This window comes from Nyctereutes procyonoides, unplaced genomic scaffold (genome assembly GCF_905146905.1).
Source record: "Nyctereutes procyonoides isolate TBG_1078 unplaced genomic scaffold, NYPRO_anot_genome, whole genome shotgun sequence".
NCBI classification, from domain to species: Eukaryota; Metazoa; Chordata; class Mammalia; order Carnivora; family Canidae; genus Nyctereutes; species Nyctereutes procyonoides.
This window is the reverse complement of record NW_026575021.1, coordinates 12,229,412-12,517,769: the sequence shown is the minus strand read 5'-3', so window position 1 is coordinate 12,517,769 and position 288,358 is coordinate 12,229,412. Positions and strand designations below refer to the sequence as shown.

The window sequence follows — 288,358 nt, the reverse complement described above, 5'->3', positions numbered from 1 at the left end:
ATTATTAGGTTTTAATATATTTTATTGAAGATGAGCCATGCTGATAGGAAAGGTGGGGATCCTTCAGAGTAGCACACCCTTCTTTCCATCTAAAAGAAAGCAAAAAAAAAAAAATCGTGTTGTTCTGAAGCTCAGCGAGCAGTATTATTTGAGTGATCACCATCAATCCTCCATTCCAAGACTTGGCACTTGAGTAGAGACCTCTGTTGCTTGACACAAAGCCGTCATCTCTAGATTGGGTGCAGGCATGAAAGAGTCTTTATGGTTGAACGATGAGACTAGCGATCCAAAATTTAGGAGCCATGTGGACTGGATGGATTGGGGGCAGGGGGGCACTGCTGCTTGGTATAGAAATGTAATCAGGCATGATGAGGTGACACAGAGGCAAAAGTTAGACCTCCACATGCTCAGAAGGGCCAGATCTCAAGAAACTCAAGGCTCAGAACTCCAAGTCTTCCACCTTCATGACCAAGCACCATCTCTAACACGGAGCACATTTGTTTTCCCTGAATCTGGATCTTTAGCTGACAAACCCAAAGATTCGCCAGAGTCGAATCCTGTCCTTGTCCTTGGTTAATGCCAGGAGAAGGAAAATGATAGAATTCCTTTATAATTCCTTTCTGGAAGCGTTTACTATTTGGTTACATTTAGTTAGCCTTTTTTTAAAAAATTATTATTTTTTAGTCATCTCTATAAAAGCCTCAAAACTAGCTCTACCTTTCTGCTATCAAATATTTTATAAGAAATTGCCCTGAAAGTATTATTTCTTAAGGTGATCTGGAAACAGAAAGGGCGTATGTGATCATTTGTAGGACTTACTTTTTAACATCTAGGAGTTAAGCAATGGGTAGTTAGTCTTTGTAAACTGAGAATTTTCTCTCTTCTTTCTACTGACCTCCCAGATTCCCAGAGAAGAGAATAGACTGTCTTTCTGCTCCTAAGATATCTGGGACTTTATAATAGTTAACCCTGCTGTTCCCTGCCTCCAGCTTTGTGCAAGAGAGTGGGAAAGGCATCGTCCTCCCCAATGTGAATTTTGGCTCCCCACGCACTGGCAAAAATTTGACTTGAAATTCTGTTTACGTTTCTTACATTTTATGAATTCTCCTCATCTTTTTCAATCTTTATTTTTGTACCTAAGGTTTCAACCACATCACCCATTGTTTCGTTAACACAGAGGCTCCATTTGCTCACTAACAAATGCAGTCTTACCACTTCATCTTTGTTGTTTACTCTGACAAAAAGCAAACATTCTCCTTTCTCTCTCTCTCTCCCTCTTTTCCTTCCTTCCTTTCTTTCTCTCATTCTTTTCCTTTTTCCCTTTTTCTTAAGATTTTATTTATTTATTCATGAGAGAGAGAGAGAGAGAGAGAGAGAGAGGCAGAGACCCAGGCAGAGGGAGAAGCAGGCTCCCTGCAGGGAGCCCGATGTGGGACTCGATCCTAGGACCCTGGGGTCACCACCTGAGCAGAAGGTAGATGCTCAACCACTGAGCCACCCAGGCGTCCCATCCTTTTTTTCTTTCATTCCTTCATTCTTTCTCCTTTTTAAAAAATATAATCATATTTCTCTTCTAAAAGATATTTTGGGGATCTTTTTTATTCTTCTCCATCTTGAGATAGTATCACTAAAATGGAAGTCACCTTGCTTGGATAGTTATTTATAGATACCAAAAGGTGAAGGCTGGGTATTGGAGAGGAGGCCATTGGAGAGGGGAGATCAATTCTTTTATTCAATGGATTTTCCCAAAAAGAGATCTTGAAACTACTAACATTTTCTGAGTATTAGGGAATATAAAAATCATTGTTTTTTGAAGTCTCAGAATGTATGTATTTATGTTTATCATTTTTGAGAATAATGCTCGTATAAACTCTTGCTTATGTGAAAATTTTCAATGTTCTTTTTTCAAAAATTAAAGAGTATCAATTTTTAGAATTAAATTGATAAAATATCCATGAAGTGTCAGAGTTATTTTGAGGGGATACAAAACATTCTCTCTATGAGTTTAAAATTTAGTTACAGAAAAAACGTGTGGATACAACACAAAGGAATTCATAATACCATGCCATAAATAATAAATGCCAAATGACGTTTATGGGATAAAGTCATGTAAGGGTTTAGTGAGGGAAGAAATTGCTTAATGTGGAACTTAACCTGCGTATGGAAGGACAAACCCTTGTCAGGACACAGGGTCAGCAACTGACCACTCCGGTGTCCCATATTCCTATATCTGGTTTGTACCACTTGGATATAGAAATATGGGACAGATTTGAAGGTAGACCTAGGAGTGTTGCCTCCTGGTGTTGCTGTGCTTGTTTTATTTGTACAGAGTACAGACAGGAGACTTTGGTGATTTGATGCAGAATTAATAAGAAGAGGGGGACAGACTTCAATAAATCAGTTGAAAGTTATTGCAGTAATTTCTGTGAATTGATAGAGGACAAAATTAAAGTGGTGGCAGGAGGAAATGTGGGAGAAATTTGTCAGACTTTGGGTATTTTGTTGATATAAATGGCCACTTTCATCACAGGAAAATTAAAATACAGAAATAACTTAAATCCCAATCAGGTTTAGGTGCTTCTTTCTGTCATTTTTATGTATTAGACACTATTTCGAATATTAAAATGTATAGAATATGGGCAGCCCAGGTGGCTCAGCGGTTTAGTGCTGCCTTCAGCCCAGGTCGTGATCCTGGAGACCCGGGATCAAGTCCCACGTCGGGCTCCCTGCATGGAGCCTGCTTCTCCCTCTGCCTGTGTCTCTGCCTCTCTCTCTCTCTCATTCTCTCTCTCTCATGAATAAATAAATAAAACCTTTAAAAAAATAAAATGTATAAAATCATTAATGACACCTCTTTTATAAATCAAAAAATCAGAATATTGTGGAAAAAATGGATACTTCTGGAAGAGCAACAAGTATATCTGATCGTACTATGTGGCACTTTATTGGGCACTTGGTGAATATGTATTAAACATCATATGTGCAAGCATATAGCAATGAGGAAACATGGTGTATATCATGTATCAGCACTGGTATACCAACTATTTTATGGCACACACACATATAATTTAGTATTTATATTAATTTGTGAGTGATCAATACACACAAACCCACCTAGTATGACTATTTTATCCTAGAGATCACTGATAACTTAGGACTTTATGCATTAATTAAAAACTGTAACCCTTTGATATTTGGAATTGTTGAATCACTATACCATACACCTGAGAATACTATAACACTGTATGGTAACTATATGGAAATTAAATTAAAATGAAATAAAAAAAACAAAGAGAAAACAAGTTAGACTATAATCCTTTTGTGAGCGAAGGCGTTTTATTAATGCAGTTATCTGAAAATTCAATAATCAAGCTTTTTACGGTTAATACTGATTTTAGTCACATTCTAAATTATTGCTTAAAATGAACTGGTTAGGGTGCCTGGGTGGCTCAGATGGTTGGGCATCTGCCTTCAGCTCAGGGCATGACCTCAGGGTTTTAGGATCGAGCCTCACATCTGGCTCCTTGCTCAGCAAGGAGTCTGCTTCTCCCTCTCCCTCTGCCAGCTGCTCTACCTACTTGTGCTCGCATGTGCCCTCTCTCTCTCTCTCTCTCCCTATCAGATAAATAAATAAAATCTTTAAAAATAAATAAAAAATAAACTGGTTAGAGCTTTCCCAGTTAAAAGCTAAAGAAAGAAGTGTGCCTCCTGTAAGAGTGCCCACCGTACCCTATGCTGTACTAGCCATACAATTATTGTCAGCTTTAATTCTCTCAACAACCTTGAAGACTAGATTTTAATTAACATAGTCATAATTCACAATGATTAATTACATATTCCTAGGTACTACAGCACAGTGCACCATATGTGTCCAGTTGGGGTTTTTTTAGATAAAGCTACTGACAATAATTTTCATGTATAACTTTCTCTATGCTTTTAAATACATGTAATATAATTGAAATTTTTTTCCCAAATAGTGTATCAGTTGTAAGATGCTAAATTATAATGCAGAAACAAAGCAGAACAGAATTGGGCAATAGGTACATTTCCTATGCAGGTTCCATATGCAACACAGGTCAGCAAAGGAGCCACTCAAAGACCTGGGCTGGCAAGAGCCCCCACCTTGACATGTTCTCAAGTATATGGTAGCAGAAGGCATAAAATACAATTAACCATGCACTGGATTTTAAGGCTTTCATTTAGGAAAAAACATATTATTTTAGCCAAAGCAAGTCACGTAGCCACATGAAACTTGGAAGGAAAACTAAATATATACCACAAGGATATGTGAGATAATTTTTCAACTTGATCTAAAAATGTTTGTGGATGGGAGTGGCTCAAAAAAATTCACTATGGCTTAAATGAATACTATCAAAATATCTCAAAGCATTATATTACATAAAAAAGCTAAAATTTCTATATTTTCTGGCTAGGGATGCAATAGTAAACAGTGTATGATAAGTCTGAGCAGTACACTTTACCTAATGGATTTGTTTCTCTTCTAAAAAATCTGTAATATTTTTACTATTGGAAAAATAAAGATGAATTCGTATCTTTGGCCCACTATTTGGCAGAAAGACCTAAAAATCTCTTCCAAAGGACCACAAATCACAGTGAAGTAGTTGAATTATTTATAAAGAATAAGTTCTGAAAATGATATATTGAGATATTTAAATATGTCTTGCTAAATAATCCCTAAATGGACAATGTTCAGATACTGAAATTTTGTAAGAAAATCTTCTATATGACTTGATAAATACTTCCTTCAAGGATACCAGAATTTTAAGTCATCATTTTTATGGATGCATTTAACCACTCTTTATGTACTGACCTCATTTTCTCAACAACCTAAAGCCTCCGAGCACTCGTTCTTTTCCAGAAGTAATTTTATTCAAAGTCTGTGGGGAAAGGTTAGCACAATCAAAACGAATATATTACTTTAAATTTTATGTCTCCTTAGCTCTCTGATTCACTGTATCTACCTTTTAAGCTCTTGGCCTTTCGACATCCCTAGACACAAATTCAAATAATGTATAAAGTATATTACATTGTAATTTGTGTGAAATATAGAGAAACGTCAGTTTTTCATGGAAATGAATAAAAAGTTCTGAATAAGTAAGGTGGCTATAATTTTTGAGACACAAAAATCTTTTCCTAAGTCGTTGGGAAAGAAAGCTAGACAGACCAATTATTATTATATACGTGAAAGGAGGAGGAGGAGAGAGAGAAAGAAAGTCTTGCTGTTCAAATCACCTGATGAACTTCGAGTATTATACTAGGCTAACTATTAATTCATTGTGAGATTTTATTTAATCTGCATGTTAAATATAGGACCTTTAATAAGAGGAATAGAGAAGTAGAGTTACATCTGTTGAGCACCTGCTATCCTGTAGACATGATGGGAGGCGTGTGGACAGGTAGGTAAGAGGTAAGATGTGCATGCCTATGTACAAGCACATGTATGTAATACACATAATACAACATATAATATGTACATAAATATTATATGTACACAGATACATATCTACAAACTTGGCTGATGTACTTTCTGCCTCTGCTTTAATTTCCTCATTTATAAAATGAGTATACTAACATCTACCTCGCTGACTTACTGTGAGGATTAAGGCGATTAATCAAAAACATGCAAGTAGTCTCCTCCTGCTTCTAATAAACGTCATATTTTATGGTCATCACTCTATTCATTCACTCAACATTTTATTTATTTATTTATTTATTTATTTATTTATTTATTTATTTATTTATGACATGTCAGTTTCCAAGTAGCATGCAGGCACTGGGGATTCCTTGTGTAGTGAAACACATGCAAAGTAATCGCCCTTGTGGAACTTATGTGTTATTGACTCTACACCTAAAAAGAAAAAAAGATCATTTGTGAAACTTTGGATTTCATGATTTCTACCCTACACTTTTGGTAATTAATTCTTTGAAGGTAATCTCCAAATAAATTACCCTTCCTCTGTTGTTTCAGTGAAATAATAGGTACCCTATTTGCCTTCTGCCTTTCATAATTTTATAGATACAACCTCATTTTAATATTGAGTACTGCCAAAGCATTAAATGAAAATATTGTAAAAAAATATAGAAAAGGGAAGTTTCTATACTTATCCACAAATTTGTTCTCTTATTGCTCAATACAACCAGTCTTCCATTGGTTATGATTGGTACCACCTGGACATAGCCTCTGATTTACTGTGGTTCTTTTTAAATCCTAAAAGCTAACATTATGCCTAGGAACCAAATAGTAAAACACAATTCTTTTTTTTTTAAACACAATTCAATGTTGTCTTTACAAAAAAAAAAAAAAGAAATTAAGTTTCCAAATATTCTAGAAAAAAATATCCGTTTTTCAATACCCAATTTTGAATGAATGAACCAGAAGCCTACAATTCTAGAACAGAAGTCTGAGGCCAGAGGTTACAAAGGGGTCTAATGTCCAGCCCTTGTTTTTGTCGTCCCTTTTTTCTAATTTAACTCAGATGCCTCATGTTTCTAATATTGTTAAAATAACTGTATTTTGGGTGGGTTAAGTTTGAACACTATATACAGGAGTTATAAAAGCCAACCACATAGAGGATATCTCCAGAGATCTAAATCAGATCATATTTTTCTTTCTAAAATTTACTAGTTCATCCATTCTTATTAAAGTTTGTCTAGTAAGTCCTAATCTTCATCTTCCTCAGAACAGTAATTTGAACTTTTAAAATATTATCTCAGAATATTGCTAACAAAATTATTGCAATGGATGATGCTCTAATCTTCAGTAGTATTGATAATGACTTGGAATTTATCATACCCTGGATTTTTTATAGTCACCTCTTTAGACAAAAATCATTTTGCACTTCCTGTTTTGTCATCCTCGTCAGAGGCAGAAATTCAACAGCAAAATTTTCAGATAAGGAAACCAAAGTTTATAGAACCTTATTATCAAATAAGCATGGTTAGTTAAAAGTTAAATTTGAAGAGAATCTCAGGTTATGGGACCCTCCCTAGAAAAGTCAGTCGATTAATATAAATTTACAGTTTGTTATTCTCAACCAAGCACAGTTTCACTTGCTCTTTGACTCTCCCATTGATAAATACAAAAAAATTATTAATAATTAGTCTCCAGGAGATATATCAATTGACTTTGACTCTTCTCAATCTCCTCTCCTACCCTTCCTTGTCTCCAGGAAATAACCTTGCTTCCAATTCCTCAAACTCACTTAGCAGTAGCATGCTTTTGAATTTTGCTCATTAGCTCTAACTGCTCAGAGAGTTTTTCCTTTGTAGAGCTCACAACTTTTCCCCCTTTACCCTCAGCTCAAATGTGCTTTTTTCCTAGGAAATATTGCCTTGATCCCAAAGATGCTTTCTCAAAGCTCCCAAAGCACCTGTTGAATTTGTTATCAAAGCATAAATGTCTTTAGAGTGACTCACATGCCAATGTTCTTGTTTCAACCACTGTATTACAACTGACTGTGTCATTTGCTGCTACAATCCTAGTATCAATTTAATCCCCAACAGGCACTAAATGAATGTTAACATGAATGTTTTGGTGTAGGGATGTTCTATCCAATACATTTAATCTGCAATAAATAATTACTTAATACCTACCAGTTGCCAGGTAATACGTTGGATAAAGGACCACACACTGTACAAGCAAATAAAATAGTCCAAAAGTGCTATGTTGGGGCTAACTTAAGTCACAATTACCAGCATATGAGAGATATTTCTAAATCAGTTCTGGAATTCAGGGAAGGCTTTGACAAGAAGGTGATACTGAATCTAAGGTCCAAAATGTAATATAGTTCATAATCCCTTTTCTGAAATCCTGGAACCAGATGTGTTTCCGACTTCAGAATTTCTCACATTTTAGAAAGGTGATATGGTGATTATATAGTATATTATGTAACATCCCTAATGGGATTTGGATAGCACTCCAGTATTTAAAATATCTATATTTCAGCAGAGAAATGTTAATGTTCACTTTATTTATTTTTTTAAATGTTCACTTTAATTAGTAAATAATAGTATCATGTTAGTTCAAGACACCTCTTGCTTCCAAATATGCATAGATCAGATTGGGTCCAATTTCCTTGCCAAATAAATTCCAAATTTTTTTGTTTCCAGAGCGTTTTGGATTTTGTAATAGGAAATAGATGACTTTGGACCTAACATAAAAGCAAATACTTACTGGGTTCTTATTTTTTTTGGCAGGCACTGTTATTTATGTTTATGGTTAAATCATTATTACAACCCTGTAATGGATGTACTATTTCATGAGACAGAGAGAGATTAAGTTCACAGAGAGACTCAAAATCACACAGCTGAGTGACTAGATCAGATTTGAAAGAAGGCAATTGTGTGCCGGAGGCCATGCCTTTAACCACGCTGAAAAGTCTTTTTTTTTTTTTAAGATTTTTATTTATTTATTTATGAGAGACACATATCGAGAGGCAGAGACATAGGCAGAGGGAGTCCGATCAGGGACTCATCCTGGAACCCTGGGATCACACCCTGAGCCATCCAGGTGTCCCTGAAATGTCTTTCTGTAGGTCTTGCAAACAAAGGGAGTTAACAATAGGGTAGCCAAAAAAGGGTAATGAATGGAGAGGGAAGCAGGGCAGAGCACATTCTAAAGAGGTATTTCCATAGTACAGAACAAAGAGCCTTATAAAGCAGGTAACAGAGTTAGTATCTTGTGATTTATTTGGCATCAAATAGGCAAAAAGGGAAAAGGGGTGTTAGGAAATAAGATGCACAAGAACTCAATGAACTTTATTCCAAACATTGTAAGCGTAGGTGTCTATGCATTAGTCCAATGGAGAGGTTCCTACATAGCTGCACAAGTGTGCAAGGCTTGGCAAAAGGTGTAAGGTGACTATGTTGACATGAGATTATCAGCAAAGGAATAGTAATTAAGCCATGTAGATGAGTGATACCCAGACAAGATATGTTTTAGAAGAAAGAAATAGAATAAAGAAAAGAATAAATTCCTTAAGAAACAAATTACATAAAAGAGTAGAGGAAGGAGAATACTAGAGGAGTCCAGAAATAGCACAAAGAGAAATAGATGATACTAGAAGATTATGATGTTCTAGATTCTAGATTTTCTAGGAAATATAAGACAGTACAAAGAAAATGAGTAAATTTAATAATTTTTAAAAGATTTTATTTATTTATTCATGAGAGACACAGAAAGGCAGAGACATGGGCAGAGGGAGAAGCAGGCTCCATGCAGGGAACCTGATGTGGGACTCAATCCCAGGACTCCAGGATCACGTCCTGAGCTAAATAAAGGCAGACACTCAACCACTGAGCCACCCAGGCATCCCAAGTTCATTTAATAAATACTAAATAATACCCCAAGTATTATGAAGGTCTTAAATATATCTTCTTAATAAAAAATTAGTTAGTAAAAATAAATATTAAAATTATGAAATAGCTAGAAAATACTAACAAAACATTAAGAAAAAATTATGTGATAAGGCTAAAGAAAACAGTGGAAAATTGGTAGTCAAACACTCCTATTTTTTTAAATCAAAAAGTAGTCTTAAATTGGGATTGTGAAATATTCTAAAGCTGATCTATGGTAATGGATGCCCAGTGTAGTAAAATCACTAACTGTTGAAATTTTTACACTTGAATTTTATACATAAAATTTAAATTTTACATTGAAGACACCACAAACAAATAGAAAGATATACCATGATGAAATAATATTATTAAAATATCCATTCTACTCAAGCTACCTACAGATTCAATAGAATTTTTTACAGAACTACAACAAAGAGTCCTAAAATTTGTTTGAGGCTACAAGATGCCTCAAATAGGCAAAGCAAACTTGAGAAAGAAGAACAAAACTGGAGATATCAATATCCTAGATTTCAAGATATACTACAAAGCTATAGTAATAAAAAAATGTAGTGTACTGGCACAGAAATAGACACATAGGACAATGGAATAGGATAGAAAGTTGAAATAAGCCCATACTTATACAATCAGTTGATCTATGACAAAGAAGGCAAGAATATATATATAGGGAAAAAGGTAGTATCAGTGAATGGTATTGGAAAACTGGGCGGCTGCATGCAAAAGAATAAAACTGGGCCACTTTCTTATACTTTACACAAAAATAACTTCAAAATGCATTAAAGACCTAAATGTGAGTCCTGAAGCCATCAAACTCCTAGAAGAAGACATAGGTACTAATCTCTTGGATATCAGCCTTAGCAACAGGTTTATATAAGAATGTAGTTCTTCAAGAAAGGGAAACAAAACAAAAATAAACTATTGGGACTACACCAAAGTAAAAAGATTTTGTGCAGCAAAAGAACCCATTTTATATAAAATCAAGGTTACTCATCTATAACAAAAAAAAAGGCATATAATCTTGCCACTTGTGACAAATGGATAGACCTAGAGGATATTATGGTAAGTGATATTAGCCAAACAGAGAAGGAAAGATACCATATGATTCTATGTTATATGTGGAATGTTAAAAACAAAACTAAATAAAAACAATCAATTCACAAATACAGAGAACAAGCTGGTGGTTGCCAGAGGGGAGGGTAGTGGAGAAGTGGGTGAAATAGGTGAAAGGAATTAAGAGGTACAAACTTCCCGTTATAAAATAGAGAAGTCAAAAAAATTAAAAAATAAAAAATAAATAAATAAAATAGATAAGTTATGAAGATGAAAAGTACAGCGTAGGGAACATACTTAATAATACTGTAATGACATTGTATCATTTCAGATATTAACTACATTTACCTGGGGAGCATTGTATAATCTATAGAACTATGCTTCAATAATAAACATTAAAAAATAAAATCAAATAATGATTTAAAAAGTTAAAAAAAATTAAAATGCTTATTTAAAAAGTCAGATGGTTATTTATTTGGTTTCATAATATATTTTGGTCACATTCTAGCATAATGATTAATTTCTGACAAAGAACACTCATGGTAAAAAAAAAAATCAAGAAAACTCACTATAATTATCCTTATTTAATATTTTGGGATCTGCACTTTCCAATGTCTTTTGTCAAGAGGGGGAAAGGGGAGGAATATGATTGAAAGAGACAAAATATCAACACTTCTAGTTTATTTGGTTATATGATTGGAGAATTCAAGATGTTTAATAAAAATATTAAAAATAAAATAAGATTTTTAAAAAGTGATTCTTAACACAATGTGATTTTACAAAAATCTGTTCAAAAAGACAACTTTTTAAAAAGTATAAGAAAAAAATATTCCACTTATACAATCAAACATGAAAGTAAAGTCCAGGATATCTGCTGAACCAAATGCATCAAGATCTCTGAAAGTAAAATTATTAAAGAACAAAAGAATTAACTAAACCAAATCCATTATTCATCAATATACCATGCAATATTGTTATAGTGTAAATTATTCCTAAATTAATATGGCATATTATAACCCTATTAAAATTACCAATATTTTTACTTAGGGAGACTGGTTCTGAAATATACTTGGAAGATAAACATTTAGAAATATGCAAGGAAATTCTGAGTACAAGAAAAGAAAATAGTGGCTAATATTCCTCCAAAAGAGTAGATACTCGTATAAGGCCACAGAAATTTAAAAAAAAAATCATTTTGTTTTGATGCAGAAAAAAATAGATTTATGAAATAGAATTGAGATTTTAGCAAGAGAATGAACTGCTCACAACATTTTTTATGATAAAGGTGACATTTAAACCCAGCAGGTAAAAAATGCATTAATCCATAAATAGCACTGGGGCAACTGGGAAGGTCTTTAAGTAACAGTATTTTTTTAAAAGCAGAGGAAAGAATCAAAGAAAGGGAAAGAGGGAGAAAAAGAATAATCTAGATGCATCAAAGAATTAATACAAAAAGTGTAATAAGAAAAAATAAAGAAGGAAATAAAGCTGTAAAAACAGTTGAAAAAAAAAGCCCACCATATATGTGCTCTCATATATTAGAATGGAAAAAGATTAATTAACAAGGCATAAACCCAAAAATTAGAAAGAAGAGACTGATAAAATTGAGTCTACATAAAATTTTGATGTATTTATAGTAAAACCATCATAAACAGTTTCAAATGCAAACATTACCCTGAGGAATATACAGATAGATTCTAGAATTCTAATATGACTCCCAAGATTCCTAGCTTCTGAAAACCACAGGATTGTACAATTCCTTTCTCTTTAAATGTATGTAGAATTAATAGAATATGGCTAAGGTGAATGGATTTTACAAATTTAATTAGGGTCCAGATGGTCGACTTTGAATTAACCAATAGGGGGAGGAGTCCATCCTGGTCTAAAAGGTGAGCCATTAAAAAAAAAATGCAAAAAAAAAAAAAAAAAACAGATATTCTCTGTAAGAAGAGACATGAAGCAACAGAGCTTGTCTCCCCCACCTAGAAGAATTCAGCTCTTGGGTATAAGAGGATCTGAAAGAGGGCCACGTGACGAGAGACAATGGGTGGACTTCAGGACCCAAGACTGATTTTGAAAATAATACTTTGGGAAGTGAGACTGAGATTCTGGATTATAATTCTGAATTAAAATTCTTTAACTGGAAATGTCTATTACTGTGTCTATTACCTTCATGACTGCTTTTAAGAAAATAAACCTGAGGAAGGAAAGAAGTAGAATCAGTGCATATGGACAACAGTGTGACGGGACTATTCATAAAAGCAAGATATTAGAGAAGACAATAATGAGGTAGAAAGGAGATAAAGATTGGTAGAAAAGAGACAGGCATAAAAAAAGGGTTTGAAAATAAAACGAAATGGGAAATGATAGAATAAGAGCCTCAAGGATGAAGAAAGCAAGCTGAGGATACGAAAATAATTCAGTGCTTCCTCATTTGGCAGCCAGCCTTCTCATTCGGGGGAGATTCTCAGAGCTGCAAAGATTGGCCCTATGGCACATCTTAAAACTATTTTCCAACATTTCTCTACATGCCTTCTTTTTCCTTAGCAGTTTTGTCACTTATGTCTTCCCAGAAACCATAGCACTGAACGAGAAATTAGCCTAGAGAGTATGTAGTCCAACGACTTTCCATGCTGGGTTGAAGGAGGCAAAGAGAGCCCCAATGTAGACACAGTGATTCTCAAGTGAGGATAAAGGTCAGAGGGCAGAGTGAGAGAATGAAGTTGTGGGCAAGTGCTCAGCAAGGGAAGGTATTTCAAAGAGCTGCCACATTTATAATCTAATTTTATCCTTAAAGCATCCACAAAACAGATAAGCCAGGGCTTGCTATTTTTGTATTTCAAAGGCGTACCTGAGGGCCAAAAGGATGAGTGACCGCGGTATATGACAATTTGTGTGCACATTTTGGTGGCTTCTTTCTATGACACCATGTGAAAACTGAGAGTTTTAAATGGTTTTTCTGATGATCAGAACGCTTTCTGATTGTTTTGAGAGTTTGAAGGTTTTGGTATTCTCTAAAATTTCATCTCTCTTACTACCAAGTGCAATTTTGTGTTCCAATCCAAAAATTTCTTGACAGTGGTTATTTCTGTAAGGAGGGGATCGTGGATGCCTTTTCCTCTTTTCTCTTTTCATTTTTCTAAAATAAGCATGCATGAGATTTATCATCTCCAATCTATAATTGTTACAAATTTTCAAAAAAAAATATTTTAGCACCTATTAAGAGACTTCCTGACAAGAGGACCCTTAAAAAAATATGCCATGTACCACGAAATAACGTTTTAAAAGAACAATATGTCTCTGCAGAAGTCCAGAGTAAACATTTAAAACAAGATAGGAATAGCTTAGCGTCCTGATTACAAATATAGGTTCTGAAATCAAACGATTTGGGTTCATAGCCAAGCTCTGTGTGACATAATGAGACTCAGGAAACGTTTTCTGCTGATGACAATTAAGAAAGTGGTTAAGATGCACAAACTCTAGGGTACGCACAAGTTGAGTTGGAAAACTGGCCTCAGTATTATTGCAGCAGTGATGGTCTACAGACAACTGAACCTGTCTAACCCCAGGATTTCATGTGTAAAAGAAATATAGCACTTTGTTTGCAAAGTCTGTCAAACCAATAATGATTGCTATTTATTATTAATTAGATTATTGATAACTATGAATTATTATTACTGCTATCTTTGATAATTACAAAGCCTCATTATCCTTTGTGACATAATGATGCTCCTAAAGAATTATTTTGTACCTTACCCTGACTCGGTAATTCTCTGACCCAGCATTAACAAAATAATTCAGATGTCTGAGAGATAAACATAATTCTGCCAAGATCAAGGAAGAGGGCAGTTTTCTTGTGAAGGAACCACAAAAATATGGCAAATGCCTCACCTATTCACTCAGCTTTGATGAAAAGCTCCACAATCGTTTGACCAAATGATATTTCGGGGGGAAATGTGCGATTCATTGGTCAAACTCAGAACCCCCTATATGCTAAAAATAACAGATAGCAGCTGCGCTAGCTCACTTATCAACACCCAATGTTTTTTTCATTCAACATCTATCGACTGTATCCTTACCTAGGCCAGTCATTGTTCTTGGGTCTGGAAACATATCAGTAATGACGAAGACAGACGAATGTACTTTTCTTGTCAAGTTTGGGATACAAGGAGAAAAATAAAATATAAATATACAAATAAGGTCATTTGGGGGTAGTTTTAAGTACCACAAAAATAAAAAAATAAAAAAATAAAAATAAGTACCACGAAGAAAACAAAACAGTGATTTGAGGGAGTGAGTCAGGGGTAGGGATGAAAGACAACCCATGACAGCCGGTATTCAAGGAAGACCTCTCGAATGTGATCACATGGGAGAGGAAATCTGTGTGACAAAAAGGAAAGATTCTGGAAAAGACCAGGGGGACAAATACTGCAAGCAGAGAGGGACGAGGAGCAGTGTAGTAAATGACCTTGAGAATGGTGTGAGAGGACACTGAAGCCGTCAACAACGTCCAGGATCTGATGGCCTAGTGTGATGGGTCAAACCTGAATTTTAACTCTCCTTAAATTTCGGAGCAGCTATGTGAACAGTTTGCCTGTTAATGGGGGTAACTACCGTCGGGGGACCTCCCCCGAGGCTGTGATCCAGCAGAGCTGCAGGGATGGGACCCCCTCAAATCAAGTGCAACCAACGCATTCACTTGGATCTCAGACTTGGTTTCTTTACTGTTACTACAACTGGTTTAAAGATGCCAGGTATTTCGCTTTGCTTATACTTTGTTCCGAGCACAGTACATTATTTGAAAACCCATTAACTAAGTAAGGTAATGATCTTAAACTAACATTGTGGGCTAATAGTTTAAGAGGATAAAAGAAAGTTCATTTTGCTCCCTTTAAGTATCCCATGACTCTACAATAACTATGACATTAAATATAAGGTATGATACTGTTGTCTCCCATATTCGGGACTAAACATGTTTCTTTAATGAGTTCTGAATCTTAAATTTAACTCTATGAGAAACAATGATTTATCTGGAATGCCCTAGGAATAACTAGACGAAGACAGAGACAGGATGGCATTCCTTCATTCTCTTTTCTGATTCACTCACGTGTGGTTCAGAATAAGCCCTCAGTATCACAGCACTAAGGTAAGGGACTCTTCACTGAAATGCTGATGAAACAGAAGGAAATAGCAGACTGACTTTTTCCTCCCTACAATTTTCCCAATCTCCCAAGGCAAGAGCCTCTCAAGAAAAGAGCATTTTTCCCCATAATGGCTTTTATTGGCAATAGATGCCCTGGATGTGACTCATCTGGGCCATGTTTTGTTGGCTGCTCATCTCCCATTTCATTGGCTTGCCACACATGGATAAGTTTTCTTTCTCTGGTTATAGTAGGAGAGCACGAGTTAATCCTCTTCTAATTCTTTGCCCTTGATCATTTACACTATGATCCGGGTTCAAGAGTGTGAAAGTGACTGCCAAATCCATTAAGCAAACTTTTACTCCTCTTCTCATACATACCACGAGGATACCTGTCCTACCTAATATTGTAGACAGGTTTGGGGACTTGTCTACCGCTAGTCAATGTAACCAAAATGTAAGCAAAAGAAGTATCTTTCCATTTTCTGAACTACAAGTATTCCTAGATGTCAATGACCACAGTGTTGCCTCGACTGTCAGATTGATGAAGACAAGCACTGCACATCTAAATGCCATGTACTGAAGACAGTGGAGCCACAGATGAAGAAGCCTGGATCCCAGATTATCTTGTGGAGAGCCATAATTGATCAGAAATACGTGTACTGGAACTTTATGTGAACAAGAAATACATTTTTCCTGTTTGAAAACCATTTTTGATACATTTATTTTAGCAGTTATTGTTGTCTTAAGGAGACAACAAGTGTTGCATTTTAATTCAGAAAAAGATTTGGAAAAGTTGGTTCTTTCCTGTAATATGAAGTAAAGTGACATAAACAAAATCAGCAAGTAGTTGTAAGATAATCTGAAACATCTAAGTGTTCAGACATGTAACCCTGATTCAATGAAAGTCTTCCTTTAGGAAAAAAATAAATCTTTCCCACTAGCTACAAAGCCCTCTTATAATTACCAGACCATTGATTTCCAGGAAGATGTAACAAGAATAGGTAAAATCGAATTTTCAGAAGAGAAAAAGTAGAACAAACTATTAAATGTTTGATTAAATGAGAAACATGTTCACATAAACTAAAACATTATTTTACTTTAAACTGAATTCTAAACTCTGGAGATCCTAATTTTACATATTGGCATAATAAGAGGAGATTGTCCTATTCATCTCTGACAACATTCAAGAAAAGTACCACATACGATATCACAGTTAGACTTTGCAAGGGGTGTTTATGATTTTTGGTTGGGGGCATTATATACTCCTCTTCTTGGTCTTTAAGTTTTTTTTTTAATTTTTATTTATTTATTATAGTCACACAGGTAGAGAGAGAGAGGTAGAGACATAGGCAGAGGGAGAAGCAGGCTCTATGCACCGGGAGCCCGACGTGGGATTCGATCCCACTCTTCTTGGTCTTTAAATTGAAACTTAGTCCCAGTTTATAGCCCATACACAGTCCCGTCTAAAAAGTAGTATCTTGCAAAAAGGCACTGAACATGGTACAAGAAGTCAATAAAAAGAATGAGAGTTTCAGGCAAAACCATAGGCTCTAAATTGGTGTTGGGATTGGTCATTGAGGGGATGAGACTACTGGTTGACCAGTGAGCTGGACCTAGGGCATGAGAGGCTCCTTAACCCCTCCCCTGTCCTTGGACTATACCCCCCACCTACTAGTCACACCCTCGCAGCTGTTATAAAGATGTAGTTTTGAAAAAGTAAGGTGCTGCTGAGACCATCTGGACGGAATATGTGACTGAAGCCAGGTGAGACCTCTGCACAAACTTCCAGGACTCTAGCAGACGGTAGGGGCAGAGATCTGCTGCACCTGTGGCTGCCCAAGCAAACCTCCCAGGTAAGTTCTCGTGCTTTAATTAAATCTGCCAATATCTACCTGCAATGTCTGGCCTCCTGTGGTCTCTCCTTGCCCTACGTGTACAGGGGCCAGTTTCAGATTTCACCCAGAAAACTCCTGAGGTTGTAATTCAACAATTGGGCTTTCTGGTGATACATAGAAGTGATATGATTATTCTCCTCAAACTTGCATGTCACGATGTAAAAGAACAAAGAAGTAAATCGAAAAGTAACTTCACTGCATCAATATTATTTACACCCCATGGAGCATAATCAGTTCACACATTTGGTGGTGGGGAGAGATTCTCAGGGGCCCCAGAAAAGTAATAAAGCATAGTAGCTAACCAAGTTTTGAAGTTTGAATGGTCTAGATTTATGCTGTCCTATACCAGTTGTGCGTCCTTGGCCATTTTATTTCACATCTTTGAACTCCGCTAGTCTTATATGTAATAAGTGACTAAAAACAACTCATCCCATACATGTGAGATATAAATGATATAATGTGTTCATGATATTTAACACAGTGTTTGACACATGGCCAGCTCCCAATAAACGTTAAATGTCTTTTCTGAATAATCTTTATTATTCTTTTCCTCCTCAGTTACAAAGCAATACGCAAAACTTCATACAATATAAGGAATACATAGAGACACAGTGAAATGATAGTAAGGAATCCTGTTGAGCAGTTTCAGTCTTCTTTTAAAGAATTTTCCACATTCAACTCATTTAATTTTTAATAGCAATCCAGGTTTTTTATTAATGAGAAAACCGAGGCTCAAAAAAAAAAAAAAAAAAAAAAAAGAAAGGTGAAGTGAATTGACCGAAATCACATGACCATAGTTAAAATAACTTCCCTCTGGGCCTGCTTCTTCAAGTGGTTTCCTCCTTCGGCCATTTCTCCTTTTCTTATAAAGATAATAGGCCTTTGGACTGAGGGCCCATCCTGGTCCAGTATAACCTTATCTTAACAAACTACATCTGCAAGGACTCTTTTTCCAAATAAGGTCACTTGCTGAGGGATCAAGGATCAGGACTTCAGCATATCCTTTTGAGAGACACAATTCAACTCTTATCACTCTTATAATAATATACGAGTACATTACTTTCTTAATTTACATATTTTAAAGTTCCTTAAGACCAGTACCTATTTAGGATAGTGAATGCAAGGATTGTAATGCTTCTGTGATTTTTTTTTTAGGCTAAAAATATACTGGAAAGCTATAAACTGTATTCATGTATGGATGTGTTTATTTCATATTTTCCTGGAATATTTGGATATATAGTTTTTTTTTTCCCTGCCCCAGATTCTCCAGTCTACAGATTTTGGATGATAGAATTGACTAGAAACAAAACCAAAATTGAGCTCATTTCTATCACTGATGATGTAAAATTGGATATCAGTCAGGTTAGAAATAAAAATCCTTGACACCTTTCTTCAGTTCAACTCGAGGATGTTGAGAAATGTGAAAATAACTTGAAAGTCTTTTTGTATCTGCAGAAGTAGGAGAAATACACATTCAGGTAATAGTGTTGTTCGTTCAGCGCCAAAGAGCGAGTCAGCCTCTCCCGATCAGACACTTTCCGCTCTGTATTTCCTTTGTATCTTCTCTCAGTTCCTTCTACCCAAGCTCTGTACACCAGGACTATCACAGTAAGTACACAATCTGGGTTCATATCCGGATTCACATCTACAGACAAATTGAAGGATCAAGGGTGTTCACTCACTGTCAATTATTTATTGAAACTTATCAAGACAAATCTGATGCACGGAGAGGATTCCAAAATGAAGAAACTTTCCAAACCTTAAGGACCTTGGAAACAAATTGATGAAAATTTCAGACCTGTAACTTTGTAATTTTAGAACTCTATATTAATTTATTTTTACCAAAAATAATTTACCCCATTTTATGCCAAAATTAATTTATGTAACCCTTAAAATACAGATTGTGTAATAACATTGCATTTTTTTATTTGAGTATAGTTGACACACAATGTTGCATTAGTTTCAGGTGTGCACCTTAGTGATTTGGCAAGTTTATACAGTGTGCTGTATTTGCCACAAGGGTAGTTCCCATCTATCCCATTATGTTGCTGTTACGGTATTATCGACGGTATTCCTTATGCTCTGCCTTTTATTCCTACAACTTATTTATTCCGTACCTGATTTGTAATGACATTTTAAAAAAAATAGTCTTTGGAAAAATAATCTAAAGTGATAGACTTTGACTACATCTTAAAATATCATTAATAATCACATATGAAACAGAAATACCTATTGTTACAAAGTCTAAATGTTTCTTCAACTAAAAGTATAGCCAGGCACGATTTTTCATTTCAAGAACAAGGAAAATACCTGGAAATGATCATGTTTATAAAATGACCTAGTGCTTAGTGTTAGAATATTTATAAAAATAAAATGGCCTAATGGTGATTTTAGTTTTGATGAGCAGCCATTAATGACTTATTGGCAAGCATGTTTCTCAAGACACATCATAGTAATCACTTTTACCCATTTTTCAAATAAGATCAATACTGAGGATGTTGAATATATCATGAATACACATGTATATATATTTCTTTAATGTAAACTTTCCATGGAATACACATATGGAAAAGCACCAATCACAAGAGTGCAAATCAATGAATTGTCACAAATTAAACACATGTATAACCAGTAGCCACCTCAACCAGAACGTTATGAGAATCCAAGAAGACTCCCTTACACCCCCTTTCAATTTATAACCTCACAAGTATAAATAGTTTTAACATAATGGATTAGTTTAATCGATCTTTTTAACTAATGAAGTCACACACATTCAGCCATGATATTGGATGTAATTTTTAAAGTTTGCAGTCCATCCACTACTATACATTATTCCCAATCTGTACCTGGCTAAATGTGTATGTCTATATATGTGCTATATATACAAAAATATATGTTTTAATACTATAAAATTATATATCCAACCTATTCTTGATACATATTTGAGTATTACATATGTTAGATGTTAGGCCACTAGCTAATTATTCCATGGTAGCTCTGACTTTTAAAACATTTTTTAAAAATCCAAAACACATTTTTGAGTACTTTAAAAAACTATGAAAAACCTCACGTACAGTTTAAAATATATACAGGGCAAACAAATCTTTTGCAAATAGTGGAATGAATCTTGTCATATCAATATTTTGATAGGTCGAAATCAACAGTTTTATTGTACAGTCTCCTATTTCAAACTTTCAACAAATAATTGTCAGACTTCAGGATATTCAACTTAGAAATCGCTTGACTGTTAAAGGGTTTATTCTGACATCTTATTCAGAGATGCCATATTATTCATGATATGTGTAGAATTAGTTTCCTTTGCCCTTAGGGATTGTAAAGGATCCAAGATCATGCATCATGATTAAAGAGAAATTGAATAGTTAAATCCTTAAGTACATGTGACAAGAAATAAGGCAACCCCTCTGTTATCCAGGCTATTCTTTGGCCGGCTGCCAATGATATTCAATCAGACGGGGACTTCCGACAAGATGCGCTGCCTCTGAATCAGAAGGTCCATATTATCGTTCTCAATAAAAACACAAATGTCAGCTGAGATGGCCCAAGAGTGCAAGCCTGCTGAGATTCCTTTTCCTTTATAATTCAAATAAAATTAGTATCTCTTCATCTACTCACTGGGACACTTAAGACCCTTCTTTTATCTTCAGATGCCTGAGTGCCTGGTGCAGGCTGAGTTAGAGAAACTATCTTTCTTCTCATCACCTCTGGCCCCACTTGTCTCTTATTTTAGGTCAAATCGGGCCCATCAGAGTATTTTGCTTAAACAAAAGAACATTTAATTTAAAAGGAAATAACACAGTCCATTAGTGCCACAGGTTGACTACATCAGTGGTAGCTTTAAATTGCCTTTTTTATTTTTTGCTTCCTTTCTCTCTTGCATGGCTCCTTTACAATCCTTTAAGTAAAAAAAAAAAAATCCATAGCATAGTTTAATTCTGCCATAAATATATGCATGGCTTTCTTTAAAGTTAATTTAAGACCAACTGCTAATATCAGGTTGGATAGAGTCCTGTGGGTGTTTAGTTCTTGGTAGACTCTAAAAATCCAGAAACATCTGGGATGATTTTCAAAATATTATAGTAAATGTATTACTAAAGAGACCTATGATCCCGAAATAACCTACTGGGATGGCATCATAATTTTTATTATTTATTATCTATTAGCTGGGTGATGTTTGGTGATTAAACTATCTTCCTTATCTCTGAAATGAAAAGAAAATAATGGGATCACAGAGTTGTGAGATAAGTTATGTAAGATAGTGTCTGGTACATAATAAGAACCGTGTATGCACTCATTATTAATATTACAATTATTATCAAATGCTTCTAAAATGCAATATATAATTATTATCTGTGAAATTCCAAACTAAAAGAAAACCAGAGTGATGCGGTCCAGGAACCAGAAAGGTTTTTGACTTTTACCTCCATTCTTCAACAGCTATGAAACTTCAAGCTATTAAATAAGCCTTCTGGGCTTCAATTTCCTAATCTGTAAAATGGGCACAGTTATTCATACCTTGAAGTATTGTCCCAGGGATTCAGTGATACAATTAGTGGCATGTTCCAGCAAGTATATACAAAACCTCCAATAAATATGAATTTCCTTTACTTACTCAGTTTGTTTGATGCCTGAGTGAGTGGAACTTTTTTTATAACCTATAGGCACTTGACAAGGGTAAAATAACCGGTGTTCAAGGTGTTAGTAGATTAGAGGTAGAGAGACGAAATGAATCATCACACCTAAACATGTCACATTCTATTCTATACTCTCACCCAAAAAAACAACAGAAAAGCAGACAGTCTGGGATCTTAAGAAGAATGAAATCTACTGCACAAATAAAACATGACACATTTTGTTCCTGACAGTTTTCCTACCACAGCAAGAATTATCTTTACACTCAACCAAAAAAGATGTATGTAACTCAGGTGGGTAAGATTTATAAACATTATGAGGTTGGATTAAAATGAAATTCAAACAAACACTTGTAATCTCAAGGATTAAACCTCTTTCATTTCAGAAAAATGAAATTGAAAATGTCATTTAACCTTCCAATTATTTTCTTTGATGATGGTTGCAATCATTATAAAATATATGATTTGGACAAATGAATGATCAAATGAAATTTGATCATTTTTGATCAGTGAAATGATCAAAATTCCAAGAAGCGTATTTATTTGTTCTACAATAAGGCTGTATTGACTTCTAAAAATACATTCCTGGAAATTTCATGAAATTTCATATATATATCTATATATCTATATATATATAGATATATATATATATAATCTTGTTGATTACTTAATGCTAAGGGGAAAGAAAGCTAATGATATTAAATTGTATCTAAAAGCCTCTTCTAAGTATTCACTTTTTTCAGCCAGACCTAGAACACTATTTTTCTTTTATTTTCTTTTTATTTTCTAAAACTATAACTAGTGTCATTTCCCAATGACAAAAATAAAGCAGGAATAGGTTTTGAGGGTGTCAGGTTTCTAAAGTTTTTGACTAATGAGGAATCTTTATGTCTATACAATATATCATTTCCTTCATGTATTTAATACCAAATATAATTGTTTAGATATCTTGAGATTGAAACACAGCTGATACCAAAATACAGGAATGTGGGTATCTAATGTAAGTGGGATCCAAGTCAATCTGTGATTTCAGACTAATGGGACTCTTGTTCCTAAAATTGTTTTTTTTTTAAGATTTTATTTATTTATTCATGAGAGAGAGACAGAGAGACAGAGACAGAGAGACAGAGAGAGATAGGCAGACGGAGAAGCAGGCTCCATGCAGGGAGCCTGACGTGAGACTCAATCCCGGGTCTCCAGGATCAGGCCTTGGGCTGAAGGCGGCACTAAACCGCTGCGCCACCCAGGCTGCCCTTGTTCCTAAAATCGTTCTAGATCTGAGTTATTCAGGATTGAACCCAACATGTAAATTCCATTTCCATGTCTTTTTGAGATTACCAAATTAGCATGCTTGTACAGTATAACTCTAGAGCTAGTTCATCTAGCTAGGAGAAAAGGTCAATTCAAGAATGTTAATGAAGTGCAATAATTTTAAGATGTTAAGATTTTCCTATTGAAAGTACATTTGTAAAAGTCATAGTAATCTTCTCAGTCTTTTTTTAAATATTATTTGGAGGCATTCATACATATACTTCTTTTGCAAATGACAATGTACCTCCATGCTAGTGTTTAAGAATTCAATTCTGTGTCTCAGACACATTTTCTCCTGATGTCATCCACACCCGTTGCTTCAGGGAATACTAATATTCTGAATGTTCCTAAATCTCTAGCTCTGGCTCAGATTACAGCAAGTTCCTTCAAGTCCTCAAGGACTTCAAACTCGTAAAACCAAACTCATTATCTTTCCCTTCAACTTAACTCCCTACTCTTACTACATTTGTGTCCACCCATGTTCTCCCTTTGTAGTTAGTGGTGCCCTTTTTATTATTCATCCACTTTTGAAAGTCAGAATCAGGGAATCAATCTTAGATATTTTTCTCCCTTTAAAACCTATATCTACCCACTCATTTGGGTAGTTATTATTGCCAAATAGCTTAGGTTTCCAACTTCAATACATACTGACTCTATGAATATGAGAAGCAACTTAATTTGTTTGAATTTTAGTGTCCTTGCTTGAAAAAAAATGATAAAAATAGTATCTCACACAGTTGTTATGATAATTAATTTAAATAAATTAATATATGCAAAAAAATCCTATATACCAGTGTCTGGTATATAGTAATCATCCAATAAATGTTAGTAGTAGCAACAGTATTGGTAGTATTTTTAAGGTGAGTAAATTCTTGTAAATAAGAGCAATTAGAACATTCAATATCTTCTATAAATGAAGAAAATTCGTGATCCCTGGACAAATTTTTTCTTGAGCTGCAAATGAATGGTTATATAAGTGATCCCTTTCCCAAGAGTTCTTCAATATTACAAATGAGGCTAACTCTCATTGTTAAGTAGTTTTTGTTTCTAGAAATAGTCTGCTGCTACAGAAAAGTATTTGAAAATTTCATCAAATTTATATTTTGATTAGGATGATTCTGTCTCCAAAATCTTTTTTTCATTGTATAAAATTATGGTACAAAACTAAGGTATTAAATTTGAGATACACTTTCTATCATCATAACAATAGTAGCAATACATCAGAGAAACATTAGCTTCAAGTGGAATGGTTATAAAATCAAAAGACCATTCTTACTTAATAAAAGATTTTCAACAGGCCAGCTACAGCTTCAATAACAATTCATAAAACCTATTCATTATGAGATACAAATCCCAAGAGCTTAATTCTACATTCTAACTGTCCATCTGTTTAGTATTTATTATGAGTTATAATTATGACCATTTCTTACCATGCTGTGAAAGGATCTGGCTCCTTGATTATGACTTCTTCTCCCATCTTACTTTGTTCTAACCATTGTGTCTTCCTTCTTTTCCCTGAATAACCTCAACCCCTCCTTTACTTTGCACCTGGCAACAATTCTATGAGCAGTGTTCTTATCACCACAAAATTTCATTTGGGGGCACTTAGGTAGTCCAGTTGGTTGAGTGTCTGATTCTTGGTTTTAGCGCAGGTCATGATCTCAGGGTCATGAGATCAAACTCTACATTAAGCTCTATGCTTAGCACAGAGTCTGTTGGAGATTCTCTTTTCCTCTCCCTCTCCCTCTGCCCTTCCCCTTGCTCATGCACACACTCTCTATAAAATAAATAAATAAATAAATAATAAATAAATCTTTAAAAAATAAATCTTTCATTGAGATACACTGTCAGTTGCTACAATTCATAGTATGTTTCAGCTAATCTTATATATTATCAATTTAAGTATGAAATATTTAATAATGCAGAATGATTATATCATAAGCATGCCTGAATAAATCTCTGCAAAATGTATTATGTCCTTTAATTTTCATAGCAAATTTGTAGATAGAATTAATATTGTGATTTTGTAGATGAGGATACTTCTGGTCAGAAAATTTAATTAACTTGCCAAGCTCAAACACATGCTTAATCCAAACTGACTTATTTTTTGTTCCAAGTTGAGTGTATTAATCACTGAATCCTCAGAAAGCACTATTTTTTTTTGTTCCTAAAACATTAACTTGTCTCAACACCAATCAAAGTAGAACACTAACCCTCATTTTCCTGTATTATCTCTGTTGCATATATTGTTTGGTTCTTTTCTGATTTTTCAGACAGGCTTACATAAAAAGAATTGTATGAAGTCACTTTAAATTTTTTCTGAGTCAGTAATCTGTCAAATGAAGTAAGACTTGGGAGTACTGTTGCTGATTGAAAATTAATCATCCTTTATCATATTTGTCCATATATTTGTCAACTGGGATTTTATGAAATAATTTAAATTGATCATGATTTTGATAAATTCCCCAAGTGCATTCAATATTAGATATCAAGTTTAGGTGACAAGAATCATTTCTTGATGAAAGTTAATTTTAATTATCTAGAAAACTATTTCCATATGTTAGATTGTGGGTGACAATATATTTTCTTTCTATCTCTAAAGAGTAATTCTAATTGATCTATTAAAGTTATGAAAATGTAAGAGTTTTTATTTCCCATTTATTATAACTTATTCAAATGAATATAAACATTGTAAGAGTAACTAGGAAAATGAAGTTATATGGAATAATTTAGAGAAGAAAAGATGCACAAGTAGTTAATTGTATTAATAAATATGTTTATGTGTAGCTATGTGTAGCTACATATGTGTAGCTATGTTTGAAAATATATCTCTTTTTTTCTTTTCCTCTTTAAAAAAAATCCACAGGACAACTTTTGCAGCTGTTTCAATTGGAGTAACGGAGAAATGATTTTTTTTCTCACATCTGAGGGGCTCCAAAAAATCAGACAAAATAGATAAAGCAATATTTTTAAAACATTAGATATCAGGCAATGGAGGACAGGGATACCTGAAAGATAGAAAACAAACGAGCTGAGGCTTATAGCTTTGAGAGAGTTTAGAAGCCATAGCATGGGTGTAATAACTAAAGCAGAGCCTGGAGGATTTCATAAGTTAAGGAGATGAATACAGAGAAACCAACCCAGCTAGTTCATATGACATACTACCAGAAATAAGAGAGCTACACAGAGGAAGAGAACTCTGGAGATCTGCAGAGGGCACCCTGAGTATTTTGAAAAATTACCCATTAGAGCAGATGTATAAGGAATCAAATTTTAGGGAAGAACCAACCATCCAAAGAGACAGAGGGAACAACAAGTTCCTTCACACAAGCTGATTTCAATGCCTAGTTTCATGAGCTGGATTAGAGAAGCTCACAATTCATAAGGCATTGAATAAAGAACTTACAGAGATCTTGCCTCACTACTAGGAGATAATAAATCATAGACAGGTCTGCTCAGGACCTACCCAGCAAATCATAGAAGCAATACCTTAACGGATCAAACCATTCCCAAGTAAACTCACTACATCCCAGAATGAAGTTTAAGGAGATGTATAAGAATGCAAAAATATCCAACACTCAACAAGGCAAAACTCATAATGTCTGGCATTTAATCAAATATTACTCAAGGCAGTAAAACACAGCTCACAACAGAGAGAATAATCAATCAATGAAAATAATATGCATTTTAAAATCAGCGGAAAGAGACATGATAACTGTACTACCTTTGGTCAAACAGTCAAGTAGAGACACAGAGAATACAAATAAGACACAAATCAAACTTCCAGCAATAAAAACTACAATGGCTGAGATGAAAAATACACTAGATAGGATTAATAATATGGTCAAATAAAATTTTGAAGATAGAATGGCTAAAAACTTTCCAAGTTTGATGAAAATTGTAAATTCACAGGTCTGAAATTTCAGGATATATTTCAAAGGTGCAGCCAAGTGGATTTCCTGATAAGCTGGATGTGGAGTTCGAGAGAAATAGAGTTAATAGAGTTAAGCTAAATTCTGTATATTTACCCAAAGGAATTGAAATCAAGATCTTGAGGGGACATGAACATCCTCATGGTCACTGCAGCACTATTCATAATAGCCAAGATGTGGAAACAACCTAAATATTCATTGACAAATGAATGGGAAAAAAAGTGGTAGGTAAATACATATCTGGTCTTTAAAAGGAAGGAAATTCTGCAATATGTGACAACAGGAGTGAACCTTGAGGATATTATGCTAAATGAAATAAGCTAGTCAGAGAAAGCTAAATACAGCATGATCCAGTTAGCTGAGGTATCAAGAATAGTTAAATTCACAGAATCAAAGAGTGGAATGATGGTTTCCAGGGACTGAGAGAAGGAAATAGGGAATTACTAATCAATAGGTGGAAAGTTGGGATGTGTGGGTGGCTCAGTGGCTGAGCATCTGCGTTCAGCTCAGGTGGTGATCCCAGGGTCCTGGGATCAAGTTCTGCATCAGGCTCCTTGTGGGGAGCCTGCTTCTCCCTCTGCCTCTCTCTTTGTGTCTTTCATGAATAAATCAATAAAATCTTTTTAAAAATAGGTATAAAGTTGATGAATAAACCTTATACATCTGCTGCACAACATTGTACCTATAGTCAACAATAATATATACACTGAAAAAACTTGAAACTAGATTTCATCATAAGTGTTCATACTATGATAAAACAAATAAAATAAAAAATTTAAAAAGAATGATTTAAGTATGATTTTGTATATGAGCAAATGAAAGTTGGATTTCCTCTCGTTTGATATAGGAATTAAGGATAGGATAGGTGGTTGTGCGTGTGTGCCTGTGTGTGTGTGTGTGTGTGTGTGTGTGTGTGTTATAGATACTGAGTTTGAAAACACATCAGATACCTAGGTAGAGATATCAAGCATGAAGTTATGAAGTTATATATGGTCTAATGTCCAAGGCAGCGGTCTAGAACGGAAATTAAGTTGAGTATTTTCAGCATATAGATGATGAGACTGAGTGGACCCCCAAGGACAGAATCTAGATAGAACAGATAAAAGTTCCAAACCGAACCCTGGGGCATTCACCCTTTAAATGACTGATGAGAAGGAGAATATACAACAAAAAATGAATTAAAAGAAATAACATTGGGGCAGCCCCAGTGGTGCAGCTGTTTGACGCCGCCTGCAGCCCGGGGTGTGATCCTGGAGACCCGGGATCGAGTCCCACATCGGGCTCCCTGCACGGAGCCTGCTTCTCCCTCTGCCTGTGTCTCTGCCTCTCTGTGTGTGTGTGTCTATGAATAAATAAACTCTTAAAAATTAAAAAAAAAGAAATAACATTGGGGGGCAGTAGAATAATCAAGAGCATGGTGTATACTGAAAACCAATGCAGAGATTTATTCATGCACACTTATGATATAATCATTCTGCATTATTAAATATTTCAATACTTAAATTGGTAATATATAAGATTAACTGAAACATACTATGAATTGCAGCAACCTGACAGTGTATCTCAATAAGACTTATTTTTTAAAGATTTCATTTATTTATTTATTTATTTATTTATTTATTTATTTATTTATATTTATTTATTTAATGGAGAGAGAGTGTGTGCATGAGCAAGGGGAAGAGCAGAGGGGGAGGGAGAGGAAAAGAGAATCTCCAACAGACTCTGCACTAAGCATAGAGCCTAATGTAGGGTTTGATCTCATAACCCTGAGATCATGACTTGCACTAAAACCAAGAATCACACACTTAAGCAACTGAACCACCTAAGTGCCCCAAATGAAAGTTTTAAATTTAATTTCCTCAATTATGAAAGAAATTCTTTCTGATATGAAAATTCAAATGTCACTCTCCCTGTCAATGAACACTTAAGAACACATGTTGTTTTAGTTTGAAACTACCATTCACAATTTAATAAATAAGCAACCAGTAGTCAGTATTCTGCACAATGGAGGTTCTTTAGGTTTTATATACTACATATACTGCAGACTATGCTAAAAACTATAATATATTTTAGGTTATTTAAGTTGAATAAACTTCGTTCAAGTAGAAATAAGGAACTTGAAAAAAAGAAATCATTCACAAACAAAAGACAACTACAAAACTATAGGACAGGGACACCTGGGTGGCTCAGCTGTTGAGTGTCTGCCTCTAGCTCAGGTCATGATCCCGGGGTCCTGGGATCGAATCCTGCATCAAGCTCACCACAGGGAGTCTGGTTCTCCCTTCACCTATGTTCTCCCTTCACCTATGTCTCTGCCTTTCTCTGTGTGTCTCTCATGAATAAATAAATAAAATCTTAAAAAAAAAACAAAAATTGTGGGACAAAGTTAACACTCTAGCTATTCTGAAGAGAATATTAATGTAGCTAGATCTTACATAAAACATTTTTACAAATGTCTGGGAATTCAAGAAGGAAGAAAAATCTCTACGGAATATTTCCTTCACCCAAAAACCAAACACAAACAAACAAATACCAGTAAGTTAAAAGGTGTGGAAGTCTGAAGGAAATATCAATGCTAGCTCAGAGACTCAAAGTGATAACACAAAACCTGTGTATCTTGTTTTTACAAGAGACAAGGTCAGCTCAGAAAAGTAGAACCCTTGGAGCCCTGTGAGAACAAATGCAAATTTTCTCTCAAATAAAAGACACCCAACTGGGTCCTCTAGATTCCCACATAGTAAAATGAAAAATGTTGAACCCTTAAGCAAAGATCAAACGTATAAGAGAACATGGAATTACTAGAGTCAGAGAAACAAACATATTGACAAAACATTCCTAATGAAGTTAAATCCCCCACAACACTTTAGATAATAGAAAAGAAAATAGAAAATAACAGTGATTATTTTACTAGAAAACATTTTTGAAATGAAAGATAAAATCACCAAAAAATGAGTAAGAAATCAGTGAATATCAAAAATTCCCAGAGATATAAAAATGATGCAAAAGAATTTTAGAAGCATAATATATAATATTAATATAAAACATCAATAGATGAGTTAAACAACAGATTAGATAAACAACAGATTAGTTGATGAAAGTTGTAGTGAACTGAAAGATCAGGAAATTACCTAGAAATGCAATGCAGAGAGGAAGAGAGAAAATTATGAAGGAAAAAAAGTGAATCAATATAAAGGACAGAGCGTGATCTATTCTAACATTTAATCAGACTATTAAAAGGAGATTACAGAAAATGGAAGAAATCTGATACTCAAAAAAAAAATGAGTAAACTCTACTAAAATGGTGAAAGACATGAACCCACAAGCAAAGAAACCATAAGATATTCTAAGCAGGAGGCTAAACCACTGAGCCACCCAGGCTGCCCTAAAAGCAATTCATTTAAAGCATAAGGATAGTTAAAGGTATAAAGCCAAAAGATAAGAAAATGTTAAATCAGGAAAAATGTTCAAACAAATGAAAATTAAATCCAGATAACATATTTTAAGATAAAAATCCTTATTAAGGATAAATAAGATCACCACAAAATTATTATAAGATATTTATTTCACCAAGGAGATACAATAATTCTAAATCCATTTGCCCTTAAAATTGTCTCAGCTACAGAAAGTGAAAACTGATAAAACCTACAGGGAAAAATGACAAGTGCACACTCATAATTTTCTCAGGTATTGATAGATGAGGCAAAGGAAAATTTTATAAATATTTCTAAATTTTGAACAATAAATAAAATAATAAAAAAGCTTATGCTTTTTTATTAAGTGAAGGAAACTATCAAGAAAATGAAAAGGCAACCTACTGAATGGGAGAAGATATTTGAAAGTAATATATCCAATAAGCAGTTAATATCCAGAGTGTAGGGCAACCCGGGTGGCTCAGTGGTTTGCACCGCCTTCAGCCCAGGGTGTGATCCTGGAGACCTGGGATTGAGTCCCACATGGGGCTTCCTGCATGGAGCCTGCTTCTCCCTCTGCCTGTATCTCTGCCTCTCTCTCTCCTCTCTGTTTCTCTCATGAATAAATAAATAAAATCTTTTAAAAAATCCAGAATATATAAAGAAGTTACACAACTAAAGACCAATAATAATAATAATAATAAATAATTTGATTTACAAAGACAGAGGATCTGAAGAGACATTTTTCCAAAGAAAATATACAGATGGCAAACAGACACATGAAAAGATGTTCGACATCACTAATCATCAGAGGAATGCAGATCAAAACCACAATGAGATATCACCTCACATCTGTCAAACTGGCTCGAATCAAAAAGATAAGAAATAACGAATAGTGTGAGGCTGTGGGGAAAAGAGAACCCTCCTGCATCATTGGTAGGATTGTAAATTGGTGCAACCAGGGTGGAAAACAATATGGAGATTGCCCCAAAAATTAAAAATAGAAATGCCATATAGTCCGGTAATTCCATGACTGGGTATTTAACCAAAGAAAATGAAAACACTCTTTTAAAAAGATATATGCACCCCTATGTTTATTGTAGCATTATTTATAAGCCAAGATATGGAAACAACTCAAGTGTTCATCACTAGGTGAGTGGATAAAGAAGATGTTTTAATGTTTTATGTATATACACAATGAAATATCAGCCATAAAATTGCAATCTGCCATTTGTGACATCATGGATGCACCTCAAGGATATAACGCTAAGTGAAATAAGTCAGAGAACGACAAATACCTTACGGTTTCACTCATGTATGGAATTTAAAAAACAAAACCAACAAGCCAAGAAAAAAGAAAAGACAAACCAACAGACAAAAAAACCCAGAGAGCAAACTGGTGGTTGCCAGAGAGGAGGTGCATGGGGATGGTGGGTGAAATAAATAAAGGTGATTAGGAGGTACAAACTTCCAGGGACGAAATAAAGAAGTCACAGAGATTGAAAAGTGCACCTATGGAGATTATATAGTCAATAAGATTGTAATAACATTGTTTGGTGGCGGAAGGCCATTACACTTATTACTGAGAATGTATAGAATTGTTGAATCATTATGTTATACACTCGAAACTAATATGACACTGCATGTTAATTATATTTGAATAAAAAGTAAAATAATAGGGATCCCTGGGTGGCTCAGCAGTTTGGCACCTGCCTTTGGCCCAGGGCACGATCTTGGAGTCCCGGGATCGAGTCCCACATCAGGCTCCTGACATGGAGCCTGCTTCTCCCTCTGCCTGTATCTCTGCCTCTCTCTCTCTCTATGTCTATCATGAATAAATAAATAAAATGTTTTTTAAATAAATAAATAAATAAATAAATAAATAAATGTAAAATAAGATAAAATAAGAAAGAAGACATGGAAAAAATTTTAAGTAATACAAGTAACAATTTTGTTTCAAAAGTTATTATATGGAGAACTCTCTACCCAGCATTTAAAGAATAAACATTGTTCTCATATACTAAGCTACAAAGCTAGTGTCAAGAAATTAGAAATAAAAATCTTCATCAAAGAGAACATCTTTCCTCAACTTAAGTTGGAAATCAACAACAGAAAATAAATAAAAATTCCTCATTACTTTGGAAATGTTTAAAAAGTGTATTTCTTAGTAACTATGACTAAAGAAAGGCATTTTAAAGGAAATTTAAATTTAAATATAATTAAATAATAAAAATTATTTCGTGGGAAATTTGTGAAATTCAGTCAACACAATATTTTGAAGGTACTATGTAGCCGACAGGGTTTATACCAGAAGAGTAGGAAACCTGACAATTGAAGATTCCAATGTTTAAATGGAAAAGGTAGCAAAAGCACGAGAGAATAAAACCTGACAATCTGTGGAAAAATATAATGAAGAAAACAGAAATTAACAAAAAAAAGAAATATGTACTTACAAGAGAGATCATCACCCAAGCCAAAAGGCATGTATTCTTGTAAGATATTAATAAAATTACCCCTAATTTTATTATTACTCCTAATCCCTAGGTGGCTCAGCAGTTTAGCGCCTGCCTTAGGCCCAGGGCCTCATCCTGGAGTCCCGGGATCAAGTCCCACATCGGGCTCCCGCATGGAGCCTGCTTCTCCCTCTGCCTGTGTCTCTACCTCTCTCTCTCTCTCTCTCTCTCTCTCTATCATAAATAAATAAATAAATAAATAAATAAATAATAATAAATAAATAAATCTTTAGAAAAAAGATATTAATAAAATTAGCAAACTTCCAGATAGATTTCGATAGTAATAGAATAGCTATTATTGGCTGAGCACTTGGTTGCCTGGAATAACTGCTACATTTTTCAGCCTCTCGAGCTGCAGTTTTGCTCATGTGATTAAGTTCTGAACAGTGAGACCAAAGAAGAATCTTTCTTATAATCTGGCACGGGTCACATATCCCTTCTGCTTAGTCCTTCTGGCCTTCCTTCTGGCTAGATGCAAATATGAAGGGTGGGCATGAAGGAGCCTTGCTCAGGCAGGAACCGATTTGGGGAGTAGAGGCCAAGACAGAATGAATAGGCTAGAAGGAGATGAAGCTCTATGAATCCGTAAAATAAAGCCCTGTGTCAGCCCTGGCCCACCTGCCTTCAGACTAAACAAAAGCAATGTGTTTCTATCTTACGTAAGCCACTGTTATTCGTAGTCACTATTAACTTGCATCCAAACCTACTTCTAATTGACAGAGATCAAATGTACGAGGAAAACCCGACACAAGAGATACCTTCTACTTTTTTCAATTAAAAAAAAAGTGACTCATAAATTGAGAATTAATTGGTGAGGAAGAGATGAAGCTTTGAGCTGAGAGGAGAAGTAAAATAATTATCATTTCAGAAAGTCAGCATAGTAGGGAAGAAGCTAGTATGGACAGAGGGTTCTCAGTGGCCTCCAGGGATGGTGACAGTGATTTAATGTGGTACCAATTTACCCTTTTCTCCAGGGTGGTTTGGATGTTTGGTGAAGTAGAGAGAAGGCAGGTAGTTGGAAACAATCTCATCCAGGTTTTACGAGGGAAGTATTAAGGATGGAAATTATGGCACAAAGTTGGGGTGCTTGCCTAGTACTATTATCATAAGTGGAGCACAGGACCCAGATGAGTGCAAAGAAAACTTAAGAAGTGAAGAAATGGAGGAGGTCGGTGGGCTGTAAGTCCTAATGAAGTTCAAGAACTTTGTAGATACTTGCGAAGAAATGTGGAGAACTTGAAGGTTGTTGTCTGAGAGTAAAATGATCGAAATTGAACTCAAGATTTTCTAACTTCCCTTTCTAATACTGTTTCCCCCTATCCTGGGAAAAACAGGACTGGACAAAAAGTTGGGACAAATTGTCTTCTGTAGTTGCAAATAAAATGAAAATTGTTTAATGAGTTTCAAAAAAAAAAAAAAAAGAAATAAAATTGTGGAGGCCGAGAAAATTAAGGCCATTCCACCTTAAGTTCAGCGTTAGCATACATACAGCCATCCCAGGCCCCTGGGAATAAGAGCTGAACTCTACCTTACTGCAGTTACAGGAGAAAACAAAAACAAAAACAAAAACAAAAAACAGCTTAACACCTTTGAAAGCCCCTCATATCAGAATGAGAACAGAACTTGAGAAATTCCTCCCCCCCTCCTGGAGGTCCCCTAGACCAACCCATAAAACCCAGCTGGAAGCCACCTCAGGGTCCAAGTCCCTGGCTGTGTTGGGCACACTTGGACCCCAGCTCAAGCTTGCTAATAAACCCTTGTGGGTTTGCATGGGGTTCGGCTCCGTGGTGGGTTTGCAATCTTGTGCACAACATTTGGGGGCTCGTCCGGGATCTGAGAGACCTCCAAGACCCCATCCGGAGGGTTTCACACATGGTGAGTGCACTCAACTTTTTCCACCTTTTGCACGCATATTCTCTGAGAGCTCAAAACTGTACTTTTACCTGTAGGAATTCCAACCTGTATGGGGTCGACATTGGCTTAGGCAGACACGCTGGCAGGCCCTCGCCTGGGGGTCTTGAGGAGACGTCCCTTGCCCCACCTGGAGGATGGGGGTCCTCATGTGTAAGGAGGACAGGAGTCCTCATCTGTAAGGAGGATGGGGTCTTCATCCGGGGGGTCTTGGGAGATGTCCCTTGCCCCTGCCTGGAGGACGGTATCCCCATCTGTAAGGAGGACAGGGTCCCCATCTGTAAGGAGGATGGGGTCCTCATCTGTAAGGAGGGCTGGCTGCCAGCCCTTCGGGTTACTCTCTGTTTTGTCTCTGCAGCCGCATTGGAATGTTTGTCTGTGTTGTTGGGTCCTTGTTAATTGTCATTACTGCCTGTGCCTGGATGTGGACGGGGATATAATGGGGGAACACAAACCACTCCCTGTCTGTTATGCTCTCCCACTTCTCGGACGTTAGGGAAAGACTCATAACCTGAGCACAGACATACAGAGAGAGATTTCAAATTCACTGCATGTCAGAATGTCCAACCTCTGACGTGGGATGGCCTCGAGAAGGAAATTTCCACCTACCTACCATCTTACAGGTTAAGGCTGTGATCTTCAGGGACAAACCCAATGGCCACCCTGACCAGGTGCCCTACATCTGGCCTGGCAGGACATGATCGAGAATCCCCCTCCTTGGCTAAAACCATTTGTACCCCCCAAAGCAGGACCTACCAAGATTCTAGCCCTGCAGAAAGCCCAGAAGGAGATTGACTCTATGCTCCAAGTGCCCCTTTATCTGGTCTTGCAGGATTCCTCCCCGGGGACCTGATCCTCCCACCACCCTACCAGGCACCCCACCTTCTAATGCTGGGCTGCCGACTCCCCCGCCCTTCCCCTCCCTCCATGGGGCCCCCAACGAGACTGTTAGACAGCTAATGTTATACTGGCCCTTCTCCACCAGTAATTTATATAATTGGAGAACCCAAAATGCAAATTCTTTGATACCTGAGAGATCTAATCGGGCTTTTAGATCCTGTTCTCTTTACCCACCAGCCTACTTGGGATGACTGCCAACAGCCCAGACCATGACCAAGAAACTGCTGGAAGACATCTTACTGAGGTATGATTTTCCTGTAAGATTGGATCAGAAAATGGCCCAGGATTCATCTCTAAGGTAACACAGAGAGTGGCGCTAGAACTTGGGTCAGATTGGAAATGACATTGTGCATATAGGCCCCAGAGCTCAGGACAGGTAGAGAGGAGGAACAGAACATTAAAGGAGACCTTAACTAAATTAGCCCTGAAGACTGGCAGGGACTGGGGTGACTCTCCTCCCTTTCACCCTATACAGGGTGAGGAACTCCCCATATAAGATGGGACTGACCCCCTATGAGATCATGTTCGGTCTTCCTCCACCTATTATCCCCAATTTAAAACCTGAGGTGCTTGCTGAGTTTGATGATCACCAACTCCTTTTCTACCTCCAAATGTTACAATGAACCCATGAGCAGGTGTGGCCTAAGCTGCAGGCTCTCTACAAGACTGGACCACCCCAGGGCCCCCATCGATACTGGCCAAGTGACTGGCTGTACATGTGGAGATACCAACACCAGACACTTCAACCTCGCTGGAAGGGACCCTATATTGTGATCTCGACCACTCCCACTGCTCTCAAGGTCGATGGGATTGCTCCCTGGGTCCACTACACCCATGTCCAGCCAGCTGACCCACACGCTGTTCTCAAGGACTTTGTTCCAGAATGGAAAGGCCAACTGGACAAGGACAATCCCCTAAAGCTAAGACTGCGCTGTTCTCACTTATTTCCCACCTCCAAGACTCCCTAGTCTGAGGTTGTCCTTCAAAATAGAAGGGGATTAGACTTAGTCTTCTTACAACAAAGGCGGGGTGCAGTGGTTATGTGCTGCCTTAAATGTGGGATATTGCTTCTCCCCTGGGACGTTAACAGGAGCGAGAACAGCAACAAGGTTGGTTCGAATCCTGGTTTAATCATTCCCCCTGGCTCACTCTGAGAGGGACCTGGACCCATGATTGGGTCCTTCCTTAGGTTCCTCTGAGAGGGGGAAATGTGGAGGCCGAGAAAATTAAGGCCATTCCACCTTAAGTTCAGCGTTAGCACAAGTACAGCCATCCCAGGACCCTGGGCATAAGAGCTAAACTTTACCTTACTGCAGTTAAGCCCCATATTAGAATGAGAACAGAGCTCAAGCCCTGGCAGAAAGTCCCATATCAGAATGAGAACAGGGCTCAATGCCCTTGAAAGCCCCATATCAGAATGTAAACAGAACTTGAGAAATTCCTCCCCCCCCTCCTGGAGGTCCCCTAGACCAGCCCATAAAACCCAGCTGGAACCCCCCTCAGGGTCCACATCCCTGCTCCACTGTGTGGGGTATACTTGGACCCTAGCTTGAGCTTGTTAATAAACCCTCGTGTACTTGCATCGGTGTCAGATCCTCGGTGGTTTCTTGAATACGTAATCTTGGGGACAACAAAATGATCTTTGGAGAGACACGTTCCCAATAGCTACACAGAAGGTCTTCTTGAAGAATAGAACCGCTATTGCACAAAGAATTATTTTAGAAATTAGCATAAACATATGATGCTAATAAACATATAGGCAGCCCTCACATCAACTCATGTGAAATGACAAACCTAATGGAGTTATATATATATTTTTTGTAGATTCTTGGAGAGGAAACTGTATCCTTTCCGATTGAAATCCTTACTACCTAAACTCTCCTTGATATTTGACATAGGGAATCAAATATATTTTTTGTAGTAAGAGAAGTATCTAGGCACATATGTTAACAATTTGATTCATATCTTCAAACTAAGTGGATTTTTATTTCAAATTTTGTACTATATTATTAATCAATCTTAGTAAAATATTTTAACATTGCTCTTCACATTCATTCTTCACATCTCCATTTAATATATCTGACTTATGCAGTGATATCCTGCTGGCTTCAGTCTTGAAAGTTTTCTGCTTCCTCAAACGTTTTTAAACCATTTTTCTTTGATTTTTCATTTGGCTATGTTTTAAAAGACAATCTTAACAAAAAACATTAAAAATACATTAAAAAAATCTATGTTTCTGAAATTTTTTCATGCTAAATGGCCTATAAGATTTCAAACAGCCACATATGTCAGAAGTTATTTTCAAAGAGCTGTGTTCAATGTGCAGAGGTGGTCAGGCTTGGCCGAGATTGCTGCTGTTAATGGGCATCTGCATCTCTTTTGTGTTTCCCAGGTGGGAGAAATAGCATAATAGCATAGTTCATTAGCATCGCCAAGTGATTTAAATTGGATAGGCTATGAGCATAATTTCAGACCCTTGAAAATGTGCAAAGAAAGATCATAAATTGTAATATATGATTGTGGGAGTTTAATTTCATTCTGAGTAGAATTAGGATTTTTGAAACAGATGTAAGCTTTAACCTCCTTGTTATTTTCATCAGAGAGAAATCAAAAAAAAACGTATTAGTATAATGTATAGATCATGAAGAATTACCGACTTTGAGAATTTATTAAAGGCACAATTTAAAATAAGCTGCGGAACTCACAGGCATCCATAGGCTATTAATCTCAGACACATTGAACAGAGCCTAAGAGATAGACTGTCAGACCCAAAATGAATATACTTTATTCAATACACATCATTCTCTACTCTTTAAATATAATAATTTCTTCCATTTAAAGGTCTAATGAGGCTTAAATACAAAAACTAACGGTGGGAAATATAAAAATGATTCATGGGATGAGAAGAATAAGAATAATTCACAGGTAAAACGGTGCCTCGGAGGGTTTTCAACAGGCAGGGATGAAAAGGAAGATGAAGTGCATACCAGGGAAAAGGGAAATACATACAAAATCACAAAAAAGGAATACATACAACCCACTGGGAGGTCAGGAAATTCCCCACTGCAGGTAGAAGATAAAGTGCTTGAAGGAAAGGACAAAGAAAAATATGGTCTGTAATTTAGGAGACGGTCCTATCATGAAGGACTCTGTTTAGTTTGAATTTTATCCTTGTGTATTGGTTAGCTATGAAATGGTATCCCGCCATGACCAGATCTGGATTTGGGAAGCAACTCTACTGGGGAGATGGAAGATGAACAGGAATGGAGAGAGGCAAGGTAAGGAAGTCATTCAAGAGGACAAGGGAAGGAGACAGAGGCTAAGGGAAGGCAGTAGCATTGAGATAAAGAGGAAAGATCCAAGGGACACTTCAGAGAAGAAGCAACCAATGTATTTTTTTTTCAACTGGACACAATAACTGATGAGGAACCGAGAATGAAAGTAGAAACAAACACAAAAACAGAGCCCACAGTGACTATAAGAGTTCTCTTTTGGCCCCGATGGTCACTGAGACGGTCAATACCTAAGATCACTTTCTGAGTGGATGGTTGGTTCTACCTCTCAGACACTCACATGGTGATAGTTGTGAGAATTCACACATGAAAGTGTTAATACGTTTCTACAGAAGTTTTCAGATACCACTCTCTTTAAAATTCCTTCCTCAGAGAAAACAAAATGAAAAACAAACAAATAAAAACCAATAAAACTCGTTGGGCAAATAAGGTGAATACAAAAATCACTTCGTGTTCGCGAGAAAACCCTGGCAGTCGATTGTATGTTGCTCAGGCAAATCTATTTTGGTCAGTTGAGATGCTTACTATAAATATATAGCTATATATTTGTGAAAAATGATTTGTGCAGCACCTACCAAAGGAAACCTAGTTCAATAACATTAGTTACTATTGATAGGAACTGAATTTTGCAGAAAGGAAGAGAAAATAAGAAAATTTGAAAATCAAAGAAATGGTTAAATCTGGATTCTGGTAGGCTGTATGGGGAGGCTGATAAGAATGAAGCCCTCTTGAGGTGTCTAGGTGGCTCAATCAGTTAAGCATCTCTTTTTTTTTTTTTAAAGAAAAGATTTTATTTATTTATTTATATTTGTATTAGTTATTTATTTGAGAGAGACAGAGAGAGAGAGAGCAGGAGCAGAGAGAGGGAGGAGCCAACTCCCTGCTGGGCAGAGAGCCTGACACAAGGCCGGATCCCAGGACTCTGAGATCAACAACCTGAGACAAAGGCAGATGCTTAACCAACACCCCAAGCATTTGACTCAGGTCATGATCTCAGGGTCATGGGATCGAGCTCCATGCTGGGCTCTACTCTCAGCACAGAATCTGCTTGTCCCTCTTCCTCTGTGTGCTCCTCTCCCTGCTCATGCTCTCTCTATATATAAAGTTAAAAAAAAAATGAATGAATGAATGAAGACCTCTCCATCTCTCCACCAAGGGGTCCTGAGAGCAGAATCAGAAGCTGACCCAAGGCCAAGTTGCCTAAGGAATTCATTCCCAAGCCGGAGCCTGGAAATCAGAATCTGTTGACAGCCACCCACCTGATGATGGAAGATAATTCCGAATACCTCTGAATGTGTAGATATGGTCACTTCGACCAGGGTCATGGCACACTGGGCCAACTTTAGCCCATGATCAAGGAGCACTGGAGATGAACAGATGGAGATTTTCCTGTGAGTAAGGTCGGTATAGGTCGCATTACCTCTGTTCCACATGGTTCTGATTTGTGGAATCCAACACACTTCTCTACTTTTTTTAAATTAAAGATTAACACACTGATACACAGTTAAAATTTAAAAATTCAAACTATCACAACGAGAAGGTCTAACAGTAACCTGTTGCGATCCTCCATTAGGCATTTTTGCTAACTACAAAGATAATGGAAACTTTATTTAACAACAAAACATGGATCGTTTATGCAAGTCTGTCCCCTAAAAGTAGACACACGATGATTCTGTCTTCTACCATTGGTAGATCCCCTAAAATAGAAAGTCCACTACCATACACACTAATTAATACTAATGCTATATATTAATACTATTTGTTCTTTTTTTTAGATGTTTTATTTATTTTATTCATGAGAGACACAGAGAGGCAGAGGGATTCGATCCCAGGACCCCAGGATCACTACCTGAGCCAAAGGCAGATACACAACCACTGATCTACCCAGGTGCCCCTGCTATTTATTCTTTATAACAAATTTTCCTATAGTTCATTGGGAATTGGGCAACAGAAATGGCACTTGTACACTGCACCATGGAAGACTTAATTCCCAAAACTTAGTGTTTGGATGAAGAGAGGAAGATCTGTGGTGACAGTGCCTTTGGGTGACTGGATTTAGAATAATAGTAATAACCACAAGAATGCAGATGATTTCTAACATTGATGGAACAATCTGTATGTACTGGGCACTGTATATTATCTCATTCAGAGACTCTATGATAATAAATACAAACAGCATTAAATATATGGAGGAAATATAACGAGGAAGTAACTGTGTTATGGTTGAACTAGAGCAGCAAGTTATGACCTGAAGAAAAATAAATGTGTGACTTTGTTCTTCCAAATAGTGTGATAGAGAGGTGCGGGATACAGGCTTTCTTCCAAAAAGACTCTCAGGAGTCCACCTGTGACCTGAGTGATTTTACCTCTACCTAATATCTAATTCAGAAATAAGACATTGTCAACAGATCGCTGGCAACTCTTCTCTTGGTGACAGACTCACAAGCAATAAAAATGTGGAGGGGATGTATAGAATCCGAATCATCACGATGCTCATCTGTAACAAGAACAACAAAAGCTATTATGAAAGCAAGAACGTTCCTCCTCCATGTGTCTCAACACATCATCACACTACAGACCGACCTAAACGAGAAGCCAGATGCCGACGAAAAATGAGCTCGGTGCATAAGTAAGCAGAACAAAGGAATGTGAAAGATTGAATATTAGTTTAAATCAAGTTTACGGTGCCTGATACAACCATCTGCCAATAGGGATGATTTTTCAAGGACCAGGATATTCCGATGTGTTTGCCAAGTCTCCTTGTCCTCTGGTAGAGCTCAGCTGGGCACTGCAGACATTTGCTTCTGAGGGTCTTTGTCCGTCGGGCTTCTGTGGCTGCTCAGAATGCTTACATTTCAGATTTTCTGTTTTGAAATGTTGAAACTGGTAATGAAGTTAGGGACTGGCCCATAAGACCCGGAAGATAGTTTGTCACCTACACGTGAATGTGAAACTTCTTTTTTTGACTTTTGTCTTCACCCCTCCAAGGCTGATTAAATCCTTTGATTTTCTGTACTTTGAGATGTTAGGGAGCCTCCTTAATCGAGTCCCTAAATTCTTGAGTTGTGGACAAGATTCTGATTCTAAAATATGCCATTAAGTCAATTTTCTGATGAGCAAAAGGTCTTCCCATGGAAATGTTCAGGGTGCCATATGCGAGTTCGTTAGGCAATCCCTAGAGTAGCCCAAGAATAATCATCGGAACCACCTCAGAAGTGAGGACGCACGCAGCCGTGGTCTGCTTGCTCAGAAGCTCAGCAAGACAAATCCCATTTTTCTTGACTTTCAGTCTGCAATTGTTATCCCATAAATAACTTCTCTTCCTTCGTACATTAGCTTTAAATATGCATACCCACTCATCCCATTATTTGTAACCTGCGTGAACAGCTGGATTCATTACAGAAACAGAACTTCCTCTTTCTTCTACAGAGAAGGAGATGAGGGAATAATTTAAAACGTTTACAACCACGAGGAGGCAAATAGGCAGGATGTGGATGCCTTTCCTGGCGTTCTGCTCTACGAGCTACTTGTTTCCCAGGGGCCAGAGTGCCCTGCGCTTCTTAATGAAGCCCAAGTGTTCTCTGTTGCTTGCCCTATAATTTTCTGGACAGAGTGAGCTGTTGTGCGTGCCAAGAGAGAACTACACACTTCATTATCTTTTCAATTGGCCTGAAAATTATTTGTTTAAAAATCTTTCCCACTGCCTCTTTCAGAAATGTTTGCAAAAGTGATTGTTATAGATTTGCCTCTAATCACAATTTCAGAGTTGCCTCACATTCATCCTCTCCTATAATTCAGTAGGCAACTGAACTTGAAGTCTAAAATCCACCTGTCTTCCATGGCTTTGTATCTTTCCCAAGAGTTGCCCCATCGTTATTCATCGGTATTTTGGTTCACAAACTGCTCTCTTTTCATGCATTCAATCATTCACTTTTCATTCCCATGAGAGCGCTGCACAGCGCATCTTCCGAAGGACAGATTGTACCATGCTCTTAATTTCTCCCTTCACTACCCACAAAATTATCACATAACAGCCCCGGAAATTTATCCAGTGCAGCACTTCATTGCTGATGTCATTTTAGCTTGAGGAATGCTATAATTTTAGGGTATTTTTCCGCCACATTTGCCTAGTGTACATTTCTAAAGCATTTCATCATTTAGTTCTCTAAACGTTTCTACAATTTCAAGAGCCTTATAGAGAGAGATTCAATTATGCTCTGTACATAGACAATAACATTAAAAAAATATTCTGACTTAGACCCCTCAATCCCTTTATTCTAGATCTATATAACTAACTGCTAATGAACAGGGGTGCCTGGGTGGCTCTGATGGTTAAGCATCTGTCTTTGGCTCAGGCCATGACCTCAGGGTCCCGAATTGAGCCCTGGGTCTGGCTCCCTGCTCAGTGGGGAATCTGTTTCTCCCCCCTTCCCTGTGCTCCTTGCCCCTGCTTTATGCTCTCTCTCTTTCTCTCTCTCTCTCAAATACATAAAATCTTTAAAAATAAAAAAATAACTGCTGGGGCAGCCGGGGTGGCTCAGTGGTTTAGCGCTGCCTTTGGCCCAGGGTGTGATCCTGGGGTCTCAGGATCGAGTCCCACATCGGGCTTCCTGCTTCTCTCTCCGCCTGTGTCTCTCATGAATAAATAAATAAAATTTAAAAAAATAACTGCTAGTGAACAAGCCAATTTGAAATACTGTTGATTTCTGACATTATCATATTTTAATGTCTGATACATAATTTTTTTCTTACCAAATAGATTCTACTTCCCACAAGCATCCTTTTCCTAGTCTTCCTGTAACATAGCAGATAAAAGTTCTCCCTTCCTTAAAGAAATGGCCCCCATCATCTCAAATCATTTTCTTTTTCATACTGGTTTGTAGTCATGAGCTCAAAAGGTAGTTCCCAACCCATCTCTACCTACATTAGAATTAGCAGGAAGGCATCAGAAAATGAGATCTATGTGAAGTCCTTTTTCTGCTGTTGACTACCTTTCAATTAAAAAAAAACAACAACAAAGGGATCCCTGGGTGGCGCAGCGGTTTGGCGCCTGCCTTTGGCCCAGGGCCCGATCCTGGAGACCCGGGATCAAATCCCACGTCGGGCTCCCGGTGCATGGAGCCTGCTTCTCCCTCTGCCTGTGTCTCTCTGCCTCTCTCTCTCTCTGTGTGTGTGACTATCATAAATAAAGAAAAAAAATTAAAAAATTGTAAAAATAATAGAGTTTCCTGGAGTGCCTGGGTAGGTCAGTGTTTAAGCATCCCACTCATGATTTCAGCTCAGGTCTTGATCTCAGGGTGGTGAGGTTGGAGCTCGGCGTCGGCTTGAGATGCTTTCTCCCTTCCCTTTGCCCCTCTCCCCCTGTCCCACGTGTGCAAGCCCTCTCTCTCAAATAAAGGAATAAAATCTTAAAAAAAAAAAAAGAATGTTTTCCTATAATGTAGTGATCAAATGCGTTACTTCATGTCAAGCAGTGTCTTCATTATAAAAAAGATAGCTCAGGGCACGTGCAAAAAATATATTACCCTGAAAGCAAAATCAAAACAGATTTAAATCAGAGAAATGAAATGAAATAATAAAATAAAATAAAATAAATAAAAATAAAATAAAATAAAATAAATAAAATAAAATAAAATAAAGTAAAATAAAATCCTCCTTTAGACCTTTACTCCCATCAAATGCTAGTGTGTAGGTGTTTGTGGTTGGGTGTGGGATGGAAGTTAGGAAGTAGGCTCAAAAACCAAACAGGCACAAAAACCTGCAACAGAAAACAAGTATAAAATTGTTTATATACTAACAGTGCGATATTTGCCCAGTTATTTATCTGCTAAATAAAATAATATTTTTAAAGTACATGGAAAGATGCCTGGCAGGAGGGTTTTTCTTTTTGTTGCTTCAAGTATCATCATTGTTATTGTTACTATTACTGTCGTGGTGGTTGTATTTTGTCAAGAACCGTGAAGTCTTGTTCACAAGTTAACTAGGCATGATTTCTGAATTTTCTGGTGGAAGACATGAGACTCCTGGCTCAGAGACAAAAGGCAGTTTTCTACTCAAAGCAGTAACAATAGCCAGTATATCATCACGTAAGCATCCATTTCCTGAGTCCATTTCCTACAGAGCAATAAAAAGAGATTCAGGAGACACGTGTACACACAATGGGTTTTATCACAAGAGAGGAATTTCCAGTTCAGGGAATCTAATTTGGGGGGAGGATGAGGAATAAGCTTGACTTTCGCCCTAGAGAGAGACATTACCTTGATCATACTGGCTGTAAACAACTTGACTGTGACTGTCTCTATCTTCCAAGGCTGTTTACTATACAAACATGTCTGAAAAGATAATTTGAAACAAAGGCAGCCAGTGCCCTTGCGGATGTGCAGAAATGTGAAAGGCCTGTGGAGAATTGGTTCAAAATGATCTTCCCCTTGCTTCTAATACTGTCTTGGCTTCTGGTGAATCTTTCCACAAGTCTGTACCGCTTCATTGAGTCCTCTGATAAATCTGATAGAAGCTTAGATTATATCTGTTCACTTTATCTCATATAGCATTTCACTAAGCCTATTAGCAATGCTACTTTGAGAAACAGGATGAAGGACACGTGTAGTATTGACCTATAGTCTTCCAGGTTCTCAAACCCAACCAGTTGAATAAATCTTATAAAATTATCAGGGCCCATCTTAGGAAGACAGGAAATTTCCTAAGTTTTTGTATTAACCTTTACTCTTGTCCTTTGGTATTAATCTGTGTAGAACAGGCTGTATTAACAATTGCCTACTCTGCCCTGACCCTCAAGGAGGAAGTCTGAGGACTAGTCTCATATCCCTACCTACCCCAGCCAGTGAGTGGAGGGTGACCTGAATGTTTTTATGGGTCAAGGTGGTGTCATTGATCACTTCAGATAAAGTGAGGAAACAAATGTCCCACTACCTTTTCTAGTTGAGTGACTCTCATTATAGGGATAAACTGCCCTCAGGATGCATATAAATAATGAGTCAGTTATCTCTCCAGGAAACCCCCTTGAATAATGAAGGATAACCTCATTTTGGAAAGAGTTCTCTAGTCTGAAGGCTAAATGATCTACTGGCAACGTTTCCTTAAACACCTGAAGGTCTCTAAAGTGCAATTTGCCATGTTTTAAAGAGAAAGCAAGTTCGTGCCTAGTTTCCATGCAAGAATTGTAGTCGTGGAGCACACAGGATTCCCTGGGGTAAAAGTATTATCTGCAATTGTCAGATATCTCCAGCTGGGACCTATATTAGTCGAGAGGGGCACAAGATGCCAGTGCCTCTAATATGGTTGAAAACAAAGTAAACATGAAATGACCAGGAGAAAAGTTATAATTATGAAGCATAGCTTCATCATCATTTGGAAAACAATGAACAGAAGTACTTATTCATAATTTCTCTTGCCCTATTATATATATTTGTTTCTTTCCTTTCTGTTTCTCTCCTCCTTTTCTTCATATTTCACATGGCCTATAGTTGTGGAGATAGGCTTTATACAGTTATGAATGTCAACGTAGAATTATGACTGTACTAATGAAAGACTGAGACTGAGCACCTCCCAAAGAAAAAATTCAAAGTCTACTATTTTTTTTTCCTTTTGGAGAGTTCTTGAAGGCACTTTTTGCTGTTCAGTATTGGCCTCATTGTGTTTTGTATGAGTTTATTGTTATTTGTAGGTTTTTTAAAAATTCTGTAAATTTAAATATGAGAAGGGTACTTGTGGAAATAGAATAGCCAAAGCAAGCTAGTAGTAGAGTGATTTCCTATATTTTGGAAGTTTTGTTTTCTTTTTTTAAGATTTTATTTATTTATTCATGAGAGACGAGAGAGAGAGAGAGAGAGAGAGAGAGAGAGAGAGAGAGAGGCAGAGACACAGGCAGAAGGAGATGCAAGCTCCATGCAGGGAGCCTGATGTGGGACTCGATCCTGGGTCTCCAGGATCACGCCCTGGACCAAAGGCAGGCGCTAAACCACTGAGCCACCCAGGGATCCCTATTTTGGAAGTTTGAAAGCTAAATATTACATAACACAAGTTCTGGATGATTTATGTATGACCAATCAGATGCAATGCTGTGAGATTTGGCCAATTGATGCAAGATGAAGACTGTGCTTCTCTCTCAGCTGTTTCTGTGGGCAAGCAGAATCAATCACGGTGGTTGATTTTATTATGGTGGCAGCAATATCACACATCCCAGTCACTAACATGATAGATGTTAAGAGACAGGACACGGAATAAGAATTTAGCTGGTAAAACTTGTATGTAGTGCAAGGTGGTCCTGGACCAAACAATATCATCCTAGCTTCCTGATTAGTGATCTTCTTGATTGTGGCAGTGGTGGTTTGGATCTTGAATTAGTAATTTCTTACTCATAGAAGAGATAACAGCCTTGTTGCCCTGGTCCTCCAGTGTAGATATTGACTGTTTTTTTTTCTGAAAATTCATCCCCTATATTATTAGCCTTCCTAACAATTCCATAGGCAATTTGAAAACTTTGTAGTAAGTCAGTTCCTGCTTAAAATACCTAGGTAGACTGTTTTCTGCAACTGAGGTAGGATTAATATAGTGCCACAGGTTTACTTCGAGAAATACTTTATATTTTTATTTATGAAGTATGCCCCTTTAATGCCCTATAAATTGTGACCAGAGCTCACATGAGCATACTCTTCATGTTCTTAGAGTTTTTTTTCCTAAAATTATATTCAATAGTTCTGATTCCTTCAAACCTAAAATCAAAATCAGTTCCTTTAGACTTTATGTCTTTGAGTACTTGCCTCCTTCCGGCACTGAATTTTTAGTTTCATATTTCAGTGTTTATGGTGATACTTGCAGTTTTTCCATGAGCAGCTAATTACAAATGAAGTGTTTTGTTTGTTTTTTTTTTTTAATAGCAAATACTAACACGATGGCCCCAGCTGCATCCTGACGGACGTAATCTGAAGATGTCTTCTAGGCGCTTATCTCTTTAATAAGATGAGTCCGCTTTGTTATTCAATTGAATAATAGAAGGCACAACTCTCACAGACAATGAATGATTCAAGATTGAATGTTTCGGCATCATGAAGATGAAGTCACTTCCCTTTGAGCCTTTTTTTTTAATATTTTATTTATTTATTCATGAAAGACACAGAGAGAGGCAGAGACACAGGCAGAGGGAGGAGCAGGCTCCATGCTGGGAGCCCAGTGCGGGACTCGATCCCAGGACCCTGGGGTCATGACCTGAGCCAAAGGCGGGTGCTTTAACTGCTGAGCCACCCAGGTGTCCCCCTTTGAGTTTTCATGTAAAACCTGGCTGAAGTCAATTGCCAGAGTTTCTTTTAAGGGACTTATTTGGTCCAGAAATCTGTTCACATTTATTGAACATTTAATATCTACAAAGAACTGAAGTCTGCAATAGAGCATTGGAAAAACAATGTAAGCAGAAAGTCATCTTAAAACGGTGACATTCACCTACCCATGCTGTTTCATAGGACTGAGACCACATGCAGAAAATGAAGCAAACGACACTCTTAAGGGCAAGGATCTGAGGGCAACCCATTGAGCTAGCTTCCTTGAGAACCTTCTAGTCCTCTGCCACAGATCACAGAGTTTCAGCCTGGAGGTTCCCCATGGGCTAACACGATTTTTGTGAAATATTATTAAATAAGTAAATTATCTATATTTACATTAACTCCCCTTGAAAATTTTAGAATGACTGTGTAAGTTAATGCAAAGACCAGGGAATTTTAAATTCAAAATATTAAAAATGTGTTTTTTCTTTTTTAATGCAAGTCATGAAGCCTTAGCTCAAAAGAAACTATCCAGAATGTAGCACAGGGAGTTAAAGACATGGAAAACCAAAAAGAGAGGCTAAGGAACGTGACACATACAATGACAAGACTTAACATATATCTAAGGAACATTCCAGAAAGGGTTGGGGGAGAGAACAGAAGAGAAAGAAGGCTTTTGAAAGATACAGTGACTGAAAATTTTCCAGCCCTGATCAAAGAAACAACCCACAGATTCAAAGAATCTCACTGAATTTCAATCACTTTTGGCAGAAAATGGCCATGATCCTTGCCATTAAGGTTACTACAGATTAATGGGGAAAACAAATATTAAGTGTGGGCAACACAGCAGCCCACTGATATGAATGGGGCCATGCAAACAAGCACAGGTTTTCCACAAAGGTGACTTGTGTTTCATGCACAGTCCAGGTCAGTGGAGGGCCGTGGAAACAGCAAGAGCTTCATGCAAAAACGGGACCCCTCCCCTCCAATGCAGCATCTATTTGTGAAATAGCTGAGAAGTGCAAACACTAAATGACTCAAAGCCTCTTTGCCCAATTATGTTTAAGAAGTGTTAAGTTTAAGAAGTGTTATAGAAGTGTGTCTCTGCCTTGCTCAAATCAAATAATAAATTATAAGTTATGATCTAGTATTTCAGTCCAGTATTTAAAATACTGACTGGGACTCAGCTCAGTATCATAGAAACCATAATGACGTGCGCTTACTAATGACGTATGCTTACCAAGTCATTAATAATGATACCCTGGAGAAACCAAACTCCATTCTTCTGAGCGGAAAGTGAAATGATAAAATCATTCCTTCAGAAATTAGCACTGTACTGCTGTGAAATTTGCTAATCAAATAGCTCACATATATATTAAATGTGAGGTGTGACCACTAGTCCTGCATCAAAATTTCCCCAATGATAGAAAAGCACCCCAACTAATGATGTTTGAATAAAGCAGCAGCAGAATACCACATGCACAATTAACTGTAGAATTCAATATCAGAAAAATGGCCAATTCTAGTGTTTGAATAAAGGGAAGACCAGGTCTTCAATTCTTGATTGCCACTGCCCAAATACCAAGAGTAATTATTTTGTCGCTGTCTTCTGCTACTGTCTAAAATAGAATTGTATTCTCAAAATCTGATTTCATCTTAGCTATTTTATGTAATGTTAGTGTTCCCCAGCTTGCATTATGAGCATGAGGGGTAATGAAGACAACGAAGGTTTTCTAGTTCCTTCTGGGTCATCAATAGGGACTGTATTTCCTTCACTTACAACAGGTGTTCCAATTCCACTCCACTCATCTCGTCCCCTCATTTGGGCTCTGTTCCTGCAGCTGGGACGTGTTGTTTGTGGTTGCTCTATACTATTCCTTGCCTGAATAATTTGTTTGATATTAAGCTCTAGTCTCTATCTAGTCCTGGAAACAGGGAAGGCAAAAATCCTAATTCCATGGAGAGTGCTTTGATATCTCAGTCTCTTTCTTTCTGAATCCTCTAGAGCAAAGATGACATAAAAGTTTTGTCTTCTTATATATGGAATAAAAAATAATTTAATTAAAAAACTGAATTCATAATAGCAGAGCAGAATGGGGGTTAATTAGAGGCTGGGATGTGGTGGGAAAATGGGGATTAAAACACAGAGCAGTGGTTGCCAGGGGCTAATGGAAGGGGGCTTGTGGGGAATAATGGTTTAATGGGTACAGAGTTTCAATTCTGCAAGATGAAAGGAGTTCTGGAGATGGATGGTGGCGATGTTTGCACAACAGTACGAATATACTTAATACCACTAAATTGCACACTTAAGATGGTTAAGGTAGTACATATAATGTTATATATATTTACCACAATAAAAAAATTGTAAAAAAAAAAGAGAACACCTATGGAACCTCTCCTACGTGTGTGATGAAAACATCATTCTTTTTCACTTTTTTTTTCCAACAAAAAGAATTTTTTTCTATCAGACTGTATTTCCTAATAAATTTCTTTGGTGATGAAAAACATTTGTCCTCTGGGAGGACCCCACTTCTACATCATGACCCACTTACCTGAGTCACCAGTCACCTCCATTCGTCTTGAGGGGCAATGCTGATAAGGGCAGTGGTCATAAAGAAGATGACTTCTCACCCCAGTGTAAACTAAGCACACGTTAACTTTGACAGTGGAGATGTCTACGGCAAAATAGATGAAAGTCCTGTGTTCTCTGCTCTCCGTCATGCTCATTAGTTATATTTTTATGTTACATAGATGATGCAGACATATGCACCTTAACATCTCAGTTACAAATTTTAGCATCCGTAAGTAGTTGATTTGTATCGAATGGAAAATATAATGGGATATATAAGCACTGGGAACACTAGTCTTTTAATGGTCCTGTTTTTTTAAATGTATTTTTAAATGTTTTCATTAATGGAGTCTTCCATTAATGAAAGTATAAAAGTCTTCCAAAGTATAAAAAAGTATATTATTTGAGTGTAATAGCCAGTACTTGAGGTGTATGCTCAACCTTTGCTCCTCTTCAACACTGCCTTCTCCCCGCAGAGAGGGTTGGGCTCAGCAGCTGTGTTTATCTTTTTTACTTTATTTTTTTTAAAGATCTTATTTATTTATTTGGCAGAAAAAGAGAAAGAGAGAGCAAGCGCACAAGCAGGGGAAGCTGCAGAGGGAGAGGGAGAAGCAGACCCCTTGCTGAGCAAGGACTCTGGGATCATGACCTGAGCCAAAGATAGATGCCCAACCCACTGAGCCACCCACGTGCCCCTCTTTTTTACTTTAGATGATAGAGCTGATTGAACCAAAATGCTCTGATCAGACTAGTTATTGTACTAAAAAATTTGAATGGAGCTCCACAGGCACTGAGTAGTTACTCTAACACATCTGTAAAGCCCATAACCCAGTCCTACCTTCCCTGACTTCGGAGGCTTCAGTGGTCACTCTGAGCCGCCATCCATCCTTCTGCTGTGTTCCTTCTGTGTTCAGGGTAGCTGGAGGCTGCTTTTGCTCTTGGGCAAAGGAGTCATGGCAAAGATGCTGACTCTCAAGAAGCAGCCCTAACTTTCTGTAAAGTACTGGAATTTCAACACAACCTAGAGCTACCTGGAGGAGCTAAAATGTTCATTATCATTCCCGGCTAGGATACTGGAACATCCAAAGAGGAATGTAATGATCAATAGGAGGTAAAGTTTAAAACAAGAGAAAGAATTAGAGAATGATGAACACTTCCTCCCCAGGTACAGACCCTGTTGTCTGGCACGAAGTGGAGTTTGACATAAGCCTTCGGGTGACCCCTACGCACACCCATCATGAAGTCTTCCTGTAAGGCCCAGGGGGCAGGCGTGATGACTTTCAAAGACTGAGCAGTTCTTTCATTTTTACATTTATCTGAGATTTCATGAGCATTTTAATTTGGAAGGAGAGCTAGCTTTTAAACAGTTAAGTGTACAAGCAATTCAAAACGGGTATTTTTCAGTTATTAGTTTAGATGTTTTTATGTTTCCAGAGGTGAAGACAGAATTTAGAAATTCTTTGAAAGACTATTTTTATTGATTCATGGAGGAAATGTATAAGATTTTAAACCATTAAAATGGAATAAACTGTTCCACAGGAGTGAATTTTCCAGGTAAATGGACACCAATTAATCAAAGCTTCCAAATGTGCACTAGAGAAAGGTTAACATTTTTAAAAATATTCATTTTTTTCATTTCTTAAACCAAGAACCCGGGATAAAATCAACATTTTCTCAAGGGGCAATCAAGGGATGTAATGCTATTTTTACCACTTGCTTCTAGTGGTTCCACTTTTCTAGTCTTCTGTCTGTATCGGAAAACCTTCAAGAGTTAGTATTGACCCCAGACCTGAGAATATAAGCCTTTTTCCATGTGACAGTGTTACAATCTTCAGGGACTACTATTATTTGAGTCTTATGGCTTTCTCAGCAGTTTTCTGGGTTTTACATTTTAAAGATGGGACAAAACTCCTAACTCCAGAGAAAGCCCTTTGAAACCTCACTTGCTTCTTTCCTGAATTCTTGAGAGCAAAGGTGACATAAATGCTTCCATTGATGGCATGCTTTCATCTACATGAATTTGACAGAGCCTGGACTCTAAATTGGTGCTGGGGAAACTGGCTGAATACTGTTGAAGAACGTAGCATTTTGCTGGCTATAATTTTACTGAGATGTGATCGTGGGGGCATCTCAGGGTAAATACCCTCGATATTTAAATTGAGTGTACTTTCCCTCAATTTAAGTAAATTAAATAGCAGCAAAAACATGTTCGTCTAAATAATTTTTTAAAGACTTAATTCAAAACCATAGGCTGAAAATGACATTTGTCATGTACACACATTCCTATCGTTCATAACTAACCACAGAGTACAAATTATAGGGTATAAATTAAAAGTAAGAATAATTCTAATCAATTGATTATTATATTTCAAGAATGAATACTGTTATGTAAAGTTTGATATTGTCACTTAAATTCACTAGATTATATGAAAAATTAACCTGTAACATTCATTTCACTTTATGGTCGTTTCTTTTTTCTTTACTAATATAGATAAATTAAAAGCTTTTGGACAAGCAGTGTAGGACCAATGTTTTTTGTTTATTTGTTTTTTGAAAACTCAGGTGAGAGGTGCTTGGGTGGCTTGGTTGGTTAAGCTACTGACTCTTGATTTCAGCTCAGGTTATGAGGTCAGGGTTGTAAGATCTAGCCCTGGGTCTGGCTCCATGCTGGGTAGGGAACCTGCTTCAGATTCTCTCTCTCTCTCTCTCTCTCTCTCTCTCTCTCTCTCCCTCCCTCTCCCTTTGCCCTTCCATCTCCCCATTCTAAAAGGAAAACAAAAAACAAAAACAAGTCCTCAGGTGATTTTAAAATGTGGGTAGACGAGAAATATTGCATGAAAACTTACCATGTTGATAAAAATTGCTTTGCTATCATATCCTTTTTACTTTTAAAAGTATTGCATTTCAGTGATACTTGCAATAATAATTGAATAGGTCATTTAAATAATATTGCATTAAATTAAGAGAATAAGAAAGCTGCAAGATTCCCCATTTTACAAACAGAATGATGAACTTGAGTCTATCTAACAAAAAAAGTTATTTATTTTATTGAATGCTGTCATGTAAATGTGAACTTTTATGATAGAAGGTAGTCAATTTTCTGGGTGAACTTATGTTTTCCACAGCACCACTTTCTTGACGTGTTAAAGGAATCCACATTAGCAATTCATGAACCCCCCCCCTAAAATTTCAGGGTAGGTTTATACTTTCCTTGTCACCCTATAACTTTTTATTTTAAAAAGAAATATGGAAATTAACAACATTTAAAATTGCTATTACAAAATACCACTGTTATATCCCAATATAAAAAAATCACATTTACAATAAATTTAATTCTTGTAAGCAAACATGTATGAATGACCAGAGTACAAAGAACACAATTTTCAGATCAAATATATTTAATTTTAATAAGTACAAAAAGATAATGTTTAGCATTAATTTGCATGTGATTGCTTAGGTTTTTGTTTTGTTTTGTTTTGTTTTTAGACAGCAAGCATAATGGCACATTCAATAACGGTCAAATTATCTTACATATGTGAAAAATAGTGACTTTTCCCAATTACAACAAGGTCACAAATTACAAATATTATTGGCTCTCGAATGATTTTCTCAAACAAGAAAACCTACCATACAAGTATACTGTCACCCAGAAAATTTCAAATTTCACCTAATGTGAATATTTAAAGTTTAGAGTTGGAGCTGTATCATGCATTCTCTATGCATGTAATTTTGTTATTTATGTGTAGCAAGGGGAAAACACTTCCTTTCTGAGTTTTTTTTTTCTTCTCCAAATTTACCAACAAATACAAAGCTTTTGTAAGTTTTCACGCACGTCAACTCTAAAGGGAATATTTCATGAAAGGTCACATTTCTCATTTTACAGCACATCAAAACCTGAATTTGTATCTGTTCAGAAGAAGATGGAGAAAAACAGGATATCAACAAACTTGAAATCAATTATGGAGCAGGCACCTAAGATCAATAAGTAATCAAGGACTTATCCTGGATGTTAAAGTTTAATTCATAAAAATTGTGGCTCAAGGTTCAGTTTCATTTAGGCCATTCTAATCATACATTAGACGTCTTCACATATTATGCAGAGTCTAGAACACAACCAAGTGCTTCAACTACTATGTTAGTGTTTTTAAAATAAATAAATGAGAACGAATCTACCAGCCATTATTTCTAAAGTACTTCTGTATCTAAATCCTTTGGTTTGCTTTCCTAAATCATTTGTTCTCAAAAATGAACTTTGTTGGAAAGACTCATATTTATACACTGATATTAAGGCTGGAATTAGCAATGTGATGGTGAAGTAAGTCTTTTAAAACGAAGCATGACAAACTGAAATTTTCCCATCAACTGAGCTATTTCAACACTAACAGTCCCAACTCTGACATGAATTTGGGGTCAGTTTAGATTTCTTTCCATTAATAGTAGCTTGCAATAAATGGATGAAATCAATACATAATCCTTTAAATCCAATGAGTTTAAATGTCATGAAACCAACCATCTAGCAAATAAAACAAAACCTCTCTGACCCCCTAACAAGACTAGAAAAAAATGGGGGTGGGGGAGAAGAACACAAAATGAAGAATGTGTTTAATCAATTTTAAGAATTTTATACACTATAATTGCCCATGGTTCAAAAAAGAAAAATGTAACATACTCCTAGAAACTAAGTTGTAACCAATGTTTGTGAATAACTAGTTTCACAAAAATGGTTTCTTGGTTGCTGTATGGTTCAGTGTTTGCTTGGTTTGGCATATAGAAAAGCAGATAGTGGACTTTTCAATGGATCGATGATCCCCAAATGGCATGAATATAAATTTGAATTAAAGCAAAGAAAAATACAGCTTTAAAAAAATTTTTGTCTAAAATATGTGTTAGACTAGCATGTTGGTGTGCTATATAGAAATTCTAAACTTCCAGAATTTTAAGAATCACACAGTGATTTCCGGTTGTTGTGAGGACTGAATGAGGTACTCTATGTGAAGGGCTTGGAATTTCGACTAGCATGTGATGAGCTCTTGTAAGAAGAAACTCAGAACCATTTCAATTCAAAAAGGTATGAGACTAACCAGTAATGAATATAGATGACTAGGCATTTGCACATGATCAACCAGATATTTAACTTAATGAAACCTTTCACAAACCTCCATTTACAAACTTGGAATTCAAAGATTTTCCTATCCTGCCTTACAAACAGAATTGTGAAGTCATTTGAGCCAACCAGAAATACATCAGAAAGATGTTCACAACTTTATAGGAACACTATTTCTAACCATACATGTGGCTCAAGACTAAATTCCAATAAGTTTGTTATGGATCTATTGAAAAAAAAAACTATGGAGTACGTCAATTGGTAGTTAATAAGAGCTACACTTGAGATTGGATCCAATTAATAAAATAAATTGTTTAGATTTCGTAAAATTATCCGAATTTCTCAAAATGTTCTTTCACACCTGAAAATACATACACACACACACACACACACTCACATACACACACACACTTCTAATCAAATCTAAGAACTTACTGAGTGTTCTTTGGGACATTACTATAAACTGAAACATCTATGGGTTATCCTTCCCTACTGGCAATAATATTAACTGATGGTATGTATCAGCTACAACATAAAGTGATTTAACGTGGGGTATATAATTATGTATATGAGAAAATGTTCTTTATATATATACAGACAAATATAGAATATTTCAACTAAATAAAGGTGAAAACAGTGGTATAAATATGTTGGATGATTAAGAATTTTTAAGAAAAACATGACACAAAATTGTTAGAAGAAATAGATTTTGAGTAATATTTTGATTACCTTTCCTTGTATGCCTTCACATGAACTTCATTTCTCTTAGTTATTTTAATCATGATGCTTACCATGATGGAATCGTAACTGTTAAACATTTCTGCGTACACTTCTGCATGTTTAATTTCTCCCTTTTCTTGGGAGTTAAAAAGGGAAACTGCTTCACTAAGTTTAATTAGCAACAGCCTCATTTTTTTTCTAGTGGGCTTTTCTCTTTGATATTTATTTCCCTGTTTTTGAGGTCTTGAATTTGTTTTTGAATGATGAAAATAGGAGTGATTACACTAATGGAAAACAGTAGCATCTTTTATACAAATGTTGGTTATAAAATATTATAGATATTAAAAATTTCATTTTGTACTGGATTTCATCTTTTAAAGTATGATTTCAAAAAAGAAAAAAGATCATACTTGTGCACACTGTTATGAGTGATTCTGATACAGTGTCTCTGGTTTCCAACCACGGATATTAAAAATAACCACAGCCCTCCCCAGTTTAAATGGTACACTTCGATATACTCTGGATTAGTAAGAGGAAAACCCATGGTGCCCATGAGACCTCAATTAAAAGGAATATAAATGCACTACAGAATAGCAATGGGTCAGCTTGATTCCCTCGAAATTCTGTACCTTTTTATATAAATCTTGCCATTTGCAACAACTGGATGGAACTAGAAGGTATTATGCTAATAAGCAAATTAACTCAATCAGAGAAAGACAATTATCACATGATTTCATTGATATGTGGGATTTAAGAAACAAAACAGAGGAGCATAGGGGAAGGGAGGGAAAACTAAAGATGAAATCAGAGAGGGAGACAAACCATTAGAGACTCTTAATCATAGGAAACAAACTGAGGGTTGCTGTAGGGGAGGGGAGTGGGGGGATGGGGCAACTGCGTGGTGGGGATGAAGGAGGCCATGTGATGTAATGAGCCCTGGGTGTTCTACGCAATTGATGAGTCACTGACCTCTACCTCTGAAACTAATCATACACTATATGTTAATTGAATTTAAATTTTTAAAAAATGAAAATAAATGTACTACAGGGTAGCAATGGGTCATCTTGATTCCCTTGAAATTCTGAATCTTTTATATGAAAAAAAAATCTTCAAACTGCTTCAAAAATACGCAAATGCATGTAGGAATGCCAGAAGACTAACAACAGGGACAACCTATACAGTTTGGTAAACCTATTCATATTAATAGGTTTGGTAAACCTATTCATATTAATAAGCCTATTGACATGGTCTCGGATTTCAAGTTAAATAATAAACATTTCAGTGTTTCACTGGCATTGTCTGAGACATCAGGAATGGAGCATTTGAAAAAAGTCCTAATCGATGCTGAAGAACCATGACTTTGCAAAAGGTGACTTGACTTACTTCCCTTGTCCTCCCATTGAAATGATACCAGGCCACGCCAAAGTACAGTATTCACAGAGCGTTGGCGCCCCTCTAGAATCTATGATACCATAGCAGACAGAGTTCAGTTCCCTAGCCAGGAATATAAAAAGAATCGCATCATAAACACACAAGGGAGATATAACAAAAATATGAGTGAGATAATAGCGTCTGTGTTCTTTTTAAATAAACCGTGAAACATTTAAGAAAAAAAAAAAAAAGGAAATATCACTGAAGGGATCACTTATCCACACCTGAGATAAATTCGAGAGAGATCCCTGAAGATACCTAAATAGTAACACTGGCATTTTAAAAATCACTGACGTTTAAAATCACTACTAAATGGTTATATTTGTTCCATTTTTGTATTAAAAAATAGGAACACAAATAGGAGGAAAAAACAAAGCAGCCACTATCGTAACACACTCATGATCTTATAGCTTATTTGAACAACTCTCAGTGCTAAATTAATACATGTGTTCCATTTAGCCTTTGATCTTAAGTCTTTAGAAGAAGATGGACTTTAATTTTCAACTAAATTCTGTGGGTGTGATATGAGTGTTAGTAACATCATCCCCATGGCATGGCACATAGTAGGAGGTAAAAAAATATTTGTTGAATAAATATTAGCTGAATCAGAGCAGCAGCTATACAATAAGGAGACTTTATCTCTGTATATGCACATGTATTTATCTACATTTTGTACATACCATAACTCTTTATGTCAAGGTACAACTGCATAAAATAGGCATCATATTATGATATTATGGGCCAAGGAGACCTCTGTTGGTTTATTAAAAATATATTTCCTGAAAAGTTGGTCTTATTTTAATAAATTCATGTCACTTTTATTTTGCATCTTCAGACAGGTTTATGGAAGGGAGAATAATTGTAAACACGATGGTTCTTTCTAGAATTTAAAATCATTTTCCATGGAGCATCCTCCCTCTCTCCAGTAAGACCAAAAGCTCCCTTTGATTTATCTAAACTTTAAAAGATTAAGAAGTGCATAAAAAAATACAGCAAAGTGGCAAAATAAGAGAAAATTCTGATCTACATTACCTGAAGATCTGAACTTTAAGGATATTTTTAAGCTCGAATGGGATTTTGGCAATTGAAACTAAAAATAAGAATGACAATAACTTTTCTGGCCAATCTACCATAAATGTTAATAAAACTGGTGCCATCAATGTAGGTGCAGCCCTTTGTCAAAGGTAAAGATGAATCTTTTCTGTTGTCACACAGAAACTGCTATTTACAACTATTTTTTACATATGTACACACTTATAAATTTGTAATTTATAGTCCGACATTAAGGGGGAAATGCGTAAAAAAATAAAAAATAAAAAAGGGGGAAATGCGTAACTTATAAGAACAATATTTTTAAAGTGTCTAATAGTGCATACCATACACAGCATTTTTATTGCTTGCCCTCAAAAGCATGGTGCACTTTCTTAGACTCTTGCACACTTTCCTAAACTCTACAGAGGGTCTAGGCTACACTTAAATGTGTAGGAAAATAGGATATGTTCCATTTCAATGTATAAATAAAGTGCACATGTTAAAACTATTTAGATGAGAAAGAAGCTGTAACTGGAAGGGAATTAAAGAAATACATTTATTAGCTCATGTAACAATTTTATTAAGGATTATGGATTACCTTTGGTGAGGGAATTTTTAATGTCGAGGCTGTCTTCACGGCAAATTCTGTTAATAAGATGCATTTTGTGACCTTGGTATTAATACAGTCATGCAAAGCACATAATAGAATCACACTAAAACAAAGAAAATGAAAAAAAAAAAAAAGAAATTTAAACGAGGCAAATGAACAGCAATTTTTGTTGTGATTTTTCTTATTTCCGTAAGATACTCCTTTTATTTGATTTTATGAACATACTTATTTATGCACTATACTGAAATACTGTACAAAACTGCAAGAAATGCCACTATTGGACTACTTATGTTTCTACAAAAACACCATCATAAAGGTGTATCTATTAGTAAAAGTCAACTAATAACTGCTAATGTAGATGTGAGTTAAAAGGATTTTGGATTTGCCAAAAATGTTAAATCTAGGCATGAGACACAATTGTTAACCTCTATTAATGCATTTCAGGGGGTATAGAGAGTATATTTTAAATATTAAAAGAAAATGAATTTTACTCATTAATAATTAGTAATTATATAAAATTGCAAACTGGTTTCCGATTTAGCTATTTGTGTGTGTGTGTTCTAATTTAGTTAGTGTGTGCACATGCGCACACTCGTTTATATGTGTGCGTGTGAATTAATCCACAATCTGTTGGTGAGGCTTTAAAGTTTCTGTTTAAAAATGTTCAACTCTTACCAAAACCTCTTCTGGTATACAAAGCTGTTGTAAATTTGAGTCAGTTTAATTTAAAGTTGCGATTTACAAAAGCAGATTTACATTAATTCTTATCTGAAAGCACTGCTTCAAGACAGAAAAATGTGCCAACTAACTGCCCTTTCCTTTGTAATTAGTGGCTTCTGAGTCCTGATGACGAGAAGCCTTAAGGCAAAATTTGCAGTAAACAGGAAAGAGGAGAATCGTGTAAGTGCTCATCGATACGCTGGGACACCTAGGAATTCTCACCGGTGGGAGTTTTTGGCACACTTTTCTAATCCAGTATGAACGTTGCTCCACAGCAGCCAAGCTGGATGCTTTGTCCAGTCTCCAGCACCAAGAAAATTTAGCTGATCAATTTCGATACAACACATACCTGGAAAGGGTAAGACACGTTTGTCTTTTGTTTTTATTATTATTTTTTTAGTTTAAGGTAGTTTCCAATGATTAAAATAACCTGTAGGATTTCAATTATCACTCTCAAATAAACTCTGATGCTAAAATGTAATGACCATGACATTCTGATGGTTACTAAATTCTAGGCATAATTAACATCCTGTCAGGAGTGACTCGTAATTATTTGAGCTTGTCATGCGGTAACATGTGCTATAGATGCTACGCGGAGTAATTAAAAGCTGATTTCAGGTCTCTAGTTTTTCTTCTGATGTGTGCTAAGCTTCCAATTACACTAGCAGGGATTCTGAGCACTTAATGAAGGGAACTGATGTCGCAGATACGAGGTTCTGGGACTTGGAAGGATTCGCCTCGGAAGGACAGTGTTACGTCACGTAAAGGGCAACAGTGGAAAATAATCCTATTTAAGACCTAAGTCAAAAGGGTTCACAAAGTGTGGTATAGGATCCCCATCTTCATCACTGTTGGAACAGTAGGAATCAAGTCAGGTCATGTGAAATCCACTTTAAACGAGTTCCCGGGATCAATCTTTCAAAAAGGCAATGGCTCTTTGGGTATGGGGTGCTCTCTGCCTGCGGTGCCACAAGGTAGCAGGTGCGTGTCTCCGTTAGAGGTCTACTGGTGAGCTCGGTGGCTATATACACACTGTACATGTTGGCTCACAAATTAGCAGTTATTAGTCAGACTGTACAGCAAAACAAACAAGGTTTTATGTCGCTATACATCCCAAAGATAACCTGCGTCTAGATTCAAGGGCTGACCCCTAATACAGGTTCTCTGTTTAAATACGTAGCCCAGTAAACTAGATTAAAGGTACCAAACAAAACTGGGAAAACTATCCTAGACATTCTATCGATTTTGCTAACACTGTTGAAGGTTTTCTTGGCTTCCGCTGGCTTGTTTTCCGGCTTCTTATTGGGTTCTGGCGTGGTTGCGCTCTTGGAGATGGTGGACAGAACTGGGTCTTTTGAAAGATTCGGGGCATAATTGGCAACAGCCACCGCGTAAGCATTGTTCTGTATCATGACAGAGGCTTTTTCTTTTTTCTATTGGAAAATAGAAGAATTAACAGAAAGTGGGTTGAGCCTGATACTTAACGTTTTCCAAACTCCAGTTCAAATTCTGAAGAAAAGTTATCTTGATTAAACATCATTATCCACCAGAAAGACGAAATTTAGGGAAATAAAGGAGTCCTAAAACCGTAAGGAAAAGTCCCAGAGTAAAATCAACGATTATCATTTTCCTGGAGAACCATTTTTTGTTGTCGTTTACATGAAAAACAAACAATCAAAGCCACGCATTTAATAAAGGATGCAACATTTGGACTCTTACAAGTTATTCAAATATTGGTTGAATGGATGAGGGAATGAATAAAAGAAATGTAGACAAATTTTAACAAGAGGAATGACAATCTACCTCTTGCATGACCTCAATTTGCAAATAAAGAAATTTAACTTCTTTAACTAGGTAACAGGATTTCTCTCTTTCATGTCGAATGCTTTACTCATATGGTGGGACAATGACAATGAACAGTTGGCGATGAAATAAGTATTAAAAATACGGGAGAAAGATAAAATACAAACTTTGCTTTTTTGCCTAGCTCATCCATAACCTGTTTCTCCTCATAATCCCCACCCAGTCTAATCTAACTCACAATTATCTCCTGCCTGGACCAAATAACATGTTTTGTGCTATCCCAGCTTCATTTGACCTCATCCAATCATTAGACATGCTCCAGCCACAGGGATTTTTTTTTTATTTTTTAAAGACAGAAATGGGATCATGTCATCCCTTAGCTTAAATCTCTTAAATACTATCTCATAGAACTGAGAATAAAATCAATAGTTCTTATCATGGCTTCTTTTCTTTGTGAATTATATACCAGTCCCATGAAATAATTTCTTTTCTTTTCTTTTTCTTTTTCTTCTTCTTCTTCTTTTTTTTTTTTTTTTTTTTTTTTTTTGATGCCTTTGGTCATGCTACTTCCTAGCCTGGAGTGCTCTCCCTCCATCCTCTTTTCATGTCATCAATCCACCTTCATTCTTCGGTCTTGGCTTAGTCTTGGTCCTCAAAAAGGCCTCCCTAACCACTCTATCTAGTACAGCTTTTTTGGCCATCTGCACTCTTCACAGTACTCAGTTTACTTCCATCATGGCATTTTTCAAACTGTGTAAATTCTTTCTTTAGTTGTGGGATTGACATCTTCCTTTCTCCTTAGAATCTAAAGTCAATAAAGGCTGGTGCTACTTGTTTACCATTACAAACTTCCACTTAGCATGATGCCTTCCACCAGGTAGGCACATAATCTGCAGCTGAATTAATGAACCTGAAAATATAAATAGCATTTACCTGCAATGTCTATACTATTATAAAATGTCTTCTTAGGGATCCCTGGGCAGTGCAGTGGTTTGTCGCCTGCCTTTAGCCCAGGGCGCGATCCTGGAGACCCGGGATCGAATCCCACATCGGGCTCCCGGTGCATGGAGCCTGTTTCTCCCTCTGCCTATGTCTCTGCCTCTCTCTCTGTGTGTGTGTGACTATCAAAAAAAAAAATAATAATAAAAAAATAAAACAAATAAATAAATAAAATAAATAAATAAAATGTCTTCTTAGTTATCTAAATGCAAACAAAATTGAGCCAGCTATGAATCATCCAAAATAGTGAAGAGTGTAAGTCAACGGATTTAGAGGACCAATTGCCCTAGAACACAATTTTGAATACCAGTTATTTTCAATTAAGAATTCTCAAAATGTTCAGGTAAAATGAGATGATAAAAGGAGCTCTGAAAGTCCCAAGAGGACCTGAACACAAGCCTGGTTTTCCTGTCCTTCACTGTCATCGGGTTTCTCCTCCTCCTCCTCCTTCCCTTGCAGATGAGGCCTTCTTCCTCACCCAGCTGGAGTACAGAAGGAGAGGGGTTGAGGATCTACCATCATGAACGCTATGCAACAGCTTTTCTTCTGTAAGGACACGTGTAGTTCCCATGTTGATCCCCAAGTGCATGACCGATAGCCAGATGACAGCTAACACATTTGAGCACTAGATGTGTCAGGCTGAGTGTTTGGCCTGAGAGTGTCACTTGTAAAAACTTCACTATGGGAGAGGAGGTAAGTTCTACTATTAACCCCATGTTACAAATTCCAAAATGGAGGCTAAAGAAGTTTCTTGACATAACCCAGTCACTTGCCTATAAAGTGCCTGAAAAAGCACGCAAACTCAGATGTGTGTGACCATCTAAACCTCTGCTCCAAACACCATACTACATGACTTTCTCTTTGAGGAAGGTATCTGAAACCTGGGAGTACACTTCGTCTTAAATTTTTCCAGTTGAAGTCTGTATGGCTAGGCCAATCTTCTAAAAAGACTCTTTAAACCATTAAGTATGTAACATACAGTGTTAAGATTATTATTTCAATTCTACCTAAACATCATTGAAAACATTATCAAATTGCATTTAAAATTTGGACCTTGGAAATGTTCCTGAACCTGTCCCTGCTTCAGCTTCTAGTTTAAAAAAAAAAAAAAAAAAGGAGGTAATTAGACCAAAGCCATAATGAACTGTTGTAAGAATTAAATGAACAAATGAGTATTCAAACCACAATGAAAAACAGGCTCTTAGTGGAGAGTATTAATGGCTATAAGTCTATCACAAGCTAAACAATGATTACTGGCTTATCAGATATATAGACAATATACTTTATATATTTGGAAGAAGACATAAACATTGCATAGAGGAGCTCAAAAAAGGTATCTTGGAAGAGGGATATTTTAGTTAGGTCAGGATTTATGGTGCATGGTTTAGACGTCTTGACAAAGAAACACAAATGTGAATGTCCTTTCTTACAAGAGGGGTATACAGATGGATAGAACTCTGACTGACTCTTACCTACACCCTTCCTGCCCGACTTGAATATCCTTCAGTTGTATATAAACCCACAGATGATGCTAAAATTATTTAACAAATTCTGAAACAGAGACATTAACAAATGAGAACAGATACTCTGACCAAACTGAATGAATATCAGCTGTAAACACCCAGAGGGCTGTACCGGTATATAACCAGCCAAATATCACCCCTGCATGTTTGTATGTTGGTTGGTTGGCTTGTTTTTTCATCCCAACACTCTGGATACTATAAAAAGCAGTATTAAAAATAATTTTAATATATGTTTGTAACTTTTATTGACTTAAAAAAATTTCATATTTTTCTTCATTGTTCAAAGGATGGCTTCAATTTCTGAATGTAACTATAAACTTCAGAGGCAGGTTCAAGTACCTGCCAAGATGATGGCTTGGTTTCACAATGCTCTCTCTTGGAACTTGGCAACTTGGTTATTTTCAGAATCAATAGTGCAACAGTCACGAGCACTATCTTTAGTCAAACCCAGTGGTTGGCACCTGTAATTTCCTACCAATTCATTAAATGAAGCACAGGGCACCCTCAGGGTGCTAAACCTTCTCAATTCCCAGCCACAGTCCAGGAAAGCCTTTCTGGCTCAGCTCTTACAAGTCTTGTTTTAAAGAATAAAATAACTCTCCTCAGTCCATTTAAAAGTAATTGTCACAAATCTACAGTAAAGCAAATTGCTCCTATTTAAAATTATTAATAACATGCATATAGAGGAAAAATTACTATTGAATTCATAGCTGACTTAGAGTTCTCGGGTCTGCTAAAGCAGAGCACATAGATTAAGTCCACATAATATATCCTACTACTGTTCTTTGTAAGAAACAGATCTGCTAGTGATAGTACTAAAAAATATTCCAACTCTAGGCCATCACTAGAGATATTACCTTGCCCTATTCATTACTAACTTCTATTAAAAAGAACCAAATTGATATATTATATTATAAATCTTCTTTGAATATCACGCAAGCCTCTGGTCAAGGCAGACCATCAGCAGGCTAGTAGTTGGGCCAATGATTTTTGCCTAATTCTACTTTATTCAGTGCAACCCTTGGCTTAAACACAGGCCCTTGGAGCCTTGAAGACAAATCATCCAATAAAGTCTGCTGTTGCATTAACTGTTCAAACCAGTAGTACTTGCCAGAAGATAATTTTTTTAAATGTTCATGTCCCTCTATAAAATTTTTATTTATTTTGAGTATTAGGCAAGCTCTGACGGTTCACACTACCTAATTTCTCATAGTCTAATTTTATCATTCTGCATTTCTGCAGTAAGTCTCTTAGGCAGGCCTCCTCATATAAGAATAAGGCCAGGTATAGCTGAAAATATAAGTAAAGAAAACAATGGTAAACATGAAGAATAAAACCAAACAGGGGATCCCTGTGTGGCTCAGCTGTTTAGCGCCTGCCTTTGGCCCAGGGCGCGATCCTGGAGTCCCGGGATCGAGTCCCGCGTCGGGCTCCCGGCATGGAGCCTGCTTCTCCCTCCTCCTGTGTCTCTGCCTCTTTCTCTCTATGTCTATCATAAATAAATAAATAAATCTTAAAAAAAAAAAACAGGAGGAGAATGGGGGAAAAGAAGGCAAATGGCTACTGCTATTTTCTATTAATTTTAAGTGACTCAGCTTTTGTCACCAATACAAAGATGACTGACATAATATCTCTCACCAGAATTCTTACCCACTTATGTTTCACTAGGCTTCTCTACCTACATATTCCATAGGTAATTAAAACAGAAAATATCCAGAAATGAAGTCCAGTTACTTGTACTTCCAACCTAATTCTGCACACCCTCTTATATTCCCTGACCTGTGAATGATACCACAATGGAGCCAGGAACTGATCACCAATCTACACTGACCCCCTAGTCAGATCCATTTTGCATCAGCTCTGCTTAGAATCACTTCTAACTGCAATAACTAGTCCTTCCAGGTGCTGCCATAGCACCCAAGTGTTTGTCTCAATAATGCCACATATACTTTTTTCACTTATTTTTTTTTCTTCCACTCAATGGTAAGCACCTTGAAAGCATAGACTGTGCAATGCAGAGCTCCTAGCATAGTTTCTGGCACAGAAAAGGCTCAAAAAAATCTTTGTTTTATAATGAATGACATGTACAAGAATGATTCCTGTGACAAAAATGTATTTAGATAATATATAATATATATAAGCATAAAGCATTCTATAGAGTAGGTCTTTATTAGATTGATAAAAACTAGATTCCCATAGTGTGTCCTACAATTCTGGTATGCAAATATCTTGAAAGTCCTCAATTTTGAACTTGTTGAACTTGTTTTGAACTTGTAATTGAGACTAATACAGATGGGAAGAGGAAAAATATGACTAACCGCAAAATCAGTAAATTGTTTTTTACACATTATTTGGGAAAAAGAGTAAAATATGTTGCTATGGAATTTGTTGGTGCTGTTACTGAAGTGGAATGAAAAGGAAATCTAGTCCATGCTAATCACATTTTCTATTTTTTAAACAATGTTTTATAAGAGAATATTCTGAGTTTATTACTTCATTAGAATGTCTGAATATATATTTAAGATTTCAAAACTTAAAATCGGAAAAACCTAAGATTGGAAAACTCCTGATTATAGAAATCAAAATGTCTTAAAACATGGGGCAAAACACTCTCAGCTTCCTTAGAGTATTAGATAAAATTATATTAATAACTTGAGCAAACGCTCTGTCTAAAATATAGCCAACTATTAGCAAAGTGATCTGGGATATGAATAAAAATAATAATCACATGGTTTCAGAGTTGAAAGAATCGCAGAGATTGTCCTTAAAATAAGGAAATGGAGCTCTCATAAATGTAACACTAAATAAGACAGACTTTGGGAAAAAACCCAAGGTAGACATAGTGGCAAATTTCTGCTCTTGCTATATACATACCATGTTGCTTTTTAAATCTATTGTGGCCACTAGCAAGCCCATTACTGGTAAAGCAACAACATGCTCCTTGGTCAGAAGACACTATTGTTAACTGTCTGCTAACCGTCCTGAGAAAAGTGATACTTACAGAAGATTGTTTGAAGGTTATACAGTCCATCCACTTCTCTAAGTACTCTAAAGTCTTTCCTTGGATTAAATTGGGCCATGAGAAAGCTATATACTTGGACCATATTAGCTTAGCTCCTTGAAGAATTGCCTTCATGGAGTTGTATGTTAATGTAATGCCTTCAGCTTTTATTGAAGGGGACTACAAGAGACATCAATATGAAATTCATTACTGTGTTTATTGGGAAAATGTTGACATTACTTTCAACAGTACCCAGCGTTCTCTAGTATAAAACCTATATGATATTGTTTTATATAATTCAGTGTAGGAAGATATTTTCCCTAAGAAAATTTATGCTTCCATTCTTTGATTAAAAAAAAAACAACAACAAAGTATTAACTCCCCACCACCCACCCTCCAATGGTTTACTGTGATAGCCCAGAAGCTCAGGTTTTAAAGCTCAACTCCTCTAGCCCTGGACTATAGTTAATGTTCTGGCCCAAATGGTGGACATGTCTGCATTCTATTTTCCTTCATCCTGATATCCTACTTCTACTTATGTTTTAGTTTATAATACTTTAAGTATATACAGTCTTTTGGTAAACTGCCTGAAATGCTTTTGGGACAAGGCAAAATATTAAAAAAAATGCAAATAAATGAAAAAAAACCACTTGAAATGTGATTTTTCTATGGATTGCATGGCGTGAATCACAAAACAATGGCACATTTCATGTTAGTCTAGATATCATGTTGCTAAGTCTGTGTTTTAAATAATTTAATATCTAGTGTGTTTCCAGAGGATATGCTTTTTTGGGCTAGTGTAGAACCACCAACAAGATTTAGAAACAGAAACAACCTGGAGTCACTGAAGCCATTTATTTTTAATTTAATTCAAAGAAACTATGTGCTGTTATGCCAGGTAATAGCAGAGAACATGATGAGTAGGACAAAACTATTATCCTCCTAGATCATGTAGCCTACTGTTAGAAATATTTATACTTAAAGTATAATTTACTAAGGTTACACAAAAGGAATTTGTGCCAAGTACTGTAGAAACACGATGTAGGGGTGGCAGTTACATTCATTTAGAAGTCTCAATATTAAGTAGAAATAGATGGATATTAAGAAATTAGTAGGAGTTCATCAGTTGGGGAAGGAAAGAAGGAGCATTTTAGCAAGAGGGACCAGCACAACTAATGTCACAGAGATGTGTAGCAGCAGCATGGATATCTGGGGACGTTTGTAATGGCTATAGGAGGAATATGAGCACGGACTTTAGATCTGTATTCAATCTTGGATGCACCACCTATTAGATGTGATCCTGAGCAAGTAACTTTATATGACCAATCCCATAGTCTCATTTCTAACACAGAGATATTCCCAGGCATAGAGTAGTAAGTGCACAGTAAATAGCAATAATGTTTTTCTTATTATTCAACATATAAACGAACTTATGAGAAAGCTATATACTTGGACTACATTAGCTGAGCAGCTTGAATGATTCATTGAAAAGTTCAACAGCTAACATTAAGAATTCAACAATTCCTTAAAGAGCTGAAAAATGAAATGATTAGATTCCAATTTTAGAAAGATGACCCTAGCACTAATGTAGAGGATGGACTGGAGGGAAACATGGTAAGAGACAGTGAGAAATATAGCAAGGGCATAGTCCATGACAGAGAGAGGGGAAAATAGGCTCCATCTGTTGACAGGTTAGATGTCAAAACTCCCAAGTTGTTGGTATGGGAGATTAGGTTTTGCTGTAGATATGAATGAATGAATGAATGAATGAATAAATGGAAAAGACAGAAAACCAATATAGAAGGTTTTATTTTTGGTTCGTTCTTTCTTTTAAGAAAAAAACTCATGTAAAGATTGAGATGTTATATTCATGTAGAAATGCCTAGGGAACAGTGTGGATATATGATCCTAGAACTTAAAAGGAAGGTATGGGGTGCAGTGGTGGATAATAACTTGTGGAAGTTAAGACAAAGGCCTGAGCTGTAGATGTGATCTGGTTCTATCTCATTCATTCATCCCACATTTACTGAGCAACTAATATATACAAGACCCTGTGAAAGGGCCAAGGGTAAATGATTTATTGCAATAAACATGATAATTATTATAAAGATCAATGGAGAGGAGACATAAAAATGCACTTAGAAACTGTGATAAAGGATTCAATGCAAAAGGGCAGGCAGTTACATAGACTTACAATGGGATCAAATCATTAGGGGGACGCAGGGCTCAGAGGCTTCCGGAAGCTTGACATTTGTGCTGCGGATGGGTAGAGATTATCTATTTCGGGACAATAATGGGTGGACAGTATGCTTAGTGTTGCAGACGTTCCCACAAATATCACAGTAAAACCCTTAAAGACGAATCACATATCGTGACTAGTAAAGATAAAAACAACCATAAAATAAAGCCAAAGGACTGTCTTTAGGTATAAACAAGAGCAGTTGCTAGGGAGATTGGATCTACTCTGAACTCGGGCAGACTCTCAGGATAGAAGGAATAGAGGCAGCTGCCAGGATCTGAGGGCAAGAGGTTGATATCCTAAGGCCTGTTGTTAAGAGGGAACGAAGAGAAAACACTGCTGACTTGGGCCTGAAATGGAGCTCTGAAACACAGCAGTATTCACAGGGCTCAATGGAGATCCCTTGAGAAAAATGAAAGATTATCATCTGATCTGAATATGCGGAGGTTACTGGCGTTCTTCAGTTAACAGAAAAATAAATGGAAAAGAAATCAGATTACAGTGAGCTGAGAGCTAAATTGAAAGTGAGAACACAGACTTTGTAAGCAACGCTCTCAAGAAGCTTGAATGGAGAAAAGGAGGATAAAAATCTGTCGATGGGGAATGGGTGACATAGGATCTGGAGACAGTTTTGGTTTTTGCCTCCACGGTAAAGTAAACATATTAAACATACTCCTTAACTGAAAGGAAGGAGGCAGTCAAAAAGAAGAAGATGGCTTAGAAGAAAGAAGAAGAAAATACTAACTGATGGTTCGAGGTTGAGTAAAGAACAAGGAAGAAAGGGATCAAGAGCTGAGTTGGAAGAATGAATTAGTCCTGGGCAGGTGGAAGGATGTTGGGTATCAGGGAAGGTCCAGAACTTGGGGCATTTTGCAAGATGGGATACTTTTGTATATGGAAGGACATAAAAACTGATCAAACTGGATCGTCTGATTCAGCACTACATTTTAAGGATGATATGGTTTTGTTCTCTCGTTTCACACATGAGGCTGAAAGTGGTGTAACATCTTGTCCAAGATCACAGAGCAGGACAGGCTGTGTCTTCGAACACAGGGCTCAATGCAGCTTGAATACAAATCGTGATTCCTGGGTTTATGTATTGGCAAAAACTAACTTTAAGGATTATCAGAGCACAATCTACATAAAAATTGTCTGTTAAATACTTATCTTTTTTTTCAAACATATACCGCTGAAACGCATCTTTGAGTCATTCTTCTATGAGGCAACGTAATACTTGGCCAGTTTTTACAAGTGTTTAAGAACTTATCATATGCTCTTTGGATCGACAGATCATTTAACTGTGTTTACTGGTGATATCAACTTTAAAAGCAGATTTCTGCCAGTCTGATAAACTTGGAAATATGCCAATATGGACGGTGGATTAAAAACTCTGTGATTCAAGAAAATCATCATCTTTTCCACTTAAAAATTAAATCTAAGGAAAACTAAAGCAAAGGTAGCTGAAAGTAGACTGTACTGAAATATTATTTTAGGCAGATATGCTAGTTTGGGGCACTCGACTTGATTTCCTTTCACTTCTAAGAACCTGATTATTTCCCAGCTAGGTTTAGGAAGCACTTCCCAGAATTCATTTGAATCAAGAAATTGGGTTGAGTACCCACTGAAAAATTCACCACTGTCAAGTCCTAAAATCCCTTCCATGAAGGCAAAGAAGTCTTGTCATTGGTGTTGCACTTACCAGACTTAACAAGAGAAACTCATTTATTCTTTTATTCCATAAATAATCCTGAAGTGCCTAGTAAGCGTCTGCCACTGTGCCTGGCACCTCTAGCTCTGGAAAAGTGAGTAAGAACAAGCAACATGCTGGATGTAATGTTCCCTTTAACTTAACCATGAACTTGAGCCACTCAGAACTATTATAGAATTTGTTCGTTTTTTCTGCAGATTAGGTTGGAATATAAATGATTTTACCCTAGATTTGTCTTTGTGTGATTTGATATGTGGTTTGACTTAAATCCAATATTCATTAGTACTAGGTCATTGCTTTTAGAATGCATTGAGAATGTGGGTTTTGCATTGAAAGGTACCTCTATTTTCCAAGGTCAGGGAGAAAGTATTTTATTTGATACGCCAAATCACAACATCCATTTGATTGGCACCCTCACAGCATTAACGAGTGATATCAGTTAAATATCTATACAGAGCATTTATACCACAAACCACTATCTTTTGTGACATATTTATAAATATGTCTGGCATTTATAAATATAACTAGCATTTCATCTCCAAAAAAAGTATGAAAGCGCATGTGTAATTAATATAAGTAAAAAGAAGTAACTGCATAGATAGCAATGAAAAAGCAGTACATTATATGGAAAATGAAAACATAAATCAACAACAAAATGTAATGGAAATGCTGAAATAATCTAGAAGTTAAGCATAGGAAATTAATCAGATTCCCTTTAATATTTACTCAGTGGCTGTTAGTATGCAAAACATTGCTTATAAAATGAAATAAACCAGCACTTATTAAAACTTACATGGTTTACAAAATTTAGCAAAAAAGAGCAAGACTTTTAAACTAAAACATTCAACCATTTATATGCTTAAGCGGCAAGATGGTCCTAGAAATGAGAAAAAAATTATATTTAAATAACTGATAAAGGAGTAAAATCAAGTATGTTATTCCAAATTTAATGGAAGAAGTGCTTTAATAGATATGTTGTTAAAAGAAGCCCTCCAAGTGGAACTGAACTATTAAAAAAATGTTATATTTCATTGTAATATATCCAAAGCCTCCTTTTAATGCAGGTGAATAATAATCTATAAAGAAGAAATGGAACAGCTGTTATATTAATGATCAAAACTCCCACTAGCTTCAGTACTTGCAACCTAAAAACAGACACCAATAATTCCCAAAGAAATTACTCTTAAAAACAATAACTCCTATAGCCTACATGAGCAACTTAAAATTTCTAGACATTCTAGTACCTACTTACTTATTTATTTCATACACCATGGGAGAGCAAACAATATTGCCTGAACTTTTATATCTAAGCAATGGAGATGGGAGTAGGTGAAGAGTATTTCAACCCATTGAGAGGGCCTGAAATCCCACAAAGGTAAAGTTAATGCCCACTTTCTTTTCCAAATCTCTCCATTATAAAGCAGTGTGGTATTGAAGAGCATGAGTTTAATGGTCAGGTGTGCCTTCAAGTATGCTTAATTAACTAGTTGTGTGAGCTTGGGTAGTAAACCACTTCACTAAGTCTTAGCTTCTTCCTCAGAAAAATGAAAATTAAAAAGAGACCCTACTTGTAAAGTTTAAAGATTACGTGATAGGACATATGTAAAAAACTCAGCACAATGCCTGACACACAGTCAGAGCTCAACAGATGCTAGGGGGTGGTTTTAACAGGAGTCATACTGTAACAAGCACTCCTAAGGGATTTCAGGCAAGAGCATACTTTAAAAGAAATCTGAATGATTCATATATATCTAAATCTGTGCCATATATATATATATATATATATATATATATATATATATAATTTACATTTGAATGTTCTTAATGTCAATTTTTAGAAACAGATCTGTTATAAGCTAAATCTGTTAGGGGGATTCTCTTAATCATTGTAAGAAGGAAATTCTCACTTACCTTGTCATTTACTACACTCTTCCCATCCCAAGCCCATCCTCTTTTGGTGAAGTAGTTAACAGTTGCAAATTCAATTAGGGCAGAGAACACAAATGCATAACAAACAGCAATAAACCAGTCCATGGCAGTTGCATATGCCACTTTGGGGAGGGAATTCCGAGCACTGATGCTTAGAGTTGTCATTGTTAGAACAGTTGTTACTCCTGCAGGAAGACAGGTACCAAAACATCAACCGATATTAGCAAAACGGAACTGGAAATATTCCTTTGTTCAATGCTACTTTCACTGCCACTTCTATCCACTTCAAAAAATAATAATAATAACTGGAAGAACAGGGCAAAGCTGATAATCACAAATGGCTATTATAATTCTTAAAGTAATAACTGAAGTGCTTTCAGTTTTCATTTTGTTTCATTTTGTTTGTACGAATCTCCTTTTCTCTTTTTAGTATTCTTAAGGTTAAAAAGACTGGTGATACTGAAAGTAGAATTTCCTATGAAGAAAGCAGTTACTTTAAATTGATCCATTGCGCCTTAACATTCATTTTTTAAAAATCCTACACAAAGCCTCACATGAATTTGTTCATCATTTATTTAAATCATGCTCAGCAATGGACCAATCATCCACACCAGCGATCACAATGGAACTATGATTAAAGTTCTTTATTCTTAGGATAGCTACCTAAATGTGAAATTAATTCTGGATCACTTAGCATTGTGAGAACGTAATTTCTTTCACAATGTGAAGCCTAGAATCTATAGAAAATAAAACAAGCAACTAAACCTCAAACTTTATAAAAATGCAAATCACTACTTTTAAGGAATATTTTATGCCTCTGTTGGTTTAAAAAGTAATTTAGTCCCTTTCACTGTAAGGCTTTTCTGCCAGTAGTCAGGGAAGTCACAATAATTAAGTGAAAAGGAAGCAATAACTCAGGAGGTAAGTTGCAATATCAACTGTCAAAATGTCTGCAATTACCTGTTTTATCAGCGATCCAAAGGAAGTTTAATTACATACATATGAGACACTTTAAATTAAAAGAGAGTTAAAATGTTAAAGAAATGTTCATCCATATATTAAAGTTTTATTGTATTGTAGTATTTGCTTTCCCTTAGGATACATAAAGCAGCTTTCTCTTCTCATCTACAATAGAGTCAGTAATTCAAAACAGCAAAATAATTCTATTTAATCATGAGTGAGTACATCTAAGAATATGATGGTAGTAGCAGGAATAAAAAGCAGAAAAATAAATTTAGTTCACCTGCTGCTAAGTCAACATTAAAAAAAGCACATTTACAGAAATACATTGTCCTTTCATGCACCAAACTGAGAGGTTTGAGATGGTGAGGATGTTTTCTTTTGGTTCGGGGGAGTAATTAAATGGAAGACATGACAGGTACAACCACACATACCCCCAACCAAAACCATGTCCTCCCCCCAACTCCTAAATGCATGTCCACGTGCACGCACGCACACACACATACACACACACGATACAGCAATGCAAATGACAAATCAATACATGAAATTATACTTAACTTCCCTAGCAGATAAGGAAATACAAAGTGATAATGATACCTTTTTAAAACCATATAGTCAGCAAAATGTTAGCAAACATTAAAAGGTTTATACTATGGTAGTGTTGAGGAGAATGTGGGGCAATGGACAACCTCTCTCAATAGGAATTACAAATTGGCATCATATCCAAGAAAGGTTACCTAATCCAAAGTCATAAAGATTTAGACCTATGTTCCCTTCTATGAGTTCTAGACTTTCATTATTTTTTTTAAGATTTTATTTATTTATTTGAGAGAGAGAGAGAGAACAAGAGGTGGGAGAGGGAGAAGGAGAGAAAGAGAGAGAGAAGAAGACTCCTGCTGAGAAGGAAGCCTGATGCTGGGCTTGATCCCAGGACCCTGAGATCATGACCCGAACCGAAGGCAGAGGCTTAACCCACTGAGCCACCCCAGGCGCTCCCTAAAAGTTCTATACTTTTAGTTCTGACATGTAGGTCTTGCTCCATTTGGGAGTAATTTTTATGTATGTTGTGAGGTACATGTCCAAAATCATTTTTTGGCATATGGATAGCCAGTTGTACCAGTACCGTTTGCTGAAAGACTTTTCTTTCCTTATTTTGAATGGTCTTAGGATTGTTGTTGAAATTAACTGACCATACGACAGCAACTTCATATTACATGTGTCTCTTGAGGCAAGGGAAATAAAACCAAAAATAAACTACTGGGATTTCATCAAAATAGAAAATGTCTGCACAGCAAAGGAAGCAATCAACAAAACTAAAGACAACCTATGATGTGGGAGATATTTGCAAATGAGTATCTGATAAAGGGTCAGTATCCAAAACATATAAAGAACTTATCAGCTCAAAAAATGAGCCCCCAAAATGAATAATCCAATTAAAAAATGGGCAGAAGACACAGACATTTTTCCAAAGAAGACATACAAATGGTCAACACACACATGAGAAGATGCTCAACATCACTGATCATCAAAGAAATACAAATCGAAACTACAATGAGATGCCACCTCACACCGGTGAGAATGGCTAAAATCAACAACACAGGAAACAAGTGTTGACGAGGATGTGGACAAAGAGCAACCCTCTTGCACTGTTGCAAACTGGTGCAGCCACTGTGGAAAACAGTAGGGAGGTTCCTCAAAAAGTTAAAAATGGAATTACCATATGATCCAGCAATTGAACCTAGTGGCATTGACCCAAATAATATAAAAACAGTAATTCAAAGGGATATATGCACACCAACGTTTATAGCAGCATTATCTATAATAGCCAAATTATGGAAACAGCCCAAGTATCCATCAGGTAATGAATGGATAGAGAAGACGTGGTGTGTGTGTGTGTGTGTGTGTGTAATGGAATATTATTCAGTCACAAAAAAAAGAATGAAATCTTGCCACTTGCAACAAAGTGGATGGAGCTATAGAGCATTATGTTAAGCAAAATAAGTCAGTGGGAGAAAGAGAAATATCATTTCACTCAAGTCTGGACTGTAAGAAACAAAATAAATGAGCTTAGGGAAAAAAGAGAGAGAGAGAGAAACCAAGAAACAGACTCTTAACTCTAGAGAACAAACCGAGGGGAGGTGGGTGGGGAGATGGGGCAAATAGGTGATGGGGATTAAGGGGCGCACTTGTGAAGAGCACTGGGTGTTGTGTGGAACTGCTGTATGTATACCCGAAACTAACATCAGACTGCATGTTAACTGGAATTTAAACATTTGGAAAAAAAAAAAAAGAAAAAGAAATCAATTGACCACAGATATATGGGTTTGTTTCTGCACTTTTGATTCCACTAATCTGCACGTTGATTCTTAAGCAAGTTTCAAACTGGTCTGGTGACTGTAGCTTTAGAGTCAGTGTTGACATTGGGAAGCTTGAGGCCTCCAACTTTCTTACTCTTTTCCAAGATTGTTTTGGCCCCTTGCATTTCCATGTGGTTTTATGATAAATTGGCTCATTGCTGCAAAAAAGATTGTTGGAATTTTGATAGGTGTTGCATCTAAGCTACTGTTTGGGGCAGTATTGTCATCTCAATCCCTGAACGCAGGATACCTAGTTAGCCTTTATAATTTTTCATAGACATATGTAATATATATCATATATATATCATACATATATGTAATCTGTTTATTTAGAGCTTCTTAAATTTCCTTTAGTAATGTTTTGTAGTTTTCGGTGTACAAGTCTTTCGCCTTTAAGTTTAAATCTATTTATAGGTATTTTATGTATTTGGATGCTAATGTAAGTGGAGATATATTCTCTTTTTTTTTTTTTGGAAATATATTCTTAATTTCCTCTTCAGATTGTTCACTGCTAGTGTAGAGAAACACAACTGATTTTTTGTGTTGACGCTGTACCCTGCAACTTTGCTGAATGTAATTAGCTCTAATAGTTTTTATGTGGTTTACTAAGGGTTTTTCTATACATAAAATCATGTCATCTGTAAATAGAGTTTTAATTCTTCCTTTCCAAATTGGATGCCTTTTATTTGTTGTTCCCACCTGACTGCACTGGCTAGAACCTGCAGTATAATGCTGAGCAGCACTGATGAAGGCAGACATCCCTATCTTGCTCCTGATGTTAGCACAGAAGCTTTTAATCTTCACCTCTAAGTACGATGTCAGGTTGAGAAAGTCCTTTTCTCCTGCCAGTTTGTTGAGTGTTTTTATTACGAAAGGATGTTGTGGTGTTTTTTTTTAATTTTTTGAGATGATTTCGTGTTTTTCCTATACTCCATAAAAATGTTGTTTATATTGATTTTTTGTACGTTGAACCAAAGTTTCATTCCTGGGATAAATGTCATTGGGTCATCACATCTAATCCTCTTTATATGTGGCTGACTTCAGCTCGCTAATATTTTGTTGAAGACATCTATATTTCTAAGGGATATTGATCTGCAGAGGCTTTTTTTTTTACTTGTTATTTCTTTGTTTTTGGTTTTCTTGGTAAAAATGGCCCAACTGTATGAGTCAAGAATATCTCTCATTTATTTTCTCAAAGTTTGAGAAGGAATGGTGTTAATTCTTTTCTCAATGTTTGGTAAAATTCACCAGCAAGGTTATCTGACCTTGGATTTTTATTGATTTTTTTGTTATTACTTACTTCATACCTTTACTTGTTATAGACTTGTACAGACTCTTCCGTCATTTTTTTTGTAATTTGTTGTTTCCAGTCATTGGTCCATTTATTCTAGTTATCTAATTTGGAGGGCTACAATTGTTAACAGAGTCCCTTAAATCTTTTTTTATTTTCATAAGATCAGTAGTAATGTCCCCTCTTACTTCCTAAATTTATTAATTTGAGTCTTCTCTCTTTTTTTCTTGGTCAGTCTCGCTAAAGTCTTGTTAATTTCATTGATCTTAATAGCTGTGTGTTGATTTTCTACATTGTTATTTCTATTCTCTATTCCACTAATCTCTGTTCAAATTTGTATTAATTTTCTTCTTCTTGCTTTGGGTTGTGTTTGCTTTTACGGAAGCAAAGGCAAAAACAACAACTAAAACATCTGCCTATAAATGCTGTCAGTGACATCTTCCGAGCTGCAACTTTTGCACCAGGGAATTCTGAGTCTGGCAATGTACAAAGGGAAGCCTTTTGCAAATGTCTTCCAAGAAGACACCATAAAGTGATGACAGTACTTTCTGAAGGAGCTCCACTTTCCTCTCCCCAGTACCAGGAGGCCTTTATTTGGAATTTCTTACTCCACCATTTTTGCTGGTATCTACCCTAAGCTCCAGCAATTCTTCTAGATGGGGCAGGGTAGTATAAAATAGCGAGCATTGCTATGTCCTCAGATGGCCTCACGGTCAGACGGCTTGGGTTTGAATCCTGCTCCCCAACTGTTTATGTGACTTAGAGCGAGTTCCTCAACTATTCTCATTACTTTCCCCAACTATAAAATTGAATTGTAAACTATACCTCGGTGTCCATCGAAAGATGGATGGAGCCTCGGTGTCCATCGAAAGGTGGATGGATAAAGAAGATGTGGTCTATGTATACAGTGGAATATTCCTCAGCCATTAGAAACGACAAATGCCCACCATTTGCTTCGACGGGGATAGAACTGGAGGGTATTATGCTTAGTGAAGTAAGTCAATCAGAGAAGGACAAACATTATATGGTTTCACTCATACAGGGAATATAAAAATTAGTGAAAGGGAAAAAAGGGGAAAGGAGAGAAAATGAGTGAAAATATCAGTGAGGAAGACAGAACATGAGAGACACCTAACTCTGGGAAACGAACAAGGGGTGGTGGAAAGGGAGGTGGGCGGGAGGTTGGGGTGACTGGGTCATGGGCACTGAGGGGGGCACTTGGCGGGATGAGCACTGGGTGTTATGCTATATGTTGGCAAATTGAATGAACTCCAATAAAAAAAAAATTAAAAAAAAGAGTATGTTGTTCAGGTTAAGTATGCATTTGGCACAAAGTTTGGCACATTGCAAGTATTCAGTAAATGTTAGATATTTTAATTGTTTTTGTTATCACTACTTCTATTATTAAAAATCTATCTTCCTGAAATGACAGCAGGAAAATATATAGTGATAGTGATACACAATGTTCTTTACATGAACATGTCTTATAAAAGTAAAAAAAGTGGCTAACACTAGCATTTTCATTGATTGGGGAAAAGCTTTTTAAATTGTTGATTACCTACGTTAGTAATACGACAATATTACAAAGAGTAAGGTAGGGTTATTTATTGACTGCAGATATATCCACAACACATTTTGTTTAAAAATACCTCATGATTCAATTTTCATGAAAATATATGTACTTGGATTAGTGTCTCAAAGTAGGTATACCTGCATGAGCTTAGTAAACAATAAAATTAAAAAGGACACTTCAAAAAATAAATTAAAAATAAAATTCAAAAGGTTCAAAAATAAAATTAAAAAGGTTACCACTTTGGGGGAGAAGGAATTTTGGGAGTTTGGATGGATGAAATAGAAAATGGGCTTATGACTGATTTTTAGTTTTATTTCTTTGGTATTTTGCCAGAAAAATGCGAAAAGATAAAATCTGTAAGGATACAATCTAAGATTGTATTAGTTACTTTGGGGAATTAACATTGAAGGGAATACATTTTTCCTTTTCTCCTGCAGTGAACTTGCTTTGCTTTAGTGATAAGAAAAAAAATACAAAAATTTTAATTTAAACAAGAGATACTTGATGACATTTATCATTTGCAATTCTATGTGAATTTCTGGGAATGACTGATGGCTATGTTAATGTTAATTTAAAGAAAATCTATCAAAAAATGCAAGTTCAAATTATGGCACACCATAAATTTAATTACGATTCTAATTCTACACTGCTAGTTTAAAATTAGATCTGGGCCTAGGCATTCAAACCAATAAAGTACTGTAGCAATTTCAATATGAATCTACTATGAGGCTATTTTTCCCCATATTCATATCTTCCCCATATCCAAATTTTATTTTTTTATATGATTTTGTACACTCGATAATAAAATTGTTAACACTAAGTTTTTTTCTCCTTCCCTTTTTTCTTTCCACTAGAAGGATATGATTCTTATATGCCAGCTTTCTGTCTGCTAGTTCCAACTATGCTTGTTCCCATCACGTTACAAATAGAAAGCTGGGCATTAAATAAAGAGGTGCACGTACCTGGAAAGTTCACAGACCTTCTACGTGCCCGCCCCTCAAACAATGGGCATTTTTGTCTACTTCCTAGGGCCTCCAAAAATAAATATTCCCACATTTCTTTAACAGACTATCTCTGTCCTTAACTCCTCTGTGTGACTGCCCTACCTCAATGCTTCCCTGGGAAGCTTACGTTTCTTTTTCAGTAAAATAAAAGGCAAGTATCTTAAAGTGCTTTTAGCACTAAAATCTGTGCATAATGTGTGAAATATGTGACCATTTCCCATACTCAGACCGTATCTAACATGCAGCTCTTTGAAATTCTAGTTTTATTCTATGTTAGTATTTCCTTTTTCAAGGTATAGGTGCCAAAACCTCCACTCATAGTAGCTGAGCAGATCGTGTAAAGGAATGCTAAGTGTTGGATGCAAATATGCCCTAAGAGAATAAAATCAAAGCAGGGGGAGCGATTTCAGCACAGAGACTGGGAGCACCATGGCCTGATGCCTAAATCTGAATCTTGTGATCTTGGGGAAATTCCCTAGCCCCTTTGTTCCACAGTATGCTCATCTGTGAAGTGAGGATTAATAATAGAGTTTCCTGGATCCCTGGGTGGCGCAGCGGTTTGGCGCCTGCCTTTGGCCCAGGGCGCGATCCTGGAGACCCGGGATCGAATCCCACGTCGGGCTCCCGGTGCATGGAGCCTGCTTCTCCCTCTGCCTCTCTCTCTCTCTCTCTGTGACTATCATAAATAAAGAAAAAAAATTAAAAAAAATTGTAAAAATAATAGAGTTTCCTGGAGTGCCTGGGTAGGTCAGTGTTTAAGCATCCCACTCATGATTTCAGCTCAGGTCTTGATCTCAGGGTGGTGAGGTTGGAGCTCGGCGTCGGGCTTGAGATGCTCTCTCCCTTCCCTTTGCCCCTCTCCCCCTGTCCCACGTGTGCAAGCCCTCTCTCTCAAATAAAGGAATAAAATCTTAAAAAAAAAAAAAAGAATGTTTTCCTATAATGTAGTGATCAAATGCGTTACTTCATGTCAAGCAGTGTCTTCATTATAAAAAGATAGCTCAGGGCACGTGCAAAAAAATATATTACCCTGAAAGCAAAATCAAAACAGATTTAAATCAGAGAAATGAAATGAATAATAAATAAAATAAAATAAAATAAAATAAATAAAATAAAATAAAATAAAATAAATAAAATAAATAAATAAAGTAAAATAAAATCCTCCTTTAGACCTTTACTCCCATCAAATGCTAGTGTGTAGGTGTTTGTGGTTGGGTGTGGGATGGAAGTTAGGAAGTAGGCTCAAAAACCAAACAGGCACAAAAACCTGCAACAGAAAACAAGTATAAAATTGTTTGATACCACCTGCTGGTTACTGCTAGAAATGGCAGAAAAAAAAAACATTCTGATAATACAAGTGCTAGATTATTTTTTTTTTCTTGACACAGATAGAGTATGAATGCACTATGAAAGGTTACAATTTTAAAGCTGCAATTTTAACTTATAACTGCACTGCAACTAAATACTAAGGATGTTGAAGCTTCATGTTATAGACAGAAATGAGAACTCGGATGATGTATCTTATCATAAAACCTAATTAATTCAAACTCCACTAATTTAAAATTTGTGAGAATTTGGAAACTATCAATTATAATCTGGAAGAAAGTGTCTGAAAAGGTACTTTTAGTGTGCACAACAGTGTGAAGGATTATGATGTTTTTTTACTTACCTGAATGCATCCTGGATTTATAACTTTACAACTCATATCCCTCCACTCAATCCCTTTCTTCCTGATGCCTATTCTCAGCAAAAGGCCTGGATGATCTAAAGGAAGCCATTTTCATATTAGAGGTTGAAGTTGCAAGGTCATGAGTATTTTCTCTGTTTGGGTAATTTGCCATTCTAGGAAATATACATACTGTTTACTTAGGATCTTTTCCTTCTTACTCATCCCTCTTTTTTAACTCAGCTAATTCCTATTTCTTCCCCTAAATAAATTATTGAGTGCCTACTAAATGTCAAGTATTTTCACGGCCCCTGGGAAGACACTAATGAACAAAGTGGCAAAGATCCCTGCACATGGGAGCTCACATCCTGCTAATGCCTTAGTACACAGGCAGTTTGCTCATTCTGCAGGATTTCACCTTGACAGGCACCAGTGACCTCATTTTACGCACACCCCCAGCAGATTGCGTCTTTCTTGGATTTTTCTGTTGGTTTACATGAAGGTATCCTCCCCCCAACCCTGTAAATATATGGAGGAGAGCCTTGTTGGTCTTCTCTCCCACAGGTAAAAGGATGCTCAGCAGAGAGTAGGTGGTCATTAATTCGTTTTTAAATGAATTAATAAATATCTACCAAACTACTCGAATGATTGGCAATCGATAAGCATTAATTTGTTAGGAAATCCATAAGAAACATATTCCCTCTTTTCTAACTCCAAGTATGCTTTTCATCCTCCTTTTGCGCTGCACATGGTAGAGCTGTGAATGGCATGTGAGCAAAACCATATGCATGTTTTGAAAGAGCACAAAGTAACCTGCCATCACAACTGGACAAGGTTTCTGATGAACTGTTGACTGGGGGGATCTACCCAGACTGGGAATTTGAGTTAGACTTCTCTAAGGAAATAAGTGGAAAAGTTAGAGTTGAACCTTCTCCCAAGGCTGGGAAGACCATGCTAGACTGGGGAAAGAACAGGCCCAGGAAACCGGCGAAATGAGGAAACATGGCATTTGAGAGGAAAGGAAAGAAGCCTGGAAGGTGGGAAAACAGCAGATTGGAGTTTCGGAGAAGATGAGGCCGAGGGAAAGGCAGGAGCCAGATAATCCAAAACCTGCTGAATCAGCTCAGGTAACAGGACTTCATGAGCAATAGGAAACCATGATTGAGCTCATGTTAAGCAGGGTGGAGACACGATCACTCCCTGCCTAACGATATTACTTTGGCTGTGGCTCCTCTACAGTTTTTTTTTTTTTTTAACTTTAGGTTTTCCACATTTCTCTTTACCTTTGTTTTGCTGCGGCTTGCCTGTGGTATGAATGAGGTGTTCTGTTCAGTTGTTTTGTTTTGCTTCTGTATTTATCCTTCTTGATGTTCTCTGAGCTTTCTGGATCTATAGTTTGCTCATTAACATTTGGAAAGTTCTTGGTCATTATCACCTTCAAAATGTCTTCTGCTCTCTTCTCCCGTTCTTCACCTTCTCATATTCCAGTTGGCATCATTCCTGGATGTTCTCTTCTCTTCTGCTGTTGTGCATTCAACTATTTTATTCTTACTGCTTGAGTTTCAGTTTGGGAAGTTTCTACTGCTCCGTATATGAGATCACTGATCCATTCTTCAACCATATTGAGTTTACTGATAAAAGGCATTCTTCATTTCTGTTACTGTGTTTTCTAGTTCTCTCTTTTGTTAAGATTCTATTTATTTATTCATGAGAAACACAGAGAGAGGCAGAAACACAGGCAGAGGGAGAAGCAGGCTCCCTGCAGGGAGCCTGATGCAGGACTCGAGTCTGGGACCCTGGCGTCATGCCCTGATCCAAAGGCAAAAGGCAGACGCTCAACTGCTGAGCCACCCAGAGGGTTCCTGTGTTTTCTATTTCTATCACCCTTTTTGATTCTTAGAGTTTCCAGTTCTTTACTTACATTACTGATTTTGTCTTGCATGTCGTTTACTTTTTCCATTAGGGATAGTAACAGATTAACCATAGTTATTTTTAACTGTTTGTCTCATAATCCTAACACCTATGTCATATCGAAGTCTGATTCTGTTGTCTGCTTTTCCTCTCAACCGTGTCTTGTTTTTTATTTCTCCTTCTGGCATGTCTTCTAGTTCTTTTCACCTCCCCCATCAGTTTTACTGAGATACAATTGATCCGCATCACTGGTAATTCCTTGTTGAAAGTTGACCGTGTTGAGTCGGGTCACAGGAACTGAGATAAACAGACCCTGGTGAAGGATTTCTGTTAATGTGGCTGCTGGGGTGCTGTATTTCATGCTCCCTCCATCCTCCCCGGGATCCAGGTTGCTTTCGTGTTCTTGCTGTGGGTGCCCCTCTTGACTTTGGACTTCCCAAAGTACTCTTCCTCCCAGGGAGTCTGTGTCTTCAGCTCCTTCTGCTGAAAGCTACTGCTATCCTACTCCTGGAGCTTCGCTGGTGTGGTGGGAAGGTTCTATAATCTCCCTATTAAATCTCAGGCTTCCGGTGGGCCTGTGCCTCAGGCTGTAATCCTCGCAGGTGTCTCTCCTCTGACACAGTTCTGTTCCCCACTCTTCTCATTCCCTTGCTGGTTGTGGCATGCCCCATTGATTTCCTTGAAGCTCTGATCTCTGTTGACAATGTTTTATTAGTTCGTGCTCCTCAGGTGAGGCAGTAAGGCCAGAGGCACTGAAGTGGGAGGAATGGCCTCTAAGCATTGGGGATGAGGCTCTCACCAGTCCCTTCCTCTGGGCATGGCTTTGCTGTGGATAAGGACTGAGTGTACTTCAAAATGATTTTTTTGCTTGCTGCTTCTTCTCTCACTGTAGTAGACAGGAACGCATATTGCTCAGCTCTTTACCTTTAGAACCTGGTGGGATTCCTGAAGGCAATGCCCATGAACATGCAAGGCTCCATCATAAGATTCTGGCCTTAGGAGCTTCTCATTGTCACACTCGTCCAGACACTGTCTCCAGACATTCATCAGAATGAGCATTTAAGTGACTCTACCAGTGCAGGATGCTTTAAACAGCATCTCTCGCAGGTAAAAAAAAAAAAAAAAAAAAAAAAATCTTAGTTGCATCTCTCTGAATGTGTCTGTCTGCCTCTTCACAATTTGGGATGGCAGTTTGCCTGTCACCTTGATTCTCTTAAAAATGCAATGAAAGTCTTTAATTTTCAGTTTGTTCAGCTTTTTCTTGTTGCAAGGATGAGAGTGACAACTTGCAAGCTCTTCATGTGTCAGTGCTGAAACCTGAAGCCCAGTGCCTTAATTTAATACAAGATTTTTTTATAACAAGATTTTTTATTAGTCAAATGTCTATTTTTTTTCTACTTCTGAATTTCTGGTTGTGTTCTGGGTGGTTGAGCTTGACAGACAATCAGAAAAACTGGAGAATATTTCAAAATCAATATAATATAGGCAACCTCCTGGGGCTGATGTCAGCAGATGACTGATGGTCTACAAGGCAAATTCACAATCTCTGAATTTGGCCAGCATAATTAAATTTGAAACATAGGTGCTCTGATAGTCCACCGCGTTCCTGCTAGCTGACTTTTAGAAGAGGAACTTAGGAAGCATATACAAACAAACCAAAATGAATTATAATTTGAGCATATTGCTATAATACTGTGGTGGTATCTGCATCATTTTAAAATAACTCATGAAAAATAGAAAAATTCAAGAAATCAACCCAAAGTTTTTAATCCCAAGTACCTGATTTATTTAACCAAGTTACTTAGTATTCTTCACCCTCATCCCACACACACCAATTGGCTTGACAGTATCTTTGGCAAAACTACTACTTAACAAAGTTTGGCCAAATTAGTTAGTACTTTCACCATAAGCATACTCAAAATTATATTTTAAGATTGAAAGGAAGAAGAAAGTTCATATGGTAATAGTACTGACCCTAGTGTAACATGTATATACACTGTTAAATTAGTAATAGGTTAAAGATCTTCATGAATATAGACTAACATTTATTTACTATCATTATGAACATGAAGTACATACGTGAGAAAATGTATATACATTAGGGACTCTGGAGAATCAGTACTGAAGCCTCAAGCTATAAGGATCAGTTAAGATTCCAAATCTAAGTTGAGGACCCTTTCCATGTTATCAGAGAGCACCCTGAAGATATAATATCTTCACTTGTCCGCCTTCCCATCTCCTCCAACAGACTGTAGCCTCTGTGAGAATTGGGATCGTATCTTTCTTACTCACTTTGTATCTGAAAGGTCTAGCACAGCGTCTGGCACATAATTTTGAAATGAATGAATGAATACAACTTATGAAGCAAATATACCTAGTTGTGTGGATATAGACACGGAAATGAATGTGTATATTTGTGTGTATGTGGAGCTAAATACACAAGTACATGGTAATAGTCAGATACCAGTGATTTTTTCCAGAATTCAGTAACTAGGGAGATGGATGCCTTGCACTATTTAATATTGGAGCAATGGGGGGGATCCCTGGGTGGCTCAGTGGTTTGGCGCCTGCCTTTGGCCCAGGGCACGATCCTGGAGTCCCATGTCGGGCTCCCTGCATGGAGCCTGCTTCTCCCTCTGCCTGTGTCTCTGCCTCTCTCTCTATGTCTATCATAAATAAATAAATAAATCTTTAAAAAATAATAATAATATTGGAGCAATGTATGATCATTGCAACACAGTTTGTATGTAGACATTTATGTGCTCAATAACTCTGTTCGAAATACTATATATATATGCATATATACATAATAGTGTGCATACAGTATGTAGAATATATGTAGGGTGGCTACATAAATATATATATATATGCATCACATGACATATATATGTAATATGTATATCAATATATATGTAACATTACAGTTAAGTCTTGGAAAAGGTATTAAGCTAAACACCAGCTAAAGACTACTCTCTGGAGTGAGCAAGCAGGAAAGCAGACAAAATGCAACGAAAGCCCTCACCTCCCGACTTTCATTTAACAATTTTCATATAAGACATCCAAGGGCATCGATGGCCTTGGCACCAAAGGTCTAGGTTTCCTCTTTCTTACATCTCTGCCGTTTTTAAGGTGCTGCTCATATTCTGAAGGTTCGGGAGAGCTTGCCAACACTTGACCCGCAGTCCAGCAAGCAGAAGGGGAAAGGAGGAGAGCCGTACCCTTTCACTGAGCTGAAGGCCACAAACGGAAAATTAGACATCTGACTTTTACTCCTATGTCTTTGAGGATGAGTCATACGACTCCACGGAGCAGTAAGAGAGGCAGAGAACGGTAGTCTTGATTTTGTGTACACCACTAGAATACAAATTTCTAGTATGCTGTAGCTAATTAAAAGACGATCATGTCTGACAGACGTAGGCATGTGGGTCTTCAGAAATTTTCCTATGAAAATTTTAAGAAAGGGATGTTTTGTATGGACCCTCTAACATGCCAAGCTCCATAATAAAACTAACCCAAACATGCCGACGTTGGCCTCCTGCTAGCCAGGTCAGCGTGCTTGCCCCCAGTGCAGCTTCCAGGGGGTCCCCAAGCCCCACTTGCAGACAGCCTGGTTCCATCTACGTAGAGATTCCACAGCTGCAAGTATCCCACGCACACGGCATCTTTTAACTACTCTTCCTGCATTCTTTTTGTAGGCTGTCCCTTCAGCACTGGTCACTGAATTGTTGATATTCCACAAAGCAATATACTGCTCTTCCACTCTTCTTATGTTACTGCTCTCTCTTGACAGCGTCATTTATTCTCATTTCCTAATCCTCTCCCAACTCATGAGCTCTAGACCCAAATATCTGACCATCTCCTGAATATCTCCACGTGGAGTCAGTAAAAATTTATTGAACCTTCCATACGACATTTGTTTCATTAAAAATGTAGAACCAGTCTACTTGGTTAGGCATGTTACATAAAAAAATAAAAATAAAAAAATTAAAAAAAAACATGTTAGGCTTGTCACTTTGTTAGACATGAGTATATTAAAAAAACATAGATTAAATGCTCAAGGAGAATATAGCCTACTAGACGATGCCGATGATCGGTAGGCATGTTATACAGACAGTATAACAAGTGATGGAGAAGGGATGGGGGTGCTCTAAGACAACCTAAGGATACTTATCGAGATATTGGAGTAAGAGAGGGCTTCCTGGAAGAAGTGATACATAAAAGTAGATGGGAAGATATATTTAATGACGAAAAAAACATGCTCCTAAGTCTGATGTAGGTCAACATAGGAAGAGGTGGGCTCACGGTGGCTGGGGAGGCCTCATGAAGACCTTGTAATCATGGTAAAAAGTTCAGACCGTGGCTACAAAATAGAGCCACAGGAAGGTTTCATGTTACGTAAGGAAATCGAGTTTTAGGAAGGTCACTTTTGCTGCACTGTGTAGAATGGAATGGAGGAAGGTAAGACTAGGGAAACTGGCACCAGCGAAAACTTCTTCACTAATCTGACAGAGATAGTCCCACAGATGCCTCAAATTTTTAAACATTCACAAGTGAACCAAAACCTATTATGTCTTCCATAACTCTCTACTGCAGGGAACAACATGACATTTATCTAGTCACTCAGTTAGGAATCTAGGCATGTTCTGCAATGACTATATTTCTCACCCCTTCAGATGCACTGTGTCCTGCATGCTCGCCCTCCCTTGGATTGCTCAAATCTGTAACTCCCTCTCCACCAATACTCTTGTCCTATTTTATGCTTTTGTTATTTCTCACCCAGACAAGGCCAATCACCTCTTAACAATCGCTCTGTATCCCTCAGACCATTTCAATGCATTTATCCAATAGTCCCCATAGTCCTCTACCCCAAGCCCAGGTATGTCAAATTCAACCCCTTGCTCAAACACCTTTCAAGCAGTTTCCATGGCTTTAGCAGGAGAGGTAGGGCTAGGGCTGTACATGAACTGGCCTCTCTATCTATCTAATCATCCTTACAAAGAAATGAATCCCATGCTTACGATATACTGGTCAATAATTGGTTGTTCTCCATATGCTTCATGTTGCTTTTGATAATTATGTCCCTCTGCTTAGAATATGCCCTTCCCACGATGCTAATTTGCAAGGCTTGACTTGATTCTCCTTCCCTTTGGGCTTCTCTGAAGGGTTCCTCCTCAAATATAGTTGTTTCTTCTTTTTGCTCTTACCTTATTTTAATAGATTTCTCTCTTGGCACCCATAATCCTTCACTTCGCTTACTTATTTACACGTCTGTCTCACTCCTCCACACTCTGAGTGGCTTGTGGGCATGTGGCTCATTGTGTCTTTTTAAAATTGCTGCCGCCGAACTCAAGACTCTGGCAACAGTGAATTCTCATTATCTGTGGGTTCGCTGATTGAAAAAACTAATTTTAAAGACTGAACAGTAACAGCGGTGAACCTTATACATAGTTCTACAGGAAGGAATATACAAGTTAAGAGTCTAGTCAGCTTTAAAATAAAACAGAGTTTTAATCAGAACATTGTGATATAAATGTGATGTAAAGACAGTGCAAGTCTTTGGCACATAAGCCTTATATTCTTCTATTACTCCAGATTGGGTAATAAAATGTGCCACTGGGAAGCGCCTACGAGACGTATTACTGTCATCCTCATCTGCAGTTGAGGAGACAGGCCGCATGAGTTGAGCACCTTGCTGAAGATCATGCTGCTATCAAGTAGGACGTGGGATGCCAACCCAGCAGTCTGTCTTAAAAGTCCACACTACTAAGTCACACGCCTAATCTATAAATAGTCCGTTGTATGTCCATAGCGTGTATTTTTCAATATCATGAATCTAATCCTTCCATCCCTGAAGCCCTTAAGCTCTTAATAATTGTTATTTATTTATTTATTTATTTATTTATTTATTTATTTATAAGATTTCACCTACCTACTCATGAGACACACAGAGAGAACAGAGACACAGGCAGAGGGAGAAGCAGGCCCGATGTGGGACTTGATCCCAGGACCCTGGGGTCACGACCTGAGCCAAAGGCAGACGCTCAACCACTGAGCCACCTAGGCATTCCCAGATCTTAATAAATTTTAAGTTTATATCATGCGTTAAAGTATTTAGGTTACTTGAGATGAGGCTCTACCCAGACAAATGTGCACTGAAATCAGGCGAGGGTTTGGATTCCACTCCTGCCACAGCAGCTAGGTGACTCTGCTCAGCTTCAGCAACCCCCCCATCTGCAAAATGGAAATGATATATTTTTTTTACAGATGTTGGGAGGATGGTCCAAACATATATGCCCAGCACACAGAATTGCTCAACAAATATTAAATTCTTCCTTTCCCCTCTCTATCTCTCAGCGTCAGTGACTTTATCTCTAAAATGGGAATTATAATATAAATTTTATATGCTGGAACATTAAATGATATAAACAAATGTCCCATTTAGAACCTGTCAAACAAAGAGCGCTACAGCTTCCCTGTTACTGCTGAGTTCAACAGGCCCCAGAGTGTGGAGCAAGAGGCTAAGATCCAAACCAAGGATGCAAGAGTCCCATCTAGTGGTGGTTTACGTAAAATCAAAAGACACTGGGATTATGCTACTTAAAGGGATGCCTAGAAAGCCTTGGGCTATTTTACTTCAGTTCATTCATTTCCTACCTTGAGAAATAGCTTGACACGGTTTACAAAAGAAGAGAAAGGAAAGCTTTGAACTGGATTCCCCTCCATCCTTCTATTGTTCCAAGAAAGCCCTAAGTGTTTTCTGGGTGGGTTCACATCTATTTCTGGTCTTGTTAAACCCATCATCTTCATGACTGAACTACCCAGTTCCTAGATTTCTAAAATAGGACAGGACTGATGTCCTTGATTAGGCACAATTTGATCGCCTTTTGCTATCAAATGGATTCAGGGGCATCATTATGGCTTAAGACCAGTCTCTTACAAGAACTACCCATCAGTCATCATCTATTACATTTGAGAGGTGATTTCTAAGAAGCCTAGTATGGTTCACATCTAAGCTCAAATAGTGTCAGGAATGAGATGGAAGTTCTGGATTAAAGTAAGGCTGGATCTAAAAATTGTTGAATGCAGCCTGCCAGGAATATCATTCTGGGATCCCTGTAACTCTACTCCATTACCCATGAAACTCCAGTCTGGTGTCACTGCTACATATCACAGTAAGGATTATGGACCGTGTGTCTGTATTCTCCTCAAATTCTATGTTGAAATCTGATCTCCAGTGTGACAGAGGTAGAGCCTTTAGGAAGCGATTTGGTCATAAAGGTGGAGCCCTCATGAATGGGATTAGTGCCCTTTTAAGAAGAGGCCAGAGACCTAGCTCTCTTTCAGCCATGGGAGGACACAATGAGAGGCTGACAGCCCACAAGTGAGAACCCCTCCATGTTGGCATCCTGGTCTCAGACTTCCAGCCTCCAAAACTGTGTGAAATAAATTCCTATTGTCTACAGGCCACCCGGTCTATGTACTTCGTCGAAGCAGCTTGAACTAAGACAGTAATATTCCGATTTTATGAATTTAAAAGAAAATAATATATGCAGTAGGATGACAATAAGACAAGAAAAGAACGGGAGACTACATAAAACACTAGCCTGTGTAAACCCTCCATTGTTATCAAGCCATTTTACTATTTTAGTCTTGTAATTGCATTGCCATAAAAATGCAGGGTGACTGTTCAAATGTTAATAGTTTTGGTGATTTCTTATAGCTTCCTGAGGTGATTTAACTGGGGATATATTACATTATTTTTGATGAATAATGCAGTATTAAAATTTTTTATCACAAAAAAAGTCATCCAAATGGAAATCATTTCCTTCAAAGCCTAGGATACATGAAAATAGATAATAACTTGAATTTTCTTGAGAGTTTAAAAACTAAGGATAAATATGCACTCAAAATTTTGCTATAGTGAAACTAAATATTTAATGACCTCAACCTGTATGAACAGTAAAATGATCAGAGTAGAAAAGCCATTGTTTTTCCATTCTGTTATTTCAAAGCTTAAGGAAAGAAAAATATAGTCATAAAAAATTAAAACAACAAAAAAACAAAACCCACTTTTGAAACACCTGGATTCTCCCTCATATACACTCTAAGGTTATCAAACTCTCACAGATGAGTTCCAAGACAATGTAAATTATAGAGAAATGCTTTTTTAAAGACGCAGTCGAAAGCAATAATCAAATTTCTTCACCTAAGATTAAACAGGAGTTTCTAATGACTAAGGTGATGCTATTTTGAGAAGCTATACTTTTAAAGACCTGGATTCACCACGTTAATTTTGCTTAAAAATGCAGAATATGGGGCAGCCCCGGTGGCTCAGCGTTTTAGCGCCACCTTCAGCCCAGGGCGTGATCCTGGAGACCTGGGATCGAATCCCACGGAGGGCTCCCTGCATGGAGTCTGCTTCTCCCTCTGCCTATGCCTGTGCCTCTCTGTGTGTGTGTGTGTGTGTGTCTCTCATGAATAAATAAATAAAATCTTTAAAAAAATACAGAATATGTCACCTGGAAGAAAAGAACTTGGAAAGTCATTCGGTGTATTAACTGCTGTACCATATCGGATGGGATCAACTTCAGGGCAAGTAATAGGGCCAGGGACTCAGAACACCTCAATAAGCAGCTGCTGATCCTAATAGTTAAGTAGCAAATTCACATGTGAAGACTCACCTCAAATTCTGACCTATGTTTTTAGTAAGCCTGACTCTCAAACAGAAATTACCTATGTGAGAAGCAATCGCCCAGCATTATTTCTGATTTCAGGCTCTAAAAGAAAAAGGGAAAAGAAGGAAAAAGTGGTTTGACAACCTAACAAGGCAGTAGAAAATGGGAAAGCATTGAAATCAGAGAGCTGGAAGGTCAAACTCTTTCTTTGTTTCTGACCTGCTGTCTGATAACGAAAGGGTTGCTTATATACCTCCAGGTTCATACCTTCAATGTTCTTGTCTGGAAAAGGGGGACAATTAATTTTCTTAACTGGAGTTTTGTTGCGTTTTGTTTTCAAAATTAAATAATGAGTCAATGTGAAGTGTCTATGAGAGTATACGACCAACAGACGGGGCTCAATAATGTGATTATATAGAACTTTTTTTTCCTCATTATTACGAGATTTCAGGGTAGAAAATAGGATTTGATAGGCTGCTCTAGTGACTTGAAGAGTTATAACTGCATTGAAGTGATATCTGCACATCCTGGACCAAGTCTAAAAATTAAAAAAAAAAAAAAACAGACAAAACACTAGCACACACTTTCAGTTCTTTCCCGTTCAGTTCTTTCCCGGTGCCCTTGCTCATAGCTCATTCTCCTCAATCCTCATCAATCAAGCTTAACCGGGCCACCTCTATTCCAAAAACAACTTCTAAATCTGCCTCTAGAGCAGAACTAGCAAGGCTCTCTAATTTTCCTGGCCATGGTCTCTTAGTGTATTTTGACTCATCACTGGCCTAATCGGCAGTGGCCAACGGAGGGCGGCCCCCGGGTCAGCAGGTGCTGCGCACACACACACACACACACACACACACACACACACACGCCCCCTTGGATTCAGAGAACAACCTACAATATTCCAGGTTCTCAGGAAATACTCAGACTTGCTGTTTGTTGAGTATATGAAGCATACAGGAAAGGTATGTTTTCTATGTTTCTATGTTTTCTTTAAGACTTGAGAACCCCTGGGCACGTGCTGTTTCATGGATCCTCTGTGCCCCTTGATGAGGTAGCCAGCACATGTTCAGAAAGGCTACACACTCCCTCAGTCTAGAAGTGCAGACAGGGCCTGAGAGACACTCTCTTTGTTCCTGGTGCCATATAAATATTTATTTTTTTTCAAACATGCAATAAGCACTCAATAGTGTTAGCTGCTTTATTACTGAAGAAAAATAGTCTGTGTTCAGATCTAATCTACTTCAGGTCACGATTCTCTTTATTAAATGACAACCATCTCATTATCAGGGAATTTTCTGCCTGACGGATGACTGTTCCCTCAACATTTCAGTGGAATGTCCTTCTTATGTACCAATTTTACAACCACCTTCAGTATGTGTCTGTGTGTCACATGCCAGGTACACAGAGCCCATTCTGGGCAGGGCTTTCTGGAACCACAAAAAGAAGCATGTCTTCCACTCACCAATTCCACTGCCAACAAGATGTTTCTGATACTAAAGGACTTGCTGGACATGCTGGTGAAAGGAAAGGAATGCTGAATGTTGAGAGAATCGGACAGTGATGAAGGACACAGGATAAAAGGGAAGGTCAGAATGCGAGAAGGGAGGAAGAAAACGAGAGACCGTATTGATAAGGGCGTGACGTAAGCAGATATAGTGATGACTCGAAATGACAATCTTAATAATTAGATATTTAACATCCGGTTTCATAATGTGTACTGTATGTTTAATAAAGAATTTCAACCTTGCCCCTGAGAGAGGTCTGGACTTGGCCCCCAGCTTCTGGGAGGGAATCTCTAGGCTTGATAGACCTGAGAGGGGGGACTTAGTGGGCCTGGGGCTTTGGGCCAGCCAACCAGTAACAACTGGCTCTAGGTGCTTCTGTGTGTTTGTTTCCACCAGGCCGCACAAGCTTATCCTCCTAGGCAGCTGGAACTGTACTTCAGCCACAGGACTAGTCAATCATGCCCATGTGACAAAGCCCCAGCAAGGACTCCAGACACCATGGTGCAAGTGAGCCTTGCTGGTGAAACACGCTCTGTACCCACTGTCCCACATCAATGCCAGGAAAGCGACGCTGTCCACGGCTCTGTGTGAAAAGGATGACAGGACAGCTGCATCTGGACACCGCCCAGGCCCCATGCTTCTTCCCCTGGCTGACTTGAGTCTGGATCTTTTCCATGTAATAAGCCACAACTGTGAGAGTAACAGCTTTCAGTACGTTCTGTACGTTCTAGTGAATTCTCAAAACCAAGGGTAGTTTGGGGAACCCGATCATCTTGCAATTAGTATCAGAATGGCTGCAGCCCCCTGCACTGAGCTCCTTCTAAACACAGTTGGCTAGCCAACTGCAATGGGTAATTTCCATTTACTTTTTCTTTCCACGGGTCATTCAGACTTCTTTGGGAAATCCTCCTCTGACTTCCAAATTTAAAGATTCGGGGAACCATCTTTTAGTTCGTTTGGTTGTGCTTTTGCCAATCTACCTCTGTCGAACTCAGAAATGTATGTGCTCATCTGCCCACCTATTTATCGATCATCTACCTAAAATCATTTTGCACTTGCTTTTTGTTTCAACTTATTTTCTATCGCTTTAAAAAGAGGCAAAAATAACAGCACTCCTGAAATTTAAATTCTAGAGGGGGAGACAAATTCTGTAAAAAATATATATATTTTTTCTATAACATATTAAAAGATGATACGTGTGATGGAGAAAAAAATAGAGTAGGCTGGGGCAACAGAAACAGCATTGGGAAGCAGTTGGTAATTTTAAGTTAGACCGTTAGGTAGTCTTCTCTGAGAAAATGAGAGTTTAGAAAAGCCCTAAGGAAATGGAAGGAATGAGCCACACAGGTATCTGGGGTGGGGGTTGGGGGGTGGGGGTAGGGGGATGAGGGGGGAAGAGGTCCAAGCAGAGAGAAGAGATAAAACCCCTAAGTGAATGATTGTCCTGCTCATAAGGGAGAGGCCAGTGCGCATATTAGGGGAAGGGGAAGAGACGGGAAGGTAGCAGAAGTAGAGCTTGGAGGTGGAGGGAGTTCATGCTGCATTAGGACTTCCTGACCTCATTTTCACTCTGAGTACACTGGGGAGCCAGTGGGTTCAGAGAACAGGGTTGACATGATCTGACTTACATTTTGAAGAATATCCCTCTGGCCACCATGTTGGGAACCAAGTCCCACAAGGGTGGAAGCAAGAAACAGTAAAAAGCCTACTGCAGTGTTACAGACTGAATGTTTACAACCCTCCCAAATTCATGTTGAAGCCTTAATGCTTAGTGTGGCTGTATTTGGAGATGGAGTCTCTAAGGGAAGTAATTAAAATTAATTGAGGTTGTAAGGATGGGGTCCTGATTCAACAGGGCCGAATAGGGTCAGTGTCCTTATAATAAGACACACCAGAGAGCTCTCTCCCTCCCTTCTCTCCCTTCCCTCAACCCCATGTACACACACCAGAGAAGTCCAAGGGAGGACATGAGAAGGTAGCCAAAATACAAAATAACACAAAAATACTAGTACACTTTTCTTATAGGAAAGCTTATTCATATATTCATACATAAACATAGTCCTTTATTCATAACTTCTCCGTAAATTCGAAAAATGGTCTGGATTCAAATGTGGACATAGTAATTGGCAAATTCGTTACAATTATCTCTCATTTATATAAAGTGCCAATGGACATTAATCAACTGAAAGGACCAGGGCCGCAATTTCACAAAATAGGGGAATGTATCTGTTTACAGAAAGACAAAACGAGGCTGGGATACTGGAAATGAAGAGTCTACTCACAGGGGCCTGGACAGCACAAAACCCAGATGTAAGGGTAAAAGTCTCCCAGGTGCTTCCTTACACTATCGACAACAGAGGTTCAGTTACCTCATCACGAAGGGGGTTTTGTTCCGTTTTCATTCAGGGACTTACCCCAAACATCTAGAACAGTGCTCATAAATGGATGCTCGACAAGTATTTTATTGATGTGCAAAGAATGCACTGGGCATGAACACTCAGAGGAAGTCGAAGGAGGCTTTTATCATTGCAAGATACACAGGCAGTCCCTTCGAAAAAAATCAAGCTGGCTTCTACAGCCACAAAAACTGAACAGATAAAACCCAATATAATGGAACCAAGTCTCTAATACCAAGGGATGTGCATTGTGATTTCATCTCCTCTGCCTACTGTCTTGTTGTCTCTGCTTTCTTATTCTGTTCACAGCATGAAGCCAGATCTCAAAGGTTGAACAATTTGACATCTTTCTCTTAACTGTAGTAGTTTTTCACGTGGGTGGGTTATCCGTCAAAGAAAGCAGTACAGGCCTGCGGAGGGCAGATGATTGAACGATCTCTCCCTAGCTTGTAAACCACGAATTCAGAGAGAGAAATTTAAAGACGGTAGAGACCTGGCCTCGGTAACTGTTATGTATCAATCAGATGATGGTTCAAAGATGGGGAGATCCTCTGGAGTAGGACGGCTGGGCAGCTTTCAAGCCCCATTCCAGGCAAGACGTAAGATTTTCGTTTATCTTTAATTTTTGACATTCACATGGAATTGCATTTATTACAAACTTTACAGAGAATAACTTGTGGAGATAATACTCAAAATGCTCTTATCACCTACCAGTTTCAAGTGATGTGAAAATCTGACTTTTGGGTCCTCACCCCTGTAAATTCATATAAAATTTATGCCTTCAAATAGAGCCCGGAATTTTAACTTTACACGTTACTTTTATAACCAATCTTTAAAAACTCGTGTACATTTGTTATAGTCCAACGTAGCAGCCCTGACACTAACACGTTCTATTCATTCAAAGTCAAATATTGATTCACCTCTTCATCTCTGTTTAAGTAGACTGCTATTGGCCTCTTTAAACATATGCATCTATGTGATTTATGCTATGAAATCTCAGTCTTTATTTGCCTCGGTATTTTCTTCACAACCTTTATCAAACAAATACTTCATTATTTTATCGTATCTGACTTGTTACATATTTAAATAAAAATTTAGATCTTTCTGGAAGATCCATTCAACATCAAATATGTAATTTTTTCCTAAAATTTCTTTTCTGTATTATTTGTGCTCTGAAAATCATGCAACCTTCTCGTTTAAACCATCTGAATGGAAATTTTCTCTTATTTTTGGCCTCATCGTTTTTTGCTGCTGCTGTTGTTTTTGGTTCAAAAATTTGCAATTTTGGAAATAGGTACCTGAAAAGATACCTATGAGTCTAATCTTGGGAAGTCCAAATGCTCATTCCTTGCCTTTTTTTTTTTTTTCAACTTGTGAGTTTTTGAAATTATTTTATTGAGTTGAAATACATAAGTACACAATTAACCATTTTAAAGTGCACAATTCAGTGGCATTCATGCATCCACGAGGCTCTGCCAACGCCACCTCTCTCTAGTTTCAAAGTTTCATCACCCTAGAAGAATATCCTGTTATTAAGTAGTAACTCCCCATTTTTCCTGCCTCCATCTACTGGCAACCACGGCACTGTTGTCCATCTCTATGGATTTGCCTGTACTGGATAATTCTTATGAAAGGAATCATACACTGTGACCTTTTGTGTCCACTTCTTTTCACTCAATATCATGTTTTTGAAGTTCACCCACATTGTAGCATCCTAATAGTACTTAATCACTTTTATGGGTGAATAATATCCTATTGTGAGTATAAAGCACATTTTGATTATTTTGATTATCCATTCATCCACGAGAGGAAATCTGGGTTGTTTCTACTTTTTGCTATTAGAAATAATGCTGATATAAATATCTTTGTACAAGTTTCCATGTGAACATATGTTTTCACTAATCTTGAGTATATACCTCAAGGTGGAATTGGTGGGTCATATGGGAATTCTATGTTTAACTTTTCAAGGAAGTGCCAAAGAGTTGTCCACAGAGGCTGCATCATTTTACATTCCCTGCCAGCAATATAAAAGCATTTCTATTTCTTCACATCCTCACCAACGCTTATTTCTTGTCTTTTGTTTTGTTTTATTATTACCGTGGCCATCCCGGTGTATGTGGAATGTATTTTATTGTTCTTTTAAAAATCCAAGAATGTTTCATATCACATTACATGCTTGTTTGCCAGCTGTATACTATCTTTGGGGGAAAAATGTCTATTAAAGTTCTTTCCCATTTTTTAAATCTAGCTTTTGGTTTTTTTATCTTTGAAGTTTAAGAATTCTTTATTCAGTCAGGATATTAAATCCTTATCAGAGATACGGATACGATTTGCAAATATTTTCTCCCATATGTAAGTTGTCTTTTCACAGTTTTGATAATGTTCCTTGAGGCATAAAAGTTTTGAATTTTAATGAAATCCAATTTATTTATTTTTTTCTTTGTTACTCATGCAAATCTAAGACTCCATTGGTGTCAAATCTAAGACTCCATTGTTAGATCTAAGATAGTAAAGATTTGCCATATGTTTTCTTCTAATAGCTTTACAGTTTCAGATTTTATATTATTAAAGTTTTGTATCCATTTGCTTTCACTGCTGTATCTGGAGTGAGGTAGAAGTCCAACTTCATTCCTTTGCATATGGTGGTCATCTAGCTGCTGGTAAGGGCTGAAAATCCCATAGAATGGTCTTAACAATCACCATTGTTGAAAATCAATTCACCATGAACATCTGAGTTTGTTTCTACCTTGCTTTTATTCTACTGACCTATACATCTACCCTTATGACACTACCACACTGTTTTGATTCATGCAGCTTTGTGCTGAGTTTTGAAACTGGGAAGTCTGAAGTCACCAGCTTTGTTTTTCTTTATCAATATTCTTTTGGCTATTTGAAGCCTCTTGCAATTCCCAATGAATCTGAGGACTGGATTTTTCTATTTCTGCAAAAAAAGGCCACTGGACTTTCGATAGGTATTGAACTGAATCTACAGATCGCTTCAGGGATTATTCCCATTTTAACAGTATTGTTTTCTAATCCATGAACATGGGATATCTTTCCCATTTAATTTGTTTTTTAATTAGGTATTTAATCAGGTATTCTTTAATATCTCTCAGCAAAGTTTGACAGTTTTCCATGGATGGACAAGTCTTTTACCTACTTGGTTAGATTTATTCCTAGGCATTTTATTCTTTTGGATGCCACTGTAAATAGAATTATTTTCTTAATTTCCTTTTGAATTATTCATTGCTAGTGTTGAAAATCAAACTGATCTTTGTGCAATGATAAAAAGAGTAGCTAATGTTATGTAGCACATATTAAATGTCAGGCATTGTTCTAAAAGTTTTACATATTTATACCTTCAGAATACCAAAATGGGTTGCTATAGCCTATAAGATAAAGGTACACTGCATTAGCATGGCTTACAAGGCTCTTCTCATCTAGGCTTCAGACTATAATTCTGTCTAATGTATCTGCAATGACAGTGAAACAGCTCACTGTCACTGAGCACACTATGTGCTTTCATCCCTTGATGTTACTGCACAATCGGAACCTTTTAAGCTAGGATTTTTGCTTCGTCTCATCTGTCTGAGAAACTCCCACTCATCCTTCAAGCCTCAGCCCAATAACTAGAACTGAGGGCACTCATTTAAAATAAAGCATATCAGGGGGGAGTTAGATAGGGGGTTGGGTGAAATACGTGAAGGGAATTAAGAGTACACTTATCATGACCATGACGAACACTGAGTAATGATGTATACAGAATTGTTAAATCACTATATTATACACCTGAAATTAATATAATGCTGTTATGTTAATCATACTGGAATTAAGGTAAAAAACTTAACTAAAAAGAAAGAGACTGGGCACCTGGGGGGCTCAGTGGTTGAGCATCTGCCTTTGGCTCAGGGTGTGACCTTGGGGTCCTGGGATTGAGTCCTGCATCAGGCTCCCTGCATGGAGCCTGCTTCTCCCTCTGCCTGTGTCCCTGGCGTCTCTGTGTGTCTCTGATGAATAAATAAATAAAATCTTTAAAAAAAATAAAAAGAGATTTAGCTCAAACATTAAAGATTTAAGCTACTTAAAAAGTTCTCGATACCTTGTAACAGCTTGTATGTACCTCTTTTACAATGCACTAATCTGTGTTGCTATTATCTTTCTGCCTTTTCTGTTGCCCTCCACTATACTGAATTGCTTGAAAGTAAGGACTGTATTTTATATGTATCTGAGCCCTAGAGCCTGGTGCAATATCCAACTGAGTGGATTCTCAATAAAACTTTCCTAAATGAATGAGGTGGCCACATACAAAAAGGCAGTCAACTTTGCACAAAATGTTTCAGCCTAGTTCATTCATCCAAAAAGCAGTCATTCTCCTGCATGGTTTATTTTTTTTTTGAATATTTTATTTATCTATTCGAGAGAGAGAGAGAGAAATTGAGAGAGTGAGTGAGAGAGAGCATGAATGAGGGAAGGTGCAGAGGGAGAAGCAGACCCCTGCCCCCTGCATGGTTTAAATCAAGAGAATTAGCTTTTTTATCAAACACACTAGTGGTGGTCAGTGAGGGATCTTTTCCCCCTCTTCCCGTTCTCCCTCTAACCGGAAATACAAAGATCATCTTTGTCCCTCTAAAAGCAAAACAAAGCAAAAATAAACATAGAAGGCCTAGAAATATAGCACTGTTATGCTCCAAATCAAAGCCTCTAAGAATATTCTTCTTATCCTGACATGAAGGCAAGTAACGAAAAGCAAAATGAAAAGAAGAGTGAAACAGAAAGAAGACCAAATGTATTTTGAGAAAATCTGAGTGGTGTCTACATGTCTTATTAACAGTGTGACCCTGACTCCATATTTTGCCTCCCTGAAGCTCAGCTTCCTCATGTACAAGGTGGAGACAGTCTGCCCTGCTCCACACACCACACATCATTGGTGTGAGTTATCAAGAGAGAGAATGCTTGAAAGTATGCTACAAAACATAATGCGCTGCACAAGGACGTGTGTAGCTATTCACTCACCGAACACAGTTCTTGCAGGCACAGATTCTCTGTTAAGCCAGAATGACACTTGGGAGAGAATGACAGTCATGATGCAAGGCAGATATGTCTGAATCACAAAATACCCAATTTTTCTTTTCAAGTGGAAATGAGCTGTCATTACGGTATATTCACCTAGAAGAAAAAATTTAAGAAGCTTAAGGAACTGTAATACTCAATAGTTTGAACATTTTGGAAATAGAACAGAGTTGAGAAAGAACAGTCCCTGATTAAAAAAAAAAGAATTTATCACATATACGACATGAAAAATATAAACCTTTAAGTGCCTCTTTAACACAGCAAGACTATTTAAAAGAGACTTTTAATATTACCGAGAAACTTGCACTACATGTCCAAGGTACGACATCTGTTTTTCTCTCCAGGTCATGCTCCCTGACCGAGGAGATACAGGATTCACAAAGGCTCTCTGGCCATAAATTATCTTACTTGCTCAGGTCTCACATCCCCACTGGAACCAACTTTAAGCCTCTGCTTTGATTGTTCTAACTCTCTGGCTTTTTAAAGCGTCAGTGTCTGGCTGCATCTCTAAGACGGATCCAGTCTTTGGGGCGAAATTTTCCACTGTTGACCCTGTCACCAATTCTGAATCTCTCAGTGTTGTATGTCTACTCTCATCCGCTGCTGTCATTTCCATCTAATCCTGAGAACTACCCTCCTTTCTGCTCTCTGGGGTTATATCTGCTGGAGGTAAAGTCATCAGTTCAACACGGCTGCTTTTTCTTAGATGAGTGTGGCCCTTAGAAAGGGCATCAGCTTTCCCACACAGGCCAGTAGTAATGATCCATAAATCAAGAATTGAATAGTCACAAGTTATCCAGAATAGAAGGAAAAGATTTCAAAAACTAGGAAAATTGTGATATTGGTTGAAGGTAAAATTGGCTTGTCTAAAAAGACATGCACTTTTTGAATTTTTATTTTAGACCAGCATTTCTCAAACTTTATGCACATCTCCTTGGAATCTTGTTAAAATGCAGATCTGGATTTCATAAAGGGTCAGGTCTGAGATTGTAAATATCTAAAAAGCTCCTACAATCAATGCTACTAGTTCTTGGGCTCCAAGGCCAAAACTTTTTAAGTAAACTAATATATTTCAGTGACTCTGACCCATCAATTTTCTTAGAAACTATTTTTTTTAGAGTCATTTTACTAACCTGTACTGGATTTAATTGTTTCCTTCCCAATTGATTGGCCCAGCAGATCATACTGATTTAACCTAGAGCCATCAGGAGCAACTTGTACTGAATCAGATGCATTGTAAGTCCAAATATAAGTGACCTCTGAGGTTGTATATGCATCTGTAGGAAATTAGAAAAAAAAATTAAGCACTTAGTAAGAACTACCAATAAAGTGCAACATCAAAGGTTATATATTACATAGAATCACTATTATAAAAATTGATATATACAGATCATATTTTGTAAAGTAAAAAAAAAATCTTTGAAATTTACAATTTTCAATATTTACAGTGTGAAGCAGACCAAGAGAGAAAATCATGATCATAGAGTATTTTCATTGTAACCACTTTGAGAAATGAACAGCAAATTCCTCTTCAGAGTCTGCAAAAACCACTGCACCCTGCGATGGTTAAAATATCCTCCATAGTCCCAAAGTCATAGATGAAGACATTGGAGTAACCTTACCTTGGATCCAGGTTATAAATGGCTAAAGCCCATTTAAATGGTTTACTTGGGAATAGCAATCACTCATGAAGTATTTATAATTCAAAATGATACCACTCTCTGGACATAAAAGTAACATTATCATATGAGAATACTGACAAAATGCATTGTATTTATTTTAAGTACCATCTTTGTATTTAGTTCTGTAGGTTTTTCTTCAAAGCCTTCACCTAGTAACATGTAAAAATAGTGCTATAGTTTCATCAAGATATAAATAGTCCTTAAAACATGTTCATTTTAAAATTAATGCACACAGGCCTCGCTGGACTATACTTTCACAGCACCCCAGCTATGGATTGGCAGGAGACAACACTCAAACAGATATAATCTTCTGATTTGTTTGGTCAAAGATGAACAACTTAGCAGAATTTAGATGATTCTAGCACTGGAGGGCAGGAAGCATATCTTGTCTTAGCCATTCTCTGGCCCTGGCACCTCCTTCATGCCCGTGTGTCCCGGTGGGAGACAGCTGACCTCTCCATGCAGAAGTCTCTCCACAGTTGAATTAACAGAAAATTCTTGCTATACTACTGACTTTTTGAAGAACTTCTATGAACTTTTGCTCATGGGAACGTTTGTAAGTACTAGGTACTCTTGGTTCTTGAGCAAATTCACCATCACAGCTACGTTCTCAATTGAAAGAGAGAAAGGACTAGCTGTTTCCAGCAAGATCTCTGTCCTTAGATCTCTGGGACTCTGGAAAAGTTCATTTACCTGCCATCTACAAGTTTTCCAGGTTGATAACATTGTTCTGGGATGGCCCTGCTCTTTACCTTGAGCCAAGGCCTACGATCCCAGACCAATTCACATTTAAGCATCAGTTACAATAAAGTGAATGTTTATGAGTTTGTGTCTTACTTGTTGCGTGGTCTTTTAATGACCTACTGCAATGTTGTCAGGGTTCTGCATGTTGCTATTCAATGTTGTAACAGTGAAATACTGTTTTCATCATACACATATTCACCTATATCCATAATTGAATTATATTCTGTAGAACAATTTTTGAAATAGGACTCTAAAAACAAAATTATGAGTATGTGCATATCCTTATATGTGTGTACATACATTTTTTAATAGCAGATATATTCCTATATTTGCATATGGATGAATTCTAGTTACTCCAAGGTCTAAATCTGTATTAATTCCAATTAGTTGATCATTGATGATTCTGCTGCTAGGATTAAATAAGCAACATTAGTAATGTGGATAACTAGCAATCCATCTGCAGATCATTAAGTGGCTTGTTTTTTTCTCCCTATAAATGCACATCAGTAGTTGTGAATATTAATAAATTATGAACCTTTTAAGTATAATGATTCCACTTCTGAATTTTGATGTTTATTTTTAAACATAAATAAGAGAAAATGGAATCCCACAAATGCAGTGACATTTCCAAGAAACTAGTGAGATACTGAGGAGCAGGGATTTGTTCATGTCTACACTCCTTGCACCTAGTACAGAGCCTGTCACCCAGAAAAAGTTCTCAGTTCATTCCTGCTAGATTAATCAATAAATCCATACTATTTTAATTATGTTATTTACTTTTAATTGTTATTTACTTTCATGGAAATCTGCATAATAGCCCAAGAATATCTTAAAGAAGATGACTGATACTCCCAGTGTCTCCTATGAAAAAGCAATTATAGCATTTCATTAGTTAGACAGGAATATGTTTTTTAGATTTTGAGTCTGGTGAGAGAAGACAGAGCAGAAAGTCATGTAATGCAGCTTAGAGGCACTCCCAGTCCACCAACACACATATAAGCCAGGAGACCACTGCAGTATTTTTCAGTAAAGTATAAAAGCAGAGAAAGATAGTTTGTTGTACAAATCTCACTATAAATTCCATCCCTAAGTTAGATTTTCATTAAATAATTCCATTTAATTCTGTTACATAATCCATTTTCAAATCCTAATCTGCACTGAAGATCAAATGCATACTGACTGATTCTTAATATTTGCCAACCAGAAAAAAAAATCCCCAAATCATTTCTAATTATTAATTTTATCCCCAAAGATGATTTATAATTTTTTTTGACTAATGCACAGAATACAGCCAGACTCCCATTTAGGAACTTTTAAGTCATGTTAAACAGCAAGAGGCTATATAAAGATGTGAGGCAACAGAAATAAAGCAAAATAAACATGAATTCAAAATTATAAACATACAAAAAGATGCTCCTTTAAGAACAAAGATAAATTTCCAGAAATTCTATCATTATAGGGAGCGTTTAAGCAAGAGAGAAATAAATGACTAGAAGAAAAAGCCATGGCTGCTTCTGTCAAAATTTGTTGTGCTAACATTATAAGGTTTGGATTAGCTTGTTAATTAATCTATTACACCATGCTTAATGCACACCCCTCCTTTTTTTTTTTTTTTTTTTTTGAAAGAGAAAGAGAAAGAATGGGTGTGAACGGGGAGGTGGGGCAGAGGGGGAGAGAGGGATTCTCAGGCGGGCTCCATGCTCTGAGTGCAGAGCCTGAGGCAGGGCTCAATCTCAGGACCCTGAGAACATGACCTGAGCCAAATCAAGAATCAGGTATTTAACCTTCTGTGCCACTCAGGTGCCCCCTAAAGTCCATTTTTTTAAACACTTAGGTATCAACCACCTACTCTTGGCAAGGATAAGTAAAAGAATATACAAATCAAATTGTCAATGTGTCAGAAAATAAACATGAAGAAAATGAAACAAAAAGCAATTACTAAGAGAATTCCTAACAATAAACTCTGTGTGTTGTCTATATTGCTTCTAGATACAGAAAGTCATGCATGGGGATCCCTGGGTGGTGCAGCGGTTTGGCGTCTGCCTTTGGCCCAGGGCGCGATCCTGGAGACCCGGGATCGAATCCCACATCGGGCTCCCGGTGCGTGGAGCCTGCTTCTCCCTCTGCCTATGTCTCTGCCTCTCTCTCTCTCTCTCTCTGTGTGTGACTATCATAAATAAATAAAATAAAAAAAGAAAGTCATGCATGCATTTCACTACTTTGTGGCTACATGACAAGGGATTTTAAAATTTTATTTAAACTATTTTCAGGCATATTTATTTAATATTCAGAATTGAGACATCACATCATTTATATTTGGTGCCTTAATGGCAATAACTTGTCCACTGAAAAATTCCTTTCCTTCTTATACCAATACTGCATTTCGAATAAATCCTTTCTTTTGGTTAGCAAGGCTTTTCAATTTTCTCTTTAATGCCATTTATGTAATGCAAATGAGTTTTTCTCTGCTGCATCTGCTGTAGTTTTTTTCCGCATCATGTTTACGTTGTATAACATGATTGACTATCTTAAATAATTTTGGAAAAAATGCCAGTATTGAAGTGATGGTTTCCATGACAATAAAAGAAGGCTTTGTAGTTAAACAAAGAAGAGATTCGCAAAGAAAATTGAGAGCTGACACCTTTTGTAAGAATGAACAGAACAAACAAGACTGAACTTCTCATTCCATGAAACTATGGTCATCAAAATAATTAGAGGAGTTTGCATTCATCTTAGCCATCATTCTCTCCTCTTTTCTTTCACTTGATAGTCTGTGGGGTGAAGGCATCTATTCAATCATACATATTTTTAACCAGGTAAGGGAACTGCATTTTTGTTCAAGCGAACGAAAAGTCAAAAGGTGCCCTGCATGGATAAAGATGGGGATACCAGAAAGAGCAAGGTTTCTGAAAAGGTCAGGTGATGGGACATGCTAACACAAGAGAGAAGCTGCTTTAGAGCTGTGTCTGTGGATTTATCGTGAACTTGCCCTAAATGTGGGCCTAGGGAGATGATTTGACCTTCCCTCTTTTCAATTATTCCAGGAGAATGAATGTTTCTGCTTGACATACAAGATATAACCTCAGTGACCTAGAGAATGGCCAAATGCACAGAGCCTTTTCTAAAATATTTTATGTAAGCACAAGGTGCCTAAACATAGCAATCCAGTTACATCATCTCCTTCAAGTTTATTTTAGGAAATTTTTAAAAATCCTTTCCATTAGTTGGAAAATAGGAAGATAATAATAGCACAGATCCGGCTTCTGTGCCTGCCACTTGCAACAGGCTGATTACTATTTTAATAAACAATAGAATCTATCCTTTACAGTTCATTCTTAGTTACAAAAAAAAAATGTATTTTGCATTTTTAAGGGGCTAGTGCTTGGAAAAGAAGGTAAATGACATGGTCTTGACCTTCATTAGGAGCTCTTGGACTACCTTTATCCATGTGTAGAAACACACGATGTTCTTTACTAGCAGTAAAGCAAGCAAGATTTTAAACTCTGTGATTAAAATACAATGATATTTGAGAGTACAACTGGGCTAGCCAATTAGTTCCTTGAGTAAAACCAGCAAGTCTTTTACTTCTATGCCTTTTGGGGCAAATATTAAGCATTCCACAGTATGAGAAGCAACTGTACAGGGAAGCAATGCTGCTGCCTGCCCTTGATTTGACAGACCCAAAATATGTATCTTCATCCCCATACTTACAGCTGCCAAATTTCAGAGGACATGAATGAGCATCCATAGGAAAATCCTCCAAATGCATTGGACATTCAGCTTGAACCGTAAGCCTAAAAGCAAAAATTTCACTCTTTGTTTAAGTAAATTGACAAGTCAAGACTCCTTGCTGTTCTCAACAGCATTCAGGATTAGGTACGATCTTCATTATAGCATTGTATTAGGCTAATGCACATTTAAATGTTCTCTTTCAGGTTTAGGTGATCCTTCGGAAGACATTAGCATATGCAAAATACGAACTCAAGTAGCAATATTTATTTACACATATACTTAACCATTTGGAACTCTGTGGTTTGTTAAGTAGTAAAGAAGTTATATACGCATTTTTGAAGGGCTATTTCACATTTACATTCACTATTAACATTTGAAATCCTAGAGAAAGAAAAGAAAAAATCTCTATTACGAAAAGAATGTTACTTTCCTCCCTCATGTCATCAGCAATCATACAGCAAAACTGATATAAGAATTCAATACTAGCTCACAGGACTCCCTCCAAAAATATGTAAACTATGAATGAGTATCACATGCTATATACAGGTACATGGATTTAAATATACAAGTAGATATAGATAATATATAGATGTGGCTCTTAGAGATATCTTGTTCAAACTAGACTATTGCCTAAAATATGGGCAATATTGTCCAATAATTTTTTTCTGTATCTACATGATCACATTAAAGAGTAATCACAGCAAACTTGTTATAAAGACAGTCATCAATTACTCCATTTCACACACAAGTAAAATGGATGGAAAAGGTATTAAACTGAACTTCTAGAAGACTCTTATGATGAGCAAAACAAATGTGGCCAACAATTTAATTATAACTTATGTACTTCTAAAAGAGTTATTTAGGTAGAACTCCATGCAATATTTTCCAAAACTCTGTGAGTTCTCTGCCAAGATTTTGTTAAAAGCCAAAATTTCCAATCATTGTCATAACCCACAGGAATGTTCAGAGTATAAAACCAACAGAGACACTGCATCTGTATTTTAAGATTCAGAGAGAGAGCTAGCACTTCCATTTTAGGCAATGGTTATTTAGTAATGAGTCCTTAAGAGTTTTTTCTTTAAAGATCAGGATTGTATTTTTGCCCCTTGTTAAATAATTTACACAACTGAAACCCACCACCTAACATTTCATATGAAATAATAACACGCCACATGTCCAGAATACATGTCTAATCTATATTGAATGCTGATAAAGTTACTCATGCTTTAAAGCCTTTATTGAACATTTAAATTTTAGATTACACATCACTCCATTAGATTTGTGATTGTTTTCTTTCTTATATAAGTAACTTATTTTAAAAGATTAATTCATGAGAAGAGTTAAAAATGGAATAGTTGCTATACTACATAAATATATATAAACATACAGTCACCAATTGTATATTTCTTTAATTTTTTAAAGATTCTGTTTATTTATTTATTTGAGAGAGAGACAGAGCATGAGCAGAGGGAGGGACAGATGGAGAGGGAGACAAGCAGACTCACTGCCGAGCTGGGAGCCTGATGTGGGGCTTGATCCCAGGACCCTGATATCATGACCTGGCCCAAAGTCAGACCCATAACCAACTGAACTACCTAGTTACCCCTCTTTAGATAAATTTTTAACGGTTGAATCAAATGAAATTTATGCTACATGATACTATTTCACTTACAAAATGGCAATTTGTATTGTTCAATCTAATATATATGCTTATAGTACATAAGCCTTATTAAATAAAAACTACCTTTTAAAATAAAGTGACTTTTTTTTGCTTTAGATTGACTTTATTAGAAGGATCAAATATTAAGTAATAGCTTGCTTAAAAATCACTTGGAATTTTGATGGCATATCTGATTAAATATTAAAATAAAAGTATATGATGGTATAAAGGACATTTTAAATCATGATGTTCAAGCTGTACTTAATTAAAATGTAACGTAAAAAAGAAAATAGGCAATAATCATCAGTTCTTAATAGTTAAGGCAATACTTAGTTTTTAACACTTAAGATGAGAATCAATCTCATAAACACTAACTTACTTAGTTTTTTTAGAGAGAAAATGCATGTGAATGTGTGCGAGGTGGGGAGTGTGGAGGGGGCTAGAGAGAGAATCTTAGGCAGGCTCAATACCCAGCACAAAGCCCAACATGGGGCTGGATGTCACAGCCCTAAGATCATGACCTGAGCAGAAATCAAGAGTCAGATGCCTGACCGACTGAGTCACTCTCACACTCCTATTTTATCTTATTTTAATACCCAGGGATTTACAAAGCACACCGTGGTTACCTCAATGATCTGCTATAAAAATGTTCGTTTTGTTCTAATACTTGACAACTAGTTGGCTGGTTGTTTAATACATGGGTTTCTCAATATTTAAATGCAACATCTCAAGCCTAAAAACATACCTCATTGTGTACAGCAGAGTCCCATCATCCTGGATTCGAAGAAGCTTGTTTGGCATTGTCATATTATGAGCTACTGATTTTTTCCCATTGTGAAAGAAGGTATCAGGGGTCCAGATTTTGCTAGCCATTAAATTGTTAAGTCGAAGAATGTTCATAGGACCTTTAAATTTTAACCGTTCATCTTTCCATTTTTGCCGGAAAAAAACATCAATTGTATATTCCTGAAATATAAAATAGAATTCTTTGGAAAATAATAAATGTTTGTAGATACAAGGTCACTATAGAATTCCAACAAAAATAATAATATAGTTTAACAAAAGAGACTACTATGCTGAGAAAAGCAAATTCTGAAAGATGATTTCTTTACCAATAAACGTTGCCACTTACAATGAGATAAGCACGTGCGTTTACACAATTGGCTACATATTAAGAAAAGAAATAATAAATATATTTTATTCTGGCCTCTTTTAATTAAACAAGGTCTTAAGCTGCTTTACTGCATCCTATGACTTACAAGTGTGGGAGAGGAGCATACTTGGAGCAGGGTCTCGGATGGTGTTCTAAGTAGTTTATCTCAAAAAAGCGTAAGCAGGCAGCCTTCTCAGTAACCCATTCCCCCACCCCCCAGCAATAAAAAAGAAGGAAAAAAAGAAACAACTGTCAAATCTGTATGAGTCATCATCTGCTGATGCCAAAGGAACTATAAAATATCATATTTCTTTTTTCTAAAAAAATGGTGAGATACCATGTTGCTAGCAAGAACAGGGGATGACAATTTCAATAAAGTTTATTTTATAAAATTAGTTGTAATAAAAATACTTTGACAAGTTACTGTAATACTTAAAATACAAATATTTTGCAAATGAACACACTCAGGTTAAAATGTACTTTTGAATATTCATACAGATGAGCTAGCAATCGATTCCTATTTTACTACTGTCCAACACTTTAAGGTAGCTTCACTTTCTCACCCTCTCTTTCTCATTTCCCTGCTCCCTGCCTTCCTCCTCTCGCTCTGTCTTCCTCAGAAGAGAATGCATGCAATTCAGACTAGAGGAACAATTAATTGTGATTAATACTGACAACATATTAGATATTAAAATTTTTGTCAATGTGTGTTTGTGCAAACACACAATAGATAACCAAAATATTCAATTACACACCTGAGGATCGTTAATTCAGCAACTGTCCTTCGGGCCTAAAGCCACAGTCATCACATTTGAAATAAACACCTTAGCAACTGGGAATTTCATTCAACTACAATTATGCATATAAAAAAGGACACATTAAAAAGGCCTTATGCTTATGAAAATACAAAATTATTTGTACACATTTCAATCAAGTAAATGATTCCCAGTGATTTCTAGAAAATTGAATGGATGAAAAGAAAAAGTATCAGTGATAGGTTGTGACATATCAACCAGAAATAAGCAAGGGCTTTGGGCTGCGTCTCTCTGATCTTTAGGAGAAAATTTCATGATTGAATTGAAACCCATTCTCAGTGGTTTAGTCCTTTTTAAAAATGTTTAATTCCATATATAGGTTTTTTTTTTAAAAAAAAATCTAGATTAAGAGATGAGTCTTCACTATTTAAGTTTTTATCCAAGTGTTTCTTTCCAGCTATGGCTTCCTCAAATCTAAGCCTGATGTGAATACATAGGACATTTATTTGTCCAAGAAAATTGAATGCATTTTACAACTTCTTATAAAACCTAAATTCAAATTTTCCATTTCTGTAAAATTATGATAGGTTTTATCTGTTTCAGAAGCTGTCGCTAGGGCAATCATTTCCTGCAGATTACACAGGAGATATGCAAGGTTTATAAACAGCAGGTTTCAGATGAATTCTTCTTTAAGAAGTGGTTTCAGCAACACTGTGTGTTTCTGAGCCTTCATGGTGTCCCAAGTGTCAACCTATCCAGAGTGATCTGTCCCTTTTTCTCCCCCATCCCACTCCAATCAGGCACTCGTATTATGTTGTAGGCAATTTTAACAATCCCCGCTTCTTACCATTTCTCACCTAAAGCAAGTTTCCTACCTGCCTGAATCAGAAATTGCTCACAATCATACTCCCAGTCCCTGGAACACCCAGAAAAAACAGTCAGCTGTTTATGTATCTTCATTACTCACAGAGCTTCCTATTCCTACAAGATCCCATGCTGCAATTTATGGTCGTTCCTCTCTCTCCTGACAAGCTTGCAAATCTTCACAAAAGGCACCATAGCTTTCATTTGTGTATTATCTTAGTTTGTCTTCACATGTATATAAGAGTATAAAGAATATCATTACATCTCGAAGCCATTACCAGCAGAAATGCCAACACAAATATCACTGAAGTCTTCTCTCACACTGATTCCTCCTCAATCATATTCCCCTACTCTCTGAGAAAATATTTATCTCGGATTTGGTGTTTATCATTCCCAAACATGTGCTTAAATATTCACTACATAAATATGTGTGTTTCTATATCACATTGTCAACATTCATGTAAATGGCATCAGAGAGCATGTATACTTTCCTGACATTGATTCTTTAAGTTACATGATTGAAATTCATTAATGGCAATATATCTAGTACTTTGATTCATTTCCGTTGCTACATAGCAGTAACATTTAAGAGTATTTCACAATATTCCTCCTTTTTCTATGTTCTTAATTTTTTTCCTATTTCCAATCTGTCACTATTGCAATAAATACTGCTGAGAACATTATTATATTATGCTTTTAGGACAAAGGCCCAAGAATTACTCTAAACCAGAAGTCGGTAAACTTTCTTCATAAAGGGCCAATCAGTAAACACTGTAGGCTTTACATGCACATGATATCACAACCACCCAACTTTGATGTTATAACTTTGTTGTTGTTGTTATTATTATGATTATTTGTCAAATATCAATACATAAATGAGTCACTGTGGCTATATTCCATTAAGTCTTTATTTATAAAAATAGATAACTGATAGAATTTGGCCCATGGACCACGGTAGGCCCACCACTTCTCCAGAGTAAATCTACAAGTGGTATTACCAGAACGTACTGTATGTGCATGCTCAACATATTTTCAAATTGAAATCCAAGAGGTCTGTACACATAAAGTCTCTTGTTTCTCTACAACTCGATATAAATACAATATTTCATTTTAGCCATTATGATCAATGATTACTGATACTGCTACCATCTGAATCTCCCTATTGAGTAGTGAAATTTAACAGTTTCATGTATTTATTAAGACCTCTAGTTTTCTCTTTTATGAAGCGTCTATTCATTTCATGTACTCAGTTTCCTTTTAGGTTGTCTTTTCTTATTGAGTCATAGCAATTACTCACATTTTCTACATATAAATATTTTATTAAATATGCTACCCAGTAAGAATTATAATAAAGATTATAAAGCTATGCAAATATCATAAACATATCCCTGTACATTTCATCTAAGATGTAAAAGTTCTGTCTTTGACATTTAGGTCCTGGAATTATTATTTATCACATGAGATAAAGATTCAACATTGTGTTTTTGTTTGTTTCTAAATGGAAACACAACTTTCTAGTACCATTTTATCAACTGGTCCATCTTTCTCCACAGATCTATAATGGCATTATTTTTCTTATGTATATAGTGTCCACATAGGTACGGACAGGTTTATGAGATTGCTCTTCTTTTCTATTGTTTATCTATCCCTGCATTAATTCCAAAGTCTTGATTACAGCGCCTATATAATAAGTATAATTAATAGTATTTTCATTATTATCCATTCAAAGACAATTTTTAATTCCCATTATGACTTTTCTTTTTCTTTATGTAGGAGATACATGTGAAGTGAGACACTGTGAGACACTGTGAAGCGTTTTTGTATTTCCAGATGTGTTGGTTTATTTTTGTCACTGATGTTTAATTTTGCTGCATTTTAATAAGAGACCATGTTCCGGGATGCCTGGGTGGCTCAGCAGTTGAGCATCTGCCTTCAGCTCAGGGTGTGATCCTGGAGACCCAGGATCAAGTCCCACATCAGGCTCCCTGCATGGAGCCTGCTTCTCCCTCTGTCTGTGTCTCTGTCTGTCTGTCTCTCTCTCTGTATCTCTCATGAGACTATGTTCTGAGGATACAATTTCCAATTTATTAAAAACATCCTAGGAGATAATGGTAACTTGGTCCATTTACATTTAATATGATTGTTAATATATCGGACATGTCCCCAGGCTATATTATTTTTATCAATGACAGTTAAAATTGTGAGGATAGAAGGGATCACTTACATACGTGTTTCATGACTGATAAAAATAAAGAAAAAACTCTAGAAAATTACAGCGTATGAACCACAAACACACACACACATACACACACACAGTAGCAGGAAAGAAAAATGCCAAACTAAGAAAAAGGAAAATTTAAGAAGCATTTATAGATAAACAGTGTCAAATAGTGCTGAAAGATCTTGAGCATAGTTTAGAAAAGAGTTCAGAAGGCAGAGTGCAAAGAGCTGAGAAGTGAACGGAGGATACAAATGGAGGAAGTTAGAGTACTCTCTCTCCCTACTCTGGAGTTTGTAAATGCCATTAAGGGACATCAGAGTTTAACCAGTAAAACCTGGAGACTAATTAATAACATTTAGCAAATGCCGTGTAAAAAAAACACCTAAAATGAAATAGCTTCTAATAGCAACAATTTATTATTCCCTTAGAAGACCCGAGACTGGGGTCAGCTGATCACATCGGGGCTCTGTTGACCTCAACTGTTCTTGCTCATGCACCTGTGGGTTAGCTGGCCATGGGCTGATCGAGGCTGCCATTATCTAGGACCACCTGGATGACTCAGCTCTGCTCCATGTGCCTCTTATTTTCCTCCAGGAACCACAAGGCTATCTTGGGCTTATCTTGGGCTTATCTTTCCCATGACAATGGTAGAAGTACAAAAGAACAAACCCTAATGTCATTTCAAGACATCACTTGTGTGATGTCTGTTAACGTCCCATGGGGCAAAGCAAGTCATGTGGTTGAATTTAGCGACAAGTGTCACAGCCAGTCATCCAACTCTCAGTTGAAGGGCATTATAAAGTCAAGTAAAAAAAGATGTGGATATAAAAAGGGGTAATGAATGGGGGCCATGACTGTAACCTATCATACTAGCCCATCCCTTGTGAGAGAAAATTTAAGATTTTTGTGAATGAATAGTTTGGGAACATCTGAAACTTCATCATGTGATTCTAATGAAAGTTACATGAGTCTAGTATCAGGGAGGCAGGTTGGCTTTAAGTCAGTAATTGTAACTGTAATCAACTGCATTGTACCTTAATGAAGAGACAGACTGAGCACAAACAGGATATTCCACTTAGAGCAGTGGTTCACAAAATGGGGTATGTACATCCTTTTAGATGTAAGAAGAAAATATAGAATCTTTAAGTAAAATTCTTATCTAAATATAAGAAGTAAGTGAAGCTTTGCTAATATAAATAATGATATTGGCACTCTCACTGTGCCCATAAGTTGATGCTGGTCATACATGGAACCCATTCTATGGGAAGAGAAGGCAGAACAGGAATGGTCATGTGATGTCTCATTCATTTGCTTTCAGGTATTGTGATTTGGATCAGGGGAATGTACAAGTATCCAGTTTTGATTAAACTAACTCTAATAAAAATAGGCAAATAGTTTCAATAGATCATTGCTAAATGACACCACAGATTGAAGAAAACATTAATAATTACACACGCACAAGTGAATAAGAGCAACAAAGAATATCAGTTCTATGCCTAACAGGAGCTCTTCATTAGCCACATGAAGAATGATGAACTAATCAATTCTAAAAAGAAATCTGAAAGCAAATTTATAATTATCAATGAAACTATTTAAAATATGGGTTTCCAACCACTGTTTCTTAAGGATGACATTCATCCTCAGCACCTATTGTATCTTGAAATACTGGTTCCTGTGGCATAAAGCCATTGCAAAGAGCAAGCTGTTTTAAAAACTAAACATTTAGGAGGAGAAGCATCTAGAATTGGTGGATGCATTTTTAAAAATTAGTACGATGGTTCAGTAACAAATGGCCAATGATTCAGTTCTTAAATTTGAATTTATATATCTTTTTCATTTATGTTATCAAAAGAAGTATTAAACTATAAATTTAGAATCATCTTTTATTGCTATTAAAGTACTTAAGAAAAATATTGAAAAAGAATAAAGTACATTTTAAACAGCTTAATTGCTAAAAATTATGAATAACAGCAATCTTAAGTGAGAGCAAAAATATCTATTTAATTAATAAATAATTATTTCTGAAATAATATGCATTTTAACATTATATCTTTCCAATTTCAGCATTAGTGCTTATCTTATATGTAAACATATTAATAAAAAGTATACAGGTATATAAATACACAAGTAAATACAGTTGATTCACTAGTTTTTGTGATTTTGTTTTCTAGATTAAAATGTTAGGGTAAGGAGACTTTTCAATCAAATAATATTTGTTGCATACCCACTAAGAATAACAGGATTTCCAAATTATTTGCATTTGATCTCCTTAAATGTATATACAATGCGCATTCTCAGTATTTGAAAAGAATTTTCTTGAAAGATTTCTTGAAATAAGCCTCAGGCTTGCCATGAGTGTGTACTAACAGAGTAAGTGCCTGATGTGTGCATTCCAAGAAATTTCCAGAAATAACAAAACAGTGCAACTGCTTTATACAAACTTATATGGGTTTGACCCATGAATTGAGATTCTAAAAGAAATAAATAACAAGAGATCAGCTACAAAAATCCCTCGGGAAATATACAAACAACAAAGAAGCCAATTTAGAAAGAAACCAAGAAATTCACGAAGCCGGATCCGCATGCAGCTATCCCATGGTCTATGCTCAAGAGCCGTGAATCTGACTGCCGGGTGAGACTGAAAAGTTGAAGAATCCACACACTTCAAGATCTGAAAAATTCTTTACAGGAAATTTCATCCAAGTTCTCTTTTTTATAGATGGAGTTATAGATAAATGGAGTCAGTTTCCTGTTTCCAAGCTTTTGGGGGCAGAACCCAAGGCAAGGATATGATTTCCAGGCCAGTGTTTTAACTGCCAATAAATAGTCTTCCCAGGATTTGTAATGCAAACAAGGAAATCACTCTTTATCGCACAGTTCATTGTGTAAAGAGGACTTCAGGAACATGTGAACTTAGTGAAGGCAAAGTATTTTGGGGGGCCTGACTACATTAATTATAAGTCAATGCATGTAGCCAATTTCGGAAACATTCTATGTACTCACTGAAACACTACCAAATGGCAGGACTGCTCTTGGGGTGATTTCTCATTCACTCTGATTTACTGAGCATATTTTAAAGTACCAAAACATGTTTCACTTCACCCTTTTTTGTTAATCAAGGCTAGCGTCCTCAGAGTACATTTCAAGGAGTGTATTTCTTCTTTAACAAAGAAAAATGTTATTTATGAAGCAGGTATGTAGCTATTAAGGAAACACCACCCTTGGAATATGCAAGAATAGTTAAGCTCACACACTTCCAGCTGGTACTCAAAGGGGTGTGAACAACACACGTAGCCCAATATTAGCATTGCAAAACTGGCGAAAGAATGGAGAAGCTTAAGAACAGAGCAGCCCAGTGACAATCAACCCAATTAATACAAGATCATAAAACCCTGTTATGCCAAGAAGCTCACGCAGAGTCTCAGAATACCACAGCTACTGCACGCTCTGCTCTGACCATTGCGTGGGAAGATGTCTGGGCTTCCTCTTTGCAACTAGGGGCCGGGCAAGTTCCAGGAACAAATTAGATACTGATACTACAGATTTAGAACCTGATGGCAGATTATTAAAATATATCTAATCAAAATATCCAAAATGATGAATAGTCACACCAGTTCATTGCAATTCACTTTAATAAAATTTTTATTTCAACTTCATAATAACCTTATTAAATATGCAAAATATCCTCATTTCAAGGTGGAAGATACTTCAGAAACCACATCCATTTAAAAAGAGAGAGAGAATTCAATTGTGCTTCCTAACACAGTGCCCTTTTTGTTACATTATACTTAAACACATTAAAAATAATCTTTGGAGGCAGGATGTCAGAGTGAAATCTCCATCTTTTATGGACCAATAAATAGATGTTAGTCATGGATTATGGAAGGTTACAGGAAAGACTTTAGTTGCAGAGCTGAGAATGGAGTTTTAGAATCTCTGTCAAAGCCTACTTTCCCCATTGAAAACTGACTTAAACGTAAGATCAAAAGAGAACAAAAATAATAAGCAATATAAAATTGGGCTCTGAGGTCAGGTTGATTAGGGTGCTTGACCTTGAGCAGGTTATTTAATCTCACTACTTCAATTGACCGATCTAGAAAATAGTAATAAAACCTACTTCTTCTTATAAGGATGAAGTGAGGCGATATGTGTAAAGTTCTTAGAAACAGTTCGGACGTCAAGGAAGGTATCCTGATACAAATCGCCTTCAAAATATATTTCTCCCCCCATCCCCCATACTCAACAAAAGGGCAGCCTGACAAGTGAGGGACACCCAGCAGCAAAAGGGCACCAAGTAAAGTGCCAGGGGCATGGGCTGAGCCACAGAACGTCCATTAAAGAGGAAGCCACTTGGGTTGCTGGTGTTTGGGGCAACAAAGAGGTCACTGAGACAGTGACCAGTGAAGGCACCAACCCACCCCATGAGACAGCCTGCATTTGCCAGCTCTACAAATGGCATTAATTGCCAAGAGAGAACCAACAGAACAAGCTAAGTAAAAAGAGATGTTCCTCCATTTTTGTCATCTCCTTCCCCTTGCCTCCACTCCGGCAGACCCAGAAAGGGGAGAGGAAGAGCGGACCATAGCCTTGTGCCCACTGCACATCCCATAGCTGTGAACATCGGTGAGAAGAGAATTCCTAACCAGCCTAGAAGGCTGATGTTGAAATTGGCCACCACCAGACTCCTTGATATTTGGAAGTGAACAGAAAGCGACAGGATCCACTCAGGATGCTTGTCACAACGTGGGGAAAGGAGCTCCAAAAATGAAGTGTCGGTGAACTGGGTCTGTTGAATTTCTGAAGCCACTGGGGTGGAGTCCAGACACTTTCTTAGAGTCCAAGCGCCAGCATGAGCTCTCCGTCCCCTTCCTCCTCCAGCCTGGTGTCTGGCAGTCCCCACCCTCGCCCTCCACTCTGCCTGGAGCAATACTGACACTGCAGGGCCTCTGACCTGTCATGTCCCAACTAACTACCCAAACTCCCTGCTCTCTGCTACAATGGCTCTTCCCTACCAGTCCCTACGTTGGCCAACCTTTACTCCATGCTAACAAGGACTACGGTAACCTTCTTCGATGCTGTAAAACACCAGCATCTAACAAACTATGGCCAGAACAGGGGAAACAAACAATAATTAGCCCAGGAACGAATGAATGAGAGGCATCATCAGAAATTAAATGTAGCTGTGAACATGGGTGAGAAAAGGAGAGAATTTCTAACCAGCCCAGAAGACTGATGTTGAAGTTGGCCTGCACCAGACTCCTTGATATTTGGAAGTGAACAGAAAGCGACAGGATCCACTCAGGATGCTTGTCATGACGTGGGGAACACGTAACAAGGATTCTGGGCAACAGCTCTAATTCCATAAGGAGAAAGGCATCAGCAGAGGCAGATGCTAGAAAAGTCCTCAGGTGTCTTATACAGCGAAAAGTCACCTGCATGCAATGCCCTAACCCTTAGGTCTAACAGGTTTGTCAAGTGTGTATGTTTGCATGTGTGTGTCCCTGTAACTGTATTAAACGAACCCCCCGGTAGTCTTTTATTTTGTACAGTAGTTACGTTCGAAAGAATGTTGACACAGATCAAAAAAGCCATGCATGCCAGCACCAATCCTCCGGGAAAAGAGATCCGCTGTGTTTTAAAGTGTCACTTGGGGGTGGTTTGGGGGCTTTCCTTTTTGGGCAATGGGCTATCATGCCTTCGTGATCTGGCTGTGAGTTCTCCTCTAGCCTCATCTTCCCCCTCGCCCCCAGATCCCAGAAAGCCTTCTAGGCTCGAGTCACACTATATTTTTGCATTTTACTAAATTCAACTAGGCCTTCCAATTTGTGCTAAAGCACTCCCCTCGTCTGTCCTCTCCAGTTTATCTTCTTTTCCTAGAAACCCTGTCAGATATAGATATCCTATACCCACATACCCTCTGCTACACAGTCGCCCAGAAATACCTCAATAACAGCATGATCCCACTGTTCCAAAGTTGATAACTCTTCTCCGCTGTTTCCCCACATCACTGTGAACAACTTGAGGACAAGCGCTGGTTATACTTAGGGATTTCGGCTCCCACACTGTGACAGACACAGAGCACGTTCTTAGTAAATCTTGCTGAAATGAACAAACACAACTCACGCCTTGTAGTAGCTCAGATGGCAGTGAAGACCACGGACATGGAAAGGTGTCCATCAGCCACTAGGTAAAGGCCTAAGAGCGTGAGGACGCCACGTGGAAGAGCACAGGGACAAGAAGGACCGACCCTACTTGGAGCGGCCTACAAAGACTCCAGACAAGATGAAATTCGAGCCTGGCCTCGCATAAATGAAAGATCTCCAGTTGGCAGAGGAGGAGCAGAGCAGAACGAGGAAAGGGAGAGACATCTCCGCAGAGTTGTTGAAGATAATGGCATGTTCGAGAAACAGTGAGATGTTCAATGCAATCTTTTTTTTTTCAATGCAATCTTTAAAAAATAAAAGCCTCGCTGATAGTTTCAATGCCTTACAGCGACTGCCCTCTGTCTCGCCCCCTCTCCTCAACCATGCTGCTTAAAAAATGTTGCCTCTGCGATTTCTCCATTTCCTCACCTCCCACATGCTCAACCCACTGCAATCTGGTTGCTTTCACCACGATCAGCAAATACCTCTGTGTTCTTAATCTAATGACACATTTGCATCCTCTTCTCGGCTCTTCCATAACATAGGACACCGCTGTTCTCTCCCTACCTTTGCGGTGCTCTCTTGCATTGGATTTCAACCTTACTCTCTCGGTGTTGTAGGAAACCGCTGGGAAAATCCTCACCGTGGGATCTGAGACCTTCTGTGTCTGCCAGCAATCTACATGTAATGGCAACCCCTGGAAAATGCACGGGAGTAGCACCAGGAGATGACAACTATTATTCTGGTCTAAGGCAAACAAATTCTGTGTGACTCCCCAGAAGACAGATTCCACCCTGGAAACCTCTGCAACCTCTGCAATTTTAATTTAATTGAATGTTTGTTTAAGATTTTATTTATTTATTCATGAGAGACACAGACAGAGGCAGAGACACAGGCAGAGGGAGAAGCAGGCTCCATGCAGGGAGCCTGACGCGGGACTTGATCCCAGGACCCCTGAGCTGAAGGCAGATACTCAAGGACTGAGCCACTCAGGTGTCCTGCAATTTTAATTAAAAAAAAAAATCACTTCATGTTCAGAAATCATAGCTGTTTATTATTTAGTTTATTTTTTATTTTTTTAAAGATTTTACGTATCCATTCATGAGACACACGGGGGGGGGGGGGCAGAGACACAGGCAGAGGAAGAAACAGGCTCCACGCAGGGAGCCTGACATGGGACTCGATCCTGGGTCTCCAGGATCAGGACCTGGGCCGAAGGAGGCACTAAACCGCTGAGCCACCCGGGCTGCCCTATTATTTAGTTTATAAAAAGGAATGGGGGAGTGTGGAGGAATGCCCCTCTCCGTAGGAAGTCAAGGAAGCTGTCACCTGATGTATGTGGTTCCTGCAACTCTCCCTCTTGCAGGAAGGTAGGATGGAGTCAAACTAGTCCCCACTGCCTTTATTTGCCCTCTTTCCCAAAACTGATCCCCACCCCCCACCCCCCACTCCCTAGGTTAGGTTTTACCCTGGGCAAAACCCACGGAATCTTCCCATTACTAGATGAACACTATCACCTTCAGTATACAGGACCCTACCTTGACTGCCGTAAGTCACCCCAATATCTGACTACTGCACATCCCTGCCTCTGACAAGGAATAAAGGGCAGCGGTTTCTAACTTCTGTTGCTAAGGACCAAAACACAGCCTGTTTCAGGGAAGGGAATGCCCCCCTTCATGTTGACAGACCTCCACAGCCGCTTCCCCTAAAATCTGTTTTATTCTCTTATATTCTCGAGTTTCTGTGAAAGTACAATGACCTTTTCCCTGGAAATCCCTTTCCTGCACAATGTTATGCTTGCTCACGCTTCCACTACCATCAGATGGCTCCCCAAACCGTCTGCACCCGGCCTTTCTCCCAAGCTCTGGACGGATGCCCACACCTCGACATCTCCAATTAAAGCTCTCCAGAGACCCCAACTCAGTGTATCTGAAACAGAAGTACTCACCCCCCGAACACCAGAACAATAGCAAATGATCTTTTCCTCCTGCACATCATATCCCAGGGAACGGTGTCATCCCCCCAATCTCCGAAGCCTTCATCCTGCGCTTCCTTCGACCCCTCCATCCAACAGATCACCGAGTCGGACTACTTCTATCATGTGGAGATCTTTCAAAACTTTTCCAGTTTTCCATCTTTTGTGCCACTACTCTGGCCCAACCCACAGTCATTATTGTGTGGAATAAAACAGCTTTCAAACTATTTTTTTTTCCTTTCCCCATCCTCTAACACAAATTATTGGCTGAAAATAATAATAAATATTAAAAATAATAATAAATATTAAAAATAATAATAAATATTGCAGAAAATATGACTCCATCAGATGCTTTCTATATGCACCCCAACCCCACCTACCCTAAAATGGCTTTTTTTGCTGCCTCCAGTATAAAGTCAAACACCTTAAAACCTTAAAAAGTCTTTTAAAATCCAGACTGGCATACCCTACAACTAGCAATTATGATTCCACAGATTGTACAGAAACCCAGGAGACAATCCAATCAAGTGTCTACGAATCACATCTTAAGAAATATTATTAAAGACCCTAAGAGGGTACTGGAAAATATCAACTGACTAGCTGAATGCCCTCAACGTCTAATTTCTACCCTTCCAAAACATCAATAACCTTCCAGTAATCAACCTCTTCATGCCAACCTCGAAGTGAGTAAACGTGACTAGTCTCCCGGTGGCATACACAGTATTTGCCATGTTTATAACAGGTTTCCTTACGTAGCTACATTTACAAATGACAACTTCTGAGAAGGGTGAACGCCGAAGTCCAGGGCCAATTTTTGACCAAATCTCGAGATCTAGTAACTCTCTAAACCTCCCTATGATGTTAACCACCAAAGTACGTAATATTTATTTCAACAGCGTCTGGTAAGTCTAAGAGACAATGCACTCTGTTTTCAAAGGGACAGAAAAGTGTTAACTAAAGGGATTTATTTATTTATTTATTTATTTATTTATTTGTTTATTTATTTATTTATTTTAACTAAAGGGATTTAAATGATCAATAAACCAAGGTTACAACTTACCCGACTACCTGCTTCCTAATAAATCGCCTACTGGGGAAACTCAGCCTCAGAAATCTTGAGGTGACTTCAGAGTTTGCACCGCTCAATTTCCAATACTAACACTTAGCACTGCAAGAAATTACCATTTGGACTGAGGTTCTTAGTTTAGGTTTTAGTGCAGTAATTGGTAGCTACACCACTTATGCCTGAGGAATATGCACACACAGTGAAAATGTTTACTAATATGGGAAAAGACCTATATAGAAACTAAGGAGAGGGGATCCCTGGGTGGCGCAGCGGTTTGGCGCCTGCCTTTGGCCCAGGGCGCGATCCTGGAGACCCGGGATCGAATCCCACATCAGGCTCCCGGTGCATGGAGCCTGCTTCTCCCTCTGCCTGTGTCTCTGCCTCTCTCTCTGTGTGACTATCATTAAAAAAAAAAAAGAAAGAAAGTAAGGAGAAAAGAAAAAACAAAACAACAGAGGAGTGAGTTATAATTTGCTAAAATGCACATGCATACCACAAACTTTGTCAACTGTCAGCTACCAGTACATTCCCAACTTTAATTACCTTCTTACTCATGAATTTTTTAAATGTTGAAATAAAAGATTTTTAAACTTAATTGCAGACACTGTAATTAGAATCTTTAATTATAATTTAGATCTGCAACTTTCTTTGGACAATTACACTAGTTAATGATTCTGAAATAGCAACGTGTGTGTGTGTGTGTGTGCGTGCGCGCGTGCGTGTGTGTTCTTTTGGTTCTTAATTCTTTTTGCTATGCTGCTTTTTCCTCTCAGGCTAATGTCACAGCAAATCTACATCACTGACCTGAACAAAACTTAGAGGTTTGGATCTCTGCACACTGCATAGAAATAAGCGTGTCAGCTAAGCTATTAAAAGTGAAATTAAATGTATTCTTCACTTTTTTCTCATTACCAAGCTGCTTCTATAAGACATGAGTTATGTATCTTCATGACCACTTGTACATGTGAGTAATAGTAATTTGTCTTCCTTCTATATATAATAAATTTCTTCCTCTTTAGAGTGTCACATAGAAGTTTCATTTCTTGGCCATCTATGCTGACATAAATTTAAATGTCTCATTATTTACCTTGCTTTCCAGTAAAAGTAATATTAATATTGCAAATTATTCCATTTGGTCATCATGAAGACCAAATAATCTCTTTTTGTAAAATGTATATATGTGTTTAAGTTGAGTTCCAACTTTCCTAATAGTTTACAATATGAGTAAGTGTGTGTGTTACATGTGATTAGAGGTTACTCAACTTTAATTTTCTCCAGCTTCATCTTTCTTCTTTAGATTTGGACAAATACCAAACAATACCCAACAAATGATGAAACTATCTTTTGTTTCTCACTCAAAATCTTTCCCATATCATACATTATAAACTATACCAATCGTTAGTATATTGCCTCTCCGCTCCAAATGCCGACTCCTTTCCCCTTTGTGAGATAGCAGGGTGTGTGTGTGTGTGTGTGTGTGCATGTGTGTGTGTGTTCCTTGACTGTTCATGATGCTTCACCCCAGAAGTAGAAGCTGCTGCCTTTACATTTGCTAGTTTGTATTACTTAGAGTCTTCTTTTACCCTGTTTTATTATTAAAGCACCTTGTTCTAGTTAATCATTCATTTCATCACAGTTTTCCTGTTTGAACTACTGTTATAGATCCTTTCCTCTGATGGGACTCTGATGACACAGTAAGTATGTGACTCTTTGGTGGTCTTGCAATTCATCAGCTTCCTCTAAGCCAACCACTGGTAAGATTGAGTAAACAAGATGAATAAAGATGGAAATAATGTAGAAAATCTGCCACGACCAAGAGTTCTATACGACCATGTTAGGCTGGGTAATTCAAGGAGAATATATCATTAGGAAAAAGGCCTAGGGCCTTCAAGGGTCTCAAGAGCCTACAAGATGTTAAATATGTATTCCATTTTAGGGAATGTCTCTGTATACGAGTGCACATGCACATTCGCACACACACTCCAAAACAGAAAAGGAAAACTAACAAATGAAAGTAAGTGATTTTTTGTTGAAATGTTTCCAACCATATAATTCCACTCAACTGAATTTAACCTGTCATTTGAATTGTGAGTGCATTTTAATGTTGAATATAATGTGTGGTAGCGTCCCTCCAGATCTGAAGCATATCTGGAAGCCTGTTAATTTTTTTTTTAATTTCTTGAGCCAGACTCACAGAAGAGAGCAAAACTTTTAAATTCAATTTAGATGAAGGATTTTTAATTTGTTCTGTTGCTAATGACCACATACCTATCAACAGCTACCAGCTTTTTACTTTCATTTTTTGTGCATCTGCTTGTTAAAATGTACTCTACTTTTAAGAATGACAGCAGTGAACAGAACCACAGACCCATAACCACTAGAAGCATGATTGCCTGATAATGACCGCTTCACTCACACATGGTCCTGTCCCAGTTCTGGGGCATGTTGTCCTTAACCTTCGAGTCTTCAACTTCACATGTCAGCATTCCCTGTGCTGGCTTTCAACTTGGCATCAGTGAATTCCTTATGCTGACTGCTAAGCTTTAATTCTTGCATTAGAATTATAGTGCTTTTCCTACTTTTTTCTTACTTGATTTTTCCCAGAATTTAGGATCTGTAAAAGCATGTACATTTCCCAACAAACACCTGCAAGGAATTTCTACATGGGAAACACTAAATGTACGATCAGTTTCTTTTCCTTTTTTTCTTTTTACTCTAAACTTCAGCTTTACTAAGGTATAATTGACAAATAAAATTATAAGCTCTCTCAAGTGTACACAGTAGTGACTGGTTTATATACATTGTGAAAGCGTTCCCCCATCTAGTTAATTAACACATCCACCAATTTATATTTATCTTTCTGTGTGTGTGTGAAAACATTTAAGCTCTGCTCTCTTAGCAAATTTCAACTATACAATAGTGTTATTAAATACAGTCGCCATGTTTTACATTAGAGCCTCAGACCTTTTTCATCTTGTAGCTGAAAATCTGTACTCTTTTACCAATCTCTCCCTATTTCCCCACCCCTAACCCCTGCCAACTACTTATCTTCTCTCGGTTTTTACGTTTGACTTTAAAAAAATTTATTCTGCATGTAAGAGAGATCATGCAGTATTTGTCTTCCTCTGTTTGGCTTATTTCACTTAGCATAATACCCTCAAGGTCCATCCATATTGCTGCAAATTCAGATTTTTGTTTTTTTCCATGGCCAAAAGTATTCACGTATATGATATATGAATCATATATGACATATATATATGTGTGTGTATGTGTATACACACACACACACACACATATAATGTTTCTATATCTTGGCTCCTGTGAATAATGCTGCAATGAACATGGGAGTACAGAAATCTCTCTGAAATCCTGCTTTCATTTCCTTGGAATATATACTCAGAAATGGAATTAATGTATCATAGAATAGTTCCCTTTTTAACTTTTGAGAAACCTCCTTGCAGTTTTCCATAGTGGCTACACCAATTACGTTTTCACCAACAGTGTATAAGGATTCCTTTCCTCCACATCATAAACACTTATCTTCTGTCTTTATAATGACAGCCATACTAACAGGTGTAAGGTCATATCTCATGGTAGCACTGATTTGCATTTTCCTGATGATTAGTAATGTTGGGTACTTGTCATGTATCTGTTGGCTATTTGTACGTCTTTGTAAAAACTTCTGTTCAGTTTGTCTTCCTTTTCTAAATTGGATTGTTTGTTTTTACTATTGAGTTGTGTCAGTTATTTATTTACTTTGGCTATTAACCTCTTATCAGATATATGATTTGCAAATATTTTCTCCCATTGTGTAGGTTGCCTTTCCATTTTGCTGATGGTTTCTTTTGCTGTGAAAAAGCTTTCCAGTTTGATGTGGTCCCATTTCTTCAATTTTACTTTTGATGTCAGATCCAAAAACCTCTTACTAAAGACTGATGTCAAATGGCTTCTCTTCCATGGAATATTTTCTTCTAATAGTTTTATGGTTTCGATTGTTCTGTTCAAGTCTTTTATCCATTTTGAGTTGAAGCTATCTGCTTTCTAAGCATGTGCTAGTAATCTGACCATATGGTCAGAACAAAGAGGAGGAGGATTAGTCCAATCCATTGCCACCACTGGAAAAAAGTCACCTTATGCATTTTGCCTAAATTATATGAATGAGTTTATCCAAAACCTCCAGAAAATAATCATTTTGTGTGTCTAAAAGAAGTATATGTTTTTCTATTTTTGATTTTTAGGTAGGATAATTCCCTTTGCAAAAACAATAAAAAACAAAAACCATTAAAAGTAACTGGAGCATTAATATACACAGCACAAAATACACAACATTGAAAACTTTGATATTTGGGGTTCTATATTATTTGCCTTTCTGTTTTGGTTGGTAGTAAGACACCAACGGTAACCATAAAAGAGCATCTTTTATTCCATCTTGCTGGTTTTTCAGTGTCAGATGAAGTTCTGACTCTCCTTGATTCCACTTAGAGGTTAGGTGCTCATTCTCACTGTGACTCTCTAGTATTTGGAAGCATCTACTGAGACAAACTGCATAGATACATGTCTTTATAGACAACCAATAATGTTTGGAATACATATTCTTGCTAAATAAGTCTCTCGTGTCTTAAAGTTTCCGTACACTTAAAATTGACCTATGGAAAGAGGCAGATTAATCTCTTCCGTCACAGTAGAAGATACTACAAGGGAGGGGGAGGGATTATGTTGAAAGTAGGACTTTTTTTTCTGTTACTGTGGAATTGTGGCTAAGACATGGAGTTAAGAGGGAAAAAAAGCACTTAAATCTTCACATTAGAATTTGAAAGAACTTCAAAGATCTGCCGGTGTTTGGGTATCAACCATGTCCCCAAAATGAGAGGTCATTACCCCTGTGCCACTTTATATTTTCAGCCATCCAAATCAATTTAAGAAAGGGACTATGAATTCAGAGAAGTGACTGCGATGGAAGACAAAGCAAACTTTTTAAATGATAGATGTGGCGTATCTGCTTCCTGAAGGAAAGGTAGAGAGGTCCCAATAAATTGGCTAATGTTTACTGATGTCTGCATTAAAGGAAAACTTAGTTTTTGTGTGTTTATCCTGGTGAAAAACTGCCAAACTTGGTGTCCTGACCCTTGGGTTGTCGGAGAAAGGCAAGAAGTGAGGGAAAGTTGACATGATGGAGGATGACCAGGCAAAGGAAGGATAAAGGCATTTCCTCTAATTCTCATTTCCTGGGTCATAAGGAAGGTGAATGTAAAGTATTTCAACAAAAATGTCTATAACTGAGCACTATAATAAGCAGTAGAAATGGAAGACGGACTACTAAAATTTTGATGCTTAATCAATAATTATCTATGATGTTGCTAGCCTGCTACTTTCTAACCCAGCAGACCAATTTCCCTCTTACCTATCTCATTTTAAAGAAAAATAAATACCAATTTCATTGAACCTGAGAATGTCAAGTTCTCATTTTCTTTAGATCAATTTACATATGCCTACTAAGTATGTAGCTTGTAGGTACGGTGTGTGTTTAGAAAATGTGAGACGGACCCACCTCAATTAAGGCCAATAGAAGATCTGCATTTCTAGCCCTGATCTTGAGCATATTCTGTAAGAAGCGACCTTCTGATAAACTTTACAGATTTTACTTATCAAAGTCCAAGCAGGTCCTTGAATTCTAGAAAATGGTTCTCAGTAAAATAACTATTTGTATTTAACTAATTTTTTACCACGCTGTAGCTAGGTAGACAAACTCTGTAAGGAATGTAAAACGTAAAGGGTTAATATAAACACTCAAGCAGGAATAGCGTTCCACGGAAACAAACAAATATCCTTAACTTTCCAAATATTTGGATGGACTCGACATGAGACAGACGCATAATTCTATAATACTAAAAATACTGGTTTATTCTAACCTCCCCCCATATAATGGGAACACAATGTGAAGAAAAAATATTGTTTAATGAAAAACTCACCATATCAGTGTCTGAGACAGGGCCAAAACTGGTCACGTAGATGTTAGTGAAGACTTCAGTAATACTGTCTGATATGAGAAAAAGAGATTAAATATAGATAATATATAACGAGAGCCACTGAAAGAGATGGTATCAAGTACATGGAATGACTAGAAAGCTGTGTGTTATTTAGGAACATTGCTTTTTACTTTCTTTTCAACCTTTACAAACAACAAAAATTTCTGTATTACTCAATTATTTCATAGGTTCTCACAATCCTAAATGCTAAATGCCTAGAAGTATTATGACATTCTTACTTGGAAACTACACCTGATTTAGACATATTCTGTTTTAAACATATTTCTGAGAATTAATAGTTTCTCAAAATCTGTCTTAACTGAACCAGTTTATAAAAAATTTACTACCAGTACTAAAAATAAAGTGTGGTTAGTAGGGTTACTATTTGATATAGTCCTAAATTTGATTTTTAAACTAAATATTTCAGATGGTATTTCACGACGGTAGAGGTTTTGTTTGTAGACTGTCAATAAGTACATCTTCTCAATAGAGCATAGAAATGAATTGTTAATTACTATAAATACGATCACTCAGTGACAAAAAATAAAAGCAGTTAACTGACATCAATCACAATGGATTACTTCCAAACTTGCCTTTAAAGGTATTTACGAATGTATGAAACATTAAGCTCAACTTGAATTAGGTTCAAAGTTATATAACTTACTAACTGTAACACAGTTAACTAGACGGCTCTTTTAACCAGGTGATTTGGATCTTTGATTTTTAAAAAAGCCAAATGGTGACGGTGGAAAGGCTCAAAGAAAAGACTAAAAAAGAAAAATTCTTCCAATGTACTTATAGGAAAAAACAATAATACATCCTTTTTTTTTTCTGGTTGAGTGCTTATTTATTTATTTATTTATTTATTTATTTATTTATTTATATTGGAGTTCAATTTGCCAACATATAGCATATCACCCCCAGTGCTCATCCCGTCAAGTGCCCCCCTCAGTGAATAATACATCCTTAATTTCTATCATCACAAACTGAATGTCTCATCCTCCGTCCAATTTGTAATCCCACAGAAACAATATCACAAAATATTTTTAATACTATACTGGACACTGATTCACAATCATGAAGGAGAGAGTAATTAAACTAATTCTGGAATATTGTATCCACTAAGGCCAAAATAAAAAGCAACAAGGATTTTGAAATAACACAGCAGACTTTGAAGGCTGATGATTCACATGACTTGAAATATAACAATCTGCGTGATAGACCAAGAGGTAGAGTCTGTTATCATCCCAATACATATGCACACAGAGACACGTAAGGAAAAGCGCCCAACGACCCTCACTTGGTAGGGCAAATAGAGCCAGGCTTCAGAACCCAGGCAATGTGGCTCCTAAGCTCTCAGGGTAAACCACAGTCAATAATATTACACTTGAACCTAAAAGTGTTTTCTCATTAGCCACATATTTCTATTCACCGTAATCCTCTGCACCAAAAACATAGTGTTCCAAATAAATGTATTTATTCAACTTTATTATTTTATATTCTATTTTCTTTCAAAAATCTTTTTTCATGAAATTTTACCATAACATTCGTTTGGGACAATAAATATATTCATAAAGCTAATTCTCAGCTGCCAGCTGCCCCGAAGACCTGCACAGGGTCAGCTTCGTGGGCATGCAGCTTGTGTGGTGTCACACAGCCCTGTGCTCAGACGAGCCCCGTGCGTGGTTTGGTGTTCTGCTTTTGCTCTCTTGAAATTCTTAATTATCTTTTGAATAAAGGGCCCTGCATTTTCATCTTGGACTAGGCCTCACACATCATGCAGCTGGTCCTGGACGTGAATGATATGTGCTATTAGAAAGGAATTATGAAAATGGGACTCGAGTTGGTTTGCTTTTTCCTCTTACTCATTCCAAATCAATACTGTCACACCTATTCCATAAACAATCCAATAAAACTTTAAGTCACTACAGATATTGATTTTAAATGTTCCAGGAAAGGAAAATGTAAACGTTGAGGGAGTCTTCAGCCAAAGAGAAGCAGATAAAATTATTCTCTGTAGTCTGGAGTAGCAAAACTAGAGAAGAAAGATGACAAAATGTGTGAATATATTCATGCTAAGAACATGAAGAATATCCACTTTATGACGAATGGCAAGTAAAGGGTAAGGGAGAGTGCTCCCAGTACCTTGTGGCTACAGGGAAGTGGCAGCTAAGAATCCAAAGAGAAACATAAGATTACCCTCAAAGCTCTAGGCAGCAAGAGCAGCACCTAAAGACACAGAACACAGATATGCAAAATTACCTTAAGTAAATGATTTCATGGTTTATCGACTTCATAAGCACAGTGAGAGAGCTGTATGCACTGCAAGGAATATTCTCCAGCTAAGCAAGTTCAATAAAAGGAAGGTCAGCAAGGCAAACACTGACCATGAATACCCAATAGCTTTAAGACTGAGAAAGGGACTCCTGGTTGTTGCAATAGAGTTGCCAACAACCAACATGAATTGGTAAAATAGTTTTGAGTCATGACTGCAAATATTTGACACATCTATTCAAAACATTATCTTTGATTATGATTTGGTTTTCCATAAGAGAAGAGAAGGGAAAGGAAAGGAAGCAGAAGAAGTAAGATTTTATGAATATTGGTTATTTGGGGATCTTGCGACACTAATTTGTCAAAATCCATAGTAGCTTCTGGTCAACTTTTATTTTCCAGTATAGGTTTAGCGCAAGGCTGAATTGTGTTGCTAACTAATGCCTGTTATAATATTCTGATGGACAGATGTCCATCACAGAGTAAATAAATGGACTGACCACATTCTGGTGGCCCTTCAGTCTCTTCTTCGCTTTAAGTACCACGAGTTACCTTCTCGAGTCCCGATCACATTGAGTGGACCCACCTTGCACAGCCCAGACTCAGAGCCTTCACCTTGGCTACTGTTTCTCTCCCTTCCCTTGAGGTGATCGCTTACTTGCCTTTAAGTCTCTATTTAAATGTCCTCTCCCCAGGTCAGAGGTTCACTACGCCCCTTGTATAATGAAGTTGGCTTCCTTCATTTCCTCCCCGACACTTCATTTTTGCATAAAACTCTTTAAAATTTGCCAATATTTTCATGCCTTAATGTGTTTTCACTCACTTGGGGGTTTTGTTTGGTGTATCTCCCCAACCAGGATTCAGATGCATGAAAAGACGAAGACTATGTCACCTCTGTCCACTGTCCTATGGCTAGTCCTCAGCACAATGACTGCCACATATTACATGTTTTGTGTTTGGATTGACAAATAATTTCTAATTACAGTTCATGTAGAATATATTACCTTTTCCCCCAAATATTTCACCAACATTACAAATGGCCATGAATGGCTGAATGGGGACTGTCACTGTTGAAGTCAGAGCCCAAACTGTCCATTGACAGAAGGAGGCTGAAAGCCTATGGAACAGGATACTAGTGAAGAAACTTAAACCAAGCAAATGGAAAGAATGTATTTAGAGAAAGCCCTATTTCAGTGAAAACCAAAATTTAACTTTTGAGCAAACGGTAAGTGGCTTTTAACAGAAATGTAGACCATGAGTTACCTCAAAATAATTGTTCATAAGCTAAATTCTTAGTTTTAGAAATGCCAACAGCATAATATGCAAAAGAGGATCTTCCATACAGATTTTCCAAAGGCAAAATACCCCGAGGTTAATAAGAAGTACTTGAGGAGAAATAAGGACTGCATGTGGTAAACATAAAAGGTGTGATCCTTAGGAGCAATCATCCAATTCTGGATTTGAAAGGCAGCTATCATAGAAGAGAGAGAAAGGGGACTAACCTTTTCACAGTTACAGAGGGGGTTTCTAATGGTTTCTAATGTATCCTATTATTTTCCTTCTTTTAAATCTGACCTTAATTTTGGCAAACACGAAGATTTGATGAAGCCGGCCATGAAATAAATCCTACTATTCTCTGTACTCTTCTGAATAGTTGAAATACTTGACAGAAAGAAAAATAATAAATGGCCCTGAAAGATCTCCAAAATGAGTGAAAAAATAACTTCAAGAAGGGCTCACATTAACTGATGAAAATTGTTTCTTCATTGGAGAATGCAGTCAGTATTTAACAAAATTAAATTGTTATGTAAATTTTAGTCAACATACAGTGCAGTACGGGTTTCTGGAGTAGAATTCAGTGGTTCATCGCTTACATACAACACCCGGTGCTCATCATCACAAGTGCTCTCCTGTATTAATAACCTGGTACCCAGCTAGCCCACCCCCCCACCCACATCCCCCATCCACCCTCAATTTGTTCTCTATCATTAAGAGTCTCTTGTGATTTGTTTCCCTCTCTCCTCCCCCCACCCTTTTTCCATGTGTCCTTCTGTTTTGCTTCTTCAATTCCACATATGAGGGAAATCATACGTTATCCATCTTCCTCTGATTGACTTCTTTTAGCATAATACATTCTAGCGCCATCCGTGTCACTGCAAATACCAAGATTTCATTCTCTGTGATGACTAATATTCATTATATATATACATATATCATATATAATATATGATATATTTTTATATATATATATAATATAATATAATATAATATAATATAATATAATATAATATAATATATATCAAACTTACTTCCAAAAATCCTTTGCAAATAGTTCAGTAGGAAGATAACTCGGAAGACTGGGGTATCAGGTTGTAAAGAGGGTTTGCATCAAAAGAGACCTGATGTGCCACAACGCTGAGAATGTGACCTCTCTCTCCATGGCAGCAGGGCACTGACTGAAGGACTCTGAGAGAATCTTACCTGCAAGGCTACTGTACTAGAAATGTTGTTATATTCATAACAGTGAGCAAACTGAATCAGAGGAGACTGAAGACAATCTATCCAATTTGGAAGATGTTACAATCATCAAAGCAAAAGGGAAAAAATGATACTGAGAAAAGGAAAGTGTAGAAATCAAGGGAATAAAGTTCGAGATTTTTTTTAAGTAGTATTATTAGAAGATGCTGAAATAGGCCCTTTTATTTGACTGATATAAACTATCTGTAGAGCCTGGAAATGAACAGTTGCGGTAGAACAAGCGCATAAAACAACAAAAAACATAAAACATGCAAGAGGACCAACCTTAGAAATCATTATACCTCAACAGGGTACATCAACCATTCTATTTTTTTTTTAAGATTTTATTTATTTTTAGAGCAAAAGAGTGCCTGTGCAAGGAGGAAAACGGGAGAGGGACAGAGAGGGAAGGAGAGCATCTCAAGCTGACTCTGTGCTGAAAGCAGAGCCCAACGCCAGGCGCAACCTCACCATCCTGAGATCACAACCTGAGCCAAAACCAAGACTCGAACATTTAACCAACTGAGCCACCCAGGTGCTCCCTAAATTTTTATCAAATCCTATTTTGAAGTGCAACTGTTTCACATTTCTCCCTGGCTTTGTATGTTCATTGACTTACCATGTTTACTGTTTACTGCTTAATATCTACTAATAGGGTAGACACGAGCCACATGTGGCTATTTGAATTTAATTTCAATTAGTTAAAATAAAATACCTGGTTCCTCTGTTATACCAGCCACATTTTATCCACCTGTCACTATTGCTACCCCAATGGATAGCCAAGATGAATATTCCCATCATCACAGAGAGTTCTGGTCTACATTCACCCTCTAGAAATTAAGCTCCATGAAGACAGGGACTTTTGCTCAGAAAAGTAAAAACCCCGCACAGAAAAATCTCTGACAAAATTGATAAATTCTTGTCAAGTCAACAAATGAATGATCACTCTTAGTTCAGAGTCAGTTTTGATAGACATAGCCTCTGCTCTCATAATGCTGTAGCCTGGTGAAGAGAGATACTACGCAAAATCAAATAAATACCCACTTACTGACAGGATAATATGCACTGAGAATGTGTAAGAAAAGACTCCCTCTCCTGGAAACACTTTCTTCACTTGATCTCTGCAACAACCCAATCTCTTGATTTTATTCCAGCGTTACTGGTTGCCTTACTCCTGTGCCAACATCTTGTTAATATTGGATCGTCTCAACGTTCAGTTCTTGGTCTTCTTTATTTATACTTCTTGATGATTTACTCCATGTAGTCAAGGACTTCTGAAATTCTATTTTAAGTCAGAGCTGTCTTATAAAGTCTAGACTCCTAGATGTAACCGTCCAGCTGACATTTCCACATGGCTACCTGACAAGTTTCTCAAACTTATCATATGCCAAACAAAAATGATTTTTTTCTCTCCAAAATCCATCACACTAATGACGTTCCCTGTGGTATCTGACTGTTGTTCCAATGCTCTGGGCCACAGATCTTGGTTTCATTCACAAATTCTCTGCAACAGGAAGTCTGGCTGGCTCTCCAACCAGATATCTATAACCAACAACTTCTCACCTCTTCTACGTTACTACTGTGAAAGCTACCATCATCTCTATAGTAACAGTGCTTCCGCTCATCCACCCAAATAGTCTATTTTTTTTAATAATACCTTTCCTGAGATATAATTCACATCATATAAAACATACTCTTTTTAAAGTGTACAATTCAGTGGTTTTTAGGATAGAGTTGTACATCACTACTATCTAGCATTAGAACATTTTTATCATCAGAGAGAAACCCTGCACAGATTCCCTAACCTCCCTCCCTCCAGGCTCTGAGAACAAATATTTCAGCTTCTGAGTCTACGGATTGGCGTAATCTGGACATTTCATATAAATGGAATCCCTTCTATTCCTAGTCTATAGGGAGGTGTGTTTTTTTTTAACTGATGAATAAGTTGGATTTTGCCGTATACTTTTTATGAAATATGCATATGATCACAAATCATTTGCCCTTTTTTCTATAAATATGATTATGTTACACCAATTTATTTTCATGCATTAAAACAACTTTGCATCCCTCAAATAAGACTCACTTGGTTTTGGTGAATAGCTTTTTCTATGTTGCTGGATTCGATTTCTTAGTATTTTCTTGAGCATTTGTATGCACAACTATGTTCACAAGGGATATTAGTCTGTGGTTTTCTTTTCTTACAATGTCTTTGTCTCATTTTAGTATCAGAGTAATACTAGACTAATAGAACGTGCTGAGAAGCATTCTCTTCTTTATTTAAGGAGAATTTCTGAAGTATTGGTGTTAACTCTCTTATAAATATTTAGTAAGATTCATAAGTGAATCCACGTAAACCTGTGATTTGCTTTGACAAATGTTTAATATCATTATTAATTATCTCTCTTTTCTCATATAAGTTTATTTAGATTTTCTATTTCTTTTTGAGTTAGTTTTGGTGGTTTGAATCTTTCTAGGAAGCTGTCCATTTCATCTAAGTTATTTAACTTGATGTCAGACAAATGTAATACAAATGTATTCCCCCTCAGGATTTCTGTAGGATCATAGCAGCATTATTTACAACAGCCAAGATAGGGAAGCAACCCAAGTGCCCATCAATAGATAGATGAACGGATAAAGAAGTTGTGGTGTATATCGTCTTTATCCACTCAACTTTCTATATATATGTATGTATATATATATATATATATATATATATATATATATATACATACATATACTCACACACATACGATAAAATATTATTCAGATATAAAAAAGAAAGATCTTGCCATTTGCAATCACATGGATGGACCTAGAAGGTATTATACTAAGTGAAATAGGTCAGACACAAAAAGACAAATACTGTACGATTTCATTTATACGTGGAATCTAAAAAACAAAATGAACAAACAAACCCTAACAGACTTTCAAATACAGAGGACAAACTGGTGGTTGCCAGAGGGAAGGTGGGTGGAGGGATGAGCAAAATAGAAAAAGGGCATTAAGAGGCACAAACTTTAAAAAAAAAAAAAAAACTCATAAAAGAACATGAGCCAGGAAATTAGCCAGGAAGGAGAGTCCAACGGAGTAGTGGAATCAAAAGTAGAGGAGAACATGGTGTCCCAAAGGCTAACGATAAGAATGTTACAAAGGCGGGGAGCTTGGCTGGCTCATTTGGTTAAGCATTCAAATCTTGATTTCAACTCAGGTCATGATCTCAGGGTCATGAACTCAAGGTGGTGACATCAAGCCCCATGTGGGGCCCTGTGTTCAGTGCTCAGACTGAAATCTCCCTCTCCCTGTCCCTCTGCCTCTCCTGCTCATGCTCTCTCTCAAATAAATAAATACATCTCTTTTTTAAAAAAGAGTGTTACAAAGGCAATTTAAGGCCTTATGAAGAAGAGAGTGATGGGCAGTCGCTTCTGCTGAGGGATCAAGCGATGTGAGGTCTGCAATCCCCACTGTGCTTGGAGACCTGCGAGCCATTGGTGCAGGAAAGAAGATGTGCAGAGGCCAGGGGGGTGCGAGAGAAGGGGGACAAGAGGAAAGGGCTTACTTAGAGTGATTTGAAACAACTGGAGAAGTTTAACCGTGAGGGCGAAGAGAGCTCTAGCAACAGAAGGAGGTGAGGTTCTGTGTTTGCTTGTTTAAGGTGGAAGACGTTTGAGCACATGGAGCGCCGGGGTGGAGAGGAAAGATCCGGGTGGAGGCCCAGCCCTGGGTAAGCAGGCGGGGCTCGCAGCGAGGAAGCCACCGGCACCCATGGGGCGAGGAGGGACGGCGTGCCCTGCGCTGTATCAGGAGTGACAAGGGAGAGTGGGGAAGAAACGGAAGGAGCTTTTTAGGTCTGGTGCCTGGAAAGTTAGGGAAGATCCTGGAGGGGAGAGGAATTTCAAGTGCCGTGCAAAATACCCGTCCATCACTCCTTAATGTAACAGACAATGATTTCAGGTAACACGTCTGATATTGAAACGATTATATGGACAACACCTAACACCGCCTACGTCCACGAAGACCAACAGCCCATCTGCTGCCAAGTCTTTGTCGCCCCAGCCTTGACAAGCACCACTGCCCTCTGGGCCCTGGTGTTCTGCTGGAATCCCCCTGGATCCTCCGCCTGGGGCCTTCCCCGGCTGCGCAGGGCAGTAGGACGTGCAGACCAGACGTGCAGAGAAGCTTCTGTCTCCGGGAACAACCATCCATCAATGACCCATGGGAGTGGGGAGGAGATACAACTCGGCCTTCTCTCCTCCTCAGGGAGCACCACTCGAAGGCATGTCCCACACCACTTCCTAGAGGACCTCAGAGGGAGGGAAGACCAAACCCAGCCTCCCCAGCAGTACCCTGCACCCTGCTCGGGCTCCCCTCCCTGCCCTGTGCCACCTAGCCATCGCCTCTTCCAGGGCCTCCCGGCACCACTTCCAAAGCTAATGGGTATCTCAAAGGTGCGTCTGAGAGAAACCAAAGCTGAATACAGACATTATTCAGTTACCCTAAGAAGAAAAAAATGATAATAATTAAAAGCACAGGAAAGATACTAACTGTATTCACTGGAGCGAACTACCCAAGCAATAAGCGGTACTGTCTTTACCCCTGTAATTCGGATATTAACAGTGATATTAAGAAGGACATGAACTTGCAATACTGAGAGCAAAATCAATCTGTGGATGACATCCCTTCGAGAGGATCAGGATCCTAATCTTTGCTTATCGAGTATCATAAATAGCATGTCACGCATATCTTTTAAAACGGGTTAGTCATTGCTGTGTTTTGCTTTAGCTCTCTCACCACCAACAAAGAACATTCTGCTTCCTGGGATGATTCCCATAACACCTACACGTGCCATTTGTCATCATCTAGTTTTGCTAAAGTCAACAAATACTTATTAAGTGACTTTTGTGTACGCGGCACTTAGTGTTCCCTACCAAAAGCTGAAAACTTTGAATCTGCTAATGCAATTTGTTGGCATTGTAGCACAAAGGAATTGTTGCACCTTGCCCAATGCCGTCCTCCCAGCAGGCACCCAATACAAGTCTGACAAAAAGGAATGGAGAACATGTACAAGGCTGCATTTGGATGGTCAGCAAAGTGCCTACAAAAGTAGGAAGGACTAAGAACAATAATAAAATCAGTATGTACTGTGTTTCCGTACAATCATTTTTTCACTATAGCTCTACATCGTGGTCGTCGACTCTTTGTGATGATCTGGAAATGTGAAATATCGACATATATTAAAATATATGGAATTTCCTCTCAGAGTAAGATTTCTGGTGCTTTTTAGTTGTTGCTTCTTTATATGTTGTTTGTTCTTGTAGTTTTGTTTACTTTGATTTTCTTCCCTGCTCCTGTAAATAGATTGATTTTAAAAGTACGGCTCAGGGATCCCTGGGTGGCACAGCGGTTTAGCGCCTGCCTTTGGCCCAGGGCGCAATCCTGGAGACCCAGGATCGAATCCCACATCGGGCTCCCGGTGCATGGAGCCTGCTTCTCCCTCTGCCTGTGTCTCTGCCTCTCTCTCTCTGTCTCTGTGTGTGGCTATCATAAATAAATTTAAAAAAATTTAAAAAAAATACAAGTACGGCTCATTTAAGAATCCTGAATGAGGGAAAAAAAAAAGAATCCTGAACAAGAATCAAGATGACTAGATGCTTATGAACGGGATACAAAAAGTCCTTAAAGAATGAACTAAATACATCTTCCCATGACAGTCATTGATTATGGGTTACAAATGAATCTGAGTTCAAATCACTGCAGGTTTTATCTATCCCTCTTAGGGTTTGGGGGTATTCTGGCCCCTAGAACCATCACCAGGTAATATATCCGTAGTGCCCCTCTCTCTTTGAAATGCCTTTCTTCACTATCTCATGATTCAGCTTACTCTGGTGAGGGAACTGAAGACATAATTCTCTCCCCAAAGCACTACTGAAAGAAATCAAATAGGAAAGGGAAGGGGAAACTGATTCCCATCAGGTTGGTGGGGCCATTTGGCCCCATTAACAAATAGCTCCTAAGGGTTTACTAAGTGCAGTCCAGAGACATCCACAGCCCGACAAACGAGGGAGAGAATGTTTCCAAAGGGAAGTTGTATGGGGTACCAGCAGCAATTTATGTTCCTCAAGGTGATGTTTCATCAGGCAATTGCTACATGCTCAACCTGGGCCTCTGACAAGCAAAAGACTGAAGATGTACTCAAAGATATCACCCTTCTATTACTTCAGGCTAGATTCTCTTGTGAGGAGATCCTAGTGACCCCATCCCCCTTCAAACTGTAAAAGATGACCTCTAGAGCACATGGGAAATGCTAGAACTCTCAGAGTCCATATTTCAATCTGGGCACAGGCTATTCCAAATCCAGCATTCCTGAGTTAGGAACTTGGAGCTTATTAGTTGTTCTCTAAGTACTCATAGAAACCAGATGAACAACTAACTCGGGGGAATTTAAAAATAGAAACAATGCCCGTATAAATTCACATTTTGCTCCCCAAATGCATATTAATAAGAAAGGATTCTCATACCTAATATGTAATAAGGATACACTTTTACCTTTTTAAGATCATGAACTACTTTATGTCAACATGAATTGAGAATTCTTAATGCACTAAGAAATATGATCCATTTATATTGCTAATAGCAAGGGATCAAAAAAACTTACCATATTCATGTCTTTATTACAAAAAGGTACGTAAGTTAAAGCGTGCTAATTGACTCTCTTTTACGACCTTTTCACCATCCCCACAGAATACTGCTGTCAACAGCAAAATAATGTTCACCTTGCAAAAGGACTTTTCTGTTCTTTCTTTACTATTTCACAGAAGGGAAGCATTTAAATGTAATTCCAGTATAACGCTTGGAAAATACAATCCAAACGATTTCAAAAGCTCATATTGAACATGACTCTCAAATATTCAAAATTATGCCTATTTCTAGTCTTGCTAAAAGGCACTATGTCAGCTGTCGAACTCTTAGACTCACTCTGACCTTCTTACTCATATTTTACATTTTAATCGCTCACTAGGCTCTTTCAATTGCATTGCCTACTACACGTTTCTCGAATTCTCCTTTCCCCTCCATTCTCACTGGCAAGACCTTTGGAATGGCCTCTTTCAGTCTTCCTGTCTCCCATCTTGCCAACTCCCATCTACCTTCCATGATACTGTTAGAGTCTCATTCTAACTGGAAATCATGTGATATTTCTTCTTGATCATCTGATCAAACTTTTTCTCCACGACTCTCCTTTGCCTACAGATCAAGTTTGAAGATTACAGCAGGACACATAAGACTCTTCATGATCTTTGTCCGTATTTCCATCCTGGTCCAACGCTGTTCCATAAAGCACGCCTCAGTCATACAACACTCCATGTCATTCTCCTTCATTTATTTTGTCTTTTTTACACTTGTTCTTTCCTCTATATTGAGTGTCCTCTCAATTAATCCCTGTTCTTAAAAAAATAAGCTCAGACCACAAATCCCCTGTGAAGCCGTCCTTGCCATCCCTCGAGTATTTAACCACTCTTTCTGTTGGTTCCAGATGTTACTACTCCCTGAAATGAAATAATCAAATCACCCTGTAACTTTTAATGCATGAGAAGGTATCAGACGGTCCTGTGTCCCTCCACTCAAAAGCTCCCAGCACTTTGCTTTATATGAGTAACATGAAGCATCACAGATAATCACAAAATGATATAAAGCAACATCCTAAGAACAATCATTTATCATTCGCTGTTTGCTATCATGTAGTTTATGTTTTCTTTAGAAATATGGCTTAAGTAGGAGATTCATTTTGATCTTCTTGTTCAACTCTAGCGCATAGCAGATTATGATCAAGCATACAGCCGTACGAATCCTGACACACTTAAATATGAAATCAATCAAGATAATACTTGAAATTTAATTTAATTTAATTTCAATACTTGAAATTAATCAAGTATTATCTTTATATGTTTGATAATCTGAAATAAATTACATGTAGTAGTAGTATTATGATGGTGGTAAAATTCCTGAATTATATTAATCATACATGGAAAAATCTTAAGGCAAAGTTTTAGATTTAGATGCTAAAAGCATTAATTAGAATTGCTTTTTTTTCAAGTAGGATGCAGTTCTCACACTTAAAATTACAACATTTCTCATCTACAACATTCCAGAGATAAACGCACAGGGAGCTTTGTTGGCGATATTACTAACCACTGCTATCTTTCCCTAAATCTCCTGGATCAGCCTTAAAAGAAACTGTACTTGTAACACAGAGCTTTTTGATATTCTAATTTGATGATAGTATCATTTTTCTTTTTAAAAATAAATTTGACTTAAAGTAGTAGAGAAGGAAAAGAGAAATCTCCTAAAGTAATTAACTGTACCACCCATCACTGGATGCTATTTCCTGAAGGCATAAGCACTAGAAAATGTTATGATTACACTTAACCTGTAATTAGGAGCTTTTAAAAACTTATGTAGCAACCTTTAAGACTTGTCCTATCTGTTGAATTCCCATTGTGTAATAATAAAAGAAACTTGCTGCCTATTAGGCATTTACTGTATTTACTGTAGCCTGGACTAGGTTAAATTTATATCTATATAAATTTATATTTATATATATAAATTTATATTTATATATTTATTTATATATATTTATATTTATATATATATTTATATATATAAATTTAAAATTATTTTTATGATCATCCTATGAAGCATATAATAATCATATTCAATTTATCACTCATCTAAATTCAGTAGCTAATACGACACAGAGCTGCACTGAAACATTTTTCTCTAGCTTACATCTCATTCTCATAACTACTATAATAAAACGTTATTCAAAAATACAAGGATTTCTCCTTTAGTTTAAGACTGTTCGGTATCTTCAGTAGTGCCAGTATAATCATACCATATACATTTATTACACATCTGTAATATATAATATATAAATAATAAAAATAAAGAAATAATAAGGAAATATATTTTAACATGTGCTATACGTATGCGTGTGTGTGGACATATATCTATGTACAAATTTTGGTGTTGAACTTCCCCTTACTTAAATCAAAAGACACATCACTCTAGCTTAAATCTGGAGCTTCTAACAACAGCTACATGCAGAAGGACATGGAGAAATGGAGAAATGAATTTTCTTTCTTCTCTCTTTAGTCCCGTTTTTCTTCCTTCAAAATAAAACATATTCAAGTGCCTGTTACGCTAGGTAATTCACTTACGTAAAAGACAAGGAACATGGTATGTAACCATTGTGGTCTTGGAAGGAAAAGAAACAAATAGAAGTGTGCATAAATGGCAAAAATCACCAACCGTACTGGTGTGGTGTGAGGAGGTTGGAAGTGGGTGATGGTAGGGAGAGAGAAGTGGCACCGAACTCAGAGTTGGGGAGTCACGAAGGCTTTGTAAGCCATCCTTTTATCCACAAAGCATGCTTCTTTTTATTTGTTTGTTTGTTTGTTTGTTTATTTACCTTTTGGCCTCAGAATCTTTCTCTGTCATCACTTCAACTTATTTTATTCCAGAGACTCACAGTTGCAAGCTAAGAAGAAACAAGGGGGCGTAGCTATTCCCTTTACTAAATAACTTATACTTGTAATAGATAGGTGCCTTTGGTGGAATTTTAGGAAACCTTGATTTTTACCTGGGGAGACAAACCTAAGAAAGTAGACTACAGCATAGGAGTCGAACTTCAAAATGAGATTTGAATCTCAAATCTGGGACAGAAGGAACGGAACAGAAAAGATTCACTAGATGCAAGAGAGAAGTGAAAGGATTTTAAAAAGTTACCTGTGAAATTAAAATGACAGAATTTTCTGGGGGGTCTTGTAAAATCGCTTTGGATACTACACATAGGTGTGGTCAGGAAGTGCTCATTTGAATTTAATTCAAGTTCCAAAAATCTATCATTCTTTGTGATTCACAACATCATCTCCTTTTTGATCTGTTCTAGACCTGTCCCTGAATCCCAGTTACGTCTACACATTTTTTTCAGAACGAAAAAATATTTTTATTTTAGACAACTGCTACTAAAAGAAAATGTAGACATACCAATTTTTTTTTGCAATCAGAAATTTCAAAGTCAGAATATTTGAAGAGATAAATCTGTAAGAACATTCAAGACTTAGGCATGAAAAACTGACCTTTCAAAAGCAGCAAACTACACACCACTCTTGAAATCACGACTGGATTTACTATTTATCAGTGTAAAGCACCTAATTTCCCAGCTCTGATCACATCTCTCACATGAGATATTTCAGTGTAAATATTCGAGTAGCTTTATCCCTCTTTCATTTGCACTTAAGTGTAATCCGTCTTCCTTCGCTGCCCCGATACCGTGTTACGAACAGTTCATTTTCCCCCCATCCTAAGTTCAGATTCCAGCACCTCCTATGAAAGTATCTGCTATACACATTTGTGAGTCAACACGTTTGGGATTTTACCAGAAGGCGATTCCCACCATTGACCCTACTTATCCTGGTCATTCCTGGCCGTCCTTTAAACTGCCGTTTACACTCCCCAGATGGTTGTAAAAGGCAGCTACGGCACAACCCCAGCTAACAGATCAGAGAGATTCACCCCAGGTTGGCCTTCACTGAGCTCAGAAGTGGGCCGTCAGCCCTTGACTGGAAGGGCAGAGAATCACTGACCAATGAGCCTTCGCACCTCCTGAGATAAAACCCCTCCTGTTTACAGGGACAGGGACAGTTAGAGCTAAGTCAAGATATCTCATTTGTGCCTTGATACCCACCCCCCCACTGGCTCTCCTGTTTGGAACTGACACTACATTTCTGAACTCTATTTACAACTGTTGAGCTTCAACATTCTGCTTATATTTGTGACTCACTGATTACGATGACAAAACAGAAATAGTAAGTGAGCTACATAATTTATTTTTCCTCTGGTCCTCCCAGAAATAATGTTTGCTTCTCCTCTCAGTGTGAAAGTTTTTATGTGTCCCATCTGTAAATGTTCACGAGAATATAAATCCAAAGCAGAAATGAAATACATCATTTCCAGAAAATACTGGGCAGTTCTCTTTAGTTCCTAAGAATATATCACCACATAAAGAGAAGAAGTGAATTCCCCTTTTTGCCCATGTAAGAGGAAATTCAGACTTTTTTTTAGGGCTTATCTAGTCAGGTAATTTCATCCAGTGTCCATTTCCAGGCCTAGTACTTGTCTCTTTGTGGCCAGAAAACTATGAGGCCAGATCACTACTCAGGCTCCTAACAAGGGAGACTATTTTCTGCAATCAAGAAGGCAGCAGGCATCCGTACTGATTCCGGAGAATGTCTGGAGCAAAGTGTCTGGATCAGACAATTTGATGGGAGGGGCGGTGGGGGGGGGGCGTGAATAGTCAGGGCTGGACCTAGATCAAGCTGTAAAGGAGAGAAGTTTTCTCTGAGGGGCCTTACTATTTTTTCCTGCCTGTTGTTTTCTCTGCGCACAAGTTGTCCCCATGCCCCTCAAAGGTTCACTAATTATTTACTCAGCACCAACTTTGTGCGTATCATTTGCACAGGGCTGTGGAGGATGCAAAGAAGCACGAGTGAGTTCACTGTTCCTTTTCAAGTCTATAAAACAAGAAGCCACAGACTGTAAGATCAAAACTATTATACTGACTACAACCGTTCTTGATGCTAAGGACAAGACCTTGTGGGATCCCTGGGTGGCACAGTGGTTTGGCGCCTGCCTTTAGCCCAGGGCGTGTTCCTGGAGACCCAGGATCGAATCCCACATCGGGCTCCCGGTGCATGGAGCCTGCTTCTCCCTCTGCCTGTGTCTCTGCCTCTCTCTCTCTCTCTCTCTCTCTCTCTCTATGTGTGTGTGTAACTATCATAAATAAAAATAAAAAAAAATTAAAAAAAAAAAAGGACAAGACCTTGTAATTCTCCTTGGCTTCCATTTTCCATACCCACATCCATCCGTGAGGAAATCTGTTGGCCCTCTCATCAAGACATACCCCACATCCTACCACCTGTCACAATCTCTACTGCTACCACGGTGGGCCAAGCCATCTCTGTCTCTCACCTGGATAACAACGATGCCCTCTTAACTGGTCTCCCAGCTTCCATCTTTGCCCTTGAACAATCTACTTTCATCACATCACGCAGAGTGGATCTTATGAAACATAAGAAGATGGAATCTTGTCACGCTTCTGCTTGGAATGCTGAAATAATTACTCATTCCACGCAGAGTAAAAGCCAAGGCTTATGCAATGGCCAACAAAGCCCTACGTAATGCACCCATCACCTCCATCCCATATCTAACTTCATCTCCTAATTTCCCCTTCCATCAACTTGGCCTCCTTGCTCTAGGCTCGCTTTCATCCTTCCCCATCCTAAGATGATCCTTCCCAGCTGTTCACATGAAGGGACTTCTTCAACCTTCTTTAAATCCTCCTGGAAATGTCAACATCTCAATGTGGCCAATACAGACCATCCTGTATAAACTGGAGCACGCTCTCTGACTCTCACTTTCCCCACTATTCATGCCCCTGCTCTTTTATTAATTTTTATTTTCACCCTCGTATTCATCACTTACAGCACACTATATATTATGCTTATTTACTATACTTATTTATTTCTGCTCCACTCGCAAAGATGTAGACTTAGGAGCAGGAGCCTGTTCTGTTCACTGATGTGTTCCAATGGATTAAAGCAGCTGCTGGCAATACATGGTGCCCAGGGAAGACTAATTAAATAAATGAATAAATCTAAGAAAGAACATATTAAAGATAAGCCATCTTTTACTGAATGCCTACTGTATGCGAATGTTGTGCTAAGTATTTTGCACTCGTTACCTTGCCTCCTCTCACAAAACCCTGTGGGGTAGGTACTATCCCTCCTCTGGCAAATGCAGAAACTGACATTTAGAAAAGTCTGTTACTTGCGCAAGGTTACACAGCAGGTACGTGGCACAGCCAGGATCGAAACTCATGTCCAACTCTTAAGACTTTGGACGTTAGCACCGTGATGTGCTGAAAATAGCAACTTGATTCACTACACAGTTCTGCATAATCATGAGTTCTGTTAGGTGTAGGAAAGGATTTAAGCTTAGGAGACAGGGAAGCAGAAAGTAATTATCAAGCCTCAGGATATTCCCAGAGTCTAATCCTAATTTACAAAAATTTTCAAAAGAAAAGACGAGTGTTGTTGTTGTTTTTTTTTATGGGAATTTTATAGAAAAAGGCAAGAAAAACACAAGGAACGTGTGCGAATTTTAACTGGTTATCCTTTTAATTCATTTCATGGTGTGTGGATTCTCAATTTTCTCCTGGGAACTGCCCCTAAATTCCCCAAATGCTTGACCTCTGTTCTTGATCTCTGACCAACACAGTACCTGTACTTGTCCCTCTCGAGCACATTAGCTCATTTCACATCTGAATTTGCTATTATCCACTTTTGCCCTATCTATGTCAGACCCGGCACCACTCATGTCTTAGACTCCAAAATTCCTTGGAGGAGGAGAAGCCTGGATATAATTACACACGCTAACTCACTTTATACATACCTTACAGGCAGCCATCAACTGAGTAGACTCTTAATATGTGCATCCTGATAAAAATATCCTGGTCTACTCCCTTCGGAGGCACCCTCCACCCACGCCAACACTTCACTTTCTTTCTCATTTGCCTGGTGACTCATATCAGTGCTGGCAATTTATATTAAAGGCTTCAATCCCCATTTCTTGCTTCCCTTTTTTTTTTGTCCATATTTTCTTAACCTGAATAGTCCTTATAACTGCAACTGTTCACTTCTTAAGAGTAAAAATACGGACCAACGTACAGCAGTCAATAGACTCCTAGCATTTCAAGGCGCTAAACACTATTTTTGAGGATTAAACATCCATCATGCTTTAAAAATACTGCAACAGATTGTCTTTCTAAATGGTGCCTTAAACAGCAGTTGTCCCTTCCTTCACAAGCTCAGTGAAGAGATAATATATCCTTTGGGGTCAGGCTATGCTCTATTTTCTCCCCAGTAGACCCTCTAACTGCAAATAACTTTTCTTAAATGGATTCTCAAAATTTCTTTTTAAAGTCAAAGTTATTATTAAATTAAAGAAAATAAGAGAAGAATTGTTATGTGTACAAAGCATTTGCTTTAGCACTTCCTGCAGGGTAGCTCATTTAAACACGAAGGATTCCTGACTTTCCCGCTGCCAAATATGCCCCCGGAGCACAAGAACCCACAAATAATCAGGACTTTGCTGGGCACAGCACCACCAGAGCACTATTGAAAGAAACTCCATCACAGTCGGATATGCTACGAGTTTCCTGCCTTGTTTTCATTTATTTATAATTTTCTGCATTACTTTAAAATAGAACTAGGTCCATTAGGATGGCGGTTCAACAGTAAGACTCTCAAAGGTTCTTTCTAAATATATGCTCCATCAGCTTATCACACCGCTTGGAACTAAATGTGGTTCCAGGAGCTCTGCTCACATCTCGCTTCCATTATTGTCATAATGGCACTGATGGATTTACCTCTTCCAAGAGTCCCGGGTCCTCATCTCCAGCTTCACTGAGCCTGCTGCAGTGTGGCATCTCTTGCTTGACCTAGGGCTCCCACCTGCTGACCCTGCTAACCCCTAGCTGGATCGTAGCCCACGGTGCCCAGCCCACCTCCATCCTCAGGGAAGCATCCCCCCCCCTTCCTTCCAAATTCACCCTCTGAGCTCCTGAAATCAACGTCCTCCACCCCTGTTCTCCTAGGCTCCTCACAGAACCTGAATCATCTTTCCTCCAAAACTCAAAATCCCCTTTCCTTGGCTCAGCTCCTGAGGTCCTCGCCCAAGACCTCTGATTTTACCCTGTCCAGTCCTTCCCTACCAATCTGCCCAAGCCGGTCTGCCAGTCGATTTTCTGACTTGCTGCAAATCTCCCATTCAAGAACCTGTTTGCCACAGCTGCTGCTGCTGCTGCTGCTGCTGCTTCACACTCCTGCCCAGGCGCAGCGCGTCCTTGCAATTATCTGGGGGGTTCAGCAAACCCTCAGCGGAAGCGGCCACTGCTTTCCAGCTTCCCAGATTGGTGGCAGCAAACAGCTCCTCTCCTTGATGTTTATCAGGCAATTACAGGGCTTGGTGGCAGCTGTATGGGAATAAGTATGCCTTTGAGGGATCCAGAATCTGCATATCTAAATCACCGAGATTTACAGGAACACTGGGTCTGCAGAGATTGTCACAGGACAATCAGGAACAAACCTGATGGTTTCAGAATTAGCAGCATATTCCATTTTCCCAGGGAGGTGGAAGGACTAAGACAACACTGCTGCCCTGCGGGGGCTTGACCTACTGGTAGGGAAAACCCTTATGTCTCATTCCTCACATTTTCACAGACCTTCTCCTCCCCAGAAGGAACAATACTGAAATAACACTTTTCAGCCCCACTTGGGGTGAGCACAGCATAATGGAGAGAAATGCTGAATCACTATGTTCTATACCTTAAACTAATATGACAATTGTATGTCAACTATACTCAAAAATAATAGTAGTAGTAATAATAATAATAATAATAATAATAATAATAATAACATCCAAGGAAGCCCACTGAGAAAAAAAAAAAGGAAAAAAGAAATAACACTTCCAATCCCATTCACTGTCTGTTCATGCCTCCCCTGAGAGAGAAGTAACTTCCATGACAAGTGAGGTTGGGAGAAGGAATTGAACGTGTCAGCTCTGCCACCTTCTCTGGTTTCCCATCTCCCTCCCCTGGAGACCTATACCTTGTGTTCTTCTTTCTTCCATGAAAAACATACATCAGGCATGAGCCTGTCATCTAGAGACAGAGCTGGGAATGTCCTTTTGGGGTTCTACACACATGGAACAGGGACCAGGAGTATGTGTATGCATCCTCAGGCCCATATCCTCCCCGGGGGGGGGGGGAGTATTAGGGAGCCCGAGGATAACCAACATCTAAGCCACAATTTCCAATCTAGGCCCATCAGTAACAAAACGGACACCCTGATCTCTATATGCCTTGGCTTTTTTTATGTCTAGGTTCTATCTGAGTTGGGATTTAGGAGGCAAATAAAAGAACCTTCATACTGGCCTCATAGACCCTCAACAGCTGGAGAACAGCAATTCTACAAGCTTCTCATCCAAAATGTTGAATTTCACTTGACTAGGGCCTTGGTTTCCTCAACTGCGCACTCAACTAATATTTGATGATACTAAGCGCTAGGCACTGTCCTCGGATATGAGGACACACAATGTCTAAAACGTCTGCATTCACAGAGCTTTCATTCCAGCCGGAATGGTTATACGACTTAAGGTCAGTACGAGGATTACGTGGGTTAGTATATCAGACGCACTTACAGTGGTGCCTGGATCATAGTCAGCACTCAGTAAGCGAGGATGATGGTGAAGATGGTGATGATGATGACGACGATGATGATGATGACGACGACGACAACGACACTCTGCTTCAGTTAGGGAAGCAGTGCCAACCCTACCTGAACAATTCTTGCCACGAATGCATTCTTCTTTCTCTGTGATTATCTCTGAGCTTCAGAAACCCCGGGAGGTAATGATGCTTCTCAGGTGAAAATCTTTCATAACTTCTGATTCTCAACTCCACTTGCACACCCCACTCAGCTCCTCAGAGGATACTGTTGGTTAATATGCCATGCTGGGTCAGGAGGAATTTTTTTCTGGCTTTGAACGTACAGGGCTTTCATGGGGCATGTGTGTTTTGTTTTGCAATATTCAAGTAAAACATGATCTGCGTATCATACTTTTAATTGGATTGTGGTAGGCAACGTTGAAAAAATCATTTTCTCATAGTCTCCTCTATGACAGTAGGGCATTGCTAAATAAATACAGCATGAAGTCAACAAGGATGTTGACAAACAAAGATGGCATTTCCTTTTTCTTTTTTTTTTTTTTTTTTTTTTTAGCTCACAATTTAGGATTTTACCTGTTGAAGGAACCAGGCAGACATGTAGAGAAAGAGGGAAGGGGGAGGATGGCAAGGGAAAGGGAGATAGGGAACTAAGGAAGATGTTTGGCAGGTGGGGGACGATGAAGATCTCAGTGAGGCCTTTATTTGCACAATTTCTGGCTCATTCAAGTTGTTTTTGCCATTGCAGAGACAGGCCATCAGGCTTCTCTGATTTTCTCCTCCTCCTCCTCCTCACAAGCTTCATCCCAACCACAGAACTCAGCACGCCCCCTGGGCCTCCTGCCACCCCACCCAGCGCTTCTGCATACAGAATTGGCATTTCTTTAAGAGTATTCTAATTATTATCCCAGTGACACACATTTGCTAGTTAGGGATTCCAGGCTTACGTATTTGCAGGGTTGGTTCTAGTGTAGAAATGGCTAGATAAGCACGCTCCTGACCTCAGGTCCACGTATAGCCACCATCTCCCATGGAACGGATCTAGATTTGTCTCAGATGAAACTCCCTGCATACTCTTCCATCAGAGTCCTTTCATCTACATGCCACGCCAGTTATGAGGATCCTATGTACTAGCTTGGCTACTGGGTAGGATCTCGTCCGTTTGAATTCCTGTTTAACCATCTGTGACAGATCTATTTATCTCAGCCACACCAATGTTCTGTACAGAAGGATTGATGAATTGTTTTCACAGGTAATGGATTAACTATCAGCACAGCCCATTTCTTCATCCATTCATTCAACCATCAAGATACAGGTGGTCATTTACAAATGTGGTGATCCGCAATTTCGCCTTCATTTTGGAACAGGAAATCGAAACTTGGAGAACTTCCATATTACAGTATACACGGGGTCATAAAGACAATAAGTAGCAGAAGCATTAACCAAAATATGTTCCTCCGACCCGGAGTCTACCAAACGATAGACACTGATCTGCAGAATGTTATCAAACACTGGCCATTCGTGTTTTAAAGTCTAATGAAAATCACTCACTGCAAATTTAAGGAGATAGTCTGAAATACATTCCTATGAGACCTAACATTCCCTGACGCATTCTCTCCCCTTGTGTTGCTAAGTCTAATGCAAATCACTCATTCCAAATTTAAAGATATTCTGAAGCTAAACCTTAATGGGGCTTCACATTTCTGACACGTTAGTACCCACTTTTTATTGTGGTCGTTCCTGATACTCATTATACTTCAGTCTGTAGGACCCAAAACAAAGGCACTGGCAACCCTGTCAAATATTCGATAAATGTCCTATATTTCTCTACTTGGTTATGTATGTTAAACATACATATGTTAAACATATGTATGTATGTTATATGTTAAACAACATATCTACAACTGCCTGGTTCAAATATATTTTTTATAAACCATGTAATATTTGGAAAACATCTGATGATCTTTCTACCCTTCAGAATATTTTTTTTTAAGTAATGACTTTCGGCATGGAAGGACTCTTCATGTATTTTTACATTACAGGGCAATGCTAAATGACAGCAAGAGCAGTGGGATCTCTACTCACATCCCTGAAAAGAGAGTGGTGGGAAGAAGAAAAGCAACTGGTGAAAAGAAGAGTCCCCTCTCCTGTCATCCTAGTTCTGGGAGCAATGAAACTAGAGACAATGCCTTATAGCTCTTTAGGAATGTGATACATTCAGGAAATCCAAAGTAATAAAGACAGCATTCCTTAAAGCTTGGAAAAAGAAACTTCATTAAAAAAAAAAAAAAACATTTCTCATGGTAGAGGTTAACTTACATTCTATCCAACAGGAAAAGCAGTTTGGAAATGGAGCTAGATTCAAACATCTTTGGATGATATCATCACAACAAATCCATAAAAAGCTACTAAGCAAATGATTTGGGATTGTTCTGAAGTTTTAATGACTGGTTATAAGCATCTGCCATATGGCTGCTGGTCATTATTAAGAAGAGAAAAATTCAAGTCTAAGCAGACCTACATGCAGCAAAGCCACAGTTTGCCAAAGGACAAAGATGATGAAGTTAAACCAACTTATTCAGTTATTAAACATTTACTGAGTGACACTCTGCGTTGGGTGTTGTGCTCAGTGCTGTGGGGATAAGACAATCAAGAAGACTTAGATCCTATACTCAAGAAATCCATAATCTTCTCAGGAAGCTAAGGCATGGACAAAAATAACAAGGATTCATATCATTCCCATTTAAGTAAAAGTCAGCAGTTTTTTCCTCCAAATTTGCCCAAGCCAAAAACCTTTGGGCCATCCTTGGCTCACCTAGTCTAAGAAGCCAGATATGCCCTAACCATGTAAGACATACTCAAAACCAGGGGCTTTTGAAAATGAATCAAGCAGCAGAAGTTAAGATAGATGCGGAAGGATGGATAATGAATGTAGGGAATGAAAGAATAAAGGATTTCAACAGGCCAGAAAGGAGACAGGTGGCAGGGGGAGTGTTAAAAATGTGTGGAGCTAATAGGTGAACATTAATGGGAAGAGCTAGCAGACGTTTGTACCTGCAGAGGTACAGCAGGCGTGAGGTCTCCAAGCTAAGAAAAGACTTTAGAAATGTGAACACACAGCGGCAGCTAAATCCCTGGGAACAGATGAGACCATGATCAAGAATGAAAATGGGAGCAAGAAATATCTACATGTACTGAAAAGGAAAGAGAAGAGGTCATCAGAGAGAAAAGAAGGAGAAATGCACTAACACAATATAATGGCCTATTTGAGAACAGATAATGACTTTTTAACTAATTCAAAGATCAATTTAGCAGTGGAACTCTTAAAGAAAAACCTATACTTCATTATATAGAATTTCTAATGTGTAACAGTTTAGCCTTTCAGCTACAAAGTTAATATTCTGAGAATATTTCGTAAAATATTTAATGAAGATGCAAAAGCATTAACAATCTTAAAATGCTTTTCAAAGGCATTTATTTAATACAGGCAGGGGTAATAAAAATAAAAAATAATTGTTATGAATTATTAATAATGTACTTTAAAAGTCTGTTATTTCAGAATAGGTGATTTTATTCGAATTAACGTCAATTTTGAGCAACAACTGACATCAAAAAAACATTGTTGAACCTAATTCAACTTATCCATAATAATTTTAAAGGAAAATCATGCGTTCGTGTGCAATGGCTTAAAACTACAACGCCTACAGCTGGTAATGACATCACATAAAAACGAAAATGAAATTCCTTTATCTCTTGCTTGGGTTTCATTAATAAGAAATTTTGTAGATCAAGTAATCACATCAATGTCCTATCTCGTCCTATAGATGGCACGTTATCATCTCCATGAAATTCCATCCCTACACAATCACGGGGCATATAAGACACCAAAACTTGAAATCCGAGAAATCTAAGTTCAACTCAAGAGTCACACACTAAGAATTTTGTGGATCTGCACAAATTACTTTATCTGGGTGTGTTGTGATTTTTCTCACAGATGGGGTTCAGAATGCTAATCTCATAGTGTTTTTATAAGAATTGAATAAAACAATGTAAAGTATAGTGTGTCTAGCACAGGTTAAACCATTTTTAAATGGTCTATTTTAATCAATAATCACAATTGTCTTACTTTTGTATTGCATCACAAATTATTCCAGCTTGAAACAACACATATTCCTTAGTTCTGTAGGCCAAAGGCCCAGCCTGGTGGAAGCACGTTCTCTGTCCAGGGCCTGAGGCTGAAGTGAAGGTATCCGTTGGGCTGTGTTCCTTTCTGGAGACAGGGGACGGAGGGGCTTCATGCTCATTCAAACCGTTGACTAAATTCAGTTCCTTGCAGTCGTAAACCTAAGGTCCTCCACGTCCTTGCTGGCGGTGATGTCTCATGGCCTAGTGGGTGTCCACGTGCCTTGCCACGTGCTCCCTCCAGGAGTAGAGCATCTCCTTCACCTTAACTCCCTATCAACTCTCCCTGACTTCTCCACCTCTCACCCCCAGAACCAGATTTAAAGGGTTTAGAAGATTAGGTCAAGCCTACTAGAATAATCTCTTTCGTCAAGGCAAAGTGCCATATAACCAAGTCTACTCCTGAGACCTGATATATTCACAGTGCCGGGGATTTTAAAGGCTTACAAAACTTGCTGCAGGAGCCATGGGGCCATCTTAGAACTCTGTCTACCACAGCAGTTGTGGTATCAGCCTTTTTAACTGTCTATTGTCTAACACTTTCAAATCATTTTAAAAAACTATCATTTCTAAGACGTAAAGAAATAGGTGATGATGACTAGAAGCCTAATAAAACCCCTTATTTTGTCATGACATTAGGATTTAATTACATGTATCCAGGAGATACAACATCCTTATGGGAGTTTTAATTTCTAAAGAAGAGCCAGAAAAAAAAAAAAAAAAAAAACAGACTACCTTTTACCTGCCTCCTCGTGCTTTCCCAGAACACCTTGCTTTCCTGGTTGGTTCTGTACTTCCATAGACATAATCTTGAAAGCCGGAAATTCTCTTTCATTTAGCTCCCATGTGTGAAAAGAAATACCGTGCGATTCATAGATTCTAACAAACTTCTGAAGTTTGATTCTCTAACAAACTTCTACTGGAAAGGCATCCCATAAAGGAAAAGCTTCATCACAGCTAACCCCAGGGTAAGTAGTTAAAAATAATCCAATTTCATGAATTCTCTTAAAGAGAATGTCCTATTTTTAAAGGATCTCTCATTTAAATTCATTATTTCCTAAATTGTGAACAAATCCCCCATGTTACGACTAGGGAAAATCACAGGGCAACTGGGAAGTTGGCCACTACTGAACTAGACCTACCACACACGCCAGATACTCTTATGGGAACATTACACACATATTGTCATTTGATTTTTTTTTAACATTCCTGTGAATGGTAGTTATGTTATACCTATTTTACATCTGAAGAAGCTGAGGGTCAGAGAATGCAGTTAATGTGTACAAAAACCACGTAAATAGAACCTGCCAAAAAATACAAACCCAGGTTTATCAGACCCCAAAGCCTGACCTCTTTCCAAAGTACACTCTACTGCCTCGTAAAATTAACAGGAGTCAAATGGGGGCAAAAGAAAATGCATCTAAAAAAAAATTTTTGAAGGATTTCTTATATTTAATAATCTTTAATTTCTTTGGCTCTCATAGATACCTTTTCAGATGTCCTATTCTTTAAATTTAACTTAACAATAACATTTAAATGGCTGGGCATTATTTTATTGTGTTCCTCCGTTTCTTAGCATTTACCCAAAACTTGGTTCCCAACTTGGAGTTATTTCCTTAGGGCAAAGGAGACTTTACAAAGTTATTGTAAAAAAAAATTTTTTTTTACTTACAATAAGCCAATCAAAGCTGAAGCTTATATGAATGACTTATTATTAATTGTATTATTAATTGCTTAAATAATCTAAGTACCAATATGTTATATATCAAAAAATGTTTATCTACCTGAACCACATGGTCATCTTGTGTCCTCATTAGCTATTCTTGCGCATAATAATGGGAAAAATTCTGACTCACGCCAAGTAAGGGGTAAAACCAGCAAAGTGAAAATCAAAGATTCTGGCTTTAATTCACCGCGGCCCTAAGAGATTTTCTACTAATAAATGTTCTTTCTGTATCCTCATATCTAAACTCAGATCCAAGGCCCAGATACATGTCAAAGTCAAGGCTAACCAAGAAATGTGTTAATAAGAATCACCACCACCACCACCACCAACCATCTCCCCCCCCCCCCCCCCCGCCCAGCAAATAAATGAGTAGTGTTGCAAACCGTCCTTCTCTTTCCAGAAGCACTCATCCAGGGGCTAATGGTCATACAGTTGCAATAAACAATGACCTCCTGACATCCAAAAAAGAGATATTCTCATTGCTATTCAGCACCTTGGTTGGATTTGGGGGTTCTTAACATTTGATCGGACAAAGGCTCTGGAGAAAGATGCATCCTGTGGAATGCCCCCTCTATCACAAAATAATTGTGTGATGAAGGACAAATAATTGGTCTCTGGCTCTCTTTGTCTTACTAGGAAAGTGAGGCTCATCAAAGTATCTACCTCATGGGACTAATAATGAGTATTAAATCATAGGTAAAGTGCTTAGGATATTACCTGGTACTCGAAACATGTTAGATATTATTATTAATTCATTACAATTAGCAATATTTTATAATATTTAATCAGATAGCCGCCACAGGACAATTGAGAAATTTAAATGGACTGCATGAAGCTAAGAATAGTTTTGCATAATCTCAACATTAAAAAAAAAACATTCTCGATGTGCTACTCAGGCTTTCGACGTGCTACGTTTCTGCAGTTTTGTTTTTCTATCATAAGCCACATTTATATTTTCTATCATATAACAGCGGCCCCCTGGGCACCTCTGTCTCAGTGCTAGAATGCGGTGCCATGACCGCATTCAGACCACAGAACCCGTGCAGCCTTTTGTTCACGCTCATTGCTCACCTGGCCCCCAACTCAGTAACAGCAAGGGCCAGTGAATTCGTCTATTTTACTGTATTAAGTACAAAGCCCATCCTAATGGCTCTAATTTTATGTGTGACTGAAGTCAACGTTCAGCACTGCCACCGAACTCATGTGTCAATCAACATCGCTTCTGAGAAGGATGACTCATTGTAATAGATGTCAGAAGTCCGAATCGCTAAAATTTAAAGATAAAACGGATTGTTAAAGGCCAAAAATGCATGTGAGGACCCCAAATCAGTAGCTGCCCTAAGTAAGGCCCTGTCTATGTATTTTTATGTATATGAGTGTTGGAGTCACATAAATAATCATTGACAAATAATGACTTCTAGGTACCATGCCAGCCACTGCGGACACAGTAGTGAACTAGAACGACGTGGCCTCTGCTCCTCACCCATTTAATTCCACTCTCCCTGGCAATTACTGTCACGGAGGTTTGAGATCTCAGGCTAACACTTCAAAGACCATCTCCTCTTAAATACCTGCAATTCAGGCTAGCATTTTACAGCCCAAGTGGCAAAGGCTCTTTATTCCTGGGAGCTGGGAAAGGCTCTAAAGATGACAAAGCCAATTTGTCAAAAAAAAAAAAAAAAAGAAAGAAAGAAAGCATGACAATTAACTAATAAACATGCTATTGTGTTATACACAAAACATAGTTCATAAATTATATATCTTGAAACAAGATATGACCTGTGCCACCAAACGGTGCACTATCGGTCAGCCCTGAAGACGAGCTGCACCCCAAGAAAGGGGTACTTCTTGCTAATTATGGTAGTCATTAAGCGGCCGAGTATGTCCAAGTCTACTTCTCCTCACCCTTGAAGTGAAACGTATCTATAGACCTTCCTCTGAGCAAAGAATCTGAGCAGAATTGACACCGTGTCACATCTGGGCCATCTGGGCAGAAGCCTTAAGTAAGAATATTCTTCTGGCCACGTGGCCTTTCCCTGACCCAGTGACCAGCAATATTTCAAACAGCAGAAGTCCATCAGCCTGAGACCCTGAGTAAGGGTGATGTACGGAGGAGCCCAACCCCTACAGATCCATCCACCCGCCGTGGACAGTGTCAGGTTGTGAGCCAAATAAACGAGAGAGAAATAAAACTTGATGCTTCAAGCTAAGAGTCGTCCCTGCCACATAAGCCAGTCAATTCAGACTAATGAGCTTCATAAACAAAAACTAGGTCTCTGACCCTATAAAGCAGAGCTGGGTCAGAAGAGTAGTGCACAGAAGCCCCTCTTGAAAGTTTTTGTGGAAAACACTTCGGGGCCCATCTGGTAACAGGCTGACCTTACTACACATGCTTTGACTTCTCACTTTTAACTGAAAGCATACAAATGAAGTACTATAGGAGGACGGAAGAAGATATCATCATTTTCAAACAGAAACTTGAAGACACAGGATTCCATCCAGTGAATCCAAACTGGCATCGGAATCAAGAACATTTGATGAAATGCAGAGTCCTGGGCCCAAACCAAAATGGACCAAATTTCTGAGGCTTGGTTAAATTTGTGTTTAGCAAATTCCCCAAATGATTCCTTCATAGCCCTTATAAAAATAAAATTAAAAAAAAAAATCCTGGTTTGGGGCCCGAGGCTGCAAACTAGTAATACTCAGGTGTGTTTTGTTCGGGACATTTGTTTTGATTTGAATTAGAATCGGCTGGCCCTTAAAAATTAAGAAATTTCTCTTAAAAATGGGTGTTTCCACTTGTGAAAAATAACTGGAATACTTGGCAACTCTTATCTCAAGCACTTATGGCCATAATCAGCTAAACCTCAGCCACCTTCTACAAGGCAGGCATGTGCTCAGGCCTTGTCTCCATGTCAACTCACTCTTTTATCTGACCTGCCCAAGGAAGAAATAGAGTTTGGGTCCCTTTACTCTGATTTCTGTTATACAGACTGGAGATGGTGCTCTGGAAAGCGAGAAGAAGGAAAACCACTGAAGAATGTTGAGCAAAAGAATTACATAATCAAATTTAACTAAAAAATTAAAATCTGGCCATACAGAAAATAGGATAGGGGTCTACATACTCAAGTGTTTGTGGGGGCGGGGGGGAGCACATCATTTACTGGCCAAGCAGGCAACCTGGCTGAGTGACAAGAACTAAATGAGATCTCTGGCTAAATGGGAAGGACATACGTCCTCCATTTAGCAAACTGTTACTTAAGTTTCAATTGCTATCATCAATTCACTTTCTACTTCAGTTTCTGTCATCAGGAATTTCAGCCTGGGTTCACCACCAGATCTGTGATTTAAAAAAAAAAAAAGATAGAAATCCACATTTTGATTGGAAATGTCCTGATTTCTAAATGCTTTAAGCTAATTAAATTTAAAAAAAAAAAAAAAGCCAATCAGTTGGTTGTCATCTGTGCATTAGAGGACAGCAGAATTGGAGTCAGGAGGACTGCAAAGGAGTAAGAGAATTTGAAAAATGGCTCTCAAAAGATCTTTAGTGCTTGTAGATGGACAAATACAGACTCTATTCAGAACCACAAGACGGGGGATCCCTGGGTGGCACAGCGGTTTGGCGCCTGCCTTTGGCCCAGGGCGCGATCCTGGAGACTCGGGATCGAATCCCACATTGGGCTCCCGGTGCATGGAGCCTGCTTCTCCCTCTGCCTATGTCTCTGCCTCTCTCTCTCTCTCTCTCTCTCTCTCTCTGTGACTATCATAAATAAATAAAAATTTTTTTAAAAAAAGAACCACAAGACGAAAAGCAATCCTCGGTGACAAAATGATGAGTTTGAAGAATCTTACGGAACTCATGTATGGAAGTATACAGTGCATCATTAGTCTGTCGTCTATCCACAAGCAGTATGGCCATCACCCACCTCCTACACGTAGTACTGGGGCTAGGACAAGAGAGGAGGAGGCCCAAGTCTCTACCTGTAGAGATCTCGGATTCCAGTAGATGGGACGCAGAGTTGCACAACGCTCCATTAAGCTAGGCCAAATATAGTAGTGGGTGATGTGTGTGTGTGTGTGTATGGGGGGGTGACAGTCACGTAACACAGCTAGAAAGTAGTGACATCTAAGCTAGAACTCGGAGAAAGAAACACGATGTCCCCAACAGACGCAAGAGCCTGTGTAAAGGCTAGACAAAGTCAAATATATTGTAAACACTGAAACAAGGGCAGTCACCCTAAAGCAGAGGTAGGTAGTGACAGTAGGTGAAAAGTGAGGACAGAAAAGGAGGGATCAGAGGCCAGAGTCTGGAGAGAGGACCTAAGTGCTCTGGACCTGCTCCTGAGAGTTGCAGGTGGTCATAGAAGGGACCTCATGGGGACAGGGACCCGCAAGTCCATGTCAGAGAGCTGCTTCTGGGCCACAGACGGCCTCCCGATGGCTCAATACCTGGGGATATGCATTCGAAGGAGATTATTCTGAGAAAACCATTAAAGGGATGAGCAGTAACCGCTGAAGGTTTCCCAGCCCCTTGGGGAGCACGGAGATCAAGGGAAGCCAAAGGGGGAGACCGGGGAAGAGGGGGAATGAGAGCAAGGTCCAGGAGGGGGCGGGCCTGCAGCCGCAGCCAGAGCCCAGGGGTCACGGGCAAGCCCGCGGGGATGTCGCTCCTCCCTGTCACACCGCAGGATGCGGAACCCCGCATGGACGCGGCCCAGGTGCTCCCGGCCCCGCGCTCTGCATGCCCAGGCCGTGCTCCCTCCCACCGCAGGGAAGGAAAAACTGGCCTTAGATCTCCGTTCCAAGAACCTTATTTTCTACTCTATTTGCCTTGAAGCAAGCCACGCAAGAGGAGACACATTTTAGATGGCAGGGACACCGCAGGTCTTAGCGACGGTCCCCTGCTCTTCGTGGCATAGAAACTGAGGCGCTGGCTGCTCCCTGGCTTGCTCAGGTCACGGGGCTCGTAGAGGGACGAGGGGTTCCCCACATATGGACAGGGGGTTTTAGGCTTTAATACACCGTGTGGCCGTCACAGCCCTTTTTTTTTTTTTTTTTAGCGTCACAGCCTCTTCTGATCGCAGCAAAGGCACTTTCCCTCTGAGTCTTTACATTTAAAATAGAATAGGTTTCTTAGGAATTTAGGATCCTCCAGGTTTATAATCTGGTCTCTGGCAGCCACTTGAATACACAGTATGTATAATATGTTTTAAAGGAGATCACTTTTTTTTTTCATCTGTCCAAAAAAGAAAATTTTGAAGCATCTTAAATAGAACACACAGAGAGCGCTATCGTTTCTCTACTCTGGGGATTACACACGTGGCGAAAGTTTATTCGCCACGATACTATATTACGGATTGAACTAGTTTCTTATGATCAATTATTTATACTAGTTTAGTTGACGACCTTCATGTCAATATGTAGAATTATAGGGACGCCTGGGGGGCTCAGCGGTTGAGCGTCTACCTTCAGCCCAGGGCGTGACCCCGGGGTCCTGGGATCGAGTCCCGCGTCGGGCTCCCTGCATGGAGCCTGCTTCTCCCTCTGCCTGGGTCTCCACCTCTCTCTCCCTCTGTGTGTCTCTCATGAATAAATAAAAATAAAAATCTTTAACTATATATATAGTTTTATATATAGTAACTAGTAAGAGCTGCAAAATCCAACACATTTTAATGAAGCATAGTTCAAAAGCCACCGTGGCAGTGTCGGAGACTAGTGCTGATTTTTCGATGTTATAGGGATATGTTATTATTTACAGAGCAGAATTTAAAGTGTGCTGACAACTAAATAAAGAAAGTGTATTTAATATTATGCACCATATTCACAGGAATTAATGATCAATCTATTTACCAGCAATGTTGCAAAAGCAGATCATAAGCAATGAATTTGTCTATGATCATATTCTGATAAAAATAAGGTTTATCACCAGAACCTTTAGAAATAGAAATCAGGGATTCCCAATTGTCAGAGTAAGCCCTAAACCCACAGCAGTAGTAATGATAATAATCACCGCCCCAACAACGGTGTTTAGTGAGGCCTCAAGAAACCTCCGCATTGCATTTTACGCTGTATGGATGCCCCCGAAGGTCGTACCATGTGTACCCTCGAAGTACACTTCGGCCCAGGACCAGCTGCACGGGCATCACCCGGGGCTTGTTACAAAGGCAGCATCTTGAGCTCCACAGTCACCGTCAGAATCGAAATCTGCCTTTTGACAATAACTATCCAGGTTATTCATCTGCAGATTAAAGTTTTAAGCCCTTCAGACAAATCAACTAACCACTAGAACGAATACCTATTTTCCATTTTTACAGAGCAGGAAATTGAGGCACAAAGACATCAAGTAATTTTTCTATTAAGCATCAGTAGATGTGACAGGCATTGCTAGAAGCCGACTGAATATCAAACGCATCTTCCTTCTTTCTAATAGATCTTCAATTTTCCCAGATGCTCTCATGGCTTGAAATAGCCAGGAGATAAATGTGGAAATCAGCTGCAAGAGCTGGGAAGGTCTATTTTTCTAATGAAAGGAACTAACAGAGCTACTAGTGCCATCCCTTCCTTTTACGCCAGCCTTTGCCGTGGACACGAGAGCTGGAGCTGCAGCAGCCGTCTTGGGATCATGAGGTGACACAGCATTAGGACAGAGGCCAACGCCAAGGAAGAGGAAGTGGAAAAATAAAAACAGTCTGGGTTCCTCAAGCTTTTGATGCCATCACTTCAGGCTCAGTCTGCACTTGAAACCACCCACCTACAGACCTTTTCTTTGCCAGAAAAAAAGGACCCCGACTGAGATCACTGCAGGCAGATCGTTCTGTAGTTTCCGACAAACATGTCCCTAACTGATAAAGCCTATGATAATATCCTTTCACCTACATTTTCTTGTTTTGTTCCGATGCTTGCTCCCTCCTTTATTTCCCACTGGTGTTAGTTAAAGTTGCACTAGAAGAAGGCACTTGGGACTGATGACCACATCCTCTCCTAACATCTTTCAGCACAAGTGGGTAAAGTGTCACACCACCCTCTCCGACCAGGTGGGCAAAATTATAGAAATGACAGGCGACAAGACAGTTCCCTAAAAGGAAAAGGGTTTGAAGACACGTGTGCTTCTCACCCCCACCCACTTTCCTATCCACTCACTCACACATGCACCTGCCGACTTCATCGGCGGCGAGGTTTTGCTTGACCTCCCAGTGTTCCAAGGTGGCAGCAACAGCGGCAGGAAGGGCAGCTGCTCCCTGCACCTGGTGGCCGTCGGAGGTCTGAGAGTAAGATGCCTGCATCGGCAGAAATGACAAAGTCTAGACCAGGAGTGGCCATGGTCAAAGGGGAGCAACAGATGCACGCAACCCCCAGTGTGACCCGAAGCCCCGCACCTAGATGTCTGTACCCCAGGGTCAGCAGCCGGGTCCCCCGGGGCTTTTCATCAGCCCCTATTTCACAGATGACAATATCAATCCCAAACGGCCCCTCCTGCCTCCTGAAGTCAGGGGCATACCATCAGCTTGGTGGCACAACCAGAATCACCTCCAAGAGCCCCTTGGATAATCTGGGAACCTTGAAAGAAGCAGAAGTTGAAAAAGAATTCCAGAAATACTCTCCTCCCTAACTTTATCTCCCTTCTCTAAGAATCCAGGCACTATTACTCGATGCTGTGTGTTTTACGAATAATGAGGCAGTTTTGAAAAGACCTCACCTCTCTTACATGCTGGCGTGCTACCCTCTGAGCACTGCGGATCCCACGCTTCTGTCCAGGGATGTCCTGTGAGTTATCTCCGACCCTGCAATTCTGGTATCAACGTTAAGACCGAAGCTACTCAAGACCAGTTGAAAGGACACTTAGTTTTCATTTTTAGTTTTCAATGGACTTATCGTCCTCCCAGGAATGCCCCAGTGATGACCTTCACACAGCCCCACACTCAGCCCTATTCCATCCTACATCCCCGATCCCTGCAGCCACCCCACTCACCCCCCTGAGAGTCGAAAACTCCCTTCCTCTGCTACCTGTTGGGTGACTCTATGCTGCTCTACAAAGCACAATCATCAGCCTCACATTTTTTGCTTCGATGATCATCCTCTCACATGCCCTAGATAACTAATTAAATCTGCCCTCCCATAGTCCCCTCTAGCCGACCTGAACACCAGCCTTGCGATCCCATTTTCTCTTAATTAAGCCTTCCTCTCTCTCGGTATGCAAACTTTAATCTTCCATGTAAACCTGGCTGGCATTTTAGCCCACTGTTTCCTCTCTTGAGAAACTGGAGAGTTTATGTAATCATGGGAACAGAAACGAATTTGTTCCATTTATCCTAATTTTCTGACGATGGCTGATTTGCTTAACTTCTACTGCAAAGGCTTCTAAAGAAGTCATATAATTGAATATATTCGGACTCTCCGACTCAAGTATCTGAGGAGCAGAGCTCGGCATCCTCTGCCTCAAAAGCTAAAATCTTCTGAGGCAGTAGAGGTAAAGTGGATCTCTCTCTTTATTTATTTATTTATTTATTTATTTATTTATTTATTTATTTATTTCATCCTTTTCTAAGAATTCCCCATGACATTCCTCGTCCTCCCCAAACCACTCCTCCATCTCGAGTCTGGAGATCTTCTCTGTCCTGAGAAAGCTTTTAAGACATGCCATTCGAAAAGCACCTGAACTTTCTCCCTTCTTAATACAAGTCAAATGTCTCTCTAATAATACTTGCTAAAATACCATCGGCATCCCCACAAAACACAGTCTAAATACAGTCTAAATACAGGTTTGCTATGAAAAGACACAAGTTTTATCCTCTCTTCAATCTTTAATCCTGTGACATTGCTCTTCTATTCGGACGCAAAATCCAACTGTGCTACTTACTCATTATGTCCTATTCCTGAAATATCCCCCCAAAGCTGTTACAATTTACTAACCATCTCCTCAAAATAGTTGCAATGGCATTACCTTTGTTTTGATGTGGATTTTTCCTGTGGGTACTACATCAGGAAAGAGTCACACCTTCTCTTTTATTGTATTTTAAGTCAAATTAACACGATGCCTTAACTGAACATATCCTCTGAGAATAGTGAAATACTTTTATGCAGAAAGAATGTCACCACACATGTTCCTGGAACAATCCTCGTGCTACAATTTGCATTCCTTCCCCTAAAAGAAAACCAACATCTCAAATGCTGATAAAGATATTTTTTAAATGGGGCTCTTACTACTGTACTTTTTAATATTATGCAAAAACTTTTGTTTTGCCATGTTTTAAATATTGAAATAAGAAGGACCTTACTTCAAGATGACAAAAATCGACATCACAACTTACATCAAACGAAGATGGAGATGGGCTCATATTTTCTATGTATTAGTTTTTGCATTTTTTGAAAAGGTATAAGAAAAACAGACAAAGATATCAAAACTACTACTTCGTCAAAGTTACTTAAAATGCAAAAAAAGGAAAGAAAGAAAAACAACGGAGAATTTGAGAGATCTACATCTCATCCTAATATCCCTAGTATGATGAACCTCCACGTGAAATATTTTTAGATTTAGTCATTAATTTTATTCTTATACATTACTTTTAAATGACAAGATCTGTACCTCAAGGGACGAGGGTATTTCAAGTCAAAAACAAGTTTCCAGAATTCTGTGTGGTGTCAGGATCATTAAAAATGTAAAAGAAATAAACTTCATACTCCTTACATGACACATCATGTAATTTATTTCTTTTATTTCAAAAGGATGTCTCGTTATTATCTAACTCCTCTCTAGCTCAAAAGAAGTTAAAATAAGGCACACACACACATACAAAAAGAATTTTAGAGTTTTCTTTAAAAAGAGAACTGAGAAGTGCCCAGAAGTTTCAACTGGAATTACCACTTACCTTACTACCTCTGAGAATGCTACTCTTAACATAAATACCCTCAACACCTCTGCCACAGACCCAAAAAGACATGCTCTCTAGATGTCATAGTCCTCTACAGATAAAATTCTCAGCCTGGCAGTAAATATACCAAAAATCACTCTTCCTGTGATGAGAGAAGACAAGCAATAATGTTCAATAAAGTAAATAGGGTGGTCATACGGTATTTTTAATTAAGGAGGGAACGAAACCAACGCCCAGGATACTCCAAAGGCAGAAGGAACCAAAATAATGGTGTGATATGAATTTCTGCAAAGTCTGGGTCTTATTCATCAAAATATCTCCAGCATTTAAAGTAAGACCCGGCCAATACTCGGCCCTTAGTAAGAAACAGTTGAAAGCATGAACAATGATTAGAGACACAGAACTTGGCCAACTCCAGTTATAGGGTACAGGAGAAATGAATTCTCTAAACCTCATTAGCATGTTCTTATAATGGAACATACGTTGTAATATTTCAAGTCATTTTGAGCATCGTACTGTACCTTCTTATCTATCCTCCGAGGGACTTCAACCACCAGGGGCCAATCCCACCGCCTGGACATCTTTAGCCTCTGCGGAATGTCTGGCACATCCTAAGCCTTCAGTAGACATGTGTCGAGAAACAGAATACTAGAATAATTTAATTTGACTCTTCCCATGTTAACACACTGAAACGTAATGAATTGCGGACTGGCCAAGCTGTTCACTTGGCCACCTCCACTACCGATAGAGATTCCTACAATATGATTGAGCTGCAGCAATCAAAAAATAACCCTGAAACACATGGATCGGTCATGCGTATGGTCCAATCTATCCAGGGTGTTAAAAAGGGTGAAAAGAGAAACACTGGTGGCACCTGAGCTTGGACGCTAGCAAGAAGACAGAGGCAGCGAGGCCTGCGTGCGCCTCCAACGGCAGGACCCATAAAGACCTGCCTGCGCATCCAACGGCAAGACCCATAAAGACCTGCCTGTGTCTCCAACGGCAAGACCATAAAGACCATCAAGACCCATAAAGACCTGCCTGTGCCTCCAACGGCAAGACGATAAAGACCAGCAAGACCCATAAAGACCTGCATGCGCCTCCAACGGCAAGACCATAAAGACCTGCCTGTGTCTCCAACGGCAAGACCCATAAAGACCTGCCTGTGTCTCCAACGGCAAGACCCATAAAGACCTGCCTGTGCCTCCAACGGCAAGACCATAAAGACCTGCCTGTGCCTCCAATGGCAAGACCATAAAGACCAGCAAGACCCATAAAGACCTGCATGCGCCTCCAACGGCAAGACCATAAAGACCTGCCTGTGTCTCCAATGGCAAGAACATAAAGACCTGCCTGTGCCTCCAACGGCAAGACCATAAAGACCAGCAAGACCCATAAAGACCTGCATGCGCCTCCAACGGCAAGACCATAAAGACCTGCCAGTGTCTCCAACGGCAAGACCCATAAAGACCTGCCTGTGCCTCCAACGGCAAGACCATAAAGACCTGCCTGTGCCTCCAACGGCAAGACCATAAAGACCAGCAAGACCCATAAAGACCTGCATGCGCCTCCAACGGCAAGATCATAAAGACCTGCCGGTGCCTCCAACTGCACGACCCATGAAGACCAGCAAGACCCATAAAGACCTGCCTGCGCCTCCAACAGCAAGAGCAATAACGCCTCAAGATTATGACTAATGACGATGCTCTTCTAGCACCGATGGTTGAGAGAAAAGACAGCTACACGAGCATGGTTTAACGTGAAAAGAGAGCCTCAGCAGGGGTTTATGCACCGTGAGTGGGATCCCCTAGGCCGCGCGTTTCACTGCGTCCCCCGATGCTGCTGGAGGGCGGCTCCCGGGGGAGGCCGGCGCTCGCTGCCCTGTGTCAGCCCGTCTTCCCCAGAGAACACATCCCGAGCTGCACCCGGTTCAAACCCCACGCGGAGCAAACACTCTGCGGAGCCACGTCAGGCTGCCACTCCTCAGGGAGCCCGTCTTGGCTCCCTTCTCGGCCACCGGGGGCACAGGCGACCCGGCCAAGACCCCCGGGCGTCGCCTCCAGATACGGCAAGGGACCCAGAGACCCACCGACGTCCCTGTGGGCTCGGGGGCAGCAGTGAGGAGGCCCAGGACGTCCAGGCTCCAGGCCGCGGCCTCCCGCAACACGGTCCCAGGCACACAGGAACCCCAGGCTGCGATGTCACTTGTGCCCTCGCCTGAGCCCTTCACACGCTCGCATGGCATCTCCCCTACTCACTCCCAGCCTCTCCCTTGCGAGCCCATGGAGCGCGCTGCTCCCGGCGCCTTTGGGGGAACCTGGGGGGGGGAGGGGGGTGGCCCAGGCCCCACAGGCCCTGAGAGCCCCTTTGGCTCCGACACACAGGGACCCCAGACGGCCAAGGCACAGGGGGGACACGATGTGCTCAGGGGCCCCGGGCCTCCCTGGAAACACAGTCCCCCATCCCTTACCCCCACCCCGGCGGGGAAGGAGCTGGAGGCCAGGCCCTGGCCCCGAGTCCACCCCGCTTCCTCGGACACCACACCTCCTCAACCCCATCTCCCTTTTCCTGATGCCCTTGCACCCCACTTCTCTCCTCCCCACTTCGAGGTCCACGTGGAGGCTTCCCACTGTTCCTCGTGGGTTTGTTGAGGCCCAAGGCCTCCACCGCGAGTCCCCTTCCCAGGTGCCGTCAAGCATCAGGCACGGGCCCGGTGGCTGCAAAGCCCAGAGCTGTCGCCATTCAAGGGCCAAGTGAGACCCCAGGTTTCAGACTGATGGACGTGCTTTCGGTTTTACGTCCCTAACACCATCACCAACGTCCTATAGTAAGGTGTCAGGCCGTGAATACATCTTTTCTCCCACAGGCGAACTTATTACCGTGAACTGATGACGCCGACTTATTACGTGTCACGATCATAAAGAGCAAGACATAGGTCGTACTTCTTTTGTGACCGGCTTTGGTTCCAGAGATCCTGTACATATACGAACACATGTCTGCTAAAAGGAAACTGATTGCATAAGAAATGCACAACCTCCCCCTTCTTTAGAACTGGGTTACGGGGGGGCCCCCGGGTAAAGCATCGGTTATGCATCTGACTATTGGTTTCAGCTCGGGTCGTCATCTCAGGGCCATGATATCGGTTTCCCGCTCAACTTGGAGTCTGCTTCAGTTTCTCGCTCCCTCTCCCTTTCCCCCTCCCCCTATGCTCCTGCTGACTCTCTCGCTCTAAAATAAATACATAAATCTTTTAAAAAGATAAAATAAAACTGGGTTAGGCCTACTACAAAGTCATCATTTTTAAAGAAGTCAGAGCTTTTATACGTTAAGTGGAACACCGGGTAACGTGCGCTATTGCCTTCTGTTGCAACGGCAGCAGCAATAACACTTTACGTGGATGGAGTTCCTACTCTGCTTGCCATACACCGACTTTTGGATGTCAAGAAAACAAAAAATTGAATCCCCAACAAACCAGTAAGTCACACATTTTTACTCCCATATTACAAATAAAGAAACCAAAACAAGGAGAGATTGTTGCTGAAAGTACGGCGGTTATCATACAGCAGCAACAGAATTCAAACCCGAAGGTGCTGGTATCCAGAGGCACCGATCTCAAGCATTAATTTATAAAGCATAAGATGATATTTTGAGGTCAGAATCCCTCGTATGTTCTGAAGGAGCTCAGATTTTTCCCTGTTAGTTTTTCCCACTAAACAGCCTATATTTTATTTTTATAAATTTGAGAGTAGTTAAAATTCATAGAAACGTGTTGTCATCCATCTCTCTACAGCCTGAAGGCAAATATCCAAGAGTGAAGTTGGAAACTGACCCTCAGACCCTAAGCCTCTGATCTGACATCGTATTTTTTTAATGGCTTTAAGCATAAAGTTTCTTCAAGGTTTCAGAGTATAAAACTAGAGCATGGAAGGAAAAAAAAAATCTATCTGGATGACCTCCTCGAAACAGCTTTTCAAAATGCAGTTAAGCATGGTTCTCAATCTAGATTTTCCAGACTGAATCTATAATTTAGATACCAAGCCTTGTCATTTCTAATAGTTGTCACTGTTGAGCATTGTGGATGTTAGCTGTCACAAGTGTACGAGGCCTGTCTACACATTCATTTTTCCAATGACCCCATAAAATTGGTCCAAAAAACAAATGCTGCTCTTTTTATTCAGTTAACAATTTGAAAGCCTCTTATGGAATGTAAAAATCCACGTGTGATACTCCTAGTTGTTAGCTCTGATGGCTAAAATGAAGAGGAAAAATTAATTCAGTGATTAGTTCTAGCTAATCTAAACATACGGTCTTGGTTGATAAGATACCAAGGCAAGCCCATCGCAGGTCTCCAGGCTCACAAAGAAGTAAAGCCTACCAAATGCACAAGACCTACCAGTATTTTCTCAGCATGTTCTCAAAGACACTATCTCCTGAGATGTTCTGGAAGAATTCTCTTCATGTTCCTGACAATCATAACACTCATCAACTGTGTGTCACATTATGCTCACTCAAGAATTTTAATTTACTTGAACTGCATCATATCCTTGAGAGATATAAATAGAATAAGTAGATCCTCTCCTGCCATTTCACAGATGAGTAAATTAAGTCACAGATGGGATAAATGAATCACCCCAAATCACACAGTTCAAGACAGAATCACGGCTAACATTGTCAGGATCTGAGGAACTGGTATGATGACAGCTCTAATTCACCAAGATGTCAGCCTAAAATATGCTGATGTTAATAGTGGAAGGCCAGCGTGTTAATTTAACGACAACGGCTCCTCTGATTCAAGAATAAGGTAAGTTCTATCGTCAATTCCTTTCATGATAGCACAGTAAAAATAAAATAAAGTAAAATAAAATAAAATAAAATAATGGAATAAAATTCAGATTCATTCAAGAAATATTTGAGGGCTTACTATACGCCAGGTACTGTCCTAGAGGCTTAGGGCAGATGATGCATCAATGAATCGAGCTACAAAACAGACACAAATCCCTGACTTCAATGAGCCTACATTCTAGCAGAAGGGACAAAAATAAGCATTTGACAAAACAGTGATAGAGACGTAAATTATCTTAAATATGAAAAGGTAACAAGTACTAAGGAAAAAAAGAAAAAAATGAAGCTGAGCAAGCGGGATCAGAATTATTAAGAAGGTGGATGAGGTTATAGTATTTATTTGGTTGGGAAGGGTAGGCCTCATTGAGATGAGATCAAAGGATATCCAGGGAAGAGGGAAGAGCCAGGGAAAAAGCTCTAAGGAGTATCCTGGTATGTTCAAAGAACAGAAAGGAAGCCAATGTGACCGCAGCGGTGTTAGTAAGAAGGTGAGCTGTGTGAGGTAAGGTGAGAGAAAGAATAAGTGAACAGATCATGCAGGGCCTTGGAGACCACCAAAAGGAACCTGATTTTTATTCTGAACCAAGTAGAAATAATTGCAGAATTTTGAGCAGTTCAGTGGCATGATGTAACTCAAATTTTAAAGAGACTCTATTATTAATCATAAAATATCTTGAAATTCTATCACTCAATGTATTGTACCATCTTTATCATATATGTGAACTTACCCTCCTCTTTTCAGGATAAAATACTATTATTTACCCTCCTCCTTTCAGGATAAAATACTATTATTGCCATTTTCCCCAAGAAAACACCAAGAGTCAGAGTGCCTGTGTAATCTGGCTAGGGTAAAATCTAGTAAGGGGTAGAGCCGGGTGAAAAGAACCATTTTTCTGACTTGTAGTTCAAGACTGATTGCGCTTTCCTATAGACTCATTTACATAAAGGCTATAAAGAAAAGAAAATAATAATTAAGATTATTATCCAGGTTTGTCATCAACAGACATACTCAGTTTGATATATTACATTTGAATCAAACCCATTTTGTCCTTATTAATTTCTGGGACATACTGCTGCAAGTAATCTTCTTGGACTTTCTATTTGAAATGACGTATGAACATGTAGGCTAAGGATATTGGATGCAGAAGTAATAATCATTTAACTTACAAGAGTACATTGAGAAAGTTTTTGAAAGTCTTTTAGGTATTGTTCCTTATTCTCTACCATATGCCAGTCACTGTGCTAAATTCTTTGCATATATCACTGTCTTTAATATTCAACGAATGCTTTAAGAATAGTATGAGTAATCATACTTTAGGATGACAGATGTGGACCTAAACAGGCTGAGTCTTTAAAGGTCACAGGACTGCTCAGTACCAGAGCTGGGATTTTACCAAAATCCCCACAACGTGAAGTTCGGTAGGTCTTCGCTACGCCGCTCACTTCCTGCAGCATGATGCCTTACATCAACATTTCCAATTAAAATGTCAGCTAAATATGAGGAGCCCCATTTTATGGATGATCAACTGGTCATAGAAAAGTTAATCAAGCAAGCAACATTATTTGGTGGCCACAATATGCAAATCAATATTGAGTCCCTGAGAGCACAGAGAATTTATGATACAATATCTTGCCTCCACGAGCTTACAATTTTGTTAAGGGAACAAGAGACACACAAAAAGGTGATAAATAATCCAAGATAGCACATACTAGGTTCCGAATGAGAGACAGAGCCCACAACCACTGAAGAAATCCAACAGAGAGAAGACTGAATCTACGTGTTTCAACACAATCAAGAAAGATCTTTACTAGAGGACCAGGGTTGAGGTGGTCTTTATGGAAAAGGAAGGGTTTCAGTCATCAGAGAGGATGAGAATAGTACTTCCAGGGAGAGGAAATAATACAATCAAAGGCCAAGGAAGCAGATATGATGGATTATCAAGAGAAAACAAACAAATGTCTTTGAAGTACAAAATGAACGGGAGGAAAAATCAAAATGAAGCCTGAGAAGTATAAAATAGAAAACCCTAACTGGTAAATGAGGAATCTAAGGGAGGAGGAAAGAACTAGATTTTTGTTGAATTGCTACTATGTAGCACCAGCTTTATATACACTTTTTGTTTATATAATTCTCTCAACAATCCTATAAGGCAGCAAGGTAGGTATATCATGACCGTTTCATGTTTTTTTTGTGAATTTTGTTTTATTTTGTTTATTCATGAGAGACACACACACACACACACAGAGATGCAGAGACACAGGCAGAGGGAGAAGTAGACTCCATGCAGGGAGCCCGACGTGGGACTCGATCCCGGGACTCCAGGATCATGCCCTGAGCCAAAGGCAGATGCTCAACTGCTGAGCCACCCCGGCATCCCAATGACCATTTTAAATGAAAGGAAACAGAGATTATCTGGCCAAGACACAGCTTTGTGAGTGGATGGAACAGAAGCTCACCTGGATCTATATCCCTTCTACTACCTTTTTCTATTCCTGCCCCCTGGGAGCCAATGAAGATATCCCCTATTCCTGGGGATATCTATCCCCTATTCCTGGGGAGCCAATGAAGATATATGATAAAAAAAAAAAGAGAGAGAGAGAGAGAGAGAAGCATATGAAAGCATCGTAAGAATAAAAGAAAACTGATCTGATTGGGAAATATTAGCATATGTCTGATATCAGAGAAGGACTGGGGAAGGAAGACACTAGACAAGAAAAGCCACTTAGTTTACTGCATTAACCCAAATAACATAGTGACGAGGACCCATATTTGAATGGTGACAATGGAAGTAAAAAAGAATGTAAGAGATATTACAAAAGAAATATGAAGAGCTAAATGGCAAGACCCACGTCTTGAAATAGTTAGTTTCTACTCTCCTGCCACATACCCTCAGGTACAGATATTTCCCCTAAAAACTCAGACACAAAACCCAAGGCCTAGCTCAGATATAAAGACTTTATTTTATTAAAAAATAGAATCTATGACTTAGGAAAAATATCTGCCTCAGTGCAATATACCTCTTAAACCACCATCATGAATTATGACAGACTCTTGCTTCTACAGTAAGAGTTTGGCAATAGTTCATTGTCATATGCTAACGTGGAGAGTGATTCCTTATATTCATGCTCATTAGACATATTCATTACTAAAGAAATATTATCTTCCATTTAGTTTTTCCTTTTAGAAAACTAAGTGTATATTAAGCAATTGGATCTGCTCTGAATGATACAAGGAGACATATTTCTGAATATTATCCCCCCCCCATCATCCCACCCCGGACTTCTCTTAAAATGAGAGATACGTCTCAGGGATTCCAGTAAAAACTAACAGCATTAAACGGCAGATTATTTAACAACAAGTTGGGTCTTTTCTGACTTTTTCTGACTCCTGGACAATCCAAACCACACACTGGAAAATATACATAGAATTAACCACCACCTATATTTTTCAAAGAAAGTATTTGCATAAATATCTAGTATTTGCATACACATCTTTACAAGAAATTTCACATTACAAAGTTGCCAGCCTAGTAACAACCTGGCTAACTACATAAATCTTTGATTAGTATCATGTAGTAGATCATCGTAGAATCATGAGTAACTATGCTGATTCAGAATCCTTTAGGAATTATACACCTACTTTACCTTCACCTAAACTCCTTAGTATCACCTACCTAAGGATAATTAGAGGATAGTTAAAATTTAACATAGTAAAAAAAACTAACTTTTTAGCCAAGCCTAATTTCCTTTATCTTTGTGGATAAAGATAGATTTGTTTTTCTGAGTTGAAAATTAACATTTAAATTTGAAATCAAACTGTGCCACAGTCCAATACATTTAGGCCTACAGCTAATGCATAGCTAAGACGTTTTGAAAGTTTCAAGAATGCCGAACCTGTGCTACTTTTTAGAAATATCATGTGCATGTGTAAAGAAATAAAGAAATATCATCATAGAAGCTTAGACTTTGTTGAAATACAACCCAGATACTTTTTTTTTTTAACGTGTCTCAATTCTTCATATCTGTACTGCGGTGAAAATAGGCACCTATAAATGTGAAGCTACTACACAAGCATAGCTGCCCAGCAACGTTTCATTTTAATATCATTTAAGTTTGAAAAACTTAGCCATCATAAACAAATTAAGAACTCTTCATGCAGAAAGTCTGGGCTCTATGTGACTTCAGGCATTCTTAAAAAAGCATGTTAAATACATTGTGTGTGTGTAAACGGAATCCCAAATAATGTTTATTTCATTATTTGGGATTATACCTCACTCTCTATTATCTATGGTTTTTTAAGACATGCATCCATCTATAAAATGTATGAACATATGAATATTACTCTTAACTTTTAAAAGCATTATATTTCATCAGAGCTTAAAAAAAGCAAAACTACTTTTACCTCCCAGTCCTGGTCTAAGCCGATTATCGTAACCATCCAGAAGTCTGTCTAGAATTCTTGTAAAGATGGTAATGTTATTTTTAGCCTCATCTTCTTGGATGTTAGCCAGCACCAACCTAAACAGATAATTTTACAAGCTGATATATTTATATATATTCACATACGTATACACATACATCTGTGTGTTGCACAAGTGCCAACATACTCTTCTTCCTTGGTTTGAATTTAAAGTCTCTCTAAACTATTAGGGGCCACCCATTTTTCTCCTTTTATCACTTCTACAAATGCCAGCATGTCTAGGGAGGAGATAAACAAGCCTTTGAAAATGGACACTAAATACCAGATTATCAGAAAGTCTGACGTTAAAATGTCAGGTTTTCTACCATTTAGCATTCAGTGTGGAGTATTCATTTTTTCGAAAAGCCATCCCCTCGACTATAAACTATGATTGTAGATGATCAGACGCAGACACTACTAGTAATGTTGTTCTGCATCAAGAAAGGTAAAATAACCCAAACGACTCCTGGAGTAACACCTGGGCAGCCTGAATATTAATTGGAAAATAAACTGGCTCCTTGGAGGCAGAAGATTTCCCTGTCTTCCTTTTAAGTGCCTTTCTTTTTTTCTTTATGTCATTTTTCTCTTTTTAAAGCACGATTATTTCCTTACTTAGGGTATACCTCCACCCAATGGCCAAGTGCAATATAGACATCGGGGAAACTCCACTGGCTGTCTTCCAGGCTCCACTGAAGCCAGGCAGTGGAGGTGGGCTCTGGAAGGAGCAGTGGCGCACACACAGCTGCAGGGAGCCTGGGAGGAGTCCCCCTCCTGACCGGCCTCTGAGGAGAGCCACGGGGGTTGCCTAAAGATTAAAATGCCTAACTACTTTGGTGTGTACGTGATAAATTTGCAAAAAGAACAACTGGTCTTAAAATATCGCCAGAAGAGGGTTAGAAACAGTGATTTTCTCCATTATTTCTCCATCAGAAAGCCAGAGACCTGATTTTGTGACATCCAGCAATTTGGTGCAGAAGCAACTGGATGCATAAAACAGAATGTCCCTTTTCACTGCCATTTTTTTCCCCTAGAATGATTCAGAGATTTAAATTACTGGCCCAAAAAAAGAATCATTTATATAATAGAATAAAATACTGGCATGAGCATTACTGGTCAAATATAGAACAGAAAACTAGTAGAGCGAAATAGGGTTTAGCACCGAGGATCCTCAATGGTTATTAATTGACCATGGAGTGTTCAGTCCCTTAAAATCAAAGATCATGCGTGACTGCATTCTGATCAAGGTGTATTGGATACAATATCATTGATAGAGTCCATTTGCATTTAAATGACTACACGGTAACTAAAAATAGTCATGATACATTTAAAAAATGGGTAACCAACTTCAAAGGAATGTTGTCTTCAGGGCAGAGAAAGTATTAAACCACTGATATAAAGGTAAACATTTAAAAATTATGTAAGCAAATCAGTTCATCAAAACCCCAGCACCAAAAGTTTCTATATTACCTTCGGCTAATCTTAAAACCAATCACTATGATAATCATAAAGTTCCACATAGAGGTTTTCACTGAAAAGTGTTCTTTAGTCACGTGTCATACTCTTTTTTTCTAAATCCAATATTAAGATGTTAAATGAGGAGCCAATTTTCAATTAAAAACAAGCCCTAACAAAGAGATTCATTCTGAATTCTAGAAAGTATCTTCATAGTCTGACAATTCCTCGGACAGGAAAATGAAAAATGAAAAGGGAAATGAAAATAGTAAAGACATAATTTTATAATGAATGGTTACATGAACATCCTTGTACCTCTTGTATTTCAAGTCCTCTGATATTTTGAAAATCGTTTCAAAATTTAGATAATAAAAATGCCCACTGATGCTACAAATCAGAAAAGACTACAAATAAGATGGTGTTACTGAAAGCAATAAAAATTGCATGTTTGTAGAACACAGGCAAAACAAAAGTAGTTACACGTTTAAAATAAGCACTATTCATGACAGTCACCATTTTAGGAATAAAAGAACTCTAACTCAATAATACAAAAAGTTGATTAATAAACCAGGCTTTTGTTTTATTGTTTGTGGTTATGAAGTTGTATACTACCTCCACCTAGAGGTTAAAGACTCACACATCCTTTGGGTTCTCTATGTGGACTAAAAAAGCCAAAACCACTAAAATAAAGAAAAAGAAAGAAAGCAGGAAGGAAGAAAAAAAAAATAAGTTAATCAAATCCTTTTAGCTTGTGCTTATATGTTTGGCTTTAAAAAAAAAAACCTGCTGGCTATTTTACTGAATTTTGGTGTTATTATAAACGCGTATAACTTAACCACTTCAATCCCTTGTAAAAAAAAAAAAATCCATTCAAAGGATATTCTTTTCTTAGGTGATTTTCCTTTCTTTCCAAGAAAACGTTTCCCATCGCTTTGGCATTTTATCACCAAAAAGACACGAAGCAGTGAACTTTTTTATAGCCCCTGCGACTTCACAGTTCAATTTTCTGATACAACCTTTCTTCACCTAGAACGGACTCTACAAAATACTTCAGCTTCTCAATACTTCAGCTTCTCAAGGCCACCCCAGCCTGGAACCGCATTCCAAAAAAAAAAAAAAAAAAAAAAAAAAAAAAGAAAGAAAGAAAGAAAGAAAAACAAAGCAAAACAAAACAAAGCAAAAATACACACCGTTTCCCCTGAATTTAAAAAGTCCAACCCAAGGAACAGACGTCTCACCTGGCCGGGTCCCACAGCAGGACAACCAGCAGCAGCAGCCGCATGTTGTAGGTGTCGGATTTCGCCTTCATTGCCGCTCTTCGCAAAGCCATGCAAGGGGGGAAAAATACACTTAAGATTACGTCCCGTTCCCGCAGCCGGAGAGCCCCCAGAGGATGTCGGTTCAATTGAGAATCGGAGTGAAAGCTGCAGAATTATTCCCACGGAGCAGCGTAAGGTGTGAGGATGGGGGGGGGGTGGAGGAGGGAGGGAGGGAGGGAGGAGCAGGTGCGGGGCGGGGGAGGGGGTCTGGTCTGCCCTTCTCTTCCTTTATTTTTCTTCTTTTTTTTTTCTTTTTTGTTCCTTTTTGTTCTTTTTTTTCTTTTTTCTCTTTTGTTCTTTTGTTTTTTTTTTTTTTTTTGGTCTTTTTTTTTTTTTTTTTTTTTTTTTTTTTTTTTTTCTGTCCTGACGGCAGGATGACCAAATGCACCGACTTCGCACTGGCCCCAGCCCGGTCCGTGGTGGGCGGACTGTCGAGCTGGCACACGCGCGAGGGCGACACGCGGGACCGCGAGCGGACGTGGGGGCCGCAGAGGGGACCGGGCGGGAGCGCGGGGGGAGGCGCGCGCAGGGGGGGTCCCCGGGCGCCCCCCGCAACCCCCGCGGGCAGCCCCCTGGTCGGGCTGCGCTGTCCCTGGGGCCCCGCGGCCCGCCTGCCCGCCCCCCTCCAGCAGCGCCCCCCCTGCCCGAGGCCCCGGCTCCGGATCCACGCGCGTGACAGCCGCCCCCGAGCCGCGGAGCGCGAGCCGCGGGAGCGCCAGCCGGGGTGCAAAGTTGAGCACTGCACAAGAGCCTGCCCGTACTTGCAGATCCGCTCCGGGCCAGGACTACCCGAGCGGGCTTGGGTTCTGGGGCTTTTTTTTTTTTTTTTTTTGCAATAAGCTGGGGACACGGCGGCGACCGGACCCCGCCGGGCTGGGGGGTGGGGGTGGGGTCCCTGTGGGGACCGGCGCGGCGACCTTACCTGCAGCGGCAGGCGGGCTCGGCGCTCTGCTCCCCGGCCCCGGTCCGAGCGGAAGGGAAACTTGAGCGCGAGCGGGAGCGGGGAGCGGGAGCGGGAGCGGGGAGCGAGCCGGCGACTGCAGCAGCCCAGCGAGCGGGAGCGGGAGCGGCGGGCGGAGGGCGGCGGGCGGCGGGCGGCGGGCGGAGGGAGGCGGCGGCGGAGGGAGGCGGGGGCGGCCGTAGTGGCGGGGGGGGGGGGGGGGCGGGGCGCGCGGGCCGAGCGGGCACGAGCCCCACGCCTGGAGGGGCGGAGCCAGGCCGCGGGCAGGGCCGCCGAGCTCCCCCGCGGCGCAGGGGACCCCCCCGTCCCCCCCGCCGCGGGGAACCGCCCGCTGCTCCCCGCACCTGCACCTGCGGCGGCTCCCCGGGGCCCCCCGAGCGCTGCTGCCCGCCCCCCGCCCCCCCGGCGGGGCGCCCCGAGGCCTCCAGGGTGCGGGGGCCGGGGTGGGGGCCGCTGCGCAGTCGGGAACGCGGACACCCGTACGGCCTCGCTCCCCCGCGCTGCACCTGCCCTGGCTCCAAGGGAGGGGCCACCCCCGCTGGAGGGAGGGCTGGTGGGCAGGAGGGCGGGACCCGGGCAGCCCCCTCCCCCGCCCCGGGTCACCGGGCGCGTCCACGCGGGACCGAGTCCCCCGCGCGCTGCGTGGAAGCAGCGGGAAGTTTCTTGGGTTTCCCGAGCCCCGTTGGGTGCGCCGCTCGGTCCTCCACGCTCCTGCCGCCACCGGGACCGGGGCCCCGCCGAGCCCCAGGACTGCCGACGCCCCCCTGGCGGCCCCGCGAGCCGGTTCGCAGACCGCGTGCCCCCCCCCCCGCCCCGGGGCGCCCTCAGCCGCGCTTCCCCCGCGGCGTCCTCCCCGGGTGATGGTCGGACTGGCCAACAAAGATCTACAAAAGTTTACCTGCCGCCCCCTGCACCCCTGCACTCGCCCCCTGCACCCCTGTACCCGCCCCCTGCACCCCACCCCCTGCACCCCTGCACCCGCCCGGTGCACCTGCACCCCGCCCCCTGCACCCCGCCCTGCACCCGCCCCCTGCACCCCTGCACCCGCACCCCGGGCCCCCGCCCCTGCACCCCTGCACCCACACCCCGCCCCCCGCACCCCGCCCCTGCACCCCGCGCCCCGCGCAGAAGCACCGGCCGCGCGGACCCGGCTCAATTCTGCGCGCTGGGCGGTTGGGCCGCCCCCCTGCAGGGCTCCCCGCCGGGAGGGGCACCTGTTGGGATGCCATCCCCGGAGCGCGCCTTCAGCGCCGTGTGTGATCCGTCTCCCTGCTCTCCCGTTTTATCGCAGGCATTAAAATCCAAAACGTGCAACTTGAACAGAAAAATAAAGAGCGAGAGAGACGTTCTCTCTGTTGTGCTGCACGTAAGGCTGAATGTTAGGCAGCCCACCGAGGGGTCAGCTCTTGGAGAAGTTGTTACAGGCGCCAGACACTTTTAAGGGGGGGCGGGGGGGAAGTGTGCCGATTTGCTTTTCTCTTATTGCATGCGGAGTCCATATGTGCCAAACCCTTCAATTTCGTTAGTTATGAACCAAAAATCCAGACTTTTTTTTTCCCTAGATGGTGCAGTTTTCCTGGCCACAGACACCGCTAACCTAACAGTAAATTTCAGCTTTGCTTCCAAGATGACGGGAGGAGAGTAAGACCTTTACATGGTAAATATTTCAAGCTGTTCTTTTTAACCTGTTAATCACCACTTCCTGAACGAGCACTGCGTGGGCTCCAGCCCAAACCGACATTTGCTCCCCTCCTCTGCTGGCTCCGGGAGGAGGGCCCACCACCCGGCCTCCCCACCACCCACCCAGCCCCCCCACCAACCACCCAGCCTCCCCACCCACCACCCAGCTCCCCACCACCCACCCAGCCCCCCCACCAACCACCCAGCTCCCCACCACCCAGCCCCCCCACCAACCACCCAGCCTCCCCACCCACCACCCAGACCCCCACCAGCCACCCAGCCTCCCCACCAGCCACCCGGCCTCCCCACCAGCCACCCGCCTCCCCACCCGCCCACCCAGCCCGCCCACCAACCACCTAGCTCCCCACCACCAGCCCCCCCACCAACCACCCAGCCTCCCCACCAACCACCCAGCTCCCCACCACCCAGACCCCCCACCAACCACCCAGCCTCCCCACCAACCACCCAGCTCCCCACCACCCAGCCCCCCCACCAACCACCCAGCCTCCCCACCAACCACCCAGCTCCCCACCACCCAGACCCCCACCAACCACCCAGCCCCCCCACCAACCACCCAGCTCCCCACTAACCATCCAGCCTCCCCACCAACCATCCAGCCTCCCCACTACATAGCCTCCCCACCAACCACCCAGCTCCCCACTAACCATCCAGCCTCCCCACCACCCAGCCTCCAGCCTCATGAATATTCCCTTCCCGACTGTCCCATCACCCATCACAGAGGCTAATTGAAATTCCCAAAGATAAAAAGCTGCCGTTCAAGACCTTGCAAGGAGGGGATCTAACCCTCTTCTCCTTGGTGTGAACCCTTCCCTCCCTACTGTATTTTCCTGTCTTCCTTTTCTGGGGGTCCATCTTCATTAAGATCTCTATCACTTTGCCACTTAGACGACTGCTAAACTGTTTACGTTTGATGATGGAAGTTGAACACCTCGTGGTTGCGTCCCCACGGTAACTGCTATGCTCCAACAAAATGTCTCTTTTCGGAATGTCACAGTTTTTGTAAATATCTTCATAGATTATTTTCATATTTACCAGTGTAGGTTTTTTCTTTTTTAACTTCTGGATTCTAATGCTGCATTATAGATGCTTCGGTTTGTTTTGCTTTAAAATTTGCATCTATTTTGAATGATTTGTTCTAAAAAATAATTAGGCTTTCCCATTGGCACCCTTAATAGGTTTGTAATCCCATTGCCATATGACCCATTTATATGGAACTTCACAAAGCTGAAAGCTCTTTGGGATGATTTTCACCATTTTTTTAAAGACTCTATGTTAGAACAGCCTATAGATTTGGGTGTGCACTTACTTGAGGCAGACTTCAATAAAAACCAGATTCCAAAAATTCATTATAAACCACAATTTTTACTTCTTCCCCACAAAATGTTTTGCAACGTTGCTGAAGTGGGGTAGCTGTGATTTGATTTCCAAGCACATGAAGGGAACTGGAAATCAGAAAAGCTGATTGCAGGCAGTGGACCTCTCCTTGTCTCGCTGCATCTATGCTGGTATTTCACTGCCGGGGATCTTCGGGGATTGTCCAGCTTCCGCAGGTACCTGACAGATCCAGTCTGATTTCTTTCTTCTCTCTGTGATGGAGCTCAGTGCACTGCCTGTGATTTGAGAGCCAGCCTGGGGAGGTCGTGACTAAGCTCTTCCTACCCACTCCTTTTGGAGCATATCCTAAGGCAGCCAATCCTGTAGAAGAATTGACAACTAATTGGTTGCCAGTAAATCTAAATTTGTTTCTGCCCAGGCTAGGGCAGCGCAGAACCTTCTGTCTGAATTACTCTCCCACAAATGGGATTGGGGGGTCACTCCTTAGAGATTCCTTATCCTTCATACTCTAGTCTCTAAGAAGATTTCCGCATGAGGAACAAGAATGAAAGACAAGGAATTGGTGGGGGGGGGGGACAAAATTGGTTTTGTCTGATTTTTCTTTCCCCATATCTTACAATATTGCACATTTAAAAAATGTATTATAAAACTGTGTTTTTTGAACAGATATTTTGGAGAGCTTCCTTTTTAGGGCCCAGCCATATAGACTTGGCATTATTGTTGTGGGGAACTACTTCTCTATATGCCCTGGGGACCTCATAAATCTTAAAGTTCTATATGGTAATATGTGCATATTATGTGTGTAATATATACACACATTATGTATTATATACACTAAGTCATCCAAATATACAGATACTTATTGATGGAAAGAAAATCTGAACTAATAAAAAGAGGCATAAGGATGTTAATGAGAATAGCATATGGATAATACGTTTCTACAAGATGCATTTGGTCTCACAACATAATTTAATCATGCAGATTTTTACCTACTTTGAAGAGAAGTACCAGAATTCAACAAGAATAGCCTCTCACTGTATTTACAAATTTTAAAATATTGCCATGTATTCTATATAATAAACATATATACACTTTACACCTTCCCATCTGAGTCATCCGCTTGAATGAGAATATAAATCTGTGAAAAATTAAGAACTAAAGCATAAATTTTCTTGTTTTCACAGAACTAAGTGCTATCCTGTACTTTTCCCCAGAATGCTTCACTAATTTCAATGTTTACTTGGATGGCAAGTCTGTTCTATATTCACCAAATTATCATTAAAAACAAAACAAAGCAAGCAAACAAAAACTAGAGCAAGTACCCATCTGGTAATTCTTAGGTCAAAACCGTGGCCTGGCCAAGCTCCATTTTTCCCTGGAAGTTTAATTGAGATGGATGGTTCTAATATGTCCACTAGGCTCCAAGCTTCTGAAAGAAGAAACAGCTGGAAAGTGGGAGTAACTGGCCTTATAAACAATTCCAAAACTACTCTGTTACATTAATGTATTTAGGTCACATTTCATTTTCTAATGACTAAGTATCACGTATACCAGCTTGGATGAACTCTGCATATTACCTTCCTCAAACAGAGTAACTCTGTTTATAAAGTAATTTTGCAAATCCTTATCTAACTTGCAAATCAAATATATCATGCATTCAGGATATCCTGGTGGTTTCTGAGATTTTAAAAGCGACTCACATCAAACACTCACAAAGAGTAATTTGAAAGGAAATCCTTTTGCCTTCTTTTCATGAAATTATAGATTAAATGCATTTTCCAGTTATTGAACTACTTCCCAAAGCGAAGATAACATTCCGGTAACGCAAAACAGAAGTATGCTGTGCATTTCGTGAGGCTACGTGATTGGCAGCTTTTGCCTCTGAGGCATGTTTTGCAAATAATAATCATAGTAATGCAAATAATAAAAATTACCGTGCATTGTCTTCACTTGTACGACACAATAGATCCCATTCCAGATATTTTGCATGGATTAATTTAATCTTCACAGGTAAGGATTAGGTTTTTATTATTCCTGTTTCCACTGGTGAGAAATTTGAGGCACAGACAGCTCAGTCTAGTCTCCTACCGGTAGAGCCAGGATAGAGCCCAGCAGTATGGCCCCATGGCCTCCGGGCTGAACTACTATGCCATATTGCCTCTGCGTTACTCCATGAGCCAAAATTCTGACTTCTTGGGTGCAGTCTACCCACTGGGGCTTTGGATGAGATACTTAACTATTAATGGGTAGTGTAAATAACAGCCATATATTCTTTCAACAAGTCCTACTAAGTGTCTCCAATTTACAAGACCCCTCTGGATGGAAGGATGATGACGGTATGGTCATGGCCCTCGGAGAGACTATGGGAAAATTGGAAAGCATGAAGTAACATACTTTGTTCACTGCAAATAAATTAATAGCCAAGGCTAAGATGTATGTATACTCTAAAAACTTTTCAATGTTTCCAAGACAATACCAGCTTTACTAAGGAGTAACATGCAGCTTAAAGAAAAAGAAGGCGACATGGGGAGCTTTACATTTAATTAAGAGTTCACAGATCTAGCTGTTCCCATATGCCAATTAGTAAATGGATTATTAGTAAGCACATAATTAAGCACTTTCTATGACACAAAAAGCCACTTAAGAACTCCCAGGACCAGGAAAAGTTTATGTCCAGAATAAACGATATTTCTACTTTCTATGGGTACTTTCTGACTAACAACACCTTATTAGGTAGAATTATGCAGGAGAAGCCAATAACAATAAACAGCCACAACATCGGAAAATAGAGGGGATCCAGGACCTAATTTAGGTCCATTTACATACATTTCAAGTGGGCTAAGATTAGTCCCAAATGAAGAATTATTTTAATACCATTATTTTTTAGCATCAAAACTGTTCCATCTTGAGAGGAAGAGAGAGTGTATGTATTGTGAAGAAATAAATGAAAAATATAACCAAGCTATGAGTGTTTCGTGGTCAAAGAGACATGAAAGAGAAAATAGAAACCAATTATTTCTAAGAAAAAGCGAATATTGCTATGGCAAATTAATTATGGATATCAAATGATTTTAAATAATAATATGTAGATCATTTCTCCTTGCTAGAGACCTCTTTGTATTTGCCAAAGGAACTTGCTCATAGATGCACAATAAATAATTGCTGATTTCTTTGTAGAGTTAAGCACTTTGGAATACAAATTGGGAGCCTTGGTACCAGAGTTAAAAATGGCATGACCTTGGGCAGTCTCAGCTTTCATATCCACTGGAAAGCCTCGAAGCTCTCTGTCTCAAACGCTCACCAGTAGACTTTTTTTTTTTCCTCAAAGAATATCTCCTCTGGTGTTCTCGAACTTACCGTCATCCCCCCACCAAAATCCTGAAAACTGGGAGTCCTTCTAGGCTCTTTTTCTCGACACCACCACCACCACCACCACCACACATTTCTGTTGCTGAGAAGATGCCTCCCAGCTCTCCGTTGTCTCTGATCCATTCTCTCCACCCTCTCCATTACCGACTCCACGGCCTCAGCTCTGTCCTCACGGGGACTTCTGCGTTCCCAATAAGCAGTAGCCTACTAACCAGTCGCTCTGCCTCCAAGCTCTGCTTTCTGCAGTTTGTTTTCCACGGCCAACATGAGTCTCCCCAAGACCAATTTGATAGCGTCATTCAATCATCCCCAATCCTTTCTTGATAAAAATACAGGGTGTGCACTCTTTTGCGTAGCACTGTTGACCACTGTTTATTATATTGCCAGCCTCAACTGGGCTCTTTCTGCACACCTCTTTTTTATTTATTTATTTTCTTAGAGAGAGAGAGGAGTGGGGAGGAGCAGAGGCAGAGGGAGAGGATCGTAAGCAGGCTCCAGGCCCTGTGTGGAACCTGAACTTTGGCTTGATCTCACTACCCAAGGTCATAGCCTGAGCCAAAATCAAGAGTCAGATTCTTTTTTTTTTTAAGATTTATTTATTTATGAGAGAGAGAGAGAAAGAGAGGCAAAGACACAGGCAGAGGGAGAGGCAGGCTCCATGCAGGGAGCCCGACGTGGGATTTGATCCCAGGTCTCCAGGATCGCGCCCTGGGCCAAAGGCAGGCGCTAAACCACTGAGCCACCCAGGGATCCCCCTCCAGAGTCAGATTCTTACCCAACTGAGCCACCCCTCTGTCCACACGCATGTACACATGCATATGCACACATACATCCTCCATTATCAGCATTAATTTTTCAACATCATCCTGTCCCCCTCGACTTTATGAATGAAAATATCTATGTTCCTCTCAACAACCAAATATTTCAGGCCTCCATGCATTGGGTTCTTACTGCCCCCTTCAATTAGAATGCCACTTTCGTACTGTCTACCTGGTAACACGTCAAGCCTCAGCCCTATAAACTATTTCTTACCTTTCCAGATGAAATTGTCCACACGACCCCTTGCACTCCTGCTGAACACAGCACAGGCATTTAACATAAAACCTAAAGACCATCCAGTTGAATTTAAGTGCTAACTTTTCTATCTTATCCTATAACCTGTGAGCCCTCTGAAAGCAACGAGCTTCATCTAAACCATCTTTACTAGCACCAAACCAGTCATATATAACCTCAAGAAATTCTGGAGGATTGAATGAGGGAAAGAAAGAATCAGTGAATGGATGAACAACTTAATAAATGAATGAGAGAACACTTGGGCATCTGTACCTTTGTATGTCCATGAGGACCACAGTACTTTCTTCCTGCCAAGGAAATGAGATGCAATAAGCACTCAGACTCTGGTGCTAAACCCAGGTCCTAACCCTAGTTCTACTATTCATTCGCTATGCAACCCTACATTAATCCCTTAGCTTTGCTACCCCTAGTGTTCTCACCTGTTTAGAGTGAGGGTAACTAGGAATCCACCTCGCGTGATCTTCGTGAGCATTCTTGCGAGTTGATACTTGTGTACAGGCGACACCTGGATCGTAGTACCACACGAGGCTTGCTGATACCACTGAAGTAGCTGAAAGCTGTTAGTTCACTTGCCTCGACATTTAGTAGATGACATGAGTTACGCTCCTTGCCGTTACATTTATTGAGTCTTTTGACTCCTCTTTTTCAACATGTCTCCATCCCATCCACTCTTTCCCATCAGCATTCACATTCCCACTCTCGCAGAACAATTGGTCAGAACCCTCCACATGAACCCACATTCTCTTATGGTGTCTTTTTTTTCCCCCATGAATACATTGCTTCCCTCATTCGTTCCCTCGCTCTTTCTCTTCTCTCTTTCTCTCTCTTTCCTGCTTTTTTTTTTTCATGTCCTCTTTTTAGTGTGTCATGCCCTTCCTTTTTATTCCAGCTTGGCCTGCATTTCCACCTTTTGTTAGTTCTCTATTGTTCCCTTCTCCTCCCCGTCTCTCAATAATATTCAAATACAGCGTAAGTCTGCATCTGTCTGTGCACTTGTCCTCTGTTGCACGGAAGAAAGTCGGTTAGAAGAGTAGATATGGGTAAGAGAGTGTCTACTTAGGCGTGCAAATGTGAGTGCCAGCACTGCAGAGGCCTGGGCATCCCTGCCTGTGCTTCTGTGTGTAGGTCTCTCTATAAGTCGTGCTCTCAAACCCACTCAAGTGTATTTTATTGATTCATTACATGAACTGAATGGAAAAGTCAAATGACTTTCTCTTTTGAATTGGCAACTGGTTTGCCTGCGACAAAGAAATTGCTGTGCATTGAGTCTTCTGTTTATACAGATCCGTATCTGTAATATGCAGAGAGCCAAAGTCAGTAATCCACATTGAAGCTTCCAGCTATCTTCTCAGGCATACCCTAGATTAAAGTATGGTTATAAGTCACTTTTCCTTTATTTTTTTTTCCTGTGTGTGACTTCCAGGTATCCAGTATCCTTATGCTACTGCATTGGAAACCAGACATAACAAGACTCTCCATTATGAGTTAAGAGATAACAAATTATCCTTCAAGGATGTTTTGGGGGTTTTTTGTTTGTTTTCTTTCTTTCTTTCTTTTTTTCTTTTTGAAGAGAGACATTTTCAAAGAGACTTATGACAGACAAGAGGTCCATCCAGCAAATATTGCCAGTTTCCAGCCTGGATGTGTGAACAGATTGAATTACCTTATTCTCATTGAAATTACAGGTGACAATGAAACTTCTGAGCATTGAGAGGTGAGCAAAAGAGACCCAGGCCATTTCGAGATGGAGGCTGAATGAGCAAGTGTCCAATGCACCAAGCTTTCTCCTTCCTCGCTGTCTGCTTGTGGCCAGTGACAGCCCCACAGGGCGATCACTCAGTGGGACCTTGAGTGAGGACAATGAAGATCAGAGCGCCCAGCTGACCTGCCCTGGACATGCAGCATGAACTAGAAGTAAATATTTGTTCTAAATCTCTAAAATTTGGGGTGGTATTTAATCATAAAATAACTTGGTCTATTTTGACTTCTGAAGGGTGAAAAGGAAGTTTTGTTGTGTGTCCTTTCTTAATACCAACTCTGGGATGGAGAGGCACAGAAAATATTTTTTTGCAGGGAAGACTTTCTTAAAGATCGTGAAGTCACAACATACAAATAATTGCTTGCCTAAGTCTGAACCAATTGGTCTTTGGTCATATCTGCGCTTTGTTTCCATCCCTTAATGGTCCTTTGCATTCTTTCTGCACCTAAGCATCCAGAGGGATTGTCTGGGGTTGTTTTTGACAAACAGTTCCGAATCTCTATTGAGGACAGACACTGAAAGTAGTAGTAAGGGGGTGGGGTGTAGACGGGATGGTATTCACTGAATTCCAGCAGAAACTCCCATTGCCGAAACATCCAGTAGATTCCAGAAATGAAATGGAAAAAATGATAAAAAGAGAAGGGGTGAGAAAAGAGGCCTAACTGAGAAAGCAATTGCCAGATGTGAAAGTGGAAGCGAGATGGTTACAAGGGCAGGTTCCAAATAGAAATTCACATCAGGGATTTATCTCCCTCTGTCTACGATATAAAGAGAAATAAAAGAAATTGTCTCTGACCTAAAGATAGAGTGTGCGAATTTTAAAGGCATTTTCAGAGATTTTCAGCAAGGTAGAAAAGGCCAGTTAGTCATGGATTTTAATACGAATTATGTTGTTGTCATTACACAAGTCACTGGAGCAAAAATTTCTAGGTTCCAGCTGCTCTTAGCCAGTCAATCAACATCATTCAAACACAAACCATTGCAACCATTTCACATTCAAATTATGAGGAGAAAAGTACATAAGTTTTTAATAAGCTCTCAAGGGACCAGAAACTATGATTTGTCTCTCTTTTGATCCTTTATCGTGCTTTTCATATTGTAGGTGCTCAATAAGTGTTAACAGGAGAAAGAATAAATGAGTCAATAAATAAATGAGTAAATTAATAAATTAATGCACAGATGTGTCAAAGAGCTCAAGAATAAATGAGTGAATAAATAAATGAATAAATTAATAAATTAATGCACAGGTGTGTCAAAGAGCTCATCGAAGTTGTTCTCCCCTTATCCATCTTGACCTTTCTAGCCTGGCCTCCATGCAGCGGTCTGAGTGCTCTTTCCAAAATACAGATCGGTTCATGTCACTGTGGAACTTAAAATCCTTCAGATAATTTCCTATTTCTTGTAAGGTTAAGATCGAGATCCCCATCATGCCCGTCATCCTGAATGCCTTCTCTCCTGCCTGCCCTTGAACCGTTGTTTCTCTTGCTCCATAAACAGCAGCCTTTCAGGTCCTGGAATGTGCCTGGCGTCCTACTGCCATTTCTCCTCCTGCCATGAGGTGTTGTAGTACGTGTGCTCTCTGCCAGAAAGCTCCTGCCCCCTCTACGCACCTGTTCAGCTTTCATATAAAAAGTTAGGAAGCACTTCCTCCATAAGGTACCCTGACTTAGCCCCTACCCACAAGTCTCTATTGGATTCCTTTGTTATATGTGCTTTCTCCTAGAGAATTTGTCTCAGTAGTTTTTTGTTTTGTTTTGTTTTTCTTTTTGGTTATTGGGTGTGATTATTTTATTAACATGTTACCCAACTATAGTACATGTTCCAGGAGTTTGGATGCTATGCTTCTTTTTACATAACATTGTATCCCCAGCAATTAGTTGCCTGCCTGACACAGAGTAAGGACTCAATAAACAGTTGTTGTGGGGGGCAAGGGGAAATGAAGGAATAAATGAACCTATAACCAACACAGGATAAGATGTCTAATGTGACTTTCAAAACTAGTGTCACATATCCCTAAAAATAAATACTGCAGTTCAGAAACTTGGATTGTTGCCACATTCGTAGAGTCTATGGAGAACTCATGGCTGAAGACCACATCATGAGAAATGAGAAGAGGGCACACCTTGTTGATGCCAAGTGGGTGGAAGGTAACTCAATCAAGGTAGACCAGCAAAAGGAAATAATAAGAAAGATAACCCTGCACAGTTCAAAAAGAGGAACACTGTTTTCTGCTCATCCAGTGTTATATGGTAAAGGTGGAGCTCAACAGATTCTTGACCTCAAAGGGTTAAACCAAGTACATGTGTTTTCCAGGGTTCAAGAATTGAGCATTCCAATAGATCTCGCCTTAGTATTTTCTGCTTAGATGGGGTGACCTATCCTTATTTAGCTAGATTGCAGGACTAATTTGCAGCGCCCCACATGAACCATGTGGATGCAAGTTCAACAAGTCTTTGGGAAGATCTTTGTCATGAAGGAGTTGTAGTGGACAAACCATACCTTCTATTACTTACCTATTCTTATCTTATAAAAAATTATACTAATTTCCCTAGGAATTGTATTACAAATGATAATTATCTTTTTGTACCAATTTTTACTAAATCCTAACTGTTCGTCTCTTCTATATCCTTATAAATCCAAGTGTATGTCAAGAGACATGTATTTTACCTAGCATTAATATATAACTAAATGAATATTTGCACATTTGTATATACATATATTTATAGCATGATCCGAACTAGTCAATTAAAACTCAGGAGTCAGTAAATAGCTGTTGCACAAATCTGTTCCACCACCTGCTTTTGTATATGAAAGTTTATTGGGTCATAGCCATGCACATTCATTTATGTATTTAGCTCATCTGTGCTACAATGACTGAGTCTTTGTGACAGAGTCCATGTGGCCCATAAAGCCCGAGACATTTCTATCTGATCCTTTAAGACAAAAAGCTTGCCAATCTCTGAACTCAGTAAAAGAGTTTCATGTTAAGCTCCGTAACAAGGTGGTTCTTTTATACCTTCTTTCAACAATTACTATTTGGAAGGCTCCTTTCTAGTTCCTGGGGGAATATTGTCTGATCGGTACCTAAAAAGTGATTTAGAAAATTAGTTACCTTTGTTTCTCCAAGAGAAGAATTAAAAACATTTATATATTCAATTTATAAAATGTAAAGCCAACTATAGGTCGGCCTTATTTTATTTCTTTTTAATTTTTATTTTTTACATATTTTTATTTAAATTCAATTTATTAACATATAATGTATTATTGGTTCCAGAAGTAGAGGTCAGTGATACATGAGTCTTGTATAACACCCAGTGCTCATCACATGGCCTCCTTCATGCCCATCACCCAGTTACCCCATCCCCTCACCTTTCCCCTCCAGCAACCCTCAGTTTGTTTCCTATGATTAAGAGTCTCTTATGGTTTGTCTCCCTCCCTGATTTCATCTTATTTTATTTTTTCCTGTCTCCCCCTGTGATCCTCTGTTTTGTTTCTTAAATTCCACCTATGAGTGAGATCATATGATAATTGTCTTTCTCTGATTAACTTATTTCACTTAACATAATACCCTCTAGTTCATCCACATTGTTGCAGATGGCAAGATTTCATTCTTTTTGATGGCTGAGTAGTATTCCAGTGTGTGCATGTGTGCATGTGTGTGTGTGTGTGTGTGTGTGTAACACATCTTTATCCATTCATCTGTTGATGGACATCTGGGCTCTTTCCACAGATTGGCTATTGTGGACATTGCTGCTATAAACATTGGGGTGCAAGTGCCCCTTCAAATCACTACATTTGTATCTTTGGGGTAAATCCCTAGTAGTGCAATTGCTGGGTCATAGGGTAGCTCTATTTTCAACTTTCTGAGGAAGCTCCATGCTGTTTTCCAGAGTGGTTGCACCAGTTTGCATTCCCACAGCAAACAAACAGGTTCATCACCTCTTCAAGAAACAGTTTGATGAAATAATTTGTGATTTGTACCAAAAACTAAAGTAAAAGGTCAGTGTGCATCGTCTGTATTGGTGCATGCCCTTCACCTGTGCCCTTCCCTCAGGCCCCCATTACGTATCATCTTCTGCTCACACTAGGTTGCCAAAATATGTTCGCCTGTCTCCCCAAGTGGAATGTGAACTCTTTGAGGACGGAAGCTAATGATTTATTTCTGCGTCCCTTTCACAATACAAATTTGTTGAAAGAATGGATAAATGGATATATGGATGGATTTGACTCGGTCAAATGAACATTGATATTCTGCATGATTATACCAGCCATCGGTCATAAAATCGTGAAACAAGTTGACATGACAAGTGAAAAAATATGTTTTGTGCATATAAACATCTTCCTACCTGATAATTCTGTAAATACTCATGTCGATGTCACCTACCCATCGTCACCTATATACTCAATGCAGGAATTCCCTGGTGTTATAGCACAGGTTGTCTTTTGTCAGAGGATTGTCCTAAAATATTTCTACTATTTAACTCACAAAATGCAACCAACTAAACAACAACAATTCACATCAATTGAAGTTTTATCAAAGTATCTAAAAGCAGAAATAAAACTAAAGAAGAGTAGATTGAATTCTTAGTTATCATTGCCTGCCAATTGTCAAGTAATTGATTTTTTTCCAAATCAAATTCTAATATGTTGATCTCTCTACAGATAAACATGGACTCTTGGGCTTTCACTTTTCTATTATTTGGTAGAAATTATGGATATCTACATAAGCTATGGAGAGAGTGAGAGATTACCTAACTATTCATAACACTAGGAAAACATTGGGAAAAAAGCAAGGAGATGCTTTTTGTTCCTATAAAGTTTTTGTAGGTCATTTAACTGCTCCCAAGTATGGATTCCACCTTAAACTCTGAAAATAAGTAGAGCTAAATAATGTGGAATGTCCTAAAACCAGAATTTGATGACCAGATTTCAAGTCAACCTTCCTGGGGTTCCATTTTGATCTGTCCTCTTAGTTGTAGTAAGTAATAGAGTTCTTCAGTTGAGATTAATTCCCAGCCAATACTTAGTTCTGGTGAAGTAGGATCCCACTTTATACTTTCACACCTGATTCCTGCTTTGACTCCCTCTTTAATATCCCCTCTCTAAAGAATCAATTATTATTTTGGTCTTCCTAGTCCTCTGGGGGCCTCAAATCACAGAGGCCCCCTGACTCTGTGTCCCCCTGGCTCTGTCTTTTTGTTGTTGTTGTTGTTGTTATTGTTGTTTATTTTCTTCCTTTGCCTTTTCCTAGCATTTTATCTAACAGTGAGAAAGGGTCTGGCCTATAAAATAGTGCAATCCTAGCAAAGGCTAACAAAGCCTGATGGATAAAGAAGAACACTGACTTTAGAAAACCATAGACTCAAGTGTTACAAGACCTTAAGTGCCCTCTATACCTATCCTATCATCCACTTCTACCTAGAGTGTGTCTGATTTATAATCCTGAATAACTTCACTTTATTTATTCACTTGACTTTATTAAGTCATCTAGGACATTATTGAAGGATCCTTTCACCACCACCATCCCACCAGCTAGTTTGCTTGTTATATTTTCTGGGCGTAACTAACTGTAAACAATTCAGTGTAAGTAGTATGAGATATGTGTATGGACATATTAAATTTAACTAACACTCTAGAGAAAGTTAATTAGCTTAGGAAATGTCTCACAATCAATCAGCCCCTTTGGGTTAATTAATTTAAATTAGACCTATAGGAAATAACCTTTTGTTGGGGATAGTAATGGGATTGGGGATATGTGAAAAGTAAAGGGGAGTTTAAGATCTTTCTTGCATGATTGAAGTATGAGAAGACCACACTCGACAACAACCAATGCCCTGAGTGCAACACTTCATTCCTAGGACCTTTTACCTGGAGACATTTTGCTACTCGTTCCAGTTACACAGGCTGCAGATCCTTCCATTAGAACCTCTTGCGCCTCACTCAGACTGAGTGCTTTTCATGGATGGTGCTCATCTGTGACCCCGAGGCCGAAAGAATAAACCCTTCTTAATTAAGCTTAAGAAGTTCAGTGATTATGCCTGCCTGTTAATAAATGTATTCTATTTGGCAGATGTTGACTTAAGATTTGTTTTCACTGTGACTTAACATCTGCTGGAGAGGTTGCAGGGTGAGGATTGCCTCTAACCAGAGGTGGTTACTGATGTTTACCAAGAAAACCTGACATTCACTAAAGGACCGAATTGGTTTTGGCACACTTGAGTAATTTGGAAGTGTTCAAAGGAACTGTAGGGTTTGAAAATGAGAAAACAAGGAGTGAGCAGCTGGTGTTTAAGAAAACGTTGCCAGGGCTTTCTAGTTGGCATAGGGCTAAAGGTAGCAATAGTGACACAAGTTGGCTGGAGTGGGTGCAGAAAGGGAAGGCTTACTCACGTCTGAGTCTAGGCTCTTAAACTTGGACAGGGTCTCCCTGAGAAAAGACACTTACAGCATAGATAGGAGAGTTTGGGGCAGAAAAGGTGTTTTATTTCTAGAACACTTGCAGATAAAATGGAAAGCAGCTCTTGAACATGGTTGTTGGTACATAAGTCAGAGCCAAAGATATTTTAAGTCTTAGTATCTTTCCCCAAAGAAGGCTCACCATGGCGCATGCTAGCATGAGGAGGATTGAAACTGAAAGACAACAGATTTATAGCCACAGATTGGAGCTCAAGAAAGATGAAAAGGTAGCGAGTCTGAGCTACTGGCCAAGAAATCATTAGATACTGTTAGCTTCCCTACCTGGGGGAGGGCATGATTAATGAGTTAATAACCAGGATTGGGAAGGTTGGAACACGGCAGGAATGGGGAACCAAGCAGAGTTTTACACCATCTGACCTTGGGAAGGTCTCCATTGTCCCCACGTGCAGATTGACATTTACACCAGAGGCTATTTGGAGAAGATGAACGTTCAGGTCCCTCTTTCTCTTCACTCTCCATCAACTTTTTTTTTTTTAATCAAAAAAGCAGCAAATAAAATTAGGAATGTTACTGTTTTTTTCTATTTGGCTGGAATTCTGGCTTCCATCCCTGGCTGCCAGGGAAGGAAAGATACTATGACTTTATTTTCATCAATTACTTTTCATAAGAAGTCTACCACACTTCCTCTGGTAGAAGTAGAGTTTATGCACAATCCCTTTATCAAATTGAAACAGATTGTCTATAGTCACATATTTTTTAGGAGTTTGGTCAGAGACTTAGTTTTTCATTCATTTACAAATCATCAAAATAAAAAAAAAATAAATGTAAATGGACACATGGTCCCATAGTACACGGGCTCTGCATATACGAAGGAATCTGGTTGACTGGGTAGTTAAAACCAGCAGTTAACTTATTTTTATTTTTTTTAATTTACTTATGATAGTCACAGAGAGAGAGAGAGAGGCAGAGACACAGGCAGAGGGAGAAGCAGTCTCCATGCACCGGGAGCCCGACGTGGGACTCGATCCCGGGTCTCCAGGACCGCGCCCCGGGCCAAAGACAGGCGCCAAACCACTGCGCCACTCAGGGATCCCCCAGCAGTTAACTTATAAAGCCATTAGTTGCCTTTTTTTTTTTAAGGTTTTATTTATTTATTTGTGTGTGAGAGAGAGAGAGAGCATAGAGGGAGAGGGAGAAGCAGACTCCCCACTGAACAGAGAGACCCACGCAGGGCTCGATCCCAGGACCCTGGGACCATGACCTGAGCAGAAGGCAGACGCTTAACCTACTGAGCCACCCAGGCACCCTTATCATTACAATAGAATTTTCTAATTAGAATTTAATTAGAATTTTTCTAATTCTATTGCCAAACCTCTCAATCAGCTTCCTCCGGTAACAATATACCAGGCAGTGTTAAAGGAGAGAGACAGAGACAGAAAGGTGGAGCTCCTAAGCCATTTTACTATGGAGGCAAGATTCTCCATTTTTAGTAAAACAATACTAAACCACATTTATTGACTGTGCGTGACACTATGCAAAGAACTTTATATATATAGCATCTCTCCAGGCTCTCATAACAGCCCTCTCAGCCATTAGCCCTGCTTTAAAAAATAGGAGAGAGGCACTTGGGTGGCTCAAGGGTTAAGCATCTACCTTTGGCTCAGGTTGTGACCTGGGGTCCTGGGATCGAGCCCTGTGTTGGGCTCCCTGTTCAGTGAGGAGCCTGCTTCTCCCTCTCCTTTTGTCGCCTCCTCCCTGTGCTCTCCCTCCTGCTTGCTCTCACTCAAATAAATAAACACAATTTTTTTTAAAAAAGAAAAAATAAAGATTAGGAGAATAAATAAAGTTCAACCCGGTTACGTTATTCCAAGTTATTCATCCAACAGGACACAGCCATTCACCCTGTACGATAACTTCATAAACCCCAGGCTGTTTTGCCTTTGTGGAACCCTTCCTCTATTAATAATAATAACAACAACAATAACAATAAAATGAAGGCAGTATTTTGTTAATTGCCTAACTATAAAGACAATTATTATCCAGCCTAGGCTCACTATTAAATATTCATTATTATTAAATTCAATCGTTTCTTTCTGATTTTAAGAGAAACTAAAATTAAAATATTTTCTGAGTCTTTGGGGCACCTAGGTGGCACAGTCAGTTAAGTGACCAACTGGGTTTTAGCTCAGGTCGTGATCTCAGGGTCCTGAGATCAAGCCCCACATAAGACTCCTTGCTCAGCGTGAGCGGGGAGTTTGCTTAAGACTCTTCTCCCTCTCCCTCTGCCCCTCCCTCTGCGCTCTCTCTCACTCTCTCTCTCTCAGATTAATAAATAAATCTTAAAAAAAAAGTCTCCTAAAAAAAAAACCTGTGGGCCCAAGTACCATGCCTACAGTGCCTAAGAGTTATGTTGGTGGTATAGACACAGGATTCAAACTCAATCCCTATGAAGTGAATTCAGAACTATGTTCTTCTGCTCACTTCTCTCATTTGAACATCAAATCACCAATCTCACATTTTTATCTACTTCTCCCAAATAATTAATAACAATAATAATAATAATAATAATAACATAACTGCCTTATCTGCCTGAATTCCATGAGTTTGTAGAACACTGGTTTCTTTGCTTCCAAGATACAAAGCTCCAGAATTAATTCAGGAATTTACAGAGAAAGTTGTCACAGTGTTTGCAATGCTGCAAAGCGAAAGGAACTGTTTTGTTCATCATCATTTGAACTCTTAAAGCCAGAAAGAACAAAGATGCCTAACCTATCTTTATCACTCATTTCTGTGTTATTGAACCAAAACTGCCTGCAGGTGCATGTGGCTATTTAAAGGGAATTGTAAATCGCTTTCATATCTTACTAATGTAGTGAGGATGTATAAATAGTTGCACATGGCAGATAATTAGTTTATGCCAACACATTATTGTGCTTACGAGCATCTGGATATCAACTACTTGGCAAAGGAGCCAAAGGAAGTTATTGCTAACAAAATACTATGAAGTCATTTGCAAAACGCTGAGTGGCGAATACTTAAGCCACAAAAGGAATATTTTAAACTTGTGCTAATGTGTAAGATTTAAGTTAGCAAAATGCAGAGAAAGTAGCTTCACAATCAAGTAATTGGAGCGCGTTATGTTACTGTTTCTTGAAACCAGTTTTGTTTTCCTTTCGTTCTCATCAAATAATAGAAGAGAATAAATGCATAGGTATGGATACTATACCTTTTTTCTGCTTTGCGATATATTATTAGAAAAAATATTAAAAATGTTTATTTCTAGAATATATATGTATATGTATATATTCTCTATGTGTGTATAGAGAGAGAGGGAGAAAGAGAGAGAGAGAGAGAGAGTATAGCACACTGTAAAAATTCTAAAAAATAAGGGGCACCGGGTGGCTTGGTGGTTGAGTGTCTGTCTTTGGCTCAGGGTGTGATCCTGGGGTCCCAGGATCTAATCTCGCATCGGGTTCCCTTCAGGGAGCCTGCGTCTCCCTCAGTCTATGTCTCTGCCTCTGTTTCTGTGTTCCTCTCATGAATAAATGGATAAAATCTTTAAAAAAAACTAAAAAAAATTATAAATTAAAAATTGAAATTCTAAATAAATAAATAAATAAATACATACATACATACATACATACATACATACATACATACTAGGCTACCTTGGCGTTCCTTTCCTGTCAGGCAGTCTGAAATCTGTGTATCCACAGGGAAGGCTAAATTGCCCCGAGCGCCCGTACACTGGGTCCTCTTTCCTGTTACGTCCCATGTGCACTCAGCCTAGAGGTGGATGAGCCTCCCATGTGCTGTTCATTGCACCATCCAGACCCTATCTTCCCTCAACACCTCAGCTTCTTTGAAGCCAATGTCTTCAAAATACCCAGCCTCTTACCCCTCCTAGCTGCCTACCTCCCATTCCCTTTTTTTTCATACCTCATTTCCTGCAATTCCACCAGTATGTGAGACCCATTGAGCTCACAGCCCCCGTATCTACCATGCTCTGGTCTTTCTCACCTGAGGCCAGGATGCACCCACACAACCACTCCCCAGTGTAGACCCCTTCTCCCTCCCCCTTTTGTTGTTGAACTACTTTGGGAAAAACTCAGTGTTAGTTGAACCCAACTCTTGACCTATTAGGTCTCATGTTCAGGCCCCTGAGCAGCTGCATGTGCCTAGACAGACACACAACGTCCTGACCAGGATGCCCCAGGTAGTCCCTGGTGCTCTAGGGCACTCCTGCATTTCCTCAGGAGGCTTTCTCTCTCCTCGTCTGCTACATGGTGACTTCATATCTTTTAACCCGTCCTCAAATTTCCACAATTCCTCTGCCTCACCCTCTGTGGATTATTTTACTTCTCATTCCCCAGGAACAATAGAAGCAAAAACGAGTCAGAGAGAGCTTTCACCTGCCCCCACATGTCCGCCACCAAACCGGAAATCCTGCGCCCATCTCCATGTCTTCTTCCTGTGCACAAGGCCCCGCTCCCTCTTGTCTACTCAAAGGCCTAACTCCACTCATTTTCCCCATTTGCTTTACAGTATGAACACTTCCCTGACTATAGTCCCATCCCCATCAGCAGGCAAACTATAACACACTTCATTAAAAAATAAACGAGAACCAAGAACTATTCTTGACCCTACATGTGCCCATAGCTATGGCCTAACAGATTTGCTTCTCTTTCAGCCGTACTCAGGAAAAGAGGTCTATACCCAAAGTTCCCTATCTGTATTTCCATTTTTTTTTTCTGGGACTCATTTTGGCCCCAATCACATTACCAAGGGAGCTCATGCTGAGGCCTCCAGTGGCCTGCGTGTTGCCATATGCAAGGATCACTTACTCCTCAGGATTCACTTGATTCCTCAACAGCATGTGAAACGATCACTTATTCCCATCTCCTTGAAATACTCTCTTCTCTTGGCTACTTGGCCACCACCAGCCTACTTATCCTCCTACTTTTCTGGCCATTGCCTCTTTGTCTCCCTCCTATGTCAGATCCTTCTTATCCCTACCTGCGAACCTCAGAGTGACTAAGGCTCCACCTTCAGATTGTATTTCTTCACTCTTTATGCTCCACTCCTTAGGTGACCTCATTCATTCATGGCTTTAAATACAATCTATCCACGGACTCTCAAGTCTATCTCTCTCTCAGAACTATTCCTGAATTCTAGACTCGTATATCTACTTACTTGACATTTCCAACCAGGAGTTTAATAGGCACAGCCAGTTTATCAAGTCCAATACTAAACTCCTGGCTTCAATCCCCCAAATATGTTCCTCACACAGTCTTCTCATAAATGGCAATTTCATTCTTTATATTGTTCAGATCCAAGCTGTCAAGCCCTGTTGATTCCCCTCTTTTTCTCACAGTCAACATCCAACCCGTTGTTTCTGCCTTCAAAACTTCTAGAATCCTTCCCACGCTCACTGACTCTACTCTTTAGTCCAGACTCAAACTCTATTACTTCGACTATGAAAATGACTGCCGAATGTTCCCCCTGCATCTGTTTTCTCCTCCCTCTGGCCTGTTGCATACACACCCGCATCTCTGTGTAAGAGGTGCTTCCACTTCCAGCCCCAGCCATGTGAGATCCCAGCTAACCCTACAACCTGTTCTCCGGGTTGCCCTCAGCCGATAAGGACTGGACACCAAGCCTATAAACAGATCATTCTGACTAGTGTTAAGCATTTCTCAATTTTTTAAAAGTTACTTGAAATAAATGCTACTTATAATTAAAATGACATATACAGGGGATTAAAACCCCCCATATTACCATATTACAGAGATGTATACTGAAAATCTAAACCCTGACTTCCACCTCTAAGTTGCATCACCTCAAAGACAACAACCTTTTACCCCTTCTCACTGTTTTCTTAGTGGTTATTTCTCTGTGTTCAGACAACATGCACAGACTGATATTTTCTTATTATTTGATTCCGATATTATCCAAAGAGCTCCTGCTATGAGGATTTAGGTCTCTTACAACTCAACCCCACCTCTCTATCTCATAGGCCCTATTTGGTTTTATTACTATTTCTAGTTGAATGAATAAATAGTGCATACATGATTATGGCTAGGTAAATATTTTGCCCTAGAGAGCCAAGTAGGGTAATTCTTATTCTGTTTTCTTTCTTTCATGGTATTTTCTTTCTCCCTAAAGTTTTAATTATCTTGCACTTCCTTGGCTATATCCTCAGATGTTTTTTCAAACACTCGTGATGTCAGTAATCCTACTGAGACTCTCTCTCTTCACTTCTTTCTTTTCCTCCTGAAGACCTTCCTGCTGGAGTCCTCATTCTCCTCTTCTAAACTGAATAATAAGATTTGGGACAAAAATATTTATTTAATTGTATACCACGTATGGTTATTATGAAGATCAAATGAGCCCTATAAGAAAATACGTTATCGAGTATAAAGCACTAAAAATGGATGATGATATTATTCTTTCCATTACTAAAATTGCCATTATCAACTTCACAGATGCACTATACTTATTTCTGGGCCTTCAGAAAGAAGGCACTCTTCCACCAATAACTCTGCCTCAACAATACCGATGAGTGTTTGGCTGGGCGGTAGCATAGTGTTCAGAGGAGCACAGCACAAGCTAGACTGACTTCTTTACAGCATAACTTCCTGTGCCCTGTGAATATCCCAAAGAAAACAAAAATACAAATTCCCAAACTTCTGTGATCACCGGCATGCCCTCCCACTAAAATCCAGTAGGACAGTGCCATTTGAGAATTTGATGAGTAGAGCATTTTCTTTCGAGATCCTATCACAGTCCTCTCACGAGTCAGGCACATAAGAAAAGTTCACCTGTAGGGTATTGTTTCTGTTTTCTTGGGTGATTTAACTTGAATTTTAGATTAAAAACTCTGATTTTTTTTTTTTAGCTACGTATTTTGGAAAACTTTCTCATTTAGGACACTGTGGGAAACTAGAAGAAGCACCATCTGTTGACACCAGGAAACCAGGCCCCCCAGGATGGGAATTTGAACAGTTGCTTTTTGGTTTCTTATTATTTAATTAATATGTAACTTAACCCTCCCTTCACCCTCTTCTAGTCTCTCTGCTCCCTGCGGTATCAAGTCAAAGCTAACACATTATGTTCAGGAAAAATGATTATAAAGATTCACTCTATTAGTGAGTTTCTGGCAGGACATGCTCCTGACAAATATTATTACTTGATACTATCACTTAAATACTATTATTGTTCACACTGACTGCCCTAAAACTCACTCATGAGGTACATTATCTTCAATCCTGTTCAGTAAAATGCCAATTATAATTACCCCCAAGCCACTTCTATGTGGCCGCCATCCATTTTAACTTGTAGTCTTTGCTTTTTTTTTTCTGATATAATCAAGACCCATTTAGTTCAGTGACAAATTTTAAAAACTGACTTATTAAACTCTATTGAAAAAGACACTAAATTTTTGTTATCTCTCCCTCAGGATTTTTTTTTTTTTGTTTCCTAAATAAATCTGGGGTGGGTCGTCCTGTTTTTGTTTTTAGGCATATTTCACAGGTCTCATCATTGAGTCCACACTTTAACAAAATCAGGCATGTGCTCCAATGTATTCGCAAAATAATATTCCTACCTTTTATGTAATAGACAATAAAATAATTTCTGCAGTGTTCATTTTATCATTTTCCTTTATCAGGAGCAACCATCCTTGCTGATAGCTGGTCACTGGCTCCTTTTAAAAGGAGAAGCAGGACTTCCACAATCTCTGGTTCCTCCTTATTATGAAAGGCAGTTCTCTGGGAAGTTCATCTGACAATTCCCTGAGCCACTGATAAGCTTCAGAAAAATGCAGGACAAGGTGTCCAGCCTGACAGAGCCCTTGCTGGGAGCACGGGGGTGACAAGACAGGACAGATGGGCAGCACCATTTCTCTAAGACAAGCTCCTCTACTCTGTTGTTCTCCAACGGTTTTCGAACTTTCTTTCCGAGATCATCATAATCGGAAACACGACCTGACATTTGCAACACATCAGGAACTGCTTCACTTTTCATTTCGTCTGACCTAGCCTAGGGAAGGCAGGTGATTTTACCCACAGTTTGCAGAAGACACTGGGACAGGAACAGATGAACTGAGACAGTTTGGGGGGTAGTGAAACACGCAGCTTTGGTTACGAGGCAGAGGTTAGCTCACACCCCTATTTGGCCATTGACTGTGTGTTTCGCCTCTTTTTATGCCTCTAATTCTCATATAGAAAATGAGGATGACAATACTCATCTGGAAGGATTGTTCAAAGGGTTAAATGGGATAGCATAGCGCCTGGCTTGGAGTAGATACTCAAAAATGGGAACTATCGCACAGGGAACTCCCAGTAAATCTAAGCTTGGAGCTGGGCTATTCTTTCTTTACTAAATCACATAAAAGTTGGTTAACACAGACTTTCAGATTTAAAAACATCATAAAAGTCTGCACAATTCTCTACCCAACTAGACACGAACGCATTCTATTCTGAGAATTTTTAAATTGACACAGGAAACGTTTTTCCTTTGTAGTTCTTTCCGCCATTTCTTTCTTCTTTTGAATCAATTTTCTCTCCTTTTTTTTTAGAAGACTCAGCTGTTTCATCTTGTGTTTTCCAAATAAGTATATTCAGTTACATTATTTATGTTACATTTTTCAAAATTAACAAATGTGATACAGATAAATTTTGGTAACTGTATACTGTTCAAGCCAAATTTGCAAAGTGTACTTTATGTTTTTTAAATTTAATGTTGAGCTTTATTTAAATGAATATGTAATGACAAGAATAAATGCATATGTAATGACAAGAATAGGATGAAAGGTTCAAAGAGACAGTTCAATTGATTCTTAAATTTTTTCATCATAATAAGCTATTTTTTCTTGGGTTGTTTTGCAGCAACACATTGGCCCCTTTAAAATAAAACTAATCAATCATTAGGGAGTGTTTCTGGCTCAGTCAGTAGAGCGTGCAACTCTCGATCTCAGGGTCATGAGTTTAAGTCCCATGGAGGACATAGAGCCTACTTAGAAAAACTTATCCGTTATTCTAAGCCAGAAATAAATACATACACATAACCAATCTAATAAGAAAATCAATGGTAGGTATAAAAGTTAGTTTTACAGTGGATCTGGTAAAAATGAGACAGACATTTCTTAAAAATTTTAGTTTTAACTTTGAAAACCTGCACGTGCATTTATTTGTGAATATTTGATATGGCGATGCAGAGATGTGGCATTTTCTTTGGATTGAATTAAAGTTTTGCATTGTCTCTCTTACGTGAATCACATCCAAAATACATCTTTTTAGTTCCAATTTGTTTCTTTTTTTGCTTATTTCTCTTTATTGCCTTTATCGATTTCTTTTTACATCCTTCCATTCCTCCTTTTTGCTCTCCTCCCTTCCCTCCTCCAGTTTAATGAGAGCTAGAAGAGGCAGGTGAAGCAATCTGCTTTCAAAACTTGATTACAATCCAGGACTTGACTACAATCCTTCCTTAGTGTATAATTTCATCTTAGTTTTTAGTTATCTCTCCAACACCAAAGCCTCAGACTTGCTTTAGCAACCCACGTTCATCATTATCTAACAATGGAGTAAATTTTGTTTTCATGTGATATCAATTTATAAATATCCCATCAAGTTAGGGTTTGCCCTGGTAAATACAATTGGCATATACAAATTGGCAACAAATGCAATCTGGAGAAACATCCTAATCCAAGAGGAAGTAGAAGGGCACAGACATTGAAGAGAAGCCTGTGGCTGGGAGCAACTGGTGACTAACGTTATCAGTCAGTGCATTATAAGTAGACAATGGGAAACACTGGGGCCAGTTGTTGGGACACCCGATAAGACATTTGATATAATTATTTTCAAAGTATTTATAAATTATAGCAAAGCTGATCTTAATAGATAAAATATCCTTCAGACCTGAGTCTGAATAAATTTAATAGACATAGTCCCAACCTCTGGACCATTTACTGGACAGATCCTTAGTGATGTTGCAAAGTGAGGAGCTAAGTGCAAACTAAGTCAGGTGACTATTTGATGGTCACAAGAACAGCACATCCTACAATGGACCATGTAGACATCATTTCACAAGCTGGGGAGATGGAATGTGTTAGTCCCATACTGAATATTTCTAACACATAGGTTAGGTCACAAGATCAATCTCACTTTTGGGGGGTTTATAGAAAATAGGAAGAAACATTCAAAACAAAAAGGAAAGTAGATACTCACTAGAACTGCTATTTTTGTTCCTTTCCTTTCTCCTTTCCTTTCCTTTCCTTTCCTTTCCTTTCCTTTCCTTTCCTTTCCTTTCCTTTCCTTTCCTTTCCCTTCCTTTCTTTCCCTTCCTTTCCTTTTTTGCCCCTTCTCTTTGTTGCCCCTTTCCTTTTGTTTTCTTTTCCTTCTTTCCTAGTTCTCTGACCCACATTCTCCCAGTTTCCTTCAATAGCTGCTTCTCTTCAGTCTCCTTTGCTAGATTCTTCTTCTTCATGATCTATAAACACTGGAGCACCTCTCGTCTCTGCTCTCCTACATCTCTTCTACACTTAATCCTAGGTGAATTCATCTGAATCTATGCATCAAAGGCACTAATAACTCCCAAATTTAAACTTCCAGCTTTGCCCACTTTTCTGAAATCCAGGACAGTGCATTTGGGTGTCTAATAATCATCATAAACTCTGCATCCCAAGGTACATTGATGATTCCTGCTCTGCTTCAAAACCAGCTCCTCTCTGCCTTCTTCCTGCTTATTTTACAGTGTGTCTGTCCTATCTTACTAAATAACACTGTCATTCTCCCAATTACTCAAGCCAAAACCCATCTAGCACTCTTTGCCTCCTCTTTTTTCTCAGCCTTGATTAAATCTATCCACATTTCTCCTTGGCTCACCTTCAAAATGAATCTAACCATGTCTCATTCATTGTACTATTACTCTCCTAATCCAGTTGGGGTCATTCCATGCCATGCCTGGATTATGGCAAATCTGCCTTCTAATTAATCTGTCTGTTTTCTCTTGTCTTCCTCCAGTTTATCATTCACAGAAAAGTCAGAATAACCCTTTCAAAAATGAATCAGAACCTTCTATTTAAAACCATCAATGGTTTCCCATATTATATTAAAATAATTAACATATAACTAATAATAATTAATATACGGATATGTGTGTATAGACCAAAATAATATCCTTACCTTTACCTTCAATCCTAAAATGTCAGATGTTCAGGACTTCTGACCTCACTTCCTACCATTCTTTTTCCACCTACTATTCTAAAGCCACAGGATTCTTCTTGGTATGTGTCAGCCATACCACACTGGCTCTGCCTCTGGTCCTTGCTTTGGCTAATCTCTACTTAGAATATTCTTCTCCAGATGGGACACATGAGTGGCTCAGTCAATTAAGCCTCCAACTCTTGATTTTGGCTCAGGTCGTGATATCAAGATTTGTGAGACCAAGCGCCCCCCACATTGGGCTCCACGCTCAGGTCAGAAGTCTGCTTGAGATTCTCTCCACCCCCTCCTCCCCTCCCACCACTAGAACACACATGCTCTCTCTCTCTCTCTCTGTCTCTAAAATAAATAAATAAGTCCTAAAAAATTCCCCCCCAGATAGTCACCATCTCTGATCAACTATTATCACCTCAGAAAACTGACCTGACCGCTCTATCTAAAGATGGTATCTCTTGAAACTTTCTGTCCCTTTATCTCCCATACTTCTCTTCATGACATTTATCAGTACTACCTGACGTTATGTTACATGGCCATTTGATGATTTCCTTACTTCACTCTTCCCAAGTTGAATATAAGCCTCATGAGAGCAGAATTTTGTCTGTCTCATTCGCAGGTGGATCCCAGAACCTAAAGTAGTAGCTGCATATACTAGACACTAATAAATATAATTTGAATAAGTGAATGAATCCATAGATAAGAAAAGGCAAAATAGAAAAGTATAGTAATAGTGCCTCAGATTACAAAAAGGAAAAACCATGAGCAAGATGGCCTTGACTGCTCATTGGGATCCCCTCATATGCAGGGCCTGACATAACTCCAACTCTAACGGTGTATCCTAAGTGGTCCAAAGTAAGGAGCCAAATGTGAGTGACACATTTCCAGTGGGCACTGAGCACCCAGGGTGAGCTGGGTATGTGGCTAAGTACTGGGAACTCAGAGATTATTTAGAAATCTTCCCTGAGTTCCAAAGGTTTGAGTTTGAGAAAAACACAGAAATAAATATAGCGAACTTGGTAAGTAAAATAGAAGTCTGGACTCTGTAAATACTCTGTGGGGTCTAATTTGGGAAGGGCTCGTACTGTGCTAGATAGAACTGCGACTTCACAAAGGATTCTTTTCCAAATTAATCATTTAGCTAAAACCCTGTATATAACGTATGTCTTTTAATTTCTTATAAGTTGACTTGATGAAGAAATCATAATTTATTCTTAGAACTTATAATTTATCCTATTGAAAACTATATTCCAATTAGTATTCCTTCTCCTTGACAGATGAGAGACAGTTTTCTTATCAATCTATCCACAGGAAATGTAGAAAAGGAGGCAGAGCACAGGTCAGAAATCTTACATCATCAGAGTTTAAGTTTTTGTTCTTTTTTAAATGTTTACAGAAAATTCACTAAGCAATTCTGAACACTTTGGTGACTTTGGGAGTTGTATGCATAGGATTCAGTTCAATTAAACAGAAACAGACTTTAAAAGGAAAGAAATGAAATTGAAAATATCTAATGATATCACTTTTTTTAAAGATTTTATTTATTTATTCATGAGAGACACACACACAGAGAGAGAAGTAGAGACACAGGCAGAGGGAGAAGCAGGCTCCATTCAGGGAGCCCAATGTGGGACTCGATCCCAGGACTCCAGGATCACACCCTGAGCCAAAGGCAGATGCTCAACAGCTGAGCCACCCAGAGATCCCGATGATATTCCTTTTTTATAATCTTTGAGAAAGTATTTCTTTAGAAGCAGTCGGTCAGAAAAAACAAAATTATTTCCAAGTGGTTTGAAAACACCATAATATATATAATATATACATATATTATATATATATATTTCACCATAATACATATATATATATATATTTCTTTTCCTATATACTCAACTTAATTACTTTGTTTATGCATTAGGTAGCATTTATATAAACTGATGGAGAGAGTATACATGAACCTAATTAGCATCACAATATAAAGCATGCATCTCAAAACTGTTTGCTCAGTTCCACTTCCAACACATACACACACATGCACACACCCACACAGATTTTATCTGGTTAATTGAAATATATTTTCAACAAGCTTTGACTTCTGAGTAGATTGGAGTACTGGAAAACTCATGAAATCTCTTAAAATATTGTGCACACTCTTTTAGCTGATATCTACAATTTGGGCATGTGAAACCCAAACGTCCTCTCTTTTCTACCATGAAAGATTAATTTTCAAATCACATAATCGAGGTGGAGGCACATGTTCAAATCCACCCTCCAGCAAAACTGACCAGCACTAGAAAACGTCCAAAAAACAGATTTTGACATAGCTTTGGGCCTCTGGAGAAAGGTTTGAAAATACCCAGTTAAGAGAAAGAAAGAAATGGAAGGAGAGGTGGGGATCACTGAGTCTAAGATCTCCCTAAGTTAGACCTTGGCTTAGGAAGTCATCTAGCCTAAAATTTATTCTTTAAAAAGGTGCCTAGAAGAACCTTAAGCCTATTCATAGCCAATATTTAATGCAAACAATATATGTATTGTGTGGTCATTAAGACTATTAAAAATGTGCCAGCAGAGGATGCCAACCACTGATCCATGAGCTGGTGTTCCCCTGCGTCAGGATACACTTTGGCCTAATCAGTCCTTTGAGAACAAACCAGAGAGGGAAGAGCAGTATTCACCTTTTTGAGAGGGATCCTTGGCTACCGGCACTTTGGAATTTCAGCCCCACAGTTGGCTGTCTTACTAGCAGACATTTCCACTTCCAACACACCGCCCAGCCTCACTTTTGTTCGAATACCCATCTGCTCCCTTCATGAGACCAGAATTCTTCCAAAGCTGAGGCAGACGTAGTAGTAGTATTCTTCTTGCCATCTATTGGTGTAGAATTGAGCACCTAATCCAGTTTCAACTCATCAGACCTATGAAATCTGCTAGGGGCTACAGGAAGAGGCTTCTCCTCCCTGCCTACAAAGAAAGACCAAAGAAGAAATGATTCTGTTTCTCCCACTGAATGCTGTGGCATTTTCAACAAAGGGATGAATCCATAACATCCATTTTGCAATTAAAAAGAAGCTCAGCCTGAGGGGATTACACTAGTAGGAGGCTTGAGCACAGAAAGATGAAAAAATATCTTGCCCCCGATGACATCACTGACTTGCAAAATCAACCAAATCTGAAACTGTTCTACTTGAACTTTTCTTTTTTTTTTTTCCATTTTGGTATAATTGTTTCCTTATTATGGAATCCGTTTTTGTTACTTGCAGCCAAAACCACTTTATCTGTATAAAATCCAAGGGAAGGATCGTGTGCAGCAATAGTTTTTAAGATGCATGATTAAATTATAAGGAGGCAGGGTGCCTTAGATGGATCAGTTAAGCTTCTGACTCTTGATTTCAAGCTCAGGTCATGATCTCAGGGTCCTGGGAGATCCAGCCCCACATGGGGCTCCCTGCTTAGCACAGAGTCTGTCCCTCTCCCCCTGTTTCTAACACCTCCTCCTCATTCTCTCTCTCTAGCTCTAAAATCAATCAATCATCAATCAATCAAACCCAGGTTTATTCACTACGCTTGAAACTGAGATTCCTTTATTCCTAATTCGCACACCCAGATAAGGAAATACATTGCAAACATGTTGTAGTTACTGAATGACTCAGCCTGGCAAGTTTCCTGTCTGGAATTCTGTGCTGCTCTGAACACCTCTCATGACGCATTTACACCAGGAGCCTAAGTACATGCATTCAGCAGATACTCCTTACTGAAACTCGAGATCATATTGAAGGTGGCTGAAGTCTAAGGCATGATCTCTGCCCTTATGATGCTGACCATCAAGGTAGGAGAAGAAAGCATGAATGGACATAGATCGCAGATAGTGTAAAACCAAATGCTCAATAATTGGTGTCAAAAATAAATCCCACAGAATTAAAAGAGAAAAAAAATAAGTATGGTCTTTAGCCCTCAGCAGCGATGATGGAGTTTGTAGTAGGCCTATTAGACAAGCGGAATAGGGAGATTCAGAAAAAAAGGGGAAAGATTTTTCAGTTGCGTGGGACCATTAGAGTGGGCAGTTAGTGAGGTTCTAACCCTACCTGGAGGCCAGGCCTGGAGGAAGTCATGGCCAGCTAGCGGGAAGGGCAGGACCCAGTCTGGGCAGCGTTCTGCAAGAAGCTGGATTAAACCAGAAAGGCCCAGGCTGGCACACACCAGGACAGAAAGAAACCCCCTGACCAAATTAGCAAGAAAAAATGCAAAGCCCTGCATCCCTGCCCCAAGTAATAAATAGTCCGCCTCCTAGTTCACAAGTGTCAATAAAACAGAGAAACCTAACCCCCAGGGAGTGCAGCTCTCTCTCTCTCTCTCTCTCTCATTCTCTCTTTCTCTCTCTCTCTCTCTCTCTCTCTCTCTAGCTCACTGGCTCTCAGGTCTCCAGAGTCCACTTTCCACGTTAGCAAATTTTCCCACTTGTGTTACTCATCCACTGTGCTGCATGTCTGTCCTTGAATTCTCGTGACCAGACCAAGGACCTCCAGGGACTCTCTCTGGCCATGTCGAGGCCCAAGGGCCCAGGATCTCCCCAGTCCACTTGGCAACAGGAACATGTTGCTGGAGCAAGGTATGTTCAGAAGAACGTAAAACAGGATGATGCAAGAAAAGACCCAAACATAAGAGTTGCATACAAGTTTGGAGAAACTCTGGAAGCCTTGAACATGAGGCTAAGAAGTCTGAATTTGATCCTGTAGCTGAGAAATAATTGAAGATTTTGAGCAGGGAAGTACAATGGTGATAAGAATCTCCCTGAAAGAAAAATCTGGGATTTGTGTGAACGACTGGAAAGAAAGAGATAGTAGCAGGATGCAGTGAACAGGCCATTGCAAAAGTCTCTAGAGAAAAGTCTATACTCAGAATTCATATCATTTACTCAAGTTGTCACTAAGTAGAACTACATTTTTTAAAAGATTTTATTTATTTATTTATTTGAGAGAAAGAGTATAAGAGAGAGCCTGAGTGGGGAGGGGGAGGGGTAGAGGGAGAAGCAGACCCCCCGCTGAGCAGGGAGACTGATGCGGAACTTGACCTCAGGACCCTGGCATCATCACCTGAGCCAAAGGCAGATGCATAACCTACGGAGCCACCCAGGCGCCCTAAATAGACTACATTGACTTGAGATCGACAATTCACGAAAAGAAGAAAACCTGTGGCAGGGGTTTGATACCATGTAGATTAATAAACAAGATATTGATTGATTTTTCTCTTTTGGAAACTATCATTACCGTGGTAGCGCTTCATGGTCAATGTGGGAGTCTCCAGCTGATACAAAGAGAGAAATGCAGATCGGTGGCATATGGTCCCTCATTCCATTGTTGCTGTTAATTTGTGGTTGTAGGATCAGCCCCGAGTAGTCAAGGGAAATGCAGCTCCAATGTTCCAGAACCAACAGAAATAACCTTCATCAACCAAGTTGGAAAACAAGGATGTCACTTCTTCCTAACAGGATTTTTGTTACTACTTACAGTCCTTAATTATGAGATCCATTCATTCAACCTTGGGTTAATCATTCTTTAATTATTAGGTTCATTTATTCATCCAAGCATTTATTCATTTGTCCAAGCACTTATTCATCCACTTATACTCATATTCAACAAAAAGTTATTGATTGCGTCTTCTGTGCTAGCGATACTGTGCTCATTACTAACGATACTTAAAAACATGAACAAGACTGCTTCTTTCCCCTCTGGAATTCAATCTAGTTAGGGAAGTATCCCATGAACTTTGAGCTGTGATAAACCGTAACTCTTATATGGTTTATAATGGGATCAACCCAGGCTACCTGAGAGCACACAAGAAGGGAAATAAACCTACTCCAGAAATATTCTCCGCAAAAATGAGATCTCTATTTTACTTCTACCATGTAATAGCTATGTTATCTTGAACAAATTAATTAATCCATCTGTGCAATACTTTATCTGTAAAATGGTACCTCCTTTATGGGGCTATTATAAAGAGCAAATTTCACATACCTGTGATGTGTGTGCATGCGTATGTGTATGTATATGACTACTACCTAAAACATTCAATGAATGTTAACAATTATTATCATTATTGTCACCCTGTTACCATTATCATCATTATTATTCTGAGTCATGAAAAATGAGTAAGGGTCATCCAAGAAACGAAGCAGTAAGGAAGGGAGATAAAAGAGAGGGTCTAACTGAGGATGGGGATGGGGAATATTAAGAGCAGAGCTTATAAAGGCAGTTAGTTCTCTCTATGACATCTGTTAATAATGAATTTTTGTTGCAGCAGCATTTTCTCTCAGTTGGAAGCTTGCTGCTTCCTTATCTTAGTGATTCCTGTATCCCAAGCACCGACTTCTGTGTCTTACCATGAGGGGGCCACCAAAGCATGTTTCATCATGTTGACTACGTGGTGAGAAAGCAATTCTGGTTCAAAGTTAAACCAAACTCCTGTTAGGTAGACACCTGAATGCTCATAGTCTTCCTGTGTATTTCCTTTTTTTTAAAATATTTTATTTATTTATTCATGATAGAGAGAAAGAGAGAGAGACAGAGACACAGGCAGAGGGAGAAGCAGGCTCCACACCGGGAGCCCGACACAGGACTCGATCCTGGGACTCCAGGATCGCGCCCTGGGCCAAAGGCAGGTGCTAAACCACTGAGCCACCCAGGGATACCCTCTTTTTTTTTTCATTGAGGTATAAGTGACATTATATTGGTTTCAGGTTTACAACATAATGGTTTGATGTTTGTATATATTGAGAAATGATCACCATGACAAGTCCAGTTAACATCCATCATCCTACCTAGTTATGGTTTCTTTACTTGTGATGAGAACTTTTAAGATTTCCTCTTCTACTGTATAATGTTTATAACCAGATTACCTTCAACTCAAACTGCAAATATCCCAAAATTTTATGCAAGTATTTGTCCCTATGCACCTTTGAAACTTTTTCTTTCTCAAGAACAATGTTTTTCATCAGATTCTCAAAGGAGTTTATGATCCCTCAAAATTTGCTTCAAAAATTAATGAAAATCCTGGGCTGTTCTTTACCACAACTGTGGACATAGTATAATTTACTACCACCCTTAAATTTATTTACGTATCTATGATATCGATGTAGGCTTTCAGCTTGTGGTATCTTCTGGGACACTGAATTCCACAAGGGTACTCTCCATTATAGAAAGTAATTATTTCCACTTTCCTGCACTAAAAATCCTTCAAGCATTAAGCTATATCCATAAGATCTAGCATCACGGGATCTTGGGAACAGGTCCCCAGTGAGAAGCAAATTATCTGTGAAGAAAGACCTTTCTTTCCTTTTTATTTCCCTTGAATCTGTTATAGAGACACACTGTTGAAAAATAAACATTTAAAATGCAGCAATGTTAAATTTCTGTAAAAATTCCTGTATTCATGCTCTCAACTTTTTAGACCTATTACAGATCAGTAACAATAGTTCACAGACCAGCCCCAGTCATTGGATCACACTTCGCACAGCACTATTGTAGAACAGTGGAGATGTAATGTGTGATTTTCTGGGGACATTTGCATTTTATAGGTGAGTTGGTAAAGACTGAACTTCAGGTGAACACTGAAAGGACTATGTATTTCAGAGACACTATTATTTTTTATTATAGCAAAGAACACATAACATGAGATCTACTCTCTCAGCAAATGTTTAAGTGTACAGCCCAATATTGCTAAGTATAAGCCTAGTGTTGTACAACATTCTCTAAAATTTTTCCATCTGGGGAAACTCTATATCTGTTGAACAGCAATTCCCTCATCTTCCTTTCCCGTCAGAAAGAAAGTGTTTTCCATGATACAAATTCAGTCTATGAAGGAGATAGGAAGGAAGGGCAAGTTCTCAGCCCCATCATCATGTGTTTATGGAAGAAATAAATCACATGGCATGTTTAATCAGGTGATAGGACTCAATAAGAATAATGAATGCAATATAGTTATTTGTCTTTTCCTCCCCAAGCATGCCTGAAAATATCAAGATGATGGGAGTTACTGTGTTCTTTGTTCATATAAAATACCAGGTATTTCCCCTATGTATAGCCTTCATCTTTATGTTTTCTTTTTAAAAATAAGGATCTTAATGTAACTTGGCTTCAAATAAATTTTCTTCAATCATTATATTATGATCAATACTCATATAAAATATATGAAAAATTAAGTTAGGCTACAAGGTGCTTGCTATGTAGCAAGACAGAGAGCGTAGAATTAAGTCCAACATAAGGCATTGCAGGACCAGCATCTTATGAGGCATGCAGAAAATAGGGACTAAAGATGCTAAGCAGGGAAAAGAAACATTTTTTTCCTATGAGTGGGAATAAAGATAATGTGAATAACTTCTTATTTGCATTCATTATTGAAGTAATTCTGGGCATTTCAATCTTTGGGTGGAAATGATTTTACTATTTTCTATTATGAGATACACATTCACTGTGCAATGATTCAGAAACTATAGACCAGATATGTTTAAGGGCAGAGGCTGTGAGATTGAAGACACTAAAATTAAAAGACAACTAGGGGGTCAGATCTTGGAGCTGTTCTGGAAGGTCACATTTTCAAAACATGTACCTTATAAATCAGCAGTAGAGAAAAATCATAAAGTGAGTATCTCTCTCTCTCTCTTTTTTTCTTCTTTAGAGAGAAAAAGAGTGAGGGCAGGAGTGTGGGTATGGGGGGAAAGGGGAGAGGGAGAGGGAAAGAGAGAGAATCTCAAGCAGGGGCTCCATGCCTGGCAGGGAGCCCAACATGAGGCTCAATCTCACAACTCTGACATCATGACCTGAGCTGAAATCAAGAGTTGGATGTTTAACCAACTGAGCCACACAGGTGCCCCATGGTGAAGCATCTTGAAGCAAGGTAGAGATGGAAACAATGAGAGGAACATACCAATTTTTCTATACAAAATAGATGAGATTGAGAAATCAAACTTGATTTTCAAAAGAAAGAGGAAATGTGAGAATCTGAAAGAGACAGGTAAAGGAATGGAGTGGGCAGGTGAAGAAAACCAAGGACATTTTAGAATAATTGCTCCAGTGAACGTGTTGGCAAATCACCAGGATATGAATAATGTTATTTTCATTGAGAACCCGGCTAAGGCCAAACAGCACAGTTCAATTCTTGGAGTCATCAACATTGAGAAAATTCCCTGAATTGATTATGGGGAGATTCCCTGAGTCATCTTTGGTGTTTGTGAGGCAATAGAAACATTTTTTTTTGTAGATGAAAATGCACAAAATTATGCCTGCATTCTTCTTCTGAAAAAAAAATGCATACAATACAATTATGTAAGTGTAGGAAATGACTCAGAGTCTGTATCCGTGAGACTAGACTATAAGCCTTGATTGTGAAATGATTTATGTCTTTGATTAGATTTCATTCAACACAGACTTAGATTCCTGTATGATCATGATGATCAGTTTAATGAAATCTAATTCACTGGATAAAAATCAAAAGCACAATGAAAAATACAGTTATCTGTTTGGCTTTTGTCATAGCCTAACTTTTTACCACATGGTGAGTTGGAAGCTCATTTGTAACCACAAGGGCCTCGGGTTCTAACTGCCTACGGAATAAATTCCACCTGGACACCCCGCCAACCCTTCAAATAAAAGATACAACAAAAAATTCAGTTATTGGCTTCTCTTCCTTAGCTCTTTTGCCTCCTATTTTCTCAAATTCTATTGATGTTATTCTCATTCTAGGCACTCAAGCTAGAAATCTTAGGATGATTTTTTATTCTTTTCGTCTTGGCATTCAGAGCCAATATGCCATCAAAGTCATTTGACTTAACAATATTAATAATGAAATAGACAATATCTCTTGAGGACTCCCTCTGAGCTAGGCTCTATGCTAAATACTTTGTATTGTTCTGTTCAATCCTCATCCTCATACAAATCCATAAGGGGAGGCTATATTATCCTCATTGATGAGATCAGAGCAATTGAGTAATGTGTCCAAATCTCTGCAGCTGGTAAGGAGGGCAGTGAGAATATGAATTTATGCTCTTACCAGTAAGCTGAAATCCATCTCCTTCCCATGTAGCTGCATTCTCCTCATTCACTATTTTATCACTTTTTTACATCTTTTAAACTTCCAGACTGTTGATCCTTCTCCAGTACTTTCTTACTATGAGATCATAAATATATTTCTATTGCTTAATAAAAGCAACTCAGAATATATAGCCAAAGGGTCAAAACCTTTCATACTTTGGATCCAGTTCACCTCTCCAGCCCTATCTTCCCCCATTTCTAGCCATATGACCAGTCCTCAGCCAACACACAATGTCAATTTTCCTTAGAAGACCAAGCCTGTGCAGAAGCTGGGAAGTGTTGAGTACTTGACGAAAGGGTGAGTCATGCCTGCAGTATGGTAGAGACTAAGCTGGAAAGGTGATTATGGTCAGAACGCAGAGTTGCAAATAAATCTGACTTCTGGCCTGGACTCAAATAAGTTTGACATTTGGTGGAGGTGGGGGTGGATAGGTGGTGTCTGCGTGTGTTGAGGGGCACCGTCACTATTTTTGCAATATTTTGGTGGTATCATATCTAAAGAAAAGCTATCTTTGTTTATTTTTGGTTTGCATCCTCACGATGAAGGAAATTAGAACATATAGCAAGATCAGTAAGATTAGGTTTCTTCAAATAATTCAATGGTTAATGTGGACGGTAAGACATTCTTGAGCCAAAGTATTTGATTTTCTCAAGATTGTAAGAAGTATCAGGGTGAGGGAAATGTCAAAAGAACTTTAAACAAGGCTAAAATTATTTTCGAAAGATGAAAGTAATAAGTAGAAGTAGTTGTTTTGATGGAGTAAGATAGCCAAACCAAATTGTTATGGGGTACTTAATATAATAGTAAGTAATAGCAGATACTTCATCAATCAATGTGGAAATTTAAATTAAATTCTTATCATTCAAAAATATTTTTGATCAATCTCATCATGTGTTTGTTCCACTTTCTTAGAAATATTCAAACATAAGATATCCATCGTAGCACATTTTGTGTTATTTCATACAGTATGTGATAACAAACAAAAATAACAAAATATATCTATTAATTATTAGGCAACCTCACATTTTGTATTCCAAATAATGACCTGTGTTATTTTTCCCTTAGGTTTTATAAAAATGGTTTATTAAAAAATCATATATACAATAGTAGTTCTCATTAAAAGAACATTTCAAAGCACCAAATAGTTTCCACTGGGTGATTTAAGAAACAACTTACATACATTATAGAACAGCATTCCCTATCTTGCATTCCATGCATGTGAGAAAGAGGCTTGAAGCCCAGAAGTGCATGTATTTGGAAGACTGAGAATTCTATGGGCATGACATTTTCTAGCCAGATAAAAATACACATGCATATGTCTGCATGACTCATTCCACACAACTCAAAATTGCTGGAGAGTGGGTGTAGCTATGAATATTACTGCACAATGAAGTTTTCAAAGAAAAAAAAACAAATTTGGCAGCTTCCAATCTTCCTGGATAACTTTAGATTAATTGAAATTTCAATTAATAAAATGCCCAAACTAAAAACGCATTGAAGGCATGTCAAGTACTAGAGAACAAATGAGAGACAATGAATAATGCAAAACCAAAGTGATAACTGTTCTATAAATGCATATATTTCGTCTGTCTGTCTGACTACCTTTTAACAAAGTTAGGTCATGTGTCAGGCAGTAAATTGAAATAGATCATTGACTTTTTGGTCAGTACTTCAATTTCATTGTATTTTATATCCAAATTGTAAAATCTGAATTGTCCAGATAGTTTGTTTCAAATTCAAACATCTCTTTGTAAATTGTGATTTGATTATTAGTTGTGAATGAGGCAGGTTCTAGTTAAAAAAAAAAGACGAAGAAAAAGAAGAAAAATAATACAGACAGCTTTAAAGCTATCATTTTTGAATGTTTCCTTACGCCGGGTACTGTGGTGACTTTACATGCATTAGCTCTTTCAAGCCTAAAAGAAATACGTATGAACTTTTTTTTTTAATCCTTCTTTTTTTTTGTTTGTTTGTTTCAGGTAAAAAACCAAAATAATATAGCATATTACACAAAGCTAGAAAAATGGAATAGTCAAGATTCAGTCCCAGGTTTGTCTGGTGCCAGATTTCTTCTCTAAACTAGTGCACTCTTCAGCATGTCTAAGAAAGAATTATTTCAATTTAACAAAGGTGAGGGGGCTCCAGGCATTCAAAATTAGTGGCCCCAAAATGTGTCATTGTGACATGCAGATTTTTTGAGCTTAAAACAAGCAAGGTCTGAAAGACTCAGGAAGAATCCGTGCAAGTTCCCCTAACTCCCTAAGATAATTTAGATACAGCACCTGCTCCAGGATGGGAACTACCATCAGAGACACCCACAGTATAATATGAACAAGGAACAATCAACAGGGAGGGATTCAGCAGTTTGTTAAAATTCCTCTCTGTGTCTGAGGGTTTCCTCATGACTCAGCAAACAGTTGTAACCAAACATTTACTCTTTTTCTTCTTCCTATGGATTGTTTTCCTTCCCAATGAAGTACCAGGCCTCTATCTCTTCTCCTGGGTTCAGGAGAACATATATGTCTCATTTTTTTCTGACTATCTTTGGAAGCTCACATGTTTATATGGATTCCCTGTGCATATATAATGTAATTAAATCTCATTTTCTTCTGTTAATCTGTCTTATGTCAATTTGATTCTTAGATCAACCAGATGAATCTTTAAGGGTAGAGGAAAAAAATTCCCATCCCAACAGGGTCATTAATAAAAATTAAAGTACAGGTGAGAGGAACAGAACAAACCCATGTCTGCAGGGGCTGAAACATGTACGTGAAGGTTAATATATAAATAATCACAGATTTATAGAATCACACTTTAATCACTGGATATTCCCACTTTATATAAATTGCCCAAGTAATTCACTTAACTCTAATGTAGCAAAACCAATATTATCATTTTATTTTTTTACACAAAGGCTCATACAAACATAGTAATGTACAGAAGTTGTGTAGGAAGCTTGTTGTTGGAAAGTTTATAAATGGATTAAATTTTATCCATAACAGAGTTGAGTGCACATATTTTTGTCTTTGTAAATCACTTCAGAGAAATTTTTGAAAATTGGGTGGTTAATAAAGGTCAAACCCAATCAGACCAATAGTGAATGAACCTACTTCATGAAGACACAGCTATGTGAGGGAGGAAAAATAAGGTAAAGGGTAGAAAAACAACCTCCATGCTTCGTTTCTGTGCATCTTAATAGTCAATATTAGTGACTGCAGCTTTTGCCACTGCTATCGATTGTGAAATTGGCATTGTGAACCATAAAGGCTTTGCTTGCTCTCCTGCCATCCTTTTTATTGACTTAAGCATAAGTGAGCTTCAATAAGCAGATATTTGCTTTGTGCACATGGAACGGAGCAAAAAAGCAAACAAGACAACGGCATTTTATTTTTCTCTAATATTTTCTGGGCTCTTCTCACCCAGCCTCGAAGGTTTCAGTCACAAATTCACAACTGTGTGTATGTTTGTGACCTACAAATGGTTTACTTTGATCTCACCTCCTCTGATGTCATATAGTCCAATTTATCGAAATAGTATGTGTGGTCTTTGTCATTAGTCAGATTTCAATTTCCCAACTGTATCCCAATTGTTCTTCCTTTCTCAGATAGTAAATATTCCCCAGATGGTAATATAAGCTCATTAGAGGCAGGATGTGTCACATTAATTCATTTACTCGTGCACGCGGGCATTATTTCATTCATTCAGAAACGATTTATTATCATGAAACTATCTAGCACTACCACAGCTTTTTCCTATTTTAAATCAGAAAAAGTCTCTTAGCCACCCTGGGCTTCAGTTTTCTTGTGCCTCATATGTGGCCTATCAAAGTGAATTATAACTATTGTGAAAATCAAATGAGAAAATTTCTGGAAGAAGCAGAAAACATGTCCTGGAAGGTTCTCAGCACATGAAGGCTCCTGCATTTCCTTGGGTAAGACCTTGGTAGGGGCCCTCGGGTGGCTCAGTGCTTGAGCACCTGCCTTTGGCTCAGATCGTGATCCCAGAGTCCTGGGATCGAGTCCCTCATCGAGCTCCCGGCAGGGAGCCTGCTTCTCCCTCTGCTGTGTCTCTGCCTCTGTGTCTCAAATAAATAAATAAATAAATACATAAATAAATAAATAAATCTTAAAAAAAAAACGGAAAGACCTTGGTAAATGCTGAACTGCCTGTTAACAACCGGTTAGTTCTGTCAAAATGGTCAAATAAATGATCTGTTTTGATGTAGCCGTTCATTTGTCTAACTCTTTAATAAGATTAGAGTTTTAAAAAATGAAAATAAATCTTGTTCACCTCCTGTATTCGGGAAAATATACCAAATGCATTGTAGCAGGTACTTCTGGAAAGGGAGAGAAGGAAGTAGATGGGGATCTGGGACGGAGGAGTGTAGAAGCCGAGGTGATGCTGTGCAGGGACCTTGGGATTAAAGGCATGTCTGCTCCTGAGAAACTGGGGAGGGAGAGGGTGAGGGAGAAGCAGGGAGCAATCACAGCCAAGAGGGCATTGGTCTTGTCTACAGGCACCAAGGAAAATACATAAGCATTGCACAAGCATATGTGAGTAAAGATAGTAAATGCATGTGTTTATAGAGTTTCTATGGTCCCTTTCCTTACCCAGAGACTGCTAGTTGCTAATCTAGCTGTCCCAGGGGGAGTGACACAGGGCATGCAAATCAGGATCCTCTTTCAGTTCTGCAACTTCCTCAGGCTGGACAACCACCTTCCACCTTCCCACAAGCAGCGTGCATGGAAGACAAACATGCAACCCTCGATTTCGTCCTCCTCGGGACAATGGTGTACATCAATTTTACTGAGGAAAAAAAAATGATGTCTCCTAATCACAGACTTGAAACTACAGAGTCAAATGTGTCGATTTCATCACAAAATAGAATTTCTGCTTATGTGAAATGCTTTAAAATCCTAACATGACTCTAAGACTGGAAGTCCTTTCTCTTAAGGACTTAAGTCATCAGTTTTAGTGGAATTTAATTATTTATAAGGGAGAAAGCAAGATATCATGGGAGTCAGAGTGGTGTGGGCACTGAGTTAAGATTGTTTTGAACCAAAAGAGAATGCATTTTATGTAAAATATAATAATGATGCTATTTCATATCTTTATGAGGAGATTTTTTTAAAGATTTTATTTATTCATGAGACACAGAGAGAGAGAGGCAGAGACACAGGCAGAAGGAGAAGCAGGCTCCCTGCAAGGAGCCCCATGTGGGACTCGATCCCGGGACCCCAGGATCATGACCTGAGCCAAAGGCAGACACTCAATCCCTGAGCCCCCCTCCAGGCATCCCTATGAGGAGATTTTTTAATATAAATTTATTTTTTATTGGTGTTCAATTTGCCAACATATAGAATAACACCCAGTGCCCATCCCATCAAGTGCCCCCCCTATGAGGAGATTTTTAAAGCCAGACATCCATGATCTACATTCTGCTTTGGTAAAATTTACCTCATTTATTATCTTTATAAAAATAAACTTCCTAGATTTCTACTCCACTTAAAATTAATTAAGGTTTACCTTTCAGCAGGAGAAGAGTGTATATACAGGGACAGTAGTCGAATATTTCTGAGAAGAGTTTCCATCATAGCTTTTTTTCCTCTGCTGCCCTTTTGGCACAGAGCATCCAGGAGACAAGACACTGAGAACACGGAGCACTGCTAATTGGTACTCACATTTAGTCAAAATGAAATCTTAAATATTCTCTTTCAGAGTGTACAGAGGTCACTCACTCTCCACAGAACATACCTTGAATAATATAGCTTTAAAATATTTTTTAAATTTTATGAAGTGCCAATATATTTTCAAGGAAGAGCCAAATTTAAAACAATGTCTGGATAAATATGTAAAGTCCAAGGTATTGAGACAAAGTCATATATGTTTTAATCCTTAGGTTATTGTCTCATTGTCTTCTTTCCTTTTAAAAAAAAAAGTCAACTCTGTCTCTATAATTTTAACGAGGTGACACACTTACATGGAATAGATTTTATACAGTGAGCAGAGTATTGCTAAAGCATAAAAATTATAAAGAAATTATTAGACTACAAGTATCATAAGGAGTCATATTTTCCCCCATAAAATTTTTAAAATAAATTTATAATTACTGAATTCCACTCTTCAGAAGAGTTTTCTATTTTTAATATTTGATAATAAGTTGTACAGGACATTTTGCATGAGCGTGTCCATGGAATAGTAAGTTTTAATGTAGTTGCAATAAAAAATTATTTGCTAAGATTGAAGTGTTACCAAGAAAACTAGCAAAAGCCTTATGCTCAACAGTCTAGAAAGAATTTTCTTTCCTCGTGTGCGTGAGAACATAGACACAGGTGCCTGGGATTCACGCGTGAAGGCTCCCATTCGCTTCAAAGCCAAGCCCTTGTCCAGATGATTCTTCTAGGTGGCCCATTGACCACACTTTGAGAAACCCTGCTTTACAGTCTGACTCTCATCCTAAGAGACTCAGGAAGCTGGACAGTTTTTCAGTAAGTCAAGTGTGGATGTATCTGTCTGGAGCAGACCCACGTGTACTGACAACGAGGTGCAGTAGACCCTTGAACATCTCAGTTTGAACTGTCTGGATCCACTCATATGCAGACTTTTTTTCAATACGGTCCAGTACTGTAAATGTACTTTCTTTTTCCTTGTTATTTTCTTAACATTTTCCTTTTTCTATCATACTTTATTGGAAGCATTTAGTATATGATACATACACCATATAAAGTAAGTACTAATCACGGTGTCATTGGTAAGGCTTCTGGTCAACGGTAGGCTATTAGTAGTTAAGGTTTGGGGGAGTCAAAAGTTATATGCAGATTTTGACTGCATCAGGGGGGTCAACACCCTTAATCACCACGTTGTGCAATTTATATAACAAAATCTAAAGTAGTAATTAAAATTAAAACTGTTAACTCATGCAAAGCAGTACACTTGGGTCACTAACGGAGGCAATTATACTCAAAAAGTCTGCCACATAGAGACTCAACACAAAATGATCTATAGCATTCAAATCAAGTGACATCAAGGTATAAAGTGATCTCCAGAAAAAAAAAATCTTGTTAATTATGCAGAATGGTTTGCTATCTTCATTTTTAGAAGAAATATGAATCCATGGAAAGTTACAAAGAACACAATTGTCCTTCACGCATCCATCGCTCAGAATTAAAAAGTGCTAACATTTTAATATATTTCATTCTTAAATGCATTAATCCCTTGATACTTACATTTACATAATTTGTATTATAGATGTAGGATATATACATATATTGTCTCTTATAAAACACTATAGATGAAGTCTCTACTGAAAACCATTTAGTTCCTTCTTTTATAGTATATTGCAAGATGTTTTCTTGGGTCATGCATAAGCTGTCAGGGATAGTGTTCACTTACATGAAAGTACTGAATGTCTGTCACTGTCAGCTGTTCACTCACCATGAGGCTACCTTCCTTTTAAAATGTATCCAGGGATATTGGCAGGGTGCTTCCTCAGTATAGCAGCCGGAGGATATTTTACATTTGTAGATACAAACAACAATTTATATGAGGAAGTTATCACATTAAAAAATTACGTGTGACTCATTTTAGAGGCATACACAGTAAGGATTAAGAAAATAATTTGAAATTTCACACTTCGAAAAGAAGTTTACACTGCAATCAGAAAGACAAGGTTCTTATCTATGGGGATGTAATCCTTAGATGGAAGAGTAAAAATCTGCATATCTACTATGGCTCTAACATAAAGCATAAGAGCCTAAAATGGAGATCATTAAGGAAGGCTTTTTTGGCGGATGGGGGATTTTGACCTAAATCATAGCAGTCTGGCAATCATTAATGAGGAGGAAAAGGAAGATGATCTTAGCTGGGAACGATTGACACACAAGGTGGAAACGATTCCACAGAAGTAGAAATGAACAAGCCTTGTGTAGACCGTGTCACAAGACCATGGCTCATGACGATTGTTGAGATTTTAGAAATGGGTGGGTTGATGGTCAGATTTTAACAACAGGCTTTTCCAAAATGATTTTCACAGATTAGCTTTCCTTTAATGGAAAACACTGGCATTCCGTTGGATATTAATGCTATCTCCCTTCCCCTCCAAATTCATAACACATTCTGTATGGGAATTGCTCAATACCCTCTCTAGTCTATGCCCTCCTGGCAATTTAAAGTGAGGATGAGCATACTGTAGTTTCTATGGGGTTGGGTAGCAAAGAAACATCTTTACATTTGTTCACTTTCATGCCTGAACTCTTTTTTCATAAGACTTAACGATATTGGGGTTTGGTAACATTTGCAAGAGACAGAGGGGAATGAGTATAGATTCTTGAACAATTTTGTAGCCTCGTAAATAACCTTCAGAGACTGGGACCAGGTCAAAGAAATGTGTGGAGGTGAAGAAGGGAAAGGGGAATCGCATCAGGAAATTGGCAGGGTGGCTAAAACCTGACCGCAGGTGCGAGGTAGGATGAGACCTGCGTGGTGGAGAGGCAGTAAGTAGAGGTGAAATCTGAACAACAATGAGGTAAATGAAAAGAACATATTGGTTGCTTGACTATAAAGGAATGAACAAAACGGAGGGACAGAAACAGCTATGAGTTAGTAAAAGTGATCTACTAGCTTTTTCTCTTTATTGTCTTTCAGACAGAAAGGGCTTGAAGAATTCAGTGGGGGCAAAAATGAAGTTCTGTGAGTGACTATGTAAATGTCATGAGCAATAAAAGTAGAATTAATGAATTCAAAGAAAATGGAATATTGTTACCTAGGAAATTAATCAAGAAAATGATCTACACAATTTAGGTCATCCATGGGGTATTATATATTGATATATACAGAGAAATATCATATCAGGGATTTTTTAATTTTTTAATTGTAAGATCTGGAACTCAGAGGAGATTTCAATATCGAGTTCAGAGGACATATGAACTGAGGATGATAATATATCTGAAATAAATATGGAAAACATGCTGAAATTTATAATTCATGTGTTAGTGTTCAGAGAAAAAAAAATAACATTATGATCAACTTTTCTCGAAGCCTGTGATGCCACCAAATCAAAGAAAAAAACTGTCAGCTCATTCTCTATCCACTTCTGATGCTAGTTTCCTGTGGAATGACAAAGTAAGAGAAGTCAGGCAATAGTAATTTCAATCACCTCAAGATTGATTTATTTTCAATTGCAAGTTCAGTCTAGTGAAAGGTGTTATAATGGCAGCTGGAGATCCCCAAAGTGAAGTAGAACATGAGAAGCAATAATTTAAACTGTTCTATGCGTAGACTTCTGTCTTGACCTAGAGAATCACTACGGGCATTCAATTATTGGACTCCTCTTTTGTTTATACTAATGCTACTTAACTGGAATCTTGTCTGTGGAGTGAAGGGTCCTTTATGTAATTTCTATTTATGCCTCCAATAGATAAAATATACGGAGGATTATCCTTCAGTTACAATAAGTGACACTGGACTATTGTCCCTAGGGTACCAAGGAAATGTGAGGCATTTATGTAGATGATACTCTCAACAATGGGTACAGCACTTTACCATTTCAGAGAGCACTTCCACATCATATCTTATTCGGCATTTAGCAATAATATTATGTTTAAAATTGTTGAAGAATTGGGATGCCTGGGTGGCTCAGCGGTTTTGCTCCTGGCTTTGGCCCAGGGCGTGATCCTGGGGTCCCGGGATCGAGTCCCACATCGGGCTCCCTGCATGGAGCCTGCTTCTGCCTCTGCCTGTGTCTCTGCCTCTATCTCTGTCTCTCATGAATAAATAAATAAAATATTTTTAAAAAATTGTGAAAATTGATCGAGCGCTTTTTCATGACTGTGCCAAGCACTGTGTCACCATATGCCATAAACTAGGATTTTTCCCTGGGTGTCTGCAAATTTACACAGAATGATTTTTTTATTGACTATTTCATTCTGTAATAAAAATGAACTTACTCCGAATTATCTGAGTGACCCTCTTATAATTGGACAGTGATAAATTTCCATTCCTATTTTGGAATTTGGATAAGCAGTCACCTGTTATTTATCAACCCAAACCCTAAAATAATTACGGTTAACATTAACTGCAATGTTTCTCAAACTGGAGTTCAAAGACTGAGACATCTGAAGATATAGTCTTGGAATGCCGAATACTTGGGGTCCAGGTTTCCGTTTCAGAGAGCCGAATCCACTGAAGCTAGCTGAAGCAGAAAACCATTCAGTGCAGAGAATTATTGAATGGTTTGCAGAATCACTGGGAGGTCGAAAGAAATATATTTCAGCCAGAACAATTCCCAAAGAAGCTACAGAGGGAGAAGCCAGAGGAGCTGCTTCAACACCATAGATGTGCTGCCCGTGGAGTTAGCAAACTGATCCTACAACTAGTGGCTCTGGAACCACCCAACCGCAGCTACAATACACACCAGCACTACACAGTTCACCCTTGTGGGTCCAGTAGACACGTGGTTGGCATGAGGGACATACTCACTGAATACTTACAGAAGAGATGAACAGATATTCTTTCTTCCCTAAATAGGCTCAAAGTTCATTTGTGCAAATGGCTAAAGGAATTAAGAGACTTCACTATGGTCATGAAGGAGAGCTGTTAGACCTATTGTTGGAGACTTCTGTATTCTTTACTACAATTAGTCACTAAGATAAAACACTCCATAAAATTTTTGTGTGGGAAGACCAGTTCATTTCTTACCGTCAGGTGAACTTTATAGGCAGTGGGAGTGATGGGGACCACCTTGCTGCACATCTCATTCACAGACTGGATAGTTTGGGAGCAATGCATCCAAGAGAGCTAAGCCTTCTGCAGCACGGGTTGACATTCCGTTGGCATTCAGAGGGATGAAGGTGTATGGTCCAGGCCTAGAAGCGGTGCCCATAATATTTATTCACCTCACATTGAGAGGCACAGTCATACAGCTCCAGCTGACTACAATGGAGACGAGCATTACAGTAGAGTTGCTCACTTTATCCACAGGAAGAATAGGGAATAGATTTTAATGGACATAGCTGACTTTGTGACAGTGTTGGAAGAGAAACTGCAACACCTGGTTTATAAAAGTCATTACGGTAAATTGTACTGTAAATGCTGTTTTTGAGAGATATTCCCAAATAACATAGACAAAACATCTTATCTGTCAAAGCAGTAGTGATGGGACTTTAAATATCTTTCTGGGACCACCATGTTGGGCTCTAATGTATCTTTGAGTGATAAATAACAGCTTGTGGGATTTGTCTTTTGCCACATAACAGATCAAGGTTGTTTGCATTGCACTAAGCATCCAAACATTTTCCAAGGAGAGCAGGTCACAGTTGCTACCTGTCTCCAGATTAGATATTTTCTGCTTCTGGACATTAGGTATTTTCTGCTCCTTCACCGGTTGCATTTCATAGGAATGTCATTTAATTGACACTAATACTAAATGTTTATCCTTAATAATGGACCCCTTAAAAGAGAAGATTGATGTTGAATCCAAGTGGATGTATGCAAAACAAAAACAAAAACAAAATTGATGAGAATTATGAGTTGAAAGAAATGTAAGGGCATGTGACAGATAAAGACATTTAGAGGAAGGGCAAGATTCTTTAACTGCCCTACATCTATGGAGTTTGCTTCCTCCCACACATTTTTATTTTTCTGAATGCTAAATCCAGTAAACTAATCTTTGACAATAGCTGGTTTTATATATTTTGAAAGATATTAAATGAGTACATATTATAGAAAAAATCAAATCAGAGACAACATTCCTAAGACTACAACATGAAGAAGAGGATCAAGTCTTAGCCCTTAAGAATAATGCACTGTAAGAAACTTCTTTTTTGGTTAAGCCCTGAGTCTTATCTGTCCTCCTCTAACAGTAAAGAAAGTTCAGAAATCCCATAGGCAAATGGTTAAGATGCCAAAGCTTAGTTTCATTTTGACCTCCAAGAATATCTAACTTTCTCCCATCAGCAGTTAAGACTTGGGATATGAATCTCATAACATAGACTTGGCTATTACGTTATCTTAAATTGATATTGATGATGCACTTTATCTTTATAATATTTCATCTTTACAACCTGATTACACAGATCTCTCTCCCTCATTTTCTTTGTTTCTTAAAAATAGAAATATCTTTTATTCATCTTTTTTTAAAGCCAGATATCCAAAAAACGTTGATGTTGGTTAGGTACACATTCATACATTTTGTCCCGTCATCCACATGCGGTGGAAAAATAAAGCACTATTAGTGGACCCATAAGTCATGACTTTTCAAAGACATTCTTCTTAATTATTTGTCACTAAATCTGCTTACAGTTGCATGTTTTCCTTCAATCAGCAATATTATCATGTCAGATGTAAGAACCACTGACTCTTTTCACCACTGGCACAGTTGAATTCAAAATTCAATTGTCAGTAGGTAACTAAGACAAAGTAGGGATTTTGCTGACTACAGAGACTTTCCCCAGCAGGGATTTGGCTTCCCACTGGCTTCTTCAGGATGTCAATGTGTGTGTAACATTACCCTTTAGCGTTATAATTGAAACAATTATTACTCATTCAGTTTCTCTATAGAGTCCTTTGGTATTCAGTGTCCAATGTTCTAGGATAGAGCAGTGACAGATGACTGATAAGGAGTCTGTGTTCGTGGAGTTTTAGTTCTCACAGACAATAAGAATATAAATAGACGAACGAAACAAAGCAGATAGTGATATGTGCATAGAGAAAAAAAACAGGAAAATGTGATAGAGACGGACTGAGATTGTGTACAGCATTACACAGAGGAGTCAGGAGAGATCTCTCACGAGGTGACATTTGTGCTAAGATCTGAATGACAAAGTTGTCAGCCCCGTGAAAATCTAGAGGAAGGGCTCTCCAGGGAGACGCAAGTGTAGAGGCCACGATGACAGAATGAGTTGAGTTTATTTGCAGAGAGAAAGGGGGTGTGGCTGGAGCCTGGAATGAGGGGGAGAGGGTTGGGACAAGAGACTGGAAAGGAAGTCAGCTCTTCGGCAATGACTCCCTCCTCTCCTGTGTAGGCTGGAGGCCTCTAGAGAGAAGGCAGCTATTTGCAACTACTCATGTAAAGAATATTCGTAGCGATTCTACGTATGAGTTACTTTTATTTTTATTAATTTTCTAATTTTCCCCAAACATGGCCATAATATCTATTCATTGTAGAAATCTTAGAAAATAGAAATATTAAAAATTAAAAAAAAATCTTAAATCCCGAACATTCAAGTAAGTACTATGACAATTTTGTTTTCATACCTACTTTTCCTAAGTATTTAGGGCAGTGGATCAGCAAACTCCGTAAAGGCCTAAATAGTAAATATTTTAGGCTCTGTGGGTCACGTGAATCTCTGCAGTGCCTACTCAACTCCTCTGCTGAATCTGAAATCAGTCAAAGACAAATGAAGGTTCATGACTGTGTTTCCAATAAAATTTTATTTATGGACACTGAAATTTGAATTCCAGATAATTTTCATGTGTCACCAAATATTATCCAACCTTTTCATTACATTAAAGACCATTCTTAGCTGGTTGATTATATAAAAACCAGCAGCTAGCCAGATCTGACAAAGGCCATATTGCCCTGATCCTTGGTTTAGACACATAGGTATGTATCTCTGTCTCTATCTATAACTATATCTGTATCTAAATGTTTTTATAAACAATAAAAAAAATTGAAATCAATAATATACACCTGTTTTAGAAAATTTTATCTCACTAATTTTTGCAATCTATGGCAGGTGAAAGGAATACGTTTCCCACCTCTTTGCAGTTACCAAGAACCACAAGGCTAGTTGAGGTTACTGGATTGAGGCACTGAAGATTAGAAGTGAACCCCGAAATCTCAGGCTGATCTACCCTTTGGAAGCCAACTGAGGCCTTATCTCCATTTGCCCCGGGGCACTGCCGAACCCACCGTAGATGCTGCACGAATGAGGAATGAATCTTTATGTTTTAAGCCTCTACACTGCTGATATTTGTTACTTTAGCAGAACTTAATCTGAATAATACGGGGTTGTTTCTGTTTGACTTCAGCCTTTACTAACACATTCTGAAAGATCGTCTTTGAAAGCACCAGCAATGCAACACTTCGTTGTATAAAGGTATGCTGCATTACATATAACCAAACATCTAATTAGTTTTCAGACTTGAGTTATTCTCCAATTTTTCCCAACATAAATTCAGCCATAGTGAAAAGACTTTAAGTAAATATTCATACAGACCCCCGCTTTTTAAAAGATTTATTTACTTATTTATTTGAGGGAGGGGGGAGAAAGCTGGGGGGGAAGGTGGAGGGGAAGGTCAGAGGAAGAGGGAGAGAGAGTCCTAAGTAGACTCTCCGCTGAGCCAGGAGCCTGACACAGACATAGGGCTTGATCTCAAGACCCTGCATGGGATCCCTGGGTGGCGCAGCGATTTAGCGCCTGCCTTTGGCCCAGGGCGTGATCCTGGAGACCCGGGATCGAATCCCACGTCGGGCTCCCGGTGCATGGAGCCTGCTTCTCCCTCTACCTGTGTCTCTGCTTCTCTATCTGTGTGACTATCATAAATAAATAAAAATGAAAAAAATATATATATATATATTAAAAGACCCTGAGATCATGACTTGAGCTGAAACCAAGAGTTGGACACAAGCGACTGTGTCACCCAGGCACCCTTTGATATCTCCCACTTTTTAAAAGTTTGTTTCACACCACTTCACTTTCACAAAAGACCTGCATTATTTCCTGTTTTTGCTGACCAAATTAGATCTTGAGAGGATTTTTGCTTTTAGGATGCAAGGCGAAAAGTGAAAATAATGTTCACCATTTGTTTTGTAGGGGGCTGTTATGGAGACAGTGCACACCCCACTAGCAAGAGGGGCCCCGCTAAGCGCCTTCCCTGGGCACTACACTCAGCCTCTCAGCAGCAAGCTGCCATAGCTTTGAACTCTGTCTGTGAGCATCTGTGCTTTATTTCTATTTATTTTGTGCATCTGTGAGCAAGGGTTATCCTAAGGTATCAGAAAAGCCTCAGAGAGATTATTTGTGGGGTCTCAGAATGTTCAAAAATTTTTCCATGTAAATTAATGGTAATTGCTTTTTCAGTTTATGTTGTTTGGGTTTACAAAAGTTTTCACAGGCATGTTCCACTCTCAGGTAGCAGGGGAAACCTGTATTTTAATTTCATTTATTTATGAATTTTAGAAATGTAATCATTGAGATCAAGTAGTGAATAGTTTAAGGACCACTGTGTATATATTCCCAATTTATTCATCATGCAGTTTGTGACATTTAAAACTCTCATTGCCTATATACATTCTACAACCATTTTATTATCATTAGTCAATGTTGTTTTTAAGATCTTGCTTGATTTGATAGTGAAAATGGTATTTCTTTATACTAGTTTGCATTTCTTAACTAGTAAGGTTGAATTTTTTTCATGTTTGCTATTGGTCTCTTGAATTTCCTTTTTTAGTTTGTAGGTCTGTGACCTTGACCACATATTGACGCTCTCTGAACCTCGATTTCCTTTTCTATAAAATGGAGGTAATAATAGGAACTATCTCATGTGAATAATTTGAGACCTGCATTAGATAAAAACTATAAAATATTTAGACCATGTCAAAGTCCACACTTAGTTAATTTTGCATTTTTATTCTTTCTCTTCTTATGCTCCACATATTCTCTATCCTCCAATGACCAAACTAATCATAATTCAAAACTTACTTCGGAACATCACATATCATAATTTTCCCTTCTTGGAGCTTGTGTGATCTACTATATCAAAAATTAACAATTTTTAATCTCATTAGATTAACAATAATAGGCTGTTTATTTTTTTAAAAAATTTACAACTTTTTGTTCAATGTATGTTTAATAACACGAAATTGTTAGGATCTGTTACTCAGTTTCCTCATTTACAAAGTAGGGATACAAATAGTACTTATAGGTTTTTTGTGAAAACTAGGCAAGTTTTTTATGTAAGCTGCTTTGAACAATGCTTGATACATAGGAAAGGCTGAATAAATGTTATATTTTTACTAGAATTTTTATTACTATTATCATTTACTATTACTATATGCAAAACACCACAAAATTAACGTTATAAAAGACAATGCAGTTCCTTAAAAGACCTATGGCTTATACCTTCCTTATACCACACTGTAAGTTTTCAATAGCTATCAAGTCAATGAGTGCAAAATGCAAAAGTGGATTGTGGAAGGGGCACTTGAGTGGCTCAGTTGGTTAAGCATCTGACTCTTGATTTCGGCTCAGGTCATAATCTCAGGAAGGTGAGAGGAGTTCCATGCCAGCTCCACACTCAGCATGGAGTCTACCTGAGATTCTCTCCCTCTCCCTCTGTCCTTCCCCTGTTCAGGTGTTCAGGTGCACTTACCCACTCCCTCTCTCTCTAAAATAAATAAATGAATCTTTTTTTTTTTTAAAAAAAAGCGGGTTATGGAAAATTAAGATTTGGATGCAGCAATATCAAGGAAAATTTGATATGGGATTAGACATGTGAATGTATATATATCTCAAAAGGAAAAAGGAAGAATGTACAAACACCCTGCTTTTTTATGCATAAAACCAATTGAGAAAACGTTGGTTGCTTGTCCATAAAGGCGATAAGAACGGAAGGAGTAACAGCAACAACAAATAGTCTATACAAAAAAATAGCTAGAAGCTTGGAAGAGCATAGGATTGTGGGATGTTTATTTGCATGCCCCAGCTAACTCTCTGTCAAAGAGAAAACAAAGTCAGTGAAAAGGGGGATGTGAAAGAGTTGGTAGGATTAGTGCATAAGAAGGAATGTAGCTTGTAACATATGAAAGAGGTTCCCTCTTCTTATAATGCCATAGGAAAAGCAGAGATTTCTCATAAAGCTGAGAAATTTGGCAGAAGTATAATTTGGAAAGAGGCCAGGAAGGAAGTTTCCTGAGATAACAAAGGATATCGCTAAAGCACATACTAATTATCAGTGCCCAGTTATTTTTAGATGAAGTTTCCCCCAGAAGGTCTGCTCCTTTCTAGATTTATCTGCCAATCAGAAGGAAAAAAAAGAGAGCAGTCTAGCCTCTGGGAGGTTCCCATTCTCACATGTTCTAGGTTATATACATTGTCTTGTGTTGCTTGTTGTTTACCTGAATGCGTTATTTTTAATATTGTTCATTCTGTCATTTGTTCACTTATTCAACAAGCATTGATTTAGCACTCTTCTATGGCAAATGGTGTGCTAGATATCCTGGGACTGTGTCTGTGACTAATAAAATAAAATAAAATAATATAATAATATATATTATATATTATATACAATACTATGTAATATAATTATATATAATAATTACTTAAAACTATTATTGTAATAAACTTTATAGCCACTTCACAGAGCACTTACTAGGAGTCAGGCTGGGAATTTTTCTAAGCACTTGATTATCAGAAACAAAAAGTGACAAGTATAATAATATCCCTGATTTATAGGTGAGGAAATGAGGCACAGAGAGGAGAGCAACCCTCTCAAGTCCATCAGCCAGTAAGTGTCATAGTTAGCATGAGCTCCAGTCTGTCCCTCCAGCCACATTGTTGAAGGACGCCTTTGAGAGGAGCACGTGCTCTCAGAGAACTTAGAGACTGGCCCGAGGAACTGAATAGTTATAAGCATGACAAAAGCTACATTGGGGTATATTTAAGGTGTTATGAGAACACATATGAGATGTATCTAACCCGAAAATTGAGAACAGAAAAGACCCCATCCAAGACTAAAGGGTAAAGACTGGATGTTGGGATGGGAGGCCAACCTGTTCCAGGAAGAGGGAACAGCATGAAGGGCCTAAGGCGAGGGGCAATAAGATCTGGTTCATTTGAGAAATGAAGTCAACTAGAGCTGATAGGGAAGGATGATGAGGATGAGCCCAAAGACTTAAGATAATGAAGTCAGGATGCTAGAGCTGTAGGCCCCGCTCTTCTCTTACTGGTCTGTCTAAAGAAGTGAAGTATGACTCCCCTTTCAAAGCCCCACTCGTGACAAAAAGTGCCTGACTGGGCCACCACCTTGCCACGCAGAACCATTCCAGGCTGATTTCATGGGAAACCTGCATCTCTACCTCAGTCCCTCGCCTTTCCTGATGCTCAATAGCAGACAACCTCATCCTTGAAAAAAGCCTACAAAGGTTTTTGTAGGATAGTTTTAGAGCTAAAGGAGTTAACCTTCAGTCAACAGAGGATGAGTTGTTAGGATAGGAAGAATTTCTAGGAGGACTGATTACGAGAGTGCAGCTTGGATGGCCCTTATCAGATGTCAGGGAGTATGTGAAAAAGTTGCCAGTGATATGAAGAATGATTTTAAAAGAGGCTGAGTAAAGACAAGGCTTTCAAGAAGAAAGTCAATATTCTATAAGACTGCGGAAGCATTTGATGGAAAGGGCAAGAACAGAACAGCAAAGAAGAGGAAATAAGTGAAAGCTAACATAGCAAAACTCTAAATACAGGTGAGAGAATCTGTGTATATCATGGAGGTAGAAAGTATAAAGAAAATGTCAGACAAGAATAAAATATCAGACAGAAAATATGGAGTATGCAAAGAAGAGGAAATTAGGGTTCATTTTGACATGTTAAAAATAGACAATAAGACGGTACGGAAAGGGAAATTAGAAATCAAGGAAATGTTCTTTCAGAGAGAAAATGATAAGTCACATAAAACAGAAGTGATGTGTGCCACGAAACATAACTGAGCACTGATCACCAGGCTTCGTAGACATGTCGCTGCAGAGGTTGGCAGGCTTAGCAGAAGGCATGACACGCAGGGCAAATGATATGCCAGAGATCCAAAAATAGCTGATTGTGAATTTCAGAGGAGATCTGAAACAGGCCAAAATAGAGAGGTGGGAAAAATATTAATTAGCTTACTCAAAAATATGGCTTTGATGATTAACTATAATAATTCTTTCTTTAAATCTGGATCCAAAATAGCATTTGCCAGATAAGCTGCTAAAATAGGCGAGGATGTTATATATCAAAGTGACCCACATTCTAATGCTCAATGGGTGGGGGGAGAAATAAATTAATGTGACGAGGAGAGTGAGGCAGGTCTACCCACACAGTCCTCTATTTTCATGTGTGCTCTGTAGACCCCCTCAAGAGGAGATAAATAACAAATCGGAGAGAAGACAAATGGAAATGATTAAAAAGAGAGATGCTATCGGAGGTTAGTTAATAAGCCTAGGTGCCTTATGCAGATAGCATCATTTTGACAATAGTGGACAAACCAAAGATGAAAATATTTCAGATCTACAAAGGGCACTCCAGGAAAGCTGAAGCAAGAGGCACAGTGCTCTCAAAGGAGACAGAGGGAGGTGATATTGAAAATCTCAACGTGCAGGCCGGGCCACTGGCAATGCCTGACTTGCTTCGGAAACGAAGAAGACGCAAAATGGCATTCGTGCAATGGAAATAAGAGAGCAGAAGATGAAAATAAACAGAGGGGATTTGAACATGATTTGGAAGCAGGATCTGTATAATTAAGCATTGCCAGGGCCAATGTGTGTTTGCACATCACAGCTCCCACCCCTGCACGCAGCTCCTTCATGAAGGAGTCCTTTCTTTTTTTTTTTTTTTTAATTTTTATTTATTTATGAGAGAGAGAGAGAGAGAGAGAGAGAGAGAGAGAGAGAGAGAGGCAGAGACACAGGCAGAGGGAGAAGCAGGCTCCATGCACCGGGAGCCCGACGTGGGATTCGATCCCGAGTCTCCAGGATCGTGCCCTGGGCCAAAGGCAGGCGCCAAACCGCTGCGCCACCCAGAGATCCCAAGGAGTCCTTTCAAGGTCCTCCTAGCACGACAGGGCCCAGAAAACTTAACGGGAGGTTTCAGATTTCTCATGAGAGGATGATCCATGTCAAAGTATCAGCAGTCAGGATTTTTATCTTTCAAAGACAAGAAGGCAGAAGGTGGCAAAAACTGGGCCAGATGATGATGATGCAGAGCACGGCCGAGAAGCATCCGCTTTGGCAGGCACCGAGCCCCTCTGACATCAGGCTTTACCATCTCAGCTGCAGGGCTGGGCCACTGACTCACCCCGCGGGAGTCTCCGTTTTCTTATGTTTGCAGCCTGAAGTTGCAGTGAGAATTAAATGGGGTAACATTATGCAAATAGGCTGGTGGATTTTAGTGGAAGTGGAATTTGAAAATCTAAAGACTCAGAAGGGGGGGATGGGAAGACACCACTGAAATAATAAAACCACCCTGAAGAAGTTAAAGTTGAAAGCTTTAGACTCATTGCCAGGCAGCCCCTAGAGATCACTGGGACGTGGAGAGTTTCACAAGACACAAAAGCAAAAACACAGAAAGCCCGTCCCAAGCATGAGAAATGAAAGGAGACACAGCCACAGATGACATGTCTTTTGGAGACACTCCTTTACAGGTTGGGGGTGGGTTGGGGGTGGGGGGAGTGACGCAGTAGTGTTAGGGCCCTGTCCAAGCAGAACAGCACGGAGAGCAAACACAGGTGGGCAGTGCTCTCCAGGGGATCCCAGAAAGGGTCAAGTGTTGTTCATTCATTCATTCATTCATTCATTCATTCATAGATTTGACAAGTGTTGACTGGGCTGGGCATAGCGAAACCGTCGGAAGAACTAATGGGAGGGGGGAGAAATTACATAGAAAAAAGAGATTAAGAGCACCATACCCGCTTGTTGGCATTAACTGAATTACGATATGCCGGATGGTGATCACAGGAGGTACGAATCTATATCCAGAAACTTTGGGGACACTTGGCCGGCTCCGTCAGTAGAACCTGTGACTCTTGATCTCAGGGTCTTCAGTTTAAGTCCAATACTGGGGATAAAGTTTACTTTGAAAAAAGAGAAGGTGTTCATGCCTTGGAAGAAGAAGGAGGAAGAAGAGGAGGAGGAGGAGGAGGAGGAGGAGGAGGAGAAGGAGGAGAAACACCTTAGGGCATGACATATTGTGACACAGCCTCTTGTAAAATTGCTGGTCTGATCTTCACAAATTTGAGAGGTTTCAGTTGGTCCGACTCAACCTGCAAGTGCACTTGGGGAGCAGGGAGGGAGGCGCGCTTCACAGAGGTTTTTGATTTGCCTTTGAGCTGCTTTGAGCACCCCCCGCTTCATAGCCTTGATGGAAGAGGAGGAGCAGAGATGCGTGAATTTAATAATGGTTCGCACTCCTTCTGAACAATGCCTAAGAGGCCAGCTAGTTATGAATGATGCATAAATAAATTTTAAGCTATTTACCTCATGTTAGCTGTAAAAGATCTTTGAAAGATATAAATCATGAAAATTATAAGAGACTATTATTAGCTGCTGGTCTACGAACGACACGAGGGCCCGGGCTTTTTCATATTTAACCTGTACTCGCGTCGCTAGCACCCAATACAGTGTCCTGCGCAGAAATGGCATTTAGAAAAAAATAAATAAATAAAAAAGAAAAAAAAAGAGAAAAGAAAAAAGAAATGGCATTTAGAAAAAATAAATAAATAAAAATAAAAAATAAGAAAAAAAAGAAATGGCATTTAGTACTTGTGGAACTTTATTAAGTACCTGTTTGTCTTTCAATGACCCTGTTCACTTATGCCTTTACCATACACTTTGTAAATGTATTTCACGTTTCATATGAAATGTATTTCACATGCCCAGACTAATACGTCCTTTCCACTCTAACAAGAGGAGACTGAAATCATATTTTCTCTAATCTTTCCCTAAAAGAAACATTAAGAAATATATTTCTCAAAATTAAAAAAAAAAAACTAGACAAAGCAGTGACTTGTCAGCTAGGCAGCCAAGGTGAATCCAGTAAGTACCTCTTTTCGGGATTTCTTCCCACCACAACAAAACTACTGTATTTAAGAAAAACTCATAATGTCAAGATGACATACGGTTTCTGTAGTTATAACGTTGCTATCACTCAGCAAGTGGCTGAATAAATTAGAAATAGAGCACAATATTATCCATTTTTTAAAAATAACACAACACAAAAGGTTGCCAAGATACTGAGCTTTTATCATCTCTAACGCTTGTTCTCCTGGTTACTTTTGTTCCGTCTACCCTATGTGACAATGTTTGTTGCTATAGTTAAATCCAATTTTCATTTTTAGTGCTGCTGGATGCTGCTGAGATGCACAAAAGGCTAACAACCCTGTGTCTTTGGGCGAAGTTCCTCTATCTAGGTGCAACTTAAGCTTATTTCCCAGAGTAATTTCTAAAGGTCTAAATGGCATCAAGAATGCTTAGTTTGTGCCAAGTTTTTTTTCAGACAAAAACATTTGCTCACTTACCGGGTAATTGTGTTATGGGGTAGAGAATTCTCCTTTTCACCCTTATGTATTATTTTTAAGTAATATGTCATATGCAATACTGACCACGTATTGAAATTTTGTCTGGGAGGAGTCAATACTTTATGGATCTCATCCTTATAAAGACTTTATCTTTGATCATGGGCTTAAAACCATTGAATAAATTCAGTTTACATATTCAAAGAATCTGCAGCTTAAAAGGAGGATGGACCCAGACAAGTAAATTGCAGGGGTTACCTCTGGGAAGTGGAATCTGTAGGGAAGAAGAGACATTTTTATTATATATATATATATATATATATATATATATATATACACACACTGGCATAAGTATAAGTATATATATATTTATAATATATATATAATATGTATATATACCATACATCTATCAAGAGCTATATATATAATTCAGATCAAAGGTGTTTTTCTATACTTTCAAAACTTTCTCTACTAAGTTGCTTTTTTTCCAGGAGAATAATAATACATACTGAAAAAAAAAAAGAAAAAAAATAATACATACTGAAAAAATCCGGTTTGAAAACTGGCATAACCAGCTCTAAGGTGCTTTGGAGACTAAGAAAGGGGTGCAAGGCTTGGAGATCGGAATTAGCAAATGGCATGTGGGTAATGGAGGAAGCAAAGCAGTGAGTAATGATAAATCAGCTTTTAGCTGAGATATTACTTTCTTTAATTCCCTTCTCCATGCCTTTCTGTATTCCATCCTAATGTTAGAAAATATTCACACTTCATCATTAGGGTCCATCATCTTTTTCAAGTCTCAGTTCACAAGACACATGTCCATCATTGTTTCATGAGATGACTAGAAATGCCTTCTTTGGGGAAGTCTGTCCTGAATAATTCCACCCTATTTTTAAATCCTATACTTAGTTTTAAAAGAAAAAAATCAACTGCAAAGATTCAAGGTTAGGGAAAACCCAGAATCATATCAGTACTTGTGTGCCAAGGTGTGATGCAGCTGCCAATGTTTAATGTGTCTATGAACACTATCTCAGGTCAACTTCATAGAACTGCAGGGCCTAGACCAAGAAAGACAATGTTGTCATCATTGTGTTCTCAGATTGTATGCTCACTTTTGAAGTGTTATGATTGCCACATGACCTATTCAAATATGTTCACAGAAGAGGGCCCCAAATGATAATGATCTGGGACTCTGAAGAAAATGGGCGTATTTAACCTGAAATAAAGAAGATTTGATATATGTGATCTCTTTCTTTGTGTGTTTGAAAGACTTTCCTGTGAAAGAAGGAATAGAAATGTTATTTATGCTTCCAAGAGCAAAGTGCTGGGATGAGTGGGGAGGAAGTGATACTAGATATGTTCTCAGGCTCAACATGAAGGAGAACTTTCTAATAATTAATGTTAAATAAAAATTATCCTGATGCTCGTTAAAATGGCAAGGAAGACTTTCATCAGGACTATTGAAAAAGGTGTATTGAACTTTAAATACAACGAAGTCGGTTGGGGATTTATAGCCAAGAAGTAGGGTGACAGGGTCAGTGGATGGGAATTACTAAGAGGAGACATTAAGAAAGGGGGATTCTTGGGGATCCCTGGGTGGCTCAGCAGTTTGGCACCTGCCTTTGGCCCAGGACTTGATCCTGGAGTTCCGGGATCGAGTCCCACATCGGGCTCCTGGCATGGAGCCTGTTTCTCCCTCTGCCTGTGCCTCTCTCTCTCTCTCTCTCCCTATGTCTATCATGAATAAATAAAAATTAAATCTTAAAAAAATAAAAAAGAATTTAAAAAAGAAAGAAAATCTTCGTTGATAATAGTAGTACTAATGATGGTATTATATCATCTTTTTAAACAAATGATGACATTGAAGCTTACAGAGGTTAACCTTCCCAAGGTCACTCAGCTAGTGACCCCCTTCAAACTCAAAAGGGGATAACCCTAGAGTTCCAGCAGTCAACCGTGCTGTTGGTTGTTCCACCTATTTCTTGGAAGAATCTGCTTTATACGATGAAGAGCTTCATCTCAGAGTTAGTCTTCAGCTATAGATTATTATTTAATCAATGATGCTACAGAAGAATTCCTGAATTGGACGGGAGGTAGAGTGATTGCCGAGGTATGTTCCAACTTTAAGCACCGTGGTTTTATGATTCTACAGTGATGATTGCTTTCATTTTAAATCTGGGCTAGAAGGAATCTCAAAATAATCTAACTTTTCTCCACATCCTTGCCAACACTTGTTATTTATTGTCTTTTTTATAATAGCCATTCTAATAAGTGGGAGGTGATATCTTGTTGTCTGGAATGTGTGACTACAGTTAATAATTATTGTAACTATAGTTAATAATGTCGGGACGCCTGGGTGGCTCAGTGGTTGAGTGTCTTCCTTTGGCTCAGGGCATGATCCTGGAGTCCACGGATCGAGTCCCACATCAGGCTCCCTGCATGGAGCTTGCCTCTCCCTCTGCCTCTCTCTCTGCCTCTCTCTGTCTCTCATGAATAAGTAAATAAAATCATTAAATAAACAATGTATTGCATGTTTGAAAATTACTAAGAGAATAAATCTTTAGAGATCTCATCACAAGAAAAAAATGTGTAACTGTGTGGTGGTGGATGTTAACTAGTCTTACTGCGATGATCACTTTATAATATATGTTATTAATACATATTATCAAATAATATGTTGTACATCTGAACCTAATAAAATGTCATGTCAGTTCTATCTCAATAAACTAATTAAAGCATATATACAAAAAAATAAAGCATATATACAAACTTACAAAAAACTAACATCACACTCATTTTTTAAATATTTATTTATTTTTCTTGTGAAATGTGATTTAATCAGTGATTTTCAGGTAAGTGACAGGATTATTATTTTTTTTAATGGAAGTGTATTGTGTTTTATTGAAGTGTCAAGTGAGCATTGAAGTGACACACAATGCTCCATTAGTTTCAGGTGCACAACATAGTGACTTGACAGCTCTATGCATTGTGCTCTGCTCACCACAAGTGTGGTCACTACCTGTCACGGTGCACACTATTACAGTACTACTGACTATGTTCCCTATGCTGTATCTCTCATCCCCGGGATTTATTCTATACTTGGAGGCCCGTACCTCCCACTCCCCTTCACCCATTTTGCCCATCCCTCCACCTCTCTTCCCTTTGACAATCATCAATCCATTTGTTCTCTTTATTTATGGGTCTGTTCCTGCCTTTTTTCCTCCAACATTCTCATTTTAGAAGTGATAAAACTGAAACTAAGATGAACTGTCCATGATCACATAGTAGGTTTGTGACAGAGCAGGGAATAAGGAATGTCCACTGACTCATAGGTCTGAGGTTGCGCTTGTCTATCATTTTTTTTTCTATCATTTTGTAATGATCTAATCCACACCCAAGAAATTGTGGGCTAATTTTTTTAAACCATATTTTTTTCATTCTTGCAGAAGTGCAAGAAAGTGCAGCATTGCCTAACACAACCAATATAGAGGATTCTTGGCTTTCAAGATCCTCAGAAGTCTGGTCTTTAACTGTCCTCAGAGTGAGTGGGTTTTATTCAATGTTAGGGAAAAAAAGTAATCTGAGTGGATCTTTCCACTCTAGTATTAAATACCCCGTAAGTGGTCCAGGATATCTGCATTTTATTTTATTTTATTTTTTTAATAAATTAATTTTTATTGGTGTTCAATTTACCAACATACAGAATAACACCCAGTGCTCATCCCGTCAAGTGTCCCCCTCCGTGCCCGTCACCCATTCACCCCACCCCCCGCCCTCCTCCCCTTCCACCACCCCTAGTTCATTTCCCAGAGTTAGAAGTCTTTATGTTCTGTCTCCCTTTCTGATATCTCCCACACATTTCTTCTCCCTTCCCTTATATTCCCCTTCACTATTATTCATATTCCCCAAATGAATGAGAACATACACTGTTTGTCCTTCTCCGATTGACTTACTTCACTCAGCATAATACCCTCCAGGTCCATCCACGTTGAAGCTCTACGCCAATAAATTAGGCAATCTAGAAGAAATGGACGCATTCCTGGAAAGCCACAAACTACCAAAACTGGAGCAGGAAGAAATAGAAAACCTGAACAGGCCAATAACCAGGGAGGAAATTGAAGAAGTCATCAAAAACCTCCCAAGACACAAGAGTCCAGGGCCAGATGGCTTCCCAGGGGAATTCTATCAAACGTTTAAAGAAGAAATCATACCTATTCTACTAAAGCTGTTTGGAAAGATAGAAAGAGATGGAGTACTTCCAAATTCATTCTATGAGGCCAGCATCACCTTAATTCCAAAACCAGACAAAGACCCCACCAAAAAGGAGAATTACAGACCAAGATCCCTGATGAACATGGATGCAAAAATTCTCAACAAGATACTAGCCAATAGGATCCAACAACACATTAAGAAAATTATTCACCATGACCAAGTAGGATTTATCCCCGGGACACAAGGCTGGTTCAACACTCGTAAAACAATCAATGTGATTCATCATATCAGCAAGAGAAAAACCAAGAACCATATGATCCTCTCATTAGATGCAGAGAAAGCATTTGACAAAATACAGCATCCATTCCTGATCAAAACTCTTCAGAGTGTAGGGATAGAGGGAACTTTCCTCGATATCTTAAAAGCCATCTACGAAAAGCCCACAGCAAATATCATTCTCAATGGGGAAGCACTGGGAGCCTTTCCCCTAAGATCAGGAACCAGACAGGGATGTCCACTCTCACCACTGCTCTTCAACATAGTATTGGAAGTCCTAGCCTCAGCAATCAGACAACAAAAAGAAATAAAAGGCATTCAAATTGGCAAAGAAGAAGTCAAACTCTCCCTCTTCGCCGATGACATGATACTCTACATAGAAAACCCAAAAGCCTCCACCCCAAGATTGCTAGAACTCATACAGCAATTTGGTAGCGTGGCAGGATACAAAATCAATGCCCAGAAATCAATGGCATTCCTATACACTAACAATGAGACTGAAGAAAGAGAAATTAAGGAGTCAATTCCATTTACAATTGCACCCAAAAGCATAAGATACCTAGGAATAAACCTAACCAAAGAGGTAAAGGATCTATACCCTAAAAACTATAGAACACTTCTGAAAGAAATTGAGGAAGACACAAAGAGATGGAAAAATATTCCATGCTCCTGGATTGGCAGAATTAATATTGTGAAAATGTCAATGTCACCCAGGGCAATTTACACGTTCAATGCAATCCCTATCAAAATACCATGGACTTTCTTCAGAGACTTAGAACAAATTATTTTAAGATATCTGCATTTTAAAAGATGATCTACTGATCCAAATGAAGCTGGAAAAGGAGTTTCGGTTGGTATGACTTCGCTATTTAAGTGAAAGGAGCTATTTGGGGATGGAAATATCTCTTACTTCGCAGAAGAACTGAAATGGCTCATCTTCCTGCATACTGCCAAATTATTGATCCAGAAGCCTAAGAACCACACACACCACATCATCTTATCACAGCTGGTGCTTGGCATGCTGAGAAAATTCCAGGCTTTTTAAGCTCTTCTCAAATCCAGCTCTGCTTAGATTATTTTATTCTCCCAGGGGCTATGCTACGCATGTATGGAGAATTTTTGGTTCCAATCAACTGGGTCAATAGGAAACTGCTGGAGTCTCGTCTGCCATCTCCTAGGAGGAGAGCTGGAGCCCGGAGAACTGGGCTATCAGCATAGAGACCTCTGCACCAGATACTACCCAGCATCTGCTTAGGGCTGCTCACTTTCCATGCATCTTCAATCAGGAAACCTGAACATCTAGGTCCAACTCAACAAAGTCTTTAGGCCTGCTTTTCCGAAGTGAAGTATGGTAGTTAATGAAGCTAAATTATTTAGGTAATCTTAGGGAAAAGAAAACAACTAAGAACAATGGCAATGAATTTCACTTTTCTTTATTTTGTACCCGATAAATAATGCATTATGTTTGGACCAAAATCCAAACATTTGCTGGTAATTTCACAGTGCTGGATTGAAGCAAACAAAAAAAATAATTTGTAAAATGCCTACCAGAAGAATGGGAGCTAAAATGTTATTTTTAATTATAGCTTAAATTATTCCTAATAATCTAAGCAAGAACAGGAATAATACTGAAGAAAAGCTTTTACAACATTGTGACAAAAGATTACAAGTTGGGCTTTGTTAAAATATGTGACTCATAGGAACATGGGATAAATTATGCCCTTCCAGCCCTCGCGATGCTCAATTTCAAAGCTAAAAGATGCTTTATATTTTGGATGGGATGATGAAAGGGCTGCTCAGGAGCTTTGTTACCGCCTCAGGGAACTGGTTCTCAAAAGTAATAGAGAAATAAGTCTGAAGCATTCCCTGTGAACAAGCTGGCAGCATTTCTGGGTTCGATACGGTGAGTGGACTCTGTGCGGAGAATGGGTAAATCAGCAAGTCATGAGTCCAGAGTGGAGGCACGTCTCTTGGAGAGTTAGACTGCTCTGAGTCTTGTGTCATGCCTTCTTCAGGAATGATTAGAGAAACTTAGAGGACTTCTCAAATGCTAAGTGTGTATAGATGTTGTTATTTTCAAAAGAATGGGTGCTTGGTAGAAAAATCCATTAGCAAAGTGGAAAGAGCACCAAGTTTGGGGTGAAAGGATTGTTCTGGCTCGAGCTCCAGTTCTGCCAATGTCCATCAGTGCAGTGCTAACAAAATTAACTCCTCCCCACCCACCGCCTTTAGTTTATGTCATTTGTGAAACAAGAAAAGCCAATAGTGACCTTACAGAGAAGCCAAAATAAGCCAACTTTGGGGAAAAAAGTTAATTCTGTGATAATACTTCTACGTAGTAGAAATGCATATCCGACTTCTTGATGCTATAACTTCTCTGCCTCCTTCCAATCCCCCAACCTTAATTTTCTTGTATTTTGGCTGTTTTATTTGGGGAGACTCATTCATTTACTTAGCTTTAGTGATAATCTCTACGAAGATGATTCAAAAATTTCTATCATGGGACCTGATAGCTGATCTGGGTTAGAAGGCTCTCCAACTTTTCACTGAATGGTTTATCTTAAAAAATAAAAAACTGGGGATCTTTGGGTTGCTCAGTGGTTTGGCATCTGCCTTTGGCCCAGGGCATGATCCTGGAGACCCAGGATCGAGTCCCACGTCGGGCTCCCTGCGTGGAGCCTGCTTCTCCCTCTGCCTGTGTCTCTGCCTCTCTCTCTCTGTGTGTCTCTCATGAATAAGTAAATTTTAAAAAAATAAAAATAAAAAATAAAATATTTACTCCAAACACAAAGTGTTCAGTCAAAATTAGCCCTTTCTACTAATTTACCTGTCACTGTTCATTGTGTTTCCATTGTCCCAGCTCCTTAGATTTGAAACTATAAGGTTCACCTTTGACTCATCCTCTTCTTTATTCTCGATGTTCTCTAAATAAAGAGAACTCCATAGTTTTACTCATAAAGAATTGTTTTGTTCCTCACTTTCTTCCTAGTTCCTCTGGTATGGGCCACATTTCAACCATGATCAGGTAATAATGACAGCCCTTTCTTTAGCTTTTCCAGAATTTCTGTTGCCTTCTCATCCAATTTTTCTGATTAAAAATAATAACCAAATTAGTTATCATTACATGGGTTTTCATCGTGTGAGCCCCTCGCTAAAAACCTAAATGCTTAGCAGTGTTACCATATCAAGTCCAAACTCTGGTGCCTGGTTTTCAGGCCTAAAGAAAGACATACACGCAAATGTTCATACCTCACTTCTTTGCAGCACTCCTGTTCTCTTCAGGCTCACCTCTCTATCGCTCCTCAAAAACACTGTGCAACGTTCTTGACTCATGTCTGCTACTGTCCTACGAGGATATGTCTTTCCTACCGCTAATATGAACGCTACTTCTCTGTCTCAGTCAGCTGGGATAAGCTACACTGTGGTAATAAACAATTCCTAGTTCTTAGTGGTTTACAATGGAAGGAAATTCTCACGCATGCTGTGCAAATCATCCCAATTGCTCTGTGCTTCTCTTTACACAATCTCTATTCTAGTCTGAAAGTGATAGCGCAGTCTCACCTGGGACAATGACATTTTTCTTGTGGAGGACACACACACACAAATGATAGGGGTCATTAAACATTTCACATATGTTCACATTTCTCTAGACAAAGCAAGTCACTTGGAGATGCTTGATGTCCGCAAAGTGGTGTACAGTTGAAGGGTATTGATGTGTGCACATTACAACATGGAAAGGGCGTCTTTTCACATGAGGAGGCACAGAAAATCCCATGGCCACACCCGATGTCAACAGAACTGGGGTGTACAATACTTCCATAAAGAGGAGCAGCTACTATTTTGAAAACGTATAAAGTTTACTATGGTTTACTCTCTGTCACAAATATTTACTCTCTTCTTTCCTGCCCACAAAATATACTCGTTCCCTCCTCAAGAAAGACAACTCAACACATAAGGCCAACACTCTAATCTTATGATATTCTCTATATCAGATCAGGCTATGGTTCCTCTTGATTTATGTATTTATGAACTAAAAAAACAAATTATATTCCCAACACATACCCTATGGTAATACAGGGACATAAAAACAATATTCACATTTGGTAAGGCAAAAAAAATAAGCAGCATATGGCAGTGATGGGTCAACAGTAATGTTCAAAAATTGCTAAAGGGAAGTTATGAGGCCTGCCACCCTGGATGGAAAGTGAATTCTGAATCAGACCTTGGGTCTGCTCCTTCAGAGCAGCTCTTTGGTGCACTCTTCTTTGTCTTCTCTAGGGCTCACTAATTTGCTTCTTTTATGAATTCCTGGAGTACTAGTGGTAAGAGTCACCACATTTTGTAGGTTTATTTTAGACATTCTGATTTTATTTAACATATGTTAATATCATCTCTCTAAACAATCTGTAACTCCTTAATTTAGTGGGTCTGAATCTTCACAGTGTTGCTGATGCATTCTTATGCAGGTAAAAGAGCACTTAGGACCAATTACTAAAATTACAGTAAAAATATATGACCAGCCTGCTGACCCTTCCTAAGGAAAGCTATCCACCAAAAGGAGTTTCAAAAGTAACAACTTTATGAGAATTATATATGTAACAAAGGGTATATGTAATAGGTTGGTACCCAGTTTTTTAAGCAAAGACATGGCCATGTGACCACTATTCTCTTGATTTTATGCATTTTTTATAAGCCTCGTTTTCTTTGTGTTTTTATTATGGAGATGTTAGTGGTACCGGGAAGTCCTAACAACAGTCACTAAAACACTGGCACATAGTTGTCCTAATACCTGTCTGGCCTTCACTCTATAACGTGACTTTGAAAACTAATAACCTTATTCAGGGTTCCATTTGTAGACTGGGGAAATTAGACTCTACCCTTCACCATTCCCAAAGAGACCAAAGGTGACATAATAGACGATTTTGAGTCCTTTATTGTTTGAGTAAAGAAAATTTCATCGTGATTATTAAAGTCAGGCCTAGATAAAGCTGTAAAGTAAGCAGATGTGCCTTTAAATCCTTTGGTCTCTATATGGGCTTATATGAGGTTAGAAAAGAGAGAACACTGTAGAAGTAATAATGTTTGGTCATGTTAGTGAGAGAGATGATTTTGGACAATGAGCCATTTACGACCTTCTCAAGAATACCACCCACGATACTTCTTGCCATTTAATGACATAGAAAACTGCCTCCCCACACAATACTGTAATATAGATTTTAAGAATTGGTTTTGTTTGGTTTGGGTTTGGGTTTGGGTTTGGGTTTTTTTAGAGGCGGTTGAAAGGGCAAAGGAAGAGGGAGAGAAAAAAGATCTTAAGTGGGCTCCATGCCCAGTGTGGAGCCCACTCCCGGGCTCAATCTCACAACGTGTCATACATAGAGAAGAGAGTCTGGCTTACAGACTCTGGGGAATGTTACGTATGCCAAGAATCCTGGAGGCTGGCCATTGACTCAGGTCTGACTTGGAAAACAAGACTTTCATAAAGATGATAGTGATGAACTTCAACCCACCATGATAGCAGCATATTCAGGCTTGCAACCATTGCTCTGTTCCTGTTTTCAAAAGAAATGTTATCACTGGGAAAACCATTTTGCATAGTGGTCAACTCACAGGCTGTAAAACCAAACTTCTTGGATTGTATCCTGGCTGAACAATTCTAGGCAAATGACTTAATTTTTCTTTGCTTTAGCTTCTCATCTCAAAGAGATGAGAAATTGTGCCTGATGTAGAGTCAACTTTCAACAAATGTTAGTTCTTATTAGTATCACCTTGGAAGAAACAGAGACGTCTTCTCTGTGTATCACTGGAGGCCAGGATGTGATAAGGAGGCCTGAAATTGATATGGAAAGAATAGGGCTTTGTTAGAAGAATTAACATTTCCTTTCCTTCATTCATTTGAGACATAATCATCTGAAATGTTTAAGAGTAATAAGTTTTCTGCTGTATACACATATGGTGGAGACTCTGCAAGGTAAATTAAGAGTGTAAATAGGTTTTAATGCAAATGTTTAACATTTAAAATAGTAATATGCACATGGAAATTAGGCATCCTGATGTAAGTTACAAGGTGGCTAAAACCTTATTCCTGCCCCCTCCAACATTATTAATATTACCTGATCCTTTAATAACTGTTTGTTCCAGATTTCTCACTTCCTCTTAATTCTAGAGCTCTCCACTCACTCAGTTTATCCTTGCTGCTATCTGGTAGCCTGATATCTACCTTCTTTGTATCTCTGAAATATATATCTGTTCTAATTATGTTATGTCCACAACCTCTACAACTCATATCTTCTCTTCTTATCTATTAGTACACACTTTGTAGCCAGATTTTGCTTCTCTAGCTTCTTATACTTTAAATTTTGGTTGGAAATATGGGATGATGTGATGCTTCTCAGGCATTTTCATATTAGGATACACAAAAAAGAATAAATTTGGCTAAAAATTTGTACATTCATTCACTCACTCATCCAATGAATACTTCCATTGCATTCATTCACAAAATCTGTCTGTCTATCCGGCACTCTTGCAGCATTGAGGTATGCCAACGTGCACAACAAATCCCAGCCCTCTTGCAAGTTCATTCCCATGAATAAGATAGAATTATTCTTCAAAGGTATTACCTTTCACTGATGTTGGTTTGTCCATTCTACACGTTGGGTCTATTACCCAAACCAGGGCTATAAACAAGGTCACAGCTATGATGAATTGCCACATTATCCTAAGGTCACTACTTTTTTTTCCAGTTCAGTTCTGACCTCAATGCTGCCACTGACAATTCCTGAGTCCTAGTGTGTGTCTGACTGAGTTCTTGAAACAAGGACAGTGCTCTCTTATGGCTGGTGATGAACAAGTGGCTATCATCCATGCTGTTATAAACAAGTACCTTGATGAACTGGAGACTGGCAAAATAACAATGTTTGAGAATGCTTTCTTAGCTCATGCTGTCTGCTATCACAATGCCTGTTAGGGCATCATTAAAAATCAAAGAAAAATCTCAAAACAGTCAGATGTGAAACCGAAATGCAAATTTTTTGGCTGATATTGAAACTTAAGCTCTTATGGGTTCACATAAAATACCAGTTGTTTTTGTCATTGTTTCTTCTAGTAATCATTTACATTTGTTAAAAAAATACTCTCATATTTCTAACATACAGTAATTATGTTAAAAATAAAGGCTCCATATTCCTTGGTGAAAAAATATATAATGTCATGTTCTAATTTTCTTTGAGGAAAACTGAAAAACAATGTAGCCAAATAGATGGTGATATTGGGGAGGATAGTTATTATTTTAGACTGGATAAGGTAGTAATAGCCTTCTGTAAAGGTGAATATTCAAACAAATGCTTAGATGGATCCAGTAAAGGACATGAATCATGAAATAATTCAATAAATGATAACATAATAATAGGAAAGTAATTGACGGTGATGATATGAGTATCCACACATAGTGTGGCATAAATTTTGAAAAGCCTTTCTGTTTCATGATAAAAAAAATATTTCTAGTTGGTTGGAGGTTGGTGGTGGAAATTGTACAAAACCATCAAGCGAGAGGAATGCAACAAACAAAAAACAAATAAATTCAGTGTGTGAAAGTCTATTATTTAAAAATTTTAGTAGTTTTATATTAAAAACATGTACAAAAAAATTTGTACAGTGACACAAGTCCTCCCTCTACTCTTCAAATGTCTTTTGTCAGCATGTGACAAACATTTTAAGAAAAACTCTAAGTATTGCAATTTCATAAAATAATAAAAATAAGAATATCCTGTTGCTAAAGGGTAACTACATTTTTAAAAAGATTTTATTTATTTATTCATGAGAGATTCAGAGAGAGAGAGAGAGAGAGAGAGAGAGGGAGAGACACAGGCAGAGCGAGAAGCAGGCTCCATGCAGGGAGCCTGATGTGGGACTCGATCCCAGGTCCCCAGGATCATGCCCTGGGCTGAAGGTGGTGCTAAACCGCTGAGCCACCCGGCTGCCCGGTAACTACATTTTAATCACTTTATAGCAGTGACTTGAGTCACATGAAAGAAATGACTGTGTCATAGATGTCTTATTCGTGAAGAATATTCTAGAAAAACGTATCATAACTTCTTCCATAAATTTCCACAGTTGGGGAACAGAAACCATGACATAGAAGACTTAGTTTACCGTTCCTTCATTTTAATGTTTCATATATTTTTAGGATTCAAAAATTTACTGGAGGTTCCCTGTATGTCTAGGATGTAGAGTTCTGGAGAAGGTGTTGCCACTCTCCTGATAACAAAGAGTAACAGCCACATGGATAAACCACAAAAATAACTCTTCCTTAACACATAAGGGAGCTGAATTCCTAAATCAGATAAAAAACCTGAAATCTAAGGAGAGACAGGTTTTCCCAAGAAAAACAGGACTGGCTTACTACAGAAGGGCAGAGTATGAGAACAGATAGTGCCACCACACAAGCAAGTGAGAAGAAATTAGCCGAGTTTTTCATACATTTATGAAGGATGGGTATAGATTGAAATGACTACATAGAACCCCTGGAACTGTCAAAAGAAGGAAATTTGTATCCACAGGTAGACTTATATCCATCCACAGACTTCCATCGGGTGCTTATAAGAAAGACTGAGGACAGATGGAGATACAAGAGAGGGTCTCCTTTTTAATTGGCAGGCATGCAGGAAGGTCTTGGCTCCCTCCTAGGAAAGTCACAGATTTCCATCCTTTCCTCTCAAAATCCTATGTCTCTGAAGCAGCAGCAGACGACTTCCAGACACACGCAAAAGCCCTCAACCCCCAGGGAAGGGGGCAGCTAACAGCTCTGAGCATATCACTCTACACTGATACCGATAGGGATGCCTTCTATACCCACCACAAACACAAGTCACAGTTTGGCTGCCTACCATGGGAAGGGGAGCAGGTACATTGACAGAAACCTGTATCTCAGGCCACACTGAGCTTGCCTAAGCCTTGAAGGTGAACTCTACCACACGAGGCAGGTACCAAGTACAAGCCATTGGAATCTAACCTTGGGGAAAAACAAGAATGGCTTAAGAGAACACCACTGTAGCATGGGTATCCAGGATGGCTAAAACCGAGAGCAGAACACAAACTCAGAGAAACCCTCCACCACTGAACAATTGTCACTCCAATCATAAATAGCATTGCCATGGGTATGTGCATCGCCTTCTAGAATTCCAGGAATATGTCAGAGCTTACCAAGGCCTTATGCATCTCAATACCCAGCCTTTCCTTCCAAACTTTTAGTTAAGTCTATTGTTTGCTCCAACTGTCATCCATTTCCCAAGGCAACAGCAACTAACATAATTGCCTGTAGAAGTTTTAAACAAATGTCTCTGCAGTGGCTGCCTCAACACTAGGGGAATTGTGAGGTAGGTGAGTTAAAGGCAAGCCTTTTGTAATGGTCCTACAGGAAGCCACTAGACAGGTAAATAAATAAATAAACAAACAAATACATAACCCAACCACATTTCTTTGCAAATAAGGTTCATTTTACTCCTTCTAGTACCTGTAGACTTGTTTGGTTTCTTTTTTTAAAGACACTTAGGAGTTAGGAAGCAGGAGATGGGACCAGAGTATGTTTAAATACCCTGAAGCTCACTATTCTTCACTGGGATTCAGCTGGGTTTTGATTAAACATTTCACTGGGTGCTACTGGCAGAGATCTAAAAAAGTTGACCCTGACAGTTTTTACCAGTTTTCTACAAAAGGTATTGTATACAGTATAAGAAAAATTACAAGACACGCAAGCCAAAGGGGAGAAAAAAAAAGAATAACAACCCATTGTCAAGAGGCAAATGAATCAATAGGAAAGGACTCAGAGATGACCAGATGTTGGAACTATCAGGTAGAGAATTCAAAATAGCTATTATTAATATGTTAGAGGTTATAATGAGAGAGACAGATATCAAGGATGAATATATGAGGAGTTTTTGCAGAGCATTAGAAACTATAGAAAGGAATTAAATGAAAATGATAGAAATAGAAGAACTTGGCAATAAAGAACAAGAGCATATGCCTTCAGGTCATCAGTAGACCTAAAACTAAACAGCACAGTTCTAAATAACCCATGGGTTGAAGTAGAAGTCACAAGGAGAATCAGAAAATATTTTTAATATTTTATTGAAAATAATGTAGGGTACCTGAGTGACTCAGTTAAGCATCTGCCTTTGGCTCAGGTCATGATCCCAGGGTCCTGGGATCTAGCCCCATGTCTGGCTCCTTGCTCAGGGGAGAGTCTGCTTCTCCATCTCCCTCTACCCCTCCCTCCTGCTCATGCTCTCTCTCAAATAAATAAGTAAAATCTTTAAAAAAAGAAAATTTCTGTGATGTGGCTAATAAACAGGAAAAAATACTGTTAAATGATGATATTAAAATATGTCTTAGAACAATGATATTAATTTTCATCTTAAGAAACTAGAATGAGATGAGCAAATGAAACTCAAGTCAAACAAAAGGAAGAAATAATAAAACAAAAGTAGAAATGAACTTGTAAACAGAAAACAACCAATAAGGGATCCCTGGGTGGCGCAGCGGTTTGGCGCCTGCCTTTGGCCCAGGGCGCGATCCTGGAGACCCAGGATCGAATCCCACGTCGGGCTCCCGGTGCATGGAGCCTGCTTCTCCCTCTGTCTGTGACTCTGCCTCTCTGTCTCTCTCTGTGTGACTATCATGAATAAATAAATAAAGTCTTTTAAAAAAAAAAGAAAACAACCAATAAAATAAATGAAACCAAATGATGACTATTATAAAACATCAGTATAATCACTAAACTTTAGCAATATTGCTCAAGAAAAAAGAATGCAAAGATAAACAATATTAGCAAGAAAAAAGAGGACACACCAGCAGGTCACCCTATATTAATAGTTTAATGAGGGAATATTATAAACCACTTGATATCCATAAATTCTAAAATTTTATTTATTTTTTATTGAAGTTTGATTTGCCAACATATAGTATAACACCCAGTGCTCATCCCCTCACATTCCCCCCTCAGTGCCCATCACCCAGTTACCCCATCCCCCCACCCACCTCCCCTTCCACTACCCCTTGTTCGTTTCCCAGAGTTAGTAGTCTCTCATGGTTTGTCTCCCTCTCTCATTTTTCCCACTTATTTTTCCTCCTTTCCCTATAATTCCTTTCACTATTTCTTATATTCCCTGTATGAGTGAAACCATATAATTTTGATAAAATGGACAAATTTCTCAAAGGACACAATGTACCAAAGATTCCTCAAGAAGACATATGTTACTAGAATCATATATTTCTATACATAGAATATAATTCTATATTTATAATGCATTTATTATAATTATATACTTATTAAAGACTTTGAATTTTAAGTTAATAACTTTCTACCACCAACAACTAAAAGCGAAAGCAATCTTAGACCCAGATACATCATTAATGAATTTTACCAAACATTAAAGAAGATAACATCAGCAGTATAGACTCCTCCAGAAGGTAGAAGGTAAAAACACTCCCCAGTGCACTTGACAAGTCCAGGATTCACTAATACAAAAACTGGACAAAAATATTACAAGAAGAGAAAACCACAGCAACACCCCTCATGATTATAGTCATAAAAAGCCTCAACAAATACTGCAAATCAAACTCAGAAATGTATAAAACATAATGCATGACAAGTGGGCATTATCTTGGGAATGCAGGAATGCATTTTCACATATGAAAGCCAATTTAATTTGCCATTTAATAAACCGAATAAGAAAAACATATAGCCACCTCAGTAGAAACAAACAATACCTATGATATAATTCAACAATTCCTTTGTGAAAAAAATATTTTCACAAACTAAGAATAGAAGGAATCATTTTCAACCTGATGAGGCACATCTACAAAAGCAAAAACAAAACAATAACAAAACTACAGCTAAATCCCGCTTCATGATAAATGAGTAAATGCTTCCCTACTTGTGTCAGGATCAAAGCAAGTGTTCTTCTCTCCCTGTTCCTAATCAACATCATATTGGTGGTCCTAGCCAGGACAAAAGACAAAAAAAGAAGAAAGAGAAACAAAAGAAAGAGAAAGAAAGAAAGAAAGAAAGAAAGAAAGAAAGAAAGAAGGAAGGAAGGAAGAAGGAAGGAAGAAGGAAGGAAGGAAGGAAGGAAAGAAAGGAAAGAAAGAAAGAAAGAAAGAAAGAAAGAAAGAAAGGGAGGAAGGGAGGAAGGAAGGAGGGAAGGAAGGAAGAGAGAGAGAGAGAAAGAAAGAAAGAAGAAATACTCAATTAATATACACCATGATGTTCTACATAAAAATAGCTTTAAAAGACTACAAGAAAAGCTACCAGTGCTAATAAGTAAATTCAGATATAATGAGGTATAATAGCAATATGCAAAAATCAATCTTATTTCACATTTAAGTAATGGTAATTAGAAGTTGAAATAGCAATTACCAATTACAATTGTAGCAAACATAGAAGTATTCTTCACATTTAAATACATTTGTGCAATATGTTTAAGATTTATATACTAAAACCCTGAAAATGTTAAAGAGATATCAAGGACACAAATAAATGGAGAAATGTACTGTATCCATAAGTTGAGTCAACACCGAATTAATTGATTAATTGAATTAATTCAATATGTGGCTAATAAACAGGAAAAAATACTGTTAAATGATGATATTAAAATATGTCTGAATTAATTCAATTAATTGAATATTGAATTAATATTTCAATTCTCCCCAAATCTATTTATGCATTCAATTCAATTCTAATTAAAAGCCAAGCAAGACATTTTGCTTATTTGTTTGTTTGTTTTGTAGAAATCAACAAACTGATATTAAAATGTATATAGAGAAACAAAGGAACTAGAGTAGCCATTAGAAAAAGGAAAAAAAGAAAGAGAAGAAGGAGAAAAAGAGGAGCAATCACACTACCTAATTTTAAGACTAACTATGAGTAAGAGAGTATAATATTGGCAAAAGCATAGACTCATAGGTCAATAGAACGGAAGAGTCCAAAAATAGATACAACATATATGGTTAGTTTAAGAAGCCAAGGCGATTAAAAAAAGAAAAGAATTATTTTCAATCAATAGTGCTGGAGCTATTAGACATCTATAATCAAAACACAAAACAAAACAAAACAAAAACCCACTCCAACTCATATCTCACACCACATATAAGAATTAACATAAAGTAGATAATAGACATAAAACTAAAATGCAGAAATCCAATATTTCTTGAGGAAAATTTAGAAGAAAAATTTTTGCAACCTTGGGATAGGCAAAGATTTCCTGGATAGGACACCGCAAGTATGAATCATAAAGGAAAACATGGTAAATTATTTTTCATCAAAATTAACATTCTATCCTTCAAAATGTTTTTGAAAATGAAAGGACAAACTATAGACTACCAGAAAAAAAAATGTAAAACATACTCTTGCAAAGGAATGGTGCTCAAAACATAAAGAAACTTTTTTTTTTTTTTTCGGGAGAAAGAGAGTGAGAGAGAGCAAGTGAGGAGGGGCAGAAGGAGAAAGAGATTCTCAAGCAGGCTGTATGCGCAGCATGGTGCCTATGCAGGGCTTGATCTCACGATCCTGAGATCATGACCTGAGCCAAAATCAAGGCGTGGTCGCTTAACCAACTGAGCCACTCAGGTACTTTTTCTTTTTTCCTTTTTCCTCTTTCTTTCTTTTTCTTTTTCTTTTTCTTTTTCTTCTTTTTCTTTTCTTTTTCTCTTTCTTTCTTTCTTTCTTTCTTTTTCTTTCTCTTCTCTTTCTCTCTCTCTCTCTCTCTCTCTCTCTCTCTCTCTCTCTCTTCCTTTTTCTGTGGGGTGGAAGGGAGAGAGAGGGAGAGACCATGAGGAGGGAAGAAAGTCTCAACAATAAGAAAATAAGGTCACAATTAAAAATAGGGTTCGGACAGCTGCTTCACAGAAGAAGATACATTGATGAGCCATAAGCACATGCAAAGATATTCAACATTTCTTCTAACAGAGGAATGCCAATTAGACCTACGATGTGATAGCGCCACATGTCTACAGGAATGGATGAGAATGATGCAATGGCAATATCAGATGCAGGTGAGAGTGCAAAATACCTGCAATTCTCACGTTGCTGGTGGGAATGAAAACCAGCACCATGAAAAGCAAATTGGTGATATCTTATAAAATTAAGCGTGCATTTACCATCCAGCCCAACAATCCAGCCCCTGGGTGATTCTCTGAAATAATCAAAAACAATGTTCACTCAAAGATCTGGATGCCAGAGATAAAGTGGTTGTAGACCCAATTACCCAAGACACAAATGCCCTTCAACCAGTGAATCGATCATCTGTGGTGCTGCTATACGGTGAATGGTATTCCACCAAAAAGATCAATAAAACACAACAAACAGTGATCTAAGCAATAACAGAGACAAATCTCAAATGCATTATGCAGAGTGAAAGAAGCCAGCCTCCAGAAGTTACATACTATGGGATTTCATTTCTATGACATTTTAGAAAAACTATAGGTATGCAGTTGCCAGTCTCTGACGTTGGGCAGAGGAAAGTGACAGCTGAAGTACATAAACTTTCTAGCTGATGGATATACGCTATGTCTTAATGCATGGGATACTCACGAAGCTGTGGACCTAACGAGTACATTTTATTGTATGTACACCTCCACGTTCTTGGTTTAAAACCAGCAAACAAGGGATCCCTGGGTGGCGCAGCGGTTTAGCGCCTGCCTTTGGCCCAGGGCGCGATCCTGGAGACCCAGGATCGAATCCCACGTCGGGCTCCCGGTGCATGGAGCCTGCTTCTCCCTCTGCCTGTGCCTCTGCCTCTCTCTCTCTCTCTGTCTCTCTGTGACTATCGTAAATAAATAAAAATTTAAAACCAGCAAACAAAACAAAACTGAGACCCACTGGACAAGAATAGGGAGAAACCCGTGAGAGTTGAGCAAAAGCGTGGTATTTCCTTGACAACTTGAGAGCATATTTTTCATTGTCGGAAGTGTGGAATAGTAAACTGGGGCTTTGCTTAGGTAAGTCTGAAATATATGCACACACACGCACACACACACACACACACACTCAGAGGATCTAGAGAGATCTGGGGACCATGAAACTCAGGTTTCAAGTTGGAATTCGAGTTCAGTGACTTGTTTGGCCTACTTTATTCTGATTTCTACTGTCATTTAATGTGTTCGTTTTCTTGGGACATCTCCATTTATGCCTTATTTAATTATTAATAGCATTCTGTTTTCCTCTCCAAAGTGTCTCTATTTGAGCAATAGTCACACTGTCACCCTACTGAAGCCTGGCAGTTACAGGTAGAAGAATGGCTTTCTCCCCATGGGGTTGCTAGGAAAAGGTGAGGTTCATGCTGATTTCTCTTGGTAGAGAATGTTGTTAGTCTGAAGTTTAATCTTAGAGTTACAAAAAAGGAAATGTGCGGGGTTATGTACACAGTGTCTTTAGTACGCTGTCATACATCAATTAAAGTTTGCTGAACACGCTACAAATCTTGGTCAGCACTTTTCCCCCCAGCAATTTAGTTACTTTCTTTAAATAGGAAAATGAAGCCATTAATGAAAATGAAGTCTAAAACCATATTTAGCACTGGCACCTCTCTATTCTGATTCCACGGAGCACCAACAGAGAGCCAAAACCAAACAAACAACAACAACAACAACAAAAAGAAAAAACAGACGATGAGGTCAATCATGAGCTCTTCCCCAGTGTTTAATGAGGTCAAGTTACAGATTCTTCACTCTTCTTAGGTCATTGCTCCAAGGGCAGAAAGAAAACATAAATTAGTGCAGTATTTAAACTATTCATTAAAAATTCCATTGAGAGGGAGGCATGACCCCATTTTATATCCTGCCTTAAAGAAGTGAAATGAACTTGGAACTATTACTGAATCCCAATGAAGCTGCTCTGAGATTCACAGGGAAGATGACAGGGCTAGGATTTTCTCCCCACCACTGGACCCAAAAACAAAGTCCAATGAACAGATTTGATATTGCCTTTTTTGGTAAGTGGATGAAAGACAAAGCAAATTAAATTACTAGGGAAATTAGAAATCAAACTATAATTTTTGAGACTATTTTAAAGACATTTCTGTGAGTGTACAGATATTGACCCCATTTCCCTTCTTTGGGTCTTATTAAACCATACAAAATATTTAACTTATTTCCTCTTCTAGGACATAGTAAATCTTATTAGCTTGGAAAATTAATTCTCCAAATCCCTGTGAAACATCTGAATTTTTCTATCTGTAGGTCTAAAATAGCCATAATTCAAACTGCAATTTGAAGAATTAGACAACCATTAGTAGAGCAGTTAATACTCAGGAAAAGCTGGCATAATTCCAAAGCAGTGTTCAAGTTAAAAGCTCCATTTGGGATATTTTACTCGCTGTTCAGTTAGTCTCAGTTGTGAAGTAGGAGAGGCAACATAATTTACCTCAAGAAATAGGTGAGTCATTTTTTAGCAAAGCAGATAATATACTAAAGTGTTCCAGAAAATGTACTGAGGGAGCAGATCTTGGAAGAAAAATATAATAGAGGGAGATGGCTAAAATCTGTGCTAATTCCATCAGAAGCAGACTTACTTCATTACTGACTTGGATTCTAATACCTGCTTGGGATCTGGCCTTATGGATTGGGGTGGCGGGGGGGAAGTACTTTTTATTCTATAAGAAAATGCATGTAATAAAACCAGTAAGTTTCTGTCATGTCAGCTAAGGGATGCAACGGGATTTGGCAGGAGGATCAACATTCCTTCAATAAACAGGTCTTGGCCTTAAATAAGTTCTCCCAATAACAAATATTCCATTTTAACCTAAAGTTCTTCCTAAAATGCCACTGTAGCATTCAGTTAAAATATTCTTTAATTCTTTAAATAATAACACTATATCAATTTGTTGGCTAGATTCTTTCATGTACATTTGTATTATTTGAATTCATTTTCTATGCATTGGATAGTACTATTTTGCTTTGGATTTTATTATTCCATTTTATATGTACTTTAAATTTTAGATTCTATTTATATGCAGAACCCATCTTGTAAGGTGTAGACTGTACTCATTCAAAAAGAAAAAGAAAGAAAGTCAAGAAACAGATCAAAATGATGGTTACCAGATGGGAGGTGGAGGGACGGATGGCTTAAATAGATGATGGAGATTAAGGGATGGCACTTGTGATGAGCACCAGGTGTTGTATGAAAGTGATGAATCACTAAATTCTACGCCTGAAACTAATATTACACTGTATGTTAACTAACTGGAATATAAATAAAAACTTGGAAGATAAATAAGTAAATAATTTTGAAAAATATTTGGATAAAATATGAACAGTATTTATTATGTTTATAACCTGTACATTGACTAGGTTATCAAGTGAATCTTTTATCTCCTCAGTGGATATTAAATTCATATTCATTTCATTTGGTCAATAAGTAGCAGTAATAATGAGATTATCAGCTTTTGTATCAATATATTTAGTTATTTAGTTATCAAACCATCAGGTGATTTCAAAATCTTCCCAAAATCCAAGATTTTAACATTTTGACCTCAGTTCCATGTTAGCCGTCTATGACTGTGAGTACATACGTATATTTAGGCTGTGTGATTTGTGACTGAATGCTCTATGAGAATTTCTACATTTTCTATAATAGGTAAGTACCATCTTAATTAGATCAAAATAAACAGACACACAATTCCATGGGCCCTGTATGTTAGAACATAAGCTCCAGGATAAAATGAATAAAGCTAACCACCCCAGGATCAGAAAAAGTTCTGATCAAGCTTCTAGCAATAAATAAAAGCAGAGAAACTGGGTGGTACCATGGGATATAAAACGAGCCCAGCAAGAACATAGTACCAAAAGTATCAGCGGGAATTAAGGACACAAGCATCAACCAAGGGTCTCCAAGATGACTCCCTTTTTCAGGGGGAGTGAGGACTTGGTAAAACATGACTCTCATCCCAGGAGTTATCTCAGAATAACCAAGTTAGACATAACCAAGCCTCAAAAATTGTCAAACTGCTGACTCCTGTTCCAGCTGAACATATTAGGATCTCTATAGAAATGACAAGTAACCGTCCACCCCAAATACCTATATGGAAACCCTGACAGTGAGAAGCAGAGCTAGGACTTATGTGAAAGGGTATTTGTTCCACCTGCAAAATTTCTATTAGACCTATTTAGTAATCTGGGTCTTAGAACACTTCTTTCTCTAATAGAAGAAGAGGTTATCCTAAAACATAGAGTAATGGACCTTGGCAAATACCAAATATCCCCATCCTGATGGTCTGTCTCTCTCACCATAGAGAGGGTATAGAGATATGAGAGGGAAGGATTTCATGAATTAATTTAATAGTCATCCCAGAGTTACATAATATCAAAAAAAGAAAGGCCTAAGGATATAATACTGTTTAAGTGTCCAAAGAAATTAAATTGGTCCCAGATCTGAGAGTAAGAATGAGTTTCTAGGAAAGATGTAAATTGTTCCAATAGTGATAACTAGAATAACACATACATTCCTTCAATTGATAAGTCATTAATGGAAGAAATATTTGAATAAAAGCAAACTATTCGGAAAGTTATTGCAGTAGTTTAGGAGACAGATGAGTGGGATAAAGGTGGGGAGATGGTGACTTCCAGTGAACCAGAAGTAAAATAGATAAGACATAATAATGTTGTTTGGGAAAACAGTGTCAAGAAGGACTTCCATATTTCTGACTTGAGGACCTGTTTGGAGTTCTCCTGTATGGGGGCCTAGGGAAAGCAAGAAATCTCAGGGAAATAAGGAGTCATGAGTTCATTTTGGGCAGTGTAAAATTTGAAATGCTTCTAAAAAACTCAAGTGTAAAATGTCAAGTAGGCAAATAATTTCATAGATCTATAAATCGGAAAAAAAAGTCTTGGCTCAATATATAAATATAGTAACATTCAGTTTATAGATATTGATTGAAGTTCTGGAAATGGATATGTGCGAGGAGGTTAGGCTAAGAAAAGAAAGTAGGAAAATACTTAGGAACTGTGATATTCCAGATATTTAAAGATCTTGTGGATAAAAACAGCCAAGAGACAAGGTTGAGTAGTAAAGAAATGGTAAGAAGGGAACCAAGAGGAGTGTATTGTGGAACAAAGGACCATACTGCTGCAAAGTTAAGGAACAGATTAAGATTCCATAGGTTTCCATAGCCAAGATCATTTTATTGAAGTGGTTCTTCCATTTTCAGTTCAATTAATTGGATTGGAGTGGGTTAAAGAATGAAGAAATGTAAAGAAAATGGAAGTACTGGGCAGCTCTTGAGAAAGAATGTTTTCTCTATTTTAAACATGGGAAAAAGGAGGATGGCTGAGGATTCAGAGAGGTATTTATGTTTAGTGGTGGGAGGTTGAAGGAGTTCCAGAATGCTGGCTTTTACTTTCTACAGGAAGTAAGAGACTTCTGAAACTGCTTAGTATGGTGAAGTCTGGATAGAATGGAAAGAACTGAAATTGTTATTGTGGAAAGTAGGACAATTAGCCAAATAGGAAAATGTCATTTAAAATTTAAGCAGTGTTTATTTTGGTGAACAAAAATTGTGGACTGTCTTATTCTAATCTGGTTGTGTCGCTCCAGACACACACTTGGGCAAGTGGAGACACAGAGAACAGTTGGGCTCACTGTGATAGAGGCAAAGAGTTTCAGGTTTGGAAGACAGTGACTAAAATAAGAGAATATGTAGTCCAAGCTGAACACAGACGGAAGTGAAGGAAGGAGATAGTGACAGGTCATGAGAAATAGGAGAAATCAGTGAGTTGAAAATCTCAATGAGGCCAAAGAAAGAAAAAGAAAGGTTAAACAAGCAGTCAGGAAGGTAGTACACTGGGGCTTCAGGATGGGATGTTTCAAATGGAAATGGGGGATTTAGGGGATGTCAGGGTGACAGCAAGAAGGTGTGATTAGATCGGATGAGTGATAGTGGAGAACATGTTATTCATACTGAGATGCAGCAGGAATGGAGGAGTCTGTGGATCAAGCACCGAAGTCTTCACTGAATGTGGATTTCATAAGAGGAGGTAACACTACCCAGAAGCAAACATGGAGGGCAGTCTGGCTGGGGAAATAAAAAGGGTTTTCACAAGCTCATAGGTGAGAATTAGTCTGAAGTGGAGTCTGAGGGGTACCTGGTGGCTCATCGGTTGAGCATCTGCCTTTGGCTCAGGTCATGGGATCCGAGTCCCTCACTGGGGTCCCCGCAGGGAGCCTGCTTCTCCCTCTGCCTATATCTCTGCCTCTCTCTCTCTGTGCCTCTCATGAACAAATAAATAAAAAATCTTTTAAAAAAAACCGAAGTGGAGTCTGTGTTTTATAAATTATTTACTTAAGGGGACTGCAGAGGAAGCAGTGTCTTCAAGAGAGCAAGTTGGAAGAAATGGGGAAATACAATAACTACTTAAAATTGAGGCTGACATCAAAGAGTTAGATTGTGCTGCATAGGAAAGTAGACAAATGTTCAACCTAAAGCATTTGGCTCTAATTTGCTCTATTTAGCCTTTGTTTATTTATACATTCAGAATATAGGATAACAGAGCCAAAATCTATATAACTCACAGAGGCAAAGTAATCATGCAAATTCATGGAATCTCCTAATGAATGAATAAAGAGGTCTTCAGTTTCAGGCAAAAACAAGGACAACAACAAAGAAAAGAGAAGAAAGAAAAAGAAGAGGAAGGAAGGAAGGAAGGAAGGAAGGAAGGAAGGAAGGAAGGAAGGAAGAAAGAAGAAAGAAAGAAAGAGAAAGAAAAAGAAAGAAAGAAAGAAAGAAAAGAAAGAAAGAAAGAAAGAAAGAAAGAAAGAAAGAAAGAAAGAAAGAAAGAAGAAAGAAAAATTAAGGAACTTGGAATTTAAAAGAAGGGAAGAGGAAGGAGAAGAAGGAAGAGAAGAACGAAGCCTGGTAACTACCATTTTTCTCTGACATCACCTTCAAAATGACAAAAAGTACATTTCAACAATTACACACACATTGAATTGACTTCTTTCCCGGCATCACCTTTCCATCTTTTCCAGCATCACCTTTCTCTCTTTCACAATCTCCTGTTTTTATTTCAAACGGTATAAGTCCTTTGTTTATTTCTCTGACACACTAAATATATTTATTGTACAGACAGGATCCAAGTGCTCTACTATGTTTCCTTGAGCAAATTCTATTTGTTGAGTTTGTTAGTCTTTCATGAGCTTGGATTTTCTTACATATACGGTGATTAAGTTTACACGTATTTGCAGCACTGCCTACAGTGTTTTTGAACTGCAGCTTCCTGAAGCAGCCGCGGGCCTCACTAGGTGACCTCAGCTACCTGTGTGAGCTCTATTTCTAATGGCAGACATGAACTTTCCTTTTTTTTTAGTGGGGGAATTCGTTTCAGTTTCTTATTTGTTGTTAGTTCCCTTTCTTATTTTCTAGAATGATATATACTCATTTATTTTAATAATGGTTCTACTGTTTCTGACTTTGATGGATATGGAGGAGACAAAGTATGAATGTAGTATATTATTTTGGAATTAGAAATATTAAGAAAATTATACATACACCTTGAGGTGATTCATTAAATATGAGAACTAGAGCTTTGTCAATGCCACCTTTACTCAAAATAAAAGATTAATTAAGGAAAGCATCGCCTGATTCAAATTATTATCTAATTAAAAATTATAATTATCATTGTCCACTCATGGTGAGTCACTTTTTCAATCATATTATTTCCAATTTTCCATAAATGTGGAATCATGTATGTGCTTATTGGTTTCAAACTTCTGCTATTTATTTGTAAAATTCTAAGAGCTTATTAGATTTTTGTAAAGATTTGTTTTCTCATTGAATTATATATTTGGTTTCTCTCCAACTCTACTTAATCTGATAAAATGTCTGGAATCACACTCTATTATGAAATAAAATAAAAGCAGCCTACTCAATATCAGGAAAACAATTAGTCCATGAATATTAAAAAAAAAAAAGAAAAGGAAATGGCATCTGAGCTTACTAGGTTGTATGCTAACCAAAGAACCAAGCATGTGAGCTTATGTATTTTAAGACAAACAATATAAATCCAGCCCCTAAGATGATAATCGATGTTAAAATTCTGAAGTGAAGATAATTCAGCTATACTAGTCCATAGTTTCAGTATTTGCCTTTTTCTTCTCATAATCATGTATCTATTGCATTAAAAATGTCATTATAAAAATGTCATTATAGAAAGAATCACAAACATCACATCCTTCTTAAAAGATGCAGCCTACAAGGGAACTGAAGTCCCACATAGCTATGTTGAAATGCTAAATACTTCAGAGTGAATACAGAACTTAAGACCACATAACACTAAAATGTTGGAGTCATCTGGATTCTTTTATATTTCATATTTGAAATCCTTATCCCAACACATCTGAAAGATCTGAAAAAGTAACATTATTGTGAACTAACAGATGACATCTGGGACTCAGAAACATCCGAGAGATTGCTCAGGTTAGAGAGTGGTTATGGGTAGAACCAGGGTTCAAAGCCAAGTGCTTTGCTTCTAAAATCTATTATTCTCCGATAGCACAAGGTACAGGATGGCCAGGGATTGAGAATATTCCTTACTCAGGCCCTATGTTTCAATAATTCACACACTTATGCATCTGTAAATATGTGTTTATAACTGTTCTTGTGTAAAAACCCTAGAAATATGTATATATGTACCCACATACATGTACATATGCACACATGCATATGCATGTATTCACAGAGTTTTTATTCATTTAATAAATACTTCTTGAATGACTCAAGGTATGGACAAGTTAAGCAATTTAAAATGTGAACCTAGTTCCATCTTTTCTGTTAGCTCAAAGTATCAAAAATTGGGTACCATTAAACCTCAATGCTAATTTTACATGTAACAGAAACCTTTGTTTATAAAAATAAGCATTAATGTAATCCTAGGGGGTCGAAGCTTTTTTTAACGTATCTGTCTTATTACAATATTTATCTTACTTCCAGGTATTTTTGGTTAGAATTTAAAGCAACACGACTTTTTTTTTACATAAAATTGTTTTATTGCTAACTCTCAATTAAAACTTATAAAAGGGAATAAAAGGAAAATTAATGCCAGAGATCCTCCAGAAGTCCATTCATGTACAATACCCAATTTTCCCCAATTATTACCATTTGCCTTCTTGTACAGAACATCCTGCAACATTTGCCAAGTACCTTTTAGAATCACAATCAAAAAATAAAAGTGAACCTCAGTGATTTTTGGCTCGTGTAGATAGTGTCCTTAGTTGCAGCTTGTGGCTTTGATTTGCCCCAATGGAATGTTGTTTCCGGAAAGAGGGTGCATGAATCACTTTTATGGGCTAAGCGTCTTTCTCTGCACGTCACCTTGCATTATTAATGGCTGATTCAGTTTTGCTGGCTAGAATTAGAGTTCTTTCTAGGGTAAGGTTAAATTCAAGTAGCTCTCTTACGATTTTCTCTATGGCCAACCATTAGTATTATTTAGACCCAGAGCATTTCGTCTCTTCTTTCCATAAATTTGAATATATTCTTAATTTCAATGTGAACCTCTGGAACATCCTTTTGGCACTTGTGATGCCATACTTTCAGACTTGAGCTTTGGAGACAGGCACAACTAAATTTAATTCCTGGATCAATCATTTAAGTTTTATAACCTTGAACAGGTTAATATCTCTAAGGCACAATTGCCTTGTTTCAAAACTAAGGGATGAAATGACCTATCTTATTGGAAGTATTGTAACAATGAAAAAGATAGTAAAAGCTCCTGGTAGGGTTCTTGGCAATGTAGGAAGCCTTTAACAAATGATAAGCATAATAATTTGTCAGACACTTACATTAGGCAATCAACAATAAAAATGGCAAAAATTCAAGTTCAAATATACCATCACGGGTCTAAGTTAACATTGCACAAGAACTGTCTTTATTTTCTTGTTCTTTCCAGTTTAGAGTTAGATTCTATTTTCATATTTAGTGTACAGTTATTAATTGGACAGCTGCTATACACATGGCAATATGATAAATATTTGGGGGCTTTATGACTCCAAACATTCAGGGGTTTAAATCTATCTGAAAAGGAAAAATCAGGATGTATCAAATCTGTGAATAAGACAAATGATACAAATATGCATGTTACATTGTGAAATAGGGAAAATGAACATAGGAATTGAAAGAAGAAAATGAATAAGGATGAAAATTTAATATAGTCAGAAAAGGCCTAAGGACTTAGGGACCTGAGCATGATCTTGAGAGGCAGTTATAATCTTTATGGCAGCTGGGAAATGGTTAATTTGTACAGTTTATGAAGGAATGTGTTGGTTTATGTCTCACTCACTGAAATTTCCTTTAACTTGGAGTTAAATATTTATCTATATATGTTTACACACACATACACACACAGTCCCTCTCTCTCTCTCCCGTTCCCTCTAATATAGAAACTAGAAAATTTATGTTACTTGCTCAAGTATTTAACTACCAGTCAGTGGTAAAGCTCAAATTGATGTCTAGGTCTTCTGCTCCAGTTCCGGTACTTTTGTACTGCAATATATCGAATGGCAAGCCTTCAAAAGCTTCTTGAATTATTCATATGAAATATGGACAATCCTATCTTATCGCATAAGGCCATTTCCATTTATAGATATTAGGACTATTAAGACTTTTCTTATATTCAGCTCTCTTAATGACTAATTCCTGCACCATCAGTTTCAGTAGCGTGCTAGAGCCAGATTCTAGAAGTTACTGAAAGTCTCAAATCCATGTTCAGTGATGTCACATTGGTAGCTTGTGGGAATATCTGCACCAAGGCAACAAACAAATGTTACAAATTATGATCTTTTTTTTTCCTAAAGAGTCAAGAGATAAACATTTTCTGGCACACTTCTCTTTGTAATAGAATTCCACTATTAAAATGGCTAAAGTATTAGATTATGTTTTAATGTCATATAAGTGGACTTCAGAGTGAGCTATGGCAAGGTCAAAGAAATAACAGTGTTTGGAGGAAAGTGATGAAAATAGAGGAAGTATTAGGTCCTATCAGAAGATTCTCGCATAAGAAGAAAACTTTTGATACGTGGAATGAGTAATTATAGTAAATTTTGTATAGTATTTATGGAAATTCATACAAAATAAATGAAAATAACATACCATGAATAAATTTTATGCCAGGAACGCAAGGTCATTACTATTCCAAAAAAAATCTATAAATCTACTCGGTTATTCATCAATTGGTGAAATATGAAAATAACGATTACTTCAATAGATGAAGATAAAGCATTTGATTAAAAGTCTTAGTAATTAGGTACAATGGGATAATGGCATATGCATGCTATGTATAGAAAAATTCAATACTCTCTTTTATATAAGTAAATGATAATTACAAAACATAATCATTACATATGACTAACAAAGATGCTCTGTTTTATAAATATAAACATACACCTGAAAGATTATGCTGCAAACATTAACCAAATAACACATTTGTGGTGATTTTCTTTCTTCTTTAGAATTTTTTCTATTCTTAAAATTTCTGTACAGTGAAACATTTAGACTGTATAGATTATGAAAATTATGAAAAGAAAACATAGAGACCAGACCTCATTCACAACAGCAACAAAAACTTAAAATACCCCAAAACAATTTTATTTTTAAAAGATTTATTTATTTATTTAAGAGAGAGAGAGAATGAGTAGGGAGGGGGTGAGCAGAAGTGGAGAATCCTCAAGCAGACTCCCTGTTGAGCACAGAGCCCAACATGGGGCTCGATCCCAGGACCCAAAAGACCATGACCTGAACCGAAACCAAGAGTTGGACTGAGCCGCCCAGTGGCTCTCAATTTAAATGGGAAGAAATTAAAATTAAAATTAAAATTAAAATTAATTAAAATTAAATCAATCTTAAATGTCTAAGAATAAAAAAGGAAGAGTAGGAGAAGGAAGAGAAAGAAGAAAGAGAAGAGCAGAAGAGTGTTCAAGGAGCAATACAAATTTTATTAAAGTGTGGCATGAGACAAAACTAAAGAGAAATAAAAAAATAACTTTAATAGTAGCATCTTCATGGTATAACCAAATGTGTTTTGCTTTTATTCTACATACTTGAAAAAAATATCTTCCTTTTTTTAAAGTATGCATGAATTGTTTAAGTTTTATCTTTAATATTTAAAGAAAAGATGTTATATAGTTTACTTTCTCAGATGTCTCAGGACTTCTGGCAGGAATTCTTCTCAATCACACTGCATCCCCAAAGTTTTTACAGATGGCTGATCTTTAGGTGTTGGAGGTGATCCTTGACTGTTGTATCTGATATGAACCAATAATGGTCAGCTCTTTCTTTTATTGTCCTTAGCACGATAAGTCCTTGTTAACTTAGTTAACGTATATGTTAAATGTCTCTTTCTCTCTCATTTGTCATCAACTCCAAAGGGCAGCCCCCTTTTCTGTTTTATTCACCAATGTATAATCGATTGCCTAGCACAATGATTCCTTTCTGTCTGTAGATCACCTGCCAGACCCACATAACAAAACTTCTATGTTAGGTAGACCTATTTCCCTTCCTCAACCCCACACCGGTAATTGTGGCCAAGCTTACTGACTGCATTATATGTTTTTGTTATCCAGAGTTACCTGGTCTGCAATGAGACTTGCTTATTCTTTTCTTTTTTCATCACTCTGACTGGGCAGGCCAGAAATGACAAATGAGCCCTTGGGTCTCTGTTCAGCACATAGACACTTTTCATTGCCTTCACCATACTTAATTTTAACTACTTCCCAACATTTAAAAATGGCAATTTTACATAAACATGCAGATGTATATGATCTCAAAAACAAACACATTTTTTCAAAGATTTTGCTTCATTTATTTATTTTAGGGAGGGGTCGCCCACGTGTGTGCACTCACATGCACAAGTGGAGGGAGAGGGAGAGGAATGGAATCCCAAGCAGACTCCTTGCTGAGTGAGGAGCCCCACCTAAGGCTTGATCTCACAACCCTGAGATCATGACCTGAGGTGAAACCAAGAGTTGGATGCTGAACCAGCCACCCAGGTGTCCCACAAAACACATTTAAAAAAAAAAAAGAAAAGAAAACGAAAATCTGACAAGAGTCCACTAAGCTGGAACTTTCTTATCCTTCAACTGAAATAAATGTGTTTCTTAGAAGCTGTCAGTGAGCTTACTACATACAAAATATTTCTTCCCAGTTTTCAATTAATTTCAGACACCTGCAGCATTTTCCAATGATAGCTAATCCTCATATATTAAAATCCTCATGAAATATTGACAATGAGATGTGGAGACCCCCACACACCCTTTCTAGTAAATGTAAGTTACTTTTCCACTCACTCTAGAAAACACAGTTTTGTCCCAAACCTTTCCACATCATGTTGATGGACACAAATTCTCATGCTGAAAAATGTCCTCTTCACTTTCCAATCACCCTCAGCACTGGTACTGTTTTCTTTGTTAATTTTAAATTTTTCATTGAATTATGAATAATATGTTATATTAGTTTTAGGTATACAATATAGTGTTTGATAATACTGTACATTACTTGATGCTTACCATGATAAACATAGTCACCACCTGTCACCATGCCACATTATTACAATATTACTGATTATATTCCCTATGCAGTACTTTTCATTTCTGTGATTTATTTTGTAACTGAAAGTTTGTACCTCTTAATCTCCTTTATCTATTTTGCCCATCATCCTACTCACCTCCCCTTTGGCAACCACCAGTTTGTTCTATTTAAGAGTTTCTCTGTTTGGCTTTTGTTCGTTTTGTTTTTCAGATTCCACATATAAGTGAAATCATATGGTACTATGATTTTTATAGTACTGTCACTCCTCTTAAGCTTCACATGTCTTGTCTTTTAAAATCTATTCCAGGGGGATGAAGAAATTACCACACGTGTATCTCATGTAATGAAAGTATATAATATATATACACACCTAGTATACAGGATAGGTAGATAGATAGCTCTGTGAGTAACAAAATGTAATAGTTGGGAGACTTGGACGTAAAAACTCAAACTCTAGAACTGGATCCCTGGCTCAAATCTCAACATTACTCTTTCCTAGCTTGCTGGCCAAGAGTCACACCAATAATGTCTTTACCAAAGTATGCTTCCAACCAACAATCCTTGGTGTTCTCTTCAGAACATGCTTTTTTCAGTGTGGTTAGGCTGAAAATTTTCAGAATATTCAAGGTCTGTTTCCTTTTTGTTTAACAATTCCTTATTAAAATCATCCCTGTGCTCTTGCAGTGTACTAAAAACAGTAAGGAGAACCAGATTGCACCTTTGACATTTTTTCTTAGAAATCTCCTCAGTTAAATATTTACGTTCATCACAAACAAGTTCCACTTTCCAAAAGAACACTAAGCACAATTCAACCAAGTGCTTTGCCACTTTATAACAAGGATCACCTTTCCTCCAGTTTCTAATAACATTCTTCATTTCCAACGGAGACCTCATGAGCATTACCTTTAAATGTTCATACTTCTACTGAAAGTCTCTTCAAGGCAATTTGCACTTTTCTAACATGCACCTTAAAGCTCTTGGAGCCTTTCCCCATCCCACTTCCACAAAGTCACTTCCACATTTGTAGGTATTTGGTATAGCAGATCCCTTCTTTTTAATACCAAAATCTGCATTATTTTGCTAGGGATGTGTTAACAAAATACCAGTCACCAGACTGGGTTGCTTAAACAACAGAAGTTTATTTTTTCAGAGTTCTGGAGGTTGGAAGTCCAAGATCAAGGTGTAAGCAGGTTTGGTTTCTCTTGAAACTTCTCTTCTTGGCTTAGAGACAGCACCATCTTGCTGTGTCCTCACATGGTCTTTCTCTGTGCATGTCCATCCCTGATGTCTTTTCTCCTTCTCATAAGGACACCAGACTTATTGGATTAGGCCTCATCTTATGATTTAATTTAACCTAATTGCTTCTTTAAAGGCTCTATCTCTAAGCAAGTCACATCTTAGGGTGTACTGGAGGTTAGGACTCAATATAAGAATTTTCAGGATACATGATTCAGTCCTAACACCTGTTATTTTTTTTCCATTTAATTTTGAGATAGACCCAGGAAAATGAGACAACCATTTATGAAAAAAATCTGCTCAAGTCCTCATATTCTTCAGTGAGGGCTACCAATCAAAGAGGCACTTGGGAGTCACAGACCACTAGTTTTATTGATGCTACTGTTGCTCCACATGGCACTGCTTCCCAGCCCATAGTAATGCAACTCAGACATCTTCACCCTAAATAAAATACTGTCATGATCTCCCACAAACAGAACAGCACTATGTTCCTCCAGTCCCTTCTAGGGACTGAATTCTGATAAAGCCTGTAAGACGTGTCAAAATTGAGAATTTGTTTTTTTCCTTTGATAGGGTTCAAACCAGTCCATGAAGCTAGCTTCAGGAACACGTTTCCTTTCACCTTGTCTTTGTGATAGATTGAACTATTATTGGTAACTCTTCACTACCCTACATCTACAACCATGCTATACCTCAAGAAAGGATACTTTCTTACTCCTTGATACTAGACTTGCCCACATGACTTGCCTTGGCCAATGTGATATTGGCATATGTAACAGAAGTAAAAGCCCCGCGTGGTTTGGCTTATTTCTTGTGGTTCAGAAATATGCCATGACCATTTTTTTGTAACAGCTGATGTCCCATCAACTTGGTCCCTAGAACAAACAACATCAAGTATATATGAGCCCGGAACCCAAATGATAACCCAGAGCCAGACTTAGCTTATAGAAAGCCTGAGATCATGACTTGAGCTGAAACCAAGAGTTGGATGCTGAACCAGCTACCCAGGTGTGTAGACTGCCCAATAGAGCTTAGATCAACAAGCCATTCAACCTTCTGGCCTGTGAGGATATGAATAAATATTTATTGTTGCAAGCAACTTTGCAGTGATTTGTTATGGGTTTTATTATTGATAATAGCTGACTGATACAGGATCCAAGGAAAGTGTACAACAGTCATCCTTCTTGAGGTTCCTTCCATCATTAATATAAAATAAATGAAGCCAGTAGACAACTGGGGGCCATCTGTTCACCAGTTCCTTAGATATATACTCAGATCCTAGATTTTAGTTCAGCAGGCTTTAAATCATAGTCTCAGAGTAGAAAGTCTGTTTCATGTAACCTTACTATTAAAGAGGTATTTCTCACTTCTCATGGATTCAAAGGTCTTATTAGGGCAGGAAGTCACAGCAGAAGCCACAAGGTGACTCTCCCCAATTGATGAAATATTTGAAATTGAGAGAGAAAAAATTATTTACATGAGGCCACACTGTACTACAACGATAACACTAGGTTTAGGACCTTGGGTCTCCTGCCTCCTTATCCAACACTCTTCTGTTACGATCCTTGCAATGTAGTTGGCAATTAGGAAAACTATCTTTGAAAGATTTTTATTAAAAGCATTCATAGTGGCAATGAATTTGCTCAGGAATTCCCTGATTAGATCATGCAATTATCGTCTTATTTTCATAGTTTCCTTCAAGGTCAAGCTTAGATAATTTTGACCCAGATTTGATGTGAAACTTGACTGTAAAGATGTATTTTAGTGAGAGTGAGATCCACAAAGAATAATGAACTAGACCAAATACTGAGATCTATAAAGTGCTTGACAACCTCCAAACAGTCATTAATTTAAGTCTACTCAGCTATTCTCCTTGCTAAGGATTCATCTAGAAAGATGAACTAAAAGGAACTCTATTAATAGTATTTGTTTCCTTTCTACTATTGAGATTTAATTGCTAAGGAAATGTTAGAATTCTAGGAGAGAGAATACTGTGTGTACTATTGGAGGGGAAAATGTAACAATACTTAAATGTAAAATATGCATCTGTGTGATGGACTTGTTTCTTGTTGTATTGTATTTTTCTGAAAATTATGAAAATGTGTGCTTCAACTTCTAGAGACATAGTAATAGGACAGAGAAGCAAAATTGTTAAGAAGGGTTATCTGTTTTTATAGGCAACATGAAAGTTTCAGGTCTGCATGTTTTTTCTTTCTCTCCATGCAAAGCAATATTGCATGGTGTCTTGAGCTCAGTCTCCATCATCACATGACTTGAATTTGACTCTAGACTCTGTCAATTATCATTTGAACAACCAGAGAAAGTTGCTTACCTATTTGTGCATCTGTTTGCTCATTTGTGACCTGAAGGTAATAATAATACATATCCCAGAGAGTTGTTTTCAGATATTAATTCATTCTATAAGTATTTTTTGTTGTTGAGTGCCTACTATCTACATTATTTCTCTAGATACCTGAGCTAGGTGAATGAACAAAGGTGGTGAATATCCCCGCTTTCATAAAACTTATATTCTGAAAGGCACAGACAGACAATAAAAAGAAATCTCATAAATGAGTAATGATATATGGTGTACTTGAAAGCCATAAATACTGTGGGAAAGAATAAAAGTCAAGGAGGGTAAAAAGAATCAAGAGCACTGAAGCAAGGGGTAGGTTGCAATTTAAAATAAATTGGTGGGATACATTTCACTGAGAAAGTGGCTTTTCAACAAAGACCTACAGGAGGTGATTGCAAAGTCTGGGGAGAGCATTCATACTTGAGGGGATAACTTCAGGCACTTAAGGTTCCTAAGATGGGATCAGGAGACTAATGAGTATGGAAACTGATGCTCAAGAATATTAAGTGACTTGATCCAGTTTGGATGAATCTAAGTGAAAGGGTATTTTGGCAGTGTGGAGTTCAATGGAGTGGGTGGGGGAAATATATTCAGTCATTAGGACACTTACATAGTTAGTGTCTCCCAACTTTCACTATCAAACCCATTCTGATAATGTATATAACTTACAGCAAGTGAATAAACTTGTTCTACTTGTGAATATTCAAAATAATTTGAGATAATGAACATCCCTATATTTGAATCTCTCAAGGTTTAGTCTCAGAGGGGAGAACTCAAATGCTTGCATATACAAAAGCTCAGTCACCCCGTGGGCCCAATAAACACAGGCTAAAGCAGAAGTCTAAGATGGCCCCAATCGTCCACACCTCCAGGTACTCATGCCCTTCTGTAGTCCCCTCCCCGTGAGTGAGTATGGGTGGGACCTGTGACGTGCTTCTGACCAACAGAATACAACAAAAATGATGGGATAAACACGATTACATGTACAGGATTACATTACCTAAGATTATAAAGCCCATCTTACCAGAAGAATCTCCCCCTTGCTGGCTCTGGAAAGGCAAGCTGCCTACCTGAGAAAGCCACATAGCAAGGAACGGAGGATGGTCTCTGGTCAACAGGCAAAAAGCAAATGAAGCTTGAAATTGGACAATCTGTGAGGACTTGGACTCTGCCAATGACCATCTGAGCTTGGAGAATCATCTCCTTCTCCAGTTGAGCCTCAGATGAGAACCCAGCCCTGGTGGGCACTTGAACTGTAGCCTCGTGGATGACCCAGAGAAACTGTGCTCAGACTTAAGGTACAGAAGCTGTGAGATAATACCTCTATGCTGTTTCAAGCCACTACGTCTGTGGTAATTTGTTACACAGCAGAAGACAACCGATCCATTTGCCCACTTTAATACACAGACCCATGTGAAGTAGGTTACACGGGAGCCAACCGAGCAGTCATTACAGGCTGTGACTCAGAATGGCTTCAAGAGAGAATCTGCTGCAAGGAGCATAACCAAAGTCTGCAGCTTGCACACTTAGGATCAACTGCAGTGTTCTCACCACCTCCAGGCTGCTCTCAGCCAACGGCTGAACAGTGACAAGTGATTTTAGAGCTGAGATATTGCTGCCCAATGTGGGATCCTCTGATGATCAATCTTCACTCTGGACATTCCAACAGCCTTGCTTACATTGTCTCAGAACAATATAGGAATTAGGGTCTCTTCCTTCTTTTCCCTCCTCCTTCACAGTGTCAGACCAGCATTGTGATCTGAAACCTCTTTTTTTCTTCTTTATTCTTCATAGGTACCTTACCCCCCAAATCTCATGCCTTTCCCATTAATGCCATCACTTCCCCAGAGAGCTCAAATTGGCATAGGACCTTCTGATAGTTTTATCATCTTCCTTGTCTGGGACTTCAGCCTCAAGCAAGGCTGGAAAGGCAGGCTCATATACCAGGAAACACGTGGAAGCAACATTCATTGGCAACTCTGCTAGTACCAAGCATCCACGCTGACTCTGAGCACGGCACTACTTCTCTGAGGCTGCCTTCTTGTTAAAACGAGACTGTTGAATTAGATGATTTTTAATACTTTCATTTCTCCTCCTGCCTTCACTAGTTGTAAAAGGAGAGCTAACACTAAACATGACTTACAGATAAACAAAAAATAGTGGGAAGTACAGAAAAGAGAGAGGAAAAAAGAGGAAAATAGGTAGAACCAATGGAAGGGCCTAAGAGAAAAGAATCATCCTTCTGCATTAGCCATTGCACACAGCTCCTGGCTGACATCCAGATATTTATCATGTTTAGTTTTTTTTGTTGTTGTTGTTGTTGTTGTTTTTTATGTTTTGTGGATCTAGTTTGACATAGCCAGCAGAGTTAACTTCAGGCTTGCTGTAAGCCACTGTATCACCTTTCCAGGAATTTCAGATTGCAAAATCCCAAGGGCTATGTTTAAGGTGAAGGCCAGTTTCCTGTTGTTTTCTTTTTTCCTGTGTAATCCCCACAGGCCCAGCCTGCTTTTCTTTCCTCTTTAACTGTTAACGCTACACACTCTTTCTCCTGGGGCTCCTTCCTTGCTCACATTTGCCCCCGTAGAGGTTTATCTTTACTTCAGCTCAACATTTTATTGGTATGCTCGAAGACAAATACATGCCTTTTTGGTATGAAGGTTTTCACTTCAAATCTCTTTGAGGAAACAGACAAACACAAGGAAATTCAAAGTTTTAAGAAACCTTATGAAGTTCATAGAGTCATTGCCCCTGGTGTATTTTGCATGCTGCTGTGACATTTATGATACCAAAAGGCACACTGGACTCTAAATCTTCTCTTGGATATTTCCTCCAGCCTCCATTTCCCTCCAATAGTTCCCTTTCTCTAAATCAGATGATCAGCAATGTCCACAATAGCCAAACTGTGGAAGGAGCCTCGGTGTCCATCGAAAGACGAATGGATAAAGAAGATGTGGTTTATGTACACAATGGAATATTCCTCAGCCATTAGAAATGACAAATAACCACCATTTGCTTCGACATGGATGGAACTGGAGGAATTATGCTGAGTGAAATAAATCAATCAGAGAAGGACAAACATTATATGGTCTCATTCATTTGGGGAATATAAATAATAGTGAAAGGGAATAGAAGGGAAGGGAGAAGAAATGGGTAGGAAATATCAGAAAGGGAGACAGAACATGAAGACTCCTAACTCTGGGAAACGAACTAGGGGTGGTGGAAGGGGAGGAGGGCGGGGGGTGGGGGTGACTGGGTGACGGGCACTGAGGGGGGCACTTGACAGGATGAGCACTGGGTGTTATTCTGTATGTTGACAAATTGAACACCAATAAAAAATAAATTTATTATTAGAAAAAAAGCAATTAATAACCTGCAAAAAAATAAAAATAAAAATAAATCAGATGATCATCTTCTCCACAAAGTTCTTCCTGGTAAAGGAGGTGAGATTCTAGACAGAAATACAGACATAAACCTGTCCATTCAGATGCTCACTGAAATCAAATGTGTCCTTATGTCTAAATAGGAAAGAGGTAATGACATGATATTTTCCAAAGGTGACCACAACGTCCCTCTGCCTGCATGGTCTTCTACATTAGTCAGGAAAGTTACCACACTCCCTTTGCAAAGGGTCTATCCTTCCCACTTGAATCTGAATTGGCTTATGACTAACTCAACCAATAGAATATGGCTGAATGACATTATATGACTTCTAAAAGTAGGTCCCCAAAAGCTTGAAAATTTTGCCTTGTATTTGGGACATTTTTTATAGTACCTGGAGTGACCACATAAAATTTCTGACTACCCTGAGGCCACTATGTTATGAAGAAGTCCACAGTATATGGAGAGACTTTGTGAAAATGCTCCAGTTGAGGGCCCTAACTTACAGCTAGCATCAACTGTCAACTGAGAATGAAGACCTGGAGAGACACCAGGGTGGCTCAGTGGTTGAGCATCTTGCCTTTGGATCAGGTCATGATCCCAGGGTCCTGAGATAGAGTCCCACATCAGGCTCCATGCATGGAGCCTGCTTCTCCCTCTGCCTGTGTCTCTGGCTCTCTCTGTGTCTCTCATGAGTAAATAAATAAAATCTTAAAAAAAAAGAAGATGCCTGGAAATAATTTCAGCATCCAGCAATACAGTGCCTTAACCTATTGTTGAGTCTTTCTAGCTAAGGACTCAGTATGAGGGGCCCTGTCTGGATTTCTGACATGCAGACTCCATAAGCATGATAAAATGGTTGTTTTAAGCTACTAAGTATTGGTATAATTGTTTTATGATGGCATAACAGACAGCACATGGATGGAGCCCCTTCAGTTCAAATGGGGTGCTCTCAAGTGATTGTCTCTACTGCCTGCTTAGATCACTGGAGCCGCTCCTTTATTTATTTATTTTTTAATTCTAAAGCCAGATTTTTAGCTTTTGGTCATCTCACAGACTCTTAATAAGTCATCTTTTCATTTAATTTGCCTAAGGCTGTTTTTTCTTGCTTGCCACCAATGAATGCCAGCTGATTTTGTGTTTCTTTGCATTGATACTGCACTAGTGAAATATACGGGCGAGAAAGCATGGTTCCGGTAACAAGAGGAAACAAGAGGTCTGTCTCTCCCAAACCTCCATCTACTGAAGATATTGGGTTGCAATTTCTGGCAAGGTACAAGTTTTTTTGTTTCTGTTTTTGTTTATTTTACTTTAGATAGTACAGAAGGCCAAAGTAAATGGAATGCAAATAGTTGTATTTTAATGAAGGAAAAGAGGAAAATTATCAAAAAATCTAAATTAGACAGCAGCTTTCATCATTTGAATTCAAGAATCTTGTCCAAAGTCAATAGTTAAAATGTTTCCAGACATGACTTCAACCCCCTGGACCCGTTAGGAATTTCTTTCCCCATATGATACAGTGGCCATGAAAAATCTAGCTTAATTACTATATGAAATCCTTCCCAAAAATAATCTCATGTTGTCTCAGTTAAATTATTTTTGACATGCAGAAATATAAAACTAGGTATAAACTCATTATGTTTATTACTGCTTTAAAACTATAAACATTTTAAAGTTGACTGCAAAGAAAACTACAGGCCCAGTTGAATTCATACAGCAAATTATTAATTTAATGTGATAAACTAGGATGATAGCACTATATGAAATGATCTACTTCAATGTGTTCTTGTTGCAGTGTGCCAGATGAAAATGTAATTCTGCCAAAATACATTTTATAATGTAAATCTTTTGTGTGATGTATCATGCTGTCATTCTGTGTGAAGGTATAATTCACATATTTGTCCTTCTTTTTGTCAGAATCCTAAAATAGTGTTAATCAGAAAATTTAAACACGGGCACCACACTTCTAATGAAGTACTCACCTATAATGTGGTTCTCTACTTGAAAATATATTGTTCATCAAAACATGCGATATCAGTTGTACACGTAAGTCTACACATATGCATGTAAACAGACGATGTTTATAGGATAGATACCTACACTAATGCATACGTAGTATAGATGTATATACAAGTATATTGTTGTACTTCTCAGTAAGTATTCTTGAAATTTATCCTACAAGACAGTTAATTTACTTCAAAACCTTTAGTCTTCCTTTGGCAGGATCAGAAAAGCATTTATTTAAGGCTGATTTTGCCCCATTTCTGAAGCAAAGTTTGTCTGAGTCTGCTACCCAATGCCTTATGAACTATGGGGTTTATTCACTTTGGCTGCTGTGCACATGCACATCTCCCGGTCCATGTGAATTCCTGGTATGGTTTTCATTACTGTTTGGGGTGTTTTCTTTTTTCTCCAGCCTGGGGCAGTTTCTTGACATAAAACCACTGATTGGTATCAGCTGAAGACTCAAGGAAGGGTCCAGGACCTTCAGCAGATCTCCAGGGCTCCTTTTCTGAGCATCTCTCCTCTCTTCTACTCTGTCCTGTGAACTCTCTGTGCTCCGGATAGAATAGCATTAGATACACAGCCTTCCTGATGTCAAGAAGTCATTCTGCCCCTGAAGTATTAATCTAGGGTTGGCCCACAAAAATAGACCAAGTAACCATTTTGTGATGAGTTAAATTCAGTCCAAAAAATTGTTTATTTAGATTATTATTCAGGACGCTTGGCATAAATGTATGCATTTTTAGTGATTTTTTGGAAACCATCATCTCTTATCTACAGAAATGATTTTCTTTTCTTTTTTTTTTTTTTTTTTAGAAATGATTCTTTTTCTGACAGAAAATCTAGCCAGCAGATATCCAGTGGCTAACTGAGCATTAACAGTATTCACAGATGGCATTTTTACACTTCCCTAACATAAGCTTCTTTTATTAATACAACAGTTCTATTTTTTGAAGCAAAGTTTCATTTTTTAAATATAAATTATCCTAATAGTTTTACAGACAGATGAAATGACTCCATAAGATAATATTTATATACATATTATGGTATGGGCACTAACTGGGTTAAAACAATAAAACAATCGGAAATACATGTTGAATATTAATGATCTGTTTTTAGGTGTTTATTTTATTGCTTTTTCTTTCATTTTCAAAGTAACAGAATCTTCCACCTCTTTCTCTGGATACTTTTCCCTGATATAAACTAATCCCCTAGAACTGCTCTTTGAATTCAATGTCTAAAATCAGGAAAGGCTTATGTTTCAATGGTTGCTTTTTTTTTTTTTTAAGACACCTGTGTACTGTAGGAGAAGCTATCTTTTAAACAACTTCTAAGTTCAAATGGTATGTTAGCAGTCTTACATCACCGTAAAATGTGATTTCCCTCTGACACTTTGAATTTCATTTCTAGGAATAAATCCAAATTATAAGGGCTAACATTTATTGACAATGTATGTCAGGCAGTTTTGTAAATCATTTACATGAACTGTCATATTTAATTCTCACCACAATCCCATGAGGTCAGTATTATTATTTAGCCATGCATGAGAAAACCAGCACAGAAGGCCTAAATGACTAGCTCAAACTCACATTTTGGTAAAGAGATTCAGCTCCAAGAAAACTGAGAGGAGAACTCATATACTTACTTAGCAATATACTAATACTATTTTATACAAAGCAGATAATCAGAGGCAAATAGCATCTATGGAAAGAGTAGATAGACAAAGCCAGAAGTACAGAGATGTTCGTTGCTGTGGTGGTTTACACTAATGCAAAATTGGGAAAATTATAGAGGATTAGTTAACTATATTATATAAGGGAATGTTTCTTATACTAATGCAAAATTGGGAAAATTAGGGAGACTTAAATACATTATAATATCTTCATTGAAGGCCTACTATGCAATCAGCAAAAATGATGAAAAGATAGATTTGTTGACATGATAACACCTCTTTCTTATGTTTCTACAAGGGAAGTAAGCAGTTTATGTATTATCTTATTTTTGTAAATATATACAAAAATTTAATTCTTGAATCCTGCTCACCAAATGACTAACCAGAACTATCTTGACACCTCTAGATCTCTAGGTGATAAGATTATTTATTTACTTACTTACTTATTTTGGTTTCTTGATTTTTGTTTGTCTGTAATAGTCATGAATTCCCATGGGGGAAAATTTCAACAATGCAATTACCAACTTTCTTAAAATAATTGGAATGAACATATTGCCTTTCAATATTTTTGAGATACGGTAAATTCATACTCAGAAGTTAATTTCATGCCTTACACTTTTTGAAGAAAATATAATTAAGCATTCAACACCAGATGTTTGAAGAAAAAATAAATTAGAAGAAAAAAGGAGTAAGAAAATTATAAACATGAAAGGAGAAATCAATACACTTGAAAATAACATACAAAAATAGCATGTAAGGAACATCAAATATAATATTTTATATCTAGAAAATAAATATAAACATAGTTTTAAAAAGGAAAATACCAGAACAAGTATTAGATTTTTGAAGGAAAATATAAACAAGCATCATAGAGTATGGTAGTTAACTGTGGGCACAGGTGCCAATCAGGTAGGTTTGAATTTAGTTTTAATACATACAAGATAAAATAAATACATACAAGATATGTGATTTGAGGCAATTTACTTAATCTAATTTTCTTTATCTACATAACAAGGATAATAATAATACCTCTACAGTCGGGATGTTTTGTGGATAAATTGAGAAAATATTTAAAATGATGTTATTTATCATCTATGCTAATAACTTGGAAAACCCTGATAAAATAATTGATTATTCTGAAATAAAATTAATTCAAGAGGCAGAAAAGACATCGAAAAGCAAATAATGTACTTTCAAGAATCATTTTATCCTCTACCTCCGTGATAAGCTCTTCCTTTCCATCTTGCCCACATAGCTCTCTCTCTCCTTTATCTATACTATAAATTAAGCTTGATTTTTAAACTACCTTTTCAGTACGTCTGGTAGGCAGAATAATGACCCCCCCCCCAAAATGTCCACACTCTAATTCTCAAAAACTATGAATATGTTACCTTACACAGCAAAGGGAAATTTAGAGTTATGATAAAGGTTAAGAATACTGGATAATGTTAACTTGGATTATCCAGATGAGACTAATCTAAGCACATGGGTCCTTAAAAGTGGAGAACCTTTCTCCTCTGATGTCAGATGGAGATACAACGATAGAAGAAGGGTAAGAAAGAAATCTGATGTTGCTAACTTTGAAGATAGAGTGATGGAGCCCCAAGGAGTTGAATGTGGACAGGTTCTGGAAATGGGAAGAGGCAAAGAAATCAATTCTTCCCTTAAAGCTTCCAGAAAGGAATCAACTCTGAGAGACCTCTATATTTTAGCCTGATGAGATTTCAGAGCTGCAGAACTAAAAGATAATAAATTTGTGTTGCTTTAATCTACTGTTGATCATTTGTCACAGCAGCAATAAAAAACGAATACATTTATATTGCAATGTTCAATTAAAAAGCATGGGCATACTCTTGCCTTCTTGCTAATACAGCCTTTCTGAGGTCAGGCAAAGCTTTCAGAACTTGTGTCTATAACCAGTAGCATCGAGCCTGTTGTTTGAGTACAGATGGAAGTGTTCAGTATTTATCTGATTTGATGCTCCTCTTATGGTTTCATACTCTACTTCCCTCTTCTCTCTAAATCCAGTGAATCTCTAGTAGTCTGTGGGAAAAGTCATGCAGGTCCATATTAGATTAATGTAGTTAGGATTTTAGTTATGGAATTTAAGATTAGCCTATGCATCTGAAGGACAGCATCCCAGATCCTTCTAGAAATAGCTTCTCCTCAGACACACTCTGCCATTTGAAATATTAATATAATAATCATCTTTTAGTCTAATCACAAGCATTTCCCCCTAATAACGCATGATTGCACTAGCTGATGGTTTAATTACCATATAGATACTTATGTACCACAAAGACAATACACATTGCACATAAACTACATCATTTTCTTGAGAGAGAAATGCACTGCTGATTGATGTCAGAGAGTCATTATCAGACACCATGTTGGCTGGGCTCTAAAGATAGACTATTTATAGCAAAACAAATTATATACATTTAGCAAGAGAAATGTAAGTGGCAAATAGAAAGAGAAAATAGTCCTAGAGCTTTATGGGGTCCTTATATAAATTTCAAAAACTTTTAAAGTAATTTGCACATTAACATTACATATATTTGAAAAAACCGCTATTATAAAATGTTTTACAGTTATTTTCAAAACATTTAAAATTATTTATTTTAAATAATAAAACAACTTGAAGTTAGTTGTAACACTGTATCCTATTGAACTTGGCAGGTGATCTTGAAGTAATTTTGTCCAACCTTTCAGCGAAAGCAAGAATCCAGTCTTTAATATCTTTACCCATTGGCTTAAGGTTTTGTTTGTCTAGTTTTGAAAAATTCCAAAAATTTGGAAATATAAATGCTCCTTACTAATTTGAACTACAAAAAAAGGAAGTGATGAAATTCACAAAGAAGGCATTGCTCTTTCATTTTTAAGAAATTGTTTTAGGAAATATAGGGAAGGAAGAGCATAGCATCTAGACAAGGACTAAGATTTAAAGAGGTTTTGGTCATTAAGCCCGTTCGCGTTCAGAGTTACTATTGAAAGATATGAGTTTAGTGTCATCATGATATCTATTCAGTCCCTGTTTTTGTGGATTGTTCCATTGGACTTCTTCTTAAAGGGGAATTTTGAGAGAACATTATATGGTCTCATTCATTTGGGGAATATAAATAATAGTGAAAGGGAATAGAGGGGAAGGGAGAAGAAATGGGTAGGAAATATCAGAAAGGGAGACAGAACATGAGAGAATCCTAACTCTGGGGAACGAACTAGGGGCGGTGGAAGGGGAGGGGGGGGTGGGGGTGACTGGGTGGCAGGCACTTAAGGGGGCATTTGACGGGATGAGCACTGGGTATTATTCTGTATGTTGGCAAATTGAATACCAATAAAAAATAAATTTATTATTAAAAAATAAAGAGGTTTTGGTGATGCTATGAGTCATCTGGATTATTTAGAGCAGTTAGGAGTGTTTGAGGTCCATCTTTGTTACTTACTTGCTGTATGACATAGAGGAGCTACTGATCCTCTCCTATCAATGAAGTTAGAAAAAATTTTTCATAATGAAATAGCTTTATAAATACATTTCATCTAAATATGAATGTTATGTTCTCTCCAAGTTCTTTGGTCAGATGTCAAATTAGAATACAAAATTTTCTCTTCAAGTTACATTGGTTTATACTCAGTATTAAACTTATTTCTGACAGAAAATACTTTGTAAAAATTATGCTAAAAGTCTGCATTTCTTTTCAAGGAAACATATTTTTTTTTCTTGCAGCAAACAGAAATTTTTATTTATTTATTTATTTAAATAAATTAATTTTTTATTGGTGTTCAATTTACCAACATACAGAATAACACCCAGTGCTCATCCCGTCAAGTGTCCCCCTCAGTGCCTGTCACCCACTCACCCCCACCCCCTGCCCTCCTCCCTTTCCACTACCCCTAGTTCGTTTCCCAGAGTTAGGAGTCTTTATGTTCTGTCTCCCTTTCTGATATTTCCCACACATTTCTTCTCCCTTCCTTTATATTCCCTTTCACTATTATTCATATTCCCCAAATGAATGAGAACATACACTGTTTGTCCTTCTCCGATTGACTTACTTCACTCAGCATAATACCCTCCAGTTCATTAGAAACGACAAATACCCACCATTTGCTTCAACGTGGATGGAACTGGAGGAAACATAATTTTAAATTCAGCACTTAGAAGCCCTATATGTGATTTCCTAGAGCTTTTCTAGAACAGAATTAGTAAAAATAAGCTTTTATAATTTACCTTTTCTTTTCAGGTTTTATATGTTTTGGAAAGCTACTCCATTTGTGAATGATGAGTTTTCCACTTAAAAATAAATAATCAGTAAAATTCTAAGTTGATGACAGCACTTACAGTAAATTCAAGGCATTCAGAATATTAGCTATTTTTTAAAGATTTTATTTATTTATTCATGAGAGACACAGAGAGAGAAGCAGAGACACAGGCAGACGGAGGAGGAGGCTTCCTGCTGGGAGCTCCATGCAGGACTCCATCCCAAGACCCCAGGATCACGCCCTGAGCTGAAGGCAGATGCTCAACCACTGAGCCTCCCAAGTGCCCTAGAATATTGCTATCTTAAAGAATGATTAAAACTTTATCAAAAAGTTCTGGTAAAGATGAACCTATTTGTTCATAGTGACATTCTCAATAAGAAGAATAAGAAAAATCTGGAACAAAAACTAACTTCTTTGGTGATACTAAGGCATTCCCAAGGCAGAGAATTGTAAGGCCAAGATATTGGGAGAGAAAGAAAGCCCAGGGAGATAAGTCTAGATTATAGGACTGTATTTTCTCCAGAGGGCAAATGCCAAATATAGAGAAGATCACTAAAAGACTGAGAATTCCAGCAGAGCATTGGAGAGATTCATGCACAAGGACAAAAACTGGAGTCCAGAGGCCACTAAGGATGGGAGGCTCCCAGGTTTGGTTTAGGATCCAAAAGGGCTACATTTTAGGACTAAGAGGAAAAGGAAAATAGACTTTCTGGCATTAAAAAGAGAACTGAAAACAAAAGAATGTAGAAGGAACACAATAAAGATAAAAACATCAAATAACAAATTAATGTATTGGAGATGAGCTTACAATGCCAAATCCTACAAATACAATGCTGAACAAAAGAAGCCAAGTCCCAAATAGGATGTAATTGATGAATTCATCTCTACGTATTTTTAAAACAGATCTAACTAATCCACGCATTTAGAAATCGGGATAATAATACCTTTGGCAAGAGAGGAGGAGTCTTAGTGAGAGAGGTCACAAGTGGAGTTACTGAAAATAATGGAAATACTCTATTTCCTGACCCAACAATACCTTTGCAGCTTTATTTATCTTGTGATGTCATTAAGTTGTACATTTATAATTCGTGACATTTTTCTGTATATGTTTTCAATAAAATTGAATAGAAAAAAGCTTTCATAGAGCAACTGGCAATGATATAATTCTACCTAAAAATGACACTGATGTTCTTCTAAAGACCAAGTGATGAGTCGGCTTGTATTCCTATAACCTTATAATCATAAAGTCCTTGTCTCTATGGTGTGTTATCTAGTCTACATGATAAAAATCTTATTTGTTAAACACAAATCGGATCTGGCCATCCCCTACTCAAAACTCCCAATGACATCTTGTCACTCTTAGAACAAAATTCACAGTGTGCAAGGCTGTAATTGATCTGGTCCCTGCTTATTACTCAAACTTCATTCCTTATTTCTCATTTTGCTCTGGCAAAACTCTAGATTCTTCACCAAACCTTCAATATCCTTAGTAGGGCTCTAGGAAGCCTGTACTTTTCTCTTCTGCCTGAGATGTTCTTCCCCAAGTTTCTTTCTCTTGCTCCTTTGTCTTTTCATGAGGTTACTCAGCAAGGCCATCTTTGAAAGCTTTATTTTAAACATCACCCTAACCTCCTAGATACCTCCCTTTCCTTTGCCAGCTTTATTCATTCATTTTCTTACCATTTATAACTGATATTACGTTACACGTTTGTTTGCTTACGTGTTTGCTAGCACAAGGAATTATTACCTATGTGCACATCACCTCCGTGT

The 288,358-nt window shown here is 38.4% G+C and overlaps 1 protein-coding gene across 4 annotated transcripts; it reads right to left on the bottom strand.

The window, feature by feature from the left end:
• Positions 1–59,775: 59,775 nt before the first annotated feature.
• On the bottom strand, positions 59,776–180,503 carry GABRA2 (gamma-aminobutyric acid type A receptor subunit alpha2). 4 transcript variants are annotated; one of them, XM_055340794.1, is made up of 10 exons: positions 180,379–180,503; positions 179,376–179,453; positions 176,629–176,744; positions 130,421–130,488; positions 111,020–111,240; positions 108,594–108,676; positions 103,590–103,733; positions 102,400–102,552; positions 74,028–74,230; positions 59,776–62,276 (listed from the first exon to the last, which is right to left on the bottom strand). In XM_055340794.1, the coding sequence occupies exons 2-10, from the start codon at positions 179,444–179,446 to the stop codon at positions 61,980–61,982; spliced, it is 1,356 nt and encodes a 451-aa protein (XP_055196769.1). In that variant the 5' UTR covers positions 179,447–179,453; positions 180,379–180,503; the 3' UTR covers positions 59,776–61,979. The 4 variants fall into 4 exon arrangements, with proteins under 4 accessions (XP_055196769.1, XP_055196760.1, XP_055196785.1 ...); XM_055340785.1 differs by lacking the exon at positions 180,379–180,503 and having other exon boundaries at positions 179,376–179,585; XM_055340810.1 differs by lacking the exons at positions 59,776–62,276; positions 180,379–180,503 and adding an exon at positions 72,556–72,993 and having other exon boundaries at positions 179,376–179,585.
• Positions 180,504–288,358: the final 107,855 nt, after the last annotated feature.

What these genes read in the sequence shown, in the direction of transcription:
- GABRA2 (XM_055340785.1), bottom strand. Translation starts at nt 179,467, where the DNA reads ATGGCTTTGCGAAGAGCGGCAATGAAGGCGAAATCCGACACCTACAAC. An exon ending in CTGCTGTGGGACCCGGCCAG is followed by an intron (nt 176,745 to 179,375) that starts GTGAGACGTCTG and finishes TTATCTGTTTAG; the next exon opens with GTTGGTGCTGGCTAACATCC. An exon ending in GCTTAGACCAGGACTGGGAG is followed by an intron (nt 130,489 to 176,628) that starts GTAAAAGTAGTT and finishes TTCTCATATCAG; the next exon opens with ACAGTATTACTGAAGTCTTC.